At 37.8% G+C, this 288,358-nt stretch overlaps 2 protein-coding genes and 1 long non-coding RNA gene across 3 annotated transcripts; all 3 read right to left on the bottom strand.

Annotated features, from left to right (window-relative positions):
- Positions 1–36,845: 36,845 nt before the first annotated feature.
- Positions 36,846–37,991, bottom strand: LOC131039730 (ubiquitin-ribosomal protein eS31 fusion protein). Its single transcript, XM_057972569.2, has 2 exons — positions 37,761–37,991; positions 36,846–37,545 (listed from the first exon to the last, which is right to left on the bottom strand). Exons 1-2 carry the CDS (start codon positions 37,780–37,782, stop codon positions 37,100–37,102), a joined length of 468 nt encoding a protein of 155 aa, XP_057828552.1. The 5' UTR covers positions 37,783–37,991; the 3' UTR covers positions 36,846–37,099.
- Positions 37,992–139,263: 101,272 nt separating this feature from the next.
- LOC131039740 (uncharacterized) lies at positions 139,264–140,175 on the bottom strand. Its single transcript, XR_009104717.2, has 2 exons — positions 139,893–140,175; positions 139,264–139,747 (listed from the first exon to the last, which is right to left on the bottom strand). It is a non-coding gene; the product is annotated as an uncharacterized LOC131039740 (long non-coding RNA).
- A 3,344-nt stretch (positions 140,176–143,519) lies between these two features.
- LOC131039694 (uncharacterized) lies at positions 143,520–266,417 on the bottom strand. The gene is made up of 6 exons (XM_057972491.2): positions 266,221–266,417; positions 246,868–246,948; positions 198,922–200,314; positions 145,510–145,779; positions 144,317–144,472; positions 143,520–144,030 (listed from the first exon to the last, which is right to left on the bottom strand). Exons 2-6 carry the CDS (start codon positions 246,936–246,938, stop codon positions 143,911–143,913), a joined length of 2,010 nt encoding a protein of 669 aa, XP_057828474.2. The 5' UTR covers positions 246,939–246,948; positions 266,221–266,417; the 3' UTR covers positions 143,520–143,910.
- Between the last annotated feature and the right edge of the window lie 21,941 nt (positions 266,418–288,358).

The raw sequence follows: 288,358 nt of genomic DNA, 5'->3' as shown, positions 1-288,358 counted from the left end.
CTAGCAAGTTTCTTTCATAATTGTTGGGTTGAAGAGTCTAGGAAAAAGGGTGCAATCCTAAAATATCTTAATAATACTTCCATTGCTTTGATGTCAAAAAAAGGACATCATCACAACCTTTGACAATTATAGACCAATTTCTTTATGCAACATAATGTATAGGATTCTATCCAAAGCAATAACAAATGGATTAAAAACTCTCTTACCTAAAATGATTTTTGAAGAACTAAGTGGATTTCTTCTCGGTTGTTTAATTATTGATGGGATTATAATTATTCATGGAGCAATCCACTTGATTCAAACATCAAAGAATTGTAGTTTTATTCTTAAATTGGATATAAGAAATTATATGACAAAGTGGATTAGAGATTTCTTTGTAAACTCTTAGAAGTCTTTGGCTTCAACAAATCATGGATCAATTAGATTTTTAGCCAAAGGTACTATATTCATATTAATGATAGTCCATAAAAAAACAAAGCTTAAGGAGGCCTTCATCAAGGAGACCCCATATCACCTTTAATATTTATTATAAGGGTAGATGATTTAAGTAGATATATTCTAACTAAATATACAAGTAGGTCATGGGAAGTTATAACAATTACAAGTGGATTAAATTTGTTATCATCAACAATTCATTGATGATACTTTTATTATTTAGAATGGCATTAAAAAAAAACCAAGGTTATTAATAGAGCGTGTAAATTACATAAAAGCTTTAGAGCCCAATAAATAAATAAGATAAAGCAAAAAAATTCTTTAACATTGCTCAAAAGAAACATAAACATGTCATGGATATTCTAAATTTTAATTAAGGTCATCTTTTAGATAAATACTTTTGTATGTTGCTTTTCAAACATTTATGTTCAACTAAAGTATGGGATCCTAAATCAGAAAATTATAATAAAAAGATGGTTTTAGGGAAAGGAAGATGACTATCTTGGGTTGGGAGGATCATAAAGCTAAAATTCATCTCGTACCTATCCTATTATATCTAGTGTCGTGTCTAAAAATGTCATCCAAAACACACTTTACATGAGCAAAAAATGTGAAGTTTATTTTGGCAAAGCTCTTTAGAAGAAAAGAAAATCCCTTTGATATCTTGGGACAAAATGTACAAACCTAAATATGCTAGTGGGGTTGATCTAAGAAAATAGAAGATTAAAAAAATTGTTGGGTGCTAAACTTGTTTAAAGTTTGCATTGCAAACCAAATCTTAAATGGGTCAAATCACTACAAAATAAATATTTGGATTCACAAAAATCATCTACAATTATAACTACGTCAAATCCTCCCAAATGCTCAAGTATATGGAATTTATTGACAACGTGTTAGGAATTAGACCCCACATGGGTTTGTTAAGATTATTACATCATTTATAATAGGTTTGTTAGTATTAGAATCTTATGTGTATAGGATAATATGATATCATTAGTTGTACAAGTGATTGTAGGAATATAAGTTGTTAAAACAAATTATATAATTAGGGAGTGGTTTCTTAAATGTAGGAGATTAAACTCTTATATATATGTGTAATTTGTATTGAACGAATGTGGATATAAAAAATAATAGAACAATATTATTTGTGCACAACTCTCTAAAAACCAACAACATGTAGATCAATAATTACGAAATACTTAAGTTGGGCAATTGGGAATGGTAAAAAAGTTAAGTTTTGGAAAATTCTTGGAATGGGAATGCACCAAAAATATACCAAGTGATGGAATGGAAAAAAATATAATAAATGATAAGACTGAAATTTCTTAAAAGGGAAGAATAGATATAAATAATAAGTATGAATTGTCTATATATCTAAGGCCATGATAATCAGGATTTACTATGATATGAAGGGGTCCTAATATACCTTATTCATGGAGGCCTAACCCTTTGCCTTGATAATGCATGTTTTAACAAATCTTTTTACCAATGGGATAGTTGTTTCTTTTTAAATCGAATTAGATGAAAGTGAAGGATCTCATTTCATAAGTAAGGGGTTCATGAATAGCTTGGATAGGGGTGACGAGGTCTTAAGGTGGATTAGGATCATGAAGGGGGTTAGGAGGTATGATGGGATCTTGAGATGGATTTAGAAGATTATGATGTGGAGATGAAGGGATACTTTGTTCTTGATTTGGAAGAGGATCATTAGATGGCACAAAAAGGGTGATTTTCTCTTGATTTGAATGGGTTAAATGGATGAGATGAAAGGGATATCTTGATCTTTCTTAGGAAGTGAATTATGAATGGGACTTGGAAGGATACTTTTCTCTTGAGATAGAAGGGGATCATCTTGGACAGAATAAAAAAGGATGAGGGGGTCGTCATAAGGTTCTTGAGAGATGAGATCTTGGTCAAAAATTGGATGGGATTGGAGTGTTTTGGTACTTAGATCTTGATTGTAATAAATGCACCTACTTTCAAGAAATTCTATAAATACATCTCATCACTATCATACTACAATTTCTCTCTTTTTCTCTACTCTCATGCTTATGCTCCCGCGAACAAAGCTCTCCACATTCAAACCACACATATAACACATTCATCCATTGCTGCACTTTGACACTACTAAAATGACTACACCTACTCTCATTTCTTCATCGGAAAAAACTTGCCCTAAATACAAAAGGCTCCCTTACAAAGTAATGGAATTTTATCATGCATGGGCCTTCTCAAAAATTCCCACAAACTTGATCTATACATAAGACATTAGGAGGTTTATTCATGTTTTGATTGTAGAGGTTGATCACACTCAAAGATCTCAAGGATACCCTACAATATCCTAGTACAAATAAGTTTCTACCACAATATAATCGAATAGAAAAGAATTTGGACATGTGGAGGGAGCTCCCAAAATTTACCACACATGAGGAGTGAGTTTGCATAGTCTTAAGACAATTACGCTATGAGTATTTATACCTAGATAAACCCTACAAGATCAAAAAGGAAGACATTCATGTGATCATCGAAATCTGGGCACAAGGTGAGATATTGCCAAACAAGGCCATCGAGAATGCAAAAGTCACAAAGCTTACCAAAGCAACGCATGATGGTAGAATTCAATGTAAAATTATTTTTCCATACAAAGAGAAGAGAGTTGGTTTGTCAAAGAAGAATGGGACATATCAATTTTGATGATCTTGTGAAGATTAGCTCAAAGTGAATAGTAAGAGATATGCCAAATATTGCAAAGCCTCCATCTAGTAGTTGCAAACCATGTCATGAGGGAAAGTAGACAAAGATTAGATTTCTTACCAAGATTATTCTAATACAAAACCTTAGGATTTGATTCATACAAATCTATGTGAACCTATGAGGACAAAGACTTCACAAGGTGACAAATATTTCATGATGCTTGAGTTGGATTACTTTTCTAAAAGAGAAATTAGATGCTTCTGAGAAGTTTAAATCTTTTAAGGAAATGGTACAAAATGAAACTAGTATACAATCGAATGTTTAAAATCAGATAGAGGCAGAAAATTTACTTCTAAAAAATATAAAGAATTATGTGCAATGCATGGAATCTAAAGATAGTATTCAGCTCCTAGAACTCCTCGGCAAAATGGAGTGGTAGAAAGGAAGAATTGGATTGTTCTTGAGAGATAGGAAGAATGATGTTAAAACAAACACAGTTACCATATATGTGCTAGAGAGAAGTTGATCAAACAACAATATATATTTTGAACAGGGCTCAAATCAAACCAAGGACTACCAAGACTCCATATGAATTGTGGAAAGGGAGATCGCATTAGTTAGGTATCTCAAAAAATTTGGAAGAAAATGCTACATCAAAAGGGATGAAGAACATTTGGGTAAGGTTGATTCTAGATCTAGTGAAGGTATTTTTCTTCTTTATTCTATGACAAGCAATGTATACATGTGTTATAATAAAATATTGAGACGGGTAGTAGAAAGTGTCAATGTGAGTATTTGATGAAACAATGAATTCAACTAATGTTCTTGGTGAATATGACAATCATGAACCAATTATTCGAAGAGATGAAGACTTGGAAGTGAATCAAAAAGACACAATGGCTAAGACTTTGGCTAAGTATATGAAAAAGAATCACTTTGAAGATCAAATTATAGTAGATAAGGACAACAAAGTTCAAACTCATAAAAGAATAGAGAAGGCAAATGAAAAAGATACTTTTTCCTATTGTCAAAGATTGAACCAAACAATTATGCAGAGGCAAGTAAGGAGAAAGGTTGGTTAGAAGCAATGGAAGAAGATTTAACTCGAATTAAGAAGAATGGAACTTGGGAGTCGATTCTAAGACCTAAAGATAAGAATGTCATTTGCACTAATGGGTCTTTAAAAAAAGGTTGAATGAAGATGAAAAAGTGATTTGGAATAAGGCCATAAATGTATGTAAAGGATATTGAGGAAATTGATTTTGAGGATATTGCAATGGAACCAATGTTAGTAAGAAATCTGAGGGATGCAAAATGGAGTTTTGTACCCTAAGGACTTCTGGTGTTATAGTCTTCTTACCTTGTACTCAATCCTATTGATGCAAACAAAGAATTATATTCGGACCCAAGAATAGTTATAAATAAGAATAATAATTCCATACACAAAATAATGGGTCAAAACTCAAAAGTATTTTGTATTCATTATATTCAACTAATATATGTTGCATTCCTTATATCTGATTTTACTCTCATATATTCACCTTATTCTATTCACTGTACTTATAGCAAATGGATCTCACTATATACTTTTATTTACAATATGGAACATGGCCCTTAGATAGATTCCATAGAGTACATTCTACCTTCTGAATCTCGTATTCCTAGAATTTCTTGCAGTGAGATGCAATAGCTTCTTTAGATCTATCTTTGTGTCATGTTTCTTTGCCAACAAAGATGTTGTAAGTTTTTTGAAAGGATAGATTGGATCAAAAGTTGGAAACTTAACCCAAATCAAATGGTTGTGTGGATCGTAGAAAAGCTCCTACTATTATTGTCATTAATTTAGATTTGATTGCAAATATGTGACGTATTTGGTTGAGCACGCATTGATTTGTAAATTCATGAGTATTAGGGCTTCATCGCCTTTTCTACAAACCAGGGTTCATAGGAATTGGCAACCTAAGAGAGATATGAATATTATTCTCCCAGTGAATGACTATTTTATGTGGTACTTTCAAGAAAGGTTGATAGTAATACAATTTTTTGAGGATCATACTTTCACAACTAAGCAGATCTATTCATCAATCCCTAGCATGTGGGTTTTGATCTGATGGAGGAACTTCCATCTAAAAGTATATTTTGGGTTTGACTAACTCATCTCTCCATGAAATTTCAAAGAGCTAATCAATTATGATTGTTTTGGGAAAACCCTTAGGTTTGTCTCATGAAACTTTGAAAAGAACTTAGGTGACAATTTTTTCTTGTATTTCTATTGACATTGATTTGAATAACCCCTTTCATGACTTTAGATACTAACTGAGAATCATGCAATGGGTCCAATAATTAGATTATGAAGTTCTTCCTTTTTGATGTTAAACCTCCCATGCACATGGACATTTGTAGAAAAATTCCCTAAACAGGATTCCAGAAAAGTTAAGCCCTTATTAGAGATAAGGCAGAAGGAATCCCTAACGCATGTTTGATTAAAAAAAGCAGCAAAACAATGATGTTGGCCCTTTATACAATAGACCGTAGGCAAAAAAAAGAAAGACAACGAAACAAGGTAGCTGACCCAAACAAACCCCAAGTCGGGCAGGCTTGTAACAGCAAGTCAAAAGACCACTATTGAAGGCATGTCAAACCAGCAACAACCCAACTCAAGAGTGGGGAGAAACACCCAAAACTTCATAGAGAGGAGTTTGTTGAACACAATGTACCACTAAGAGGGGGTTGAATCAGTGGTTTCCAAAAATTCTTTCACCTTTTGATCCTAAGAATTAGTATCAGTTAGACAAGCAAACACAAGTAAACCTATCAGTGAGATAATGCAAGACTTCGCAATGCAATCACACAAAGACACATCACATGACACCAGTATATACGAGGAAAACCTAAGATGGGAAAACCTTGATGAGAAATGTTGTTGGATTCTACTGCTTCAATCCAGCCTCACAATGAAGATGTGATTACAATGTTTAGGGCACCAACCCAAGGAGCACCAACCCCTGATTTAGGGCACCAACTCAAGGAGCACCAACCCCTGATTTAGGGCACCAACCCAAGGAGCACCAACCCTTGATTTAGGGCACCAAACCAAGGAGCACCAACCCCTGCAATTTATGGGCACCAACCTAAAGGAGCTACAACCCCTATACCGAGCACCAACTCAATGACCACAATACATGATGTCATTACAAAAGTAATAGCCTGGTTATAAAGGAGTTCTATAACCACTAATGATTAAGTTCTCTGTCGGATTCCCTTCTCATAAACTTTACCGATATTGTGTTTTATCTTCCCCTCAGCCTCCTCTCTATCGAATCACACTCTGTCCCATTCACTGTTGCCTCCTTTTGTCTTTGCTTCTCTCTTGCCGACTCAGCCTCTATCGGTTGTTTATCTGACAGACTTTGCACTTGACTGTCGGTTACTCAGCTTATCAGTTTACCTCTGCTATGTTCTATGCCTGTTGAATCTTCTCTACCACACTCACACATAGCTACTTCACTCTAAGCTACCTTCTTGTTGGCTCTAACACTATCGGTTGTCTTCATTGCTGCACTTTTGCAGTTTATCAATTGCTCTGGCCTTACCGGTTAAACCTCTACTAAACCCTTCCACTGGTTGCCTCACTCTCGCCTGTTGAACTCTTCAACCTGATTCTCTCACACACTCAGTCTCTTCTCTGATCAACGTTGAGCACTTCACTAAAAAATGATTCTCTTCACTTCTTCACTCTCTCATCCAACACCTCCATTCATCGATTTTGACTTGCATATTTATAAACAAGTCTTCCCACCAAAAACCAATTCAAACTTCAAGCGGTTAGGGTTTCTTCATCGACCTCGAGGAAAACCAAATCCAATCAAATCTCCTTCCAGAGATTGACCACTTGCAACAAATCAATCAAACTCCACCAATCGTGCGGCTTCCAATACATCTTTGTTAAGTTTAGCAAACACGGATCCTTCTTCGGTCTGCACTTGTCAAACACCTATGAATCAATCATGAAGATAGCTTCACCTACCCTGATCAGCGCCTGGACACTCGGCCTCAATCATGATGTCATAAAATCATATAGTTATCCTCTGATCATTCTCAAGCCACACTCTTCTACTCTTCGACCCATGAAACACGCTATCGACATTAATGTCAACCAGTTACCACCTACCTCACCAACAACACTTTCACCATCTTGTGCATGCATGCCACTTCACCTCCACGTGGCCCCTTTGTTGGCATCCACCTTTGCTAGGTTGGTTATGTCAGTTTGGATAGGATCATCGACCAACCACACAACCAGGTTCATCTACTAGTTCACAGACTCTGTCAGTTATACCCTAACTAGTATGCTTTCAACCTTGCACTCAGCCTCTCTTACAGTGGAACACCTTTACCGGTCATCACTCTTGCCAAAACACCTCATACACATCTTCATCAGATGAGAGCCTAACACCTCTACACCTTGTCAGCTTTACCGGTGAACATACTTACCGGTAACCACCTTTATGACACCATGTCATCAACCTTCAATTATTTCCATCATAGGCATCTACATTCCAATTGCACTCTTTGTCTATACTTGCTCAACCTTGCCTTCTTCTTCATCAGTCTGAACATCATCTCAACTGGTTTGTCAAGGTGACAAACCCATCACTTCATTACTCTTCCTTTTTTGTCCTGGTAGCACAGCATGCCAACTCTTTCTGATCCAGTGCACATCTCTGATTGCATGCACCTGAGGCAACTTAGTGTTTCACCAGTTCATTCAGTGTGAGCCTTCAATCACCTACCTTCTACTCTTATCTCGGAGGACTATGATGCATTCCATGCATAATAGGAGATAAGCTCTACTTATCGGTTGGATTTGATCCTTGTCATCTACATCCTGCAATGCACCAATGTGGCTACCTTGTTTGAGCAGCATATCTTCAAACAGGCACATGTGAACCAGTTTGGGCACACTCACTTTTAGTCTTCTCTTCATCTGGTGGGAGTCCTACAGATTGACATCCAATAGCATACCAGTGACCTGCACATACTTATCCTCCAGTGTTGATGTGATTCTTGATAGCATTCCCCCTCTTCATCACAATCAATCAGCCCAACATCTCGCCCACTTACAGATGTCATCATTTACCGGTTGTTATATCATGTCAGTCTCTTGTCCATATCTTTAACACAAGTCAAACACTAACCTGTGTACCGGTGACTTCAATGGCTATTTTGCAAGGTGGCATTCTCTCCTTTATCGGTGACTTGCTAAGCTAGGTGACATCAAAGACATCACATCCTATACTGGTTGACATCAATGACAACACAATACCAACAATCTCCCCCTTTGGCATTGATGTCAACACATGTAGTATCTGGCATACTACAGAATCTTTCTCCCCCTTTAACAACAATGGCAAAGGGCACTGTCAGGGTTTTGCTCCTTCTTGTGTCTACCAAGCACTGATAGATATTTTTCTCCTCTTTTTCTCTACTGGATGTATCTTCTCCTTTAACCTTCATACTTTGCATCCTCTCAAACCACAACATTTGAGATAGAGGGCTCGACCAACAACTGACACCAATTGCTCAGCAACCAAGTGTATATGCAAACTAGAACCCTAATGCATATGCAAAACTGAAACCAATTGAAGGCCCATGTGTCAGTGAATACAGCATACCTGTCGGACAAACTGCATCATCTCCCCTTGATATGCAGAAGTCATTCTGACCCCAAAATATTGATATTAAGTGTTGAGACTAACACAGATACCAATTGTATCTCTTTTGATACCAAATGCACGTTCTCTTGTGTAGGTAACATTCCCTCATAGCAAGAAACACTCTCGATGATCCAGTTGTGATTTCAATTGAATAGGCATTGAAATATCTCACAATCCTAGATACCTCCAAAGACACAAGCATACCAGTACATCCATAGACACTTGCACACCCTCTATGTCCAGCAAGTCTGATACTAGTCAGAAAACATGGTTGTCAACTCCCTTTGAGTCATGCATCTCAGGTCCACATTTTTGGTCAAGTCTGAAACTGGAGCTCCAATTTTCACCATATACCAGTTGAACTATGCATATGTGATCAGTCTAATGATCTATCAGCTCCATTATATCTACCACAGCCTATGGCATGATCCTGCATGTACATAATGCCATACAATATCATCATCATGCCATAACTCAAACTGGTTAGCCCACAAAGGATGCATACATACATAATCAACAACCGAGCCAACATATGTCATTCAGGTCTTCATTAGCACCACCTGAGACATAAACTCTTCATTCCATGCTACTGGGGCTAATGCAATGATTCTGAATCTCATTGTCTTACATAACCTTCAAGTACCTGTTAGCATTCATACCGGTAACATCTTGCACATATCGGTTTCTTGTATCAGTCCATCATCACTACCAGAGTACCTTCTTGTAACTCCTAACTTCTTGCGTCAATTTGCATCTGATCCCAATTGCAAATTTCCCATCCATTTACACATGCAATAGTGATCCATCTTTCATATGTAGGTGTGTAAACAAAGTAGCCACTGCACACACTTATCTTCTCATTTCCTTCCTTCATACCGGCAACAGCTTGTTCCTCCATATGTCCTCTTCTACTAAGGGGGTGAATGATAAGGTCGGTGTAATACTCCCCCTAAGATCTTGCATATCCTTTAAGTCTTAGGAGACATCACCTGTGCATTTAATGCACAATGTCGGTCCATGGTTGCATATTCTTGCTTCTTCCTCCATACCTACATGGTCTCATTATTCTTCCCAATTTTAGTCTTAGGAGCAGATGTTACCTTCTTTTTCTGATTTTCCCTTGTACTACAAATATTGTTGTAATAGCACACAGCCTCCATGCCATAGGAGTAAATGGGGGATCTCCTATTAAACCGGTTTACACTTATTCTTCTGATTATGCCATTGTAGCTAGTTGTCGATCTCCATGGATTCCTTGCATGTACAGGAACACTTTTCATCATGTTCCATTCAGATCTTTGCTGCTCATTTCTTCTATAACTACCTCTATCCTGAGCATGATTCTTCCTCTAGTTACCATAGAACTGTGAGTTCTTCTTCTTGCATTCATAACTTCTATGGCCAGATCTATTGCAGTTATAATAAGCACTATTTGCATAACCGGGAAAGGAAATATGCATGTTTCTACTTCTTGATACATTTTTCTCATATGCATGATATCTATGAGATCCTAGATTGTTCCTTCTAGATCCCTTTCTACATTCTTATGCCCTATGGACATAACCATTACATGCAAAGCAATAACCGGAGAAGGAATATTTATAACTTACAAACTTATTCTGCCATGCATGGGGAGATCTTACTGGTTTGGCATCTCCATTTCTACTTCCCCGGGGATGGACCCTAGGTTTTCCATTCTTTGCATTTCTTCCATCTGATCTCTTCTTTTCCCACACTTGCTTTCTCTTGTGGGCGGTAGCATTTCCTTGTCCTCTACCGGTAGGAGGTCTTCTTTGTTGTCTTCTCATGTTCTTGCTTCCGGTGAAGCTACCTTCTCCCATCTTCCCTTTTCCTTTGGGATCTGAACTGTTTCTCCTTCTTGCAGCACCATTCTTCATCCTTGTCTGCATGTCTTCACTGGTTGTGGTTAGATCAACCTTTTTCTGGGGAGCATCTCTAATAGTGAAGGTCTGACCCATGTTATCTCCATTTGAGGAGACAAACAGAATGTCATTGTCGGGACATTCTTGTTGGTGGAGCATTCACCAGCACCACTTCCTAATCCACTAGTATCCTTGGCATGCTTTTTCTTTTTTAGCATTTTGTCCAAGGCATCACTGCTACCATCAAACTAGATTCTTACCTTGAGCTCATCCTGACATTTCTCAAGGTCATTTCATAGAATCTCCATTTCTCCTACTAGTTGTTGATATTCTTTATCCTTGACTTCTAGCTCAGATGATAAATCATTACATCGGCACACCTTGGTGTCTTCTTGTTGAGTCTTTAATGCTGACACATTTCTCAGATTCTTCAAAGCATCTGATCAACCGATTCTGCTCTACAATTGCAGCATTCTTGAATAACTTGTACTCATTCATCACTCTACTAAGTTCTTCAAGTGCACTTACAAATTCTCCTTCAAGATCAACTTTTGCTTCTTCTTCTTCTTCACCTTCACTATCACGGCCAAACACATCTCGCCAGTGGGAATGATCTGCATGATCATTCTCAGATGTGTCTCTCGTCTTCTGATTCTTGTGCCATGAAGAGATGAGTTTCTTCATCATCATTACTGTAACTATTGATTGATCTGCCTTCTACACCTACACATGTATCTGTTGTACTACTCTCCTTGCATTCAAAATCCGATCTAGCAATGGTAGGCTCATTACCATAGAGCTTCTTCAATCTATCCAACAAGCTCTTAGCAAACCTGCACTTATCCACCTTTGAAGAAACATCAACGGACAGTCCACTAAATATAGCCTTCATGGATTCTTCATTGCACCTAGATCTTCTTTCTGCTTCAAGACCGGTGGGAGGACTGACATGACTAGGGAGACCATTAACAAATGACATCCAAACATCATACCCTAGAGAGGATAAGTAGACTTCCATTCTACAACTCCAAATGGAATAGTTTGAACCACCAAATACTGGAGCTAGGATTGACACTAAACATACCAATGTGTCCTTAAGCCAGAATCTACCCAAGCTAGAGAAAGCTTATCAATCGGGAACCTAAGCTCTGATACCAATTGTTGAACACAATGTACCATTGAGAGGGGGGTGAATCAGTGGTTTCCAAAAACTCTTTCACCTTTTGATCCTAAGAATGAGTACCGGTTAGCCAAGCAAACAAAAGTAAACCTATCGGTGAGATAATGTAAGACTTCACAATGCAATCACACAAAGGCAAATCACATGACACCGCTATATACGAGGAAAACCTAAGATGGGAAAAACCTCGGTGAGAAATGTTGTTAGAGTCTACTGCTCCAATCCAACCTCAAAATGAAGATATGATTACAATGTTTAGGGCACCAACCCCTACAATTTATGGGCACCAACCCAAAGGAGCTACAACCCCTACACCGAGCACCAACTCAGTGACCACAATACATGATGTCATAAAAAAAGTAATAGCTTGGTTATGAAGGAGTTCTATAACCACTAATGATTAAGTTCTATGTCAGTTTCCCTTCTCATCAACTTTACCGGTAGTGTGTTCTATCTTCCACTCAGCCTCCTCTCTGTTGGATCACACTTTGTCCCATTCACTGCTACATCCTTCTGTCTCTATTTCTCTCTTTCCGACTCAGCCTCTACCGGTTGTTTATCTGACAGACTTTGCACTTGACTGTCAGTTACTCAGCTTACCAGTTTACCTCTGCTCTGTTCTATGCCTGTTGAGTCTTCTCTAGAACACTTGCACACAACTACTTCACTCTGAGCTACCTTCATGCTAGCTCTAACACTACTGGTTGTCTTCACTGTTGCACTTTTGTAGTTTACCGGTTTCTCTGGCCTTACCAGTTAAACCTTTGCTAAACCCTTCCATTGGTCGCCTCACTCTCCCCTATTGAACTCTTCAACCCAATTCTCTCACACACTAAGTCTCTTCTCTGATTGACGTTGAGCACTTGACTGAAAAATGATTCTCTTCACTTCTTCACTCTCTCATCCAGTAGCTCCATTCATCGATTTTGACTTGCATATTTATAAACAAGTCTTCCCGCCAAAAAGCAATTCAAACTTCAGGCAGTTAGGGTTTCTTCATTGACCTTGAGGCAAACCAAATCCAATTAGATCTCCTTCCAGAGATCGACCACTTTCAACAAATCAATCAAACTCCACCAATTGTGCGACTTTCAATACATGTTTGCTAAGTTTAGCAAATAAGGCTCCTTCTTCGGTCTGCACTTGTCAAACACCTATGAAGCGAACATGTAGATAGCTTCACCTACCCCAATCAGCACCTAGACACTCGACCTCGATCATGAAGTCATCAAATTGGATCTTTGTCCTCTGATCAGTCTCGAGTCACGCTCTTCTACTCTTCGACCCATGAAATAGGCTATCAACTTTAATGTCGACCAATTACCACCTACCTCATTGACAACACTTTCACCATCCTATGAATGCATGTCCCTTCACCTCCACATGGCCCCTTTGTCAACATCCACCTTTGCTAGGTTGGTTATGTCGGTTTGGATAGGATCACCGACCAACCACCCAACCGGGTTCATCTACTAGTTCACAGACCCTATTGGTTATACCATAACCGGTCTGCTTTCAACCTTGCACTCTGCCTCTCTTCCAATGGAATACCTTCACCGGTTATCACTCTTGCCAAAACACCTCATACACATCTTCATCAGATGAGAGCCTAACACCTATGCACCTTGTCAGCTTTACTGATGGACATACTTACCGGTAACCACCTTGATGACACCATGTCATCAACCTTCAATTGTTTCCATCAGAGGCATCTAGATCCCAATTGCACTCTTTGTCTATAGTCGCTCGACCTTTCCTTTTTTTCATCAGCCCAGACATCATCTCAACCGGTTTGTCAAGGTTACAAACCCATCACTTATTTACTCTTTCTTTTCTGTCCTAGTAGCACAGCATGCCAACTCTTTCTGATCTGGTGCACATCTCTGATTTCATGCATCTAAGGCAACTCAGTGTTTCACTAGTTCATCTGGTGTGAGCCTTCTACTCTTCTCTCTTATCTTGGAGGACTATGATGCATTCCATGCATAATAGGAAATAAGATCCACTTACTGGTGGGAGCGGATCCTTGTCATATACATCCTACAATGCACCAATGTGGCTTCCCTGTTTGAGCAGCATATCTTCAAATAGGCACAAATGAACCAGTTTGGGCACACTCACTGCCAGTCTTCTCTTCATCTGGTGGGAGTCGTACAGATTGATATCCAATTGCATAATGGTGACCTACACATACTTATCTTCTAGTGTTGATGTGATTCTTGATAACATTCTCGCTCTTCATCACAATCAATCATCCGAACATCTTGCCCACTTACAGATGTCATCATTTACCGATTGTTATATCAATGTCGGTCTCATGTCCATATCTTTAACACAATACAAACACTAACCTATGTACCAGTGACTTCAATGGCCATTTTGCTAGGTGACATTCTCTCCTTTACCGGTGACCTGCTAAGCTAGGTGACATCAAAGACATCACATCCTATACCGGTTGACATCAATGACAACACAATGGCAACAGAGTTCAAGGGGGCAGGGGAAGACTTACCTTTCCGCCGGTGACAAACAACAGTCCAAGCAATATTATTATTAAGAACATGATAGGAGAGATCAAGTGGGTAGTTCCCCATAGGGATTCTAACCACAACTGAAGCATATTGTTGTTGCAAAACAACATCGAGAGTAGAATGTTTCAACAGAACAAGAGCAACAAGGGTAGAAACCTCAAGGCCAGAGAGGCCACTCCAGTAGCAATCACAAGATCGATAGGGGCCTCAGTAGTAAGAGGCACAAACTCATCCCAAGAGGAGTCATCATTTGCCAATGAAGAGGCATCAGCATCAACAAAATCAAAAGCCTTGACCACCAAATGATTAGCAGTAGAGTCTTTCCACCAAGTAGCAGCACCTTTATGGTGAGACAGAGAACAATCCAAAGCTAAATGTCTCGTTGAGAAACATATATGACAGTGAAAGGGGAGGCCCTCATAATCCAATGATTGAGTCCATGGCCTATCCCCAACCATAAGCACCAAATCTCCATAGAGAGGCATAGAGATGTCAATGTCAACTAAAATGCGAGGAAAGGTAGAATGACCCATGGAGGAGGTGGCATCATCAACCTTCAAGAATCAGCCAATAGAGTTACCAATGACCTTGCAAAAAGAATGCTCCCAGAAATGAAGAGGGAGATTGGGAAGGTGAACCCATATCCGATGCACATTGAGTGCTTTGGTAAGAGGGTTAAAAGAGGTTGTCCACGGTTTGACTGAAAGAGAGTTAACTCCCAAGGCCCACAACTTGCCAAGCACCAAATCATGATCATCAGATGAAGCAAAGGAAGTAATGAAAAAACCTTTAGCACAAGGGTAGAGCTCAATGCTACCAACAACCAAAGGCTTCCAAGAATCACTCACCCAACAATGGAGGTTGGGGAGAGAAGGCCATAACCCAGAAAACTTGCACACCAACCCACAACATTCATAGAAACCAAGATTTTCTACCACATCTCGGTCACAAACCACCACAGGGGAGGTCTTGGCATAAGGAAGAGGAATAAACTTCCCCTTGGTAGGATGAGAAACAAATTTGGTTACGCAAGCAAAACTTCTTCCAGCAATAGAAGAAGGTCTAAGCGGGACTTTTACACCTGTATCAACAGGGCCACCATCCTCAGCAAGAGCACCACCACCACCACCGAGCAAAGTATCCACAATTCCAACATTAGGTGGAGGCCAACACGTGTTAGACAGTTCAAATAACCAGAAGACAACTGAGAGGGGGGGGTGAATCAGTTGTCACCAGATTACCGGAACCTTAAGCAATTAAAACTTTAATATTGGAAACCAAAAGATCAATACCAGAATGCATAAACCAAATACTGAAATAGCAGATATACCAATTAAGCACAAGCAATAATCAGAGAATAAATACCATCCACATGACACCAAGATTTGTATGTGGAAAACCTGGTAAAGGGAAAAACCATGGTGGGAAGCCTACCCACAGTCAGATAATACTTCTATAGTAAGTATGTGATTACAAATTGAAGGGTCTGCACTTGCAGGAAGGCCAACAGCCTAGAACACACTGCTCATTACAAAAGGAGTCTCACTAACTACATAAAAATACAGACTACAATCCAAAAGGAGGAATGAACTGCAATGATAGCATCTCCTATGCCTGAGTACAATTCCGGTTAAGCTCAATATCAAAGGACTAAATCCTCTTACATAAACCCAGCTCGATCACCAATGATCGACCAAATCCTCTGCATGAATGACTATTACATTATTTGCTCATATACATCCGTTTATCCCATACATCATGATCTACAATGAGATTTTACATCATATATATACAAACCCTCGACCATAAACAATCAGGTCGGCCACCAGATAATAAAACATATTACATAATCACAAAAAATGTCGGCCTGAGACCAAACAAATAAAACCCAAACCATAAGGCATCCCGGAAACACATCGAGAAGTCCAATCAACACATTACATTAAGTCGGTCCATAACCTAGATAAATTGGGACCCAATTTAGGTCCACACATGCTAAAGCAATGATCTCAATCAACCAAGTCTCGAACATGATCACCATCAGCATCCTGAATCTCTACTAGAAGTCGCACCAACACTACTTATGCATAACATCAAAGATCTTCAACAATGCTCTGCCAGTGAAACCCTCACCGGATCAACAAACCAAGCTTACTAGCATACAAGATAGCATCCAATCACCAAATCAAAACCAACTGACTGAACATGAATCTGAGTATCATTAATATGCCAATTCCATAAGCCAAGACATACCGGAGCATACCGGATCATCATGATCTAATCCAACCAGAAACCAAAAATCCTACCGGGACCAGAAGGATACCGGTAAAGCAACCAAAACAGCTAGTGTTGACATCAATGACAAAACATCAATGCAACACATAATCAATTCCTCCAAATAGCTAGCAATCTCCCTCTTTGGCATTGATGGCAACACTAGATGTGAAAAACATCCAAGTGCCAAGAAAATGCCAAACAAATCTCCCACAAAGATTATAGCAATGAAGTTCTGATCCATATTCTCCCTTTAAATGATATCACAGTAAAGTTCTGCAAATTTCTCCCCCTAATGTATATATCCCTTAAGTTTTTCACATGAATATCTCTCCCCGTTTGACATCAATGCCAGAAATCTGACATAAATATCAAAGCAAAATTCAAAAACCACTGAATCACAAGGCTAACTACTCCCCCTCAGTAGTAGCATCCCCACATCAATCCAGAATGAATAATATCTCTGATAATGCATATTGGACTGATGCAAAATAGCATCAATCATTTTTCTATCAGAGGGGAAGAAACCTCTAATCTGTCTCTGAGGTACTAAAATGATTCTTTAAGCAAAGGTTTAGTGAAAATATCTACAATCTTCTCTTTAGTGTTCACATAAACCAGTCTAACCTCATTTTCTTCCACCTTCTCCTTCAAAAAGTTATACTTGATAGATATGTGCTTTGTCTTAGAGTGAAATACCAGATTCTTTGATATGTCTATAGTAGCAGAGTTATCACAGTGAATAATTATCGGTCCATTGCAATGCACTTTAATGTCCTTCAACCTTTGCTTCATCCATAGAACTTGTGTATAGTTAGTAGCAGTAGCAACATACTTAGCTTCAGCAGTAGATAAAGAAGTGCATGATTGTTTCTTACTGATCCATGAAACAAGTTTCTTTCCAAGAAAGAAATCTCCACCGGAAGTACTTTTTCGGTCATCAACATCACCTGCCCAATCTACATCTGTATATGCACATAAAGTAAAGTCATCATCCTTAGGGTACCATAAACCATATTCAGATGTACCTTGTAACTATCTAAAAATTCTTTTCACCGCACTCTCATGATTTTCTCTATGATCACTCTGATATCTTGATGCAATGCAAATAGCATTCATTATATTAGGCCTAGTCTGAGTCAAATATAGCAGACCTCCAATCATAGACTTGTATCTTGTAGGATTTATCGATGCAGATTCATCTTTCCTTGTCAATTTCTCACTAGTAACCATAAGAGTACTTACCGGTTTAGAATCTTCCATACCAAATTTCTTCAACAATTCCCTAGCATACTTAGTTTGACAGATGAAAATACCTTTCTTAGTCTGAGTAATCTGCAAACCTAAGAAAATTTTCATTTCCCCAATCATAGACATTTCAAATTCATTCTCCATATCTTTTGAAAATTCCATGCACAACTTATCTTCACCTCCAAAAATGATGTCATCAACAAAAACCTCAATAATTAGTATATCATCATCAGTGACTTTATAGTATAGATTACTATCAGCATTACCTTTAGTGAAACCAAGCTCTACAATATATTTATCTAACCTTGCATACCATTCTCTAGGAGCCTGTTTCAATTCATATAAAGCTTTCTTTTACCTACAAACCATGTTTTTATCATCAGAAAGTGAAAAACTATCAGGCTGATCAATATAAACTTCCTCATCAAGATCCCCATTTAGAAAGGCACACTTGACATCCATCTGATAAACCTTGTAGTTTTTATGTGCAGCATAGGCAAGAAATAATCTTATAGATTCAATCCTAACTACAGGTGCAAAAGTTTCGCCATAATCAATTCTTTCCTTCTGAGAATATCCTTTACAAACCAATCTAGCTTTATTCCTTACAACATGTCCATCTTCATTTAGTTTATTCCAATAACATTCTTATTTTTTAGGTCGGGGAACTAAAGTCCATGTGTTATTCGTTTCTATCTAATCTAATTCTTCTTCCATAGCTTTCATCCAACATCCATTTTTACTTGCTTCAGTTACTGATACCGGTTCAACTTGAGAAATTAAACATACCTCATTAGTTGTCAATCTTCTTCTTGTCATCACTCCATTGTTCTTATCCCCAATGATCTGATCTTTTGAATGATTCAACCTTACATACCTAGGAGTCTTATGATTCTCTGTTCCTCTTCCTGGTTCTTCAGTTACTGTTGAATTTTCTGATACTGTCGGAGTAACTGGTTCAACATTATGTTCTGGTAAAGGTGTTACCAGTTCAATTATCATCATTTCCACTGTCGATTCTTGCTCATAAACTCTGATTTGACTTCTATTATGCTCATCCACCTTGACATTAGCGCTTTCCACAATTCTCTGCAATCTCTTGTTATAATAGCTATATGCTTTTCTTTCATTAAAATGACCAAGAAATATTCTTTCATCACATCTACGATCAAATTTGCCAATGAAATCATCTCTCGTGATATAACATTTACCACCAAAGATTCTGAAATACTTAACTGTAGGTGTATTGCCAAACCATAATTCATAAAGTGTCTTACCGGTTTCTCCTTTGATGTGAACTCTGTTAAATGTATAAATTGTTGTGTTCACTACTTCTCTCTAGTAGGTAGATTAGCTTCCATCATCATGGTTCTAGTAGCATCCAGGATAGTTTTGTTCTTCCTTTCCACAACTTCATTCTCCTGAGGTGTTCGGGGAGCAAAAAATTGTCTCCTTATGCCATGCTTCTCACAAAAGTTATTAAACTCACCGGATGTGAATTCTCCTCTATGATATGACCTTAAGCATTTAATCTTCAATCATGTCTCGGTTTCAACTTTAGCTTTAAAAATTTTAAACTTTTCAAAAGCTTCAGATTTCTTCCTTAGAAAAGTAACCCACATCATTCTAGAATAATCATCAATGATTAGCATGAAATATCTATCACCTTGAAAGCTTTTAATTATAGCAGGGCCACACAAATCAATGTGAATAAGATCAAGAACATCATTAGATTTGTCTTGTATACTCTTAAAAGAGATTCTGACTTGTTTTCCCATTTGACATTCTTTACATACCGGATTATAGGGCTTCACAATCTTAGGTATATCTCTAACTACCTTAGTTGAACTGGTCTTTACCATGCAAACAAAATTCACATGACATAGCCTTTTATGTCAAAGCCAATTCTCATCAATTTGTGCAATCAAACATTTATCCTCACCAGAATTCAAATAAAATATATTACCTTTTGTTTGAGTACCAGTTGCAATCTCCAATCCAGATCTGTTAATGATTTTGCATTTTTCATCCTTGAATTGTAACTGAAATCCCTTATCCACCAACTGTCCTACACTCAAAAGATTATGCCTTAAACCTTCAACATAGTAAACATTGTCAGTAATGTGCTTACCATCTAATGATATAGTTCATTTTTCCTTTGATCATGCATACTTTGTCATCTCCAAATCTAACCAGACCGCCATCAAATTCTTGCAAAGATAGAAACGTCATTTTATCTCAAATCATATGATGTGAAAATCCACTGTCAATTACCCATTCATCCTTATCTTCAATTTTAGCAGCAAGTGTCTTCTCTTTAGGTACATTCTCTTCCAGTGCCAGAACATCTTCCTTGATAGCCAGGAACACCCATTCCTTTCCATTGTCGGAACCACTAGCAAAGTCTTGTGATGGTTCATCATCAGAATCAGTCACACCTTCCTCATCCGCTATGTAGCATGATTTATCTATGTTTTTCCTGTACTTATACTTTTTCTGATATCCAGGGTTAGGCTTACAAGATCTTCTAGCTCTTTCTTCAAATCTTGAATTCCTTTCAGGACATCTAGATGCAAAATGACATATCTTATTGCATGCAAAACATTTAAAAGGTGCTTTTCCTTCATACTTCATATTGGTCCTTTAGGTACTCTTCTGGCAAATAGGGCTTCAAGTTGCTCAAATTCTTTATCTTCTCTTTTCATAACATCCAATTCATTTGCATACAAATCTCTCCAATCTTGCTTGTCGGTTGATGATGTAAATGCATGAAAAGCAGGTTCAGACTTCACAGCTCCGGAAGGTCCAAATTTTTCAAGCTCAAAAGTAGATAATTTCCCAACCAAGGTATCTCTATTGACAGAAGCATTAGCCATTGTTCTCAATTCATTAATTGCAGTAGTCTTCATCTTATAAGTTGGTGGTAAAGCTCTCAAAACTTTAGAAACTATTTTATCTTCACTCAGAGTTCCACCACAACATTGAATTCTCATAACAATCTCATTTACCCTTTCCATGAATGCAGTAATCATTTCATCTTCTTCCATCTTCAAATTTTCATATCTCACCTGGTAACCATCAAGTTTAGCAATCTTAACGGTAGGGTCACCTTCATTAAGAGTCTCCAACTTGTCCCATATAGCAATTGTTGATGATTTGTCAGTTAATCCCATTATTTGATGATCAGAAAGTGCACAAAAGAGGGCTTCTCTTTCTCTACAATCATTCTCAAGCTCCTTATCCAAGTTTGTCAGAGGAAGATTGACAGATGTCGGATTAAAAGGAGTAACCCCATTCTCTGTGATTTCCCAAATTTCTTTTCCAAGACATCTCAGATGAGTCTCCATCTGAATCTTTCAATCTCTGTAATTTGTTCCATCAAGCCTAGGAATATCTCTCCGAAAGACAGCAGCAGATGAACTAAATGAACTTGAACTATTAGTTGCCATATGATCTTCCTCAAGCAGTTAAGCTTCTGCAAAGAGGACCAAAGCTCTGATACCAATTGTTAAATAGTTCAACTAAATGGAAGACAACTGAGAGGGGAGGGGAATCAGTTGTCACCATATTACCGAAACCTTAAGAAATTAAAACTTTTATACCAGAACCCAAAAGATCGATATCGGAATGCATAAACCAAATACCAAAATAGCAGATATACCAATTAAGCACAAGCAATAATCAGAGAATAAATATCATCCACATGACACCAAGATTTGTACGTGGAAAACCCGATAAAGGGAAAAACCACAGTGGGAAACCTACCCATAGTCAGATAATACTTCTGCAGTAAGTATGTGATTACAAATTGAGGGGTTTGTACTTGCAGGAAGGCCAACAGGCTAGAGCACACTGCTCATTACAATAGGAGTCTCACTGACTACATACAAATCTAGACTACAATCCAGAAGGAGGAATGAACTACAATGATAGCATCTCTTATGTCTAAGTACAATTCCGGTTGAGCTCAATATCAGAGAACTAAATCCTCTTACATAAACCCAACTCGATCACCAATGATCGACCAAATCCTCTCCATGAATGATTATTACATTATTCACTCCTATACATCCTTTTATCTCATAAAAGGTGATCTACAATGAGATCTTACATCATATATATACAAATCCTCGACCATAAACAATCAGGTCGGCCACCAGACAATAAAACATATTACATAATTACAAAACATGTCAGCCTGAGACCAAATAAATAATATCCAACCCATAAGACATCCTGAAAATACATTGAGAAGTCCAATCAACACGTTAGATTAAGTCGGTCCATAACCTAGATAAATCGGGACTCAATTTAGATCCACACACACTAAAGCAATTATCCCAATCAACCAAGTCTCGAACATGATCATCATCAACATCCTTAATCTCTACTAGAAGTCGCACCAACACCACTTATGCATAACATCAAAGATCTTCAACAATGCTATGCCGGTGAAACCCTCACCGGATCAACAAACCAAGCTTACTAGCATACAGGATAGCATCTCATCACCAAATCAAAACCAACTGACTGAACATGAATCTGAGTAGCATGAATAAGCCAAGACATATTGAAGCATACCGGATCATCATGATCTAATCCAACCAGAAACCAAATATCCTACTGGGACCAGAAGGATACTGGTAAAGTAACCAAAATAGCTAGTGTTGACATCAATGACAAAACATCAATGCAACACATAATCAATTCCTCCAAATGGCCAACAACGTGTAGCATCGACCCCCATAGTAGACAGTAGCGCAAAGTGGACAAAGCCTACCAGTGTAGCAGAGGAGGGTACGATGAGCACAGATGCAACAAAGGAGGAGGGTGCAACGGGCAGAGAGTTTGAACTTCATTGGGTGGGAAGGAAAAATTGGAAGCTCGGTCATGGTTTTTTAAGCCCTAATGCATGTTGCTAAATCAAACCTAAATGGATTTATTTCAATGAAATTTTATAAGAAAGGAAAGAATATGAATCGCCAGGAAAAGGATATGTACTAGTAGGAAACATTAACAATAAGTTTGATGTTCTAGAGAATTTTAAGGATCCTGACTAGTTTTCCCAAGAAAAACTACATGCAGAGAAATAATTGATACCCCCTAATTCTAATGATTCCATTGCTATAGTGAAAGATAATGAGCTAGTTGACACTCAAAAAATTTCAAATATTGAATTATTTTCATGTTGGTTACCATGAGGGACAAGATCTAGAGGTTGTAGGCAGGGACTCTCCTATGGTGGATGTCTACCCTTCAATGCAAGAAGCTCGATTGGAAAAGATTGATGATAGTGTCATGATTGGGATTTCTCAAGGCATGGATGCAAAGAATGAGGATAAAAGTTGTTGGTGTAAATAATTATTCATCTTGGATATTATTACACCTTACTTAAGTTTACTTAGGTACATGCATTTCATAGTAGTTTGGGTATAAGACACTTGGGTGTTTGTGCCACATTGGGATAGTGTGTGTAGGAGAATTTCCACCTTTTATGGTGTGATCTTGTTGTTACACTCCACATTCAGTGGGTGATCCACCTCATGTGAAATATTATATTGTTTCTCCTACCTACCCACACCTATTTCCTACCTACCCTTATTTCTTATTGAGCCACATGTCATGTTTGTGTGCTCACATATTCATATAGCCTTGCCTATATAAGCAGGCTCATATTCATTGTATGTACGATTGATGATCCAGTTGATTAGTATTTTCATCTTGATAGGATACAGTTTATTCCCATCATCTATTTTGTCTCTTATTTGTGTTTTCCATTGCCTCTTGATCTTGGCAAAATCTCACATGGTATCAGAGCTGGTCCATGTCTCACATGGTATCAGAGCCATTAGAGTGGCATTGGTTTGCTAATTGAGAGAAATTTGATGCTATTTGGGGTTGTGTATTTTAGAGTTTTCTACTGCAGGTTTTTATTGAAGCTTGATGGGTCCATTGAATTAAGGAGGTCCAAGAAAGTCAGTTTTGCCTTTTGTTTCATCCAAATCGAACTTCGGAGGCCAAATCTAGAGGCATTTGAAGTTTGACACTGCGGCGGAAATTTTCCAGAAATTATAATTTTGCAGGCATTTTTCAAATAGCGATATCTCACTCATCCGGACTCGTTTTTTTGAGCAATTTTTTTTGTTTTGGGTAGAATTTCATGATCTGTACAGTGGTGCAGAATTTTTTTTATTTTCGGATATAGGTTTTTTGGAAATCGCAACTTTGGAGGCTTCGTTTGGGCTCATATGGACTCCTTTTCAAGTGCCATTTTTTTTGAAAGTGCATATTTTTTCATCTACTTTCATAATCTGCCATCTGTTTGCAGTGATTTTATGTAGAAATTGTACTTTCATTATTTGGCCATTTTTTGCATATTTGGTACTTGTATTTTGCTTAGATCTCAGTTTAGATCACTAGCAGTATTTGTTGAAGTCTCTTAGATCTAATTTTGAGAAGTTGTAAATTGAAATCATAAGTCCACTTTGCATTGTTTGCAAGTGGCCCATTGTATAGGCACTAAGTATAAAGTATCAAAATCACCATTTTGTGGGGATTTCTTGATTGAGTATTTTGGGGGGGTGTCTTGTGTGATTGTGCCTCTCTCTATCTTATGTTTTTTCATTTTGGTGCTATGGGTTCTCCTAAATTTCCACTTTTAACTCCTCATAATTATGCATCATGGAAAATTAAGGCATGGAGTAAACTAATGGAAAAAGGACTCATTCATTATGTAAATGAAACTATTACAGCACCACCTGATCCTAAGGCTAATCCTAATGCTCAAATTGAATGGCTTACTAAGAATGCTATGGCACTTAGAACTCTTAGAAAGTATGTATCAGATGACCTCATTTTTCACATTGATAAGTGTACAACAATTAAAGAGGCTTGGGATATTTTTAAGAAATTGTATGGTCAAGTTGATGAGATTAAGGGCTACAAGCTTGATAGTGAACTCACAACTTTGGATCCCAAGGATTTTGATACAATCCAAGATTATGTCACAAAAGCAACTGAGTTAAGAGCAAAGCTAAAGGATTGTGGAATTGACAGAAAGGATGCTCAATTGGTTTATAACTTGTTGGACAAGCTTCCTTCAGAGTATGCAGCCTTTGTATCTAGCTTTCACACCCATAGGTTAGCTCAAGGTTCCTCATACACTTCTCCCTCATTTGATTCATTCACGGAGATGTTGATACTTGAGCAATCTAAGTTGACCACCATGGGGATTCTCAAATCTTCAAAGTCACAAGCTTTGGTGGCTAACAAAGGGAATCAAAGTAATCAAGTAAAAGGCAAGAATCAAAAGAAACCTAAGTCTAAACCACAACAAGATGGAGCACAATCTTCCTCTCCACAACAAGGTGATTCACCATTCTCACTTAAGAGGAAATCATATAAGGACAACCTTTTTTGTGGATATTGCAAGAAGTCGAGACATGATGAACATCATTGTTATAAGAAGGATATTGATGAGTTGAAGAATCTTCTTGAGAAGAACAGAATCAACCTACCTTCTAGAATGTCTACATCGGCTTCTTCTTCCAAGGATAAAGGAAAGGATCACTCTTTTGGGATAGATAAAGGAAAGGGACAAGCTCTTTGTGCTACTACAAGTCATGATTCGGGGAGATGGCTTCTAGATTCAGGGGCTTCTCATCATATGGCATCTTCACAGTCTATGTTTTCTACATTTGAGCCTTGCCACATGCCGCAGATTTTGATGGGAAATCATACATACATGGATGTGATTGGGAAAGGATCTATTGTCATTGGGGATAACTCCTTCAATGATGTGTTGTGTGTACCCCACTTGACAAAAATCTTCTTTCCATCTATCAAATCACACATGGGGCAACTAGGAAAACTGTGGAGTTCACACGTGATTCAGTTATCATTAGAGACTTGGAGAGTGGAGCTATCATTGCGACTAGGGTGGTTGATCATGCATCTCAGTTGTACTCTTTTTCAGATTTTGGTCCTATTGATAAGGTTGGTTCTTCCTATGTTGATGATTCAGATTTTGAGGAGAACTTTGGGCATTTGAACTTGGGGATTCTCACATGTGACCCCATTCTTGAGCCTTGCATTTCATCTCCTTCTATTGATGTCACACCACCTATTACACCTGATGATGCAGCTAGTGCGACAATTTTGCCTTATTATGATTCAGTGCAGCAAGATATTTCATGTCTTCCAGCTTCAGTTGATTGGGATGCCTACTTGACAGACATTGCAGGTTTGTTTGTGGACTCCTACATTGCAGATTTGGGAAACATCATTGATGACATTCATCTTCTCTTTGATGAAGATGATCCTTCTTCGATTGTTGCGAGGGATAACTCTAACCCTCTTGTGCATTCTCTACATGATCAATCTTTAGAGGTTGACATGATTGTGGATACTTTTGTACAACACTTGGAGGAGGTCTCTTTATCTTTTGAGGAGACATATGAGTCTTTGGATATTGATCTACATTCATCTCCACTAGATCTTGGAGTGCCTTTTTCAGCATTGTGGCATAGTTTACCACCTTTGAAGGGGGTACCTTTCAGCATTGACATGGGGACACTTGAGTAGTTTTCAGAGATTCTTTTCATCATGAGTATTTTTGCTTCATCTTCCCTTCATGGTTGGGGAGACTTCATGGATACACATTTGGTTTTGTTTCTTCCTAAGGGGAGGAATGTTGTTCGATGTTCATGGAGCAGTTTCTTCATTCATCTTTGAGCTTCTATCATTGGTACAGATTCCAGATTGAGGGGGGGGCTTCCTAGTCTCTCTTCTTCTTCTCTCATATGGCGAGGGGGGGACTTTTTCCTCACATGGGGTTTTGTCCTTCACATACTTCTATGAGAGTTCTTTGTATCTAGTTTTCATCTCTCTTTTGGGGGAGGGTTTTTTCCCATTGGGTTTTTCTCTCTTTCCCCGCTTTGTGAGAGATTTTCTTGCATTGGTTTTCATGCATTTGCATTTGTACATAGGTACCTAACATGGCCTCGTAGCCAAGACCCATCTTGCATTGCTTAGTTGCATTGTGGACTTAAGTGCATTCCCCTAAGTTGCACTTAAGGGGGGGTGTTGGTGTAAATAATTATTCATCTTGGATATTATTACACCTTACTTAAGTTTACTTAGGTACATGCATTTCATAGTAGTTTGGGTATGAGACACTTGGGTGTTTGTGCCACATTGGGATAGTGTGTGTAGGAGAATTTCCACCCTTTATGGTGTGATCTTGTTGTTACACTCCACATTCAGTGGGTGATCCACCTAATGTGGAATATTATATAGTTTCTCCTACCTACCCACACCTATTTCCTACCCACCCTTGTTTCTTATTGAGTCACATGTCATGTTTGTGTGCTCACATATCCATATAGTCTTGCATATATAAGCAAGCTCATATTCATTGTATGTAACGATTGATGATCCAGTTGATTAGTATTTTCATCTTGATAGGATACAGTTTATTCCTATCATCTATTTTGTCTCTCTTATTTGTGCTTTCCATTGCCTCTTGATCTTGGCAAAATCTCACATGGTATCAGAGCTGGTCCAAGTCTCACAAAAGCAAAGCACTTGCTCATCTTGGGCTCCAACAAAAAAACCTCAAAAAAAGGAAACTCAAAGAAGCTTTTAGAGCAGGAGGAAAACAAGATCATGAAAAGATAAGGATGATGGAGTAATCTTGGAGGAATCTTAGGTTATTTAGACACAAGATACCCATTTTCATTACTAGCAAAAATAATTATGATATCATTAAATGTTAGTGGCCTAAATAGCACCCTTATCAAAAAGTGGTATGAGATCTTATTAGGGATAACAAGCTTGATATGATCTTTATTCAAGAATCTAGGCTTCCGATGGAAGAAATGATTTCTCTTTCTTCCAAGGTTTGGAGAGACAATCACTATCAGTGTATCGGAGATCAAGATGTGGTTGGAGGGTTACCCTATCTTTCAAATCCATGAAGACATTCTTCCTCTAGCCAATTCACAAATAGACACTTTATCTATTGTTGTTTCGTACTTCAAGTCAGGAAGATCCATCTTGCTTTCTATTATATATGCCCCAATACACTCATGATAAGGTCGTCTTGTGGTCAAATATTAGATTTTTTAGATTTAAAGCTTCTCTATTTCTTTGGATTCTAGCTAGAGATTTCAATGCTATTCTTTCATTAGGTGGCTCTAATCGTTGGAACAATGTTTTGCTTCATTGGGAGATAACTTTATTTTTTTAAACCTGTTGGATGTTCAACCAAGAAATGGAATTTTTACTTGGAACAATAGAAGATGTGGTCCAAATTCAATTTCAAATCAACTTGATGGATTCCAAATTTTAGATCACTAGATTGGAGATGTTTGGACTTCTTTCTTCAAATATATTGTCATGGAAGGGCTATAATCATTGGCCTATCAAGATTTCATCTTCTCTATTCTTTTTGCCCTAAAATCCTCCCTTCAAAAATCAGCTAATGTGGCTCAAAGGCCCCAATATTTGAGATCTTATAACCGCCTGGTGGCTCAAAGGCCCCAATGGAACAAAAGCATGCTTGAAATTTTTTTAATGAAAAGGATCAGGCTTAAGAAAAATTAGATGTTTTTACTTCTCAAATCAAGGAAAAAGGACTAAGGAGCTCTTCTAAAAGGAAATGAATGAATGGCAACTTCGGGAAAAGATGCTTCTGGGATATTTCTGCAATGGTTATCAGGCACTTCTCCACTTTGTTTATTCAGATTAGTTGTCGTGCCCTAGAAGAGGAAAGGATTGTCTTGAATTGGATCCCTTTCATAGTATTTGAGGATATCAATGATCATCTAACAAATCCAATCTCTATTAAGGAATTGGAGAAAGTGGTGTTCCAAATGAAGAAAGGAACAAGTCCAATCTCTATTAAGGAATTGGAAAAAGTGGTGTTCCAAAAGGTAAAACTCCTGGTTTTAATGGTTTTTCAATTGAATTTATTAAAAAATTCTAGGATATTTTAAAAGATGGCCTATAGGAGGTGGTTCAAGAATCATAGTCTAACAAGCAAATGCTAAAGGTTACCAACTCTACCCTTCTTGTGTCCATTCCTAAGAAGGAAGATGCTATCTCTTTTGACTCCATTCAGACCCATTACTTTGAGCAGTAATAGTTACAAGATCATCGCCAAGCTCATTTTTTAATGATAGAAGCAAGTTTTTGCCTCTCACATTTCTCAAGAGCAAGGTGGTTTTGTTAAGGGATGCCAAATTCTTAATGGTATTATTGTTGCTTTGGAGGTAATTCATTCCATGTCTAGTTATAAATAAATATCTATATTTATTAAGTTAGATATGTCTAAACCTTATGACAGAGTTAGATGGTCTTTTCTTAGGAGCATATTATCAGCTTTTGGATTTTATGGGGGTTGGATTGATTGGATCATGACTTGTGACTCCATCCTCCTCCTAAGTCCTTATTAATGGTATTCCCTCCTCAATTTTATTCAATTTCACATAGAGATAAGGTGATCTTCTATCACCCTATTTGTTTATCCTTGTGGCAAAAGGTCTTGGCAAATTGTTTAATTTTCAAAGGGCTAATGGTTGCACCCAAGGTTGTTCTTAGGCTAGGGACTTGGATTCTTGGTCCTACCTTCAATTTGTAGATGCTACAACTTTAATGGGGGTTGCTTCAATTAAGGAAGCAACAAGTTTTAGGAAAGTATTGGATATATATCTAGTTGCTTCTAGTCAACAAATTAATGAAGATAAGTCCAACATTATCTTCTTTAATTCTTCGAAGCTAATTCAATAAATAATGCAAATATCCTTCATTTTAGGATAGGGAAGCTCCCTTTTGATTATCATGACTTTCCCATATCTCCTGGTAAACTCAAAAGAGAGTAGTGAAAGAAGATTTTTAAAAGATTCCAAATGAAGGTTAGCCATTGGACCCTCAGATGGTTGTGCTTTGTATGGAGGTCGGTTCTTTAGTTTGTGTTAAAAAGTGTTCCTATTTATAGATTATATATTCTTTGCTCCTAAAAGCTTCCATAGGGAATTTGATATGCTATCTACTATGGGTAGGGAATTCTAAGACCCAAAAATGGAGTTTAGTTAATTGGGACAAAGTTTGCAAGCCAAAAAGTTTTGGTGGTCTTGGCCTTCAACGAGTGGAGCTTAACTAATAAGCCCTTGTTGTTAACTTTTCTTAAGGTGGTGTAAGAATCCTATGCAACCTTGGACAAGAATTCTTAATTTCAAGTATCTAGGAGGGGTTGTGGATGAGGATGTTCGTAGAATGGTTCTGCATTAAGGATGGTCTCTTTTGGATTGTTAAAATAGGAGAAAAGCCCTTTTTTAGAATGACTCTTGGGATTTGTGTTCTCCAATTCTTGCTTCTTCCCCTCCCCAAAGCTATTAAGTGATATTTTTTCTTGAAGCAGGGTAGTCAAAGATGGTTGATTTTAAAACTTCAATTGGACTTGGGAATTCCCAAAATTTTCAATGGAAGGAGCCTATTAATTGTTGTAGGACTCCAAAACCCTGCAATACTCTTGCTTCCATTTTGGTTAAGAGATTTTATTGTTCTTTGGATGGATAAGATACTCTAGCATGGGAACATGATTCAAAAGGGGCATATTCAGTTGCTCTTGGATATTAGGTTTTAGAGAAAAAGAAGGGTGAGAAAAGGGAAGACCCCTAGTGGAAGAAATTTTGGAACAAACATTGTTAGCCGAAATGCAATATGTTTATTTGGCTAGAGTGTCAAACAAGTGCCTAACATGGGATAATATCAAGAAGAGAGATTTTCAAGGACTATTAATGTGTGTTTTATGTGATAACAATGAAAAAACATCGCTCATCCCTTTTTCCAATGCCCCTTTTCACTATGCTGGAGTAAGTGGAATCAGCCTAAAATTCATGCTTACCTTTTTTTTGTGGTTTTGGGCTAGTCTGTGCAAGTTGCTTGCATTTGCTTATCTCTTAATTGTTGCTTATCCAGAGTCCCTTTTCGCTATTGGAGTAAGTGGAATCAGCCTAGAATTCATGCTACCTTTTTTTGTAATTTAGGGCTAGTCTGTGCAAGTTGCTTGCATTTGCTTTTGCTTATATCTTAATTGTTGCTTGGGAACTTGTTGTCTTGAAGAGCCACAGCCACTCTTTTTCCTTTTGATTTTTTGCAAGATAACAATTTGGAGCTCTCTTGCCCAACTATCTCCTTGATGATTGAATCATAGAGGTGAAGCTTCTAAGTAGGTGAATAGGACTTGTAAGCGGTTTTCTACTCCCCTCCTGATTTTTTTAAAATCAACATTGCTGATTAATCAAGAGGCAATCCAAGGCCTACAAGGGTTGGAGGAATTGGACGATATAATTGTTGGCATTTGACAGAACCGGTAAAGATTGTTGTTGTTATGCAACCAGTATATATTTAGTTAGTAAATGTGATGAAAAGATTGAGATTCATATTTGATGACTAAGTTTTGTGTTGTCATTGATGGCAACAATGTTTTTGTAGTCATCTAAGTCTTAGAAGCCAATCGGTAAGGGTTCACTGTTACAAAAGACAGTTTTACAGAGAACCGGTAAATAGGATCTCAACCGGTAAATTGAGACAGAGTAGCATTTCGATAACCGGTACAAGCGATTCATGAAGAGTTGGATGATGCGGTTTTACAGGTATTTGGAGCTATGTTCTCAACCGCATTGATTGATTCAACTGGATGAGCGAGATTTGATTTACAGAATAGACAAACTAGTAGAACACTTAACCGGTAGTGATTTAGTCACTTAAATCGGTAACACGGCACAAGTTTTAATTTGTTATGTCGATGGCCGACATATGTAAAGCATGCGATGTAAGTTTGTCTAGATTTATTGAACCTAGGAAATTGTTCCAAAGTTGTAGCCGACTTAATATAAAATGTTTATAAAAAGTATCATGAGGTATAAAGTCGATATGTATGTGAAGAGAGAATTCATGAGCGAATATTGTGAATGTGATCTTGTGGTGATTAGGGAAGATTTGTAATGAAGTGTTGTTGATGTTTTAAGGATCAGAAGTGGATCTTATCAGACACATAAGGTGTTACTTGAAAATCTTATCACTGTTGTTTTCCTAACAGTTTGCAACAGCAAAATCCCTTAACCGGGTAGGTCCTAACAGGCCTTAATCTGTAAATCCCCTAACAAAGTAGCTTTGAATCAAAGTCTCAAATCCTCTTACGAAGTTGATCCTAACAGGGCATTGCTCCTAATAGGGCTTATCATTCAACTCCCCTAAGCAAGGGACTCTTAACCGGTTTTGCTCTTAACAGGGCTTATCATTCAACTCCCCTAACCAGGTGACTCTTAACCGGGTCTGCTCCTAACAGGGCATAGTTGTAAGACCTTAACCGATGATTTCTATTCTGCAAACAGTGAATCTTGTGAGTACCACCTCCCACCATGGTTTTTCCCTTTTGAGTTTTCCACATATAATCTAATCTCATGTTATGTGGAACTTGTTTTATTGAACATTTGCTTATGTGGTGATATTTCTCATATACTTGATAAGTTTTAAGTTGTTAGAGTTGGTGATCAGATTGAAACTGTTTTTGCTTGCACTAATTCACACACCCCCCCCAACTCTCAATGCCTTATAAGTTCATCATTAACAAATGGTTCTATTGTTTTTTTGACCTCTTACATGGAAATATGCACTAACAATCAAATGAAAGAAAATGATGTGAGATGGATTGATTGCATGATCTTGATGTCTCTTCTAAACAAAGATTAAGAGATTCTTCTTTTTGAAGTATGACGTATCCAGTTGACAAGATTCTTCATCTCACCCCTAATTTCGACTCCATTTCCTTGACTCATATTCCTCGATAATGGAATGCTGTGACTAATTGCCTAGCTGAGTAGGCCTTTGATGGTGACAATAATTGGCATGCAACGGATTAGGATCTCTCTCCCATGGTAATTTGGAGCAGCTCCTCAAGCTTCTTCAGAATGATCAGACTAAACCTTATCCATTTGTGGGTTTGAGAGAATGAAAGCATTGTTAACATCTTGATTTCTTATATTCTCCCAGTTTGATATTAGGGGCAAACCCCGCTGGATTTTCTTGATTCTGAGCTTAATGGTGGCTTTGGCTATCTGGAAATCCTTTTGCTGTAAGCTGCTTCAAAGTTTCTTTAATATAATTTTATCCTTTTTGCCCCCTCCAAAAAAATAGAAATTTATAATTTATAAGACCAAATGATTTTAAATTATAAACTACGGGGCAAGTTGTAGTTCAGAGTATGCAAATAGACCTCAATTTAGAAACTCATAATGTGTGTCAAATTTAACTAGTTGGGGTTGAACTTATGGATTCCTATCAGCACGTACATTGCAGTTTCAGATACAATAGCTAGTTTCAAAGATACCAGTGCTAAGAATAAATAATGCCGCAGTTTTGCATAAGAGTGTTCTGTTCACAAAATCTTCCCTAAAAAAAGCTAAACCAAAATTTTATCCAGGCCGCATAGACTTAAAAATGTCAAACCAAAATAACTTTCCAAAATGGCACATACTGGCACATGCTCTCAAAGTAGTAATTATAACCGGTACAACCGAATTAAGCATGCCCCAGTCACCAAACATGTCACATACTGGCACAAGAAACAAACAGAAGCGAACGGTATGAAGCAAAGACTAGGCAAGCTACTATAATGGAAATTCTTGCCGAACGAATCTTTAACAGAATAAATCACAATGGCAACGCTTTAAACTTTTGACAGCAGCGAGTTTCAAAGATTCATGTGTCTGGAAATACTTCAGGAGTACTTGCATTGTTGACCGTACACAATAATAAAATGCTTCTCATAGTCTGGTAAAACATTTAACAAAAAACGAATGTAAGCGTGTACTCAGCAACTGATTGCTTTACTAGCAGCGAGTTTCAAAGATTCATGTGTCTGAAAGTACTTCAGGAGTACTTGCATTGTTGACCGTACACAAATAAAATGCTTCTCATAGTCTGGTAAAACATTTAACCAAGGTTGCATGGGTACAGGGGTACTTGGAGACTTTGGAGACTGGTGCTGGTACTGGTACGGAAATGTGGGTACTTGGAGATGCCAATTTCTTTTAAATATAATTTAATAATTTATAAAAATTCTGAAAATATAATGACATTGAACATTAAATATAATGACATTAAATATAATATAATAATTTAGTAATGGCTGTTGCAACGTTTTAAGAAATCCTTGTGACCTGCACTTGTTTTGAGCATTGTTTTTTTTCCATTTGTACCACACTTCGATTTTTTTGTTGCCTGTGCTTTGTTTTTTTTAACATTTTAAGGTTTCCTTTTTTTTTTGTTTGGCTTGAAGATTGTGGGAGACGGGCGGATACGTTAGCGAGAAGTCTCCTCTCTATGGAAACGTTTCCAACGAAGTTTCCAGTACGGGAGATGCGTCCGAGTCTCCGGTACGAGTACCCATGCAACCTTGCATTTAACAAAAAACGAATGTAAGTGTGTGTACTCAGCAACTGATTGCTATACTATAGGCATTCCTTGGCATGGACAGCATGGGCATTTGAAAATAAATAATCGCTACCTTTAATTGGCATCTACATGAAATAAAATAAACCATTGGTATATTTCTTAAGAGCAACAGAATCAATGCTTAGTACCCTCAGAGACATGACATTAGCATTTTTCTTAAGAAAAAATGGAATCAAGCTAACTTGGTACTGTCAGAGACATGGCCATTGTATATTTCTCCTTGATGGTCGCAGGGACATGTCACTCGTAGTGTACGCATGAACTTCATAGACACTACACTAGTTTAACCTAATAACAATGCATGCAAAGAAACCAGGGAAAAAAATGATCAACACCTTGTAATAACAATAATATGCAATAACTAGATCTATCACAAGGCAGCTCAATTCATTCAATCATCGTTTTAAATAAGGTCATTCAAATTTATGGAGGGGCAATTGACTCACTAATTAGCTTGCAGCAGTAAGAAGGCGCAAACATGATTATGCCTGTCTGTTAGGCACAAACGCCAAAAATGGGCATCTAACAGATTAAACTCATAAGCAGCTCAATTTCAATCACATCATTATAGCTGCCTTGTAAACCCAAGCACCAAAAATGGACAAAGATTAAACTTATAAGCAAGTAAAGTTTCGAGTTTTCAACCAGAAAAGAAAGTCCTAATCCCATGGAAATACATTATCACATAGCAGATCAATGTAATCACTTGTATCAGAAAACTAATCCAAAGCCCAAAATTGGTTGTGGCTGCCAACTAAATACAAACAGAAACAAAGGGAATTATGACTGTGGCTGCCTGTTAGACACAACGACCGAAATGACCATTAACAGGTATTAACTTATAGGCAGCTCAAATTCCCCAAGTGGAAAAGGAAAAGTTGGCTCCCATAAAAACATCAGCCAAGCACATTTATTATAATACACATCACGGCTTTTTTTTTACAATCCAAATAAACAATTACAAGAGCAGTTCAAATTTCAATCAGAAAAGCACAAAATTGGATGCTGTGACAATACAAACTAAACACATTTATAATCATAGTTACCAGGAGACCCGTCTCCTACCCTTGAGACACATCTCGGAGACGGAGACGCGTGGATATCTCCAAAATCTTCTTGATGCATAGGGTGCTTTTGGATACTGTCTCCTGCCGTCTCAAATGTCTCCCTACCAGATGTTGATGTCTCTTGCCAAAAAACTGAGTAAAAGGCCAAAAAGAAAAGCAAAAGCTTGCAGCAAACCAAAGTTGTAGGGAAATAAAAACTAACTTAAAGGAAACCATGTCGCATGAAGACAAAAATCCATCAAAAGTTATAATGCGGCCTGGATAAAATTTTTGAGTCTATGCGGCCTGGATAAAATTTTTGAGTCTAAATTCTTGGCAATTTGAGGACGGGGAAACGTCTCCTGGCCATCCCCAAGTCCCTGAATCGTCCCTGGGACTGGGACGGGGGTTTTCAGGCTGGGGACATGTCCCTGGGTTACATAGGTATAAACAGTTGTATGACTGATTTATTGTCATTGTAATGGTCTAAAGAGTAAATGTCTTTACTATTTAGCCAACAATATTGAGTGTGCTCAACACCTATATTTAATATTACCTTACTTTCACTAAACCATTTAGACTAACAATGGTACCAGCAGTATTAGCAATATCAATTTCAATTTGTGTTCAATTTTAAAGTTAATGTTAAACTTTACCACTGTTCTTGTTTTTCAAAGTTCTCTCATGATATTTTTTGGAAATTATAAAATTATATTAAACAAAATTGGCATCTCCAAGTACCACCATCTCCTATTTCCAGAATCTCCAAGTGCCCCCAATCTCCAAGTGACCTTGTTTATACTACAACACGTTTTAAAATAAATAGCTAAAATTTCAGATGTACAATTTAAGAATAACAAAAACAAAATCAGAATATATGCTACAAAATCCTTCACCTTCTCAAAACTTCACAAATACTTAATACCAATTAACTGATTTCAGCTCTAAACACAATTGATTCCTAAGCCCAACTTAAAACTAAAATACATTAATTGTTAAACCAAAGCAGAAAAGTTGAGGTAATTTCATGAAAACATCAGACACATTTATCATAAACATATTAATGTCATCATTTTAACAGAAAACAACTAGATTTTCACAAATCCAATTTTGATACGGTGAAAGCCAATCACATAACCAAGATATTAATTTAACCCTAAATCCATCTCATTTCTAAACCTAATTCACTGGCATTAATATAAGGACCAAGTCAGAAACTACGAATATAATTGCGTGTTAAATTGTTAATTAACAACAAATGAAGGGAAAAAAAAACTCTTTTAAGTCATATGACAATCCCAATCAGGCGCATATGCCATAAAACAGATCAATCTATTGATTTTAACAATAAACTAATAGATTTTCATAAATCTAGTTATAAAGATTGGTGAATGTCAATTGCATAAATAAAATCTGAATCCCTGCTACAAAATTCTTATCCAACTCAGACAATTTCAAACGCCAGCAAATTATGTTAAAAAGTGAAGCAACTCCTTCCCGCCCTAGATTGATCCAATTCTTAACTAAACCCCGTTTAACCCAAAACCCAATTTAGGGCCAAATCAACTTAAGCCTCGGCTTTCTGATAGACATAAGTCAAACCGCATTTGCCGCAGTAATGCCTGTCAAAGTGATTGGCCATGAAAGTCCCAGCTCCGCATTCCTGATTAGGGCATTCCTTTCTAAGCCTCTGCACCTTACCAGAGTCATCCACCTTGTAGAACTGCAAAACAGCCAACTTGACCTTCTTCTTCTTGTGCTTAATCTTCTTGGGTTTAGTATAGGTTTTCTTCTTTCTCTTCTTCGCACCTCCCCTGAGTCGAAGGACCAGATGAAGGGTGGACTCCTTCTGGATATTGTAATCCGCAAGGGTTCTGCCATCCTCCAGCTGCTTCCCAGCAAAGATTAGCCTCTGTTGATCAGGAGGAATACCCTCCTTATCCTGGATCTTCGCCTTCACATTGTCGATTGTATCAGAGGATTCTACCTCTAGGGTTATTGTTTTACCAGTCACTGATATACATACATATCAAACCCTACATTAAAACACTAAGGAAAAAAAAATCCAAACAGAAACCCAACATGAAGGAAGAATAATTAAACATGTGCACAATGAAAATACATTAATCCATCTGCAGAAGAAAGGAAATAAATGGGTACTGAAACCCTGACACAAAAAAGAATGTATAGAGATTGAATATATGTTAAGCAGAAGATGGACTATTTACATGTTTTCACGAATATCTGCATCTTGAACACGTCGCCCTGCTCCAGACACCTTCTGCGGCCGCTAAGAATTCCTTTTTACCCCCGAAAACTCTAAAAACCCTTGAAACCCTAACCACAAGGTCCCATGCGGCTGCTTAGAAGTGGTCTCATGGAGGGGGCTTTAGGAATTATTTTAATGGAGATCCTATGGATCTTGGGGGCAGGTAGAAGATAAATTTGTTAGATAGTGGTTTTATGGAGAGGAGATTGCTAAAACTTCTACCAAATTGTCCCAAAACAATTAGGAACTAAAAAATTTAATGAAGGGCTGTTATTATAGTTTATATTCTCATGGTGATATAGTTTTTTTTTGTTTTTTTTTAATGAATAGGCATTCACTTTATTAATATTAAAAATAAAAATAAATATTCACAAAAAAAGGATGGGTGGTAAGAAAGCACACTTCTGGAAGTCACATGGGCCTAGCCCAAAGAATCAAAAGTATTACAAAAACGTGGGCCTAGTCTGGAGATCAAAGTCACATGGGCCTAGCCCAGAAAATCAAAAAACACAACAAAAGGCCATCAGGCCGCAAGAGCAGTGCTCGCAGAAGGCGAGAGATCACGGTCATCAGGATGACCCCAACCAGAAGTTGGGGCTGGGGTGATGTCAGGAAGAGACCAGTTGTTGTCATCATGCTCCTTCTCTTTATCTTCTTCATCCTTGTGAGGAGAAAATGTCAAGGCAAGCCACGGGAAAACTTTGCCAGAGGGCCCTCCATAACCACCAGGAGGAGTGGAAGCTGACCACCCAAAAGCACTGCCAGCCCATCCAAAACCATTGCCAGGCCACCCAAAAGTGTTGCCAGGCGACCCAGAGGTTTTATAAGATTGTATTATAGGATAGAGTAGATTTTATTATAAGATAGAGTAGACTTTATTTTGGACAGACTATTCATATATAAAATGAAAAATAGATTAAAATAGATGTTTGAATAAGAAATTATAGCAATTAAATAATAATTATAGAAATTTAATATAATTGTTTTAAATGGTATTCAAGCTACCACAAACATAAAAGTCTATAGGTGGAGGAAACTTTCACCTTCCTATTTGTCAAAAATTTGTAGTTGTAAATATAGAGCACATGTTTAAGGAAAATATTCATTTTAATTTTGTAGTTGTATTTTTTAATTCCATGTGATTGGTGCAAAATAAAAATAGGAGACCAAGCCCCTTCTATATGGACTTCTTTCTTAGAATCTTATCAAGGAAAATGGAAGCTACAACCTTTTTAATTCTTAGATTTATCATCACTTCCTTTGATGTGGTGGTGGAACTTTACCCCACTAAGAAGATTCTTTGCCATACCATATCTATAATTTTAAATTCCCATAAAAAATTTAAGGATAAAGTTAAGCTCAAGTATTTTAGAATAAAACTTGTCCACCACTATAAAGTTTGTGGAACCGCTTACTTAAAAAATGTTCCTCACTATAAAGTTTGTGGAACCAGTTACTTAAAAAATGTTCCTAATTTTTTTCTTGCTAAATATTTTAGAAGACCTCATCCACAAGACAACTATCTTATCTAATTTTAACAGCGACTACTCAAATGTTTAAAGTTTTTTGGAATCAGTCATTCAATAGTTTTTTAGTTTTCTATTTATTTTAAGTAATTGTTATTTTTTTCTTAAACTACCATATCGTAATGGTGAAAAAATCATCCTTCATGCATTTCATCATTAAATTATGTGTCTAGTTTTAGGAAATGTTTTTGATAAACTTTAATGGCTACAAATGGCACATGTTTTGGGCATAATTGAACCCATATACCTAGCCCTATGTTTACATGCACACAATCCCAACTCAATTATCTCATTATGATCCTTAATCTTGTCCTTCTAGACACTAGCTATTTGACCAAGTCATGTCCATAGTTACAAGGTCATCTGTACAACTATAATATTTATCCTTATAAATGGAAAAGCAACATTTTAGGTAGCTAGCTTCCAAGCCATGCACAAATCTTCACAATTTGGTATAAAGTTCACATATGAAAAGACATCAATTACATTCATTTCAAAAGATCACACAAATGTATGAAATCTAAGAATCTCTCAATATGAAGGTCCATTCATGAACACTTGTTCTCATTTACATCTATTATATCTTATCACACTCACATCCCGGCACATGTGAATCACTTGACAATCATTCTAGAGTTTGTGTGCATATCTAACACATGCTATCCATTTAGGCATTTTTAAATATATTGCTAACTTGACAAAAAAACCTAAGAGTGTGAAAGACAATACCATTTTCTACCAAATTATTTTTTGAGAGTTCAACAGGGAGAATCCAAAGACCATAAGAGATGACAAAAACATCAAACCAACATAGAATATTGAATAATATTGTATTTCTCATCCATACACATGATTGTCTAAATAATTTCCAAAATTTGAGGCACATAGATCTCATGGCCTTTATAAATTAGCACATATTGTTCAATCACAATGACAATCTCTCTCTCTCTCTCTCTCTCTCTCTCTCTCTCTCTCTCTCTCTCTCTCTCTCTCTCTCTCTCTCTCTCTCTCTCTCTCTCTCCATTGCAAGAAGGCAACAAAACTTTTACCATTACATAGATCAAGCATTGTAATTTCATGTTTGATTGACATTGTATGAGAAATAGGTTACAATTTTTTTGATCAATTTGGAAAAAGACATAAAAAATTCCTTGAGGTAAATGCAAGAATCCTCTCAAGCTTCAAAGGAAGATTCTCATTAGGTGCATATTGCTATATGCAAACTTGGGGGTTTTTAAGTGTGTGGGGGAAGATACCATCATGGAGTCGTTCAAAGAGTAAGGGCATAAATCTTCTATTGGAATCCAAGAACACTGAGGGGGGGGGGGCATGAATTAGTGTTATGTCGGTAAGATCAATTTTAACCTTATTAACAAAGCACTTCAGTTTCTGGTAACCATAAAAGAATATAACAGTAAGTAGAAATAATGTCACCACAAGAGCATGCACCATAACACGTAGATTTATACGTGGAAAACCTCAAAGAGGAAAAACCATGGTGGGATTGATGACCCACAATATCTATCCACTGGCCAAATGAATAAATATTGCAATAGGGGCCTGGACATGCAGAAAGGCCAATAGCCTAGAGTGCACTTCTCATCACAAGAGGAGCCTCACTGACTACAAACACCAAATAGTGGTTTACAAACAAAATTATGAACTCAGAGAATGCATCTACTATGCTAGATGAGTTCCGGTTCAAGCACTGTCTATACCGGTTTCCACTGTGTACTCCTTTACCGGTAACTTACTCCGCATCCCAAACCTCTAAACCAATAACCAAGATCGATTACAAAATATTATATTCCCATTTGGTCGATCAACATTGCTCCACAATATCACATCACACCAAAATAAACTAACCGGACTGACTTAAATACCCTTCCCAAACACAAACATAAATGTCTTATGTCAGCTTACAATGATATTATAATTTATTTACATGTCGGCTTAGACAAAAAAAAATACATGAAACTTCGTGACCAATGTCGTTGATTGCTATCGTGTAGACCTGTCGGTTCAATCTCCTATGTCGGCCTCATATACCGGTTCCTAGTTTGTCAATTTCCCTGAATGTCGGTTGACTTAAATCATGAATACCAGTGAGTACCGGTTAAGTGTCCAACCCAAAATGATATGTGTTGCCATCAATGACAACACAACTAAACCGTATGAGTGTCAATTGCCAACAATCTCCCCCTTTGACATTGATGGCAACACTCATGTGAAAAATGGATCGCTGAAGTGTTGTCTCGGTTCCTCCCAAGACTGATGACCAAAATTGACCCTGCTCCCCCTAAGCTATACATTACTTCTTATGTTCCTTGACATTTTTCACGACAACCTCTCCCCCTTTGAAATCAATGACAAAGGCTTGGGAAAAAGAATGAAAGAATGAAATCAAAATGTGTTTACCGGATCTAGATGTATTTGAATAAATTCGGGTAAGCACCCTTCAAAAATCCTAAGTAAGTATCCCAACCAGTTTTCAATGTTCCCAAAATAGATACAAACCTATTAAGAATGTATGCATGTAGTTATTCTTCTATTAGATCTGTCGGTGGAGCCAGAACTGATGTCGGAGATGACCCTTCTGCTAGTCCAATGATCTGTTTGATTTCAGAGGACATCTGCTCCACAGCTTCCCCAACCTTCTTGATTTTTCCTTCTCTCTTCTTATGGTTGAAACCTATATGAACTTCTACTTTGATATCCCAAATATTTTCTTAGCTTCATCAACTAGGGCATCAATAAGAGTCTTGGCATATAATTCCAAGATCTCAGCATCAACCTCATAACCATCTCAGTGATCCAGATCTTTCGTGGTTGCACTGCCTCCATCATTATTTCATCCTTCTTAACCATAAAGCAGATTTCTATTGAGTACTTATCAACAATATGTTTAGGCACTCTCTCTCTCTCTTCTTCATTGTCTTCTGAAATGATTTCAAATAACCCCATAAAATGGAGTCTCTCTGCTTGTCCTATCCCAAACCTCTTATAGCATCTTTTATTTGCTTCCCTACTGGCATATCAAATGCCCATTGAGTTTTACTAGATCCTGGTAACTCATTCAAAAAGAAAAGCATCAAGCAAACAACAAGATTGCCATACCGAAAAACACCTTTCTTCTTACCCTTAATCTTCCCTAGGTTTAAAATAAGCTCTTCACACATCCATTGACATAGATCATACCTATCATTTTATTTGACCATCTGATGAGCACAGTAAATGCATGAAATGGAAACAGAGTTCAATCAATTTGATTGGGTTACCTTGTAACCGATGATCATGCTTGCAAATTGAACAACTTTGCCTCTGATAGTGCTTATTCTCATTGAGTGGTTGTCAAAAGTTGCACCAGTTAACTTCTCCACCTCATTGTTAGATATTTTCTTCCTTCTGGGAGTCTGACCAGTCTGGGGCAAACCGGTGATTGCACTAATAGCCTCTTTGGTTATTTTGTAAGGTCGGTCCAACCACATGAATTCCCCATGGACATAACTCAACACATACCAGATAATTTCATCTTCAAATTCTGGCATCTCCAAAATGTTTGTGAAACCCTGATCCTTCAGAATTTGGAATTTTGGTTTCATCGATCTCTTCCTATCCAACAGATCATGTACATTATTTTGATTTCAGCAGAACCTAAATCCTCTAGAGTGCAGTAGATATATGCATGAACATCTTCAACATACAGAACTCCGTCTAGAACTCTCACAACCTTCGCTGGTGAAAGTTCTTGAAAATCCGCACAAAATGCACTGGAATTCGCTTGAAAATGCTCTTGATTGCCTTGAATCTCCTTAAACTTGCTCTGCTTCACTCTGAATGTTGTGTGATAAAAAATGAACCAACATTTCCCTTTTATTTTGCGAAAACCCTAATTTCACATTGACATAAATGTGTGTCGGTCTATCATACCAGATTCAAAATCCATGACCTTAGTACCAGAAAACCTTTAGACTGACTTCTCCAAGATCTGAAACAAGCTCTCAGACTGCTACCAAGGGTAATGCAAGATCTATCATTAATTTGTCTCCCCCAAAGGCTAATACCTTAGTTACCGGATGAGTTTCCTGCCAGTGCAAGAACATTCTGCTCTATCAGTTGAGTAATAGGTTGATTGTCTTTGTCAGTTGATCTTCATATTTCCTAACCCATTTCCTCTCATTCTCCTTCTGGATATCATCAACCTTCTATTTTCCTTTCTCATCATTTCCTATCGGATTGTTCTTGCTTCTACAAAATTTAGCAATATGTCCTATTTTGTTGGATGCATAACAAGTGACATTATTTTTCTGAATTGCCTTCTTGTATCCTTGATCATTCCTTGACCTGCATTGATTAGCCATATGTCCAAACTTTTCACATGCATGACATTTCACATTCACTCTACAATATTTTGTCCCATGACCATACAATATTTTGTCCTATGACCATACTTCTTACAATTTGAACACTGACCAGGAACTGCATTCTTGTCTTGATTTGCTCTATTTCTGCAATGTCTTGCCATATGACCAAATTTATTGCAAAAAAAACATCTACCATTGAATTTATGTGCATTGGGTTGCCTTACCGATGTTTTTTGGTTGACAGGTGGATTCTCCTTCTGACCGGTTGCTTCAACTTCATTTGTAGTACCAGAGCTTTCTCCATGCTCAAATCCAAGACCTCTAGTGTCTCCCTTGTGCCTTTGATCCTTTAATAGCTCATCAAGCTTTGCAGAATTGTCCTTAAACTTGTCTTTGTATTCATTTGCAATATCCAGATATGCTCTTAGGATTGTTATCAATCTTTCCAACTCTTGCTCATTATTCTGGGATTGCACTAGTTTAGTTCTTAACATACAATTCTCATGTGCCAGCCTAATGCATTCCTCAGATCTATCTTTCAAAGATTTTCCAAGATTTTCTTCATTATTTTTCTGGTCTTCAATCTCCTTGGACATCCTCATAGTCAGGGCTTGCATTTCATTCTTCATGGTCAACATTATTCTCCTGACTCAACTTCTGACATTGTTCTTTAAGGGCATTCTTCTCTTCATCGTCCTGGTTTTGTACAAGTTCCTTCCTTCTAGCTTGAGCAGATGACAACCTCTCCTGTAGGATAAGAATGAATTCCTTTGCAAAGTTCAACTCGTCTTCCAATTTCAAGTTCTTCATCCTTTCAGCATCATAGTCTTCAAGAGCTAAGTTTCAAGTTGTTTCTTCATACTCATCTCCATGGATTTTAGATTCAGGATCTTCCTTAAGCTGTTAGAGTTACTCCAAGGCACCAGGCTCTGATACCAATTGTTGGAATCCAAGAACACTAGGGGGGGGGGGGGGGGTGGGGGGTGGGGGGTGAATCTGCTGGTAAGATCAATTTTAACCTTATTAACAAAGCACTTCAGTAATCGGTAACCATAAAAGAATATAACAGTAAGTAGAAATAATGTCACCACAAGAACATACACCATAACACAAAGATTTATACGTGGAAAACCTCAAAGAGGAAAAACCACGGTGGGATTGGTGACCCATAGTATCTTTCCACTGGGCAAATGAATAAATATTATAATAGGGGCCTACACATGCAAGAAGTCCAACAACCTAGAGCGCACTGCTCATCACAAGAGGAGTCTCACTGACTACAAACACCAAATACTGGTTTACAAACAAAATTCTAAACTCAGAGAATGCATCTGCTATGCTGGATGAGTTCTAGTTCAAGAACTGTCTGTACCGGTTTCCACTGTGTCCTCCTTTACTAATAACTTACTCTGCATCCCAAACCTATAAACCAATAACCAAGACTGACTACAGAATATTATATTCGCATTCAGTCAACCAACATTGCTCGCACAATATCACATCACTATATCTCGCATCACACCAAAATAACCTAACCGGACTAACTTAAATACCCTTCCCAAACATAAACATAAATGCCTTATGTCGGCTTACAATGATATTACAATTTATTTACATGTCGGCTTAGACAAAAATAAATACATTAAACTTCGTGACTAATGCCACTGATTGCTACCATGTAGACCTGTCGGATCAATCTCCTATGTCGGCCTCATATACTGGTTCCTAGTTTGACGGTTTCCCTAAATGTCAGTTGACTTGAATCATGAATACTGGTGAGTACCGATTAAGTGTCCAACCCAAAATGATATGTGTTTCCATTAATGACAACACAACTAAACCAGATGAGTGTCAATTGCCAACAACTTCAAATATAATTTTCTTTCATTTATTATATGCTCTTGCTTGCAACCCTTTTAGTCTGTCCATATCTTACCACTCTTGGGTGAAGCGATTCCCAAGAGATGGGTTTGGAGGTAGGAATGGGATGGTATCATATGGCAGTTGTTGTTGGTGAATGGATTGGAATATGTTTTTGGCAATATATATTCTTGTTGGTGTGATGGTAGTTGAGAAGTAAATTAAGACATGAGATGCTAGAAGGTAGTTGGAAGATATAATGTCATTGTGGGTGGATATGTTATTGCTGGAGGATAAGATGTGGTTGGAGGATAGGAGGGTGAGTGATACAATATGTAAGATGAAACCAAAATTTGTTGTGGTATGGACAAGGAAATAAATGATTGGATTAATTGATAGACAGATGCAAATATCATTGGGGGTGGATCCAATAAGGGGAATATATTGCTTCATTGGAGTGAATGATATTTGGATGCTAATTGGATTATAAGCATATTGTTTTGATAGGAAGTATTTTTTTGTGAATTGGATGGGCATCGGTCATGGGTCAATTGATATTTACGCCCCTTGATTTTGGATGTGTCCAAAGTGGGAGGATCAAATGATGATGTTTGAGGGAGGGTGGTGAATACATTATCTAGTGTAGCATGGTTGGTGGAAGGGTTGTGGGTTGGTTGTTAAGGGAGATTATCTCATGCAATTTTTAATGTGTAGGTACTTGTGGGTTCCTGGTGGACAAGGTAATGGAGTTTGGCTCTTGTGTTGACTAATTGTTCTAAGAAGTAATATTTATCAAGGTGTATGAGGTGATCCAAGTATGCTTATGCCATATTCTTCTTGAAGTTATGGATTGACCACACAATTCAAAGAATCATCTACAAGCACTCTACCTATCATAAAGAAAGATTAGGCAAAGATAATTTACTCTTGAAATAATTTGAGAATTCTATATTGATGCACAAAAGAATATTTACAAATGAATGAAAGAATCCTTATGAAAAGGATGAATGAAAACCTATATTAAAATTTAAAGAAAGATTAAATTAGCTAGTGCCAAGTGTCATAATAACAATGAATGAAACAACTTAAGCTATTCGCTTAATTTAATAAAAGGAAAAAACACTTAAGTTTAACTTAAGCGAATGAAGTAGTTTAAAAATCTAATAAATTAAATAATTAGCTAATGTCCCAATTGCTCCAACACCCCCCCTTAAGATTAACTTAGGGAGAAGCTTAAAAAGCTAATGATGAATGCAAAATGCAAGCATGAATGGGTCCCGACGACAAGGCCTGATTAGGTACCCATTTATAAACCAATGCAACTCTCACAAATAAAGAAAAGGAGAAAAACCCAATGGGAGAAGACTCATATCCAAAAGACAAAAAGAAATGAAAAATAATACATGTGACTAAACATGGAATACAAATGTCCCCCTAAGTATTGAATTGGTCACAAAATTACAATCAATATCACCCCATAGGAGAGAAAAGAAGAGATGATGTTTCGCCCCATAAGAGAGAACCTCCACTGTTAAAGATAAAGGGTTGAGGACGAATGTTGATGAAGATCCAAAATTGACAAACCACATTCCCCACATTGGGAAGAAACAAATCCAATGGCCAAGGTAGAAGCAACTCCATGAAAGATGGAAGGGATAATCTCATGATGTGTGCCATGGAAGACTACTCAATTGTACACATGTTTGAATCATGATATGCCAAATCAACTTAAGCAAATTCAAACAACTATGAAGATATCTAACGAACAACCTCAAAAGGCACTAAATATGGGATAACAAGAACACTCAATTTGTCATCAAAGAGGAAGTGAATGTCCTCAATCATGTCCCCAATGTCTGGAGTGTGTGATGTATTAAACAACCCTGCATTTGGCAAGTACTCATCCCACAAAGTAGAAACTGGAAGGGAACTATCAACCTAGTAAACTGAATTGATCTATGAAGAAGTAGGAGGTGGAGGAGGTACAAAATAAGTCTCAAGAACCACAATGCATGGTGGAAGTACACATAGGTTAAAATAAATAAACCTCTCCTCAATTTTTTGATCCATTCTAAATACATGAAAATAAGAACCAATCAACGAAATTGCATGCTCGATGGGAGAAAATGTGCTCGAACTCATATAACCATGATGCATGATCAACACTACCAATTGCAATAATCTCTCTACTAAGCATATCTCATATGAGCACTGAATTAGGGGTGAATACAATTTTCTTTCTCATTCCACTATGAGTAATCTGGTAGATGAAAAGGAGATTGGAAGATAATGAAGGGACATAAAGTAGATCATTGAATGTGACATCATCAACCTCAATAGAACCACTCTCAATAAAACTCATGTAATTGTTATTACCCATCAAAATGTGTCAAAATGTACGATGCTCAAAAGAAGAGAACACACCCTTGAATGATGCCATATGATTAGAGGCTCCTAAATCAAGAAGTCGCCTACTATACTAAAGGTGTGTTGATGCAAAGAGAGAATGGTCTTTCATACCGTCTTCACCACATGCCATAGAAGATGATTGAGAATGTGAAATTTTTGAAGTGGTAGAAGAGGATTAACTAGATGAAAGCAACTGAATATGACTCCTTTAAAGAAGATCTTTTAACTCATTTATCTACTTTGCTTAACAACAATGCTCATCATGTCCTATCTTGGTGCAATAAGCACACTTAGGTTTGTCCTTCCTAGATGAAGACCTCTTGGAAGAGGATGAAAAATCTAAATCATGTGCATGGGACATTGAAGCTAGCTTAGTAGGTTGTGAACCTATGCGTCTTTGTTTCTTTTAGTGTTTCCTTGTAAACGACTAAGCAACCAAAGCTTGTGATTTGGAACCAGAAAGCGAATCAAACTGTGTCAACCTAGCTTGTTCCCATGCCATACATTCACAAAATACCTCAAATAAAGGCATAGTGTGGGTAGGACCCAAAGCATCCATGGTGGAATAAAATGAGAAAGCAAATAAGTGAAAGGGTCCTTAAAGCTGCAATAGAATAACAAAGATGTACTCTTTGTTAGTCTTGTCCTTGCCATAACCTTATAAAAGTGATCTAATTGATTTGAATTTCTCTAGAAATTCCTCAATGGAGGAGAAGGAATCAGGTGCAAGATATCAAATTTGACTTGAGTTGAAGTGCACATAACTCATTAATACCCCCAAAAATCTTTTAAAATTTGAGCCACATAGCCCAAGGAGTGGTGCAAGAATCAAGATAGAACAAAATTTTGTATAAAACATGCATCCCAATCAAACACATAGCCTAATCTATCTTGTCTCTACATTTCAGGATCTCAAATTTATGAGTCAAGTTTGGTTGGATCTCATCTAAATAGGACCATACACCATGTGACTGAAGCAATCTGGTCGTTTTGGTCTTTTGGCTATAATATCTATGGGGTGTAAGTTTCTTAATACATGGTTCCACCATTTAGAACTGGTTTTTAGATTATGTAAGGACTTCGATTAGTATGTGAATATGAAAGATTGTGATTCTACCCCCCACAACAAGAAAAACCAACCCTTTACAACTTTTAATGCTGAGAAATGATAAAAGAAAGATGAACTAAATTGAGATCTTTGAGAACCTGATGAATATTTTGGAAAAATGGATGGTAGATCTAGGAAGAGCATAGAAATAGCTTTCCAACGCCTAGTCATTTGCCAAAAAAGGATTTCGAATGTGCAAGATATGGCCTCAGAAGCAAAAAATTGAAGATCTCACTTCATAGGCTTATAGTAGAAAATTAGACCAGAATTGAGAATTAAGACAACCACCACTAAATCGGGCCCAAAACCTACTTTATGACAATATCTTGTTTGCACGATTTTGAGTTTGTATAGCCAAGCTATGGCCAAAAACTGCAAGCAGGTAAAAAACAAGAAACTGAGCTTAAGGGGTTAATGTGGTAGGTCATATTGATGATGACATGTTGATATGGTAGGCTAATTGGATATATTTGTTGACGTGGCTACTGATGTAGATGATAATGTGGTTGTTGATGTAAATAATGACATGGTTGCCGATGTGAACAATGATGACTAGACGCTAATGTCAACAATGATTGTGCATTACGTACATCGTACAGATCCATACAAAAATTCATGCAACCAAAAATTAACCCCAAAATACAAGTTAAAATATTTCACAACCTCTAATTTTTGTGATTTGGCAAGCAATGCTAAAGTTTTTGGCCACTATGAGTATGATGGTGAGGTCTATTTTTCCCCAAACTATCCATTTTTTCACTATCCCCCAAATCTTACCTCAAAACGTGTGCCCTCAAAGAACTAACCCATAAACTGAACCACTCATATTTTGATTAAAAATTTAATCGATCCCCAATTTTTTGGATGTTGCAAATGCAATGGTGAGGTCTATTTTGCCTCAAAGTGTCGATTTTTTTGCTAACCTCATATTTTGCCTCAATTTTTATGTCCTCAACAAAAAACACCCAAACTTCAACTGCTCATTTTTTTTATAAAATGACAACTAATCTATAGGTTTTGAGACATTGAAAACACAATGGCAACCTCCATTTGAGCCCAGGTGCACAAGAAATTCTCTCAATGCTAGATTCCTCAAAATTATTGACAATAACTTAGAAAATCTGCTCTGATACCATGTTGGAGTTATGGATTAACCACACAATCCCAAGAATCATTTGTAGGCGCACCACCTATCACAAAGAAATATCAATAAAGGATAATTTGCTCAACAACTTGAGAATTATGTATTGATGCAAAAAAAATATATTTCAAATGAATGAATGAATCCTAATGAAAATGATGAATGAAACCTTAGGCTAAACCCTAAAGCAAGATTAAATTAGCTAGTGCTAAGTGTCACAATCATAATGAATGAAATAACTTGATTTATTATTAGCTAATTTAATAAAAGGAAAAAACACCTAAGTTTAGCTTAAGTGAATAAAGTAATTAAAGGACCTATTTAATTAAATAATTAGCTAAAGTCCTAATTACTCCAACAATTCTCATTGCGGAATTCTATGAATTGAGGAGAAAACTTAATTAGCTTCCAATGATTTTCTTGCTCATTTGTTGTATCATAGTGGGTTTGATAGGTTGAGATTTCACCTTGGGTATGATAACCATAACTAGTCGCAAAATGACTTTCATCATATCTATTCATGATTTTCCTTTCTTGTGACTTAGTGACTGGTGGCATAAGATGGTGATTTAATTTCCAAGGCAAATTATTCAACTTTGAATATGTTGTATAAAATTTTGATGGATTTATTTGGAAGGAATTATTGGATTTGTTTAGGATTGGTGATGTTTAGATTTGAGGATTTGGGGTGATATTTTCCTATATCAAAGATGCTTTGGGTGGTCAAGACATTGATTTGATTTGACATGCATATTAATCTTTCTTACTAGTGATATTTTGGATTCTTGGATTAGTTAACTTAGGATATATTGAGTTTGTTAGCTGATTTATCCAAGGTTGGATGCTTAATTAAATAGATCAAGGCTAGATGGGATGATTTGACTTATATGGTTGCTACTTGACATTGGCAAAGTTCTTGAGTGAGAAAAAAATAAGGATGATGGTCAAGTGTGATTGAGGTGTTAACTTCAAGATAGATTTGATTTAGGTTGAATGAGAAGCTACTTCACTTGGATTTCGATTTGGAATGCGAATAGAGTTGGTTAAGGTTATATTAATAAGATTTGTTTAATTGATAAGTGAGGTTGAAATGGATTTTGAAAGTTATTTTGGATGTGTTTTGGATGATAGGATTAAATGTGAAGTTTTAGTGTGATTTTTGTGTTGGGAAATAAACAAGTTCGATACCAAAGATTGTGAAGATCAATATCTATCCAATAAACTAATCAAATGATGAGATACAAGACTTGGATGGTTGCAACATGAAAATCTGAAACTTATATGCAAACCTGAAAATCAAGTTGTCTTAATTTGGAAAAGCAAGATTAGATCCTTCTTCTTAATGATGTTAAACGATAGCTTATTTATCATTCTTAATCAACCTATCTTATGTGGATTTATAACAATAATGCATAATTATTAACATCAACATAAGATGGAAGCAATACAACATATATCACCACATAACACAGGATTTACGTGAAGAAACACTTGCGAGAAAAACTCCACCAAGAAGAGAGGCCAAGCTTGCATTATCAACAATAAATGTGCTTACAATACAATCACTTCCACTCTCATGTTTTCCTCCACCATAGAAACACCTATGTACATGTGATCAACCTCCTTATGCCTCCCATCTGTTCTTTGTTTCTACAAAGAAATCTACATTCAAATATTTCACTTAATCCTACACCCAAAAGGTTGGATTTATAGAATGAAAAGAGCTACAAACCCACCAATAAATATTCCCCAATAATCCTCTTCATCCTCACAACCACAACCCTTGGAATGCCCCCATGGAACTCAAAAAGACATTGGTTTAGCTTCCAATACTTTCCCTCCATCTTAGGCGCCCATTCTTGCAAGATAAACATTATATTAATGCAATAAATGATAGAACACAAAGAGACACTTGTTGCATTTTCCATGCTCCAACTTGGAGAAGCAAAAAGGTGACTCATTTGTCCATTTCCTAAGTCATTAAATATCTTATTCTAGATGTTTGTAAGTGGGAAAAGCAATATTAAATAATTGTGTTCAAAACCCACTTTTATCATTGTTAGTGGAACCCATTACCCCTTATAAATGTATTACAAAGAATGGTGAGAACCAAATATTACAAATTATTTTCCCAATACATTCTAAGTGCCTTATGACACTTTCCAAAGTTGTTGTAACCATGCCATAGGATTTACAAGGTAGATGGCACCTTAATCCTAACATTCTCCCACTTGGCATCATACATTGTAAATACACCCATACATTAGTACATTCGGAGCTGATTTCCAACGATCGATTGTCAGATTTGTGACTAATTTTCGTCGTAGTGCCGACAAAAGTAGCCGTTGAAAACTTGTCGTCGGATTGGTCGATGATGCCCTGCCTGTCAAATATATGACAATCCCATGGACTCTATCGATGGTGGGCATGAACACTCTTCCGGTCAAAAAGTCATCGAAATCACTAGATTTCGTCACAAAGCCGACGACGATTTGGATCTTCACACCGATGGTGATGCTATTTGTCTGATGCTTGTGTCATCGGTCCATTCGGAGACATCGACGACCGTCTAACTACTAAGTGTCGTCGCACGTACAACATTCTCGTCGGATGTTTGTGTGGTTTGAGCCGGAAGTGCGACGACTCCAGAACATTTCACCGACGAGAACGTTGTATGTCTATCGATTACATCGTCAGTCGAAAGCTTGGTATTCGTCGTAATTCCGATGATGATAATTTTTATCAAAAAAAATTATTATTATCCAGTCATTGATATGTACAGCGAATGATATTCTATCCCCACCACCTACCAGTAGGGGCATAGGTTTGAGGCTAATATGAGGTCCATGGTTTCAAGCTAATATGATCAGGCGCACCGTGGTTGAGATGGTCCAACTCCCTAGTCTCACTCTATGACTAAGCTCATGCCATATCTAAATCAAAGATATCTCAAATACATCGCCAGTGGAAAGCTGCAAAATGCCATTTTCATACATAAGCAAGACATACACAATTGGGCACAATCACCAAGAGAACGGTAAAAAGTGTGTTTGAGATCATTGTCCTAATTGTGGTGTGGTCACAAAGAGATCACCATAAATTTGTCAACCTAATTAGGACAATGATCTCAAACACACTTTTTACTGTTCTCTTGGTGATTGTGCCCAATTGTGTATGTCTTGCTTATGTATGAAAATGACATTTTGCAGCTTTCCACCGACGATGTATTTGAGATGTCTTTGATTTAGATATGGCATGAGCTTAGTCGTAGAGTGAGACTAGGGAGTTGGACCATCTCAACCATGGTGCGCATGCATATGTATATAGTTTTGTGTATTCATTAAAGATTTTCATTTAATTTTGAGCATTTTGGTTAGCAAATCAGGGGTGCACTTTACATTCTTGTTGTTATCCAATTCACTTACTTTAGCTTTATTTCTTTCTTCAAATTTGGGGTCTAGAGCTCCTCCCTAAGCAAATATTGTTGGTTTTGTCTCCCCTGCTTTGGTTGGAGAGTTTCTTGCTATCTCTGGCAGTTTGCCCTCAGAGTTCAGCTTCGCTATTGGTTGGACTGCTATTTTCCCTATCTTCTTCTCCAAGTGCTCCTCCTCTTATTTCCAAGATTTTCCTTTGCCTTCTACTCAATGGCCCTTGGTTGTGCCTTCATGCCCTCTTAATGTCTTTACTGGGTTCTTGTTTCCACAAGGACATTTCCTCCCCCAAAACTATTCATTTTTTAAATGGGGACACCTTCAGAATACAGGAACTTAGATGGGACATCCTCCTACCGCCCTAGTGCAATCCAATGCCATCATCTTTGAGACATATCTAGGGAATCCTTGAGACGTTTGAGGGACTCCCAAGAGCCTCCTGACCATCCCAATAGCCCATAAGTGATTTAAAAAAAATCAAAACATTTTTCAAACTCCATGCCCAAGGTCAAACCGTCACAGCCTATGGGCCCCACCCAAACCCCACCAACTTATAAAACTGCCTCCTATTTTTGTTTCAACTCACAAAAACAAAGAGCAAGAAGATGACAACTATGAAAGTGAGAGTGAGAGTTGCAGGTGCCAGGTGAAAAAGTGAGAGTGCAGAGCAAGAGGGTTGAGGAGAAGTAAGAAGAGAAGTGATGCCAAGTTGCCAATTTGTAATGGTCTACCCCTGTTTTGAAACCAATTTCTTTTGCACCTTTTCAACTATGCTTCTTGACAAATAGTTTACTTGAATTCTCTACTGCTAATTTTCAGTTTGTCTTTCTTGATTTTGTGAATGCCAATGCTTGTTTGCTGATACTTTTGAGATGGCATTTTGGCAAACAACATGCATGCATTGAAAGGGTTTCAATTTGGAATTGATAGTGCATATATCACTTTATAATAATCAAGATTTGCATTCACTGAAATGATTTTAATCAACTAAAGAGCAATATTCATGACTTACAAGTAATAAAAAAAACTTGCAAGGATGAGGCATATTCATTACTTGCAAGTAATAAAAAAACTTACAAGGACGAGGCATATTCATAACTTTTGTAGTCCCACCTTGGATATCAACACTAGAAGCAACTCATATTGTTTGTGTATAGACAAGACAATATGGGAGTTCATTATACCCAACAACTTGTGGTGTTGTTGTTCGTGTTGGCTCTGTTGGACCTTGTAATTAAGATTCAATATATATTATTCAATAAGATTAACTGTGCAACATAATAAAATATTGAAAAGTGTGTTATCTTGTTGAGCTTCGCTTGGTTTCGAGAATAGTTTAATATTCTCTACTTAACAGGGCCAACCACGTGAAGGTGGAAGCTCATTTGGCCCCTCCCCCCCCCCCTAACATAACTCTAAATTCCCCGTTAACATCTTATAACATTCATTCATTCATTCATTCTACCATTAATAAAATATAACATTCATTCATTAATATCACATAACGTTCATTAACACATAACATTGATTAACATTAATTAACACACAACATTCATCAATATTAATTAACACATATCATCCATAACCATTAATTAGCACATAATTACATTCACTAACACATAAAAATCAATCATTATCAAATAAGTTAGATTACAATCATTTCTTTCTTTGTTTTTTCTTTGAAGCTATGAAAAGACTAAGTGGAACATCAGTTTCTTCATCATTCCCCCCCTTTGCAAATGTTCCACCAACTGCTCGTGATCTCGATGTATGCCTAGTCCTATACTGAGGACGAGGACACTGAAGTGAAGGGGTGTTCTCTACAATAACAAACAAATGGGTTAAATTCAAAAAAGAAAAAATTATTATTGTTACAAGTATTTCATTAATTTAGAAAACATAATTGTTGTTCTCTTTACCTGATGGGGCCACATCATTTTGTGTAGCCTCAACCTCAACATGTTGAACACCCTCTAGATCATCTGGAGTTCAAATACTAAAGGTTACATTAATGCTGAACACCAATTGCAATTATATTTGTTTAAAGCAATAACAGTGGTCCTCTTTACCTGAGTGGGGAACATCATGTTCTTGATGTTGTGTACCCAGATCATGCTCCACTTGCTCACCACCGACTACATGCTCTAAAATATTAACAAAAAAGGTTACATTAATTACTACTCTAATTACAAATTTAGATGTTTAATTGTATTAATAGCTAAATAAATAAATTTGAATAGCAAATGAATACCTCCACTACTAGGATGCACATCCAAACCTTCATGTGAAGGTGGTGTTTCACGATTAGCAAGCTGCATTCCAATTATATGCACATTGTTATCATTTCTTGCTTATTTAAAACAAATATAGTCACTTTATGTTGGAACTCAACATCAATTAGATTATTGGTAAAGTATTCAATTTGAAACAATTTCCATTTAGCATATTTACCTGTGTGACGGATGCACTCGAATGTTGTGTATGCCCACTTAATTCTCGTAGCCGATCAGCCATGGTTGAATAGCCTTGCTGGTAGGCAATTCTCTTGTCATCTTCTGTGGGTGCTCTATTGAATTCAGAGCCCTGCATTTTTGCTTGGTACCGTGAATTTTTCTTGCATTGTTTGATAAAAAAAAAACTTTTGCAATTTATTAATATTTTGATGCAATATTTCATTTACATGAGATACTTACAATTCATTCAACAAGTTTCAAGCAACCACCAGAGCTGAGTTTGTGTTGCCCGTGCTTTTCTTGCCTTGCCTTGCTTGCCTTTGACGTGTCACTCAGTGTATAAAAAGTTTGAAATATGTTAGATTATATAAATATAAAGAGTAATTAATTAGTACACAATTACATTCTTAATAGTATCCCGTACCTTCTTCTGGCATCTAGTGGTGTATTTCCTTTTTTCCTTTCAATTCTCTCCTTGGCATCCAAAATCAGGTCCTTCCACTCCCTCTCTGGAATCATGGGGGATGCTCGTACTTTAGGTTCCTCTCTAAATGGGTCTTGTATTGGTCCCTCACATACTTTAGATATGTGCCAGCTTTTTCAAGGAGCTTGGTTTTGTCAAAGGTGTCATTTCCAAACCACTCAACAATTTGGTTTGTCAATTCATCTTTTAACCTTTTTTCTTGGTCATTCCACCTTTTAAAGCAAAAAAAACCTATTAGATTTAGAAATGAACTGAAGCTACATTTATTACACTTCAAGAAATGGATCAAAGGAAAACTATTCTAGCAATGATATGAAATCAAAATAGTGGATTAAGGTTAGTTCACATATGATGTACCACCTTTTACGTATGGTGGGGCCAAATATCTGCAATGCAATGTCACTAAGATGTTTATAGAAAATATCATTGCCTGCAAAAAATTCATGGGATCATTAGTCCAAAACGATTGATCATAAAGTAAATTATAATTAGAGTATATATAATAATAATTTTAAAGTACTTGGAACCTTTTGTATCTTTAAGGGAATCATTTCTTCGTCGCTCACAACCAATGTGGCCTGCAACGTTCTCGTACTAGCAATATGAGAAGATCCAAGAAATGATGGTATGTTATCAACAGTAGTCGCCTCTAGCACATCCACATGTGCATCTCCTCTTGCAAAAAATGAATCCACTATAAAATGACATTAGAATTCAAGAAAGAACACTTGAAGGGAAATAAACACATGACAGAAGATAGAGCAAAAGAGGGATCTACCAATAGTGGGCGGGCCAATATGACGTGCACTAGAGGATGTCTGCATGCTATGTGTTTCCGACATTGCAGTCAGCAATACAGGTGAGGGTAACCTTTGATGAGGCGGCGGCGGCATTTGCATAGTAACATTGACAACACCTAAAGAATAATAAATTAAATATATCAAACATTAAATATATGAAAAGTGCAAGAATTGTAAACAAGGATGAACCTTTATTTTGAAAATTGATAGTATCAAGTATGATGTGTTTTGGGTACTTAGAGTGATAAGCCAAGCAAGTGATAATACAAGAAAATCGTCATCACCTGAAGATCCTGCAACACCCTAATCGTGGGAATGACTTTGATGAGGGCAGATAAATTGTTGTAAAAATAATACGTACATATTTTAGTTAATGACATAAAAGAGAATAAAATATAAACCATTATTGAACTTTTATTATAATTAAAGCTTTCATTACTACTTACTTGCAAGTTTTATGTTGTTCGAAGCAATAATTCCACCCTCTCTCATATCTCATCAGTAATAGGATGCATGGCTGCCAAAGCAACAATCTCTTTTCTATTTTTTCTAAGAGGCATTTTAAAGAATTTCATAAGGTGTGTGGGATCTTTAGGGTCATCATTGCTTAACCCTAATGATTCCACATCCCTAGAAAGGTGCTCAGGTACTACAACTCCCTTTCCATTTCCCCGAACATCTGTCTATGTCAAGAATATCATTAACAATTACAAAATTAGTATAAATCACTAAAAAAAGAACATAATAATGTAACAGTTTGCTTCTATCTAATTTGTACAATTACAATGAGGTTTACCTGCTCGGTAGAAGTGGCACAAGCTACATCCCTGTCTGCGATATGTGATGGATCCATGTCAGCCTGTGACAAAGAAAAAATATAAAAAATGTTAGCGAAATTAAACCAATAGACTTAGCAAAAAAACTTCATAATAAAATGGTATATTGGATTCATTAATTGGAGGTTGGTTAATTTAAATGGTATATAGTATGCACCACCCCCATGATATTAACTTTGTTTGTATCTATACGATTCAAACTATAATCGATTAGAAGCTCTTCGCCTGCACTTATTGATTTTATCGCACATACAAATACACGATTTCCCTCACGCGCCTCAAAAATGCAATTGGGTTGTTTATTAGTTGACCCAGGTTGCGAACTATTTATAAAACCTGCAATATTCCCTGTTGCTTTTGGCTGACCATCAATGTATATAGCCACTCATTTACTTTGATCATTATCTTTCTGTTGTATATAATTTGCTGACAGTGCATACCTACGCATACTTTTTTATATTTAACAATCTGCATCCAATTATTGTAATTGTAACAAGGTCCAACAAACTCCATCAATTCAACAACTCTATTGTAACAAACCTTTATGTCGTCCATGGAAAATAAGCCTAAACCATGTAACGACGAAGGTGCTATGCGATATATCCTATTGTTAACACAAAAATTGGTGTTTATTGGAGGAAGTTCCTTGGGCACCCATTGTTTTTGTAAATGTCTGTACCTCAGTGGCACCTTAATGTCACCTTTGGTCTCATCATCATAAGAACATGACCCCCCTTGAGCAAGGAAAAATTTCATACGTTTATTGAATTTTCTTCTAATCTTTTGACCTCTTGTTGATCTCCCTATTGTAGACCTACTACATGTGTCACTTTCATTTTCTATTCCTGCATTTTCCTCACTCGAGGAAGACAGATCTGACAAATGCCTATTTGGGGGTACTTGCACTCCATAAAATGAGAGAGTTAATTGGTAATGAGAGAAATTTTGCAAATGAGGGTAATGTTGATGAAGAAGTCAACCCTAAAGTTGATTTTGGGATTAAAATTGGAATAGGTCCAACCGGGGCCTCAGGTGTTGATAATTGTATTAGATTTGTTGCTAATGTTGAGGTTTAAAAAACTAAGGAAGTTTGTTTTCCAAGTAATTTTAAAAAAATAAACTGTTTCTATAGGGTGTATTGACTAGTTATACCTGTCCATCCATGAGACTGTGCAGGATCCTTGTCAAAGGGGTTCAGGGTCCTGTACAATGTAATTCAATTATCTTATGTTAGCTAAAAATTACATAGTACACAACATGAACAACATGAACTTTGTAGACAAAAAGAGTATTAAATAATAAAAATATGTTGTCATCAAAATCATTGTAATTTTTTTAATTCCTTACCTTTACTTTATGTAGACTATGCAGGATCCTCAACTAAATGGTTGATGATGTCTGTAGTCAACGACCTATTCCCACCAAGGGTGACAACATCACATAGGGACTATATCTAAAATCAACACCATCAATTGAGCATCATAAGCATTACTACATTTGTAAGTTGATAAACAATAAATACATATGTATCATAAGCATCACATGATGTGTCATCATATATGTAATTGAGCATCACAATTAGCATCACATATGTGTCATCATAAACATGTAATCCATCACATATGTATCATAAATCACCATCCATCACATAGGTAATAAACAATCCACATTCTATAAATAAACACAAAGTTCAAAAAATATCACATGCATCAACATAAACATGTGATCCATCACATATGTATTTTAAATCAACATCCATCGCATAGCTAATAAACAATCCAATTTCCATAAATAAACACAGTTTAAAAATGTCACATAAATAGTCACTCTCCCTATCTCCATCTCCATATTAAAATGTGCATCATGAATTAATTATGTAATGGCATTAGAATTCAAAACATAATGAATTAATTATGTAAAAAAAATTCTATCAAGAAGTCAATATTAAATAGATAATATACTAATCGCATACCTCATACATACATCCAAGTCATCATCGCCATCATCATCATCATCATCATCATCATCATCATCATCATCATCATCATCATCATCATCATCATCATCATCATCATCATCATCATCATCAACAACATCAACATCTTCGCCATCATCATCATCACCATCACCACCATCACCATCACCATCACCATCACCATCACCATCACCATCACCATCACCATCACCATCACCATCACCATCACCATCACCATCACCATCATCATCATCATCATCATCTTCTTCTTCTTCTTGTTCTTCTTCATCATCATTGAGAAACTGTCGATCGTGATCATCATCCACTTCATCTTCTACTTCTTCAGTATCTTCTTCTTCCATCACATTATACTTTATCAGCCTTCCTCTTGGATCATGTCTAACAACAAATGACCAACCCGGTTTATGTGGAACCTCTGAGTAAAATACTTGCTCACATTGGCTTGGAAGAACATAGGGCTCATCCCCAACTAGTTCAAATGACCTTGTATTTAGCATTATAAAACCATTATCATGTTCAATAACAGTTCTATCAAGATCATTTTTATTCAATCGTAGCCTGTACCATTTGATGACGAACAAAACTAATTTGAAGGAATTAAAGTCACACTCAAGTATATCATCCAAAATGCCATAGTATCGATTTTGGGACTGTTGAGGATGTATGAGTATCGATTTTGGGACTGTTGAGGATGTATGTCATTTCTCGATGAAATATTTGTCACCTCAAAGACCGTAGTGATGCCAGAATCGCAAGTTTTTTTGGTGTCATACAACTTTTTAATGCGAAATTTATGACCATTGCAACACATAGCGTTGTGGTGTTTGACCTGCGATATGTCAAACATGTAAAAATTTTCGCATTGTGAGTTGATAAACATATGGGTGATTAATAAATTTATACGTACCTGTTTATCTCTTAAACCATATGCTAAATCAATTTCCCTTTGCGTAACATTGGAATCTCCATTACAATGTGCTTCTTTAACCAATGAAGCCACACCTTCCCATGTTAATGTGCATCTAGAATGTTGACAACATTCAATCCATACCATCATCCAATCAAGATTGTTTGCAATATACAAATGTAGTGCATCCCACTCTCGACCAATTGTACAAAAAATAAATAGACATCTTACAATCGATTTATTTTCAAGATTAAGAATTAATTAACTACAATAACATCTTATAATTACTTCTCACTTTCCTCAATCTACCTTTCCCCATCAAGTACTCCCCTTTGAATTTGTTAATGGTGTTGGGATCCCAAATGCGATCCACATGGATCTTTGCTACAAACTTAGGAAGATATTCAGAAATGTACACCACAGTCTGGTATACCATATATCCCTCCACCATAGAACCCTCAGGATGTGCTCTTTGTCGAACCAAAGCCTTCAAAAATTTCAAGTGCCTCTCAACCATCCACATTGACCTAGTGTGTACAGGTCTACACAATTCAATCTCCTCAACTTGGTGTATGAGGTAGTGTTCTTGTGCATTGAAAAAAGCTGGAGGTAGACGCTTTTGCATTTCACACATTAAATGAGGAATTTTTCACATGACAACCACCTACAAGGTATTCAAGATGCAAAAAATATATTACATAACAAGTAAAACAAATTGCAAATATAATATCTATACAACGAACTGAACAAATATCACTACTTACCTCATGTATTTTCCAAGATCATATATGACTTGCTTGACATTATTGTCGAAGTCGTCTGGGAGAGATAGAGGTAGAACATACTGCAACAATTATAAAATTATCTTTTCATTTTTTTGTAACATAATACAATGAAAAGTACATGTACGTGCAATACTTAAATACATACTAAAAACACAAGAACATGAATTACCTTAATGAAGGTATGCCAATCATGTGTTTTCATCCCTGGCCCAAATTCACTTTTCTTTGATATGAGATTGTTTATGTTCTCAACAAATCCTGTGAGAAATCGAATTTTTCATATGAATTCTTTTATAGCATTGCTTTGCTAGTCCATTAATAACCAAGGAAGTTCACTTATATTAATACGGTCTCCATGGCTATTTGATTGAATGACATTTATCATTGCATGATTGGAATCCTGAATGTCACTATATATTTTGACAATTTTTTCTTTCTCACACCTTCCATCCAATATTTTCCATACTGTCTCTGTTATATTATTTCCAATATGCATACTATCAAACAAATGAACAATTTGTAACTGCTCATAGTAGGGCAACCTACTAAATTGTCGGGGATAACTTTTTAGTCCCTTAAGAAGGTGGTCATTTATGCCTTCACGACCTTCATGATCATCAATCACATCATCAATAAACAAAACAAAATAGAAAAAGATGTTTTATGACAAACCAATAGATGGAATGGCATTTCCTTGACGATTAATTCTATTATAGTCCAACTTCCACAAGTGAGGTGTCATTCTTTGTGGCTTTGATGTATTCTCTTCTTTCCCATTGAAAAGATGTTTTTTAGTATTTCGATACTTATGATTTTTGTGGAGAAAGTGCCTATACTCATCAAACACCTGCTTTCTTAAACTTTTTGAATGATGAGATTTCATCTTTGGACCACAAACAGGACATGCAAATTTTCCCTTTGTTTGAAGACCTACAAGATAATGTATAATTGGATTAAATATGATAATTTTTTGAAATATAATGTTCATGTATAACTTAAACACTATAACATACCACAAAAATGTGTTAGCCCCGGGGCATCGTGTATTGTCCATAGAAGCATCGCATGGAATTGAAATTGTCTTTGTCCTATTGGTCTAGAGGCATCATACATAGTGACACCATTCCATAACTCCAACAACTTGTCGATAAGAGGTTGGATATATACATTCATATCTTTAACTTGGTACTTACCTAATCGAATGAACAAAAACATTACATAATTATTATGACCGTCTTACTGCAATATTTATAATTAAATTTAGACGACTATATTTAAATGATAAAATACCCGGAACAAACATTGCCAACATTATGTGCTCCCTCTTTATTGACATCCATGGAGGAATGTTATTGTTGATAACAAAAATAGGTCACACTAAGTAAACAGATCTCATCTCTCCAAATGGATTGACACCGTTCGTTGCCAATGAAAGCCTGAGATTACGAGGTTCTTCTTTAAAGTGTAGCCACTTTTCCTCTATGTCCATAAATGTTGAACCATCCGTAGGCATTCAAATAATGTCATCTCGACTTCTATTGCGTGCATGGTAATACATAAATTATGCCAAGCTAGTGCACTTGAATAATTGTTGCATATGTGGAATAATGGGAATATAGTGAAGAACCTTGCGAGGAACCCTGTTTGTTATTTGATCTGTTCGATATCTACTGATATGACATTCAGGCATTCAGTTCAAAATTCATGTTGTTTGTGATATATAATATGATCATTGGGACAAGCATCTATTTCTTGATACTCCATTCCAATATCTTTCATAACAACAGATAATTCTCGGTATGACCGAGGTAGGATATTTGATGGTGGTAACAAAAACTCACCTATCAATCTACAACAAAAAAATATAATTTGTTAATATAAAGAATATTAATGGTACAACATGATTCACAGTTTATTATGACATATATGACATACCTTAACATACTTGACATTGTTATGTTGGATAAACCATTCATAACCTTCAAGTTCACCAACAACAATACAGCGGAGAGAAGAGTTGCCTGCAAGCCTTCGTAAAGGGCCTTAGATGCCTTCTCAAGTAGAGGGACATCATGAACAACATCAATGTCATCTTCATCATCATGATCAGCTACGTGAGTAATAAATGAGTCATGAATCAATATATTTGTATCGTCATCTTCCATGGGATCATTATCTTCAGCTTCGATATTCACACCTCCATATTCGTCCACTTCGAAAACCATATTCTCAGGGTTGTGTTGATCCATACCATGTGCTCTGGGGTGCTCGACCTATATAAAATTGATAAACATAAATAAACCGTGATCATGATCTCATCATCACGTGATTTATTATGTATATAAATTGTTAAAACGATATAATGAAAAACTTACCAATGGATGATAATCATGTCCACATTCAATGTGACCATGCAACCTACAATGTTTATTCATTGTTTTGATTAGAAGTCTTATAGTCTTTAACCCCTTACAAATTTTGCATGGACAATAACATTTCCCATCACCTTTTCTTTTCAAGTTAGACCACAATCTAGCAATTGTTTCCTTATTTTGTTGTTAGTTGATATTGTCTGACATGGTCTTTCTTCACAGGCAAGAAAATCGGGCTATAGAACTAGTTATATAGAAGTTGAAATGTTAGTTATGAAATCATGTTTCAGTATAATATACCAAATCAAATTACTGGAAAATAGAAATTATCATCATTGAACCAAAACCATCTAACTCTTCTTTTTCATCTCAAAACATATCTAATGGCTTTGTGGTATGCAATCCTTGTATAAGATATTAAGTTGACTGATGTCTAATTGGGATAATCCATGAGTGTGTAATGTGAATTCAGTATCCTAAACATTGGAGAGACCTTATCTGACTTGCCTAATCAATGTGGTTGCTATCCTAATATGAAATACTGAGTTCTACCCTTGCCTCTGCATCAAACTTCTCACATCATGTTTCTTCAACAAAACACACTAATATGAATTGAGCCAACACCATGAGGATAGGGTCAAGTATCAATATGGCAACTAATCATAATACGTGAAGACGGGGTTCACACATAAGTGTTTGCTCTCAACAATGCCACACTTCCAAAATTGTCAGTCTCAAGACTTGTCCTATTGGGTGAGCACTCATTGATGGCCACAAGGCCAAATCAATGTATGTAGGCTTCAAACTCCTAACTCTAGGCTAGGAGGACCCTACAGAAGGTCTATGAACGCTCACTTTGTATTACAATAGAAAGAGCCTTCCTCTAGAACTTTGTTTGCAACGCACACATCAATATTGGTAATAATTGTTATGATGGATGGTCTATTAGGATGGTAAATAAAATGCTTATTTTTTTTCCACCCTTTGAAACTACAACAAGGTATTTATGGTGTAGGTGCACCAAGGCAAACAAATTCAAATTTGAAGACCTTTGAGACCAAGGAGGAGTGTCCATCATCAAACAAATTCAATAAAATCAATCATGAGATCCTAAAGCCAATAATGACTTTTGAAACCAAAAAAATGCAAAAGTTGTCAAATTGTCCTGAAAGTTGTAAAATGGATGTGGGAGATTGGAGAAACCCTAGATTTTAGGGATTTTTGATGAAAATTTGGGGCTTTGGGGGTTAGAGGCCTCACAAACTGAAATTGATTGTGGATTTCTTCATCATTTGATATTTAAAAAGACTGCTTTAAGGTTAGAAGTACCCAGAAGTAATATTTCTTGTAGTTGCTTTGTTAATCCACCATTCTACATAGGTCGGCCTCAAATGTATTCATCAATCACATGAGGCATACTTCAATCACATGAGGCATCCTGAATTGTTTTATTTATAGTGATGAATGCATTTGAGGCCGACCTAGATAGAGTTTTTGGTCAATCTAGATAAACAATCTAGATTGTAGCAGTTGACAGGGGTCTTCAACATTATCAATGTCAAGATACTAGGGCTGTATGGAATAGGTAGTTCTCATCATCATAAGAAAATCAATAGATTTCTTGGCCCTCTTTTCACGGGATTGTTGAAATTAAAGGATGACAAGAGGTATGCATTCAGGCTTTTAATCTCGATTAACAAGACAATCTAACGATGTTGATAACTCATTCAAATATTTATCTATTCTATCAAATGTACCGATGACAAAGGTATGTTGTAGTTTAGATGGATAGACATAGTTGGGTACGGTTTGAATATCATCTCCTAGTTTTTGTAAATTATTTAATATTTGTTTAAAGTAAGTTTTGAGTTGTCCTAAAGACAACTTGGTGTACTTCAAACTATTATGTTTAGCTACAACAGTATTACCAATCTTCTATACATTGTTATGGATAACAACAACTGAATCTTTCAAAGATAGTTTTTTTGTACAAAAATCATCTATATCATGTTGTAGATGCTCACAAAACCTTGAAATACAATTTCTTTGTTTGAATTCATTAGATGTATCTTTCTCTCCAGCTATGTTAGGCTGGAAAGCGTATTGGAATAGGGAAACTATCTCATGTTTTAACTTAAAACTTCCTCTTATAGGAGGCCATCTTCCATTATTGAAATAGGATTCTTTTTGTTCTTTATACCATTCAAGAGTTTCTACTCTTGGTAAAGTATAAACCATGATACAAAATACATGATATTTAATAATCTTCTTTCCCTTATCTTTTTCATGGGGGCTTCAAGTTAACTAGGCAATTTATTATATCACGTGCATTCATATTGGGGGGTTTAATTTGAGCTATGAAAAAATACAATATTTGGTGAAAATAGGGACTTTTAATTTAGGCTATGTATTGGGAGGGGGTGACAAAAAAAGAGTCAAGGGCAATATTTTTTGAAAATAGGGGGATTCTATAGTATGTTATGAATGCACATGATATAACCCAGGTTCACTAAGTGAAACCTCCATGATCTTTTGTTGGGGTAGAATTTGTTATGTTCTAGAAAGAGTCTTGTCTTTTGCTGATGGGATATTCATCTACCTCAAGAAATAACTGTTCTTTTCTCCAACAACAAGTGGAACTAAATGAATATCTAGCACCATGAAATGAATCCTCAAAAGGATTACTATAGTTAGTTTTGGTAGATAATGATCTGGGTAAAATACTAATGTGGCTTTAGGAAACATTATGTACTAGCTTAGCATACTCTAACAACTTTGGTGTGACATGCTACATCCAATTAAGTCTCCATCGGTATCTCTATTGTGTTTATGTAACGTTTTTGGAGTTAAACTTCTCCATTAAGAGTTCTAACATAAGGCCAACCATCTAGGAATGTAAGGATTATTGGTATTCATCATGGAATATATGATTTGTATTTGGACTATGACATTTGAATTTTCCAAACATATTAAGCCCATAAAAAGAACTAACCCCCCCCCACCTAAACAATTTAAAGAACCATACTTAACGTTTGTACGAGCTTTGTCTCTTGCATGAGTAGTAAGATTTTGGGAATAGGTAAAACACATAGAGTTTTTGGTCAACCTAGATAGACTAGAAAATTGACAAGCATTATTATAGTCAACTTGATGATAGTCATAGAGTGCAAGATATGATACAAGTCTAAATTTTCAGGAATACATGACCCTTTTGTGACTTGAATAGCACCAAAATGCACAAAATTAACATCCTCGTGTCTCCTAATATATTCAATCTCTTCAGGAGGGAATGCGGATAACATTTTGGTCTGGAAAGTTTGTTCGGGGTCATATTATAAAGTTAACTCAATTGCTTTCATTCTAGGAACAACAATGTGCTTAATGTAGACCTGGTAATAAAATTCTTTGATGGATTGGGATTCAATGTACTCTTTTTATACACAGATTTTACTTTCAACTGAGGAGGTTTGTATGTACTTGTCTTTTGATTGTATCCCTATTTCAATAATTTCTTCTATCAACAAATCATTTGTTGTAAGTTGTACAAGTGGAAGCTTGAACATGCCTTCCATGCTAGCCTTGTTGATACGTTCAACACGTGCAACAAATCTTTAGAACTCCACTATTTCATTGAAGAGTGAGTAGTAGGGACAATCTAGGACACTTACAGGGGTTTTGCAAGAGAGATAAACAGACCTAAATATTATGGCTTAATAATGATTAATAAGTAAACAGATAAGAAACTCTCAATATCAAAATGCATTTCTCAATTCTCTTTACTAGAAATGGATAGATTTGCTAATAATGTCTTTATGACTGTATGTCAACTTTGATACCATATCCAAGAAGAGCTAGAACTAATATGCGATATCTAGATTTATGATCTCTATAATATAACAATCCCATAATTATGTTTTCATGCATCTATACCACAACACAAACATCATGCTAGTGTTCAGCCATAGCAATTGATATCCTAATTATAGAATGTGAAATATGCACATAACTATGAATAAAGATTAAGAAAAACAAAGAAAGATGCTTATTACAAACATAAATGACTAATGGACAAGAATTGAATTCATTGTAGATAGTTTTGAATATCAAACTCACTTATTTGTGTGCATTTAGTAACTCATGTACTTGTGGCCAACCATTTATCTCTTTCATAAATTAAACATTGATTAATAACATTAAATGGTTGAGTAATTATGTTTTAGTTCAAATTAAAAATAAAATATTTTATTTTAGGACAACTCACACTATTCCCTATCATATTTTAGACTCTCGGTTTTGTTAGTAGTGGTTTGATGTCTTTGGAGCTGATCATTGCATTTCTTTAGTTCCTTTTTCTTCATAGATTTTTTGAACTGCTATTATTTTTCTTCATTTGCAATTCAGCTTCGTTCTATGAAAGAAGATATAGCACAAAATTGTGTATGAACACCTTCAAAAATAAAATGAAGTTCAAAAGTTTGATTGTCTACTATCATATCTGCATCAAGGGACGCTCCAAGCTTACCACTGGCAATGTCATTATGGTAGGCATAGACTGAAAAACCCTACACCACTTATAGTCATAAAATGCCCTTGTCATTCACTACCCATCTAAATCTTACAACATTATGTTGAGGGAGGCGTTGCACATTCTACCGACTACACACAAATCGCCTGTAGGCAATTCTATATTTTTGTAGACCTCTATTGTCAAGAACGCACTTTCACAAGGGAAAAATGTCCACTCTTTCATCGCTCATAGGCAATTTGCCTTCGCTACACACTTAACTTTTCATAATAAGCTTATTTACTTGTATGGCAAGTGCAGAAGTTTGGTGGGTGCTAGAAAAATCTTTGACCGCATGAGAGAACGAGATAGTGTCTCATGGAATATGATTATTGCACCATACAGAAGACATGGGTGTCCTCAAGAGGCAATTACACTATTTCACCATATGCAACAAACCGGTTTCCAACCCAATTAGGTTATGTTTGCCAGTGTACTCCTAGCCTGTGCCAAAATGGGAGCTTTAGAATAGGGTATGGACATCCATCAAAGCATAAAGATAGAGGAATTTTGTCAGATGGGAGATTTGGAATAGGATATGGACATCCATCAAAGAATTAAAAACTAGGGCAATTCCAACCTGAGATTAGATAATCAATATGAATACGAGATTGACCAATTTGCATTAAAAACTAGGGCAATTAACCACCACATGTCTCATTTCCTAACATCTTTTGCATAAAAAAGGAATCTCTCATACTCCAAGAGTTGCTTCCACAATCGGTCAATATCCTACAAGAATGCAAGCATAGCTAGCATGTATAAAAGCAAGCAAATATTGTAGAATCTCTTGAATGGTATATTTTTTGCAACATGAAATTAAGGTGAAGAATCTACCTCCTGCGCAGGATTGCAAGCAATGCCACAAATGCCTTAGACGCAGGTTTGATGTTGTTGGGAGTTGAAGTTACCACGGATGCCTACGTGGGATTGCAATGCACAAATGAATTGCCCTCTTCTTTTTTTTAAGTAATGGCCATTGTCATCGGAATTACAACGAACTCTAGCACTTTTTTGAAAAAGAGAAAATTTTCATTGCTAATGCCTTCTTCGTCAAAACCAAATGGCAAATTACCGTCAGAATTATGACGAATTCGGGTATTTTTTCAAAAAAAAATCAAATTTGGCCACAATATACCTTCTCCATTGGAAACCTCAGTCGGAAATCTAGTGCAAATGTATTAGTGATAGGAATCACAAACAAGGGAAAAACATCCCTTAACCATCCATGTACCATCTCAATCTTCATTATGCTCTCATGCTCCAACAAGACACCTACAAAAGCAAACATGATAAACAACATCAAGCGAAAAAATCCTCACATCCTCCAACATGCCACATATGGAAGAAAGAGAACATGCCAAGGTGAACCATATCTTTGTATGGTGAAAAGTGAATAATGGAAACAATAATATTGAAAGACTAAATGAATTCAACCACAAAACCCTATCCTAACAACAACAAAGATCCACCATAACATATAAAGATTACCTAAGACAATGCAAATCAACAAAATCACAACGATTATACCATCACATGTCCACTAGGGTTTGAATTTCTATTCTTCCTATCTACATTGATCTTGCTTGATATATTTGCTCTCAGATTTCATGTGTGCATAAGAGCTCAACAAAGAATGGAAATGTGGTTGATAGCTTGATCGCAAAAAGGCTTGATTGCATAAGATTGACTAAAATGCTAGGAGCTTAGGAGGATTGATAATGAGAGAAGGATCCTCTTGTATAGAAGACACTACAAGAAATGGAGGGATAAGATTAAGAGGTGTAAAAGATAAATGGTTGGCTAGGATTAAAGGGTAGGTAGAGGAAATAAGAAAATGCTGAGAGGGTAGGTAGTGTAGGAATTAAGAGATGAACGACATGTGTCATTGGTAGAAAAGGCTAATGAATTAATTAAATAAATGAAGATTCTAGAGGAAAGAGGATCAATTAAATAAATAAAAGTATTTATTTAATTTAGAAAAAGAATAATTTAAATAAATAAATGTATTTATTTAAATGAGGAAAAAGGCTAGAAAAGTATAAATGAATTAATTAAATAAATAAAGATTTATTTAATTAATAGAAGAATTAGGCTTCAATAATTAAATAAATAAAAATAATTATTTAATTAGACAGGACAATTTTATGTGTCTACATTTTGCCCCTCTTTGAGACAATGTGGCTTATCGTGTTGTTTCAAAGTAGATAAGATAAACTGATACAAAGTTGCCCCAAGATGGGAATGATATGCCCCCTCGAGAGATTGGATGAAAATGTCTAAAAAGATCGCAGACAATCTCTCGATAAGAAAGAAGGACTGACCAGATAGGATAGAGTGATAGAGTCACGTGATAAAGAAGACTGACTCGGGAGATGAGGGCTAGGCTAGTCTATAAGATAGACTATGAGGGAAAAGATCCTCATTGTCATCCAAACACCTAAGAGATCAGAGTGCAAAGAGAGCAGAGAGCAGTCAATAGTCAGCAGCGATGGCATTGGTGCATAGATTCGATCGAGTTCGCTGATATCAGAGGCCAGTAGATGCAGGAGAGCTAGTGAGTACCGCAAAACCTCCTTGTACCTTGTTGCATTAATTGTTGTCATAAATGCAAGTTAGGTAGGTCAATAAATGCATATTAGGTATGTCTTAAAAACTTGTCAAGCAAGGCAAAAGACGAGAAGGCATTTTTGGGTAGCTTAGGCACGTCTATGGAGAATTGAAACATGTCTATGGTTTCAAAGGCGTCTATGTCAAATGTGTGCGCGTTTGTGAAATGCAGGCACGCTTGTGAAATGCAAGCACATTTGTGTAGGGCAGGCATGTCTATGCAGAACAGAGGCACGTCTGTGTGTTTCAGGCACGCTTGTGAAATGCAGAAATGTCTATGTAGTATTTAAGCACGTTTGTGTCATGAAAGCATGTTTATGTCTTCAAGGCTAAATCAACAATTTTGTGATAAACATACGCTGTCAATTGGATAAGCTGCTGAGAGGATACACTCAAACATGTCCTCTAGGGAAGACTAGGATAACAGATAGGGCTAGGATTGAGAATTTTGTGAAAGGACATACATTGCCAATCAGGAAACTACTCAAGAAGATACACTCAAGAAGAGGCCCTAGGATAGGATAGAGAGAGGCACTTTGTGATGAACAGGGAGTACCACAAAAATTGACAATTTTGTGATAGAACATACATTGCCAATTGGATTAGGCTGAAATTGACAATTCTGTGATAGAACATACGTTGTCAATTGGATAAGCTACTCAAGTAGGTGCCCTAAAAGAAAAAAAAAAGTAGCACTTTGTGATGAACAAGGAGTACTACTAGGATTGACACAATTGATTTGCTTGACTACAAGAGGATCTACCTATGTTAGAGTCACGGGAGATATTCCCTTTGACTCAGGGAATACGACTAGAGCTGACATTGGAGGATAGAGAAGCAATTGAGGCCATGGGATTGTGATACATTATGTATATGCCTAAGTTTTGGGCAAACATGGGGTTGTTGACTACATTAGCAGAGAGATGGCACTCGGAGACATGCACATTTCATTTGTCGATGGGTGAGATGACAGTCACCTTAGAGGATATGTATAAGATATTGTGGATACCGATCGATGGGGAGTTGGTTCCTTACGATTGAGAGGGAGATAGGGAGGCATTGAGATGAGTGTTCCAAGATCCCAGAATAGAGATGAGGGTAGGACATGTGGCTTGGGACACCATGAAAGCTATAGGATTGTCTCTACCAGCGGTAATGGCGGGAGTGATCAGTGGGCTCCTCTGTCCAGATAGGGTGACACAAGGGTTTGTTGTGGGATGGGGGAGGACTTTGGAGAAATTGGTTACTGAGCACACCAAGTTTGCATGGGGGTTGTGTCTGCTGACACACTTGTATTATGAGCTACATCAGTTTGTGTATCATGGATCAACAGGATTGGGGTGTGGAGTGACATTATTGTAGGTATGGGCATATGAGCATCTTCTGGTTACACGACCGATACACTTTAGAGGTAGGATGCATGGGTGCAGTTATGTACATTTGTATGATATAATTACTTCCCACCCATGGATTAAGAGGTTAGAGTATTGGCACCGAGTGATCAATGGGATAGACAGTGTGGTATGGAGGCCTTATCTAGATTGCGAGGAGTGGGAGGATGATGCAGTAGATCTGCCATATGTGTTCAGGAGTAGGTATCTGATTGGGAGGACATCATATGTTATTGAGTGGCAGTTGATTGATAGAGTATGCAGGCAGTTTGGCAGGATACAATAGATACCACGTGGCTCAGGGTTGTATGCGTGAATAGTGATAGATCAAGCTCATTTAGGCCCATTATTATCTTATGATCAAACAGTGACAAAGATGCTGGAGATGATTCCCATGCCTTGGGATATTTGGATAGATGTGGAGGACGTAGGGATGGATGTCGAGTACAACGCATATTGGGCAGAGCATCCGTTTTGATGACTGACAGATCCAGGAGAGCCGATAGAGGGTGATGGTGGAGATGATAGTGGGGATGGTGGAGGCAAAGGCAGATGATAGAAGCGCGGTGCAGTAGCAGAGAGGAGGGTAGCTCAGAGGAGAGGTGGAGGAGAGGAGAGACAAGCTCATGTAGTTAGGGGTAGAGGTGGACTGCCTTTACATGTGCCAGCAGCACAGGTTCCTAGACAGGGACAGGGACAAGGACAACCATAGGAGCAGCCACAGTGACACGGGGAGGAGGGAGGAGAGGAGGAGGATGAGCTACTATCCTTGAGATAGATCTGCTAGAGACAGGGAGATGAGATTACTGATCTAGAGAGGGATGGGGCTAGGCTCAGGAGATAGCTGAGGGACACTGAGCGGGAGAGAGATAAGGCTATTCAGCGTTACACAAAGGCTAAGACATCACCGAGGGCAAGCAACAGAGGACACTGGGGCCGGATACGCCTATGTTCAATGAGTAGGGGAGGAGATAGCCTATTGGAGAGACCTGTATTATGGAGTTGTTCAACTAGATCAGCAAGCTAGGGGCTTTCGAAGACCATCATGGACTACGACGACCACTGGAGGGAGAGACAAGAGACAGGTGTCTAGTGGTGGGCATGAGAGATGATCCTGGGGCAGGGACTTCTAGGGCTTAGACTTCATCGAGGTCAGTTGGCTCTGAGGGAGGGAGTTCATCATAACCTTAAAGGGTTCCTTATGTATCAGTTTTGTACCATTTTGTATGATGATGTAGACACCTTTGGGTGATTTTGTAGCCATATGTATTTTGACATCATTGTATCATTACACTTATGATTTTGATATATATATGAGATGATTCATCCTTACAGCAGCTATATGCATGTGTATCGATGTGATGTTGCTTCTATGTGATGCTTATGATATGGATGCAAATATGATGAAATGCAATATTTTTGTTCTTTTATGTTTTATATGTTATGCAAATGCAAATGTGAATGTATGAAATGCAAATTAATATGATAACGCAAATAACTATTTATATGATGAGAATGTATGATGTGCTAACATGTGTTGTGTGCAATATATGGTACAATTGTGATATCTATATGTATGTATGAAATGCAAACTACATGAAATGCAAATATTTTTGGCGTATCATTATACTCAGTCATGTGATAGCACGCTACATGGACTCGGGAAGGACGATGGAGGTCAATCAAGAAAGGGGGATGGAAGATAAAAGATATGGGAGTGAAAGAGCTTCTTGTGCTATTATCATCATTGAGCTTCACTATGGCAAATAGGTTATGACAATCCAGATATATCTTCGACCCAGAAAGTGATTGTACCCATTTGCATGGAGATCAAATAGTCGCAAACAAGGAATGCCCCAATTCATACTAGACTCACAACGTCCTCATATCCTTGGACAAGTCATAGCATTACTAAGAGACAATCCACAAACATCAAAACAAAAGGAGGTGAATCATATCCCTTCCTCGCCTTTCTAGTCAAAGACATCCCGAAAAAGCTAAAAGACATGTCACCAAAAGATAAAATCAAAAGAAAACCAAGACTCGACACCAACATCCACTATAGTCCTCAAGTTTAGTATCTCTTGTCACTTGTATAAGTCTATTTGATTATGGTCACAATGTTTTTCGTTCACAAAAGGATAGATAGCACTAAACCATAATATTGTCTGAGTCTGTTGAAAGACTTGATTTGTTGAAGCCCATTGTTGTTGTTTCTCATCTGAAACTGATTGAATCTAGGAAACTGATACTTCATTATGGATCCATGATGCAAGTGGTGCTTTATTGTGGATTGTGCGTGGATAGACTGAAAAAAACTGTACTCCTCGGAATATGTGATGCTCTTAGTTCCACACCCATCACTAGACTCGGGATTTGCCTTAGCCACAAATAGGAGCTAATTTATTATGGATGGATAGGGGTGAAAAGGAAGGATTATTATGAATGACTAACCATTCTTAGGTAGATCAATAACAAGCCATGACGAGAATGGGTAAGTTTATTATGGATGGATAGGTTGTGAGTGTGTGCAAAGTGAAGGAATGAGATTGAATCCTGAAAGAGGGAGGAGCAATGTCTCTACACATGGCATCGGTAATCCGGTTTTCACCATGGTACTTGCCCAAGGCGCCACTGAATTGGTTTTCACCGTTGGACAAATTTATTTCTCTTTACTTTTATTTTGATTTTTTTTTGTGTCATAAGGCACCTGTTTGCTAGGTTTTCACCAAGTAACAATATTTTTATTTTTACGATTTTTTTTTGTATTTTTATATTTTTGTATTTTTTTGTATTTTTGATATATATATTTTTTTGTATTTTTGAATTAGGATATTCTGAAGAGCTATGTGTAAAACCTGTGAAGGTACATATTGTTGATTGGATCCTCCAAAGGTTCTCCCTCTGGGGTCGAAAGTTGATATGCACATGATCCATAGACTGTTGTGATGACGTAGGGACCAAGCCAATTTGGTTCAAATTTTCCTTTCTTCTCTCGGTCCTGTTGATTTCTAGGATTCTCCTTGAGAACTAAGTCATCTACCTCAAATGTGTGAGGCTTTATCTTATGATTATAACTGCATTGTTCCTTGACTGAATGCTATGTAGCTTGAGTGACTGTCTTCTTTGATAAAGGAACTGAGATAGAATTACTAATGTGTGGACTACACAAACCTGTATGCGTGTCACCTAAAGACGTTTGGGAATCCTTGATAACAAAGTCCCTCAAGGAAGCTCCATTAAAGGTCCATGATGTATCAACAGAAGGGAATGGATGTGTGAAACAAGTGGATGAGTTATGGAGGCTTATGATTGTGAAAAGAAGTGAAAGTATCATGACATGATGGAGATTTAGGATCAACAAGTATGCTTTTTGACTTGAAATTTTAGAACTTTTGCCCCTAGTTATTTTGATATTAGGGGAGATCAACTCTTGTTCTTTTTTCTTCATAGGATTTTTATCCTTGACTTTGATTTTTGTAGAGTCCAATAGCTTTTGATTTTGATTTGGACTGAAGGACTTTTCTTTAGTTTTGACTTTTAGTTTTTTCTTTTCAAGGCTTGATTTTCATCCCCAATTAGTAAGGGCTTTTGTAATTCTTGTTGATCCAAGTCTGGGAGAGGAGTGAAAATAGAATGAGTGGATGAAATGGTAAGGCTATGTGAGTTCTCGAGAGGGCTGGCAATACACTCAATATATTCTTTGTTGGAATCACTCTTAGGACTATTGATATCAAGACTTCCTTACACCACTAGAGGAGATTTGCATTCAGACTTAGTAGACACAACACTAGGTGGTTCAAACCCAATTCCTTGCAAATTTTTTATAGATTGTTCCCATTGAATGGATACCTTAGGAGATAGTGGGAATTGATCAACATGAAAAATATACTCACCATATCCCATGTCTTTCATCTTGAAATTTTCTTTGATCTCTTCTTGTTTTGATGTAGAAGCTTTCAATGATTCAGGATCAACATACGTTGAAAATGGAACAACTTCTCGATTGGTTGGAATTGTTATTTATGATCTAGGTCGTATATTGTTGCAATATATGAATGGGTTTGGATTAGCTTTGACGGTCACTTCAACTCCATTATGTTGGAACTTGATACATTGATGATATGTAGATGGGACTGCACTCATCTCATGAATCCATGGACGTCCTAGCAATATGTTGTAGGTGAGCTCTAGATCAAGGACTTGACAAACCACATCCTTCATAACTGGCCCAACTTTGAGAGGTAAAGTGACTGTGCCTTTGGATGAGCGTTCTTCATCATCATATGCTTTAATGGTGATTGCATGTGTAGAATTTGCAACCTTTTCAAAATATCCCAATTGCTTAAGAGTGTTCAATGTACAAATGTTCAGACCTGCTCCTCCATCTATCAGGACTCATTTTATTCGATGTTTGTGTAGGAAAGCTTCAATGTGTAAAGGTACATTATCTGGTTGTCTTACGGAGGCGTCATCAGCTTCGGTGAATGTAAGGGAATGTGGAATAGAAAGGTATCCCACCATGACTTGAAACTGGTCCACATTCATATCAGTGGGTATAGAGGTTTCTCTTAGGACTTTGTCGAGTATGGCTTTATGCGAAGGAGAGATACGCAATAGTTCTAGGATTGAGATAAGCATGGGTGTCTTCCCTAATTGTTCTACTAGGTGTTACTCAGGTTTGGCCGATGAGCAAGCGGTGGTTTTAGCTAGAGCACCTTGCAAGGTGACCTTACCTCGACGAGTTGTGACATTACATTCAGAGGTAGATTCAGAAGAAGTTCCAATGCCTTACAGGACAAATTTGGCTCTTTGAGTAGAACTTTTAGGTGTTTTCTCCTTTATAATGATAGTAGAAACATAGTTGTCCATTGAAATGTGATTAACGGTTGAATCATAATCATAGGAAACTTTGGTATAGTTAGATCGCTCATCTGTGGCTTTGGCTTTTCCCTTGTCATGTTTAGGGAATAGTTCCTTAAACATCTCATGTTCTTGATTAGATGTATGTCCTTTGATCTTAATGTCACCTCTATCAATAAGATCCTATATAATGTTCTTCAAGCGATGGCAATTTCCTGTTTTATGTCCCTTGCTCTTGTGATATTCGCAATACTCATCATCATTCCAGCAATTTGGTTTGACTTTTGGCTCATATAGAGGATTGTCTAGAATTGTTTTTATCTTGTTTGCCACTAGCTTCCTAAAAGCTGACTCAAGTGGCTCTCCCAATGGGGTGTATTTCTTTCATGGTTTTGAAGTTGCTTGAGTATTTACTTGGTTGTTTGTAGAAGAACTTGATCTTGAAAGAATGATTTTCGATCTCACTGTGTTAGCATCAACAACGCCATCATTTACTGTGTTCTTGTTCTTGTTCCAAAATCGTGGCTTGTCTTTTCCTTTAAAATCCACTTTATTTTCTTTGAATATCTTGATGATTCCTTGCTCAATTAAGTCCTTCTCCATTTCTAAGCCTTTCTCAATGACGTCCTTGAAAGTGGACAAACAAGCTTTCCTCAAGTTATAACCAATTTTTCTATTGACATTCTGTGTAAACATCTCTACCATTTGTTTTTTATGGAATTTCACAAGAGCATCTGTTGGCTAAAGTCCTCCATCTTTGTAAGAATTATGAAAATGACTCCCCATCTTTCTGTTTGGTATTACACAAAGTGGTAACCGATATATTTATTTCTATGTTATATGAGAAATGTTGTATGAAAGCTTTTGCTAGAACACCCCATGACTTAATTCCAGGTGGAAGTTGGGAGAACCATTCCATAGCTTGTTCACCTAAGCTTTGTGGGAACAATCTCATCAAGTATGTTTCTTCTACTGCTACCTCAATGAAATTTGTGAAAAATTGTCTTATATCTGCCTTAGGGTCCCCTTTGCCTCTGTATTTATCAAACTTTGGTGTTACGAAATATGTAGGAAATAGAGGCATTGGAATGATTTTATCAAATGGATAGGGACATATATCTCTCATTGTGTAAGTTGTTTTTGATGTATTGATGTCCTCTATCTTCTTTTGTAAGTCCTTTTTCTGTTGTTCCAAATTGTTTTTGGGTGGAGACCGACTTCTTGGACCATATCCAATGCCTAAGCCACCAGGTGGAGGAGGAGTATACTGCATATATCGATGGTATTGATCCTAAACATGTTCATATGGAGGAGGTCTATAATGATAATGCGTGTAGGGACCACTTGATATAGGGTCATAAGACATATAATGAGTTTGCTCTTGTGTATTGCCCCCAAATTTGACACGGGGTTTTCTTGTGTCCAAATTTTGAGCATGCCTCTGAATATCCAATTGCTTTTGAGGTTGGTCCTTAGCATTGGTATGCGATTGACTGTATTTTGTAAGTTTTGATACTAAATGTAAAGTATTGATGCCAATAGCTAACAAGATGAGAGCGGGGGGGGGGGGGGTGAATCATACAAACTTAATCTTCCATAAACTCAACAGATTCAGCCTCGGTAACTTTTACTTCAGCAATATAACCAAAAACTACTAAACATGCTAACTCATTAACACATAGTCATCATAACACACATAACACCAGATTTAACGTGGAAACCCAAATAGGGAAAAAACACTATGGGATTTCGGACCCACTAAGAAATATACTCTTCTAGAGTATACTCCGTTAAAAGAAAATCATGTTAAAGATTACAAACACTTTGCTAGATGTGACCCGGTCAAGGGATTTCCCTCAAATCTATTAGGATCTTCACTTTGTTAGAAGTGACCTTGTCAAAGGATTTCAAACATTCATTTAGAATGTTACCTTGCTAAAGGGTTTACAAATAAGACTGTTAAGTCCACTCGGTTAAGAGATTTTCTATCACTTTACAAAATAACAGTAATAAAAATATATCTGCAACTTCACATCTAAAATGCTAAAGCAGATTCTTATTTGCTCAAAACAATCTAATCATAGGACTTATCTTGTCCCTCTGCTGGGCTCCCTACTCTGTTAATCAAACAGGTCTTCAAGCTTTTGTGCTTGGTAATCACTATGTAGCATCCCTATGCTTACACTTGCCCGCACACATTGTTTATCAACAATTCCTTATTTATAAACAATTTGCTAACCACTTAATCTCCTTGATCACATTTCCCATTATCAATCTTGGCCATCAGATCATCAATCTTGACTAGGTTCAATGTATCCTTCAATCTGAAAATGTTTTACCTCGCCTTGGAACTTGCATTCCTTCCTAAGAACTTGTGCTAAGTTATTGCGGTTTAATCTATGCTGTAGATCTTCCTCTTGATTTTCCATTGTCGTAGATCCTTAACAAACTTCATGCGCGGCATACCAATCATCTATTCATCTCTAGCACATCAACATCCTTCATTAAATAATGCTTTTATCCATCCAATGCGATCTGTCATAACTCGGTTGTTACTCGGTAAATACTAAACTTCACTCGGTAGGCATTCCGCCTTCATTAACCGATATCGATATCCTTAGGGTTTTACCGACTAGGTTCTTTGCTCGGTGACATAGTATAGTATTAACCTTACAATCAACAACATATGTAGCATATCAAAACAATCAAAACAACATGATCTCATCATTGTCTAACTCGGTAATAGTTGCCCATTGAATAACTTATTATTCCCCTTCATTATCACATTCTTTCTGTGTCACTTACTGACATCTTAATTCTCATCAATACATACTTCTCAAGATATGGCAACATCATACTGAATTAGAAAATCAATTTCTTGACATCAATGACAAAATAATATTATAAAGATAGTAATCATCCTTCTTCAGTTATATCAATAATCTCCAACAACCTTCTCAATATCCTTATTGAAATGCCAACAATCTCCTTTTTATTGTAATGCCAACAATCTCCCCTTTTGGCATTGATGGCAATACCAACTTGTAAATGGTAATACCAACAATATATTCAAATTGATTCGGATTTAGATTACCGTGGAAACTTCTCCTGTTATCCTTGAGCTGTTAAAATCTTCTCCCATTTTCAGTAATCTTCTTCATTTGAGGCTTTTCTATTTAGTCTACCATTTAGTCTTCTCCCCCTTTGACAACAATGCAAAAAAGTAAAAGAACTAAATCATGAACTCTTCTGCTGTGAAGTGTTTTGCCTTTCTATGTTACACATGCAAATGTAACATCTAAAACTCGATCAGAGCAATCTTTCCTTCAATACAATTTCTTGCACACCTTTAGAAAACCTCCTAAAGTGCATAAATCAACATCAATCCACACATAATATTCTGTAGATTCATTGAATTGATGCTTTCACCGAACTCTGTTAGTGAATAGAAGATAGGGGTAGGACCCCTAACTTGCTTCTGAGATACTCAAAAGTGTCCCTTGGCAATGGCTTTGTGAAGATGTCTACTAATTGCTCCTTTGAACTGATATATTCCAGCACAACTTTCTTCTCTTGAACTTCTTCTCTGAGATAGTCATACTTTATAGAGATATGTTTTGTCTTAGAGTGCATTACTAGATTCTTTGAAATGTTAATGGCACTAGTATTATCATAGAATATAGTTACTGGCTTGGTAACCTTCTCATTTATACCTTCCAACAGTTGTTTGATCCATGCAATATTGGTACAATTCAATGTTGCAGTGACATATTCAACTTCAGTTGTTGACTGTGAAATACATCCTTGTTTCTTGCTAAGCCAACTTACTAGTCTATCACCCAGAAAGAAAGCTCCACCACTTGTGCATTTCCTGTCATCAATCTTGCCTGCCCAATCAGCATCAGTATAAACTTTTAAATCAAAATCATTCCTCTTTTCATATACTAAGCCATAGTCTTCAGTGCCTCTCAGGTATCTGAAAATCCTCTTGATTGCTATCATATGGGTTTCCTTGGGATCTGCAGAGAATCTTGCAACAATACCTACTGCATGTGCTATATCCAGTCTACTATGCACAACATATTGCAGTTTTCCAATCATAGATCGGTAAAGTGTCTCATCAACAGATGCAGATTCATCATTCTTTGATAGTTTACAGTTAGTAGTCATAGGAGTACTTACAGGTTTTGAATCCTCCATTCCAAACTTCTTCAAGATTTCCTTTATGTACTTGGATTGAGTAATGAAAATCTCATCTTTCATTTGCAGTATTTGTAAACCTATAAAATACTTTATCTCACTGATTAATGACATCTCAAATTCTTTGCACATTTCATTTCCAAAGTTCTTGCATAAGAAGCCATTACCACAAAAAATAATATCATCAACAAATATGGCTGAGATCAGTATTCCATTGTCCACATCATTCTTCATGTACACATTGCTATTTTCACTTGTCCTTATAAATCCAATCTTCAACAAATAAGAGTGCAGTCTTTCATACCATGCTCTAGGTGCTTGTTTCATACCATATAAAGCTTTGTTCAATTTACATACCTGATCTTCATTCCTGTCTTCAACAAATCCTTCAGGTTGTTCAATATAAACTTCTTCTTCTAGTATACCATTCAAAAATGCAGATTTAACATCGATTTGATATACCTTGAAAATTTTAAAAGAAGAATATGTCAACAATGTTCTTACTCCCTCAAGTCTAGCCACAGGTGCAAAAGTCTCACCATAATCTATTCCCTCTTCTTGAGTATAACCTTTGCAAACTAGTCTTGCTTTGTTGCGAACGACCTCACCTTTTTCATTTAGTTTGTTTCTGAAAATCCACTTTGTATAGATTACATTTTCGTCCTTCGGTCTTGGAACTAGTGTCCATGTTTCATTCTTCTCGATTTCATCAATCTCTTCTATCATAGCATTTACCCAATCTTCACTGTTAAATGCCTCTTTCACTATTCTCGGTTCAAATTCAGATATCAAACATGTGTTCAATCTCAGTTTGTTCCTTGTCATCACTAGATCATCCTTATCTCTTATAACTTGACTTGATGCATGATGTCTTCTGACATATTTGGCTAATATAGGCTTGGTAGGCTCTGTATGATCTTCTTCATCACTCGATAACTGGACATTATCTTAATTTTCTTCAGTAACTCTCTCAGTAGGACTTCTCGGTTGAACATAAACAAATTCTTCATAATTATCTGGTTCTTTGGAATTTCCTTCATCATTTCTTTCTACAAATTCATTAATTTTCACATTTGCACTTTCTACTATTTTGTTAGATGATTTGATCAAACATTTAAATGCTTTACTTCTAGAAGAATAACCTAGAAATGTTCCTTCTTCACTTTTCTGATCAAATTTTCCATTTCTGTCATCTTTGTGTACATAGAATTTACTTCCAAAGATTTTAAAACAACTTACATTAGGTTTCTTGTCATACCAGATTTCATATGGTGTCTTCATAGTTCCTTTCTTCAGTTGTACTCGGTTCAGGGTGTAGACTGCAGTGCTGATTGCTTCTCTCCAAAATGTTTGAGGTACCCTCTTTTCTATCATGAGAGTTCTGACATAATCTACAATTGATCTATTTCTTCTCTCGGCTATCCCATTTTGCTAAGGTATTCTCGGTGCAGATACTTGCCTTTTTATACCATGATCATTGCAGAATAAGTTAAATTCATTAGAAGTGAATTCTCCTCCTCTATCAGATCTAAGACATTTCAACTGTCTTCTTGTTTCATTTTCAACTCTTGCCTTGTACCATTTGAACATTTGAAAAGCTTTTGATTTTTCTTTTAAAAACATAACTGACATCATCCTTGAGTAATCATCCACAAATAATATGAAATATTTATCACCATAATAACTTTGAACTTTCATAAGGACCACAAAGATCAGTGTGTACTAGATCTAAAATTCCTTTAGAAGTGTAGGACTTACTTGTAAAGCTTGATCTTGTCATCTTACCCATCTGGCATCCTCGCCACATAGCATTCTCAGGTTTTTTCAGACTCGGTAGACCTCTTACTTGGTGCTTCTTACTTACTTTGATCAGATTATCAAAATTTACATGACAAAACCTTTTATGCCATAACCAGGCATCTTCTATTTTTGCATATAGACATTTGTTCTAAGTTGAGTCAAGATGAAATGTATTACCTTTTGTTTGTGTCCCGGTAGCAGTCAGCTTTCCATGTTTGTCATGAACTTTGACACATCCCTTCTGGAATTCTATTCGGTATCCTGTATTGTTTAGCTGTGCTACACAACAAATTGTATTTCAAACCTTCAACCCAATATACATCATCACATTTAGCATTGTCAAGAAGTGTTATAGATCCTTTACCTTTCACTGGACATGGTGCATCATTACCAAATCTTACATAGCCTCCATCATAATCTTCTAATTTAACAAACTTGTGTTTATCACCAGTCATGTGATGTGAGCATCCACTATCTATGATCCAAGAATCATTATTATTTATGTGAGATATTAGGGCTTTTTCTTCATACCTTTCTTCATCTGATCCATCTTTAATAGCCACATAAACAACTTCCTCTATATCAGTTTCATCATATTTATCATCGTTGGATTCCTCATCAGCTACTAGGCATGTCTTTCTGTCTCTCCCTCTGAAGTCTCGGTGTCCTCTATATTGGTTGTCTTTCTGCTTGTTATCTCGGTATTCTCTCTTTTCACTAGATTTTTTGTCAGGGTAGTTAGAAGCCATATGTCCTATTTTATCACAGTTAAAATATTTTAAAGGTAGCTTTCCTTTATACTTACCTTTTCCTCTCGGTAACCTCATGGCTAATAATGCTTCAAAATCTTCTTGCTTTTTTATTTCCTCATACAGTTTGTGCACTTCTTCCATGTTCTTACGAAATCTTTCACTTGCTCCATTGTGATTCCCTTCAGAATACTTACTCATTCTATTATTGTAATCATCAGATTCACTAATATGAAAAGAACTGAATGCAGATTCTATTTTATTTACCGAAGACCCATTGTTATCAAAATTAATTAACTCAAATGCATGTAGCTTACCAATAGTAGCATCCAAAGAAACTAGCATATTTGGTACAGACCTTAGTTCATTGATTGGAGAGACTCGGATTGCATAAGCAGGTAGAATGGTTCTCAATAACTTACTTGTGACATCCTTTTCTTCAATAGTTCCTCCTACTCCTTTGATTTGATTGACAGTCTCCTTTAACCTTGTACTGTATTGGGTTATGTTCTCACCTTCATTCATTCTCATGGATTCAAGTTGTCCTCTTAGACTATCTATCTTTGCTCTCTAAACATGTTCATCACCACCATACACAGATATGAGCTTGGTCCACATTGCTTTTGCATCATTACAGCCTTCTAGATCATTAAACTCTGAGTCGGTCAATGCTGATGTTATTTCAATCATAGCTTGAATATGTTCTTGCTTTGCCTTTATCTCCTCCAAGGTCATCGGGTTGGTGCTAGGTGCTATGTAATCATTCTCCAAATAATATGTTGCATATTCTCCAATTCCTGATAAGTGCAGCTTCATTCTTTTCTGCCATGTGGAGAAACTTGACTTGTTCAGCTTTGGTGCATCCCTTTTGTACATCTTCAGATCTTTGCCTCAAGTACCTTTAAACTTTTCTTCCAGAGTCCAATGCTTTGATACCAATTGTAAGTTCTGATACTAAATGTAAAGTAACGATGCCAATAGCTAACAAGATGAGAGGGGGGGGGGGGGGGGGGGGCGGTGAATCATACAAACTTAGTCTTCCATAAACTCAACAGATTCAACCTTGGTAACTTTTACTTCAGCAATATAACCAAAAACTGCTAAAAATACTAACTCATAAACACATAGTCATCATAACACACATAACACCAGATTTAATGTGGAAACCCAAATAGGGAAAAACCACTGTGGGATTTCGGACCCACTAAGAAATATACTCTTCTAGAGTATGCTCGGTTAAAAGCAAATCCTGTTAAAGATTACAAACACATTGCTAGATGTGACCCGGTTAAGGGATTTCCCTCAAATCTATTAGGATCTTCACTTTGTTAGAAGTGACCTTGTCAAAGGATTTCAAACACTCATTTAGAAAGTCACCTTGCTAGAGGGTTTTACAAATAAGACTGTTAAGTCCACTCGGTTAAGAGGTTTTCTGTCACTTTACAAAATAACAGTAATAAAAATATATCTGCAACTTCACATCTAAAATGCTAAAGCAGATTCTTATTTGCTCAAAACAATCTAATCATAGGACTTATCTTGTCCCTCTGCTGGGCTCCCTACTCTGTTAATCAAATAGGTCTTCAAGCTTCTGTGCTCGGTAATAACTATGTAGCATCCCTTTGCTTACACTTGTCCGCATACATTGTTTATCAACAATTCCTTATTTATAAACAATTTGCTAATCGCTTAATCTCCTTGATCACATTTCCCATGATCAATCTTGGCCATCAGATCATCAATCTTGACTAAGTTCAATGTATCCTTCGATCTGAAAATCTTTTACCTCACCTTGGAACTTGCATTCCTTCCTAGGAACTTGTGCTAGGTTATTGCGGTTTAATCTGTGCTGTAGATCTTCCTCTTGATTTTCCATTGCCATAGATCCTTAACAAACTTCATTTGTGACATACCAATCATCTATTCATCTCCAGCACATCAGCATGCTTTATTAAATAATGCTTTTATCCATCCAATGCAATCTGTCATAACTCGGTTGTTACTTGGTAAATACTAAACTTCACTCAGTAGACATTCTGCCTTCATTAACCGATATCGATATCCTTAGGGTTTTACTGACTAGGTTCTTTAGGGTTTATCGACTAGGTTCTTTGCTCGGTGACATAGTATAGTATTAACCTTACAATCAACAACATATGTAGGATATCAAAACAATCAAAACAACATGATCTCATCATTGTCTAACTCGGTAATAGTTTCCCATTGAATACCTTATTATTCCCTTTCATTATCATATTCTTTCTGTGTCACTTACCGACATCTTAATTCTCATCAATACATACTTCTCAAGATATGGCAACATCATACTGAATCAGAAAATCAATTTCTTGACATCAATGACAAAATAATATTATAAAGACAGTAATCATCCTTCTTCAGTTATATCAATAATCTCCAACAACCTTCTCAATATCCTTATTGAAATGCCAACAATCTCCTTTCTATTGTAATGCCAACATATTTATCCATATAAGATTTCCATAAAGGTCTGCATAGACGGAGTTGTTCATGAGATGATCTTTTGCTAGTATCATAAGCTTGACAGTGTGTATTTGGGACCTCAGGTTTTTGAAACAAGGATGATGATGACTCAGGCATGAAACATGGTCCTCTATTACCTCCTCTATTAGGTCTCCTTTGATCAATGTTGAGTTGACTTTCTTAAGTAGGTCGATTTTCCACTATTTGGAACATGTCAAAATCGTGAGGTATCTTAGCTCCACTTTGTGCCATCACTTGCAGGAAATATTGTCTATCTCTTCTCATGATCTCTTCAACCAATCAATGTAAATGAGGATCCATGATAGAGTCTTCCACTTCTGTTCAATGTACCGAAATGTTGTCAACATTGTCATTTTGTGCATCATTGTTGTTTGTATCATCCATGTTCTCAACATTCTGAATGTTTCTATAGATGTCCATGTCAGGTAATGTGGTATGATCGGAATTGAAAAATATTTCTTTGTTGTACTCATAGCCACTCATGTTTCCAGACTCTTGAGCCTCTTTAGCTTCCCTCCTAGATTTTTGGAAACGAGTTTCAACCATGAACTAGGTCTTGACCAAGATGTGTGAGACTAGATGAAAATGGAAAGAGTATGGAAGACCGAGAGTTGGATGGAATGTAAATGAATCCGAGGTGTACTTGCAATGTCCAAAGTGTAAGACCAAGTATGTATGTAGTAGAGTAGGCGTGGCTTCCAAAGAGATGATAGATCTCTTGATGAGGTAAATTGACCTTGACTCTAAGTAAGACCAAATGAGACCCAAAGGTGATAGACCTTGATGAGGGACCACTTAGCAAAAGGTTGTTGTATGTATTGGGTTGACAAAGCAAGATGGGGACAAGCAAGTGACCTTTTGACTCAAGTTTAGACAAATGTGAAGGTAATGCAAGGTGTAAAGCAATGGTGAACTTTGTGAGACCCAAAGAATAGGCCGAATGCTAGATGAAAACCTAGAGAAATAACTTAGGAATCTCAAGAAATCTAAAATTGATTGTTCTTGTTTGCTGGACTGTAAATTTTTTCAATACTGAACACAAACGTGTCTGTATACTTCACAGATGTGGTTCCCCAACACAGACTTGACTAGATATTGCATAGACGCGTTTCTGAGAATCTTGTGAATGCAGTTTGCTATGATACCATAGACGCGTTTATGTCCTACATAGATGCGGTTACAGGACACAAACATGTTTCTATCAGACACATACACGTTTCTGAAATCTGAGTGCAATTTTTCTAATTTGTGAAGTTGTTGTTGTGACCAAATCTAAACGTTTGACCATTTTTCGTGACAAGAGGACATAATATTGATGAGGACTCTATATTTGCAGGTGTTTTGACTCAAAATGACTCAAAATAAAGTGTGTTGTTTGATGTAAAAAAAATTTGCATACACTTGAAGACACAAAAGACACAATGTTTTGATGTTTGATCTTGAATGTTTGAATGTTTAAAAGAAGACAAGCACAATTCTTATGGTTGGCTAGGACAATAGTTGTTGATCCCACATGGGGTTTCCCTTGAGGCTACGCTATTCAAAGTGGATACTTAGATGCTTGACCCCACTGGCTCCACCCTCGACACTCACTTCTTTGGGGCAACCAAGCACCAGTCCCCATGAAAACTCCCCGTGGTGAACTTTGTATCTCTACTAAGAGTCGTATGTGTGTGGGCCGCTCCAGAGGTCTAACCTCCTGCCCCAACAACTAGAAGGATTTTGGCTTTCTAAAATAAAAAAGGTGCTAGTAAGGGCATCCGCTCGTGTGGCTATACATGAAGTACTTTCAACTCTGTTAATATAGAAGGCTCCCAGTCAGTAGGGGTTACACCCTACTACTGATCAAATAAATTTGATCAAACGGGTTTATGGGGAGACGTAGTGTCGGTATGAACTAATCAACACGCGTTACCCATGGATTTCACCACGGATACAATTATTTATAGTGGTTCGAAAGAGGTGGGTTTTCCTCGCTACCACTTGGGTCATTCCCTCCTCACTAGTAGTCTTAATGACCACACATGGAGGCAGTCCCTCTAAGGATAACCACGAAAGAGCCTATTTCTCAAGACACAAAATACATTGGTTCAATTTTAGTGCACCAATTGAAGTGTTTACTAATCTATGAAAACAAGGCACACAATGAAAATCAAAAGAAAACCCTTGCCAGGATCTTGCAACAAAGATTTGTTAGTAGTTTGGGTTGTTTCAAATGATTACCCCTTCATGGAAGCAAATAAGTTAGGTTTATTTTAGCAAAATCCCAAAACACTTTGTGGAAAATAGGGGCCTTCGACACACGATTCACTTCAAAGACAAGGTGCACCACTTTGTTAGCTAGATCACAAGATATTAGCTCGAATAAACTAGATTTGAAACCCTAAATGCAAGACAAAAATGATGTAACGAAACCCTAAATGACAAAACAAAAATTGAAAAATGCAAAGCAAACACAGACGCGATTCTACCCTACACAGATGCATTTCAAGACCCCACAAACGCGTTTCTGCAAAAAAGCAAAACATAAAAATCCTGCAGAATATAGATGTAGTTAAAATGATCACAACCGTGGTTAGATTTCACAGACATGATTATATTTCACACAAACATGCTTATAACGAAAGCTTGCAATTTGGAAAATGAAAATACTGCCGAAAACAGAGACGCAATTTAGAGGTTCACAGATGTGACAGAAAATAAAAAACGCGGTTCCAGAATGTGCAGAAGCGAAAAGTTGAAATGTTGTCGGAAATGTCAGATCTGCAACTTCAAAAACACAAAATCTGCAACAAAAGATGTTAAATGTAAAAGGGACAAGAGTCCCACCGGGTGTGCCAAAATGTGTATGGTGAAAACTGAATAATGGAAACAATAATATTGAAAGACTAAATGAATTCAACCACAAAACCCTAGCCTAACAACAACAAAGATCCACCATAAAATATGAAAATTACCTAAGACAATGAAAATCAACAAAATCACAAAGATTATACCATCACATGTCCACTAGGGTTTGAATCTCCATTCTTCTTATCTCCATTGATCTTGCTTGATATATTTGCTCTCGGATTTTATGTGTGCACAAGAGCTCAACAAAGAACGGAAATGTGGTTGATAGCTTGATGGCAAAAAGGCTTGATTGCATAAGATTGATTAAAATGCTAGGAGCTTAGGAGGATTGATAATGAGAGAAGCATCCTCTTATATAGAAGACACTGTAAGAAATGGAGGGATAAGATTAAGAGGTGTAAAAGATAAATGATCGGCTAGGATTAAAGGGTAGGTAGAGGAAATAAGAAAATACTGAGAGGGTAGGTAGTGTAGGAATTAAGAGATGAATGACATGTGTCATGGGTAGAAAAGGCAAATGAATTAATTAAATAAATAAAGATTTATTTAATTAATAGAGGAAAGAGGATCAATTAAATAAATAAAAGTATTTTTTTAATTTAGAAAATGGATAATTTAAATAAATAAATGTATTTATTTAAATGAGGAAAAAGGCTAGAAAAGGATAAATGGATTAATTAAATAAATAAAGAATTATTTAATTAATAGAAGAATTAGGCTTAAATAATTAAATAAATAAAAATATTTATTTAATTAGACAGGACAATTTTATGTGTCTACAATATCAACCATTACTAAAAAAGACATTGATCTCTACATGAACATAAGCATCAAATTCAAATGATAATAAAGGATCTAAGTAACTGCCTTATTCATACCACCTAGAATAGCAACCACAAAAAATTGCAATTCATCCAAGCTAACCATACCTTAAACACAAAGTATACCAACATAGATAAAACTTCATGCCATCAACATATCAACTCTAAATCTGCAATCAAGTCTTTGTATATCCAACCTACTATCTCAAAGCAACATACAAATGCACAAATGACCACATACAAGATAAAACTAACAAAGTCTACACCACCGCTAAAACAAGCTTTTGGATATAGACAATCTACATCCGAGTTATCCCACTACAAGAATATGGGTAGCTAATCCATAACCTACATAACTTGTAGAGCCAAATCCAATGAAACATGAAAATTAATCATCACATCAATAATCAACAAACTAAGATATCACATAGGATAATCAGACATATATTCATCAGAAAATGGATCAAAGCATACAGAGTCTATTTATAGTACTTCACATAGAAGATGTGCCTAATTCCTCTATTAGATAGTGTCAAAGAAACATACACCGATTTACAAATCCTACAACCAAATATGTTGCAATAACTCTCACACCACTAGTCTTTATAGCTTTCCCAAGTTCTTTACACTCAACCATGTGAAAAAACATTGAGGAAGAAGAACAAGACCAAGGAGAAAACTTGTAAATCAAATCATTTCCCTATTCCTCACTACCATGTACCAAGCTATGTAATGTAAGATCTCCTTAACCACTCCCAAACTAAAAGGATATCAACATCTAACATTCAAAATAATTAAAACATGGATCAATTGATATAAACGTCTCATACTGAAGGTAGATCAAACAAACCATCCATTCCCACATCAAAGGGAATGTGCCCAAAGCCACAAATTGTTTCCTATACTTCTCCAAATAAGTCCTCAAAACTATATCCATAGCTTAAGACCAACAAGGAGAACAATAGAATTTCATAAAACCATGCATCTTCTTCTCAACATGTCCTCGAAGTTGCTATATTCAAGACTAGCTCACATGAGAAGATAAGATACAAAAGAAATGAATGCATTTGATAACCAGTTGGGTAAAACCTCTTAGATCATTCACTTGCCGAGTAGACCAAGAGAGGGAAATGAGATTGTTATGTGCTCACAAAACCAAACTATAAAAGTTTACAATAAATGACAATCTTCTCTTCAGGTCCATAATGGATTCACATCTATAACTAGGTGTAGTTGTAGACACCTAAAATTGTCATGTCTAATTAAATAAATATTTTATTTATTTAATTATCTAAACTTAATTCTTCTATTAATTAAATAAATTCTTATTTATTTAATTAATTTATTTATCCTCTTCTAGCCTTATTTCTCATTTAAATAAATACATTTATTTATTTAAATTATCCTTTTCCTAAATTAAATAAATATTCTTATTTATTTAATTATCCCACTTCTTCTATTAATTAAATAAATCTTTATTTATTTAATTAATTCATTAGCCTTTTCTACCTATGACACATGTCATTCATCTCTTAATTCATACACTACCTACCCCTTTCATTATTTTATTATTTCTTTTACCTACCCTCTAATCATAGCCGACCTCCTTTTACACCTCTCAATCTTATCCCTCCATTTCATATAGTGTCTTCTGTATAAGGAGATGCTTCCTTCATTATCAACCCTAATCAAACATTCTAAGGAGCTAACTACTTGATCAATTGACTACACTACGATCCTACTTGCAACCACATTCCGTTCTTTGTTGAGCTCTTGTGCATATAAAACTGAGAGCAAATATATCAAGCAAGATCAATGGAGATAGGAAGAATGGAGATCAAAAACCCTATTGGACATGTGATGGTATAATCTTTGTGATTTCATGTGATTTGCATTGTCTTAGGTAATCTTCATATGTTATGGTGGATCTTTGTTGATTGTTAGGCTAGGGTTTTGTGGTTGAATTCATTTAGCCTTTCAATGTCATTATTATTGTTATCCATTTTCACCATATACATTTTGGCACGCCCGATGGGACTCTTGTCCCTTTTGCATTTAACCTTTGGTTGCAGATTTTGTGTTTGAAGTTGCAGATCTAGCATTTCCGACAACATTTTTGACATTTTCGCGTCTGCATACTTTCGGATCGCGTTTTTGATTTTCTGGCATGTCTACGACATCTGGAATCGCGTCCGTGTTTTCGACAAAATTTTATTTTGCAGGTTTCCGAAAGGTGCGTCTGTATTACGAAAATGTATCTGTGTCGTTTTAATCCGCGTTTGCGTCTGGGAAGTGCGTCTGTGGTTTTTATCCGCGTCTGTGTCTCACATAACCACGTCTGTGTCACAGAGGCACGTCTGTGTAGAGGGTAACCGCGTCTGTGTTCACCAGTTTTGAAATTTTGCATTTTTCATTGATTCAGTTTTCGGATTTTGCATTTAGGGTTTCAGATCTGGTTTATTTTTGGACTAACATTTTCAGATCTAGCTAACAAAACTGATGCAGCTTGTCTTGGAAGCAAAATCATTTGGTTGAAGGCCCCTATTTTCACAAAGTCTTTTGGGTTTTAAAATTTACCTAACTTGTGTGCATGCAGGAAGGGGTGATTATTTTAAACAATCCAAACTACTAACAACTCTTTGTTGCAGATCCTTGGCGAAGGTTTTGGATTTTTATTGTGTGCCTTGCTTTCATAGACTAGCAAAACACTTCCATTGGTGCACTAAAATTGAATCATTGTCTTTTGTGTCTTGAGCAATAGGCTCTTTTTGTTTAATCTTTAGAGGGCCTGTCTTCCCGTGTGGTCATTAGGATTACTAGTGAGAAGAGAACGACCCAAGTGGTAGTGAGGAAAACCCACCTCATCCGAACCACTATAATCAAATGTATTCATGGTGAAAACTATGAATAACGTGTGCTGATTAGTTCATACCGACACTATGTCTCCCCATAAACCCGTTTGATCAAATTTATTTGATCATTTGTAGGGCGTAACCCCTACCGGTTGGGAGCCTTCTGTATTTACAGAGCTGAAAGTGCCGCATGTATGGCCACACGAGCGGATGCCCTTACTAGTACCTTTTTGTTTTAGAGGCCCAAATCCTTCTAGTTGTTGGGGCAGGAGGTCGGACCTCTGGTAGCGGCCCACACACATACGGTTCTTAGTAGAGATACAAAGTTCGCCATGGGGAGTTTTCATGGGGACTGATGCTTGGCTGACCCGAGAAGTGAGTGCCGAGGGTGGAGCCAGTGAGGTCAAGCATCTAAGTATCCGCTTTGAATAGCGTAGCCTCGGCGGTAAAACCCTATGTGGGATCAACAACTATTGTCTTGGCCAGCCATAAGAACTATGCTTGATTTATGTTAAACATTCAAAACATTCAAGACCAAATAGTAAAACATTGTGTCTTTTGTGTCTTCAAGTGCATGCAAAACATTTTTTTTTTTTTACATCAAACAACACACTTTTCTTGGAGTCATTTTGAGTCTAGACACTTGCAAACATTGGGCCTTCATCAACACTGTGTCCTCTTGTCATGAAAATCAGTCAAACAGTCAGATTGAGTCACAACAAAACAACTTCACAGATTGGAAAAATTGCACAAAATTTGCATAAACGCGTCTGTGTCTGGCATAAAAGTGTTTGTGTTGTCTAGCCGCGTCTGTGAAGGACAGAATCGCGTCTGTGTTCCAACAGTCAACATTGCATTTGGCAAACAAGAAAATCTCAGAAGCGCGTCTGTGTTAAGCAGAGCAGCGCCTATGTCAGGAAACCGCGTCTGTGTCCAAAATTGAAAAACTGTTACAGTCCAGCAAACACAAACAAGAAAATCTCAGAAGCGCGTCTGTGTTAAGCAGAGCAACGTCTGTGTCAGGAAACCGCGTCTGTGAAGTATACAGTCGCGTCTGTGTCTAGAATTGAAAAACTATTACAATCTAGCAAACACAGTCAGTTTCGGAATTCTTGAGCTTCCTAGGTCATCTCTCTAGGGTTTCATTTAGCGTTCAACTTGTCTTTGGGTCTCACACAGTCCATCATTGCTTTGCATCTTACATTACATTCACATTTGTCTAAACTTGAGTCAAAAGGTCACTTGCTTGTCCTCATCGTACTTTGTCAACACACTACATAAAACAACACTTTGCTGAGTGGTCCCTCATCAAGGTTTCTTACCTTTGGGTCTCATTTGGTCTTACTTAGAGTCAAGGTCAACTTACCTCATCAAGAGAAACTATCCTCTCTTTGGAAGTCACACCTACTCTACTACATACATACTTGGTCTTACACTTTGGACATTGCAAGTACACTTCAGATTCATTTACATTCCATCCAACTCTTGGTCTTCCATACTCTTTCCATTTTTCATCTAGTCTCACACATCTTGGTCAACACCTAGTTCATGGTTGAAACTCGTCTTCAAAAATCTAGGAGAGAAACTAAAGAGGCTCAAGAGTCCACAAACATGAGTTCTTATGAGTATGACAATGATATCTTTTTCAATTCTGATCATACTACATTACCTGACATGGATACCTATAGAATCATTCCAAATGTTGAGAACATGGACACTATAAACAACAATGCTACACAAAATGACAATGTGGACAACTTTTCAGTACATTCAACAGATGTGGAAGAATCCATTATGAATCCCCATTTCAATCGATTGGTTGAGGAAATAATGAGGAGGGATAGACAATACTTTTTACAAATGATGGCACAAAGTGGAGCCAAGATACCTCATGATTTTGACATGTCTCAAATAATGGAACATAGACCTTTGCAACAACCTCACTCCAATATGGATCAAAGGAGACCTAATAGTGGAGGAAATAGAGGACCACATATGGTACCTGAATCACCATCAGCTTTGCTTCAAAAACCAGAGGTCCCATACACACATGGTCAAGCATATGATACTCACCTTCGCAGACCATTATGGAAGTCTTATGCAGAGAAATATGCTCAATCACATACCAATGCTAAGGATCAACCACCAAAACAATTGGATGTTCAAAGGCATGCTCAAAATTTGGACACAAGGAAACCTCATGTCAAATTTGGGGGCAACACAATGGAACATGACATGCCTGTAGAATATGGTATACATGCGCAAAATAGATATGGTGTTCCTCAACATGAATCTATACCAAGTGGTCCATATACGCAACATCATTATAGACCTCCTCCATATGAACATGTGTATGATCAATATCATCCATATATGCAACATGCACCTCCTCCAATGGGTGCCTCAAATATAGGATATGGTCCAAGAAGTCGATCTCCACCTAAGAGCAATTTGGAGCAACAAATCAGGGACTTACAAAAGAAAATGGAGGACATAAATACACCGAAGCCAACATACACAATGAGAGACATATGTCCTTATCCATTTGACAAGAGCATTCCAATGCCTCCTTTTCCTACACACTTTGTGACGCCTAAATTTGATAAGTATAGAGGAAAAGGGGATCCTAAGGCACACATAAGACAATTTTTCACAGCTTGCATTGAGGTAGCAGCAGAAGAGACATATTTGATGAGATTATTCCCACAAAGCTTAGGTGATCAAGCTATGGAATGGTTCTCCCAACTTCCACCTGGAATTAAGTCATGGGGTGACTTAGCAGAGGCATTTATTCAACATTTCTCCTACAACATAGAGACAGACATATCAGTCACTACTTTGTGCAACACCAAGCAAAAAGAGGGAGAATCTTTTGCATCATTTTTACAAAGATGGAGAAATCTAGCCAGCAGATGCTCTTGTGAAATTCCACAAAAACAAATGGTAGAAATGTTCACCCAAAATGTTAACAAAGACATTGGCCATGATCTAAGGAAAGCTTGTTTGTCCACCTTCAAGGACGTTATTGAAAAGGGCTTAGCGACAGAAAAGGTCCTAATTGAACAAGGAGTTATTAAAATATTCAAGGAAAACAAAGATGACTTTAAAGGAAAAGACAAGCCAAGATTTTGGAATAAAAACAAGAACACAGTTAATGATGGTGTTGTTGATGCCAACACAGTGCGACCCAAAGTCATCTTTTCAGGATCAAGTTCTACAAACAATCAAGTGAATACTCAAACAACTTCTAGATCACGAAGGAAGTACACTCTATTGGGAGAACCACTTGAGTCAGTTTTTAAGAAGCTTGTGGCAAACAAGGTAATCACTATTCCAGATTTCCCACCATATGAACCAAAGGTCAAACCAAATTGGTGGAATGATGATGAGTATTGTGAATTTCATAAGAGCAAGGGTCATAAGACAGGAAATTGTCATCGACTGAAGAACATCATACAAGATCTCATTGATAGAGGTGATATTGAGATTGAGGGACATTCATCTAATCAAGAACATGAGATGTTTAAGGAACCATTCCCAAAACATGACAAGGGAAAAGCTAAAGCCACAGAGGATCAAACCAACTATACCAGAGCATCCTACAACTATGACTCAACTATCAATCACATCTCGATGGACAATTATATCTCTACCATTATCATCAAGGACAAAGCGTCTGAAGATTCTACTCGGAGACCCAAGATTGTCCTAAAAGGTGTTGGATCTTCTTTTGAACCTACCTCTAAATGTCATGTTACAACCCATCGAGGTAAAATCACTTTGCAAGGTGCTCCAGCTAAAAACACCGCCTCTTCATTAACCAAACCTGAGTACGACCTTGTAGAACAATTAGGGAAGACACCCGCGCTCATCTCCATTCTTGAGCTCTTACGCATATCTCCTGCACATAAAGCCATTCTTGATAAAATCTTGAGAGATACTATTGTTCCTACTGATCTGAACGTGGACCAGTTTCAAGTCATGGTGGGATACCTTTCCATTCCACATTCACTTACCTTCATGGAAGCTGATGACGCCTCTGTAAGTCAGCCGCATAATGCGCCATTACACATTGAAGCCTTCATACACAAACATCGAATAAAACGAGTCCTGATAGATGGAGGAGCAGGTCTAAACATTTGCACATTAAGCACTATCACACAATTGGGATATTCTGATAAAGCTGTGAATTCTACAAACAAGATCACCATTAAGGCATATGATGATGAAGAACGTTCATCCAAGGGTACAGTCATCTTACCTCTCAGAGTTGGGCCAGTTACAAAGGATGTGGTCTGTCAAGTCCTGGATTTAAATCTCACTTATAACATATTGTTAGGACATCCTTGGATCCATGAAATGAGGGCAGTCCCATCCACATATCACCAATGCATTAAGTTTCCTCATAATGGAGTGGAAGTAACAATTAACGGCGACCCTAATCCATTCATATATTGCAATAACCATAAATCAAAGACTGAGACCATCATTCCTAGTAATCAGGAAGCTGTTCCTTCGTCGGCATACATTGATCCTGAGTCATTAAAACCTTCGACATCCAAACAAGGTGAGCTTAAAGGCAAGTTTCAGGACAAAGGCATGGGGGAATATACTCTCAATCAGACCATGTACTTACGACAAGTCATGAGTTCCCCAAAAGAATATGGAAGACCACATCCTAACAAGCAAATCTCCATCATGAAGCTCAAATGGGATCCCACTACCTTTCAAAGACGGGGTGAACTAGAAGAGGAAGATTTATACCAAATGCTTTTCAGAGACAATGAAGAGGAAACACAAGACCACATCAATCTTCCATGTGAGAAATATGGCAAAGGCTTCAAAATTCTACAAAAATTCGGGTATGATGGAAAAAGCCCTCTGGGGTTACGAAAGGAAGGCATCATTGAACCTTTACAACCTGAATTGACTTTCAAGAAGGAATGCTCGAAAGGACTTGGTTTCTTAACTTCCAAGGTCCACACCCAAAGGACAGAAGAAGCCTTACAAATCAAAGCTGCCAAAATTCAACAAGAAAATCACTATTCTACAGATTCCAACGAATGGGAATGGGGTTTCGACAAGTCTTCCACTGACTACGAACTCACCGAGACATTCAGAGAGCTAGGTGAACCCACAGAAGAGGAGGAGTTTTATAACAAATTCAGAGTTGGTCAAGAAACAACCTATGAAGAGTCTGCACAATCCTTGTCTCAAGGTTCTAGGTTGAAATCACATAGGATGAGAACACCTGTCCCAGAATGCGCTACTAGTGATGATAATTGGGATTTGCTCGTGATCGAGACTGATGAGGAGAGTGCCATCGATGACCTCGATAATTACCTTGACATACCCGAATATAACCACATCTCCACTCTTAGCCCTGCTAACTTTGAAGACATTAACGGCCTTCCCCTTGTTCACCACCAACTCATTGACTGGGATCATGAAGGGCCTGCACAGTTGGATACATTTCAAAATGATGAAGCTTTTATTGACTATCTAGGCATACGAGATGATCTTCCCCTTGGAGACCATAAAGCGGGATACACTATAGAACTCAATAGCGTGGCATATTTTGGTGAGGGTGTCGGACCTTCCAGTCGCAAAAATGTGAAAATAAGAACAAATCAAGGGTCTTATGGCAAAAACCACATTGTGGCACTATCTGACCCCAAAAAAGTAAAAAGAAAGGACGTATCTGAAGGTGAAAACCTCTCTGAGGCGCCCGAAGATGGAAGGCTCGACATTCTCCCAGCATCATATGAAGAAAAGTTATCCATGTTGGTAGAGGAGACTATCAAAACAAACATCGGTACAGAAGAGGTTCCACACAACATATTCTTAGCTCAATCACTGACAGAGTCCGAAAGGTCAAAATTCATAAGTTTCTTCAAAGAATGACAAATCAACTTCGCTTGGTCATACGTTGATATGCTTTGATTGGATACGGATTTGGTAATGCATCACCTAACAGTCAAACCGGGGGCAAAACCAGTGAAACAGAAATTAAAAAAAATGCATCCACAAGTGGCATTACTAGTCAAAGCAGAACTTGAGAAATTACTCGATGTCGGATTCATATGCCCAATTGATTATCCTGAATGGATCTCCAACTTGGTACCTGTCAGTAAACCAGATCGTAGCATCAGAATTTGCACAGATTTCAGAGACATCAACAAAGCTTGTCCAAAGGATGACTTCCCATTACCAAACATTGACTTGATTGTTGATCTCACAGCAGGTCATGAAATGCTATCATTAATGGATGGATTATCTGGTTATAATCAAATAAGGATCACACTCAAGGATCAACACAAAACATCATTTACTTGTCCATGGGGAACTTTCTGCTGGAATGTGATGCCTTTCGAGCTAAAGAATGCAGGTGCTACATATCAAAGAGCCATGACTACTATCTTGCATGATCTCATGCATGTAACTGTGGAAGATTATGTTGACGACCTCTTGGTCAAATCAATAGACAGAAATACACATTTGGACATACTTTCAGTTGCCTTTGATCGGTTGGAAAAATACAAAGTAAGATTAAACCCTAAGAAATGTGTCTTTGGAGTAACCTCTGGGAAGCTCCTAGGATTCATTGTATCTAAAAGAGGAATTGAAGCGGATCCAGCAAAAGTCAAAGCTATCTTGGAAATGCAACCACCAAGAAATATTAGTCAACTTCGATCCTTACAATGCAGACTCCAGTCCATTCGAAGATTCATAGCACAACTGGCAGATAAGTGTAATCCTTTTCAGCACCTGCTACATAAAAACATCAAATTCAAATGGGATGATAACTGTCAACAGGCTTTCCAGACGCTCAAAGATTATCTTCTAAATCCGCCAGTTCTGATGCCACCAATTCCAGATCAACCACTGTTATTATACATTTCGGCTACTCCAACAGCATTGGGGGCACTCTTAGCGCAACAAATTGTTGAAGGCAAGGAAAAAGCAGTATATTATATCAGTCGCACATTAGTGGGATATGAGCTAAACTACACACCAATTGAGCACGCATGCCTCGCTGTGGTCTTTGCTTCACAGAAATTACGACATTACATGCTTACTCATAAGACAAAGTTAGTTGCAAGGATAGATCCATTGAAATACCTTCTCAATAAGGCAACATTTACTGGGCGACTGGCCAAATGGGTAATGATACTGAGTGAATTCGACATCGAATATGTGGACAGAAAAACAATAAAAGGACAAGCCATCGCAGATCAATTAGCAGATGCTCCCATGATAGATGATGTTCCTCTAAGTTCAGAATTTCCAGATGAATCCATTTTGACAATGTCACATGCAAAGCCATGGCAACTATACTTTGACGGCTCATATACACAACATGGGGCAGGAGCTGGCATCCTCTTTATAACTCCTCAAGGGGATTCTATACCAAAATCATACCGCTTATCATTTCCTTGCACTAACAATATAGCGGAATATGAGGCATTAACAACAGGATTACGAATTGCAGTTCAATGGAAGATCCAGGAACTTCGTGTTTTTGGGGATTCCCAACTTGTCATCCGTCAAGCAACTGGTGATTACCAAACAAAAGACGAGAAGCTAATGCCTTATAAACAAATGGTGGATGGTCTGAAACAAAATTTCACAAAGATAGACTTTGAGCAGATGCCAAGAGAGCAGAATCACGCTGCAGATGCCATGGCTACAATTGCTTCACTGATCGATCTACCTCCAAACAAGACCTGCTATGAGTTCTTGGTGGATAACCTTTTTGTCCCTTCATATGAAATCATGCCTACTGAGATGATATGCGTTGTTGGTCCCGAATCTCAGTTATATGGTTCCATTTTCACATACCTACGTGACAATACTTTACCTCCTGATCTATCAAATAACCAACGTCGCACTTTCATTCGCCAATCCTCTCGATATGTCATTTTAGCTGATATCCTATACCGACGAGGTCTAGATGGCACTCTTCTTAGATGTTTAGAAAGCGACGAAGCTCAGATTGCATTACGGGAAGTGCATGAAGGGATATGTGGTCCACATGCTAGTGGTCCTACCTTGGCCAAGAAACTCATCAGGATTGGATATTACTGGCCCAATATGGAAAAAGACTCATACCAGTTTGTCAAGAAATGTAAGCAATGTCAAATTCATGGAGATCTCATACATGCACCAGCACAAGAACTTCAACCACTTGCGTCTCCTTGGCCCTTTTGTCAATGGGGACTCGATCTCATAGGCAAGATTCACCCTCCTTCTTCCAATGGTCATAAATTCATTATCACTGCCACAGAGTATTTTACAAAATGGATTGAAGCCGTGCCTCTCACACAAGTTACTGGAAAACAGATTGCTACATTCATCCTCAACTATATCATTTGCCGATACGGTATTCCTGTTTCCATTATCACTGATAACGGGCGTCCCTTCAAAAATTAGGATGTTCGCGAACTCTGTGACCGCTTCCATATCTCCCATCGTTTCTCTACACCATATTACCCCCAAGGCAATGGCCAAGCTGAGGCATCTAATAAAACAATCCTTAAAATCTTAAAGAAGACAGTCGACGATGCTGGCCATAATTGGCATATTCAACTTCATCCTGCACTTTGGGCCTACCGCACAAGTGTCTGTACACCCACAGGAGCCACACCCTATTCACTAGTCTATGGTTCTGAAGCCATCTTGCCTATTGAGGTCAAGCTACCCTCTTTATGGGTCTCTTTGCAAAACATCATCAGTGATGAAGACTACAGGGTCTCTCGCTTACAAGAGTTGGAACTACTGGACGAACGAAGACAAATTGCTTTTAGTCATCTCAAAGCTTACCAACAACGAATGAGTCGCAGCTACAATCACAAGGTCAAGCCTCGCAAATTTGAGGTAGGTGACTTGGTTCTCAGAGAAAATCCTAAAAATCAACAAGACAGAGAGAAGAAGGGAAAGTTCGAACCAAACTGGCTTGGTCCTTACATTATTACAGCAACATAAGGATCTGGTGCATATCAGCTCTCAACTATAGAGGGTGAACCTTTGGAGGATCCTATCAACAACATGCACCTTCGCAGGTTCTACACATAGCTCTTCAGAGTATCCTAATTCAAAAATACAAAAAAAAAATTTATAAAACAAAAAAATCGTTACTTGGTGAAAACCTGGCAAATAGGCGTCTTGTGACACAAAAAAAAAACATTGAAAAATCAAAAAAAGTAAAGAGAAATAATTTCGTCCAACGGTGAAAACCACTTCGGTGGCGCCCTGGGCAAGTACCATGGTGAAAACTGGGTCACCAGCGCCATGCGTAGAGATATTGCTCCTCTCTCCTTCAGGATTCACTTTCATACTTTCACTTTGCACACACTCACAACCTATTCGTTCACAATAAACTTACCCATTCCCATCATGGGTTGTTATTGATCTACCCAAGATTGGTTAGCCATTCATAATAAACATCCCTTTTCACCTCCCTTTCCATCCATAATAAACCAGATCCTATCTGTGGCTAAGGCAAATCCTATGTCTAGTGATGGGTGTGGAACTGAGAACATCACATGTTTCGAGGAGTATAGTTTCTTCCAGCTTTCTTCAGTCTATCCACGCACAATCCACAATAAAGCAACATTTGCATCACAGATCCGCAATAAAGTTTCATCTTCTCCGCAATAAAGTATTAGTTTCATGGATTCAGTCAGTTTTAGATAAGACATAGCAACAACAATGGACTTCAACAAATCAAATCTTTCAACAGACTCAGACAACATATGGTTCAGTGCTATCTATCCATTTTGTGAAAGTAAACATTGTGACCACAATCAAATAAGACTTATACAAGTGACAAGAGACACTAAACTTGAGGACTACAGTGGGTGTTGGTGTCGAGTCTTGGTTTTCTTTTGATTTTATCTTTCTGGTGACATGTCTTTTAGGTTTTCTAGGTGTATATGGTGAAAATGGATAACAATGATAACAATATTGAAAGGCTAAATGAATTCAACCACAAAACCCTAGCCTAACAATCAACAAAGATCCACCATAACATATGAAGATTACCTAAGACAATGCAAATCAAATGAAATCACAAAGATTATACCATCACATGTCCAATAGGGTTTTGATCTCCATTCTTCCTATCTCCATTGATCTTGCTTGATATATTTGCTCTCAGATTTTTGTATGCACAAGAGCTCAACAAAGAACGGAATGTGGTTGCAAGTAGGATCGTAGTGTAGCAAGTTGCATGAAAGATCATTAGCATGAGTGATTAGGGTCATTAGGGTTTGACAATGAAGAAAGCATCTTCTTAAATAGAAGACATAATATGAAATGGAGGGTTAAGATTGAGAGGTGTAAAAAGGAGGTCGGCTAGGATTAGAGGGTAGGTAGAAGAAATAGCAAAATGATGAAAGAGGTAGGTAGTGTATGAATTAAGAGATGAATGACATGTGTCATGTGTAGAAAAAGTTAATGAATTAATTAAATAAATAAGGATTTATTTAATTAATAGTAGAAGTGGGATCAATTAAATAAATAAGATATTTATTTAATTTAGGAAAATGATCATTTAAATAAATAAATGTATTTATTTAAATGAGAAATAAGGCTAGAAGAGGATAAATGAATGAATTAAATAAATAAGGATTTATTTAATTAATAGAAGAATTAGGCTTAGATAATTAAATAAATAAAATATTTATTTAATTAGACTGGACAATTTTGGGTGTCTACATTTTGCCCCTCTTTAAGACAATGCGACTTGTCGCGTTGTTTCAAGGAAGATAAAATGAACTGATACAAAGTTGCCCCGGGATGGGAATGATATGCCCCCTCGAGAGATTGGAAGAAAATGTCTGAAAAGATTGCAGACAATCTCTCGATAAGAAAGAAAGGCTAGAATGGCTAGACCGGATAAAGTGACAGAGTCACGGGATGAAGAAGACTGACTCGGGAAAATGAATGCGAGGGCTAGGGTAGGCTATAAGATAGACCACGGGCAAAAGACATCCTCATTGTCATCTACACCCTCACGAGATCACAGTGCAGAGCGAGAAAAGAGTAGGAGCAGTCAGCAGCGATGGCTTTGGTTCATAGATTCGACCGTGTTCGCCGATTTCAGAGGCCAGCAGAGGCAGGAGAGCCGGTAAGTACCACCAAACCTCCTCGTACTTTGACACATTTCAATTTTTTCATTAATGCATGGTAGTTTAGCAATAAATGCGCTTAGGAATAGGGCACAAAAAAGTGCAAAAACATGCAACCGCGTCTGTGTCGGTGCTAGGCGCGTCTGTGTCGGTGCCAAGCGCGTCTGCGTCTGGAACCGCGTTTGTGCTTGATGCGGGCGCGTTTATGTCCTGTAGGGGCGTTTATGTTCCAAAGTCACGTTTGTGATTAATTTAGGCATGTTTATGTCAAACAGGCGCGTCTGCATTGTACAGGCGTGTCTATGCAGTCTTCAGGCGCGTTTGTGAGGCAGAAACGCGTATGTGAGTTAAAAGCGCATATATGTCAAAAAATGCACGGTTTTAGTCTTCTAGGTCAAATCGGCAGTTCTGTGATGAACATACGCTGTCGATTAGATAAGCTGCTGAGAGGATACACTCAAGCAGGTCCTCTAGGAAGACTAGGATAGATCAAGGCACTTTGTGATGAATAGGGAGCACCAAGATAGAGTACTTTGTGATGAACAGGGAGTACCCAAAGGATGAGCAGCACTTTGTGATGAACAGGGAGTGCTAAATGTGAGTAACACTTTATGATGAACAGGGAATGTCACACACGTAGTACTTTGTGATGAACAAGGAATGTCACACACATAGTACTTTGTGATGAACAGGGAATGTCACACACGTAGTACTTTGAGATGAACAGGGAGCACTACTATGATAGATAGCAACACTTTGTGATGAACAGTGAGTGTCACTAGAATAGATAACCATATGCATTTAGAAAGCGAGTAGCATTTTGTGATGAACAGGGAATGCCACGATAACTGACATGATTGATTGTTTGACTGCAGGAGTATCTGCCTATGCTAGAGTCACGGGAGAGATTCCTGTCCACACAGAGGTTGCGACCTGAGTTGTCATTTCAGGATAGAGCTGCCATTGAGGAGATGGGATTGAGACACGTATTATATGTGCCTGAGTTTCGGGCAAACATGGGTTTGCTGACTGCGCTGGCGGAGAGATGGCACTCTGAGACATGCACATTTCATTTGCCGATGGGTGAGATGACAGTCACCCTCGAGGATGTCTACAGGATATTGCATATACCGATTGATGGAGAGCTGATCCCATACGATCGCGACGGAGACAGAGAGGCTTTGAGACGGGTGTTCCAGGATCCCGGACTAGAGATGAGAGCAGGGCACGTGGCATGGGATACCATGACTGCGACAGGGTTAGCCTTGCCAGCTGTGATCGGAGGAGTCATCAGTGGGTTCCTGTGTCCGGACAGGGTGACACGGGGGTTGGCAGTGGGCTGGGGAGGAGCACTGGAGATATTGGTGACTGAGCACACCAGGTATGCATGGGGTCCATGTGTCTTGGCACATCTGTATTATGAGCTTCACCAGTTCGTCTACCATGGATCAGTGGGACTGGGTTGTGGAGTGACACTGTTACAGGTGTGGGCATACGAGCATCTGTCTATCACACGAACGATACACTTCAGGGGCAGAGGTCAGGGGCGGAGCTTTGTGCATCTTTATGATATGATTACTTTGCAGCCTCGGATTGGCAGGTTAGAGCACTAGAGGCGTGTGATAGATGACATTGATGTAGTCATCTGGAGGCCGTACCTGGGGTGCGAGGAGTGGGAGGATGATGTAGTGGAGCTGCCTTATACCTTCAGGAGCAGATATTTGATTGGGCGGATGCCCTATATATTGGAGAGACAGCTGGTGGATAGGGTTGGCAGACAGTTTGGCAGGATCCAGAGGATGCCACGAGGCTCGGGTATGTATGCCCGCACAGTGAGGGATCAGGCGCAGTTCTAGCCATTATTGTCGTATGATCAGGCAGTTACATAGCTGGCAGAGATGATACCCCTTCCCTGGGACATGTGGCCTGAGATTGAGGATGTAGGTATGGATGCAGAGTATATAGCTTACTAGGCAGAGCATCCATTCCCTCGACTGACAGATCCAGGGGAGCTACTGGATGGAGATGGAGGAGGAGATGACGATGATGATGGTGGGGGTGATGGGTGTAGAGGCCGACGGCGGCGGAGGGGAGTATTTGGGGAGAGGAGGGTGGCACCTCGGAGAGAGGGTGGACAAGAGGGATAGGCCCAGGTGGTGAGGGGTCGCGGTGGAGTGCCCCTGCAGGTACCAGCAGCACAGGGTCCTAGAGCACAGGGATAGAGACAGGGACAGGTGCAGGGACAGGTGCCAGTACAGGCACCGGGATAGAGACAGGTACAGGGACCTAGGCATGTACCGAGACAGGTACTCATTCAGGCACCAGTACAGGTACAGGGAGGGGTACAGGGGCAGGCACCCGCAGAGGGAGAGCCACGGGCAGAGGTAGAGGTAGAGGGGGTTGACCCAGTGGAGGCTGAGCTGCTGGATCTGAGGGAGATCTGCCAGGGCCAGGCAGACGAGATTCAGGATCTGGAGAGGGAGAGGGATCAGCTCAGGACCTGGCTCAGGGATACTGAGCGAGAGCGGGATCAGGCTATCCAGCGCTACACAGAGGCTGAGACAGTGCTGAGGGCAGGGAGGCAGGCGGCGGAGGACACAGGAGCAGGCTACGCATATGCCCTGTGAGCCGGAGAGGAGATTGCCTACTGGAGGGACCTGTATTATGGTGTCGTGCCAGCAGATCAGCGGGCGAGGAGCTTCCATAGACCATCGCGGACAGCGACAGCTATGGGAGGGAGCCGGAGGAGACAGGCATCGAGTGGTGGGGTCATGGGTCCTCCACCACCACTAGACAGGCAGGGTGATCCTGGAGCGGGTCCTTCTAGGGCTCAGATTCTGTCGATGCCAGGCAGCTCCGAGGGAGGGAGTTCATCATAGCCATAGAGGGCTCCCTTGTATCAGTATTTGTACCATTTTTTTGTATTGTAGACACCTGCGGGTGATTGCAGCCATATGATTTTTTGACATCATTGTATCATGACATTTTTGATTATATATATGAGAGATGATTTATTTTTGCGGCAGCTATATGCATGTGTACCTATGTGATGAGATGTTCTTATGTGATGCTTATGATATGGATGCAAATATGTACATGATGCAATGCAATATTTTTGTTCTTTTATGTTGTATATGTGATGCTAATGCAAATGTGAATGTATGTAATGCAGATGAATATGATAATGCAAATGTAAATTGTGCTAACAGGTGTTGTGTGCAGGATGTGATGCAATTGTGATATCTATATGTATGTATGAGATGCTTATATGTGGTAATGCAGGTGCAGCTTCATGAAATGCAAATGTTTTTGGTGTGTCATTATACTCAGTCATGTGATAGCAGGCTACGCGGACTCGAGAAGGATGATGACAGTCAATCAAGAAAGGGGGGATGAAAGACAGAAGATATGAAAGTGAAAGAGCTTCTTGTGCGTTATCATCATTGAGCTTTATTATGGAAAAATAGGTTATGACAATCGAGGCATATGTTCGACCCAGAAAGTCATTGTACCTGTTTGCATGGAGACAAGACAGTCACAAACAAGGAATGCCCCAGTTCATACTAGACTCACAGTGTCCTCATATCCTTGGACAAGTCATAGCATTACTAAGGGACAATCCACAGATAGCAAATACAAATAGGTGACGATACCCCATCCTCGCCTTTCTAGTCAAAGACATCCTGGAGATAGAATCTCTAGTCAAAGACATCCCAGAAAAGCTAAAAGACATGTCACCAAAAAAGATGAAATCAAAAGAAAACCAAGACTCGACACCAACATCCACTGTAGTCCTCAAGTTTAGTGTCTCTTGTCACTTGTATAAGTTTTATTCGATTGTGGTCACAATGTTTACTTTCACAGAAAGGATAGATAGCACTGAACCATAATGTTGTCTAAGTCTGTTGAAAGATTTGATTTGTTGAAGCCCATTATTGCTGCTGTGTCTCATCTGAAACTGACTGAATCCACAAAACTGATACTTTATTCCGAAGAAGATGAAGCTTTATTGCGGATCTGTGATGCAAATGTTGCTTTATTGCGGATCTGTGCGTGAATAGACTGAAGAAAGCTGGAAGAGACTGTACTCCTCGAAACATGTGATGTTCTTAGTTCCACACCCATCACTAGATGTAGGATTTTGCCTTAGCCACAGATAGGATCTGATTTATTATGGATGGAAATGGAGGTTTATTATGAATGGCTAACCAATCTTGGGTAGATCAATAACAAGCCATGATGGGAATGGGTAAGTTTATTATGGATGAATAGGTTGTGAGTGTGTGCAAAGTGAAGGATGAAAGAGAATCCTGAAGGAGAGAGGAGCAAAGTCTCTACGCATGGCGCTGGTGACCCAGTTTTCACCATGGTACTTGCCTAGGGCACCACCAAAGTGGTTTTCACCGTTGGACGAAATTATTTCTCTTTACTTTTTTTTTGATTTTTCAATTTTTTTGTGTCACAAGGCGCCTGTTTGCCAGGTTTTCACCAAGTAACGATTTTTTTGTTTTATAATTTTTTTTGTATTTTTGAATTAGGATATTCCAATGAGCTATGTGTAGAACCTGCGAAGGTGCATGCTGTTGATAGGATCCTCCAAAGGTTCACCTTCTGTAGTAGAGAGTTGATATGCCCCAGATCCATATACGGCTGTGACGATGTAAGGACCAAGCCAGTTTGGTTCAAACTTGCCCTTCTTCTCTCTGTCTTGCTGATTCTTGGGGTTTTCTCTGAGAACCAAGTCACCTACCTCAAATGTGCGAGGCTTGACCTTGTGATTGTAGTTGCGACTCATTCGTTGTTGGTAAGCCTTAAGATGATTAAAAGTAGTTTGTCTCCGTTCATCCAGCAGTTCTAGTTCTTGTAAGCGAGAGACCCTGTAATCTTCATGGTTGATGATGTTTCGCAAAGAGACCCGTAAAGAAGGTAACTCGACCTCAATAGGCAAGATGGCTTCAGCGTCGTAGACAAGTGAGTAGGGTGTAGCTCCTGTAGGTGTGCGGACACTTGTGCGGTAGGCCCAAAGTGCAGGATTGAGTTGGATATGCCAGTTACGGCCAGCGTCGTCGACTGTCTTTTTGAGGATTTTAAGAATTGTTTTATTAGACGCCTCAGCTTGGCCATTACCTTGGGGGTAATATGGTGTGGAGAAACGATGGGAGATATGGAAGCGCTCACAGAGTTCACGAACATCCTGATTTTTGAAGGGACGCCCGTTATCAGTAATAATGGACTTAGGAATACCATATAGGCAAATGATATAGTTAAGGATGAAAGTAGCAATTTGTTTTCCAATGACTTGTGTGAGAGGCATGACTTCAATCCATTTTGTGAAATACTCTGTGGCAGTGATAATGAATTTATGACCATTAGAGGAAGGAGGGTGAATCTTGCCTATGAGATCGAGTCCCCACTGACAAAAGGGCCAAGGAGACGCAAGTGGTTGTAGTTCTTGTGCTGGTGCATGTATGAGGTCTCCATGAATTTGACATTGCTTACATTTCTTGACAAACTGATATGAGTCTTTTTCCATATTGGGCTAGTAATATCCAATCCTGATGAGTTTCTTGGCCAAGGTAGGACCACTAGCATGTGGACCACATATCCCTTCATGCACTTCACGTAACGCAATCTGAGCTTCGTTGCTTTCTAGACATCTAAGAAGAGTGCCATCTAGACCTCGTCGGTATAGGATATCAGCTAGAATGACATATCGAGAGGATTGGCGAATGAGAATGCAACGTTGGTTGTTTGATATATCAGGAGGTAAGATATTGTCGCGAAGGTATGTGAAGATGGAACCATATAACTGGGATTCAGGACCAACAACACATATCATTTCAGTAGGAGTGATCTCATATGACGGAACCACCAGGTTGTCTACCAAGAACTCATAGCAGGTCTCATTTTGAGGTAGATCAATTAGTGAAGCAATTGTAGCCATGGCATCTGCAGCACGATTCTGCTCTCTTGGTATCTGCTCAAAATCTATCTTTGTAAAGTGTTGTTTCAGATCATCCACCATTTGCTTATAAGGCAGTAATTTTTCATCTTTTGTTTGGTAATCATCAGTTGCTTGACGGATAACAAGTTGGGAGTCTCCAAAAACACGAAGTTCCTGGATCTTCCATTGAACTGCAATTCGTAATCCTGTTGTTAATGCCTCATATTCCGCTATATTGTTGGTGCAAGGAAATGATAAGCGGTATGATTTTGGTATAGAATCGCCTTGAGGAGTTATAAAGAGAATACCAGCTCCTGCCCCATGCTGTGTGTATGAACCATCAAAGTATAATTGCCATGGCTTTGCATGTGATATTGTTAAAATGGATTCATCTGGAAATTCTGAATTTAGAGGAGCATCATCTATCATGGGAGCATCTGCTAATTGATCTGCGATGGCTTGTCCGTTTATTGCTTTTTTGTCCACATACTCGATGTCGAATTCACTCAATATCATTACCCATTTGGCTAGTCGCCCAGTAAGTGTAGCTTTGTTGAGAAGGTATTTTAATGGATCAATTCTTGCAATCAACTTAGTCTTGTGAGTGAGCATATAATGTCGTAATTTCTGTGAAGCAAAGACCACAGTGAGACATGCATGCTCGATTGGTGTGTAGTTTAGCTCATATCCCACCAATGTGCGACTGATATAGTATACTGCTTTTTTCATGCCGTCAGCAATTTGTTGCGCTAAGAGTGCCCCCAGTGCTGTTGGAGTAGCTGAAATGTATAATAACAGTGGTTGATCTGGAACTGGTGGCATCAGAACTGGCGGATTTAGAAGATAATCTTTGAGCGTCTGGAAAGCCTGTTGACAGTTGTCATCCCATTTGAATTTGATGTTTTTATGTAGCAGGTGCTAAAAAGGATTGCACTTATCCGCCAGTTGTGCTATGAATCTTCGGATGGACTGGAGTCTGCCTTGTAAGGATCGAAGTTGACTGATATTTCTTGGTGGTTGCATTTCCAAGATAGCCTTGACTTTTGCTGGATCCGCTTCAATTCCTCTTTTGGATACAATGAATCCTAGGAGCTTCCCGAAGGTTACTCCAAAGACACATTTCTTGGAGTTTAATCTTACCTTGTACTTTTCCAATCGATCAAAGGCAACTGAAAGTATGTCCAAATGTGTATTTCTGTCTATTGATTTGACCAAGAGATCGTCAACATAATCTTCCATAGTTACATGCATGAGATCATGAAAAATAGTAGTCATTGCTCTTTGATATGTAGCTCCTGCATTTTTCAGCCCAAAGGGCATGACATTCCAACAGAAAGTTCCCCACGGACAAGTGAATGATGTTTTATGTTGATCCTCGGGTGCAATCCTGATTTGATTATAACCAGAAAACCCATCCATTAAAGATAACATTTCATGACCTGCTGTGAGATCAACGATCAAGTCGATATTTGGTAATGGGAAGTCATCTTTTGGACAAGCTTTGTTGATGTCTCTGAAATCTGTACAAATTCTAATGCTGCGATCTGGTTTACTGACAGGTACTAAATTGGAGATCCATTCGGGATAATCAATTGGGCGTATGAATCCGACATCCAATAATTTCTCCAGCTCTGCTTTGACTAGTAATGCTACTTGTGGATGCATTTTCCTTAATTTCTGTTTCACTGGCTTTGCCCCCGGTTTGACTGTCAAATGATGCATTACCAAATCCGGATCCAGTCCAGGCATATCAGCATATGACCATGCAAAGTTGATTTATCGTTCTTTGAAGAAGCTTATGAATTTTGATCTTTCGGACTCTGTTAATGATTGAGCCAGGAATATGTTGTGTGGAACCTCTTCTGTACCAATGTTTGTTTTGATAGTCTCCTCTACCAACATGGATGACTTTTCCTCATATGATGATGGGAGAATATCGAGCCTTCCATCTTCGGGTGCCTCAGAAAGGTTTTCGCCCTCAGATACGTCCTTTCTTTTTACTTTTTTGGGGTCAGATAGCGCCACAGTGTGGTTTTCGCCATAAGACCCTTGATTTGTTCTTATTTTCATATTTTTGCGACTGGAAGGTCCGACATCCTCACCAAAATATGCCATGTTGTTGAGTTCTATGGTGTATCCTGCTTTGTGGTCCCCAAGGGGAAGATCATCTCGTATGCCAAGATAGTCAATAATAGCTTCGTCATTCTGAAATGTGTCAAATTGTGTTGGTCCTTCATAATCCCAGTCAATGAGTTGGGGATGAACAAGGGGAAGGCCTTTAATGTTTTCAGAGTTTGCAGGGCTAAGAGCGAAGATATGGTTATATTCGGGTATATCGAGGCAATCGTCGAGGTCATCGATGGCACTCTCCTCGTCAGTCTCGATCGCAAGCGAATCCAAATTGTCGTTACTAGTAGCGCATTCCAGAACAGGTGTTCTCATCCTATGTGATTTCAACCTAGAACCTCGAGACAATGACTGTGTAGACTCCTCATGGGTCATTTCTTGACCAACTCTGAATTTGTTATAAAACTCCTCCTCTTTTGTGGGTTCATCTGGCTCTCTGAATGTCTCGGTGAGCTCATAGTCACTGGAGGATTTGTCTGAACCCCATTCCCATTCATTGGAATCTGTGGAATAGAAATCTTCTTGTTGAACTTTGGCAACTTTGATTTGTGATGCCTCTTCTGTCCTTTTTGTGTGGATCTTGGAAGTCAGAAAACCAAGTCCCTTTGAGCGTTCCCTTCTTATAGTCAATTTAGGTTGTAGGGGTTCCATGGCGCCTTCTTTGCGTAGCCCAAGAGGGCTTTTTCCATCATACCCAATTTTTTGTAGAATCTTGAAGCCTTTGCCATATTTCTCACAAGGTATATTGATCTGATCATGTGTGTCATCTTCAATGTCTTTATAGAGCATTTTGTATAAATCTTCCTCTTCCAGTTCGCCCCATCTTTGAAAGGTAGTAGGATCCCATTTGAGCGTCATGATGAATGTTTGCTTGTTAGGATGTGGCCTTCCAAATTCTTTTGGAGAGCTCATGACTTGTCGTAAATACATGGTCTGATTTAAAGTGTATTCTCCCATGCCTTTGTCCTGAAATCTGCCTTTAAGTTCACCTTGTTTTGATGTCGAAGGTTTTAATGAATCAGGGTCAATGTATGCCAAAGAAGGAACAGCTTCACGATTACTGGGAATGATGGTCTCAGTATGTGATCTCAAGTTATTGCAATATATGAACGGATTAGGATCACCGTTAACTGTTACCTCGACTCCATTATGAGGAAACTTAATGCATTGGTGATATGTCGATGGGACTGCCCTCATTTCATGAATCCAAGGACGTCCTAGCAATATATTATAAGTGAGATCTAAATCCAGGACCTGACAAACCACATCCTTTGTAACTGGCCCAATTCTTAGAGGTAAGGTGACCGTGCCCTTGGATGAGCGTTCTTCATCATCATATGCCTTGATGGTAATTTGATTCTTTGAATTCACATCTTTATTGGAATATCCCAATTGTTTAATGGTGCTCAATGTACAAATGTTTAGACCAGCTCCTCCATCTATTAGGACTCGCTTTATTTGATGTTTGTGTATGAAGGCTTCAATATGTAATGGTGCATTATGTGGCTGACTTATGGAGGCGTCATCAGCTTCTGTGAATGTAAGGGAATGTGGAATGGATAGGTGTCCCACCATGGCTTGAAACTGGTCCACGTTCAGATCAGTAGGAACGGCGGTGTCTCTCAAGATTTTATCAAGAATGGCTTTATGTGCGGGAGATATGCGTAATAGTTCAAGGATTGAAATGAGCGCGGGTGTCTTCCCTAACTGTTCTACAAGGTCATACTCAGGTTTAGTAGATGAAGAAGAGGTGTTTTTAGTGGAGGCACCTGGCAAAGTAATTTTACCTCGACGAGTTGTAACATGACATTCAGAGGTAGGCTCGGAAAAAGATCCAACACCTTTTAGGACAATCTTGGGTCTCTGAGGAGGATTCTCAGGACTTTTGTTCTTGATGGTAATAGTAGAGATATGATTGTCCATTGAGATGTGATTGATAGTTGAGTCATAGTTGTAAGGTGCTCTAGTATAGTTGGCCTGATCATCTGTGACTTGGGCTTTTCCTTTGTCATGCTTTGGGAATGGTTCCTTAAACATCTCATGTTCTTGATTAGATGAATATCCCTCAATCTCAATGTCACCTCTATCAATGAGATCTTGCACAATGTTCTTCAGTCAATGGCAATTTCCCATCTTATGACCCTTGCTCTTATGAAACTCACAATACTCATCATCATTCCACCAATTTGGTTTGACCTTTGGTTCATATGGAGGAAAATCTGGAACTGTGATCACTTTGTTTGCCACTAGCTTTTTGAAGACTGATTCAAGTGGTTCTCCCAATGGAGTGTACTTCCTTCGTGATCTGGAAGTTGTTTGAGTATTCACTTGATTGTTTGTAGAACTTGATCCTGAAAAGATGAACTTGGGTCTCACTGTATTGGCATCAACAACACCATCGTTGACTGTGTTCTTGTTTTTATTCCAAAATCTTGGCTTGTCTTTTCCTTTAAAGTCATCTTTGTTTTCCTTGAATAGCTTAATGACTCCTTGTTCAATTAAGACCTTTTCTGTTGCTAGGCCCTTTTCAATAACATCCTTGAATGTGGACAAACAAGCTTTCCTTAGATCATAGCCAATATCCTTGTTAACGTTTTGAGTGAACATTTCTACCATTTGTTTTTGGGGAATTTCACAAGAGCATCTGCTGGCTAGATTTCTCCATCTTTGTAAAAATGACGCAAAAGATTCTCCCTCCTTTTGCTTAGTATTGCACAAAGTAGTGACTGAGATATCTGTTTCTATGTTGTAGGAGAAATGCTGAATGAATGCCTCTGCTAAGTCGCCCCATGACTTAATACCGGGAGGTAATTGAGAAAACCATTCCATAGCTTGATCGCCTAAGCTCTGCGGGAACAACCTCATCAAATATGTTTCTTCTTCCGCTACCTCAATGCAGGCTGTGAAAAATTGTCGTATGTGTGCCTTGGGGTCTCCCTTTCCTCTATACTTGTCAAATTTTGGCGTCACAAAGTGTGCAAGAAATGGAGGCATTGGGATGCTCTTATCAAATGGATAAGGACATATGTCTCTCATAGTGTATGTTGGTTTTGGTGCACTCATGTCCTCCATTTTCTTTTGTAAATCTCTTATTTGTTGCTCCAAATTGCTCTTGGGAGGAGATCTATTTCTTGTAGCATACCCCATATTTGGGACGCCAATTTGAGGAGCAGCTTGTTGCATGTATGGATGATACTGATCGTAGACATGTCCATATGGAGGTCTATATTGATGCGGCATATAGGGAGCACTTGGCATAGCTTCATGTTGAGGAACCCCATATCTATTTTGTGCATATATACCATATTCAATAGGCATTTCATTTTCCATTGTGTTGCCCCCAAATTTGACATGAGGTTTCCTTATGTCCAAATTTTGAGGATGCCTTTGAGTATCCACTTGTTTTGATTGATCCATAGCTGGAGCATGTGATTGAGCATATCTATCTGCATAAGGCTTCCATAATGGTCTTCGAAGGTAAGTATCATATGTTTGAGCATGTGTATGTGAGACCTCTGGTTTTTGAAGCAAAGCTGATGGTGATTCAGGTACCATATGCGGTCCTCTATTTCCCCCACTATTGGGTCTCCTTTGATCCATGTTGGATTGAGTTTGTTGCGAGGGTCGATTTTCCATAAGTTGAGACATGTCAAAGTCATGAGGTATTTTAGCTCCACTTTGTGCCATCATGTGTAAGAAGTATTGTCTATCCCTCTTCATTATCTCTTCAACCAATCTATTGAAATGAGGATTCATTATGGATTCTTCTATATCTGCTGATTGTATTGAAAAGTTGTCCACATTGTCATTGTGTGTAGCATTGTTGTTTGTAGTGTCTGTGTTCTCAACATTTGGATTGTTTCTATAAACCTCCATGTCAGGTAATGTAGTGTGCTCAGGATTGAAGAATAAATCATTGTCATACTCATAAGAACTCATGTTGGCGGACTCTTGAGCTTCTTTAGCTTTTCTCCTAGATTTTTGAAGACGGGTTTCAACCATGAACTAGGTGTTTGACCAAGATGTGTAAGACTAGATGAAAATGGAAAGAGTATGGAAGACCAAGAGTTGTATGGAGTGCAAATGAATCTGAAGTTTACTTGCAATGTCCAAAGTGTAAGACCAAGTATGTAAGTAGTAGAGTAGGTGTGACTTCCAAAGAGAGGATAGTTTCTCTTGATGAGGTAAGCTGACCTTGACCCTAAGTAAGACCAAATGAGACCCAAAGGTAAGAAACCTTGATGAGGGACCACTTAGCAAAGTGTAGTTGTATGTAGTATGTTGACAAAGTATGATGAGGACAAGCAAGTGACCTTTTGACTCAAGTTTAGACAAGTATGAATGTAAAATGAGATGTGAAGCAATGATGGACTGTATGAGACCCAGAGACAGGTTGAATGCTAGATGAAACCTGAAGAAACAACCTAGGAAGCTCAAGTACTCCGAAACTGATTTCTCTTGTTTGTTGGACTCTAAAATTTTCTTGCAATTTTGAACACAGACGCGACTGTATACTGCACAGACGCGGTTTCCGGACACAGATGCTACTATGTTTAACCAAGACGCGCTTCTGCGATTTTCCTGTTTATGTTTGTTGGACTATAACAGTTTTTTGCAATTCTGTACATAGACGCGACTGTATACTTCACAGACGCGATTCCCAGACACAGACGTGTTTCTGTTCCACACAGACACTGCTAGACACACAGACGCTCGCTTAGACAACTCAGACACGGTTAAAACAGACACAGACGCGTTTCTGTAAACTTTGTGCAATTTTTCCAATCTGTGAAATTGTTTTGTTGTGACCAAATCTGACTGTTTGACTGTTTTTCGTGACAAGAGGACACAATGTTAACGAGGACTCAATGTTTGCTAGTGTTTAGACTCCAAAATGACTCCAAGAAAAGTGTGTTGTTTGATGTAAAATTGTTTTGCATACACTTGAAGACACAAAAGACACAATGTTTTGTTGTTTGGTCTTGATTGTTTTGAATGTTTAACATAAGTCAAGCACAATTCTTATGGCTGGCCAAGACAATAGTTGTTGATCCCACATAGGGTTTTACCCCCGAGGCTACGCTATTCAGAGTGGATACTTAGATGCTTGACCTCACTGGCTCCACCCTCGGCACTCACTTCTCGGGTCAGCCAAGCATCAGTCCCCATGAAAACTCCCCATGGCGAACTTTGTATCTCTACTAAGAACCGTATGTGTGTGGGCCGCTACCAGAGGTCCGACCTCCTGCCCCAACAACTAGAAGGATTTGGGCCCCTAAAACAAAATGGTGCTAGTAAGGGCATCCGCTCGTGTGGCCATACATGCGGCACTTTCAGCTCTGTAAATACAGAAGGCTCCCAACCGGTAGGGGTTACGCCCTACAAATGATCAAATAAATTTGATCAAACGGGTTTATGGGGAGACATAGTGTCGGTATGAACTAATCAGCACACGTTATTCATAGTTTTCACCATGAATACATTTCATTATAGTGGTTTGGATGAGGTGGGGTTTCCTCGCTACCACTTGGGTCGTTCTCTTCTCACTAGTAGTCCTAATGACCACACGGGAAGACAGGCCCTCTAAAGATTAAACAAAAAGAGCCTATTGCTCAAGACACAAAAGACAATGATTTAATTTTAGTGCACCAATGGAAATGTTTGCTAGTCTATGAAAACAAGGCACACAACAAAATTAAAAAAACCCTAGCCAAGGCCCTGCAACAAAATTTGTTAGTAGTTTGGGTTGTTTCAAATGATCACCCCTTCCTGCAAGCACACAAGCTAGGTAAATTTTAGAAAAACCCAAAAAGACTTTGTGAAAAAAGGGCCTTCAACAAAAAACGTTTTTGCTTCCAAAATAAGCTGCACAAACTTGGTTAGCTAGATCTGCAAGGGTTAGTCCAAAAATAAACCAGATCTGAAACCCTAAGTACGAAATCCGAAAAACTGAATCAAAGAAAGTTTGAAATTCCGAAACAGTAAAAACACAGACGCAGTTATACCAGACACAGACGCGTCTTTATGACACAGACGCGGTTCTGTGATTCACAGACGCGGCCAAAACACACAGACGCGATCATAAGTAACGCAAACGCGATTATGTAACAAAGACGCCCCTGTCTGAGACCTACAAAACAAAATTTGTTGAAAATGCAGACGCGATTCCCGCCTCCGCAGACGCTCCTGAAACTCAGAGACGCGATCCGAACACTCGCAGACGCGGAAATACTTAAAATGTTGTCGAAAAAAATGTCCGATCTACAACTTCAAAAATGCAAAATCTGCAACAAAAAGGTTAAATGCAAAGGGACAAGGGTCCCACCGGGCATGACCACAATCGAATAAGACTTATAAAAGTGACAAGAGACACTAAACTTGAGGACTACAGTGGATGTTGGTGTCGAGTCTTGGTTTTCTTTTGATTTCATCTTTTTTGGTGACATGTCTTTTAGCTTTTCCGGGATGTCTTTGACTAGAGATTCTATCTCCAGGATGTCTTTGACTAGAAAGGCGAGGATGGGGTATCGTCACCTATTTGTATTTGCTGTCTGTGGATTGTCCCTTAGTAATGCTATGACTTGTCCAAGGATATGAGGACACTGTGAGTCTAGTATGAACTGGGGCATTCCTTATTTGTGACTGTCTTGTCTCCATGCAAACAAGTACAATGACTTTCTGGGTCGAACATATGCCTCGATTGTCATAACCTATTTTGCCATAATAAAGCTCAATGATGATAACGCACAAGAAGCTCTTTCACTTTCATATCTTCTGTCTTTCATCCCCCCTTTCTTGATTGACTGCCATCATCCTTCTCGAGTCCGCGTAGCCTGCTATCACATGACTGAGTATAATGACACACCAAAAACATTTGCATTTCATGAAGCTGCACCTGCATTACCACATATAAGCATCTCATACATACATATAGATATCACAATTGCATCACATCCTGCACACAACACCTGTTAGCACAATTTACATTTGCATTATCATATTCATCTGCATTACATACATTCACATTTGCATTAGCATCACATATACAACATAAAAGAACAAAAATATTGCATTGCATCATGTACATATTTGCATCCATATCATAAGCATCACATAAGAACATCTCATCACATAGGTACACATGCATATAGCTGCCGCAAAAATAAATCATCTCTCATATATATAATCAAAAATGTCATGATACAATGATGTCAAAAAATCATATGGCTGCAATCACCCGCAGGTGTCTACAATACAAAAAAATGGTACAAATACTGATACAAGGGAGCCCTCTATGGCTATGATGAACTCCCTCCCTCGGAGCCGCCTGGCCTCGACGGAATCTGAGCCCTAGAAGGACCCACTCCAGGATCACCCTGCCTGTCTGGTGGTGGTGGAGGACCCATGACCCCACCACTCGATGCCTGTCTCCTCCGGCTCCCTCCCATAGCTGTCGCTGTCCGCGATGGTCTATGGAAGCTCCTCGCCCGCTGATCTGCTGGCACGACACCATAATACAGGTCCCTCCAGTAGGCAATCTCCTCTCCGGCTCGCAGGACATATGCGTAGCCTGCTCCTGTGTCCTCCGCCGCCTGCCTCCATGCCCTCAGCGCTGTCTCAGCCTCTGTGTAGCGTTGGATAGCCTGATCCCGCTCTCGCTCAGTATCCCTGAGCCGGGTCCTGAGCCGATCCCTCTCCCTCTCCAGATCCTGAATCTTGTCTGTCTGGCCCTGGCAGATCTCCCTCAGATCCAGCAGCTCAGCCTCCACTGGTTCAACCCCCTCTGCCTCTGCCTCTGCCCGTGGCTCTCCCTCTGCGGGTGCCTGCCCCTGTACCCCTCCCTGTACCTGTACTGGTGCCTGAACGAGTACCTATCTCGGTACATGCCTAGGTCCCTGTACCTATCTCTGTCCCGGTGCCTGTACTGGCACCTGTCCCTGTCTCTGTCCCTGTGCTCTAAGACCCTGTGCTGCTGGTACCTGCAGGGGCACTCCCCTGCGACCCCTCACCACCTGGGCCTGTCCCTCCTGTCCACCCTCTCTCCGAGGTGCCACCCTCCTCTCCCCAACTACTCCCCTCCGCCGCCATCGGCCTCTACACCCATCACCCCCACCATCATCATCGTCATCTCCTCCTCCATCTCCATCCAGTAGCTCCCCTAGATCTGTCAGTCGAGGGAATGGATGCTCTGCCCATTAAGCTATATACTCTGCATCCATACCTGCATCCTCAATCTCAGGCCACATGTCCCAGGGAAGGGGTATCATCTCTGCCAGCTATGTAACTGCCTGATCATACGACAATAATGGCTAGAACTGCACCTGATCCCTCACTGTGCGGGCATACATACCCGAGCCTCGTGGCATCCTCTGGATCCTGCCAAACTGTCTGCCAACCCTATCCACCAGTTGTCTCTCCAATATATAGGGCGTCCGCCCAATCAAATATCTGCTGCTGAAGGTATAAGGCAGCTCCACTGCATCATCCTCCCACTCCTCGCACCCCAGGTACGGCCTCCAGATGACTACATCAATGTCATCTATCACACGCCTCCAGTGCTCTAACCTGCCAATCCGAGGCTGCGAAGTAATCATATCATAAAGATGCACAAAGCTCCACCCCTGACCTCTGCCCCTGAAGTGTATCAGTCGTGTGATAGGCAGATGCTCGTATGCCCACACCTGTAGCAGTGTCACTCCACAACCCAGTCCCACTGATCCATGGTAGACGAACTGGTGAAGCTCATAATACAGATGTGCCAAGACACATGGACCCCATGCATACCTGGTGTGCTCAGTCACCAATATCTCCAGTGCTCCTCCCCAGCCCACTGCCAACCCCCGTGTCGCCCTGTCCGGACACAGGAACCCACTGATGACTCCTCTGATCATAGCTGGCAAGGCTAACCCTGTCGCAGTCATGGTATCCCATGCCACGTGCCCTGCTCTCATCTCTAGTCCGGGATCCTGGAACACCCGTCTCAAAGCCTCTCTGTCTCTATCGCGATCGTATGGGATCAGCTCTCCATCGATCGGTATATGCAATATCCTATAAACATCCTCAAGGGTGACTGTCATCTCACCCATCGGCAAATGAAATGTGCATGTCTCAGAGTGCCATCTCTCCACCAGCGCAGTCAGCAAACCCATGTTTGCCCGAAACTCAGGCACATATAATACGTGTCTCAATCCCATCTCCTCAATGGCAGCTCTATCCTGAAACGACAACTCAGGTCGCAACCTCTGTGTGGACGGGAATCTCTCCCATGACTCTAGCATAGGCAGATACTCCTGCAGTCAAACAATCAATCATGTCAGTTATCGTGGCATTCCCTGTTCATCACAAAATGTTACTCGCTATCTAAATGCATATGGTTATCTATTCTAGTGACACTCACTGTTCATCACAAAGTGTTGCTATCTATCCTAGTAGTGCTCCCTGTTCATCACAAAGTACTACGTGTGTGACATTCCCTGTTCATCACAAAGTGTTACTCACATTTAGCACTCCCTGTTCATCACAAAGTGCTGCTCATCCTTTGGGTACTCCCTGTTCATCACAAAGTACTCTATCTTGGTGCTCCCTGTTCATCACAAAGTGCCTTGATCTATCCTAGTGTTCCTAGAGGACCTGCTTGAGTGTATCCTCTCAGCAGCTTATCCAATCGACAGCGTGTGTTCATCACAGAACTGCCGATTTGACCTAGAAGACTAAAACCATGCATTTTTTGACATATACGCGCTTTTAACTCACAGACGCGTTTCTGCCTTACAAACGCGCCTGAAGACTGCATAGACGCGCCTGTACAACGCAGACGCGCCTGTTTGACATAAACGTGCCTAAATTAATCACAGACGTGACTTTGGAACATAAACGCCCCTACAGGACATAAACGCGCCTGCATCAAGCACAAACGCGGTTCCAGACGCAGATGCGCCTGGCACCGACACAGACGCAGTTGCACGTTTTTGCACTTTTTTGTGCCCTATTCCTAAGCGCATTTATTGCTAAACTACCATGCATTAATGACAAAATTGAAATGCGTCAAAGTACGAGGAGGTTTGGTGGTACTTACCGGCTCTCCTGCTCATACGACAAAATTGATCCTACTTGCAACCACATTCCGTTCTTTGTTGAGCTCTTGTGCATACAAAAATCTGAGAGCAAATATATCAAGCAAGATCAATGGAGATAGGAAGAATGGATATCAAAACCCTATTGGACATGTGATGGTATAATCTTTGTGATTTCATTTGATTTGCATTGTCTTAGGTAATCTTCATATGTTATGGTGGATCTTTGTTGATTGTTAGGCTAGGGTTTTGTGGTTGAATTCATTTAGCCTTTCAATATTGTTATTATTGTTATCCATTTTCACCATATACATTTTGGCACGCCCGGTGGACCACATGCCAAAATGTATATGGTGAAAATGGATAACAATGATAACAATATTGAAAGGCTAAATGAATTCAACCACAAAACCCTAGCCTAACAATCAACAAAGATCCACCATAACATATGAAGATTACTTAAGACAATGCAAATCAAATGAAATCACAAAGATTATACCATCACATGTCCAATAGGGTTTTGATCTCCATTCTTCCTATCTCCATTGATCTTGCTTGATATATTTGCTCTCAGATTTTTGTATGCACAAGAGCTCAACAAAGAACAAAATGTGGTTGCAAGTAGGATCGTAGCGTAGCAAGTTGCATGAAAGATCATTAGCATGAGTGATTAGGGTCATTAGGGTTTGACAATGAAGAAAGCATCTTCTTAAATAGAAGACACAATATGAAATGGAGGGTTAAGATTGAGAGGTGTAAAAAGGAGGTCGGCTAGGATTAGAGGGTAGGTAGAAGAAATAGCAAAATAATGAAAGAGGTAGGTAGTGTATGAATTAAGAGATGAATGACATGTGTCATGTGTAGAAAAAGCTAATGAATTAATTAAATAAATAAGGATTTATTTAATTAATAGTAGAAGTGGGATCAATTAAATAAATAAGATATTTATTTAATTTAGGAAAATGATCATTTAAATAAATAAATGTATTTATTTAAATGAGAAATAAGGCTAGAAGAGGATAAATGAATTAATTAAATAAATAAGGATTTATTTAATTAATAGAAGAATTAGGCTTAGATAATTAAATAAATAAAATATTTATTTAATTAGACTGGACAATTTTGGGTGTCTACACTAGGATATCTTTGACTAGAGATTCTATCTCCAGGATGTCTTTTGACTAGAAAGGCGAGGATGGGGTATCGTCACCTATTTGTATTTTCTGTCTATGGATTGTCTCTTAGTAATGCTATGAATTGTCCAAGGATATGAGGACACTATGAGTCTAGTATGAATTGGGGCATTCCTTGTTTGTGACTGTCTTATCTCCATGCAAACAGGTACAATGACTTTCTGGGTCGAACATATGCCTCGATTGTCATAACCTATTTTGCCATAATAAAGCTCAATGATGATAACGCACAAGAAGCTCTTTCACTTTCATATCTTCTGTCCTCCATCCCCCTTTCTTGATTGACTTCCATCGTCCTTCTCGAGTCCACGTAGCCTGCTATCACATGACTGAGTATAATGACACACCAAAAACATTTGCATTTCATGTAGTTTCACCTGCATTACCACATATAAGCATTTCCATACATACATATAGATATCACAATTGCATCGCATCCTGCACACAACACCTGTTAGCATAACATATAAAACATAAAAGAACAAATATATATATATATATATATATATATATATATATATATATATATATATATATATATATATATATATATATATATATATTGCATTGCCTCATATACATATTTACATCCATATTATAAGCATCACATAAAAACATACATCATGAAACATATATCAGATAGGTACACATGCATATAGCTGCCGCAAAGATGAATCATCTCATATATATAATCAAAAGTGTCATGATACAATGATGTCAAAATCATATGGCTACAAAAGCACCCGCAGGTGTCTACAATACAAAAATGGTACAAAACTGATACAAAGGGAGCCCTCTAAGGCTATGATGAACTCCCTCCCTCGGAGCCACCTGGCCTTGGTGGAATCTGAGCCCCTGAAGTACCCGCCCCAGGATCATCCCTCCTGTCTCCTCTATCTGGTGGTGGTGGAGGACCCATGACCCCACCACTCGATGCCTGTCTCCTCCGGCTCCCCCCCGTAGCTGTCACTGTATGCGACGGTCTATAGAAGCTCCTCGTCCGCTGATCTGCTGGCACTGCACCATAGTAGAGGTCCCTCCAGTAGGCTATCTCCTCTCCTGCCCGCAGGACATAGGCATATCCTGCCCCTGTATCCTCAGCTGCCTGTCTCCCTGCCCTCAGTGTTGTCTCAGCCTCTGTGTAGCGCTGAATAGCCTGATCCCGCTCTCGCTTAGTATCTCTGAGCCTAGTCCTGAGCTGATCCCTCTCCCTCTCCAGATCTTGAATCTCATCTGCCTGGCCCTGGCAGATCTCCCTCAGATCTAGCAGCTCAGCCTCCACTGGGTCAACTCCCTCTGCCTCTGCCCCTGCCTGTAGCTCATCCTCTGCGGGTGCCTGCCCCTGTGCCTGTATTGGTACCTGTCTCTGTCTCTATCCATGTGCCTGTACTGGTACCTGTACTGGTACCTGTCTCTGTCTCTGTTCCTGTGCCTGTACCTATCCAGGACCCTGTGCTGTTGGTACCTATAGCGGCAATCCACCGCAACCCCTCACCACCCGAGCCTGCCTCTCCTCTCCACCCTCCCTCTGAGGTGCAACTCGCCTCTCCCCAACTACTCCTCTCCTCCTTCGTCGACCTCTGCCCCCATCACCTCCACCATCATCATCATCTCCCCCACCATCTCCCTCCAGTGCCTCTACAGGATCTGTCAACCGTGGGAATGGATGCTCTGCCCAATATGCTGTATACTCAGCATCCATCCCAGTGTCCTCGATCTCGGGCCACATGTCCCAAGGTAGAGGTATCATCTCCACCAGCTGAGTCACTGCCTGATCATATGACAGTAACGGCCCAAACCGTGCCTGATCTCTGACCGTGCGGGCATACATGCCTGATCCCCGGGGCATCCTCTGAATCCGGCCAAACTGTCGGCCAATCCTGTCTACCAGTTGCCTCTCTAGCACATAGGGCGTCTGCCCAATCAAATACCTGCTCCGAAAGGTGTAGGGTAGCTCAACTGCGTCATCCTCCCACTGCTCGCAGCCCAGATAAGGTCACCATATGACCTCATCAATGTCATCAATCACCCACCGCTAATGCTCTAGCCTACCAATCCATGGCTGCGATGTGATCATATCGTATAAATGTACAAAGCTGCGTCCATAACCTCTACCCCTGAAGTGTATCAGTCGGGTAACCGACAGATGCTCATAAGCCCATACCTGCAGCAATGTAACTCCGCAACCCAATCCCACTGATCCATGATAAACAAACTGATGCAGCTCGTAATACAAGTGTGCCAGCACACATGGTCCCCAGGCATATCTGGTATGCTGTGTCATCAGCGTCTCCAGTGCTCCCCCCAGCCCACAGCCAAACTCCATGTCGCCCTGTCCGGACACAGGAACCCACTGATAGCTCCTCCGATCACTGCCGGCAATGCTAACCCTGTGGCTGTCATGGTGTCCCATGCCACGTGTCCTGCCCTCATCTCCAATCCAGGGTCCTAAAATACCCATCTCAATGCCTCCCTGTCTCCATCTCGATCGTATGGGATCAGCTCCCCATCGATCGACACCCGCAGAATCCTGTATACATCCTCCAAGGTGACTGTCATCTCACCCATAGGCAAATGGAATGTGCACGTCTCAGAGTGCCATCTCTCAGCCAGCGCAGTCAGCAAACCCATGTTTGCCCGAAACTCAGTCACATACAGTACATGTCTCAGACCCATCTCATCAATAGCAGCTCTGTCCTCGGCTATCAACTCAGGTCGCAACCTCTGAGTCGATGGGAATCTCTCTCGTGACTCCAACATAGGCAAATACTCCTGCAGTCAAACAACTCAATCATGTCAGTTATAGTGGCATTCACTGTTTATCACAAAATGCTACTCGCTATCTAAATGCATATGGCTATCTACCCTAGTGACACTCACTGTTCATCACAAAGTGTTGCTATTTATCCTAGTGGTACTCACTGTTCATCACAAAGTACTACGTGTGTGACACTCCCTGTTCATCACAAAGTGTTACTCACATTTGCACTCCCTGTTCATCACAAAGTGCTGCTCGTATTTCAGTACTCCATGTTCATCACAAAGTACTCTATCTTGGTACTCACTGTTCATCACAAAGTGCCTTGATCTATCCTAGTCTTCCTAGAGGACCTACTTGAGTGTATCCTCTCAGCAGCTTATCCAATCGACAACATATGTTCATCACAGAACTGCCGATTTGACCTAGAAAATGCAAATTCATACTTTTTCAATGCAAACGCGCTTACATGACATAAACGCGCTCAAAGACTGCACAGACGCGCCTGTCTGACACAGACACGCCTGCCTGACACAAACGTGCCTATGATCTGCATAGACGCACCTAGTTGACATAGACGTGCCTTCTTGGCACAAACGCGCCTGAACAGCACAGACGCGACCGCATTTGACACAGACGCGGGTTCAGACATAGATGCGCCTGGCACAAACACAAACGTGCCTATTGAACACAGACGCGCCTGGCACCAACGTAGACGCGCCTAAACATTTTTTGACACTTTTTGGACCCTAGTCTAAGCACATTTATTACCCTATTCGACATGCATTAATGACAAAATTAAATGCGTCAAAGCACGAGGAAGTTTGGTGGTACTTACCGGCTCTCCTGCCTCTGCTGGCCTCTGGAATCGGTGAACGTGGTCGAATCTGTGAGTGAAAGCCATCGCTGTTGACTGCTCCTGCTCTATTCTCGCTCTACAATATGCTCTTGTGAATGTGTACATGACAATGAGGATGTATTTTCCCCCGTGGTCTATCTTATAGCCTACCCTAGCCCTCGCATTCGTTTCCCGAGTCAGTCTTCATTATCCCGTGACTTTGTCACTTTATCCGGTCAATCCATTCTAGCCTTTTCTTCTTATCGAGAGATTGTCTGCAATCTTTTCAGACATTTTCATCCAATCTCTCGAGGGGGCATATCATTCCCATTCTGAGGCAACTCTGTATCAGTTCATCTTATCTTCTTTGAAACAACGCGACAAGCCGCATTGTCTCAAAGAGGGGCAAAATGTAGACACCTAAAATTGTCATGTCTAATTAAATAAATATTTTATTTATTTAATTATCTAAGCTTAATTCTTCTATTAATTAAATAAATCCTTATTTATTTAATTAATTCATTTATCCTCTTCTAGCCTTATTTCTCATTTAAATAATTACATTTATTTATTTAAATTATCCTTTTCCTAAATTAAATAAATATTCTTATTTATTTAATTATCCCACTTCTTCTATTAATTAAATAAATCTTTATTTATTTAATTAATTCATTAACCTTTTCTACCTATGACACATGTCATTCATCTCTTAATTCATACACTACCTACCCCTTTCATTATTTTATTATTTCTTTTACCTACCCTCTAATCATAGCCGACCTCCTTTTACACCTCTCAATCTTATCCCTCCATTTCATATAGTGTCTTTTATATAAGGAGATGCTTCCTTCATTATCAACCCTAATCAAACATTCTAAGGAGCTAACTACTTGATCAATTGACTACACTACGATCCTACTTGCAACCACATTCCGTTCTTTGTTGAGCTCTTGTGCATATAAAATCTGAGAGCAAATATATCAAGCAAGATCAATGGAGATAGGAAGAATGGAGATCAAAAACCCTATTGGACATGTGATGGTATAATCTTTGTGATTTCATGTGATTTGCATTGTCTTAGGTAATCTTCATATGTTATGGTGGATCTTTGTTGATTGTTAGGCTAGGGTTTTGTGGTTGAATTCATTTAGCCTTTCAATGTCGTTATTATTGTTATCCATTTTCACCATATACAGTAGTATCCTTGGTCTTTTTGATAAAATCCTCATCAAAGAGTAACCATCTCAACACACGATCCTAAAAAAGATGAGTTATCATAGCCGCAACCAAGTCTCTCTAGTCTTCATGAGCATATACCAATCAATCCATGTTGACTTCAAATGCAACTTTGCAAAATCATAAAGCTTCAAGCAAATCAAATGATTAATACTCAAAACCAAAGAGAACCAGCAACACCTTACCAAAGACTCAAGAGTCCTCCATGGCACTATAAAGTGGAAAATTTTGGGCTTAGCGAATTCACCATGTGGAAGGGAGAAATCACTAAGTCAATTTTCACTTGGAGGACTTTACATTCAAAAGAGGGGGAAAATCCACTAGATTCAATCATTAATCAAATTAGGACTGAATACTAAGTAGATTGACTGAAATGGAATGTATTTGACCCTCTTATGTAACTTGACTAGTTGAATTAGGATTAAATGCAAGGAATGAAGCAAAATATGAGAAAATGATGAGTTGTAAGGTCAGGATTTCATCATGCACCTAGATCTGAGAAGCATGAGATGATTCAGAGCTGCTTTGTGAAAACTGCCAAAAGTAGCAGGGACCAGGGTGCCCCCTCTTAGTCCTTCGATATTGGAGTGCCGAAAAAGGTTTTTCTGTCTCTGTGTCTGAACATAATCAGGTCTCTGATTAGGCCAAGGGGTGCAAACACTAAGGCGAAGACCCAAATGTGATTAGGATGCTACATTTAGCCCCCACTTTAGCGGGAGTGTGAGCTTACGCAAATACACGCGATAAAGTACACGAATTTTAGATTGAAAGACTTTCACCATGTCAAAGAGGCAAGACACACTAAGCCCCCAATGGACTTTAAGATCTTACGACTTCAATGATAAGGTAAAAGGGAAGATCAAGAGAGAGAAAGAGAGAACCATGACTACAACTAGTAAGGTTTTCCTACTATGATTAATGAATAGATAAATACCAAAAATTATAAAGAAAAGACAAAGTTCACTACGTAACTTTAAGTATCAAAAGAGAGAATCATGAGCAGATTGTATGCCCCCACGTTAAAGTGATTGCACACGCCTTGCCGGGAGCAATTTCTTTAAGGTAGGATACACCCAAAAACATAAGCACGTTATCACAATAATTTAGCCCCCAAGAGAGGACAAATCAAAGGATAATGAACACAAAGCAAAAATCACAGGGTGGCTTCGCTTAACCTTGGAGTTAATATGATTTTTATGATAACTCATGTATATCATGTATATATATATGCATAAAATTGTCCTCATCCCCGAAGAAAGGAAACCACCATGGAAGAAGGGAACACATGTGTCTTTTGAGTAAACATGGGAAAGACCAAAATAGATCTCAACACTTTGCATCATCCTCAAGTAGACAACACTAAGGACAACAAATACAAGAATAGGGAAACAAATACAAGAAGGATCACAAATAAGCAAGACAGGAGAGAGAAAGAGAATCCACGGTGCTAATGAAGCTAATCAAGCACGTCATCCTTCCCCCGACCTTGTTGATCATCATTTCGGGAAGGTGGACAACATGCAAGAGGAGCCACATTGAGCACAATAGATGAAGCTATCACAAGTTCCAAACAAGGACCATGCTCTAATGATGAGTCACTTTGTTCATTACTAGGAGCTACAATTAATGCTTTTGAAAATTTTGCAGATAAATCATTGTCAACATCAACATTCATATTCATCATCAAAAATATTAGGATCAATATTTTCATCATTAACAATATTTTCACCTATTTCTTCATCAAGATTAATAAAAATAGGAGCTCTAATTGGAATAGAATTCGAACCATCATTTGTCTTAAGTATTTAGTGTCTTGGAGAATTAGGTTGAACATCTTGTTTACGAGAAAATGGAATCATGTCAAGAGCTGGTGTTTTAGGAGAAGAAATGGTTTGGGAAGCAACTTCACAAGCTCTAGTGCGACATCTCCATTAGCGTTCTCTCGCACAACTATTTCGTTTAGTTTTGGCCGAAAGTTGAAGAGGTTTGGGTTCATCAAGTATAGGCTTCTTCTCCTCTTTTAGGGAAGGATGAATGGGTTGATGTCTTTTAGGTTGGACAATAGGAGAAGTCGGTCGCTTCTCTTTGTAAGATGAAGGAGGAGGAACCACACCATATAAAGGAGGAATAAGGTGTAGGAATAAGACTGGGTCCATCATGAGGAGGAGGAATAGGTCTACCCTTAGGAGGAATAACTTGGCACTTGGGAGGAAGAATGTTTTTATCCTTAGGAGAAAGAATGGACTCATCTTTAGAAGAAATAATAGATTTTTCCTTGGGAAGAAGAATATCTATTTCCTTAGGAGAAAGGATACTCTTCTCTTTAGGAGAAGGAATAGGTGCCTCTTTGGGAAGAAGATTATTTCTTTCCTTAGGAGAGAGAATAATCTTATCCTCAAGACGGGGTATATGATCATCAAGAGGAATGCTAAGTGTTGGATTTATAGGTTTACTCAATGACAAAATCATCTCATTTTTCCAATTTTGATATGATCTAAAGAGAGCATCACTTCTAGGTTGAAGAGGTTGGAATTGTTCGGACCAAAAATTATCAAGACAAACATCTCCATGCCTCATTGTAGGTTGATACATGCTATGATTAAGAGAAATGATTTTATCATTATGAGGAAATTTCAAACACATATGAATAGTAGAAGTGATCACTTTCATGGAAGAGAGCCGAGGATTTCCCAAATTCACACAAAATTGATTGGATGTAGGAATGATAGAAAACTTAATATCTAAGCATTTAGTGACAACATCAATAGGAAGTGTTATAGAGCCAATAGTAGGACAAGAGAAGCCATCAAAAACTTTAGCCACCACATCAGTATCATCATATATCGCTTGATGCAATTTTAAAGTATAAAGAAATTCTTCAGTTATCACATTAACCATGCAAGCAGGATCAACAAGTACTCCTCTAGAAGGTCTACCTTTGATTTTCACACTTATGTATAATGGGCCATCAGGGGCTTTAATGGTCTCACTAGGATCAAATGTGATGCACAAGTCATTAGGAGGTTCTTGTTGATCTACAAGTTTCACCACATTATTAGATTCAAGGCCAACATAATTGGGAGAGAAAGCAAGATGATCAGTCTCAATCACATTAGTGGAATGGGATGGTAAAGGATTAGTGAAAATGTGCAGATTTTGATTAGGAGGATCTACATATTTGTTTCCTTTATCATTCACACCCGTGACAGATATGGTATTGTTATCAAACAAATATTGAATCTTATTTATCAATGAAAAATACTTTTCAGTGTCATGACTAGGTTGATGATTATATTGACAAAAGGATTTAGTATCAAAGTAAGGTGAAGTTGTCTTAGATGGATCAATTGGTTTGATTGGTGGAAGTTCTAACACATTCCTTTGTAATAACCGAGACATAATACTATGCAAAGATTCATTCAAAGGAGTAATTTTTTTAAAAAGTATTTAGACAAAGGAGGCACACCTATAGTGGTTGCTACGTGAGTGTTGTTGTTGTTGTCATTGAATTTTATGAATCCTTTGTTTGGTTTGAACTTCACAACCGGTTGTTGAGGACAACTATCACCCTTATCACTCGGAGCCATGGAATGAGATTGCTCCAATTGACTCATAATCAGTTGATAATTGTGAAGTATTGTGCACAACCACGTAAAGGAAGTAAACTCAGTTAAGAGAGGTGAACCCTAATTCCTTTTTGCAAATTAGTACTAAAAATCCTTTGAATATATTGATTAGGCATAGGAAAAGAAATTTAAGAATACAAATGCTTATATCTACCAATAAAATCAATCACTTTTTCTTTAACACCTTGTTTACAATGCATCAAATCAATCAAAGTAATTTTAGGACCAATGTTATTGTGAAATTGTTGAATAAAAGCATTAGCCAAGTGTTGAAAAGAGGTAATAGAATAAGGAGGCAAAGAAAAATACCATTGCAAATCTTTATCCCTTAATGTTCTAGTAAACAATTTCGCTAACAATCTTTGATCATGAGCAAAGTCACTACACAAAGTTTGGAATGTTTTAACACGAGTTAAGGGATCACCTTTCCATTATAAAGTTCCAATTGAGGGACTTCTACATGTTTCGGAGGGACAACTCTAACAATGTCATTGGATAATGGGCTCGCTACATCAAATATGGGTACGTTATACTTAGATTGATTCATAGAATCTATTTGTTGTTGTAAGGAAAACACTGTTTGAGCTATATTATTGATGGTAGCTTCGGTAGAAGGATTGAAATTAGACATGTTAGATTGAGAGGGAGGAGTAACATTGTTGAATGAGGGAAGAGATTGAGAATAAGGAGGTGGGGCACTATGGTAGGTAGGTATTGGAGAAGACTGGGTAACAAATGGAAGACTCATAGGACGAATGAAGGAATTGTGATTGAAGGATTTGCCCCCTTGACTAACATTTATAGGTGGTGTAGGTGATTGGGTAACAAGGGGAACACTCATGGTAGCAGGAATGAAAGAAGAGGGATTGCCCCCATGACTAACACTTGTAGGTATGACATTTTGTATAGAGGTAGCCATGATGTTCGATGTAAAAGTGGGAACACTAGTCATAGGAGTTGTCAAAGGAATGGAATGATTAACTTGACTAGGAGGTTGTTTAAAATGTAGGGCTCCAACACAACTCTTCATGGGAATAATATTAGAATCAACAATATGAGCAATAACATGCAAGATATCAACACCATGTTTTCCACTTTGAATCATTCTTTTTAACCCTTCAATCAATGGGAGAGCTTCACTTTCCGAGTATTCTTGACTCATCCATTGTTGAAGATTGTCAAATTGATTGTCCATCTTTGTCAATTGGTCAACGGATACCCTAGTTAGTGATTCCTCCTCATCATGAGAATTATCAAGAGGATAAATGGGGATAACTATAGGATAAGAAAAACCACCAATATCCTCATTGAAAAAGCTAGCCAAATTAGGCTCCATCTCCTCGGTAATTGAACCTTGGGTAGCCTTAATTCTACAACTTCTTCTCACAGGGATACTATAGGAAGGACTAATATTAGTAAAACTCATGCACTAAGTGAGGTAAATTGAATTTTGAATTTTGGAATCTAATGTGAATAATGCAAAATTCTAGAAAGAAATGATACAATCTCCTAGGAAATTGAAAATGAAAATTATCCACAAGAGACTGAATTTTAAAATTAGGGCCTAGTGAATATAACCTCTTAATTTTAAAATTGAAAGGAGGGAATATTTAAATTTAAAATTAGGGTTGTCCAAAATTAACCTCTTAATTTTAAAATTTTGAAAATTTGAAATATTGAGGAAATTAATTTTACAATTAAGGTGTATGTAATTAACCACTTAATTTTAAAATTTAAATTGAAAATTGAAATGTTGAAATTTAGATTTGCTTTCAACCTTAGTGTGACCTGAAATCAATAAAATTTCACAAATCTCTGGAATTGAATAGTAAAATACAGTCAAAACAGGCTCCCGAAATTTCGGAAAAAAAGTTTGGGACTGTGTGTAGGGACCAGGTAGCCCTCTCTTGGTCCAACCAACTTTTCACCAAATTTTCAGGGAAGCAAGATATTGTGACTTTAATGTGAATTCTAGAAGAATATAGAAATTGGAGATGTCTAGATATGCAAAATCAAGCCTTGAAGGTCGAAATAGGACACACTTAAGATATATAATGAAATGATTAATTAAAGGAAGGAGACAAAAAAAGGTACACTTAAGGTTAAGTGCCAACTTTTATGAGCTTTAGAATTAATTAAATGCTTAAAGGAAAATTGAAAATTACACAAGATTAATTTAAATTTAAAAATTAGGGTTTGTTGCATAAACCACTTAATTTTGAAAATTTGAATGTTGTAAGGTGGGAATGTGAATTTTGAAATTGAAGCAAGAACTCAAATCTGAAAATTAATTCAAGATCTACACGATCCACAAGTTCAATTTGAAAATTGAAAACTAGGTTTTTTTTATTTAACCACTTAATTTTTGAAATTTTGTTGACAATTGAACATGTAAATGAAAACTTGAATTGTAAAAAATAGAGAGTTCTAAGATCTGAAACAATTAATCCAATTTAGACAAATCACAAGCTCAATTTTGAATCTAAAAATTAGGGTTTTTGTGAATTTAACCTCTAATTTTTTAAAAATTGCAAAGAAATTAAACTTGTAGTTGAAAATTTGAATTGTAAATTGCATAACACTCAGATCTAAAAATGAAAATCAGAAGTAGGATAATTCACGTCGGGTTCACCAAAATGTAAAGTGGAAAATTTTGAGCTTAGAGAATTCACCACGTGGAAGGGAGAAATCACTAAGTCAATTTTCACTTGGAGGGCTTTACATTCAAAAGATGGGGAAAATCCACTAGATTCAATCACTAATCAGATTAGGACTGAATACTAAATAGATTGATTGAAATGGAATGTATTTGACCCTCTTTTGTAAGTTGAGTAGTTGAATTAAGATTAAATGCAAGGAATGAAGCCGAATCTGAGAAAATAGTGAGTTGTAAAGTCGAGATTTCATTGTGCACCTGGATCTGAGAAGTATGAGATGATTCAGAGCTGATGTGTGAAAACTGCCAAAAGTAGCAGGGACCGTGTGCAGGGACCAGGGCGCCCCCTCTTGGTCCTCCGAGATTTCCAAGCATCGAAAAGGGTTTTTCCATCTCTATGTTTGAAGCCTATCCCAAGAGTTACAACTATGTACATGTTTTTCTGCACACAAAAGAAAAGGGAAATGTGTTGGGAATAGGGGCTTGCCTTTAGTCAAACCCCGGTTTTGGAATTAATCAAGTGGTTGAAATAATGTAATTGAAATGACTGAAAGTATAAATCCTCCTCTTTGAGGGGATGTTGAATTGACTAAAAATGAAATGCTTATACCTCCTTGTGAATTTTTGCTTGCCTCCACATGGAATTAGGACTTCATGAATTAGAATGATGATCTCCTCTTCAATGCTTGAAATCTTGACTCAATTGCTGCTCTAAAGCTTGAAGGAAGACTGAAAATGCTCAATTTCTCTTGAATGCTTGAATGCTTGATCTCTTTTATGCTTGAAGACCTCTTGTGTGTGCATGATCATCCTCAAATGAGAGTTGGAAATCCCTGTTATATACCTGCCTATCAGATTAATTGACTAATTTCCTTACATGAGCCGACATGGAGGGGTTTTTCCTGCTCAAATTTGAGATGGGTTAGGAGGTCCAAAATAGGTCCCCATTAAGGAGGACCGGGGCGCCACACCCTAGTCCTGCCCTATTTTGGGGCAGGATAAAGGTGGCATGTGAAGTGCACTTTGAGCTAGATGATGTTTTTGACTTGTATGAGCTTAATCGAGACTCCAATCGAGCCAAGGGGTGCAAACACTAAGGCGAAGACCCAAATGTGATAAAAAATTGCAAGGGGTGCAATTTTAAGACGCTACAAGCACCAAGATGTCACCATCTCCAAATCACATGAAGATAATCATCCATCATCAAAGATTGAAATCACATCATTGTCAAAGCTCCCACTATACCGTTTAACGAAGCTCTTCAAGCATCATGACAACCATCTCCTAATTGAAGATCTGCAATAGCCCCAACATGATCGAAGAACTCAACCAAGGGCTCCCAAAAGGAAGAGTCAAACCATGATTTCCAAACCAAGAAGATACAACACCACACATCCTTTATTAATAGAACCAAAGATGTCGATTCTCACTGCAATATCAAGGTAGAATCAATAACAACAATAAATAATGAATAACATTAGCATAAGATAGTAGCAATAAGACATAAATAAACAATATAATATCAACACATAACATAGAATTTACGTGGGGAAACCCTTGCGGAAGAAACTCCACCAAGAAGAGAGGCCAAGCTTGCATTATCAACAATAAATGTGCTTACGATACAATCAATTTCATTCTCCCCTTTGCCTCCACCATATCAGCATCTATGTACATTTGAACAACCTCCTTATGCCTCCCATTTGTCCTTTGTTCCTATAGAGAAATCTACATTCAACTATTTCACTTAATTCTATACCCAAAAGGTTGAATTTATAGATAGCAAGAGCTCCAAAACCACAAATAAAGATTCCCAACGAAACCTCTTCAGTCTTCACAACCTCAACCTTTAGAATGCCTCCATGAACCTTAAAAAGATATTGGTTTAGCTTCCAATACTTTCCCTCCAACTTCAACACCTATTCTTGCAAGATAAACATTACATTAAATGCAATAAATGACAAAACACCAAGAGACGTTTGTTACCTCTTCCATGCTCCCACTTGGAGAAGCACAGAGGTCACTCATTTGTCCATTTCCTAAGTCATTAAATATCTTATTGTAGATGCTATAAGTAGGGAAAACAATATTAAATTATTTTGTTCACAACCCACTTTTACTGCTGCTAGGGGAACCCATCACCCCTTATGCATGTATTACAAATAAAGGTGATGAGTAAATATTACAAATTGTTTTTCCAATGCATCATAAGTGCCTTAGAACACTTTCCAATGATGATGGAAAAATATCATAGAATTTACAAGGTAGATGGCACCTTAAACTTAACATTTAGTGGATGGTCAAATATTGAAACCTCGAGATAGTTGGATTCAATTAACTATCTATACTTAGGATAAGTTGGGTTCCTAAGCAAGAATGATTTCAATTATTATATTAAAAATAGTTAACTTTCCTAAGCAAGTGTTGATTTTGGATGATTTAAAGTTTTGACTCTTGATTTGGGTTGAATAGGATGGATTTAGGTTTATTTGATAAATTGAGATTTTAGTTTGAATTGGGATTTTGGTTTGAGTCTTGGGTTTAATGGGTTTATGGATTAGGATGAAGGTAGGATTAATTTTTTTGGATTTGGTTTATGGTTTGGATAGGACTTAAGTTTCAAGATTTTTGTTTATGATGTGAAGGTTTCAATCTTTGATTTGGGATTTGTGGATTTGGATTCAAAGGTTGAGGTTTGACTATGGATAAGGTTTGATGTCTAAGGGGTGGATTAAAAATTTGTGATGGATGTTGAATTTTACCTTGTGGAAGTTGGTGTATATTTGAGTCTTAGCAAGAGGTGTTTAAACAAACAAAATCAAAGTCCTTATCTTTGGATATTGGAGGATTTTTTAATGTCTGTTTTGAATTTTGAAAGCAATTATGAGTTTAAAAAAAGAAAACACACTGGCCGTGTGAACAACTTAGCATTATTCAAGTGGGAGTGTACACGATTGCAAGCCCAACATTATTTCTTGTTTAAGCATTATTAAAGAGCCTATGTTGGCATTTACCATTTTTTATCACTCGAGATTGCTCTTATGACATAAAGGAAGAGCATGTATTGCATACATACTCATTTTTATGGGTGTGGGGTGAGTTACTTCTCGAGGCTAACTACTTATTGATGCATCAAAACCAAGTATGATTGAATGTTCTAAAAGTAAGCTAGCACGAGATAACTAGGGGTATCATTTATACACTTGAATAGATGTGAAGCCTAATTCCATGAAACAAAATTCATCTACAAGTTTCTATTCATGTAAAGGTCCAATTCAACTTCACCTTGGCTTCTTACAATAAAAAAGGTGTCAAGGCTAAACCAAACATGATGATCCGCCTTTGAAGTACAAATTTTGCTCTACTTTCTATACTCTACCAAAATGCATAATTTAGATCATCCCTTAAGGTGTTGAAATCCTTCGACAAACTCTTAGAGGAAGAAAAGACAAGTATTTTTTGTCTTCAAAATTACAATATCTCAAAAAGAGAGCATACATGCTTGCCCCATCTGGATTTCAATCTAAACAAAATGATAATAATGAAGTTTTTTATCACTTTTCAATGCAAAGTTAGAGCATACACTTCATAAGATTCACACAATCAAAACAAAAACAAAATTATTTTTTTTTATAAAATTAAATGTGCAACTAACTTGTAAGAAAGCAAGTCTTCAACAAACAAAACATGTAATAAACTAGTTGATAGTTGGCTAAAAAGTCTTTGATGGGCAAATTCCTACAATTTTCAATGAATATTAGAAAAGTTGTATAGATAATTAGCACACAACCTGAAGGAAAAAGATAAATAGAAATTGCATGGTAGAGATGTAGACTTCCAATTGGATGTATCAAATGACATAACATCACAAACATTGAGATAGAAATTTTACCTTAACTTATGTATTATTTGTGAATGCATTGACCTATAGTCACAAACATCACGATAGAATGTGGATAACAAACCAATAGATGTAGGGTAGAGGGGCCAATAGTTGTGCATGGTCCAATTGTTGTACACCCACTTATGCTTATAATATCTAGTCTTGCCACATATTTATACTATATATTGTAAATAAATAATTCACATGTAAATCAAAAAATAACCAAATGTTGATCAAAATGGACCCATACTTGAACACATCAGAATTTATAAATATTATCTGAAAAAACATAAATAGATTTATTAACAAGTGAAATAAATATTTTTTTTATTCAAATAAAATATCATGGTTATCCACTATATGTGTATTATTTATAAAATAAGATGTTCATTTAATAAAGTAAGATGCTCATTTAAATAAATATGTTACCATAGCTCTAAATCAAACCCTAATCATTGGAGATATGGATTTATTATTCAAGATCACAAAGGATGGAATGTTTGGCTAAGGGCAATCAAAATCCCAAATGGATCAAACAATGATGCAAAATTTAGGGCACTACATGAAGGTGCAGACAAAACAATATTAAATCCATTGACATTGAAGGAGGCTCAAAAACCACTATCCAGCCCGTTACATGAAGCTTTACCCCAAGCTGGAAGTTCTGTGTATGGATTGATCACATCAAAGAGCAATTCGCAAGAATACCTAATTAGATGTTGAGGCACGTACTTAGGAAAGCAAACAGGGCGATAGACCATCTCCCCAAGGCCGTCGTTGAACTGGCAGGAAGTATCATTAGTAATGAAACCAAACATTGAAATAGACTTCAAAGCATCATTGAGGATGATCGAAAGACTGAGAATAGACAATAAGAATGGATAAGATACGAAATACAAGAAGCAAACGAGATAAAAGGATGAGTACCTATGCGTATTTGATTCGCGCCAATAAGGACGCTTTGAACCTTGCACAGATCAAACGACTTCAATAGGTCATTGAAGCCGAGCGGATTCTGCAACATACCCTTTGTAAATAGCAATGCAATCTTTTGAGCTTAATGGAAAAGGGAGCTATTTTCAAGGTAGCAATTTGAGATAAAAAAAAAGAAGTATTGTTATCCTAGTGAAAAAAAGATTATCTCTATGTATACAACTATTAGGGAAACAATGTATATACATAAGAGTATTTCATACTAATAATTTGTCTTATCATATTTTTCCACGAAATGTGAACGATTGTCAAAAGGTTTTGTGTTCAACTATTGGTCCATTTGTGTTGCATAAAAAATGTATTTTACATAATAATGTGTTGTTTTTATAACAACAAATAGCTTTTTTGTGTTCAACTATTTGTCCATTTGTGTCTGATATAAAAGTTGGAGGTAACAAAGATTTCTGATACTAATAGGTGTTTAAATGACATTTATTATTCAGCTACTAGGGATTTTAAGATTAAGTTTTGGTTGAATCTTTAAAAAGTCATTTTTGGGACACTTTGCACTAGATGTGCTATTTTGACAAGTTGCATGATGAGTCATACCTCCACATCTTAGTTGTAGATATATGAATGTCCATTTTACAATTCTAGAAAAATGGAGTCTTATGATATTCCATGTAACAACTACATATTGACAAAGTTAGCCCACACAACTTCTATTGATCCCTCCCCCTAGACGATGAATAAAAAACTTGCAAAACAATCAAGAGGAAATTAGTGGAATATAAAAATTGAAAAAAAACAACTTGGAAGCCCAAGAATGGTTTGCGTCAAACCAACTTATAATGTAATGGACTAATAAAAAACTATAAATCAAGAAATAGAAACACATAATTGATGAAAATGGCCAATTTAGGGTGAAGAACAAAGGCATCATGTTGTTAAATGGATGTAATGCAAGGAGGCGAAAATGATGATTTCACAATCAGAGACATTGAGATAAACACAGGCTAAAATTCACATCCTTGACTTGCAAATAGGGTTTAGTAAAAACCCAAACCAACGAAACAAGCACTCAATCAAACAATGACAAGACCACTACAACTTTTGCACAAAACCAAAAGAAAACACTAAAACATAATGAAAATATGGAGGCTAACACCAAAAAAACAAAAGCATCAATCTGTAGGGCAAAGACAACACCAATGCGCAGAGATGAAGTGTGAGGTCAATGACCAAAAGAACGAAGAAAACTTGCAACAAATACAATTTACCTAGTCTACAATAAAAATGTTGGGAAAGCAAGATGGACAAATTAAAATGTTAAAAACCTTGTAAACCAATAAAAAGAGATTAGAAAATAAAATAAAATGCAAAAACAAAATGGAAAATTGATAAGTAGGAGATATTTTCTACAGCAAGTCAATTTACGGTATTGCTATCAGGATTCAGCTGTATAAAATATCATAATTTGACTTGATGTGGAAAATATCTCCTACTTATCAATTGATGAACTTAAGGGGCTCCATAATGAATGGTTTATAAGACACAACACTTGTTGAAGGCTTTGCAAATGTGGTAGCGAGCTAAGTGGACTTAACCTTGGAGAAAACTTCATGGTTAAGTGTGCAGTTGGAGTAGTATTGAGATGGGTGACCTCCTGGAAAAGCCCAATGCTTCACCTATCACCTAAATGCAATGAGTGTTAAGTGTACCATTCATTCTCATGAGAGATGGGTTTTGTGAACCACTACTCATGAAACATAGGTCAATAAGTTTGACTTGAAAACTGCACAATTGACTTTTGATAGCAATATCATAAAATGGGAAATGTCAGTTCAAACTGCTACTTGGTTCTATATTTGAATCGCCCTCACCAAGTTTATTTGAACTTCAAAAAGTTCAAAGTGATAACTTAGGCAATCTTCCAAAGATCTCACTTCTCATTGTATGCCTAAATAGTGCTAAAAAAATGTGATATGTGGTTACTTTCAATATCAACAACATAAATTAACATTCAATGAATTCATATGCAAAAGATGATTTTGAGTGTCGCACAAAAATTCCCTAACTAAAGCCACTAGTAGAATAGAATATAATAATTTGATTGGTACTTAAAAAGATATCCAGCTATGTTAACTTTATATGAGGGGTAAAGTTAAATAAGCATGAGTGTAAAAAGAAGTGACAATTTATTTGATCTTCATAGTTAGAACCTTAAAAAGCTTGTTTTAAATGGCCGTTACTTCTTAAAACCTTGTTGTAAGGACTTATATGGATCCTAAGAGTTATATGTCCATTTCTTGTAATTTGTTTAATGTTAATGAGTTTATAACCATATTTTCTTGGAATGCCCTTGTGCTAAGAAAGTTTGGAGTTACTTGGCCAGTGATTATAAATGTTGGGGTAGTGTAAAGTCTATTTTCTAGGAAAATGTTGTGTTTAGTTATAAAGGTTTGAATAAAAAGATGCGTAAATATTGGCTTCTATCATCCATAGAGATACTTGGTTTATTGAAGGGTTAAGAATAATGAGCTGTTTCAAGGTAGAATGAGGTTGCTTACTAAAATGACTCCGCAAATTTCCAAAAAAGAGTTCCTCAAGCTGATGATCAAAGTCTCAATCAAACTGGAAAAAACAAGATATTGCAGGCGAAATAGTGGCCATAATTTAACTCAGATGAAGAAAAGCAGGCAACTAAAGGTGATCAGGCTTTGCCTGGCTGCTCCAAAATCAATAACAACGAAGTTGTTCCTGATGAGCGGTTTTGTAACATTAAGTTACTGAAAAAGTTGAAGAGTGGTTCCAGCGAAGCTTTATTGATCATAATGCTGGACTTTAGCTGGCAGAGCATCTCGCTCTTGATATGTTGGAAAATGCTGCTCCTGAGGATTCTGATTCTAAAACACTCATTGATGCTAAAGTTGCTCTCGTTACAATGATAAAAAGACGATCTTTTCTTATGACTGGCTATTAGTTAATTACTGTTATGAACCCCCTGTTTTTTGTGTATTTTATAGAGACTGTATTGTAGTAGCTTGCAGTGGTTTCTTGGATCTCTGCTGATAATTTGTCGTAGACTGAATATCAGACTGTACCTGCTTTTTGTCAACTATTATACAATATTAGAAATTAAAATTAAAATATTATGTGCCATACGCTTGTTTTGTTGACAATTTTGCCTGTTGCAATCATGCATATCATAGTCAGATGCAAACCAAAAAAAAAAAACGTGAAGAAAAATATTAGAGATTAATCATGAAGATGAGCAAACAAAAAATGAAGTTGCATCAGTGCACACGCCTAGGTCCTGGTAGAGATTATGTTTGCCTATTCTTCAATATCAGAATTAAGTGCATCAGCTAATAATTTTCATGGTCACGTACAACATTATATCACAACACATCTTTATTTGTTCATCATGAAAATGAGCAAATAAAAAATGAAGTTGCATCGGTGCACATGTCTAGGTCCAGGTAGAGATTATACAGAATTCCTGTTTGCCTATTCTTCAATATCAGAATTAAGTGCATCAGCTAATAACTTTCATGGTCACGTACAACATTAGATCACAACACATCTTTATTAGAAAAAGCAACCTTCCAAGATAGCCTCTGAAAAAGAAGTGCTCAAAGTTTTTAAAGAATATGAATCAAAATATACGGATGACATGATGCCTAAACGTTGTTTGCTAAAGAATCTTGACTCCAAGAGGATATGATACAAACAAAATTTGAATGCAGTTTCCTAGTACGTGATTGTTTTTCTCATAGACCAATGGCTGAATAAATTTTAGGACAAGAAACAATGGTTTTATTTTTTATGATGACAAATCCTATTTGCACGTAACAAAATTTATGCTTTCACTGCCTCTATAATTTATGTGGTAGCCTTAACAGGTTACCACATCAATATACCAAGACTACTCAACTGAATTACAAAATGCATCATCAATGCATCTGCTGTAAAATATTTTGGCAAACCACAATCCCCCTGTTACAAAATGTTATGGGGCCACAATACCTCCAATTGTATCCAACAGAGATTCAGTCCAATCAGCTTTCAAAATTAGAGCCTGTAATGTCTCTATGGCATCGTAACTTGGATCTAACTTCCTTTGCCAACCCTGAAAAGATCAAAAAATTGTTGATAGTATGTTACATAAATGCAAACACAAAAATCTAAAAAATAGATATTGCAAGAAGAAGTAATTGCACTACTAATTCGATAGGACCACCAATAGTTTTAACTTTTTACTCTCCATTAAAATTTGATATGACCTCCCTCTGTTTGATTGAGGCACTGTGCCTGGAAGACTCTATTTACAAATTAGAGTACGCTATTTATCCCCATTCCTGGTTCTATTTTACTTTTGCTATTGGCAATACTTTTCCCTCGTCAAAACCACATACCTCAAGGACCAATGTCGTCACCATCACAGTGCATACATTTCCATCAATATTCACTCTATGACGTCTCACTTGTTCAAGCAACTTGTGCATGCAATCTGACTGATGTAAAACTTTACATTCAGGTGTACGCCACAATTTGAATGTAGAATCAACATCCTGCATAAATATGGAAACACTCGAATGTATGAACTCGTGCAAATTACTAGTATACAAAATCTTGAAAATATGCCATGAATAGTGCATAGACAACATATTTGCTTTTTAACATTAAACGAGACTACATTTAAAGAACCAAGGTGTAAGTTAAATCTAAAGTTGATGCATTCACTAACAAAATATGACACAACAAGAACAGGCCAATTATGCCCAAAGTGAAATTTTATACTCTTTTAAAAAAAAACCCCAAGATATCTTCCACGTTAGTAGCAAACTTTTAAAGGTTCTAGAATTTTTTCCATGCTAACTTTATCATTAGATCAGCCCTGATGAACACACAACATTACATGTTTGTTGGGTAATGTTTGAAAAGATGACAATAAATCCTTATGCAAAACATAGAATGTCACTACATAAGTAAACATTTGATGTGAAGTTTTACATAGAAGGAAGTGGAATTGGCATAAAGGTTCAAAGGACACAGATAACAATAGCCAACAGATCGCACATGTTGCTTATATGGATCATTACTTTAGCTAGCATGTACCTTAGCCAATTTATGCTCCTACAACATGTTCAAACCTCAAGAAGGCATCAAATGTCCATAACAGGAATGACCTAAACAGAGCAAACTGCAATGGTTTATGGGTCCAGGGTACATACTAACCTTTTGATGCCATATAGAGCACACTTTCATCCAAAGGAATGGTTTTCTTAAACAAACCCAAAATGACCTTTAGGAGCAAATCTATATACTTCATCATACATAACAATAATAAATATAAATGTATGATAAAGTAAATTCCTGATATAATATATTTGGTATACTATAACAACCAAAAAGAATTATGAAAGCTGACATACAAATAGCAATACCAAGAAACTTAGAGAAATATTTAAATGGAATGGGAACTCGTAATGGAAATCACATGTTGAGACCTTTGATTAAATCGGCACATTGCCATTTAAGAGAATACAGAAATTTAGCACTCTGTTTTCCCATCTACCATTACAAAGTACATAGACAAGCCCCTTACCTTAATGAAAGCATCTGGATCAGGACACGTCTGATGTCTTGAAAACTTCAAAGTGTACTCTGCAACTGCCTGACCATCCCTTAATGCAATAGCTTTGAAGAACTCCAACATATTCAGCCTGTCATTCTCAGAGAGCTCTGCAGTCATACCTACATCCAGCAAGACCACATGGGGCTTACATGGGAAAAGGTGCTTACTAGAAGGTAAATCTGATCTCATGCGAACCAGAATATTTCCAGGATGCATATCTGCATGGATGAAATTATCAACCTGCAATAACATCAAGTTTAAATTAGAAAGAAAGTTTAAATTCTTTCAGTTACCTTTTTCATTGACTCTCCAAGAAATTATTATTGATAATAAAGCCTTCAAATATGAACAAAAATTTCCCATCAAGAAATATTCAGTCATAATTGACAATTACTCTGTTGTGGCTTGGAATCTTTGCTTGTAAGTTTAATAGTGATCCACTTCCGTCAGCTTCCAAAATGCATTTCCATTGGATAATGACATATTGTCAGCCTTTAATCATGCAATATGTATGCTAACTGGATAGGATACAAATTAAGCCAATTCACATTTAACTCAGTTTGTGTGGTCGAAAGCTGGCTGGCCTTCACTTCCTGTTTGGCACTAGGTTCCAAATGTTGAATGCATAGATAACTTTCAAGTGACAACTTTGAAAACTGAAAGATGATTCATGCTTGAATGACCTAAACTTAGAAAATTTGTCACATCAATCTGAGGTATAATCCTCTTCTGTGCAAATGAAGCACAACTGTCTAGAAAACTCAACCTAAAGATATTGTAATTCAATCTTAACAGTCAACGCAGAGATACCATGCAGAAAGAGTTATTAGTCAATTTTTATTATAATCTTAATCAAAAATGTAAGACTATTTGAAGCTGAATGGCCTTTATATCCCATTTTAGCACTAAGTTTGAACGCAAACCCTTCAATGACTACAAAATTGACAAATTGAAGCATGATCCATGTTTAAGAGGAACAACATTACAAAGATCATCTCATCAATCCATGTGATAATTTGTATCCCATATGAAATGATTTACATACTGATCAAAATGTTTGATCTCGTGAAAGGATATGACTAAATGAAAGTTTTAAATTTACCATCTGTTGGATGTGTAAACCAATCAAAAAGATAACCACACAAGCTGGTTATCAAAAAATTCTATTGAATAAAAGAAATCCAGCCAAGTGGTATGTAAACTCTTTCACTTGCTTTGAAATTTTAAATGCTATAGTTCATAAAGATTTTGACAGGAGGCTTAAGTCGCAAAACATTTTGGTTTCTGTAATGGGTAAAACCAAAAGTTTAAAGTTTAAAACTTGTTAAACAATGCAGGATAAAATGATGGTATTTCATGTGAAAGTATATGTCAAGATTTTCCAAAAATATATAATAAGGTATAGGTGATCTTTTAGGTCCCAGCCTAGCCAACATGCCAAATTGGTGTCTGAAAACCCATCATGGAAACAAGAAGACTTTTGAGACAAAGCTCAACATTAGCCTCATCAATCTGCATATAATATGTATATACACAATGAAAGTCCTACGGGCAAATTTTCCATGTAAACCTCTCTTGAGATGTATTTGATATGGAAGTTCATGTGAAGAGATTTAAAACATAAACAAAAAGGTGGATTTAAAATTTTAGGCCTTAGCTCGATGTAAGAAACCCACTTGCTGAAACAAGAAGCTTTTGAGGCAAAGCACAAAGCTTGCTATAAGCCAAGCCTTACCTCAATCTGTGTATGACACATCTATTCTCGACAAAAGTCCAATGGACACATCTTCTGACACAATTCAAGCAATCTCCTCCCTCCTTGCCCAAGGAGGGAGGCAGACAAGTTCCTTTGAGATTTATGACAGCCTGCTATTACAGAAATAAACAAGTAATGCCAGTATGACATCAGCAAGTCTTGAGTGTGATTTATAGCCCTTTAACTGCTGGTATCTGACTAATAATCTCTTTTATCTGTTTGGAAAAGGATACAATTGAAGAGGACTATTCTTTAAGTTCATAACAGTCTACTGTTACTGACACAAGCATGTGACACCAGAGTGATGTTTAGCTATTATGTAAATATTGTCATGTCTTAAAACTACTGTATAAATTCCTGACAACAACAAGTCAATTGATGACATCATTCAATCATGCTTTAGCTAGCATTGATTGAATTCGATTATTTTACACCTTGAAAAATCAGCCTGTATTGCTGATGTCATTAGGTTCAGTTTGTTTGAATAGGCATTCCAGCAGGTTGACTGATAGGTGTGATTTGCAGCGTATTGAATTAATTAAATAAGATATCTTAAATTCTAGCTATAATTCAGCAATATACCAGCACCTAGCCATTATCCTTTATATTTGCATGGATAACATTATCAGCCTGCAACAGAATATGATCCGCACACCATATATATTCATGAAGAAAGCAATATTGCACAATGATGCTCTTCTATTCAATATGAACAGGGATAATATATATTGCAAAAAGAACCAGAAGCGTATGAATAAGAATTCTTGTGATTAGAGATGGGGGGAAATGCATCCTTGTGGATTTGTCTAACTGGAAAAATATGAATGCAATGCTGCAGGCCCTCCGTCCCTTTTAAGGGCTGGTTACAATGTATAAGTGCAGTACATGAAAGACAGTTAAATAAAAATTGGTTATAAATTGGGTTCAATAATTGTTGATGGTTCATCTCCTAGAGAGATGTTGCACACCAGGTATGTTGATGTGCTCTGTGCCTTCGAAGTGCAGTTTGGCATGGCACAAAGGTCCTATGTGGCATGAGTCACAACGATATTGTTGGTGTAGTGCACAACCTTAGAATATTGAAATATATTGAGTGCTGGGTGCAATGTGCCGCATGGCACTAATCTTTTCATGTGCTAATGCTGCAGTTAGGCATCAAAATGTAATGACCTAATCTGGCTGACAAGGCACTACTCTTCAATCCTGCAAGAGGAACCACTCAAGTCATATGTGGATTTCTGCCCCTTTGAGATTGGAGCTTGCAATAATATCAACACTTGATGGTAGTCTGCGTAGTGAATGGACCTGACTGATTTGGCCTATAGGTGTCTAGGACCCTAACACAACTAATGATGAGAATAGTGTGGTATGGTGCAAATGTTTGGAAATCAATTTAGCTTGTCTAGTTGCCTTCAATGAAAATGCCCACTAGGGTGGTGCCAAATTGGTGAGGTGCCACAAAAGCTTGTCATTGAACCTCACTTGAGGTAGCTGTGTGTTGAACAATTAAGGAGAAGGCATTGTGTTCTGAGGTAAAGATTGTTAATGCATGATAGCTTTGGTAAGATAAATGATTGAATGAGAGACTTATGAAGTCTCTCATTCAATCATTTATCATATTGATAATTATGATGAAAACCTTCAAGCAATTAATCCTTCATTTAATAACCATTCTTCATTTGCATATAATTAATCTAAGTTACCGGTTCCGGTTCGGATTCAGGTTCAAATTCAGGTACAGATTCGTGGATTCGGCAAATTTTTATTTTTTGGGGGTACAGGTATGGCTTCGTCCGTACACACACACACACACATATATATATGTTCAAACTTCAAACATCAAAATTATATATGTTCACAGTTCAAACATACAATGTAACTTTCCCATACAATGATACATAAATGATAACAGATAAATCATAAATCATAAATCCATAATTGCCAATGCCAATAAATATTCTGATATTGATATATCGTAAATCATAAATGTAATATCATATTCATAATTTGCAAAAAAGATAATATTCAAGTTTCAAGTTTCAACTGATTCAAGTTTCAAAATGTTAAAATAAGATTAAAAAATTTGTTTTTTAATTGTTTTTCTTTGTTTTCTAACCCGTGGGCCCCGTTTTTGGGAACCCATAGGCTTGGATTCACCTGGGTCCTCCCTGGTTCGACCTGGGTCCCACCCGGGTCCTGCCCAGGCGGCTGGGTTCCCTGTGGGTCCTGGCAGGGAACCCAGCGGCCTGGGCAGGACCCGGCCATTTTTGGCAAGAACCGGTAACTGAGTAATTAATCTATTCAGTTCGATCAAATGCTTAATATCAATAATCATCCTATATCATTATTTATGTTCACCGAATTACTAAATCATGCTAATGCATTCCGATTTATATCGGTTAACATAATTAATAGTAAACAAATGATTAATCAAATTAACCAAACACCGATTAGTATCGGGTGTTAATATAAACTAACACCGATTGATATCGGGTTATATGTGCGCCGATTAATATCGGGTGGCATGATAAAGAAGCACCAATTACCATCGGGCTGTTAAGGTTAAGCATACACTGATAGTTATCGGTTGTTAAGGTATAACATATACCGGTTGGCATCGATTGTTAATATGCACCGTTTGTTATTTATATAATTAGCAAAGGGGCACAATCAAGTAATGTCATGATATGACCGGTACCCAATTTGCTATATATATATATCAAATAGTATTTGTGAGAAAGGACATCGAAATTTATAAATGCTCCTCTCACCTACTATACAAAAGAAGATAGTCAGATTTATATCTTAAATCAGTAATACATAAAACAAGAGAAGTAATATAATATAACTTGCATATTGAATATAAATTGAACATCATTTACATGGTATCAGAGCTATAGTTAAATTGAACTTGAGGCTGTTCAATTTTACGTAAAATTCAAATCAAGCATATATTCAACATCACAATCCTATCAATGGCTAGCGCTATTAGATTTGAAGACAGACTCGGAGGAGGTGATGACTACTCCGAATGGAAATTCAGAATTCAAATGATTCTAAAAGAAAATAAAGTAGAATCATTTGTAAAGACTGAAAATAAAGAACCTAAGACTGAACCTGACAAAGCAATTTGGAGAGAAGAAAATGATAAGGCTATCAAAATCATGGTTGATGGGGTAAGGAACAACATTATGCCCATTATCAAGAAACATGAAACAGCCTTCAACATGTTCAAAGCACTTGAAGACGCTTTTGAGATATCTAATGCTAGTAGAACCTTGGCTCTGAAAAGAGAAATAAATCACATAGCCATGATAAAAGGAGAATCAGTCAATGCCTACTTCATGCAAATATCTGCCCTAAGGGATGAACGGGCAACCCTTGGATATGAGATCCAAAGCAAAGAATTAACCCTCATTGCTCTAGATGGGTTGCCTAGCATCTGGGAAACATTCGTCCAAGGCATCAGTGCAAGGGATAACTTCCCAAAATTCGATAGGCTAAAGGTTGACTATCTCCAAGAGGAATCAAGGCAAAATAAGAAAGGGATCAAACAGAAGAATATAGATGAAGATCTTCAAGTTCTAAATACGAACTCAAACAAGAAAGGCAAGCAGAAGCAATTCAGGAAGAGAAAAGGTCGTCACGGCAAGAACTCCTTCAAGAAGGACCTCTCTCAAATTCAGTGTTACAGATGTGACAAATTTGGGCACTATGTTGCCAAATGTCCAGAAAGAGCTAAACAAGCCACATTTGCCAAAACAGGAAAATCCAAAAGGGAAGAGGACTCTGAGAAGTATGTACTCTATTCAGCTCTCACAAATCAAGCATCAAACAAAGTGAACTCCTGGGTGATCGACAGTGGCTCATCTAGACACATCACAGGATTCAGAGAAGTACTAGACACCATGAAAGAGGAGAATGATGAGGAAGTAACTATCAGAGATGATTCTACACACCCTGTCAAAGGAGTTGGAACATGCACCATCAAACTAAAATCGGGTGTATCATTACAACTTAAAGGAGTGTTATATGTTCCAGACATCGAGAGAAATCTAGTCTCAATATCAGCACTAGAGGACAATGGATACAGAGTAACCTTCATGGACAACAAAGTATTGGCTTGGCCAAAGAACTCATCCATCAAGAAAGCTAAAACAATTGGTCAAAGACAAGGCTATTTGTATGAGCTATGTACAAAGCCCAACTTAGCCCTAATTCATGAGACTATAGATGCCAATGAAATCTGGCATAGAAGACTAGGCCACCTAAATTTTAGAGCTTTATCATCAATGGGAGACCTTGTCACAGGTCTACTTAAGTTAAAGCAATACCATTCAGGGGCATGCACAAGATGTGCCCTAGGTAAAAATACTAAGGGTGCTTTTCAGAATAGTACTAGGAAAACAAGTAAAATTTTTAAGTTAGTTCATTCTTATGTATGTGGACCTATGTTCGTACCTTCATCGGGGGGATTTCTGTATTATGTAATATTTGTTGATGACTACTCTAGGAAAACTTGGATCTACTTTCTGAAAAGTAAAGAATCGGAAGAGATCCTTAATAGGTTTAAAGAATTCAAATCACTAACAGAGAACTACTCAAGAAATAAAATTAAAACCCTAAGAACTGACAATGGGGGGGAATACACATCAGAATTATTTAAAGAGTTTTGTAAAAATTCAGGGATTAAGAGGGAGTTAACAATACCTTATAACCCTCAACAAAATGGGATAGCTGAAAGGAAAAATAGGACAATCGTTGAAGCTACCAAAGCTATGATTCTTGATCAGAATCTAAATATCAATCTTTGGGTAGAAGCAACTAGCACTGTTGTATATATTCAAAACAGATGTCCCCACTCTCATCTTGAAGATAAAACCCCTGAGGAACTCTTTACTAAATCAAAACCTGATATCAGCCACCTTAGGATATTTGGATGGCCTGTCTATATTCATGTACTTAAGGAGAAAAGATTAAAACTAGAACCTTCTGGAAAAAGGGGAATCTTTGTAGGATATAGTGAAACCTCCAAGGCTTACAGGATCTATATACCTGGTCAAAAGAATATTGAACTAAGCAAGGTTGTGATCTTTGAAGAAGACTTAGCTTTCAAAAGAGTCCAAAGCTCTCTAGACCCTGAAGTCTATATCCCCACCCCTAGCATAGATAGAGATCCTACTCTTGAGCTTCAGAGGGAGAATCCTGAGGAAACTATAAGTGAAACTCAAAGTCCACCTAGAGAAAACCTCAAGAAAAGACCACTATGGGCCACCAAAACTGTAGCAGAAGCTCAGAAGTTTGTTGCTCCTCCAGGAACCTTCAGGGAAAGCAAAAGGCCTAACAAATTCACTAGCAATGTTGCCCTTATGAATGATCTCTCTAAAGCCGAACCACACAATGTATCGAAGGCTCTTGAACATCAAGTATAGAAGGATGCCATGTCTGAAGAGTATCAATCCATTATGAAAAATGATGTTTGGGAGATTTTTCCTAGGCCAACTAAGAAATCTGTGGTTTCATCTAAATGGCTTTTTAAGATCAAACATGCTGCAGACGGGAGTATTGAAAGACACAAGGCTAGATTTGTAGCTAGAGGGTTCTCTCAAAGAGAAGGAATAGATTATGAAAAAACTTTTGCACCTATTGCCAGATATACATCAGTAAGAGCTATATTAGCCATTGCAGCAGCTAAGGGGTGGAAGGTACACTAGATGGATGTTAAGACAACATTTCTAAATGGTGAGATCTCAAAAGAAGTCTACCTAGAGCAACCTGAAGGGTTTGAATTTATGATGCAGAGTCTCATGTGTGCAAACTCAAGAAAGCTCTCTATGGGCTTAAACAGGCTCCCAGGGCCTGGTATGAAAGAATTGACACCTATCTGTTGACGTGTTTTTTGTACACCACCATACACAGAATAAAATACCAATAGGCATCTTATCCTCTTTTGAGAAAATAGTCTCTAACTGCTGAAGATTCGCGTAAAGGATCAGTTAGGTAGACTCCAAGGTTCTTTTAGTAGGGTCTCTATGTGTGGACAAGCTTCCAGCGGTATGATGTGATTTGCTGTTTCCTCCAAGGGGCCTTACGTATTCCGAAAGTTCAAAAATTTCACTAAACTAAGGAAACTATTCAAAAAATAACAAAAGAGTAGGGTTTGAAAGAGGTCTAATCTAGTCTAACCCTATGAATGACTTAGTATGGACAAGACTTGGCAACATTCAACCAACTTCAATTTTGCCATAAGATAACAACTCAATTGAAATTAGTGCGATCTTCAAAGGTAATAAAATGATATTCAATGCATCAAAGATCATGGACACTACCACGAAGGTACATATCCAAGACACAATAATGATTGAAGATTAGGGGATTCAAAGTATTCTCCAGTCGACCACGCAAGGCGTTCCTACAATCAGCAAGAAGCTAGTGGTTTGGATTACGAATCCTACCAAAGATCAAGTCCCACACAATGTCCTTCAAACTAACAAGCTACTTTGATTGAGCACAATTCAAGTAAATCAAACAACCATGAAGATAACTCAAGAAATTTGCAACAAAACACCATAACTTCAATATTTCATTGATTTCCAAATCATCATGTACAACAATTGCTTGAATTCCTCTCTTCAAACTCAATCTTGCTACAAAATAAAATTGCTTCTAACTCTAATCTCTCTTCTCTATTACATCAACTATTGACTATTACACTATTAACTATTATCAAATGAAATGAAAAATGGGGGTATAAATAGCATCCCCAGTTACAATGAAAGGTCCAGATCGAAAGTAGATCAACGGTCAAGATCATGACACCTAAACCCTAATTAGGGTTTGTTACAAATGGCCTCCTTTTACTGAACAATATTAAATGCATAGCCAAATATTAAATTTGGCACAAAAACCTAGGAGACATAAACCAATGAGAAATAAGATGTCATGTCATCTGTAACAACCTTTCATCTAGAATCTTATTCCCTTTCCAATTCTCTTTCTTAGCATATGCAATGAATCTTGAAACGATTCCTTCGATTTCTACAATTGGAATCTCGGGAAGATTCTTCATACTCTCTTCTAAGTGGATGACCTGATCGAATGCATCTAGAAGAGCTGCGTCCCAAGTAGATTCAAGTTCCTTCGTTCTTTCAATCAAGAGCATGATGGCAAACATCTGATCATACTGCTCATCTGTAACATTTGCGTCCTTGCAAAAGATGATCTTGATTCTATCCTCTAGTTCCTGCATATCCACATCTGTCTCGACCTCGATCCTTCTGCCAAGAATGGTACGAAGTACCTCAAATACTCTGTCCTGGATCGGATTGATCACCTCCTCAACTTGGCCACATCTAGTACTGATGTCTTCGACGAAAACATTCTTCATATGGAGTAAGGTTGACCAATGAAACAAACTGTGAGGTTCTCCATCCAAGATCTTCTCTTGTGCTAAGACCCTCCTTGATGTGTGTCTAATAACTTTCAAGACAGGAATGATAACGTCCTTGGTATGGGCGAATGCAGCTACTGTTATCATCAAATTGTGGATCATCTCAAGAACCTGGATAGCTTGATGAATAATCTTCATCATCCTTGTTACAAACTCTATAGCCACTGTATGAGATCTATCCATCCAATTACTTGTACGTTGGACCATGTTCCTGAATCTTTCTGCTTCATTGATTGATTGAAGCGGCAATGCTTGCACTGGTGATCTAACTGGATCCTGACGTCCCAAAGGTTCATTGATGTGACTGAAATATGTCCTCCATGCACCGACCTCTCTCTCAAGCTTTCTATTCTTCTCCATTTCTTCTCTAAGCTTGTCTTTCAATGCTTCAAATGAATCGGTAGCATCATCTAAAGTCTGCTCTGCTGTGGATGGTCCTAACTCAAAAGTTTGTATATCATATTCCTCTGCTAGGATCTCACCTTCATATTTGTCTGCTGCCGGTGTAGCTATCTGCAGTTTTCTGGATCCAGTCTCATCTCGAATCATCTTGGACATCTTGGTAGCCTTCTTCTTTTCTGTTACTTCATGTGAGCGTCCAACAAGGCTCTCTAAATCAATTGCATTGTCCTCGTCCTCTACTACGATCACCTTGGTTAATCTTTCCTTCAACCAATCTGGGATAATCGATCTAGTTTCTTGAACTTGAATCTCTTTATGCACTACTTCTTCTTGTCTGGGAGGAGATGTTATTTCATTGTCTTCTTTGTCTTCATCTAACTCATAGTCTTGGAGAGATCCATCTGGTGACCCATGCTGTGCCTGTCCTTCCTCCTGCCTATTGTTCTGTACCATAGACTCCATGGATTCTTCCACTTGAATTGTTCTTTTCTCAGGTCTAGAAGAAGTACCGGATGATCGATCTCTGTTAGCCTCTTGTTTCCTCTTGGAAGATTCTCTTTTTCCAGGTCTCTCTTTCCTCTTCGAACCTCTTGAATGGAGATTGCCCTCACTGGCACATCGAAGGTTTCCTTCACCTGAATTTCTAGGATTAGGATTACCTTCACTCACACTAGCTCCACCTTCGGCTGGTTTTTCTTCCAAAGTGAAAGACATAGCTATGCCTTGTCCTCTCAACTTCTGATGCTGAACGTCTACCCATCTGCGAGTACAAGACAAGACTGGTGCCATCAAAGCATCTAAATCCACGACCTCGGGCTCATTCCAATCCAACCTTATTGATTTGCTTTCTCGATCATAGGAAGACTGGATATGTCTGCCACTGTCCTGAGCTTGGTCGGCCACTCTGTAAATCCTGCATTTCCTGATGAAATCCAAAGGCAATCTAGAATGCATTTTCCGTTTCACTTCAAGATCATCTAAGAGATTCATCATAAAATCTTCAATCTGGTACTCATGCCTAAACTTCCTGCCGACTGTCTCCTCTAAATGTCCATGTGGATCAAAGCTTTCTCTCAAAGCAAAAGATGAAAAAGAATACAAGGCTAACTCCTTCTCTGCGTCATCCATAGCTAAAGCATTAGGACATACCTCAACTGAACTACCCAAAATGATAGGTACTGGAACTCCATTCTGATGTCTGTGTCTGAATGCCTTCACATATGCTGCCAACTGTCTTGTTACTTCAAGTAACACAATTCTGTCTGTCAGATATCTCGGCAACATGTATGGAGGTAAAGGACATCCATGCACTCTAATATAAGTGAACTTGGGAAACTGAATGAACCAAGCACCGTACCTCTTTATGAATTCCTGGGCATCCTGAGATAATCTGTTGTGAATTCCACCTTGCAATGTCCTGGTGATGTTCATCGTGAAAGTATCATTAACCAACTTATAGTTGCTCCCTGGCGGATGATGCAAGTAGGCATAGGAATCACAAGCTCTGACCTCGCCGGGTCCTCTTCCAATCACTCCTCTGTGAGGCAGTCCTGCGTACTCAACACTCCTGATCAAGGCATAGATGACATATGAACTCATGTGGAAGGACTTAGTAGCCTTGAGTCTCCTCAACTGTACGTCTAAGCAATGGCTAATCATCCTAGCCCAATGTATCGTACCTTTCCCTTGAACAATCACCTGGATGAAGTAAAACATCCACTTCTCAAAATAGAAGGCATGAGGGGCTCCTGTAACTCGGTTGAGCATGGTAATTAAATCTCTGTACTCCTCCTGGAAATCAATCCTGTGCGGTGTGTTCGGGACCTTGCTCAGACGGGGACGGCTTTTGAGTAGCCAGTTCTTATTGATAATGCTTAGACAAGCATCTGGATCATCTTCGTACATTGATCTGGCTCCCTCTATGCTCTTGTATATCATGTCCCTGTGCTCTGGAAGATGGAAAGCTTCACTTATAGCTTCCTCTGAAAGGTATGCCAAAGTGTTTCCCTCATTGGACACGATCGTCCTGGACTGTGGATCATAGTGACGAGCACACTCGATCATCAACTCGTGGCACTGAACAGCTGGAGGAAAGCCGGCCGCCTTAATGATACCACTCTCGATTATTCTCCGGGCGACAGGTGATGGCTTGCCAATGTAAGGGACCTCTCGAAACTTCTTCGTGCTGAAGTTCCCCAAGTTGGTATCTCCAATGTTGTTCCACTTCAACACGATCTTAGTCTCCACTTCTTCGGTCTTCTGATCTTCTTTCATGAGAGCTGAGCGACTGGTGGATGCTCCCGCCTTCGGGGTCGCCATACCTACACAACATTTCATAATGAGAAGCTAGATTTTGCAATAAATAACATAGATTAGAGAATATATTTTAGGAAACGTCATGAGAAGTCTTTGAGTTATCATTTCCTAAAATAAAACGATTGAGCTAGGAATTCAAAATTCAAAATAACTCAAAATTTAAAATATGACGATGAATAAATAAAACAATAAAATCAAATCGCCATACCTCAATAGAGAGCTAACTCTAGAATGCAAAAAGAACAAAATTCGCCTAGGCAAAATTGAGGTATAAATGATCTTCAACGTGATCTCCTCAAGAAATCAATTTCGCCACCTTTGTCCTCGACGTGATCTTCAAATATCGCCCTTAACGTGACCTTCAAATCTTGGCAAATTCGCTCAATATAGATCTTCAAATATCGCACCACCTTGGAAGTATTAGTGCCACCTTTGGATGATATTCGCACTTCTTCAAACACAATTTCGCACCACCTTTGATTGGGATGAAAGCTCGCACTTGAATGATAAAATAATGATGTAAAAATGATAGTTTTCACTCTCCTTTTATAGCGCTCACCTCTTCCATTCATTAAGGCCGACTTGGTGATATAAATCAATTTTCAAACGATTTTAATTAGATAATAAAGGCCGACCTCCATGTCAAAACGCTCCATTCGATTTTTATTTTTTTTGATTAATTAATTAATTATTAAATGCCTTTGATTTTTAATTAATAAATTTCGATTTTTAAACAAGGCAAAATAATTAATAAATGCCAAACGCAATTTTTTAAATGCTAATTTAATAGGATTTTCAAAACTCATCGATCTTAGCATTTAAGGTAAATTTAAAATGTTCATTTGAGCGCCAAATTTTGAAAATGGAGTAGACGTACCTCATCGCCCTGGTCCCTTGGAGAGGGACAGGAGCGATTCACCATTTTTGTCATGATTTCTTGTAACTTCCACGTTCAACTTCTTCATTTCCACGTTCAAATCACCCATTTCATCGGGTCCTTCAAGTTAGATCGCCTTGCATGTGCGCATAAGTGGCTTTGGATGTATCATCGCCCTTGTCCCTTGGAGAGGGACAGGAGCGATCCTAAGGTTTTTGCTCGAAATTCTCCATCTTGATATGAACTTTTCCTTGTATCATCTTCCAAATGCCATTTAAAACCTTGTGCGTCTTTATCTTAACGTGATTTTCAAAGGATATCATGTGTTTTGGCTAACATCACCCTAGTCCCTTGGAGAGGGACAGGAGCGATCTCCATGTCCTGGCTCAAATTCGTAAACATCTAACCTTTGTTCATCGTTTATTGCCTTCCAAATAGCGTCTTTTACCTTGTCCATCCTCACCTTGCCTTGACTTTGAAGGAGTATGAGTGTTTTTGATGAAATCGCTTTGGTCCTTGTCCAAAGGACAGGAGCGATATGAGCTTTTTAGCTTGTTTGACAAAATTTGGACGTTCCAAACTTTGATATATCACCTTCAAAAGACACCTTGAACCCCTTACGACCTTGTGAAATCTTGTCTTAACGTCATTTTTGCATAAATTGATCAATATACCCAATATCGCTCTGGTCCCTTCCTGAGGGACAGGAGCGAAGTTCAACATTGTGAGCTTGTTCTTGTTTTCTTCAACTTGCAATTATCTTCAATGCGTGAAATGACGTCCTTTCGATTCTCTTGGTAGCTTGACACTTGCTTGTCTTTTGAAATTCATGCCTTTATGGAAATATCGCTCTGGTCCCTTCCTGAGGGACAGGAGCGAACTGGGTCTTAGAGTACAAATTCCTTCAATGTGATGACCTTGGTAACTTGTGCTCGATTGAAATGCCTTGAAACGTCCTTACCTCCTTGTTCCTCATCTTGGAAGGTCTTGATCTTGGAGGAACGGTTTTAAACTTGAATAAGAAGCAATATCACCATCATATCGCCCTGGTCCCTTGGAGAGGGACAGGAGCGATTCTAGCTCTTGTGGTCTTCATTTCACTTTATCACCTTCAAAGTTATATTCAACGGGTTCGTAATGCGCCCTTCCATTCATCCATGCCTTGGGATCGATTGAAACTGGATAAGAAAATCATGCATAACAAAAATCGCTCTGGTCCCTTCCTGAGGGACAGGAGCGAACTAGGCATTTTGGGTCCTTGCTGACGTTTCAAAATCTTCAATTTGTCTTCAATGAGTTCATTTCATCGTCTTCCTTGCCATCAAACACAAACTTGCCTTGATCTTTGCCTGAATTTTGTCCTATGAAGAATATCGCTCTGGTCCCTTGGAGAGGGACGGGAGCTATAATGCATTTCGCCCTGGTCCCTTCCTAAGGGACAGGAGCGATTTTGGCATTCTGGACCAATTTTTCTTCATGTTTGCTCTTCAAGTTATATTCATTTGATAAAACATCTTCCCTTGGACCTCTTCGAATTGTCAAGTCGTCAAAATCTTGCAAGGACAAAGCAAAATTTGATTTGTAGCTCCGGTCCTTCACTGAGGGACAGGGGCGAACTTGACCCCTGGAGGCATTTCCGTGCTCATGAAAATCTTCAATTTATATTCAACGGAAAGATCACGCCTTCCTTGATCATTTCCAACTCGAAATTCATCTTGACCCTGCAGGAATAGTAAGATATTTGAAAACGAGCTCCTGTCCTTCACTGAGGGACAGGAGCGATTTTGCTCCTACAGGCCAAAATAACATGATTTTATACATTTTATCACTTCACAAGGCGAAAACAAATCATTTTCAATGCCCGGGATCAAAAATCAAAAAAGTCAAAATTTGGTCAAAATTAGTCAATTGGACAAAAATTCACATTTCATAATCAACACTTAGACAAATCTAAGCTCTGCATTCAAAATTCCAATTGAAAATAGACCAATTTGGCGAAATCATTGCATTCAAAGTTTGCATCCTAGAAAAGGAAGCTCAAAAAGCTCTCAAAACTGACTGGATTCTGGCTTGAAAAGACGTTAATTAAAACCCTAAGGCTTGACCCTAAATCCAGACAACTGACTGACTAACAAAATCCTAAAAGCGAAGCGAAAAGCGAGCGAAAAAAGGGGGTCCCCATTTGCAATGGGGCGATGTGTGAAATGGTCACAACACTATCTCTCAGGACTAGGCTTCTCTAAAAATGATGCAGATCCTAATCTCTACTACAAAGGAAATAAAGGTGATATGCTAATGTTGATTTTATATGTTGATGAATTATTAATCACAGGAAATGATCATCTTATAAATCAATGCAAGAAAGATCTATCCAAAGAATTTGATATGAAGGACTTAGGACTCCTTCATTACTTCCTAGGATTGGATGTATGGCAAAATTCTGACAACATTATACTAAACCAAGGAAAGTATACCTTGGATATATTGAAGAGATTCGGAATGCTAAACTGCAGGCCCATGACCTCGCCTATGGAAAGCAATCTACAGAAACTTAAAGAAGCAGCAACAAAGTCACAACCCACTGACTCTACTCAATGCAGACAAATGATTGGGTCCTTGATGTACCTGGTGAATACAAGGCCAGATATTTGTTATGCAGTTAATGCCTTAAGTCAGTTCATGTGTGAACCTAAGGAGATACACCTAGTTGCAGTAAAGCACATCATGAGATACCTACAAGGTACTCTAAACCTTGGTCTCAAATATGAGAAAGTTGACATACACCTACATGGATTTACAGATTCAGATTGGGCTGGAAGTGTAACTGACAGAAAAAGCACCTCAGGGTGTTGCTTCAGTTTGGGTTCAGCCATGATATCTTGGATCAGCAGGAAGTAGTCCTCTGTAGCTCAAAGCTCCACCGAGGCAGAATACTTTGTAGCTTCTATGGCTGCTCGAGAGGTAATATGGCTTAGAAAGTTGCTTGTAGGGTTGTTTGGAGAACCTATGAAACCCACCATTATACACTGTGACAATCAGAGCTGCATAAAACTTTCAGTTAACCCAGTGTTCCATGACAGATCCAAGCATATTGAGATCCCATATCACTATCTCAGTGATATGGTAGACAGAAATGTAATTCAATTAGAATATGTTTGTACATGAGATCAAATGACAGATATTCTAACCAAAGCTCTTTCCAGAGTGAAGGTTGATCACTTCAGAAAAGGTTTAGGTATGATAGAAAGGTAATTTGCTTTGTAATCTGTATTTACATATCAATAAGATGTTTAATGTGTAAACTTCTTTGTCATGATAAACAATTTTGGATTTTTATCCCCTGAGTTCTTATCTAAGAGGTGACGATCCCTCAAGATAATGAACACTTGTATGGAGACATTATAAGGTGACGATCTTATAATGTCCAAACCAATTATCATGTTGGATCTCTGGTGTGTCATGGATGTGCCATGATTGTGTTGTGACAAAACATTTGTATAAAGTGTTAGTGCACATATCACAACTTGGATAAGATGAGAAGTTAATCCTTCTCATATGATTATCCTTAAGTATTGTGTGTTTAGGCAATACTGATATCACATGCTTAAGTGATATCCTGTCATCACAAGATTGACGTGATGGACATTTGTATCACGTGTTTAGGTGATACTTCATATCATGTGATTAGGTGATATGATCTTCTAGAGTGTTAGATTGAGTAAAGAATGCTAACTATCATTTGAATTGTGATGCTTGAATATATTGTTTGCATTTATCTTACCTAGCTAAGAGGGAGTGTTAATGCTGTAAAAGTATTGTAATTTCCAATTTAATGAACAGGTTATATGCAGGATGGTGTATTTTAATTTTGATATTATGACTATGACACTAATATTGCCATCTTTATTTTACTGCAGGTTAGGAGGATGAACACGTATCGATTTCAATGTCATCTCCTTTGGTTTGAATGATGTATAAGTAGTAGGATGGCCAGGATCAAGTGGCACCTTGATCGGACATGTCTTTTAGACATGTCCGACCAAGATGTCACTTGGTCGTGACCCTTACCAACATTAACCGATCCATAACTAATCGGTGCTACAAACATTAATGTATCGGTATAATGATAACAGTGCTTCTACCCGATAATGAATCGTTTAATGCTTATGAACATACCCGATGGTGAATCGGTATCACTGTTAATGATAACAATGCTTATAAACACATCCGATCATGAATCGGTATTTGTTAATTGTTTCAGATAAAACATACCCGATAATGAATCGGTATCAAAGCATATAATAATGGATCAATATAAAGTAAACAATAACAATTACGGTTAGCATTATATGCTATCGGGTTAATACCCCGATAGCACTTTAGATTGACGCTTAACATAGTTAAGTAGATCGTCAATCTAATCCATCATTATCCAATATCAATATCATAATTATGATCAATGTTATAGTCTAATAAACATAAAGCATGAATGAGTAAACTAATAACAGAGTAGAGAGTTAGGAGAGTCTTATCTTGCAGAAGCTACTAATGCATTAACAAATGCATGATAGCTTCGGTAAGATAAATGATTGAATGAGAGATAAATGAAGTCTCTCATTCAATCATTTATCATATCGATAATTATGATGAAAACTTTCAAGCAATTAATCCTTCATTTGATAACCATTCTTCATTTGCATATAATTAATCTATTCAGTTCAATCAAATGCTTAATATCGATAATCATCCTATATCATTATTTATGTTCACCGATTACTAAATCATGCTAATGCATTCCGATTTATATCGGTTAACATAATTAATAGTAAACAAATGATTAATCGAATTAACCAAACACCGATTAGTATTGGGTGTTAATATAAACTAACACCGATTGATATCGGGTTATATGTGCGCCGATTAATATTGGGTGGCATGATAAAGAAGCACCGATTACCGTCGGGTTGTTAAGGTTAAGCATACACTGATAGTTATCGGTTGTTAAGGTATAACATATACCAGTTGGCATCGATTGTTAATATGCACCGTTTGTTATTAATATAATTAGCAAAGGGGCACGATCAAGTAATGTCTTGATCGGTCATGACCGATCAAGGCATTGCTTGATCGTACCCAATTTGCTATATATATATATCAAATGGTATTTGTGATAAAGGACATCAAAATTTATAAATGCTCCACTCACCTGCCATACAAAAGAAGATAGTCAGATTTATATCTTAAATTAGTAATACATAAAACAAGAGAAGTAATAGAATATAACTTGCATATTGAATGTAAATTGAACATCATTTACAAAGATCCCTGGTTCTAAGATGTCTGGATCAGCATTATGCAAATTTTGTGCAACAAACCACACATTTCCAAGTGATGACAAAGATACCACTATGAAGGTGTAGTATTGTCGGCAATTGCATTCCCTTGCAATTTCACCTACACTTTTCTATCGACTTTAACGTTCATTCCCCTATGTTTGTGTAGGTTCCTTTCAGCCCTTGGATCAGCCTTTTCCCCTCTAAGGATGCTTGGGGTCCCTTTCCAACGACTATCTTTTTGCATCAGTTTTTTGTTGAACTTGTGTTTCTCTCGTCTCCCACCAATTTTTAGCGTGATTTGTTAAGACACTAGCACATAACACAAACATTCACGCTAGTGTCCCGAGACATTTTATTATTCAAAGGGCATTTTTGAGTGTTTTGCCACTTGTCACCTACCCAAGTCAGTGGAAATGGCTCAAGATGATTCAGTAACGATTCGATGGCATTTTCTTTCCCTGCTATTCTCACTTTTAAATCTATTCACTACACAAACTCTTTGGAAGTCTCTCTCTCTCTCTCTCTCTCTCACTCTCTCATGACAATCTTCACAGCCTTCTTGGCTTCCTCAAGCCTTTCTAGTAACATCTTTGTTGTGTCTTTGAGCATCTTGGGATTTATTACATCCCTAATCTATCAAATCATTTATCATTGTATCTATTTATCTTTTATCTATCTGTCTATCTTACTATTGTGGAGGTGGAAATACCAAAACAGGGACTTGACTGAGGTAAGTCCCCAAACATCTTCCATGTTCTTTGTGTGTGTAGGTTTATTGGAGATACTAAAAGGCATAGAGGTTTGCTTGTAGTTATTTAGTTCATTTCTAATAGAATAATTAATTCTCTTAGTCAATTACCTTCTTTTGTGGTTCTATTAATGGTCATTTAGTTAGTCATTAGTCAACAATTGCTTCTTTTATAAGAACGCATAATTTGCTTTTTAGTTTTAAGCTTTTTAGCTTTATTTAGCATTTTAAGCTTTTTCAAGCTTTAGATTAACGGTTTGTTCTTTTTAGAACACCGTCTTGTAATTCCTTTATATACACTTGTATATTCATAATTAATTCATCCAGTTGTTTTGAGCAATCAATTTTTCATGGTATAAGGGCAGGTCGATGGGGTTTTATAGAGTTTGGCGAATTTTAAAAAATAAAATTCGTAAGCCCTTACCTAGAATTTATTTCCAAAAAAATTTTAATCAATTTTTTTAAGGCGGATTTGTTCTCTTGATTTTCCATTACAATACTAGGATCACAAGAAGATGGCCATGCATAGTAATCATAGGGAGTGCTCAATTAACCACGGGCAATGATTCAAATCATTGTTGCCCTCCCAACCATAGACGATATGTGCTATTGTCACCCCCGAGCACGAAATAATTTCTCTCTATATATATATCAAATATGAACAACACGATGCTTTTACAATAATCAAGTACAAGGGCCAATGTGAATTGCTTCACTCCTTGAAGCTCTATGCATACAACAATTCACCACACAAAGTGATTTATAATAATCGCACTGTAGAGATGAATTTAATATATGAAATCTGAACTGTATAAATCACATTCGATTCTACTGAAGGGAGATCAACCATATATTCCTTCTTGCACCAATAATAAATTCGACTGCTATGAAGAAAATTGATCTGCTTATATGTATGTTGGATCCAAACTTCTTGATGTGTGTATCTTCAATCTGCTTGTGTATATGTATTCAGTTCGAACTTGCTGTGTGTGTATGCCTCTGAATTCACTGTATGTGTATACTTCCAAATTCACTGATAATTTCGATCTGTTGTGTATATGATTCGATCTGCCCATACATATATTCATCGTCTGCTTAGAGAGAGGGAGACGTTCTTTTGTATCCATCCGTGGATCATCCAAACAACACGACTCCTTGACCAAGTCGGTTGTGCTTCTTCAATCGTGCCTTTCCCAAAGGTGGTGGGTTAAGTGATAACCGATTCTCATTAACCGATAACACTATGTCATTATTGTTAAACCATCACAATTATTAGATAGGATCAAATCGTATTTATTAAATACGAATTTGTAATATTCAAGATAACAATTAAATCGTAGTAGACAAATGTGTAAGGCCAAAGGCCATACACACATTTGTAATTGCTATGTCGGCCTGAAGGATCCGACAATAGCTATTATATTAACACTCCCTCTTAGCTAGGGAGGAATCCTTCTAGATGTCTACAAGACACATCACCTCATCATGATGTTGACCACAATGGCTACACCCATATGTGGAAGGGAAAGATATCACCTCACTGTGATATCAAGCATTATGGCTTATCCACGGATATCACCTCACGTGATATCCACCATAGATATCTCCTCATGTAATATCCACCATTATGGCTTATCCATAGATATCACCTCACATCATATCCACCATTATGGCATATCCATAGATATCACCTCACGAGATATCAACCATTATGGCATATCCATAGATATCACCTCACGTGATATCCACCATAATGGTTTATCCATAGATATCACCTCACATGATATCAACCATTATTGTGAGATCGTCACCTCACAATAATGGTGAGATGTACTAGTGTTCATCATTGTGAAATCATCACCTCACAATGATATTCACCATGGCTCATCCAATGGGTAAACACAAGTACTAGAAAATCATCACGGACTCTCTCACGTGATGTTGTCATGGTGTCACACACATGACATCCACCATGAACCATATTAGAGGGTGGAGAAGGGCTTACACCTCAAGTCTCTCTCAAGGAGAAATGCAATAACAAGAGTTTACACTTTAAACATCTTTTGAGGAGAAGAATACATTAGTATATATATAATCAAATCAATGAAGCAAAGACTCAATCTCCACTAGGGCTTCATTCTCCACCATACCAAGCTTACCTCGAAAGTACACAACCTTTATTCTGAAGAGAGGCTTGGTGAGAATTCCTGACGTCTGCTCATTAGTACTAATGTACCTTAAGTGAATAGCATACCTTTCCACCATATCTCTAACATAGTGATACTTGATCTCCACATGCTTTGACCTTTCATGAAATACAAGGTTGGAATCTGCATCACTCTTAGTGTATTCCAAGCTCACCAAGTATTCATCTATCCAAGAATATTATGACCTAGAAGTCAACATAAAGGCCATCGGACTCCATCCCATGAATCATAGTCCTTTGATTGATCACTAGAGAAACCATCTTGACATGGTCCACTCCCTCTGGACCAATATGACCAAGATTCTCGGATATCAATCAAAGCACATCCTCTTAGCTGCTCCCTCTATCACGGAAGCATCCTCTGCTCACATGGTCCCAATCATGGAAGATATCTTGCTTCAAGAGACTCTCATCATCTGGTATGATCCACACATGGCTGAATGTGCTGGATTCAAGACCACCTTGGACCTACTGTCATAGCTCGACAAGGAACTCTTGACACTCCTATCAAGTGCACAACTTTTGTAATTGCACTCGTGCTCTTAGGAAGATCTGTAGCCATCTTTCTCAAGACTGGCAAGGCGGGCAAGTTTCTGATGTCATAGCTGTCATAAGCAGATATCAACGCTTGGGTTGGGCATCCCGACAAGCTGTATAGGCCTCCCTCTCGAATCATCAATCTCATAAGATTGAGCCCTGCACAAATGCCTCGACAAGATTCCTAATGTATCGTACTTCTTTTCCTGCAAAACCCATCCCGAGGGCCAAGGAAAAGAACAAGAGCATAACGAGGCAAATAACTCTTATAGTACATATAGGAATACAAATAAGAGGCTAACTACAACAAGCAAATAATAGTGATACACGAGATAATAACCAAGAAAAAAAATGCTTATCTCATTATCCAAGCTCCATCTGGCTTTGGATAAATTTGCAACCCTTACAAGTAACATAACAGCAGGCAAGCCTTAACTACTAAGGTCTTCAAGTGTCCCTTGCAATCACACATGCACTTGCACATACACTTGTAATAATCTGTTATTAAACATAGCTCATAACAAAAAATTGATAATGATAAATTAGATGTCTTAAATTGTATGTAATCATAGCTAAGGGCTACAGGACTAAACCTTACACATGGGCAGTTCTAGTCTCATGAACAAGAAGGCAATCATTTAGTCCAATGCATACAATATGAATAGACAATTAACAGGAGCATAAGCAATGCACCATATACTATTAGATAAATGTAGTAGTAGGGAGAAGACTTATCTTATCAGTTTGGTCCTATCATCCAATGAAGGTCCTAATCTCGTATTTCAATTGCCATTGACAGATGCAAATCTGCAAATTTTCCAAGGCTGAAGATAGAAATGTCACTTCTATAAAGAGAATCATCAAAGTCTAGCTGGAAAGAAGTGGCCCCAACTTCCTTCTCATTATTCTTGGCATCGTCCTCAATTATAACCTATATCCAAAAATCTCTCTCTACTCAATCTAAAGATGAACTCTATCCCCTGTCATATCTTTCCATTCTTAAGCTCAAGCTCCTCCTCAAAACTGGGGGAATGCACTAACTGTGGCAATGGCTCTTCAAGTACCTGCTCTGATACCATGTTGATTTTCCATTACAATACTAGGATCACAAGAAGATGACCATGCACGGTAATCATAGGGAGTGCTCGATTAACCACGAGCAATGATTCAGATCATTGTTGCCCTCCCAACCATAGACGATATGTGCTATCGTCACCCCCGAGCACAAAATAATTTCTCTCTCTCTATATATATATCAAATATGAAAAGCAAGATGCTTTTACAATAATCAAGTACAAGGGCCAATGTGAATTACTTCACTCCTTGAAGCTCTATGCATACAACAATTCACCACACAAGGTAATATATAATAATAGAACTGTAGAGATGAATTTAATAGATGAAATCTGAACTGTATAAATCACATTCGATTCTGCTGAAGGGAGATCAACCATATATTCCTTCTTGCACCAATAATGAATTCGACTGCTATGAAGAAAATCGATCTGCTTATATGTATGCTAGATCCAAACTTCTTGCTGTGTGTATCTTCAATCTGCCTGTGTATATGTGTTCAGTTCGAACTTGCTGTGTGTGTATGCCTCCAAATTCACTGTATGTGTATACTTCCAAATTCATTGATAATTTCAATCTGTTGTGTATATGATTCGATCTGCCCATACATATATTCATCGTTTGCTTAGAGAGAGGGAGAAGTTCTTTTGTATCCATCCGTGGATCATCCAAACAACACGACTCCTTGACCAAGTCGGTTGTGCTTCTTCAATCATGCCTTTCCCAAAGGTGGCGGGTTAAGTGATAACCGATTCTCATTAACCGATAACACTATGTCATTATTGTTAATCCATCAAATTTATTAGATAGGATCAAATCGTATTTATTAAATACGAATTTGTAATATTCAAGATAACAATTAAATCGTAGTAAACAAATGTGTAAGGCCGAAGGCCATACACACATTTGTAATTGCTATGTCGGCCTGAAGGATCCGACCATAGCTATTATATCAACATGTTCAAGGGTTTGCTAGGCGAATTTTTGCAAGAGGGTTCTCAGATTCTCTTTTGCAAGTTTTCTCAGGTTTTTAAATAGCAGGTCTTCTTGTTCTGAGGGTTTGGTTGACGTCTTTTTTCTCGGGACGAGCTAGGGTTTCTGATTTGTTTTTGTTTTTTGAAAAATCGCGAATTTTTGTGTTCCGGGACTCTAACCTTATCGCGTTTTTCAAGGCCAGAGTGACTATGGCGGCGCATATTTTCTTTATGGCGGTAGCGGCAATTTTTTACCTGTAAATCACGATTTTGTTTTTCACGTTTTTACTGCGACCTACAAACTTCTCCATTGCGATTTTCTTTTTGCGTTTTTTGTGGGTTTCAATACCCACATTTTTGGTGCGCGGAAGACAATTTATTTTTTCGTGGGCCCGCGCCTATTTCTTTCGGCCATGAATTTTTGTGTTCAGCGCATAGCACCTAGGGCACGACTCTTTTGCGAGGTTTTTTGGCAAGATTTCAGAGAAAATATTTTTTTTCCACAACCAAAAGTTTTGTTCTTTGCGTTTTTCATGAATTTCGCGATTTTCTAGGTAGAGATTTTTTGTCAACGGGTCGTCTACCAACGTCTAGAATATTCTTTCTTCAGATTATTTTTTCTTTCCAGAAAATTTATGTTTTGTTTCTGCAGAAATATATTTCGGGATTCATGTCAATCCAGTTTTTTTAACTAATTTTTTTTTAAAAAAAATTAACATTTTTTTTTTCAAATTATTATTTTCTGATTTTTTTAGAAAATTTTTAGGGTTCAAATTTGCAAAAAAAATTAATTTCTTGGTTTTCAACAAACATCGAAATTCGTGTATTGGGGTTCGTGCTTTGAATTCCACTCCAGGGTTTCAAATTCTTTGTGCAGTTGCTTCTATTCTGATTTTTAATCAACTTCTTTTGTCTCTTACCTTCACTAGGTTGAACGTGTTTCCGTGATGGCATCTTTGACCAACATCATATTGGAACACAGTCAGAAGTTCAACAGCTACACCTTCAACACCTGAAAACAACGCATGTTGACGATATTCGAATATCGTTGCCTTAATCAAATTGATTTGGGCAAGGCCTCTCATCCTACAGGTCCCATGGTCTGTCGGTTTTCTGATTTTTTCCACAAAAAATCATTGGAGGGTTTTGCTTAATTTTTTCCTCAAAAATAAAGCTTTTGCCGCATGATGTCTGGTGTTTTGTCGCGCGAAATTTTAGGGTTTTCACGATTTTTTCCTCAAAAATTGTTTGCTTTCACAATTTTTTCCTCAAAAATTATTTGCAGGGTTTATAATTTTTCCTTCAAAATTATCATCTGTAATCTGCAAAGTTTGCATGGGATTTTGGTTATCTAGGTTTTACCATTTTTTCCACAAAAAAGAGGATTTGTAACCCTCAGATTTCTTGGTTTTTCGATTTTCTCTTAAAAAATTGTGAATTCTCTTTAAGAGGGTTCCTGTTTTAGGGTTTGACGGCCATTTTTTCCACAAAAAAGAGGATTTGTAACCTCAGATTTCTTGGTTTTTCGATTTTCTCTTAAAAAATTGTGAATTCTCTTTTAGAGGGTTCCTGTTTTAGGGTTTGACGGTTTTTTCCACAAAAAATCGTTCTTTTTGTTGCAGTCAAGTTTCGGTCGCACCTAGAGTTGCTGAGGTGAACATCTGCAATCGTGGTATCTTGCAGTCTGTTTTGGAGTCGCTAGAGCAAATAGTGCTCAGTACTCTTCTGCAAAAGGGTTTGTCGATTTTTCCTCAAAATCATGGTTTCAGGCTTCAGTAATTCGCGTGTGAGGATAACATCAGCATGGATAGCTTCTGGTACTCTTGGTCATTTATATTCTGCAGATCCTGGGAGAGTCTTCATAGCAGCAGAGTGTTCTTTGCATTGCATTTGTGATCAAAAGACCTGCAGTGTCTTCTGTCAGGTACTTAGTTGATACAATGACCATTAAGGGAGGGTATTAGAATAATTAATTCTTTTAGTCAGTTACCTTCTTTTGTGGTTTCTATTAATGGTCATTTAGTTAGTCATTAGTCAACTATTGCTTCTTTTATAAGAACGCATAGTTTGCTTTTTAGTTTTATTTAGCATTTTAAGCTTTAGATAAACGGTTTGTTCTTTTTAGAACACCGTCTTGTAATTCCTTTATATATGCTTGTATATTCGTAATTAATTCATCCAATTGTTTTGAGCAATTTCTATCATTTACTCATTTAAAGCTTATTATTTGTTTCATTCCTTTACCTCTGTTGTTGCATTCTTCACTTCTAGCTTTTGCAGGTTAGCTAGAGCACTAAGTTGGGTTTTCACGTTCTTAATGCATCTTTTTGTTCATGGTCCGTACAAGACTATAGTGCTACACGCAAATGTCTGAGTGTCGCTGTAATGTCCCTTTTTAGGATGACTAGGAATTATGGGACAATTACTTCAATTCGTAACTTACAATATCTGATTTTGTCTTAAATTTATAAATATATGATACACAACGTCACTTGCTATCTCTGATATATGTAATTACATGTATGCCAAAGCGAACTGGAATGTCTTTAAACTTTCCCTTTCACCAATACTGATGAGGGATATCTATTGGATAGGAAGCTATCTCTGATCTGTCCTCTGAAGTATATGCTGTTTGTGATCTTCCAATCTGCAACTGGTTTTAATTGCTTTTCCAAATACGATGGTGAAGTATGCAATGACTTGTTGCTCCTGCTGTTATGTCTGATGTAGTCAATAATATTTGCAGGTCTATAAAGTGCTGCTTCTGATATGAAGATAATCGCTCGCACACAATGATGGACTGCTGTTCTAGATACAACAATAAATGTACGCAAAGTCTGGTTGCCTTTCCTGATTTCTGCCTTTATCTTTAATGCAACTTCAATGTGCCTTAATGGCAATCTATCCCTTAGAGAAAATAGCAATCCACCAGGAATACAAGAAGAAAGTATAATTTCCATGATGCTGGCTGGAAATGATTTGATTGACTTCTTCTACCTTGTGGATTGAATGGTCACCCCCCTTTGGATTTTAAAGGATACCTTTCTTCAACCCGCATCCTTTCATTATTATTATTTGTTAAGTCTAATCAATGCATTAGTTCTATGAAAGATTGACAACTCTCAATTGTATTTGATAATCACATCCCTTCCTAATAACTATTAATTGCTGATTTAATCCAAGGGCCGATACTTGGTAATTTGTTACACTTATTGACTCCTTCATGTCAAGGAGATCACTTCTCCCTCCATTTAATTGATCATTGAACTGTGTATAGTTTCATCTCTACTTTGGTCAACAATCCTTTGATTCAATCCCCTTATAAGTGGCTACACATTAGTCTTGAAAGATATTTGATTTATCGCTTTATCATTAATTGATATTAATATTGATTTGCATGGAGGTTATCATGAGGCACTCTTGATGAAGACACTGATGATAAGCAACTGGCACCATCCTTGTAATTACTCTGATAATATGTGTTCCCTCCATATTGTCTCAGTGATGACATTGGGATAATAACTTGGGATTATTGTTAACAATGGATAGTGGTAGTGTGGATACACTCCTTCAGATTGAATGCAGACTATTGCCGAGTTCTTTGTGTTATCCCTTTGATCATCTTTTGTATTTTAATTTTATTATTATTATATATTATTAAATCGTATTTCAAAGTGGGGACATTACAGTCACGCTGCTGTCCTTGATCAATATGCTCAGATTTGGACTGAAGACTCTTTGTCCTTTGTATCTTCCAATTTTGTAGTTTACTCCTATATTGAGGAACATAGTTTTCCTTTTGCAGAGTCACCTTTCCTCCATTACAGAAGGTTTGCCCTTGAGTCACACCCCTTGCACTTGAGTCACTTAGGCCTTTACTTGCATCTATTGTCCTATAAACCTATGGACCAGTCTTTGGATAAAGCAATTGCATCAAAGATTTTGGACCTCCTTATTGTTTAATTCTTAATTAAGGACAGTTGAGATAAAAAGTTTAGAATCCTTAAAGCGGTAAAATCCCAATAAGATTAGTGAAGATCATCAAGTGGTGCTCATTATCTAGATACCAAGTGACCCAGGGGGCAATACTTGTAATGTTGATTTAGATGTTGTGTGCATGTAGAAGCAATGTCGAGACAATGATTTGAACAAAGAAGAATGCTAAAACTAGAATAAAAATTATATTAATTTGTGCATTATGAATATGGCATACTCTCAAGGGAAATGTATGATGGTGTATTTTCTCATATCTATCTATGTTTCTCTATCTCCATATCTGCTTGTGTTAAGATGTATATTTATAGATTACATGAAAATGTCCCCTTTTTCAATAGGATTTAATAATAAATTAATATACATATTAAAAAGTACATATAATATAATGTAATTAAAATTTAAATAATTTTACTGAATGATCAAGAGGCATGAAATGAAGAGTTTTGACTCCCTCAAACATGACATATAAAAGGGAGATCACTTCATTTGAGAAAGACATCCATAGATCATCAAGCAAGGGATAAATAAATCATGGATTGGGAATGAAGGAATAAATTTGAAAATAATTTATTATTCTCAAAAGGCAGCAATGAAGGGCGGTCACTCAATTCTTGTGACAGCTGGTGACTCTTTCACCAATGAAATATAAAGGAGAGATCATTCCAAGGATTCAATCATCCCTTATCACTCTATCAATTCAGCATTCATTCAATCGTCATTCACCAACATATCAAACCAGCATTCATTCAATCATCAAGCGATCAAATCAGCAATCATTAAATCAATACTCACGTATCCATCAAAGGAAATCATTCAATCATCCATCAATCACCAATTGGGAATGAAGAAATCAAGCAAACAATCAATCAATCATACAAACACCTACCATTCAAACATTAACTTGTCAATCCATCAACAAATATCAATCAGCACTAATTAAGAAAATTCATCAAACAATCAGTTTGAATTGAGGAAGTGTCTTGTAGGAGTTGGAAGGACATAATTCTTCCATGCTTTGGCACTAGGAGTTGGAAGGATGAAAACCCTCTCATCCTATGGAGCTAGTTGTTGGAAGGTATGTGGACCCTTTCATGCTCCAGGCAAGTTAATTCCCAAAGAAGTCACGATTTCATTGATTTTGAGGATTAATATCTTAAATTTCTGATGTTTGATAAAGTTATTTTCATTTTGAAGTAAGAATTATTGTTAAAGGTAAAGAAATCAGGATCCCAAAAAGGGACATAATGTTACATTTTTGTAAAGACAAAGTGGTGTTATTAAAGTTGAGATGGTTAAGCTTCCATGCATGAGACTTCATCTCCAAATAGTTAAAATTCCAGTTCTTCCTATGCTGACAGCTGATGTGTCATGAAATAGATCTAAAAGGTGTGTTGAGTTGTTGCATAGTGTCCTAAGATATTGCACTACATTCTACACTAAGTTTGAGATTGCACATCCAATGTATGCTAATGCATGTAGTTGTTGATGTGGCACAGAATTAAAACAGAGTTGCCTATGAAGCTATGTGGTGTGATCCTTGGCATTGAATGAGGAATGCATGATACAAAGGCTATACAAGAGTTGTCTGATGTCTTTGTGTTGTGCAATGTCTTTGTGTTGTACAACATCGATCGAAGTCCATGAATCATGCATGAAGCAAGGACCTATGTGTGAAGGGGCAACATGGTTCATGGCACTAAATAGGTGGTGCATGAAGCAAGGAATCATATGCATTGGCATGACCCAATTCCTAGCATTGTGCACATGGTCAAGGAGCTATGCATTGGATTGCACACTGTTGTGCAAAATACTAAGACTGCCATGCATGCTTGTGTGTTAAGATACAGACCATAGACCTCTTATTTAAGTACAATATTCCCAATTGTGCTGAAAGATACTTGTGCAATCTAGTGTGGAGGTTGCAAGGCATGTAAAAGTTATACAATTATTCCAGGAATCCAATATCTCTTACCACTAACTGATATTATTATGCTCTGAGGATTGGCTATATATACAACTTGGAAACAATGCAAGTTGGGATGCCTAAGGATTAGATCACAAGAATCAATTGGTGAGATATACTAGCTCCTTCCAAAAGAGGATAAATAACATATGCAAAGCAACATTGACAAGTGACATGTATACCTTTGGTACTATAGGATTTGATCCATACCAAACTATAAGGCTGCAGATGAGGTATGGTTCGAAAAATTCAAGCACACAACAACAGCTTTGAAGATGGCATTCTTCACACTACCACCATCAATCAAAATTTCCAATTGTTGAAATTGAACCCACATCGACAAATGGAATAGGTATTCTACTTTAGAATCTAGCATGAATGTTGGGGTTGTTGCACTAAGACAAGCAGCTTCAGGGTTCGTATTTTCTACATCAAGCTCATGTAAATCCTCTACTTCTAAGTGCATGTACAAGTTCTTCTATGCATGAAATTTTGCGATAGTGTGGCTACTGGTTTTGCATTTGTTGCACCATTTACTAGTCTTGGACAGATTATTTTTGTCCAAAGACGTCATTTTCTTTGGTATGGGCAAGATGTCCTATTTGCCCTTCAATCTTGATTTCTCAATGATTGTTGTGTAGCAATAGACTTCTCACATCATCTTGGCTATTTGAGGACTCTAGTGTTTTGACTCGAATGTGCCTGACTTCACATAAAGGTGGTGGAAAGCATTGATGAAGGCATGGATTGACTGGTCATGTGCTTGCTACAACTGTTGCCACTGAATATAGCAATCCTCGTAGGCATCTTCAATATAGTACGCACTATGCAACCTTGAAGGCTTCCAAGAAGTTCTCCCAAGGTTCAGATCTTCTTTCTGTTTAGATCTCCCATAAATCATGGGCTCACCGCCATTTCTTGTTGAGTGAGAGACTTTTCAAAGTGCAATCTTAATATTTTCTTCATCAAAAAATTCATTCATAGATAGATATGACTTTAATTGATCTAACCATTTCCCTACTACATTTACAACTATTTTACCCTAAAAAAAAAGAATGTCTAAATTCACTTGGAATCCAGGGGGTAGCCAATGGAACCATATGTTTAAGGACTTTAGCAAACTGGTTGAACAGAAATGTCTATTATTCTCAAAGAGCCTTCATAATTTCATCTTTGATCATCCCATGGACTGCATTTTGCACTTATTCAATCTAAATGCATTTGAAATGGCTTGAAGATAATCTTATGGATCTTGTTGTTTGATGTCAAGGCTTAGAAACTCTGATCTAATTTGATAGGACATGAAAGATGAACCACTCTAATACTAATGATTCAGATCCCAAGTGATCTGAGGGACAACACTCTAAATGTGGACTTAGATGTGTTGTGTGTGTACAAAAGCATTATAGAGACAAGGATTCAAACAAAGAAGAATACTAGATTTAAAACTGAAATTGTATTAATTTGTACATTTTATACATTGCATACTCTCAAGCGAGATGTATAGCTGTGTATTTTCTCCTATATACCTATGACTGTCTACCTCTATATCTGCTTAAATAACATATGTACATTTATAGATTACATGTAAGAACCTTTCACAGGCTGTGTTTATTGTCTCTGTCCGTTTAGTTGAACCTGGTGCGTTTGTGTTGCAATAGCAATTGTTTTTGACAGATAAAACAAGTTTTGACAAGATATGAAGGAAAGAAACAACAGTGCTATAATCTGGAAATTTATTAATTTCAGCCTGAGGTCTCTTATAACATTCAAACAACACTAATATTCCATGGAATGCTAAGACAATAATAATAGAATAATTTCATAGGTAAATTACTGATTTTTTGATTGGAAATTCATCAAACCCTTGCTGTTCATGCAAGAAAATTTATGACAGCAGATCACTGTTTATTCAATACTAACCAAAATCGCCCATGCAATAGCTCAAAGTGTCAAGGAAGACTAGGCGCCACCTTTAGAAATTATTCCATGATTTTTAGAAGCTCCCTTGCCAAAATCAGAGTCTTCCAGCTATCTAGGGTATGGCTTCCAAAGCAGGTCAAATCAGCAACCAATCACTTCAGAATTTTTTTATTTCTCCTCTAGCTGTAGTTATCAAACCCTCTTCAAAGAACAATGCCTCTTTATCCGATCTGCTCAAACTTGGTCTCTGAATGAAACCAACAGTAACAAAATCATCTGGTATTTCACAAACTCTAATGTTGTTGCACAAGAATCCAACATTTCCTTGCACCAATACCTCCGATCACCTGCAGAATAATCTTCTGCTGAAAACCCTTGGCCAAGTCTCTTCTTAGAGAAAAAATCAGAATATCTTCAATCACCTAATCCTTTTCAAAACCCAAGGCAACCTTATAAACTCTCCAAAAAACGAATTAGGGTTGCAGCCCTAATTGGCGCAGCTTCCCAAGTTGCATGGTTTTATCATTTAAAAAATGTTTAAACTTTTAATATTTATTTTTGACTATTGAGGCGTCAAAAATAAATCATCTCCAATCTAATATAAAAAGTGGCCCCATCCGATGAGAAATAGACCCTCACTTCAGTTATAACTTAAAGTGACTTAATAATATTAAAACATTAAAGTTTGCCACTTAATATTTAATTAAAGTAATTAAATATTGATATCTTTCTAAGTATCCATCAGAATTGCCTACCGTCAGAACTGGAGACAGCCAAACCATACTCTGCCACTGCCCAACCCAATTGGCTAAAAATAGCAGGGCTGCTAAAAATAGAAAGTATCTCAAATGGAGTCCTGGAGACCTCAAATGAAAGCCAGTCTTGTAATGCTCACTCTGAAGATGAAGAATCAATCTCCAGAAGACCCTCTAACCAACCTCATCAGCCTACGAGGGTCAGTGATAGGCTAATCTACCCGGCTGACAGATGTCAACTAGAAGGGAACATCACATTACATCTTTGTGAAGACAAAAATTCAATATAGACGTTGAAATAGGTGAGCTTCCATGTGTTACAATTCGTCACGAAGTAGATGGAATTCTACTTGTATGTTGACAATTGGCATGTTATGAAATGAGTTCAAAAGGTGCACCAAGTTATTGTGTAGTGTTTTGAGATGTCATGTGACATTTTGCATTGAGTTCCACATCTTGTGAGCAGTAACACGTGTAGTTGTAAATGTGGCATGAAACTCATATTGAGTTGTCTGTGAAGTTGTATGGTGTGATCCTTGGTGTTGCGCGAGTGGTAAATGCTACAAAGAGTTGCATAAAAGTTGCATGATGTCTTCTATATTATGTGGCATTGTTCCAAGCATTGCAAAAGTGGTACATGGAGCAAGGACTTGCATGCAAGGGAGCAAATTGGTTCCCAGTTCTACATGGGTGATGCATAAAGCAACGAATTACATGCATTAGCCTAACATGATTACAGGCATTGTGCACATGGTGCATGGTGCAAGAAATTGCATATGGGATTGTGTAGTGTTGTGTGAACTGTGAAGTATTGAGGCTGGCATGTATGCTGTGTAGTAATGCATTAGATCAACTAGTTTAAAAACATGATTTAGTGATGACCATCCACCATACTAAGATTCCACATTACTTTACTTCCAAGCATTGCTAATCATCCTTGTTCTACTATCTCTTTTGTTGTTGTGTACAAGTCTCCATTGTTTGTGCTTAGCAGGTACAACATGTAACATTGCAAGTCCAACTTTGCACCATGTAGATAAATATGGACTATAAGTGAGTTAACTTTTGTCAAAGGGTTCAGTATGTATACCTAGAAAAGCTTTGAATTAAACCAAAGTTTCAAAACTCGGACTTGCCACGGACTCGACAAACCAAAAAATTGGACTCATGAAAGACTCGTGAAAGACTCGGCAAGGACTCGGCAGAAAAAAAAAACCGCAGTTTTACAAAAAAACATAAAGAAATTAATGCATTTAGAGAACATAAGAGCCATAATTGAAATATTACACATGTCATATGATCTCCAAACACTCAATATTTGAAATTTCATCATTCATACTCATAGTTTCAAACTTTAAAATGTATAATAGCAGCATAAGTTTATATATGTTTACAAAATTACATATAATGATAGGTCTAGATCTTGGGAGAGAGAGGAGAGACTAAGATAGAGAGTGGCAGAGAGAGGGGATAGAGGAAGAGTGATAGGGAGATAGATAGGTCTAAAATTCGTGGCAGATAAAGTGAGCGAGATAGAGAGGGCGAGAGAATGCTAATAGGAGCCTACTGATTACTGAAATTTGACTAAGTCTGAAAATTTAAAAGATCTTCTAAAATATAGAATTTGAATTATAATTCCTAGAAATCTGAAACCACTCTCAAACATCCTACCAATATATACATGAAATATAACTTAAAGTCTAAAAAAGGAAAAAGACATATTCAAATGCCACTTATACTTAAATGTTATATTTCATGAATATATTCTGATGAAGAGAATGAGATTGACTTGAAAAAAAAACGATTTAGATAATTTTTGACGTGTTTTATGGGTTGCACGAGTCTAGTCAAAAGACTCGCGAGTCCAAGCGAAAGACTCACGCAAGTCGATTAGAAAGACTCGCCAAGACTCACCTCGCGAGGCTGTGGCGAGTCAACTCGTGGCGCCACTGGACTCGCGAGTCCGTAGCGAGTCCACGAGTATTTAAACTATGGATTAAACAACTAAGACCCTTAAGTTTTAACCATTTTAGTTACACATCAATGGGCAGGAACTCATTCTACCTCATAACTATTGGATATTTGTGTCATCGATGTTAGAATAATTTCAAAGTTTGCTTGAGCTGCTTGCTTGCTTGTGTGCTTGAGCTGCTTGGGTGTCTGCATCAGTTGGTTGTGTGCCTACTTGTCATTGTGTCAGCGCTTAGTCAGCCTAATTGCCATGTCATTGTTTGACAATTTAAAGGGCGATTACTTCTGGAGTTTCTTTTGGAATCGAGCTTTGACTTCTTAGCTACGTGGCTTTTTTTTTTCAGATGGAAATTAATGAATTGTTTTCAATGGACTTTGTCGGCTATTTCCAAGGCCACGCTTTTCTATATGGTAATCGTGGGGACAAAGTCTTTCTAGCTGCTGCTAATTTTCTTCCACTTAGAGTCGTGGTTCTTTATTATTTTGGATGCTTTCTACATCATTTTTTTAAAAAACCGATATTAGTTAAAGTTCGTGTGAATTCCTATTAAATTTTTGTTAGAGAATTTTGCAGTGTGTCATCATGTTTTTGAAGTGGCGTGAAATGTTTTAATTTTTCTATGCAAGCCGTTTTTTGTGTAGCAACCTTTCTACAGGTGAAAAGAAATCGTGGATATTAACTGAGAGGCTCGTGGCTTATTGGTTGGGGTGTGAGTGGTCAAAATTTAATATATGGCAGCCTTTTTTTGGAAGATGTTTTTAAAAAAAGTATATGTGAGGATGCGTTAAAAAGTTTTGATGGGGATAAATTTCAAAAAGATATCGGAGGAGTACAGTGCGTGGGATCTAATGAGCCGTTTTCTATGTGTTATGTGGACCTGCATTGTTCAGCTGAAGATTTGTTTTCAGGCTGTGGTGAAATTGAAGAGGTGTTCAGTTACCGGGTTTAATTAAGATTATTTTTGTGGTGGAGCGATAAAAACTGAACTCAGTTCTTTTAAAAATAAAGTTGTGGATTTAATGGTTGAGTATGATAGCAGCCATTTTTTTTGTGTGAATGCTTCTGACGGCAGTTATTGGTGTGGTTGCATCGAACTTTGAAGATGCTGAGCTGAATATCGTTGAATAGAGAGAGAGGTTTAAAAAATATACATCTATTGTTTAGGTTTTGTTCTTTTTCGAGCTGGTGAAAATTACCTGGAAGAATATACATATGCCAAGTCTGAGACAGAGATATTTTTAAGATATACTTATACTGCATATTCTCCCTGTGTGTGTAATTTTTGAGAAAGAAGTACTTCAGTATTGAAAAGATTGCAAATAGACTAAGGCAAGATTTGTGGCTTAATTGGAGAAGAGTTTCAAGTTACAAAGAGGGGTTGGTTCAAAAGGTTTCATTCAATAATTCTATGCTACTGTGTGTTGAGATTTCATAGCAATATCATACAACAGAGAGTGAGAAGGTTTCAGACAAAGAGCTGAAGCAAATTCCATTTTCTTCAATATTCATTTTGTAAGAAAGTTGGTGCTCTCAAAAGTTTTGTTTGGTAATCATTCTCAGTTGGTGCTGAGCAGAGGGTTGGTGCCCTCCTGATGTTCTTGTAATCTGGGTTGGTGCCCATTTCTGTTGAATGGTAGTGCTCGATTAACCACACGCAAACCATCAGATCTGTTGCCTTCCCAACCATAGACGATAAACTCCTATTGTCACCCCCGAGCACACTACATATGTTTCTACTAACTGATTGATTGTACAAGGAATGAGATTGCTCCCCATATAGATATGAGGGAGAGGCACCCTTTCACAAAGGGTCGGACCTCAAAGCTATCTAATATGATTATATTTCATTTTAAACAAATACAATCGCCCTTCTTTAATAGTTGGCCAACCCCCAAATGTACAAAGCCGAAGGCTAATTGCACATTTGGTGAAGTCAACCCCTCAAGGATTCTCCCGCAGCTATACATACACCAACACTCCCTCTTAGCTAGGGAGGAATCCTTCTTGATATCTGAGTCACATAGTGACAACCACCATGGCTACTCCCAGAGGGTCTGGGACCATCCATTTATGGAAATACAAATGAACACAACCACCATGGCTACTCCCAGAGGGTGGGTCCATCATGGCTACTCCCATGAGTGGAAATGCAAATGAACGCAAGTGTCCATCACGAAATCCTCAATGTGATGTCATCATCTAATGATGACGTTCACCATGGCTACTCCCAAAGGGTGAATAAACACTAGTGTTACGTCGTGGAGTCTCTCACATGACATCCACCATGGCTACTCCCAGAGGGTGGAACAAGGGCTTTCACCTCAAACTTCTCTCACAAAGAAGAATACACTAACAAGGGCTTTCACCTCAAACTTCTCTCGCAAAGAAGAATGCACTAACAAGGGCTTTCACTTCAAACTTCTCTCACAGAGAAGAATGGATTAACAAGGGCTTTCACCTCAAACTTCTCTCGCAGAGAAGAATGCATTAAGCAGATCTTCATGATGATGTGGCTCCCTCTGAAACATATATCAACCTTCTAACCTCCTCGTCCAAGGTTGCTTCTGATGAAGTGCCAGACTCCCTCTGAATCTGATATCAACCTTCTAACCTCCTCATCCACGGTTGCCTTTGATGGATTGTCAGACTTCCTCCGAATGTTGATTCCTCCTCTTCGAAGAAACGTCTTCAGCCACCAACTCAATCTCATGGCAGTAAGCATCAAGTTCTTCCTTCCTTGAATGCAATCTCGTATGCTTCTTGGTTCGTCCTGAAAGCATTTCAAAGAGATTAATAATAGTTTATCTAATGAAGCATACATGATTCATTATCAAAGTTATAGCATGAAATACTTATCTCATTTAAATCAAAATCTCTTCAAGTGTTGCATTTAAGTGCTTTTCAGGTCTGCACCGGACCCAACAAACCCTCACCAGAGATGAATTGAAATGCTCAATACAGTATGAGCCAAGCCCCCGACTATGGTGAATGAGAGTTGACTTTTGTAATCGCGTAATTACTATCACTTCCCTTTGTCCATGGTTCCTCTTAAGATCTCCCTTGTCATTAATGGATTCCAAATCCTCTCCATGTCACCCCGTATACTCCAGCATCCAATATGCAAGGAGAAATAATACAAGGAATTTTATTAAGCTTTTCAAGGCACTGGGTATAGATACAACATGCAGCAATTATTACTGAATACGCTGAAAGTCAGAAGATAAAGCTCCCACGACTGAAATACTTCCTTCTAAACACGTCTTAAAGCCAGATTCCATTTTATACACATAATAAATAATCTTATCACGTCCTCTACAATTTCTACGTTGGGAATGAAGTCTCACAGCATGTACAAGAAAGCCCATTACGCATTGATAATAATCATCATATTAAAATAAAAGAATCGCCAAAATCTCCAATCTCACGCCCGAGCTTACAATTACTCACTTTCAACTCCAAATAGATAATCAAGCAATGCACCCAAGTTCATAGGATTTAGCAATGACCATAAACTCTGAAAGAGACTTTCACACTTTGCCTTTCTACCATGATGAAAGCTCAAAGCCCACGGTCTAGAGGAATGTTTTCAAGATCAAAACTGCACAGATGAGTGATAGCGGATGCAAAGTGCCATGCTTTCCCGTCCAACCTCGACGAACCCCTCTGTAGTTTGAGTGGAGTCGACTCAATGACTGGTGTCGACCCCATGTTCAACAAGACTGGCATCCATCCTGAGTTCCATCGATTACCTGGCACACTGCTCAGGCAAAATGCATTCAACACCCTCTTCCACGGGATCCTCTAACCAGGTCGCTTATCTCCCGCTACAGAACTCCACCCATCTATGCAACTTGCCTTGGCGTGGTGCTCGGATCAAAGGCGTGCTTCCCTGGTTAAATGGAGCGCTTCCCTGGTTCACGCGCATCCTGCTCGGTTTAAGACCTTTAGTGACCTTTGCTCAAATGCTAGTCACAAGCTCAGCAGCATCGACCCGATGGCAGGCTGTTCAAGCCATCCAATTTGAACCCCCACAACGTTGTCTTGAACGCTCTGTAGTCTGCAGAGCTAGTTCTTATTTGGAACGATGTCGGGTAGATAAAAAAAACATCAAGCACAAAGCCTTGTGCTTGGCCGCCCAGCCATGAACAACCTGCACTTTGCGAATACTTGCTCATGTGGGTTCTTCTACAGCCAATGCACTAAAATGCACAGGTTCGAGGCAAATGCATATGGAAGATCGCATGCTCATGATCCTAGACTCTCTCGTGAGGGATTTAAGTCCAAACTTGCTCTGATACCATGTTGAATGGTAGTGCTCGCTTAACCACAGGCAAACCATCAGATTTGTTGCCATCCCAACCATAGACGATAAACTCCTATCATCACCCCCAAGCACACTACATATGTTTCTACTAACAAATTGATTGTACAAGGAATGAGATTGCTCCTAATATATATATGAGGGAGAGGCACCCTTTCACAAAGGGTCGACCCTCAAAGCTATCTAATATGATTATATTTTATTTTAATTAAATACAATCGCCCTTCTTTAATAGTCGCCCAACCCCCAAATGTGCAAAGTCGAAGGCTAATTGCACATTTGGTGAAGTCGGATCCTCAAGGATTCTCCCGCGATTATACATACACCAACAATTTCAAGCTATTGAAGAGATTATTGTGGTGGTTTTTTACTTGAATGGGTTTTCCACGAGAAACTTTTTGTGTATGTTTATGTGCTTAGCTTGCATTCTTATATTTACTTTGAAAATGGGTTTAAGTTATTTAAATTCTCCAATACCGATTCACCCTCCCGTCTTAGTATCGGTTGCGTCTTATTCAATTCGTATCAGAGCCGACACCTTGTAGTTAGGCTTAAAAGCTTGGAGGTAGATTCTGTTGGAACCTCAAAATGAGTGCTCTTGAAGGATTAGCAACTAACAAAGCTCGTATGTTTGATGGATCAAATTATGCCTGTTGGTGTGTTAGAATGAGAGCTTACCTAATGTCTCTTGGGTTTGATGTCTGGAATTCAGTGTCAACCGGCTACACGCCTCCCTCAAAATCCACCGTCTACTCCTGATGAAAAGAGAGCATTTGAAAGTACTGCTAAAACCATGAATGCCATACTTTGTGGTTTATCTGAATCTAAGTTTGTGAAAGTCATGCACTGTGATAGTGCTCAGGCTATGTGGGATAAGCTTAAAAATGCCTACGAAGGAGATGAAAAGGTGAAAAAGGCCAAGCTTTAGACTCGTAGAATGCAGTTCGAAAGTCTGAAAATGAAAGGAGATGAGAATGTTGCATCTTATTTCCTAAGGGTTGATGAAGTGGTCAATTCTCTCAAAGGTTTAGGAGAAACAGTTGATGATAAAATTGTCATGCAGAAAATCTTAAGGTCTCTACCATTAAGATTTGACGCAAAAATTTCTGCAGTTGAGGAGATGGTTGACCTTGATCAAATGACTATTGACAAACTTCGTGGAATTTTAACAGCATATGAGATGAGGACAAACACTAAATCATCAAAAAGAGAGATTGCCTTCAAAGCATCAAAGAAGAGCAAACAAAAGGAGCAAATGTCAAGTGATAGTTTGGAGGATGATGCTGATTCAGAAGAAGCAATGTTCACTAGAAGATCTAAGAAGGACTTTAGCAAAAACAAGAAGAAGACCTCTCTCAGGTGTTTTAACAGTGGCAAATCTGGACACTTTGCAACAAAGTGCCCTTACGAAGACAATGAAGACAGCAGCAGTGAAAGGAAGCCAAAGTTCAATAAGAAGAAGTATAGAGGAAAAGACAAGAAGACATGGAAATCTAAGAAGAGCTTATATTCAAAAAAGGAAAGTGAATCGTTTGATGAAAGTCATGAAGAATCTCTTAGTGAGGAAATATTGTTCATGGCCATGGAGGAGAATTATACAGAAAAGAAGGATGATGAAAGTGATCTTGGAGAAGAAGATGGAGAAGTTGATTTAGAGCAAGAATTAATGAGTGCTCTTCATGAGATCAAAATTCTTAAGAAGAAAAATTTGGCTTTAAAAGTGCAACTCAAAGAAGAATGTGAAGAAAAATCTGCTAAATCACAAGCTCTTGAAGATGCAGAAAAACAAATTAAAGATCTGAAATTTCAGATTGATGAGACTAAGAAACTTGAAGAGGAATTGAGAAATCAGATTAAAGTAAAGGCTAAAAGTTGTGAAAAACTTGAAGCTGAGATAGCTTTGCTAAGGAAGATAGAAAGATCAACCACACTGCTGAATCATGAAGAGATAAATCAAAAAGGCTCACTATCTTTGGACAACTTATTAGCTTCTCAAAAACAGTCCTCAGACAAGAGCGGTATTGGTCTTGAAGAAGGAGAAAGTTATAAGGTGGGACAGCAAACTTCTAATGGAGAAAACTCAAAGTTTTCATCAACAAAAATCAGAACTAATGCTTTCAGACAGCCTTTCAGTGCTAAGCAAGCACACTTAACCAGGTTTAATTATTCATTATTTCATGGTTATTGTTTTGCATGTAACTATTATGGACACAAGGCTGCAAGCTGTAGGATGTCTTTTAGAAATAATTTCAGTTTTGCAAACAAGAATTATTTTGCTCCTTTGAGAGATTATACTTATGTTTGCTATAAATGCAATAACATTGGGCATAGTGCAAGATTTTGTAAAAATGACAGGGCTGATTTTCCAAATAAGGATATTAAGAACAGTGTGAAAGAAACCAAAGTTTGGAGGAAAAAGGAGATGGAGGTTGAAACTAAGTCCCTGATTGTGCAAACAACCCTACTTGCACAAAATGAGAGAGATATTTAGTATGTGGATAGTGGCTACTCTAGACACATGACCGGAGATAAGAGTAAATTTTTAACTCTCAAGAAGTACACTGGTGGTAAGGTTAGGTTTGGTGGAAATTCTTTTGCTAGAGTTGCTGGAAAAGGTACACTCATGTTGAGTGCTGGTAAGACTAAAGTTGAGAATGTGTTGTTTGTTGAAGGCTTGAAACATAATCTACTTAGTGTCAGTCAGTTGTGTGAACAAGATCACAATCTTGTTTTCAATTCCGACTATTGTAAAATCAGTAAAGATGGTGTTCATATCGCTAATGCTAATAGGGCTCTGAATAACTTATACATTCTTGATGATGCTAACAGTGAATCCTGTTGTTTAAGTATACTTGATGAATCTTGGTTGTGGCACAGGAGACTTGGTCATATAAACTTTGATAGTCTTGTTCAAATCAGCAAGAAGGAAGTGGTGAGAGACTTGCCAAAGCTCACTAAACCATTTGATGTAGTGTGTAAAGACTGTCAGTTGGGCAAACAAACTTGTAGGAGTTTTAAAGCTAAAGAATATTCAAGCACAATGCCTTTCATACTGACCTATGTGGACCAACAAGAACTGCAAGCATGCAAGGCGAGAGATACTTTATGTTATTAATTAATGATTACTCACGTATGACTTGGGTGGCATTTTTTAAGGAAAAACCAAAAGCCTTGGAGAAGTTCAAAGCTTTCAAAGCTTTGGTTGAAAATGAGAAGGGACAAAAAATCAAATGTCTTCGATCAGACAATGGAGGTGAATTCGCTTCCAATGAGTTCGTAAGTTTTTGTGAAAATCATGGCATTAAGAGACAATTTTATGCTCCTAGGACACCTCAATAAAATGGGGTGGTTGAGAGAAAGAACAGATCAGTCCAAGAGATGGCTAGAAGCATGATGAATGAGTCTAAGGTAAGTGACTGTTTTTGAAAAGAAGTTGTTCACACTATTGTCTATATTCAGAATAGGAGTTTTGTAAGAGCAAAGAATAACAAATCACCTTATGAATTATGGAATGGTAGGGTAGCAACTGTTAAGTATTTTAAAAAAATTGGCAGCCCATGTTACATTAGAAGAGATGAAGACAATTTAGGCAAGTTTGATCCTAGAGCAGATGAAGGTATTTTTCTAGGATACTCTTCAAAAAGTAAGGCCTATAAGTGTTTCAATAAAAGATTGCATAAAATAGTTGAAACCACAAATGTAAAAATTCATGAGATTGCTAATTTTGCTAAAAGCTTGCAAAGTTGTGATGATAGTTTGTAGGGTGTTGAGGCTGAAAATGTTGGCCAGCCAATGTTGTCGGGAATAATCATTATGTTATGTTGTCATATTATGTTTATGTTGTCGTCGGTAATAATGAGTTACAGCGGTCAGTTAGTTAGTCGTCCCGAAGGGCAGTTCGAAACGACGGTTGGTCGCAACCCTTCGGGTATTATATATTGCATACCATTCCTTCTTAGTATCAGCAGAATAGTCGGGTCAGATGTAGTGTTATAAGCACTTGATGTACATGGACTGTTGAATTAATACAGAGACTGGTTATTTAATATATTTCCATTATGTTCTGTGTATTTACTTTCTGCATTTAATCGTTTACCCGTATGGGGCAAACATTTGGCGCCGTTGCCTAGACATACTCGGGAAAGGAAGGAACGGATGGCATATGGACATGATGGGCTACCCGTCGGTGAGATGAACCCAGAGGCAGACGACGTGCACACGGAACAATCGGCGAAGGGGAAATTGAACCCTGTAATAATCTCGGCACAATGTTGAGATAAATTGTGGCCGAAAGGAAAAATAATAAAAGTTTCTTTTTGTGTACATGGCGTGTGCTTGCTATGTACGGAAGTGATTTATGCCCAATATACTAAATAAAGACAAAAATAAAAAGATACGAAGTAACGAATGGGAAGTGGCACAAAGAGCATTGGATCTTAGACAGCAAATAGAACGAAGGCGTAGGCTAAGGCAAATTGCCGAGGGACGACCGGCCGAGGGGTTGCTCGAAGGGAACCCAGGAGGTGTCACGGAGGTTGCAGAGGCAGAGATAGACGGAGAGAAGTACACTCGCTACACTGTCGTAGGGTTGCCCGAAGGGAACCTAGGAGTTACGGAGGGTGCCGAAGGCGAACTCTACAATTCGCCTGAATACCACCACCGTAGGGTAAGAAGTCGTGAAGAGTTGGTGGAACAAACAAGGCAAAATCTAAACTTGATCGATGCTGCCAGAGACCTACTAAAGAATTTGTCCATTTCGGAGGACAACCGGAGGGAGAGGACCGAAGGTGACAGTATGGCCGACGGTGCCGAGGGAGCACAAGGGTACCGTACGGGAGGCAATTTGTTTGGTTCAGGGTCAACAACCTTCTCCGGAGGACCCACGAGTGGAGGGTCAGGTGCAGGAGGCAGAGGCGGAGGATCACCAGGTACAAGCACACAAGGCACCAGAGGAGCGAGACCGAGCGGTGGGATGGCCAGTAAACAGAAGTTGCCGAAGTTCAATGGCGAGAGGAAGGAAGATCCCGTCCGCCATTGCCGCACTTGTGAAACCATATGGTCAGCGAACGGTGTTACCGACCAAGATGAATGGGTAACACAAATTCCAGCAACCTTAAGGGGAGTGGCCATCGACTAGTACTCAGATATGGATAAGGCCAAAGTCGACACATGGCCCGACCTGAAGAAGGAGTTCGGGATAGAGTTCCGCCTCCTCAGAGACGACAATGAAATAGTTGCCGAAATCTATGGCACAAAGCAGAACAAGAATGAGACGGTTCGAGCCTATAGTCGGCGGCTCAAGGAACTGTTGGGGAAAATGGAGAGTCAACCAGCGGATGGGTTGAAAAAGAGATGGTTCGTGGAGGGGCTGAAACACTCCATCCGGAAAAAGATGAAAATTGTTCCACCAACCTCGTACGAAAGATGTGTATAATAGAGCGATGGATCTCAAGAGAGAGACCAAGACATCCAAGAAGAAAAAGAAGAAGGATAGCTCGTCCGAGGATGATGACTCTTCTGAGGGAAGCAACAACGATGGCGAGTCCAGCAAAAAGGTGCAAGCCCTGCAGAAGGACATGCTGAGAATGATGAAAGAGCTGAAGGTTATGAAGTGAGGTCCGAACAAGACCGACGAACGGGAGCTTTGGTGCAGGGAATGTAAGATGGACGGTCACACAAAAGACTCCTGCCCAAAGAAGGCCTATTGTGATATATGCCAGTTGATGGGGCATCCCACCAGGGAATGCCCCTACAACATGAAAACACGAAGCAAACAAGTATTGCTTATGCAAGAACAACCAACTACATCGAGCGGTACCGACAACTCCTAGGCGAACAACAATGCAACCTCGGGTGGCTACCGAGATAACCGGTGGGGAGGACGAAACAACAATAACAACAATAACAATACAAGGAGCCGGATCCAATACGACTCCAAAGGTCGACCAATGGTACAATGCAAAGCGTGTAGCCAATGGGGGCACTTCACCTGAGACTACCCGAAGGGAGAGGCCACACAATATTTGTGCAAATGGTGCGACCGAGAGACCACAAAGACGCCACCTGCCCGTAGTCCAGCGTCAACTTGCTCAATGTCGAGGAAACCAAAGAAGAGGAAGTGTTGGCCGTAACTCGTGTCCAAACCAGACACGCAATGTGCCCAGACCCGGAGATGAAGAAGCGAAGGGTACGGGAAGCATGGGAAGAAATTGAGAAAGAGGTACGAGAAAGGGCGAAGGCGAAGGGTACGGCGAGTACTTCCAGCCGACCGGAGGCAGAGGATGCTATACTAAATCAAATTTTAAAATTAAAACTGGAGGTGCCTGTGAAGGTACACGACCTCCTCCAGACGATGCCTCAATTACGAACGGCGTTGCTAAATAATCTCTCCCAACCACGCACCAATACCAACCACTGCACAAATGTTCCTGGGGGGTCTGCAATAGACCCCATGCTTCTGGTAGTTAACACTGGAAGGAACCCGGCCATTATGGAGATGGGTATCCTTGGCACCATTCTAACCGATACCATCATCGATGGTGGATCAAGAGTGAATATTCTTCCAGAAAAAACCTGGCAAAAGTTGGGGAAGCCGACGCTGTGGCCATCTACATTCAATCTGTTGGGAGCAGATCGACATGGAATCAAACCAATCGAGACCCTGATGAGCCAGCAAGTTACCATCGGGACGCAACCCTTCATACTGGACTTCATGGTAATCCCACTAAAGAAAAAAGGGTATGATGCGATCTTAGGGAGAGGGTGGTTGGTGGCAGCCAAGGCCACCCACAACTGGAAGAAGAACACTCTGTCTATGGAGAATGGAGGAAGGAAGTTTATCATAGACCTCGAGACACAATTAGTTAGTGAGGAACTGGCATCATCTTCGGAATCAGAGGGTGAAGGAGAAGGCGACCTGAGGAACGAAGGACGGGGCTGCAGGGAGCCCAACAACGAAGGGATTCTCAAACTAGGAGAGTGCTCTGAGGATGAGACGGGGTCATTGAACGAGCTCTTCCACTGGCAGATGGAGGATTACGAAATGTTCCAAAGCTACAAGCTCGAAGTAGAGGAACCAAAGCAAGCAACAGAGGAGGTGTACCTGCCGGAATACAGAGAATATTGGAAGGGAGACGCCCCAAACCTGGGTGACGTAGAGAATCCAAAGATCATTCGTGTCGGCAACGATTGGAACCCTGTGTGGAAGGCCGCAGCCTTCAAAATCTTTATTATTCTTCTTCTTCTTATGTACGGGAAGGAGACCGTGGTCCCTGTAGAATTTGTGGTTCCAGGTCTCCAGATGGCCATTGAAAATAGACTCGCCACCAACGGATCCAAATTGAAACCCTACCACGCGAAGCGCGCAGGGGACCCAAGAGGCCGGAAGGACACCCGAGAGGATGGAAGGGGACTCGAGAGGCCGGGTAGGCGACTTGAGAGGCACGGGACCAACGCAGGAGACTCTTGGGCGAGGAAAACCGAGAAGGATGAAGGGCGATCCCAGAGACAGGGGACCCGAGCCGAAGACTCTCTAGACAACTAAATTAGGAAATTGAAAAAATAAAAATAAAAATTACGGCCGTATGGCTGAAAAAAAAAAAAGAAAAGAAGAAAGCCATGGTGGAACCATCATGCGGTGGCAACACCAACGGTGGGACCACTGGCGATGGAACCACCGTACGGTAGCACCACCATGCGGTGGCAACACCGACGGTGGAACCACTGTGCGGTGGCAACACCGGCGGTAGGACCATCGTACGATAGCACCATCGTGCGGTGGCAACACCGACGGTGGGAACACCTGCGGTGGAACCACCATACGGTGGACCACTGTGCGGTGGAAACCACCGTTGCCGCAAGGAATAAAGGTGCGGAGTGCAGAGACATAAAACGCAAACATAAACGCAGCACCGCACAAACAAAGACAGCTGTACAATGGAGGGGTGTTGACCGCACGGGAAGCTGGCCGTACGATTGGAGGTGTCAGTGCTGTTGTTGACCATACGGGGAGGTTGTATGGCCAGGGTGCCATCAGAGACATTACAGGAAAAAAGAAAAAAAAAGAAAAAACGACAACCAGATTTAAATCATTCGATGGAGTCCGGAGCCAGGACACTGCAAATTTAGAGTGGAGAAGAAGGGATTTTGCATCTTAAAATATCACAGAAATGATGTGCGCCATGGACTTTCGTGTGGTTCTGAGGGTTGTAAATTGGTGTTGGCGGCGGGGGCGCTGCCCCTCGACCTCACCCTGTACTACGACAGGAAGCGCACCTGGGGCACTGCCCCCAGACCCTGCAAGGGGCGCTGCCCCAGACCTCGCTGGGGCACTGCCCCTCGACCCCACTGGGGGCATTGCCCCCAGACCCCCAGTTTATTTTTGAGCTAAAATACACTTGTTGGAGTTGGGCGAAGGGCATTAGAGATGTCACGGTAAGTGTTGTGGTTGTCCGTACTGTGAGAAGGAAGCCTAAAGCTAAGCATTGGTGAGGGAAGGCATTTGCAGGTCCGCGTAGTTGTGTGACACCAGGGAGTTATTCAGTTCAGTTTTTAGCCTTTGGGGAGTGTGATGGAGGATTTGAGGTGTCTCCTAGCCTTTGTGCCAAAGGGTTGTGGCCACCTCCAGGTAGGAATGGTACGCTTGAGGAACTTGGAGTATGTCTCGACTGGACGTGAGATTGCCTTAGTGGATGCACAAAGGGCTCGAGAGGAGCTAACCACCAGGTTGGAGGTAGTAGTAGCGTGAGACTTAGCTCAGCGTACCCAGGAATTGGATGCCGTGAGGGCAGCGCCGGTGGCTATCGTGGACAAATGGGCTAGGGAGAGTATCATTTGAGTAGCAGTTGGTGGAGGCTGAGACTGAAAAGCGTGTTTTGCAGACAAGTTTGGTTTAGGCACAGGAGGACTGTGATGTCAAAGGAAGCACTAATGGTGAAATCCGCACTTGAGCATCGAATGGTAGCAGAAAAGGGTTTTCAGGCGAGGACACAGTAGGTGTATGAGTTCCACGCTCGACTAGCATTCGCAGTTCCTGCAGTTCTCTACCTTGGTTTTGTTTAATGTCATCTCTATTTTGTATTAAGTCGTCCGGAGTCGACTTCTTTTCTTGGGGGGGATGATGTTGCCGGGAATAATTGATGTTGCCGGGAATAATCATTATGTTATGTTGTCATATTATGTTTATGTTGTCGTCAATAATAATGAGTTACAGCGGTCAGTTAGTTAGTCGTCCCGAAAGGCAGTTGGACACGACGATTGGTCGCACCCCTTCGGGTATTATATATTGCATACCATTCCTTCTTAGTATCAGCAGAATAGTCAGGTCAGATGTAATGTTATAAGCAATTGATGTACATGGACTGTTGAATTAATACAGAGACTAGTTATTTAATATATTTCCATTATGTTCTGTGTATTTACTTTCTGCATTTAATCATTTACCCATATGGGGCAAACAGCCAATTTCTACTAATCCACAAGTTGGGACAGCAAGCAACAATGCTGCAAATACTCCTACTAATGATCAAAATGAAGGTGTTGATTCACTTTTTGAGGATGGAACAACAGAAAATCAGTCAAGTACAGCAAATGCATTAGCTAGTCCTACAACCTCACATGATAAAAATGCAACTACAATCAGAACTTCTCTCAAGTCTACTTCAAGATTTGTTGAGAAAAATCATCCTATCAATCAGATTATGCAAGAGGACAGACCTAGAGCATCAAGAAGACAAATTAACTACTATGAGGATAATGATATCTCACTATTGTCCATGATTGAACCAAAGAATTTTGAAGAAGTAGCAGAAGAAAGTCTTGGGTTTCAGCTATGAAAGAGGAGTTAGACCAAATAAACAAGAGTGGAACTTGGTAGCTTGTTCGAAGACCTAGAGACAAAAACGTGATTGGTACAAAGTGGGTTTTTAGAAACAAATTGAATGAGGATGGCCAAGTGGTAAGGAACAATGCAAGATTGGTGTGCAAGGGATATGCTCAGGTTGAAGGTATAGATTTCGATGAAACTTTTGCACCACTTGCTAGATTAGAGGCTATTAGAATGTTTTTAGCATTTGCCTCTTTTAAAGGTTTTAAAGTCTTTCAAATGGATGTTAAATCTGCATTCTTAAATGGTGACTTGAATGAAGAGGTATACGTAGAACAGCCTGATGGTTTTATTTCAAAGAATCAAGATTATGTGTGCAAGCTGAAAACGGCACTTTATGGGCTCAAACAAGCACCTCGTGCTTGGTATGACAGATTGAACAGCTATTTGCTTCAGCAAGGATTTAGAAGAGGTGTTGCGGACAACAACCTAAACATCAAAGAGGAAGATAAAAACATGCTAATTGTGGTGATTTAATCTTTGGAAGTGATTGTGTGCAGATGTGTGAAGTCTTTGCAAATAACATGAAAAAGGAGTTCGAGATGTCAATGTTGGGAGAGCTGTCATTTTTCCTTGGGCTACAAATTCATCAATCTAAGGAAAGTATATTTATCTCTCAAACTAAATACATTAGAGAGATGTCAAAGAGATTTAAAATGTAAGATTGTACTCCTGTTTGCATTCCTATGGTGACTAGTTGTAAACTCAGTAGGGATGATGAATCGCCAGATGCTAATCAAACTCTCTACAGGTCTGTGATTGGTAGCTTGTTATATGTTACAGCCACTAGACCTAACATAATGCAGGCTGTAGGTTATGTTGCAAGGTTTCAGGTAGCCCCTAAGGAGACACATGTTCACACAGTCAAGAGAATATTCAAGTACCTCAGAGGTACAATGGAGTATGGCCTTTGGTATCCAAGTGGAAATGATTTCTTACTTTGAGCATACATAGATACAGACTGGGGTGGTTCAGTTGATGACCGGAAGAGCACAAGTGGAAGTGCCTTCTTCCTTGGTAGGTGTATGGTCTCATGGCACAGTAAAAAGCAAGCTTTTGTTTCACTTTCAACTTCTGAAGCAGAATATATAGCAGCAGTCTCCTACTGTACACAAGTCCTTTGGATGAAGCAAACCTTAAAAGATTTTAAGGTAGATTTTTGTCATCCCATTTCTATTTTGTGTGATAACACAAGCACGATCAACATATCTAAGAATCCCAGTCAGCATTCTAGAACTAAGCACATTCCAATTAAGTGTCATTTCTTACATGAACACGTGAGCGATCAGCAAGTGAAGCTTGAATATGTGTCAACTCAGAATCAGCTTGCAGATATTTTTACAAAGCCCTTGCCTAGAGATACTTTTGAGAGATTAAGACAGCAGTTGGGAGTGGTTTCACTCCATCTTTGAAGGGTTGTATTTCTCAGGGGGAGACTATATTGCATTATCTTTAGCCCCTGTTTAATGTTTGTAGATTTGATCACAGTTTTTGTATCAGCCTCTGGTTATTTGCAGGATTGGATCAATCATTGATGTCAAAAGGGGAGCACGATCTCAGGGGGAGAAGATCTGTTTTCTTGGTTTCAAGAAGTTGTAGTTGGTAATGGAGTTGTCATCAATGACAAAATGGGGGAGATTGTTGGATATTTGTGTCATTGATGTCAGGATAATTTCAAAGTTTATTTGAGCTGCTTGCTTGCTTATGTGCTTGACCAGCTTGACCAGCTAAGATCTGTTTTCTTGGTTTCAGGAAGTTGCAGTTGGTAATGGAGTTGCCATCAATGACAAAATGGGTCAGATTGTTGGATATTTGTGTCATTGATGTCAGGATAATTTCAAAGTTTATTGGAGTTGCTCGCTTGCTTGTGTGCTTGACCAGCTTGACCAACTTGAGCTGCCTGGGTGTCTGCATCAATTGGCTGTGTGCCTAATTATCATTGTGTCAGTGCTTAGTCAGCCTGATTACCATGTCATTGTTTGACAATTCAAAGGGGACTACTTCTGGAGTTTCTTTTGGAATCGAGATTTGACTTCTTACCTACGTGGCTTTTTTTTTCAGATGGGAAATTAATGAATTGTTTTCTCTGGACTTTGTCGTCTATTTCCAAGGCCATGCTTTTCTATATGATAATCGTGGGAACACAAAGTCTTTCCAGCTGCCGTTAATTTTCTACCACTTAAGAGTCGTGGTTCTTTATTATTTTGGATGCTTTCTACATCATTTTTTAAAAAAACTGATATTAGTTAAAGTTCGTGGGAATTCCTATTAAATTTCTGTGAATTTTGCAGTGTGTCATCATGTTTTTGAAGTGGCGTGAAACATTTTAATTTTTCTGTGCAAGCCATTTTTTGTGTAGCGCCCTTTCTACAGGTGAAAAGAAATCGTGGACTGAGAAGCTTGTGGCTTATTGATTGGGGCGTAAGTGGTCAGAATATAATATATGGCAGCCTTTTTTTTTGGAAGACATTTTTTTAAAAAAGTATATGTGAGGATATGTTAAAAAGTTTTGATGGGGATAAATTTCAAAAAGATATCGGAGGAGTCCAGTGTGTGGGATTTTATGAGCCGTTTTCTATGTGTTATGTGGACCTACGTTGTTCAGCTGATGATTTATTTTCAGGCTGTGGTGAAATTGAAGAGGTGTTCAATTATCGAGTTTAATTAATATTATTTTTGTGGTGGAGCGATAAAAACTGAACTCAGTTCTTTTAAAAATAAAGTTGTGAATTTAATGGTTGAGTATGATAGCAGCCGTTTTTTTTGTGTGAATGCTTCTGACGGCTGATATTGGTGTGGTTGCATCGAACTTTGAAGATGCTGAGCTGAATATCATTGAATAGAGAGAGAGGTTTAAAAAATATACATCTGTTGTTGAAGTTTTGTTCTTTTTTGAGCTGGTGAAAATTACTTGGAAGAATATACGTATGCCAAGTCTGAGACAGAGATATTTTTAAGATATACTTATACTGCATATTATCCTTGTGTGTGTAATTTTTGAGAAAGAAGTACTTCGGTATTGAAAAGATTGCAAATACGCTAAGGCAGATATGTGGCTTAATTGGAGAAGAGTTTCAAATTACAAAGAGGGGTTGGTTCGAAAGGTTTCATTCAATAATTCTATGCTCTTGTGTGCTGAGATTTCATAGCAATATCATACAGTAGAGAGTGAGAAGGTTTCAGACAAAGAGCTGAAGAAAATTCCATTTTGTTCAATATTCATTTTGTAAGAGAGTTGGTGCTCTCAAAAGTTTTGTTTGGTAATCATTCTCAGTTGGTGCTGAGCAGAGGATTGGTGCCCTCCTGATGTTCTTGTAATCTGGGTTGGTGCCCATTTCAAGCTATTGAAGAGATTATTGTGCCATGGTTTTTTACCCGAAAGGGTTTTCCACGAGAAAATTTATGTGTCTTTTTATGTGCTTAGCTTGCATTCTTATATTTACTTTGAAAGTGGGTTTAAGTTATTAAAATTCTCCAATACTGATTCACCCCCCCCCCTCTCAGTATTGGCTGCATGTTTTTCAATAACATGAGCACTTAAGGACTGAAGATCAGCCAGATACCAGACCACTACAAATGTAGGGGCTCAGATATCAACATGCCTGAAAGTCAACCTAGTAAATGGTCAAACCAATCATAGAATATGAAAGAAGACTAACTTTTATTGAATCCCTTAAGATGAATAGAAGGATATAACAGGTGCATTTTGTGTTTGAATAAATAGCCGTAACTATTTTGGATAATAACCTTAGTATAGGCATTTAATGATCAAACCAATCATAGAATATGAAAGAAGACTAACTTTTATTGAATCCCTTAAGATGCATACAAGGATATCACAGATGCATTTTGGGTTTGAATAAATAGCTGTAACTATTTTGGATAATAACATTAGTATAGGCATTTCTTATTTTATTTTTACATGGAGTTCTATTTCTCTTTATACACGTTGCAGCTACTCTTTTTTGTTATGTCAAAGCCACTCCTGCCAGTTCTTGTAGTTCAACTTTAAAAATGAAATCTTCACCTTTTTTAGGAGATAATGCTAGGTGAAGGCTATTCATTTCCTCTTTTGTGGCGTAGTTTCAAAATGGCCTCATGTGATGATATTTGCAGCTTTTGTTTTCGTATGATTGTTGTTGACATAAACACATATGGTTGTAAATATTATCATATGAGCCTAATGTGGATATAAAGGTACTTACATGGTTATTGGAAATACAGATAGATGTGGAAGAAGAAACCAATGTCTAATTTAGCAAGGGCACCATTATAGCTAGCTAGGGAGGGATTTTAGTCTCACTGTTTGGAATGGTGGGCTTGGAAGCACCAAGGAAAATCATTACATATACATATAGCTATGACAAAAGTATGAAGCCATGCATAATCCACAGCAAATATCAAGTAGTAAGAAGGCATGTGAGGGGTGCTGATATAAGGAGTGAGGCTCTTCTTATAAGTTTCAGGACACTTGGAACTCTATCCCTCTAAATATTGATTTCCAACTTTAGGTATTATTCCATAATACTACATACATATTTTCAGCTCAATTCACATGTTTATTCTCTTCCAACAATTTTTACCATAGAGCCTTCCCTCCTATATACCACTTACAACTCTCCCTTAAATAAAACTTATTTTGTGAAATTTGATGACTTTCATTTAACTTCATACATAACATCTTTTATCACATCACATGAAACTTCATATATATAATTTGAATAAAACTCTATTCTGCAAATCAAAAACAGGTATTGCTTCTCAGCAATGACATGTTTTTTTAAACCTTTAATAGAAAAATATACAGCATTGTGTACTGACTCTGGATTTATGAATTTTTATTCATGAAAAAGGCACTGCAAGGTGGGAACATGAAAATAATAAGCAGCATACCAGAACCATTTTAAGAAGAGTGTTTGTGCCAATATTAGCAAGAGCACTGTTAACAACATAGTTTCCTTCTGGTTGATCGACATAATGTGCAACACTTTCACCTTGTTCGAAGGTTTCTACCAAAACTGCTGGATGTACAAGAGGATATAATGGCTTTGGAAAAGAAACATCCTTCCATTTACGAAAGTTGTAAAGAAATCGACTCAAGTGTGCAGCTTCTCTTGCAAGATCAACTTGGGACAACATAAAGACAGCAAATTGTTGAACACTTTCATCAAGTCTTAACCATTGTAATGTAGGCAGAAAACTGGAAACCTTTGCAACCCAATTTATTATCATAAAATCTCTACTGATTGCTTCCCTTACTCCTGGATGTCTTACTTTCACAGCCACTATCATAGGCTTTACTTCCTGACCTGGACCCTGAAATCTTAGCACAGCCCTGTGTACCTGGGCAATACTACCAGAAGCTACAGGCTCAATTTCAAAATCCTCAAATATATCCTGAAGCCTGTGACCAAAAGCACTTTCAATAGTCTTTTTTGTATGGGAAAATCCATGTGCTGGAGCCTTTGAATGCAGTTTTGCCAGCTGATCACAAATATCATTTGGAAACAAGTCTGGCCGTGTAGCCGCCCATTGACCCCACTTGATGAAAGCCGGACCTGCTTTTTCCAATGAGCAATGTAAAATGTGTATCCATAATTTCCTATAATTTCCTCCAAAAGTGTCTACAAAGGGAGCCATTGCAACAGCTGGAGCAAATAAAGTCATCAAGTACAGTATCCGTAGAAGTAACATGAATCTTTCCATGATGGCCCAGATAAATGAGGTCAAAATGTTATAGTTGTTATTTGCTGGGCTGCAAGGATTAAATGTCTGCATTGTTTTTGATTCAGCTAACACACTCTGTGCAAAGGAGGCCTGTCCAATAATAACAGCTAAGACACGAGAAGCAATATTTGATCTACAACATGTAAAGCTCACAGCACGAGCAATCCTGCTTATGGGTTGAAACATAGGCCAACTAATGCCATATGTCAATGAAAATCTTGTCCATGTAGATTGAACCTGGCAAGTCATGCCAGCATTTTGTGCTAATACAGAAAACCCTTTCCAACTCTGTGCCCCATAAAAACCTACTTTAAGTCTGGAAACAATTAGAAGTGTTGAAAGAGAACACTGTTTATAAGAGTGCTTCCACACAATCCCATACTTCTGTTCTACCCCACACCAGTATGACTTTTGTTGCGAACACTGAAACTTGAATTTTTTTCCCAGCACATCAGGCAACCCAAATGAAGATGGCTTTCTACAAGTCCCATGTATGTTTTGCAAAGTTTGTCTTGCAAAAGAGTATCCTTCTTTTGTGATTGATCCATGTGGTAGAAACCTGCAAACAGCTAACTTTAATAATTTTTGAAGCAAAACCTACAGCATAATTTCCATACAAAAAGATGAAAGCATTTGTAAAATTATTTGAAAGAAATAAATCAACTTTTTGATTAGGGAACAAAAAAGAAAATGAGCAATAGATATGAGAAAACAATGTATTTTGCAGAGAATTATGTTACTCCCATTGTTTTCTAATCATCAAACAGAACTATGGGAGAGTTGATATCTAGTTATACATGTTACTCACCAATGGCATCACAGAACATAAAGGTGCAAGAGAGTGTTCTATTGGCATGAAACTTCAAAAAAAGTCAAACATACTTGTGAAAAAACTTAAAATTGGAAATCATACTATTTAGTGAAAGTCAAAAGAAAAACTGGTTTACAAGAGCCTAAAAAGAGCAATGATAATCAAATTGCTGCAAACAGAATAGAAAGTGGTTGATGGCGAAGCCATTAAGCCATTATATTTTAATTTATATGTGCTCTAAAGAGAAAGCACTGAGGAGATGGATGCAAGTATTCAAATTTCAAATCACACTAAGGTATCTTATCCTCTCTTGAACAAAAGCTTCCCTAATGCTAAACTATGTGATCAATTGGAAGACTCCAAGGTTTGTAATGTCGAGTCTCGACGTGTGGATAAGCTCTATGGTTTGATGTGATTTGCTGGTATCACAAGGGGACTTACATTGAACACTTGGACGTTGCTAGAACTTGGGACTAACTCAAAATAACAAAGAAAGAACAAAAGGAAAGGGTTTAGAGAGTCTAATCTAATCCTAGGAATGTAGGATGTAGTGAATGATTTGGTGAAATCCTACTAGACTTTGCTTTGACATCAATGAACAACTCCACAAAGCTAGTGCAATCTTCTAAGGTAAATGTATGATGTTCAAATTACCAACAACAACATGGACACCATCAAGGCAATGCATATAAATGTGTGGATAGAAATTGAAGTTAAGCTTGAATAAGGATTCTAGTTGACCACGCAAGGCAAGTTTACAATCAACAAACTGCTAGCAGTATGGATATGCGAATTTCGCCATTAATCATCCACAAGATCTTTCATTCATTTAATCAACATAATAGGAAATGAGAATTGGAAACCGTGCAACTTGTTGAAACAAAACATTTCACCATATCTTCAATGAAAAGAGTATGTTCATTTACAAGTCTTACAATTTTTTCTTCTCCTACCCTACTCTACTCTGACTTCTAATTCCTAATTGCCTTAGCAACTACTCTCCTACTCTTCTACTGCTAACTATTAACCTTTACAAATGAGAGAGCTGAGCCTTATATAGAAGTCTCATTGCAATGAATGGCTCAGATTGATTCACAATCAATGGCCAAGATCGAAAGATAGAAACCCTTATTAGGGTTTGTTACAACCACCATTACATTGGCCAATGAGAGATGAGGGTAAGTAAGATAAATAATATTTAATGTAGCACCATGTGTCACTTGTTCCTTCCTTGAATGAAGGCGGACTTGGAACCCTTTGATTGGACAAATGTTGCCGAGAATGCCACCTCAACTTGCCTTGTAGATTTAATTAACTAGCCCTTTTACCTCAAACAATTTCATCCTCATGTTTGGAAAATTTTCCCGATCTTGAAATATTCCCTTCTTTGGCACTCTTTGATATTAAAATTCCTTGATGTAGTTCCTGATTTCTTGATGTGAAACCCTTTGTGCTCATGTCTTGAACTTGCTTCCCTTCATTTGTTCGCCATCAAGGTGAAGTCTTCTTCATGTTTGATCTAGTCCACATCTTTGCCTTTGGAAATCCTTGTCCTAAAATCCTCTTCCAATCTCCAAAATGTTGATCTTCCTCATTCGCATTTGTGATGTTGTCCTTGCAATATGCATGTAGAGTCATCTTGGAACCGACCCTCCATCATTTGTTGCTTTGAAGTATTGAGCCCTTGGTACCCTAGCAAGCCACATCCTCCTTTACCTCAAGCCCAGATCATCATGCTTCCCTTCCTTGTAGCAGACCTACAAAACAAACAAACATTGAATCAAACACCTATGGGATAAACTTTGTTTCAACCTTGGTGAGAAATCGATCATCATAGGCACAGATCAGTTCCCAAAACATCTGCATTGTCTTTGTCCATTCCTTCACTTGGTGGAAATTTGATGCCAATAGGGACTACTTTGTTATTGATCTTCATTTGAATTATTTGTCCCTTCCTTTGTAATTCTGCCCTTGAGTGGAAATATGACCCTCATTGGGACTCATTGTCTTTGAAAATTTTATTTGATTTGATCACCATTTGATGGAGTGGAAATTCGAACCCCATCAGGGCACTTCAATGTTCCTCACTTTGTCCTCGCAAATAATTTTCCAGAATTACTTAAGGTTCTAATTGTAAGCTCATGAAAATCAGAAATTCAACATTAGGTAACACAAATTCTGGAAAATACGAGATATTTGATCAAAATATGGAAAATTTGTCCTCAGAAAACCTGATTTTCAGACTTAGGATAAGTTTGATTTTGATGCTTAAGTCTGAAAATGCATCCTTAAACTCGGAAAATGAATGATAATTTGCTGCCTTATGTCTGACTGCTGAGTTTAAAGGTCTAAAACATCTCTGAAAATCGTGTTCTATCAGCTGGAAATCATCTCCCTCATGGCACAATTCATGTAGCTGATGTGACTTGCATTCACTTGGCTAGAAATGATGTGTTTTCAGTCTGAGACCATGGCTGGTAATGGTGTTCTCAGGTCTGATTTTTCTGAGTTTGATGTCTGAATACATCTCTGCAACTGCAACTTTAATGGCTGGGATCACTTAACAATCATGGTGCCTCATATACTTGGTATGATTTTGACCCAATCAGCTGGAAATGAACATGCCTGGGCATAAACAATGGCTGGAAGCAATCACTCGATCAGCAAACAAGGGCTGGGAACAATACAATACAAATCAATGGTGGCTGGGAATGTTGTCTCAGCTAGGAAAAAATGTCTTCAATCAGCAATGGCACCACCTCTAGATGCTCCAACTATCTCCCAACAATGGCGCCACAAAGGGCTTTGGACAAAATTGCCCTTCTTCCACCTGTAGTGAACCTCCCTTTGTCTTCTTCCAGCTCTCTAGCTGTCAAATCAGTCACAATATAATATAATATAGGCGTTGGACTGGGTCCTTTATTCATGTTTTACCTTGTAAAGTCACCACACAGCCAATGTGGGATAAAAGTTTTGCTAAATCGGCTTGCATTGGGATTCGACACAGCATTAATTTCACCTTGTTTGATCATTAAATATATATGCTAAGGGAAAGTCGATGCTAATTGGGACACATTAACTTTAAAAATCTCACTTGAATTCAATCTTCAGCCACTTGGGGAAATTTGAACCTTGTTGGGAGAAAAAAAAATTCATTTAAATTCACCCAATTCGCACATTATAACCTTGAGGTGAAAATCGACCCTCATCTGAACAAATTAATTCCATCACTTAATTCACTTGCATCCCCAAATTCACTCTAGGGGAAAATCGATGGCCATCAGGACAAATAAATTTGATCATTTCATGTAAAAATACCCCATGGTGGAAATTTTGTTGGTGTTGGAAATAAGCCACACCCGGACTAACGATGGACTAGTCCAAGAGGGCCTAGTAGCTCAGTGGTAGAGCACTCCAGCAGCATATGGAAGGTCCTAGGTTCGAGTCCTAGCTGGTCCATGTCTCAACATGGTATCAGAACCAGGTCCAGGCTAGGAGCCCCAAGCACACGAGAGGTGTGGCTTAAGGGGGGTGTTGGTGTTGGAAATAAGCCACACCTGGACCGACGATGGACTGGTCCAAGAGGGGCCAGTAGCTCAGTGGTAGAGCACTCCAGCAGCGTATGGAAGGTCCTAGGTTCGAGTCCTAGCTGGTCCATGTCTCAACAAATTTGCCCTTCATCGAGACTCAAAATCCCATTAAAACTAGTCAAATTCCATCAAAATATCCTCTAGGGAAAAATCGAACCCCATCTGGACATGAAAATCTTGTCATTTTCCATCATTTTATCCCCAGTGCATAATTGACCTCCATCGAGACACATAAACTTGTTCAAGTCCTTGCATGTTTATTCATTCTTACCTCATTTTGTTCCAGTCCACAATGAATGTGGGATAAATATTATAAAATACCAACCTAGTGGAAAAACATGGGTCATCAAGATACTTCATGCGCCTTGAGTGGAAAAACGAACTCCATATGGACAACCTCAATGGAGAATCCAGATGCATCGAGATTTTCCCCAAAAATACTGCCCATGAGGGGAAAATTGCACCTCATCGGGACAAAGACCATTTTCATCATTAAAATCAACTCTTTTGCTCAAAAATGGAGTGGAAAATCATGCTCCATCGATACAAAGTCCAATTCACCTTTTAAACTCAATGTAAAAACACCTCCCATGGGGACAACTCACTTTTTTGCCTTAATTTCATGGGGAAAAACGTCTTTTATCGGGATAGTGATGTTTTCACACTGTAAAAGCCCAAACTTATCAAATTTTCACATTTAGCTCAATTGAAATCCTATTTCCATTGGGACTTTTAACATTTTAATTGGATTTGAGGGGTGGAAAACAGGAGTCCATCAAGACTTTGTGCATTCTTGACTTATTCTACCTCCTAGGAGTGGACAAATGACTCCTATATGGACTTTTGACACTCTAGCACAAGATTCACACCAATTTGCAACATTTTTATCATTTTCGCTCACATTCAAGACAAAATTGAAACTCAACGCCTAGAAAGATAAATTGACGCGCTAAGGCAACTTGACACTTAGGGTCATTTTCTTGCAATTCTAACACCCTTTCGCATTTTGACATGACATCCTCTCATAAGCGAAGGCAAACACTAGGAAATTACTGCTAAACCAAGGCAACCTAGGCAAAACATCTACCCTAAAAAGTGAAAAGTGGGGGGTCCCCATTTGCAATGGGGCGATGTGTGAAAACGTCACAACAAAGTTTCGAGGAGGAAACAGAGTGGCATTGCTGACAATATCTACAAGATTAAGAAACAACTTTGTGATTCAAGATAAGATCTCACTAATATAAGAATATGTCATGTCCCCTTCTCTAGCATAAGTTTGATAATGACTGTTAGCCTATTTTTCATTAAAAAAATTGTAGGTTGAGTTGTGGAAAAGGGGAAATCAATTAATTAAGTATATTTTGTTGTTGAAAAGTAATTCAAATATAAATTAAAAGACGACTCATATTTAATTATATATAAAGTCTATTATAAGTGAATGAATAAAGTGTCACTAGACCCAAGGTACAAAAGGTGAGTGAAAAAGGACACTTCATTATATTTTTATAACCTTCAGGAAATAATTAACAAAAAGAATATTATTTTCTCAAAAAAGGGAGGAATGTTTTCAAAGCAGGTATTCTTGCTCATTTGAACAGTTTCATTTCCCAAGAATGAATGTGCATTCTACTTTCTTTCCCAAGGATAGAAACCCTCTGGTATTGCTACTTTCAAGCCAAAAACACTCCTAGACTTCTAGTGCAATTCTACTCAAGGGTTGCCAATGTACTCCATTAGATAAGGTTTATAGCTTGTCAGTTTTCAAGATTTCTAGTATTCCATGTTGCTTCCAATTAGCATTTCAGTTTTGGGTTTATGAAGATAAAATTAATATTTTGTTGCCTTTGGTGAGACTTGTCAGTCTATATGCCATACTATTTATAACTGCAGGAAGTTGCACTATTCTTCACTGTATGTTGGCTGAAAAACTTCGTTTTTGTTTGCAGCCCTTCTTATGGTGATTTGGTGGTCATACCATCTCTGATAAGGGCTGTACAGCTGGTGAACATTTGTTGTTGTTGTTGGGCTGTACAATGTGCTGGCCATACTTGTTATTTGAGGAGATGTATTTTTTCAGTTGGGTCACGAAAACTAGTACGTTGGTGCAGATTTTGTAAGATTTTCCTAAGCCTTTAACCCTGCCATACTAGCCTCCAGCAGAGTCATACAATTTCAAACCTAAATCACAGTTTTTTTGAAGCTGTACTTGGTCAAAATTGGTCTCTACTATCTGTAAAGAACCATCAAAAAGAATCAATAAAATATCAATGGGTTAAAATACAGTTTGTCCCTATTTTCAGCAAGTCATAACCTCTCCAACTAAGTGTACAATTTGTATAATTATCAATTTATTTCTAGTTTGATGTTGGATTCCAGTGTCAGTTTTTTTATGGTGTATTTCTTCTTCAATATTTTGGTTTTCAATGTATCATACAAAGGTACTGATTTATTTCCACTCCTCAACATAACATTTTCAATAAGCTGAATTTGCCAAATAATCATTGTAAAAGATCCTAGTTAGTTTATCCACTAGATCCATTTTATTTTCGGTATATTATTTGCCAGCGTGATGTGTATCGGAATTGAGTGATACAATCTATCATTTTGGCAGACACATCTGCTTGTATTCAGCCAATTTGGCTTGACCAAAATTTGCATATAAGTATCTGTCATTTTGGCATTGATTGATTCTATGAATTAGCTTTTAATATGATTTAGTCAGCTAGCCACCAATATCCTGTTATTTAATTCCATTGTCAGCTACATTATTTGTTGCCAAATCATTTGGTGGCATCATCTGCTGCAAACCATTTGTACTCACCCTTGGATTCTACTTGGACAGCTAAAATAAATTGATCATTCCCATTTGCAATTATCAAACTACATGCCACCATTACTTCTTGATTGGAAAAATAGTTATAAGGTTGTCATCGTGGATGAAAGGTGGATGCTGAGGAATTAAGTGTTTTCCCAAGAAGTTATTACATTGAAAAACTGACCATACAAATCCTCACTGCCATAGTTGGACTACTCGCAACTCGGCTCGATTCGCCAAGCCCCTAAGAAAAAAACTCGGCGAAAAACTCGGCAACGAAAAAACACACTTAATTTTAATAAAAAATGCATTTTTTTTGCAAAATTTAATGAGAAGATGCATCCAATGAGTCAATAAATGATAAAACAAAAGAAACAAGCTGATTCTAGATATATTTAAATGCAAAGTGTCTACAAATCGCATCCTCGTGAGGAATGCTGATGGCTGGAAGCAAAATAGTTTGTAGTTTTTGTAAAACCAAAAGTAAATACATCATTACAAATTACAATTGCAACCTCCTCTTCCCAGCTCTAGCTAAAACTAGGGGAGAGGTAAAACTAGAGGGTCTAGTCCTAGAAATCTGCAATGGGCGTGACTGTGCCTCCTTGCTCGGTATGGCTGGCTCATCCTCCATCCTAGATGAAGCTATGTCTCCACCTACTTGTGGCACTGGCAATGACTCCTCATCCTCATCCTCTTCCTCCTCAATGTCATCCAGCGTGAAACCAAATCCACCCCCCTCCTCCTCCATAGCTTGCCTCTCCAAATCAGTGTTGTCATCCTCAGAAAACAATGGAGGTTGCTCCTGTGATGTCCAATCATTGTAAGGATCTATATCATCCAAGTCAAGTGGACCACCTACTACTTCCTCTACCTTCCTTACGCGCAATCGAAGATTATATTGCACAAAGGCAAGGTCATGGAGGTGTTTTTGAGCTAGCTTGCTTCTCTTCTTCGTGTCGATCGCTTCAAACAAGCTCTAATTGTGCTCACAACTGGATGAACTACAAGGTTGACATAAGATTCTGAGGGCAAATTTTGTGAGATTTGGGGTATTTCCACCCCAACTTTGCCACCAAGCATCTGCAAATTAAAATTAGGTTGAAAGTAGCACCCCTCGCCGGGGTCTGTGGGTGAGAAAAAGAGGGGTAGAGAGATAGGTCTAGATCTTGGTGGAGATCTACAAACGTGCAATATTTGAAATTTCATCATTCATACTCATAGTTTCAAACTTTCAACTCTAAAATGTATAATACCAAGATTTCTTCAATGCTAATTATGTTGTTATATGGAGCCTAATCAGACTCGGAGGTTAACTTTTCCCTACTTCCATCAACACAGTTTCCCCCGATATTTTTCGACGAGGGTTTGGGGGCAGCGCCCCCAAGTTGAGGTCAAGGGGCAGCGCCCCGCGAGGCCAAAAATACTCAGTGTTCCACGGGGACGCGTCCCCCCCCCTTTTTTGGCCACATCTCCCCATAAGAAACGTCTTGGGGACGAGGACGCGCCGTCCACCACCGCCACCGCCACCCAAGCGCTGCCGAGACGTCTTCGCATCTCCCAGGGAGACGTGGAGATGTGGAGACGTCTCCTTGGGAGACGTCTGGACGTCTTCCTGTCCTTCGAGAGACGTCTCCTGTCACCCCGACGTATATGCAATGTTTAAAATTAATTTTTTTTTTAAAAGTGGCTTTTTAAGTTTTTTGGGGGTTAAGGGGTAACTCTAATTGGACGTGGGCCAATAGAAAAATAACACCCGACGCCTTTAGAAAATAATAAAAGTATTTTTGGCCTCGCGGGGCGCTGCCCCCAAACCCCCGTTGAAAAATATAGGGGGAAACCACGTCGATAGAAGTAGGGAAAATCTAACCGCCGAGTCTGATTAGGCTCCATATAACAACACATCTTAGAAATCTTGGTAATTGGTATTTGGATTTAGTATTTCAAATTTCCTATAGTCTCATTTGAAAATGTCATTCTTATACTATAATACTGTCATACATCTTTTCAAAACTAGTTTTTCAAGTATTATATGTATATGTATAACTATATCATCACCACCACCCTGCCACCCCCCCCGCTGCCGTCCCCCCGCCGTCCCCAAACTTAGGCCCTTGGTCCCCCCATCTCGGAAACGCGTCCCCCCATCCCCAACGCCCGTGGAACACTGAAATTATTATTTTATAAAGGCATCGGGTGTTATAAAGTATAAGAAAGGAAAAAGGCATATTGAAATGCCACTTATACTTAAATGTTATATTTCATGTGTATATTCTGATGAAGAGAATGAAACTGACCTGAAAAAACAAAAATTGATAATTTTTTGACATGTTTGGGCCTCTTTTTTTAGTCTAGCCGAGTTTTTGCTGCGAGTTAAAGTCGTAAAAACTCGCAGAGCTCAAAAACTCGGCGAGTTTTTGAAACTTGCCGAGTACTCTGCGAGTGTTCCATCTATGCTCACTGCTACTGAGAATTCACTAATAACAATTGTACTTGACCATTTTTGTAACAGCTAGATATAATCAAACTTTTTATAGTTTGTTTATATTGTATGGTTTGGCTAAGACTATAACTAAATGAGTGGTTGCTTACTCACGATTTAGGACATCCAAACAGACTTAGTTTTGTATTGGATTAGTTGTGTGTAATGTTCCCAATTTTTAAGGTGACATTTAATTAAATTGATTTTTATTAAGTTATTATAATATAAATAAAATATTCATATGATTGGCTTAATATTAATTAATTTAATTAAATAACAAAGTATTATTATACTATCACTTTATTAAATATATTTCTCCAGCAAGTCGGCCTATCTTCTAAATTCTCCCTAGAGGTCTTTATGAGGGGTTCCTAATGATGTATTGGGCATGCTTGAGATTTGATAAATGAATTAAGATTTCTAGAGATGAAAACCTTCAAGAGTTGATAGAAGGGCTAGATGAAACCTGGTTGCAGATGATTGTTCTTTCTACCGCCAACAATTCTCATTCAATATTTGGCCACTCACTCTAAAGTTTTGATATTCATATTTTATCATGTCGATTCAATTAGAAGGCCATAAGTTGTTGTTGTGGAGTCTTTGTCTGATCATTCTTTCACAAAGAAGTTGTAGTGTTCACAGGAATCGGCTGGCATGATTGGGTTTTAACAGAGAAAGCCTGGCAGCACTCGCTCTGACCAAGGAGACCTCATTCAAAGGGCAAGCCAGAAGCTCTCTTCACTCGTGTTTATCAGCTAGGGGTGACGATAAGAGGGTCTCGACACCATTGCATTGGCACCCAATAGTTTGTTGACTAACAAAGAAGGCAGCCTTCATTTGGCACAAAGACAGTTGTGATAAGTGGCAGACTTTTGCATACAAGAGGCTGAATTTGACTACACACGCAGAAGACAGATTGATGGTCTGGAAGCAACAAGAAGTCACTTGGAGTCAATCATAGTATGGATTTCTAGTGTACCCTGTGAATTGAACATTAATATTATTTCCATTCATGTTTTGAGAAGTATTTTGGGTTGATAAATAGAATAATATTCTGTTCAAAATATTTGTATGTGTAATTGACTGATGATATTATTAGGTACTGTTGTGACCTTTTTTCACACATCACCCCATTGCAAATGGGGACCCTCTCCTTTCCTTCTTTCTAGGGTTTTTGTTAGTGCCCGTGGCCTTCCGCTTCAAGTTCTGTTCGGTTCTATCAAGTTTTGAACGGTTTGAGTCCTAAGGATTGAAAGTCAGTTTGTGCAAACTAAGTGATAACAAAGTCTGGATACTGTCAAAGTGCCTAGAAAGGCCAAAGGACAAAGAACGCAATTGATTTGAACGAATTTGAACAACTTTTAGAAAGTTTTCTTTTTTGCTTTTTCCTATTTTTTAGGAAGTTTCGTTTTTGGCATTTTTAGCCCGATCTCCGATATGGCTATTTTTAGAAAGTTTTCCCTATTTTTTAGGGATGCTTGCTTTTTGCTTTTTCGAAGTGGGGACCTAGAGTTTGCACTGGTACCACTGACCTGCTTCGATCGCGATAGAGAATTTCCAAGTTTTGACCTAAAAAGCTAAGTTCCTACATTTTAGGGGTCATGATGCTTCAGATGGTTTGCCTCGGTATGGATTTCAATTTTCAAGCTAATCTTGTTAAAATTGAAGAAATTGTGGAATTTTGAAGTTTTTTTTCCAAATATTTTCTAAGTCTGGCTAATGATTGATGGTGAGTGTTATGGCAGGTGACTTCAAAGTCCGCCCTCTTGGTGAAGCCTTCAAAGTCCGCCTCTTGGTGAAGTCTTCAAAGTCCGCCCTCTTGGTGAAGCCTCAAAAGTCCGCCCTCTTGGTGAATCCTCAAAAGTCCGCCTTGGTGGTCACTCAAAAGTCTGCCCTGCTTGATGCAGCTCAAAGTCCGCTCATGGAGATGTCTTCAAAAGTCCGACCTCGTCTTGGAGGTAGTCACTCAAAACTTCGCCCTACCCATGCATGATGATGAAGATGCCAAAAGTCCGCCCTAGTCTTGGAGGTAGTCACTCAAAACTTCGCCCTACCCATGCATGATGATGAAGATGCCAAAAGTCCACCCTACTTGCAAGTAGTCTAAAAGTTCACCCAAGTTGTAGAGATGCCTCAAAAAGGTCCGCCCTATGGATGAAGTGAAAGGTAGTCTAAGGCAAGAAAGTTCGCCTTGGAGGTAGACTAAAAGTCCGCCCTCTTGGTAGTCTTCCAAAAGTCCGCCCTAGTCTTGGAGGTAGTCTAAAAGTCAGCCCAAGTTGTAGAGATGCATCAAAAGGTCCGCCCTATGGATGAAGTGAAAGGTGTTCAAGGCAAGAAACTCCGCCCTATGCAGAGAATCTAAAAGTCCGCCCCCCCCCAAGCAAAGTAGTGGAGCCTAAGACTTAAACCCTGCCCTATGAAGTGTAAGAAGAACTCCGCCCTACTTGGACATGCAAGATGATTTATAAGTAAAGAAAGTCCGCCCAAGATGCCTATCTCTCCAAACTCCGCCTAGAAGATGGTTTCAAAGCAACACTTAAACTCCACCCTTGGTGGTACTTCAAAAGTCTGCCTTGAAAAGTATGATGATAGAAGTTCGCCCAACATTGCAATAAGTTAGATCCATGAGCTAGAAAGTCCGCCCTACACTTGGAGGTCAAGCAAGGTCAACAGCAAGTTCGAATATTCCTTGGTGATGGCATCCAAATCTTCATGAAATTTGAACTAAGGTCCAAATTAGAAAGTTTCTAGGAGGATATTTGAAAGATCAAGTTCGAATGGGAGCTGGAAATGTAAAATAGAAACTTGGGTTGAAAAAAAAAGATATTTGCAGATTGAGGCGATTTTGGACTGAGTTCCAAATTAGAAAGTCTTTTAAAGAAGATATCTCAAGATCAAGTTCGGATGTATAGACTAAAATCAGTTTAGAAACTTGCACTTTGTGAACCAAGAAGAAGATTTTCGAACTTGAAGAGATGACGAGCCAACTAAAGTATAGAATCGAAACTTTCTTTGTGGATACGATGGACTGAGGATGAATTAGAAACATGAATTGGAAAAGATCTGCGTACAGATTCGAACTTCATTACAAATACCTTCTTCACTTCTTCATTCTCACACAAAAGTTCGAACTTTCTGAGCAAGTTAGGAGAAATATTGAGAGTTGTTTTGCAGATTGAGGGTTATTTCGAAATAGATTTTGCAGATTGGAAGGTGATCTCTTGCAGATTGAGCGAACTCTTGAAGGAGTTTTAGTTTTTCAACCTCATTCTTATCAAGTATCTGCAGATTTTGGGAGTTAAACCAGCTGATAGAAGGCAGATTCATCGAATTTTCTGATTTTTCTTGAAATTCCTTCTACCTTCTTGTCTTATTCTCATTCATTCGAAGGTGAAGTTGGTTAAGTTCTCTGAGTTTTCAAAATTCGTTGGAGATGATTTTTGTGGATTAATCCAAATTTTCATGGGATGAGGATTTTCAAATTTATAAGACCTGGTTTTTTTGGATTGCAATCATAAATATCCCTAGAGTGTGGAGTTTACATGTGAAAAATCCATTTTCATGACTAAGTATGAAAAATGAAGTAAAAGCTCCAAACACTTAGTCATTCGCAACCTCGAATTTTTAATCTAAGTTCTGATTTCTAACTTAAGCTTCATGTTTATTCGCAGATTTCAGGCACGATGATGTTCCAAGTAGACAAGGATGCTCCTCTTGAATCGAGAATGAACTCAAAATGAAAAAATATCAGCAATACCAACCTTGGGCATATCAATCTGAGGGAGTTCAAGAAGCGGATGTTCGGCTTAGATAACCTTGTGCCTACTATGACTGCGCGAAAAAAGATGAAGAGTAGTATTGTGCATGCTATCGGCTTTCTCCCTACCATGCAGTGCACGAAGTTGGTAGCTGAGTGCACTAGGCACTACAACCCTGTCAGTAGAGATATTGTGGCACCAGATGGAAGAGTGTTGACCAATATCAGTGATGAGGCCATAAGGGAAGCTTTTAGAATTCCAGAATATCATAAAGCTATATATGTGACCAAGGATGAGGTTGATCGAATGTATCAAGACCATTTGGAGGAGTACGACGCTATCATTAATCATTCCTGGCTGGACAAGCCAAGAAAGGGTGCCTCCAAACTACAAAGGAAGATCTTGCTAAAGGCCTATTTCAAAGAGGATATTGGAGATATGATTGTCCTGTTGAACAGAATAATGGGTAATGCCCAAGGCGCTCCATTTGAGCCTTGGATGTATTATTTCATAAACGAGATAATGAATGCAGTCAAGATGGTTGACTGGGCTCGGATGATAAGTAATAACTTAGACAGCCAGCTGAGAAATCTGGAGGTGGATAGGACCTTTTACATGAGCTTATACTTGTTCTATTCCCTAGCTAGAACTTATAGATACAGAGGCCTCACCTGTAGAGGGGAAGTGGGAAATAAAGAGAATCAATTTCCTGTCTATGATTGTTATCCCCAACTACACATGGAAGAAAAGTTTCATTTCAAGAGGATAAATGATACATTTTTTATGCACATCACACGAACACTGTAAGGTGGATTACATCAGAGACTCTCAAGAGTCTATGGACTTCATAAGCAGATTCGAGTATTGGTATATTCAATACCCGAAGTTCACCTATATCAGGATTCAGGGGTTTTTCAGATCTCCCTATAAGCTCCCAGTCTACCCTACCAACGGAGTTGTGCTACTAGAAGTTGTGAGGCAACTAGAGGGCTATGTGACAGTACAAAGAGATAAGCAGAAGAAGGCAAGAACATCCTCTCTCATGATTGGAAATGGACTAGAGACATGCCCGTCATCACAAGCCGCTGCCACTGCAGAGAAAGAGTTGGCTTGGTACCCTTTCTACCAATACAAAGCAAGAAAGAACTTTGATCCATTCCATAAGATGAAAAAGGTAGAAGGGATGACATTTGAGCACAGAGCTGATTTGGAAGATTATTGGGCTAATACAGCCGATAGTTTTGAAATCAGGAGAAAATTTTCATCAAGGATTCCCTTGAGTATGGCGAGAGCAATGGAAGTATTCAGAGTTGTTGATCAAATAGAAGACAGTCCTGAGCTTCAACAGTCGGACTTTGAGAAGATGAGGAATGAGCCACTGGCCTTGGTTGATTGGTCAGAAGGAGAGAAGTCAGATTTGGCAGACCTTATGAGATCAGTGGTCGAATACTCCAAGTGGTGGACATCTGAGAAGACGAAACAACTGAAGTACAAAGGTGTTGCCCTGACTTATGATTTAATGGGAAAGGATGACTCTATGTCTTCCAACCCTTGTATCTCTGCAGGCAATGCTCAGAATCCAAAGAGTGTTGGGTCCCGGAAAAGGAAGGAATTAGTTGCAAGCTCTAAAAAGGCCAAGGGGAAGAAAGTTGTTGGGGAGAGACTGAAGTCCAATGAAGGTCATTCCATTCTGAGTGCCGAATCTGTTGTGCCTGACCAGAATGCAGTTGAAGAACAAGAAATGGACACAGATATGGGGAATAATGAAGTGAGAGTGCCTTCTCCTTTGATTGAAGAAATAATGAGAGAAGTTGTCCAAAGCCCGGACAAGGAACAAGTTTTTAATGCAGCCACAGAAGTTGAAGAGCCTAAGCCCCCAGTAGTTTTCCTTGATGGTATAGTTACCGGCCCAGGAGGGAGAGATGATGGATTTGATCAAAATATTGTGGAGCAGTCAACCATTCCTGATTGGTTGAGAGAAACGATAAGGGCTAAGGTTCCTAATGAAACCCATTCTGAAGAGAATACAACAGCATTTTTGGCAAAGGTGAACGAACCAGTAGTAGTTAGGCCACCTAACCAGCTAGAAAATTCTCTCTGATACAGAGGGATGGTGCAGGGTTCAGAACAGTTCAGGTAGCTGTACCAAAAGAAGGTAAAACTCAGGACAATATTGCCCCGGAGGATTATAAGATTACTACCGTAGAGTTGGGTAAGCCTACTCAGGACAAAGAAGTCCAGTACTTTGACGACTCTTGCAACGCCTTCAAGGCAAGGCTAGCCAAGGAGAAGGAGAAAAGAAAGAAGGTTGAGGAAGAGAGTCAGTAGTGATGGAAATACGTTCTCCATCTAACCAGGCCACTCAACCATGAGATACCAATCACCCCTCTGCAGCCTCTTCAGCAAGAGTCGATGAAAGATTACGAGGACATGAAGGGCACATTCACGCAAGCTAAGGAATGGATCTCAGATGCATCGGCACGTGCTAACATACTTGTAGAAAATTTGGTATCGTCACATGAGTCGGCTTCTTCATTGGTCAACCGAATTCAGGACTTAGCTGCAAACTGGGAAGATGTTGAAGAAATCCAAGATGAAATACTTCCACAATTGAGGGTTATCCGAGGTCTATCTAAACGAAGCTTGATAGATGCAGGTGTCATACAGGCTGGGGATAGGTATGACTTTAAAACTTGGTATTATGCTTTGGTCACCAGGATTGAAGTCCTGAAGAAATATGAAACTAAGTGTTTTGAGACGAAGGAAAGTATCAGGGAGATTTTGAGTAAGGTGTTTCGTGTAGCATCAGAGATCTAGAAGAAAGAGGGTATACGAGAAAAACACCTGCATGCAGAGAACCTGAGAGACAGAACTCATTCAATCTTTTTCAAAGACTCGGGGATGATTGATAAGGGCGATCTCTCAAGGATTGCAAGTTTTCTCCTCATTGACGAGAACTTTCTTGTCCAGGCAGTTGACTGGGAAGGCATCCTCGCCACGTATACTGATGATGTGGACATCGTCGACTTCCAGATTAGTAACCTGCAAAGTGTCACTATGGAAGAGGTTAAGCTCATCGTGTCCAGATACATTGAATCTGCAAAAGGGGAAACTGGACACTCACCTCAATAACAATAGCAGTTGTGCCACTTGTCATATTCTCATTCTTTCAAACTGGTAGAGTTCTGGGAAACCCTAATTAGGGTTTATAACTTTCAATCTAGGCCCTTGATCATTGTTTGATCTCAGTCGTTCATTATTTTATGAAAAACTATATAAGGCTACCTCCTCTCATTTGGAGAGGGTGAGGTTTTTGATATATTGTTGCGTGAAGGTCATATTTTCAAATAATATATTGCATGTGCGCTTTCTCTTAAGGCTTTGTAATCTTTGTTGTTTGAGTGATTAGCATGGTTTCAATTTCCTCAACACATTAGTTAAAGTTAATTTAGATTTGCTTTCATGTTGTTAGAATTGAATGAAGGATTTGATAAGTGTTAATTGACAGTGTATCTCTGCTCATACTTTTGGTGAATGGATGATTTCCATTTCACTGTGCAAAGTTAGTCTGAGCCTATCCTCTATGCATGCCAACATTTCAATCATAAGCACAACCCGTTGAAGATTGTACCCGCTTTGTGTAGTTGTCCTCAGTGTGGCGAAGCAAAGTGTGGTTTCCCGAGAGCACCCAGTTAATACCGTCTCTAGAATTCGTAGGTTTAGATCAGCTTTCTTGAACCCTATCCCTTTTTCCCTTTTTGAAAGTCTAAATCTCGAAAATCCAAAAAAAAAAGAAAAGAGCCTAAAATTGATAAATCTATCTAAGTCCAGAAGCTTGAAAGACACTTGTTAACATAAGTCCCCCTTGAGATTTTCAGCATACACTACCCAAGTAGCTATTTCATTAAAGTCGCTAGTTCGCACATATAGACCTTGGAATCAGTAGTGATTTTTCAGGAGAGGATAGAATACCTTTGGGTATCTTATTCTAATGTTTGGTAGATGATAAAACAAACACCAACAGGTACATATCTGGAGTTATGATATTACTGTTACCAGATCATTATTAGATTGCAAATTTGAGATTGGGTATCTTTTAGTGGTATCAGAGCCAAAATTTTGCCAACCTGTGGGATGCTAAGGATGATTACAAAAATGGAAAAGGAAGAGAGGGAAAATGAAATTGCAGCCTCTAAAATTGCAAGTTGGTATAACAGATATCAAAAGTTTAAGAACCTACTAACATTTCAAGAATAACTAAATCTAACATGAAGTCCTATACCTGTGAATGAGGAGATTATCAAAAATATTGATTAATACTATAGTGAACTTGAGATTGTCAAAGCCGCCGAATCTTTTGACAGGTATTTGTTGTGAAGTATTCACACATCGCCCCATTGCAAATGGGGACCCCTACTTTTTGCTTTCTAGGGTTTGTTTTCTAGGTCTTTTAGGGTTTTGTCTGTTAGCCTTTAGCTTTCGAGTGTCACCAGGGGGATCACCTGGATAGCAGGTTCTGCTTGAGTTAGGTCAAGTTGGTGAGTGATGAAGTCTGGAATGTCCTGATCCTGAAATTTGGCTAAGTCTGGAATGTCCTGATCCTAAAATTTGGCTAAGTCTGGAATGTCCTGATCCTCCAAAAACTAGATTTTGCAATATAACTCCTGGAGGTCTGAAACCACTCTCAAACATCCTGAAAGTATATATGGAATATAACTTAAAGTATAAGAAACTTATACTTAAATGTTATATTCCATAAAATTATCTTGACGGAGAGTCTAAAAATGTCAAATTTCGCTCCTAACCCTTCCAGAGGGTCCAAAGCGAATTTCGCTCCTGACCCTTCCAAAGGGTCCAGAGCGAAAATCTCCATAAGACATTCTAGTTTGACCCAAACTTAGAACCAACTTGTTCCCAGGCATCTTTGAGGGCAAAACACTTGTTTGGATGGAAAAATGTGAAAATGAAGTCAGGATTTTGGCCAAGATTAGGAATTTCGCTCTTGACCCTTCCAAAGGGTCCAGAGCGAAAATCCTTATACACCTCAATTTATCACTTATCAAGACCAAGTTCCTAGTTTCCAAGGCACGTGTGGAGGTGTTTTTGAATGTTCTTGCCTTGAGAGGGAGTTGGATGATTTCAAAGATCAAGATTTTGCTTAAGAAGTGATTTTCGCTCCTGACCCTTCCAGAGGGTCCAAAGCGAAAATCAACCTAGGATTCATTTCTTGCCTTATTTGACCAAATTTTGATTTGCAAGGCATTTTGAAGGGAAACGTGGACATGTTTGGACTTTGGAAATGTTTGAAAAGCTTGAAAAATGATGGATTCTAGCCTGGAAGAGGAATTTCGCTCCTAACCCTTCCAAAGGGTCCAGAGCGAAATTCATCATAAACTTCATTTGCCACCTTGTTTGAGCTTGAAACCTTGTTCCTAACTTGGAAAATGATCTAATTTTGCCTTGTGAAGTGGTTTGAAACTTGAACACTGAGCAATTTGGCCTAGAATGAAGATTTCGCTCCTGACCCTTCCAAAGGGTCCAGAGCGAAAATCTTATTTGAGCTTATTTTTCACTAATTTTGGCTAAATTGTGATGTGCAGGGTCTCTTGGAGTGAAGATTGGACATCATTTAAAGATTTGGAAGCATGCGAAATGAAGATTTTTGGACAAAATGGTGAATTTCGCTCCTGACCCTTCCAAGGGGTCCAGAGCGAAATTCCCAATAGCTCTCATGTTGCAATGAAAAAGGTCAAAGCATAGGCATGAATGGAAGAAGAATAGCTTGTTTTTGCCTCCTGAAGAAGTTTCAACTTTGAAGAATGAAGGATTTTGCTTAAAACCTAATTTTTGCTCCTGACCCTTCCAGAGGGTCCAGAACGAAAATCTCTATGAGGGGTACTTCTTGCCTTGTTTGGTCAAATTGAGAAGTCTAAGACATCATGAAAGGAAGAATGAGCATATTCAAACCCTTAGGCATGTTTAGAAATCATTGAAAAGTGTAGGAATTGAGCCAAATGGTGAAATTCGCTCCTGACCCTTCCAGAGGGTCCAGGGCGAAATTTCCAAATCCCCTATTTTGCCTTGCAAAAAAAGACCAAGTTTGGATGGAGTAAATGAGGAAAACCATTGCCTAACTTTGAGTGAGGGATTCAAGACAAAATGATGAAGGAGTAAGCTTAAAATGAAAAAATCGCTCCTGACCCTTCCAGAAAGTCCAAGGCGAAATCATCAAAAAAATTATCATTCAACCTTGATTGATTAAGTCCAAGGCAAATTGCAAAATTGTGAAGACAAAGTCGTGGAAATTTGCAAAAATGTAGGTTGAGAAAATTTCAATTTGATCAAGTGAACAAGCCTGGATGGGTTCAAACAAGTCTTGAAGTGAACCTAGACCTTCATCACTATTGAATATTTCAAAGCCTAAGGAGAAAGGAAGCTCCATTAAGCCTCAATCAAACCTCCATATTCCCAAATTTTCACCAAACTTGCTAAAATTAAGACATTTGGGGAGGTTAAATTAAGTTCGCATAATTTGAGGCCTTTGTAATTGAATTGATTAATTTTCAAGCCTTAAAATAAATGTAAAAATCCACCCTTAAAGCTTTGAAATTAATTCAAAAAAATGAAAAAATTAAGTTGAGCGCTCAATATTTGTTATTTGCCTTTATTTGCCAAGTCGGCCATCCTTCAAAAAGGGGGTTTTATTTCATTTTATTTCCTTTTTGTCAAGTCGGCCTCAACAAGAATTAGGGTGAGCGCCCTATATAAGGAAGGAGTATTGTTTCAAAATTCAAATCATTCATTCATTCCTTCTTATGCGAATTTGAGGAGCACATTAGAGGAGCGAAATCTAGCAGATTGGAGGCAAATTTCTTACTAAGTTGGAGGCTAAATCCCAGAATTTGCTAAATGTTGGAGGCTAAAGAAGGTGAAGCTTTTGAAGGTTAATTGAGGCGTAATTCATCCAAAGGAAGACCACAATTCAACCCTTGTCCAGCAAAATCCGGTCTTCTTTCTTCATTTGTCCAAGGTTTTATAGTTAGGCTTTCAAAGGAGAAGGTATGAAGAATCATTTTGAAGTTCTTATTCAAGATTTATTTTGATTTCATTGCCATTAATTTGAAAAATTAGAATTCTGGATTTATCATGTCATTTCCAAATTAATATCTTAAATCATTTTCTTGAAAGGTCCTAAATTCTATGCTTTAAGGTTTGATGCTCAAAGACTAACTTTAATCTTTTGTGTAGGCATCAAATGGCGGCCCCGGAGTCGGAGGATCAATTACTTGGTGGACCCTCATCAAAGAAGATCAAGCCAGGACAAGGACGACCTCCTCCAGTCCAGCATCAACAAGGACGACCTCCTCCAATACAGCATCAACAAGGACGACCTTCTCCATCTATCTTCCAGTCCAGGATTTGAAGGAAAGCATCACCAAATTGAGCATCAACCAAGTGTTAGACAAGGTGGCATCCTAGTCATCACTCCTCCAGTCGGGTTGGTCCACCTCAGCATGTCCAGATTCAATGTACCTGACTCATGGGAGATGGCACAAGCTTCGATGTACCTACCCCGGCTATCCATTGGTCAAATATTCCAGAGAAGACATGTGTCCAAATAATGCAATTATTTCATTGGTCAGAATTAAGTTTGTTGTAACAAACCCTAATTAGGGTTTCATTGTAAAATCTTGGCCATTGATCTCAAATTGATCCAAGCCATTGAATGGTATTGAGGGCACTATATAAGCCCCAGCTCTTCATTTGTAAAGGATAATAGAAAGCTAATAGTTAGTGAATAGGGAGTCAATAGTTAGTCAATAATAGCTAATAGTAAATAGTCAGTTGATAGAATAGCAATTAGAGCAGAATAGCAAGAGAAGGCAAAGATTGTTGCCAAGATGTTGTAAAAGACTTGTAAAACTTCATTGAAGAAATGGTGAAATCTATGGGTCAATTCAACAATTTGCATGGTCTCTATACTTCTCAGATTTGATTTCATGTTATTAGATGAGTGGAAGAAATGTGTTTGATTGATGGTGAAATTCGTATATCCATACTACTAGCAATTTGTTGATTGCAGACTTGCCTTGTGTAGTCAACTGGAATCATTCAGCTTAAGCTCAACTTCAATTGTCGCTTCTTCATTGATATGCATCAGCCTGATGGTGTCTATGCCTATAGCGATGATTTGAACATCATAAAGCTTTCCTCCGAAGATCGCACTAACCTTGTGGAGATGGTCCTGGGATGTCAAAACAAGACTTAGTTAGAATTTCATCAAAAATCAATCATTGCTCCTACATTTCTTAGTATCAAAATTAGATCCTTTCCTCACCCTCATCCTTTTTTCCTTTTTTCAAAAGTCTAGGCTAGTGAAATCCTCTGTTCCAGCAATATTTAAAGCGAATCAGACGTTTAGGTCGTCAAGTGTAAGTCCCCTTGTGATTCCAGCAAAATCACATCATACTACAGAGAGCTTATCCACACGTAGAGATCCTACAAAAAGAACCTTGAAGTCATCCCGATTGATCCTTTTCGTGACATCTTCAGCATTCGGAGGCTTTATTCAAGAGAGGATAAGGTACTCTTTAGGCATTTTATTCTGTGTTCACGTGTGCATAAAAAACACATCAACAGTATTACATAAGAAAAAGAAAAGAAGAAATGGATGCTGAATGAAAATCTCAACCAAAAATGCAAGAAGGTCAAAATGTGTCTAGTCAAGAGGGGGTTGATGCTTGTGTTGCTGTGCAGATAGAGAGGTTAAAAGGTTTGAAGAGTTTGCTAAAGACACAAGTTCTAAGTATAGTGAATCAAAGTCTTGTCCTAAAGACAAGTTGGATGGAGAGACTGAAATGAATGAGAAGAGCGAAAAGCTAGAAGAAATCTTTAAGGAAGAAGAAAACCCAAAAGGTACTATTGGAGAAAGGATAGAAAAGAAGAATCACTTGCTTGTGATCTGCAGCTTACAAATGATCATGGGAGAAACAAAGATCAGTCGTATGAGGATATGGTCAAGTAAGAATCAATTATTGCACCCACAAGTGGAGAACACTTAAATCTTCATGGCAACCACATGGCTTTCACGGAGTTAGCCAAACCAACATTGATTGATTAGTTATGCGGAGGTATGAATCCTACTAATGTTCCATTGCATAAGCTAACTCTACATTATATTGGTAAGGAACCAATTTGTGTTTTGGATAGTTTGGATAGTGATGATATTCATACATATGAAAGCAATACAAAAATTTGGTCATGTAGTGAGATTGATTCCCTTGTTTCTTTCACATGACTGCATTGGAGGAAAACTTGTATTGTCTTAAAGAGCTGATTGTCATGGATCACCTAACAAGAAGATCCTACAATTTGATAATGTGTGGTTTGTCATGGATACCTCACTACGGAGTTGGATGGAGGCAAAATACATAACAGCTAAGGAAGTGCAGGTACGGATGAGTTTGATGACAGCTAAGGCAGCTATAAGAGCATGTGACTTTCACCTGGTCACACCTCATAGATCAGCACTTATGAGGAAGAAACTTACTGTGGAAGTAGATGCAATAAAGAACAACGAAGACACTTTGAAGAGCCAAGAACATGATTCTGATTTTCAAAGTTTGACCAGCAGTCCTTGCATAAAGGACACTCAAGAATGAATTGATAAGTATGAGGTAAAAGGTAGAAACTTAGATTGCTCACAGTTTGATTCCATATCAGCAGTTCGAGAAGAGCACGTGGTAAATGATTCTACTCACAATTATGTTGATGATCATTTGTTTGAGCATGATGATAGCCTTACTTCGAAACAAGAGTTTCGTGGAAGAGATGTTATGAAGAAAGCTATTTCTGAATGGCATAACTATGAAGACAAATCAAAACATTTGCTTGAAGAGCTTAGACTTCAAGAGACACCACTTGGAAGGTCAATTGAGGGTAAATGAAGGCATGATTATTGCAGCCCTAACTCACTTTGATGATATTCATTAGATGCTGGCAGATTATTATTGGAAGACTCAAGGGGGACACAAAGGCCTTGAAGGAGAGCTTTCTCTTGCAAACTTACAGGTAATCAAAGAAGCTTTGGTTGTGATGAAATCAAACTTCCCACACCTACTTTCGGATAGAGATCATCTCCTCCAGCTTAAGGAGATATATTTTGATGCATTAAGAAGAAAAGAAGGAGGAGTAGTTAAGCTTACCTATGAGCTTAAGGCTACTATGGATTGCTTAGAGAGTACTCAAATGGCCCTTCAAGAATCAGGAAAAATCAGGTTGATGAGCTTTGTTAAGCATTAAGATTGACACATCTTCATCATCCGAATCAGAAAATCAGTCCTCTATAACAGCCACCTCCAAAGAGCAACAACTCAATATGAAGGTGGTGAAGAGTAGACACAAGGAAGAAGAATTTTGGGGGCATCAATATGAAGTTATTAGGAGAGAAGATGATGATATAACTTGCAACTTTGGGACAGAAATTATGACAGGTGGTGCACTTGATTTTCAGTTGGAGAAATCCCTTGAACCAGCACTTGTGGATAAGCATCCACTCATAAAAGGAGAAGTGATCAAGGCCTATGATGGCCTCACACGAAGGCATGGGGAAAAGACTGATTTGCTGATTTGGAACAGTACTTCCTTACCTCTGAAAAATCGTGAGTTGGCAGCCCATATACATGAAGATGTCAGTAAGTATTCCGATGTTGGCACTCAAGATTTGAGAATCAAACAAGCTAAGACAAAGCAGGCTAGGTTAATAAAGTAGATCCTAAGACAAAGGAGACTAGGTTAATGAATCTGAAACAAAAATATGAATGTCTAAAGATGGCTGATGATGAAGGTGGTCAAGGTTACATACACAGAGTAAATGAAATTGTGAATGCTATTAGAGGTGCTGGTGGAAAGATAGAAGGTGATGTTGTGAGAAAGATTTTGCTGACTCTACCTAAACCCTACAAGCCTAAGAAGTGTGCTATTGAAGAATGTAATGATTCAGAAAGTATACAATTGATCTACTCCTTGGATCACTATCTGCCTATGAAATATTTGAAATGGAAAATATCAAAAGGGAAATAACAGAGGTTGCATTCAATGTGTCAAAGATGGCTGAAGATGAATCGGAAGCAAGTGAAAATATGGATGAGATCGAAGCAAACTTTGTAAGAAGACTGAAGAGAGGAACTAGGAAATACAAAGGTAAGTTACCTCTGAAATGCTTTAATTATGGAAGAATTGGTCATTATGCTTCTCAATGCATGTATAAGGAAGACTACGAGAGATCTAATGATGATGAGAAGGGTAGACACATAACATATGACTCAAAGAAAAGGACAGATGATAGTGATAAAGGAAAAAGGAGTCTGTTCTATGGAGACACAGTCATCTAAGGATGAAGATGGTGATGACTCAAATAAAGAATCTTTGTTTCTGGCTATAGAAGAAAAGAATAAGGAAATGTCTAGAAGACCGGAAGGAGTGAAGAACAGTAGAAATTCAATAAGTGAAAAGACTACATTACATGCCAAAGTGGAACCAAAAGCTTGGATCATTGACTCTAAATGCTCAAATCATATGACCGATGATAAAGAGAAGTTCATCAAGCTTGAGAAGTATGATGGAGGATTAGTGAAATTTGCAGGAGAGGAAGCTGCACCTTTTTGTGGGATAGGAAACATTACAATTGATGATGAGCATAAAATCGATGATGTTTATTATGTTGAAGGTCTAAGACATAATTTATTGAGTGTTAGTCAAATGTGCAATAAAGATTATGAAGTCACATTCAGTAAGTCAAAATGTATGATTGGAAAAGATAAATCTAGGAGATTGGTTGTAGAAGGTGTTAGAACAAGTGGAAATGTCTACTATATAAAGGATAAGAGTGAGAGTAGGTGTTTGCTAGCATCTATATAAAGGATAAGAGTGAGAGTAGGTTTTTGCTAGCATAGAACAATAAATGTTGGTTGTGGCATAAAAGAATGGGACATATCAATTTTGATAACATTGTGAAGATTGGTACTACTAAAGCTGTGAGAGATTTACCAAAAATTATCAAACCTGCTAATACTATGTAAAAGGAATGTCAACTAGGAAAACAAACCAAAAGGAGATTCAATAGCGAGGAATCTTCTACTTCTAAACCTTTGAAGTTGGTTCAGACAGATCTTTGCGGACCTACTAGGACAAAAGGACTCAACGGAGAAAAGTACTTTATGTTGCTTATCGATGATTACTCTAGGATGACATGGGTTACATTTTTGAAGGAAAAATCCGAAGCCTTTGAAAAATTTCAATTATTCAAGTCAATGGATGAAAATCAAGTAGATACTAAAATATTTGAAATTTGATAGAGGGGGAGAGTTTACTTCAAATGAATTTGATAGTTTCTATGAAAAACATGGAATTAGAAGGCATTTTTCTGCCCAAGAACCCCTTAGCAGAATGGAGTTGTAGAAAGAAAGAATAGGACTATTATTGAGATGGCTAGAACTATGTTGAAAGATGCTAACTTGGCTAATGTGTATTGGAAAGAAGTTGTGCATACCATAGAAGCAATAGTCTACGAAAAATCGTGATTATACCTGATTAATCCTGAATCTTAGAGCCAAACGATTTATTCCCCGAAAAAATCCCGATTAATGAAAAAATCGTTGACCTAATTTTCAATGATTTTTTGCATTTAAATCACGTTAAAATCATGTTAAAAAAAAAACCCAAAAATGGCCAAAAAAAAGTGAAAAAATCATTGTAAAAACTTGCAAAGCCCTAGCAAAACTCATTAAATTACTAAATTGCTTAGAAATAGGGTTGATCCAAGACAGAATCAAAGTCAATGTGGAATCAATGTTGAAACCCACACTTCACTTATTCAAACCCACAAGTTCAATGATCCAACAAAGGCAGAAAGCCCGCAAACCCAATGGCCCAGCAGAGGTGTGAACCTTGGTGGTTGCCTCACCAATGGAGTGTTTCTTCCACAACACTAAACATCCGAAGACATATATAATATATAGATATGTGATTTTTAATTTATAATTGATATAGTTAAGTTTTGCTCAAACAAAGACATACAATTCATTATGTGAGCAATATATCCAAAGTGCTCACGAAATAAATCTAAATAACAACAAACAAGCTTACATAATTGTAATAAAAGAGCCTACAGCACACAATCATTAAAATTTGTTTCTACCTCAGATAGTAGTTGCAAGCTATGTATTGTCAAAACCAGTGGCTTGCTAATCTTTTACTTCAGCTAAATAAATGCCTTCTGTTGAATTCTACCCCATATAAAAGGCTTACCAATTTCCATTAGGTAATATAAAGCATTGCGACTGTGTAATATGATTTGATAAGCCTTCTCAAATATTGAAATACCCCTAGAAAACTCCTTGCCTCAATCACAATGAAAGTGTTGGATCACTTCAAAATGGCTTCCACTTTTACTAAATTCCTAACAATAGTTGGATCTCTGTCTGATAAATTTTGATCTCAGCTACTTCATAGACTTAGCTAATCTTTGATCTCAGACTTAGACAACTATTTGGTGTATTTGGTGACTGCCCTTTTAAAATGTTAAATGAATTTTTGCCTATGTAATCAGCAATATGAATATAAACAACAAAAATCTATTTTCTACAATCCATGGGTTAAACTCAATTTTATTTACTCTCTATAACTCTATGCTATGGAAATGCCCTTAAGTTTTAAAAAGTAGTTTGTGTCTATTTTTCTACATTTTTTTACGATTTTTTAAAATCCAATTTTTTACCCATTGTTTCAAATAATCTTACACTTTTGGTTTGCCAATTTTTTCCCCAAACAATTTTGTTGCTATGATATAAAGCATTGCAATTGTGGAATATGATTTGATAAGCTTTCTAAAAAATTTAATTAACCCTACAAAACTCCTTGCCTCAATCACAATGAAATTCTTGGATCACTTCAAAATGGCTTCCACTTTTACTATTTCTCTGTTTACTTTTGATCTCAGTTACTTCATAGACTTAGCAGCTAATATTTGATCTCAGACTTAGACAACTATTTGGTGTATTTGGTGAGTGCCCTCTTAAAATGTTAACTGAATATTTGGCTATGTAATCAGCAATATGAATATAAACAACAAAAATTAATTTTCTACAATTCATGGGTTAAACTGTATTTTAGTTGCTCTTTATATCTCTATGCTATGGAAATGCCCTTGAGTTTTTTTTTTAAATAGTTTTTGTCTCTTTTTCTACAATTTTTTATTTTTTTTAAACCTGATTTTTTTGACGATTTTTGCTACTATGGACTGCATACTACTGTCTATATTCTTAACAAGGTACAAGTACGAGTAAATCATACTAAGACGCCTTATAAGCTTTGGAATGGAAGACCTCCTCCTATGAAGTATTTCAAGATCTTTGAAAGTAAGTGTTATATTAGGAGAGATGAAGATGATCTAGGAAAGTTTGATACCAGAGCAGATTTCTGGGATATGCTACAAACCGCAAGGCAAACCGGTGTTACAACAAGAGACTAAACAAGATAGTAGAAAGTACAAATGTAAAAGCTTGTGAAGAATGGGGTCAGACTGCCTCTGAACATGGAGACTAAATTTGAGATTATTCTGGTTGCTGCAGCAAAGAAGGTTGATCTAGAAGACAATAGTAGAAAAGAGACAAATGAAAGAGCAAAAGAAAAACCTACGCAAGTATCCAAGACTTCAACTAGATATGTGCGAAAGAACCATTCAGAAGATCAAATTATTGGAGATAAAAACAAAGGTGTTCAGACAAGAAGAGATGCGAAAGCAAATGAGCAAGCAAATTATTGTTTTCTTTCATAGGTGGAACCAAAGTCTTATGAGGAAGCAAGCAAAGAAGAAAGCTGGGTAAAGGCCATGGAAGAAGAGCTGAATCAGATACAGAAAATTCAGACATGGGAACTGGCACCCAAACTAGTGGGCAAAAATGTGATAGGAACTAAATGGGTGTTCTAGAATAAGCTAAATGAACAAGGACAAGTCACAAATAACAAGGCAAGGTTGGTATTTAAAGCATAGAAACGGGACTGGGACTCGGCTTGGACTCGACAAGGCCGACCCGGACTCGAACTCGAGGCTCGGAGTTAGCCTCGGCTTCAAACTCGGCTGGACTCGGGAAAGTGAAAAACTCAAGATATTTAGAGATTTTTAAAGATTTAAAACTTGTTTCATGCACCCTTTATTGAATACACCTTAAAGACACAATAACATCATCAAACTCAACTCATTTGATTACATACACAAGTATACATCAATCACATAAGCATAAACGCAAATTGTAGCTAAAGGAAATGACAAACATAGATATATAAATATTGTCAAATGCATACGATATTACAAAACTCATGGAATAAAAAATCCATGTCATCATATGATCATCGTCAAATATTCCATACAAATACCAAAGGTAAATACAACTACAAGCCTATGGCTCAGAGGAGCCTACACCCTCCGGCCCTGGCCCCCTACGAAGGCGTCTAAGGTAGGTCCTGGATGATTCGACAACAATAGCCGCTCCCCGTGACACCATGCCATGCTCACCAACATCAAGAACATCTGTGTCACTATCTGCCTCTGAATCTCCTATCTTTGCTCGTGTTCTCCGCTCCTCCTCTGCCATGGCTACAGTCTCAGCCTCTATATCTACCTGGTCGATCCAATCAGTGTCAGACTTGATGTTTAAATTTTCCCTACTTATATCGATGCAGTTTTCCCCCATATTTTTTGACGGGGGTTTGGGGGCAACGCCCCCAAGGTGGGGTCAAGGGGCATCAAGTGTTATTTTTCTATTGGCTGACATGTTGTAACCCTATTTTTTCTCATTCTCAAGCGGAGGTTGTAGTGAACAAAGACGAGATCATTCATTTAAAATAAACTTTTTAAAATGTTTTCTTTTTGTCATTTTATTTAACCTAGTCGGCAGTCGAGTTTCAAGCACTGGACTCACAGAGTTTGGAGATTTTAGGCCAAACTCGCCAACTCGACAAGTCTAGCGATTTTGCCTCCTCGACTCGGCCGAGTCCGAGTCCGAGCTCTGCAGACTCGGGAGGCATGACTCTGACCCGGACTCGCTGGGCGAGTTCGGGCGATTCTCGTTTCTCTACTTTACTATTTTTGACATACAAATTAGAATTAGATGGACTCCTTTGAAAGCCATTATCTGTGAGGTACTTGTCAATCTTGATGTACCAAGCCCGAGGAGTCTGTTTCAGGCCATAAAGTGCTTTCACCGGTCTGCACACCTGATGTTCTTTTCCAACAACCTTAAAACCTGGAGGCTACGTCATGTAGACCTCTTCCTGCAACTCACCATTGAGGAATGCACTCTTAACATCCATCTGATGGACTTTCCAACCAAACTGAGCTGCTAAGGCGAGGACAAGCTGTATGGTACTCATTTTGGCTGTAGAAGCAAAAGTCTCCTCATAGTCAATACCTTCCTTCTGTGAGAACCCCCTAGCAACGAGATGAGCTTTGTACCTGTCAAGGGTTCCATCAGCTTTGTATTTAACTTTATACACCCATTTGCAGCTAATGGGCTTCTTCCCTGGAGGAAGATCAGAAAGGACCCAAGTGTTATTCTTCAAAATACTATGGTGTTCAGCTTCCATAGCCTTTTCCCACTCAGGAATCCCTTTAGCTTTAGAATATGTCTGGGGCTCAAAAATACTATGAATGTTGGCCATGAGAGCAAAGTTGATTGTATTTTGTTGCTTACTCTTATTACTGGAAGATCTACCCTCGATGAGATCATCAAGACAAAAATCACTTATGGTCTTAGCCCACCATTTAGGCTAGAGAGTAGAAGAGCCAACATCAGGTGCAGGAGGAATAACTAGAACATGATCTGGAACAGGTTGAACAGATGGAAGATTAGCGTCATTTGGAGGAAATTTAGGTAGTGCATCATCAAATTCAAATTCTACATCATCCCTCCCATCAAGTGAACCAAATGGAAGACGCACACCCAAATCAGTAGCCTTCAAAGGTTGATCCTCAAAATTTTGCTTAAACGAGGAAAGCTGAAAAGGTCCTCGTTCTTCATCAAAGACAACATCATGACTGACAATGAGACGATCAATATCTACATCAATCGGTCGGTAAGCCTTGTGGTTGTCACTATACCCTGTAAACATAAGTTTTTGACTCTTGGAATCCAACTTGGAGCGCTTGGCATCTGGAATCCAAACATATGCTAAAGAGCCAAAGACTTTCTAATGACTGATCCTGGGTTTGCGACCAGTCCAAGCTTCCTCAAGAATCTTCCCCTTAACAACCTGTGTGGGAGACCGATTAAGGAGATAGACTGTTGTGTATACCGCTTCTACCCAATATTTCATAGGAACATTCTTGTGTTCCAACATTGACCTAGCCATTTTAGTTATAGTGCGATTGCGACGTTCTACAATGTCGTTCTATTGAGGAGTGTATGGTGTGGTTAACGAGCATTTAATGTCGTGTGTATCACAAAAGTTGGAAAAAGCAGTAGAACAAAACTCCCCCCCCCATTATCTGACCTAAGAGTGACTATGGGACAACCTGACTCTTTTTCTACTAAGGCCTTAAACTTCTGAAATACAGTAACCACATCTGATTTATGTCTAAGAAACTACACCCACATTTTATGACTGTAATCATCAACAAAAAGCAAGAAATACCTAGAACCAGTAACAGAAGGTGTAGTCATTGGACCACATACATCAGCGTGAACCAACTGCAATACCTTTGAGGCTCACCATGAGTTACCATCCTTGAATGGTATCCTATGCTAATTCTCAGCCTGACAAGCTCCACAAACTCGGTAATTCTAAGTCTGAATCTCAAGTAAGCCAAGAACTAGATCCTCCCGAACAAGCTGAGCAAAGTAATGAATGTTAAGGTGACCATACTACTAGTGCTAGAGACTACTAATAGAAGATGATTTAGCTGCAAAGGCATGCTCAAGAGAATCACCCATATCCACAAGTCTATATAGACCATGATCCTCGATGCCAACAGCCATAGTAGTGCAAGTCGCACGATCAACAATCGAACACTTGTGGGAACTGAATACCACATCAAGCTAAGGAGAATGCCGCATAATCTGGCTCACTAAGAGAAGGTTCAATTCCATGCCAAGAACATAGTATACATTGAGGAATATGAGATTCCTCCCACCAGACTGTATCTAGATGTTTCCCTTGCCGACAACAGTATACTCTTCACCTCCTCCAAAAATGACTGAATCGGTGAAAGGTGAGAAGTCTATGAACCAATCACCCCGGTGAGTGAAGTGTCGAGAAGCACCGAAGTCTATATACCAAGCAGAAGATTTCACATGATCTACTAGACACTTCACCATGAAAGCATAAAATGCAGTTTCTTTATGCTCTGAGTGCTCTGCAACGTTGGCCTTAGGCAGGGACCCTCCCTACTTCCGTTGTTCGAAAGCTATCCGATTCCGACAATCCTTTATCATGTGGCCATATTTGTGACAATAGTTACACTACACTTTCTTCTTCTTCGAGCTATCTTGAGACTGACCGGGGCCTTTCTGTTGAGATGACTAAGATTTGCCATTATCCTTGTTAAAGGATTGGTAACGAAGGCTTGCTCAGTGGAGGACAAAGTGGCACTGCTACCAAACTGTTGTTTCCAATGGTCCTACTAAAAAAGTTTGGTGCACAACTCTGGAAATTTCAGGTCAACATTCATTGAAGTAATGTTGAGCATTTCTATAAAGTACTCATAGGATTTAGGTAGACTCTTCAAGGTTATAACTACCATATCCTCTTCCTCCATTTTTCACCCGATTGCTTCCAGCTAATCTCGAATGTCCTAAATCTTTGTCAAATGCTCTTGTAAGGATATAAAATCATCCATCACGATAGAAAATAATTGGTTCTTCAGGAAGAATGCACAGCTCTTATCTGATGTCTCATGAAGATCCTTCAAAATGGTCCAGATCTTTGCAGTTGTCTTGTCGGATGGCACTTGCAGTAGCTTATCATCAGTAACTGAAAGCTTGATAAGAATGACCGCTTCCCAGTTGCGCTTGTCAAACTTATCCTGATCTTGTCCAACTGTGGTAGGACGAGTCTCTTTACCCAAAACGAGATCAAGGCAACGATATTCAAAGATGGTCATCATCTGTTGCTTCCATGTGTTATAATCTTTGTCGTTGAATCATTGACTGCCCTCCAACATGATATTGGTCAATAATGCCATCTTGCATGCTTTCAAAGGCACAGAAAACGAGAAATCCTGAAGAGGCGAAAAGTTGATTACGAAATCCAAGGCACAGATCCCAATGCAAAAATAGAGGTAGAATCAGGTACAGACTTTGAAAAACACGAAGTACATCTGGCACAAATCCCGATGTAAAAAATTTATAGACCCAAAAAATATGGGAAAACCCCACAAGGAATTCGCTATTGAAAATTAATTTCGGCAAAAATCTGAGGGTTTTCTACAAAACCCTAGTCGGCAAAACAAGCAAAACCCTAAGTCGAATGAAATTCGTCGCAGGTCAAAAGAAGCAAAAAACCAAGTGCCACAAAATGCATAGAAGCCAAAATCCGTAGGCAAAACAGAAGTCTACGACCAAGAAAAAAACAATCCCACCAAAAAATAATGTTGCAAACATCTGAAAACCCTCGTCGCGCAGGTCGTAGAGGAGGCAAAACGCAAAATCGCGAGGGGAGGCGGAAAAAAAACCCGAAGAAAAGAAAACGTCATGCGTATATACAGGCACGGAAAAATCACGTCACGCAAAGAAAAGGGTTGCGAAATGAACACGAACTGGGCGAAAAACGCAAAAAATCTGTTGGGAAAAAGATAAATCACGAGAAGAAAATCCACATCACGAAAACCCAAGCCGGAAATCTACAAAAGAATGCAAAAGAAAAATTGGCCTCAACCTTGCCCACGAATTGGAAACAAATTGCCCAAAAACAGAAAAATCATTTTCCAAATTTCTTTAAAAATTCCTTTCAAAATTTTTTGAAAAACAAGATTATTTTCTTTCCTGCTCTGATACCATATTACGCAAGTAATTGGTAAAATAATGAATGAATTAAAGAAATGATCAAAAGATCATTTAAATAATTTACAAAACGATGTTTCTAAAAAGAAACAATCATAAAATAGAAACTAACTAATATTTACAATAAATTACATAATTGACAATTAATAATAAATATTAAAGATATTATTCTAATAAATACTCTAGTTGATTTGCCCATTATTCAATTGATTAGTGGCATTCTTCTCTAAGGCACTGCATTACGAATATTTTATGGAAGCTAGTGAAAATGGGAGATGGAAGCTAGTGAAAATGGGAGTAGGTCTGAGGTGTTATGCTAGTACCATAAAACCCATAAAACCCATCAAGCACATTCTGAATTTTAAGGAGGATGTTCTGCATTTCCTATTTGGTTGTATTATAATTCTTAAATAGGTTGTATTATAATTCTTAGGAGTAGCTGAATTTTGAAGAAACGCTTGATTTAATTAAAAGTCAAAGTCAAAACACCCTTAATTTGAATTCTTCTAAGTTTATAGAAATGAGCAAGATGCATTCTGTCAAAGCAAGCCATGAAGCCTACCCACTTGCCTCCCTATTTATTTATGGTAGGCTTTGATCATCTCTAGTTATTATCCTATTCCTGCAAATCCTATGTTTCCTCTAGCCACAGCATCAAGAGTAACCTTGAGACAGCCTATGAGAGGAGTACATGGGATCTATGATTGGATGGTTAACCATTTCATGTGATTGAACTGTGAGGCCAGGAAATGGACTGTGAATAAATTTGAAAATGGAAAAGTGAAACACATAAAATGATGTTCATTTCATCTTCAAGATGACTATTCAGCTTCTATTTTATCTAGGTAATAATAATATGAAATAAAATAAAATTAAAGGTATGGATATTGCCTTTGATAGTTTGATAATAGTTCAAAACCTCAACATACCCAAATTTCACTTGGACTTGGCAACTCAACCAAAACTTTAAAAATACTTAAATCCTTTAAAAAAACATAAATATTATGCAAAATAAATTTACAAAATATATCAAATGGGTATGTAAAAAATTAGAGAAGCGTTGTCTATTAAATTTGAATACAAAAAATTGGTAAAATTTCATATCATCAAAAAGACATAAATTTGTAAAATAATCTGAAATCATAATGACATACAAAAACTAAATTTATAGAGGTCTAAACTAATGTTTCCTTCATTCATTGATCAAAAACGAGTTCAATTCACATCATACATGTCATATGATTATAAATTATATATCCATATTAATATTTTACAAATTTTATTAGTGGAAAACATGGGCCCAAAACATTTTTTAAATACAAAGAAAGCGTAGAGGGGCAGCAGCTGCCAATGGTGTCAAGGGGCAGCACCACTCACAGAGATTTGGGGGTGGAACACCCAACAGGATCGTGGGCAGCATACCTCATAAACATCTAGGTGAAGAGCCCCTAGTGTATTTTGATTTATAAATGAAAGAAAACTACTTATGACTTCAGTAAAATCGGTTTTATATGTTTTAAAAGATTATTTCACAAAATTGTGTATTTTAATGCTCAGAAATTTTGCCAAGTCACAAAAGGTCTGAGTCAAATTTGGGTCTGCCAAGTTTTTGCCAAGTCTGAGTTTTTGAACTATGGCTGATTTTTATACATGCCATTCTAATTTCTAACAATGACCGTTCCATTATAGGTGTGTGTCCAAATCATTATATTTGATTTTAGAGTAAGAATTATTTTAGAGAGCTTCCTTTTAAAATTCCGACAATTTATAGCTGTGGGGCCAAATCATTAAAATTGCTTTTAAAGTAAGAACTATTTTACAGGAGAGCTCCTTTTTTATATTCTGATAATGAATTTGATAAGTGTCTCCTAAGTCTTCCAAAAGATTGTGTTCCACTTACAGATTCCTTGCTGATTTGTGATGCATATATCTAAAAGTTGATGAGTTATACCTCTATTTTCAAAATTCTGTTTAAGCAGTGAGTTCATGGTTGAGGAAAGCTTAGCATAATCATTCCATTTGTGTCTCCAGAAGCTGACCATATCCCCTCTACCATGTTGCCAAGATAGGTGATCTTGAAGGGAGTTAAATCTGTGTTGATATACTGGAATACACTTGTTAGTAGAGGGTAAAATGAACCTGTTTTGAATCAGGGGATTGTATTTTTCCTTAACAGTAATTGTCCAAGAAAGACTTGAACTTGTACAAAACCTGCCACCAGTTTTCAGAGATAATGCCGAATTTAACAGAGGAGACTCTTTTATGTTCGTCCATTTCATCAATGGAATAGGTTCCTATAAGTTAACTGTCCATTGTGTCAAAAACATTTAGACCTAACATTCTATATGTTGTCCTCATTTTTGGATTTTCAAAAATGTGACAACCCCTACAAATTTTTGCTCAAAATGTGTCATTTTTGTCTCCAAGGCACGTTTTACGAGGTGAAAAAACTCACATTTGTTAGTGTCAAATTATCAGGGGTTGTCTTTTCCATCGTTGTCCAAGTTTTGGCCTTCATTTTCCTAGTTTTCTATGCAATTTCGGGTTTCAAAGCAGTCACTGTATGTTGGAGATTTTACTCTTAAGGCACACTTTTGGAGACAAAATTTTTGCTCCTTTCTAAACTGGACAAATCTTCGGTTCATCATTGATCCAAGTTTCAAATTTCATCGCGTTCCGAGTTCATTTGCTATGCCTTTCCTTCAAAATCGGGTTTTATTTTCTGGTCTGCAAGTGGAAAATTTTCTTTTCTTTGCAAGTTTAGAGTTTCCATTATGTTTTAGTGCTGTAGGGGTTTTTTCTAGCAATTACAAGTGCACTTTATTTAAACTTGTAACTTGCTTTTTATTTTCCCTTTTCCCTTTTTGTCTTTTAAGTTGTTTGCAGGAACTTTTGGGTCAAATTACAAGTAAATTTAAAAAGACAAGTTTTCAAACTTGTAAGTGCTTTAAAAAGTTCCTATTTTCTTTAAGTGAACTTGTAATAGGGATTTAAAAATCCGATTGCAAGTGTTTTAGTTCTTTTTATATTTTATTTGTCATTTCTTCTCCAAAACCGGATTTTGCTTGGGATGAAGGAAAGTAAGTTTTAAATTAAAACTTGTACAAGGGTTTTAGAAACCCAATTACATCTCCTTTGTTCTATGTTTTGTGCCCATTGCATGCTATTGAATGTGCAAAACCCGACCACGTTTTTACAGGGGCATCAAAATCATGGCTTTCATGGTGAAATCCGACCTAAGGTGTAGCATTCTTAGTTGAATTCGTCCACCTCCTTGCCACTTTTTTTGAATTCAACGGTTTTTGCAAGACGTTTTACACATTAATAAAGTGTTTTGCCTCCGATTTCTGCTTTGTGAGTTCCATGTTTTGGGAGCACGTACTCTGCCATTGTTGCCACATTTGCAACACATTTTGTATCTTGGATTCAAAGAAAAGTGTTTGGCGTCAAATGTGACTCTCCTTCCTGTTGTGACCGTTTCACACATCGCCCCATTGCAAATGGGGACCCCTACTTTTTGCTTTCTAGGGTTTGTTTTCTGGGTCTTTTAGGGTTTTGTCTGTTAGCCTTTGCATTTTGAGTGTCGCCAGAGGGATCACCTGGATAACAGGTCCTACTTGAGTGATGTCCTGATCCTGAAATTTGGCTAGGTCTGGAATGTCCTGATCCTGAAATTTGGCTAAGTCTAGAATGTCCTGATCCTGAAATTTGACTAAGTCTGGAAAACTGAAAATCCTCCAAAAACTAGATTTTGCAATATAGCTCCTGGAGGTCTGAAACCACTCTCAAACATCCTGAAAGTATATATGGAATAATGTTATATTCCATAAAATTATCCTGACAGAGAGTTCAAAAAGTCAAATTTCGCTCCTGACCCTTCCAGAGGGTCCAAAGTGAATTTCGCTCCTGAACCTTCCAGAGGATCCAAAGCAAATTTAGCTCCTGACCCTTGCTAAGGATCCAGGGCGAAAATCAACCTAGGACTCATTTCTTGCCTTATTTGACCAAATTTTGACTTGCAAGGCATTTTGAAGGGGAAGTTGGAAATGTTTGAAAACCTTGAAAAAATGATGGATTTTGGCCAAGATTAGGAATTTCGCTCCTGACCCTTGCTGAAGGTCCAGAGCGAAATTCATTATAAACTTCATTTGCCACCTTGTTTGAGCTTGAAACCTTGTTCCTGGCCTTGAAAATGATCTTACCTCGCCCTGTGAAGTGGTTTGAAACTAAGAAATTGAATAGTTTAGCCTGGAATGAAGATTTCGCTCCTGACCCTTGTTGAGGGTCCAGGGCGAAAATTTTGTATGAGCCTATTTTTCACTAATTTTGGCTAACTTGTTTTGTGCAGGGTCTCCCAGAAGGAAGATTGGACGTCGCTTGATGCAATTGAGGGTTTGAAGGCATGAAAATTGATGAATTTTGAGCAACAAAGGTAAATTCGCTCCTGACCCTTGCTGAGGGTCCAGGGCGAAAATCTTGTGGGAGATGTTTTTTGCTTAGTCTTGGTTGAATTGGAATGTCAAAGAGGTTTCAAGGTGAAAAATGAAACATTTTGAGTCTAGATTGCAAAATTCGCTCCTGACCCTTGCTAAGGGTCCAACGCGAAAATCTTAGTAGAAGACATTTCTTGCCTTGTTTGGTCAAATTGAGGTAATTTTGAGTTTGAAAAAGGAAGAACCAAGCCTAGAAAAGGAAATTCGCTCCTGACCCTTCCAAAGGGTCCAGGGCGAAAATCCTAAATCCTATCTTTTCTTCCAAAGTTTGAGCAAGGCCAAGCTTAGACATGGGTGTAAAATGACATTTGAATTGCCTTGAAGTTGGGTTGGATTGCTAAGGATGCAAGTTTTGATGCCAAGAGGAAAATTCGCTCCTGACCCTTGCTGAGGGTCCAAGGTAAAAATCTCAAAATCTCCCATTTTGCCTTGCAAAACGAAATCAAACTTGGATTGGGAGCAAGAAGAAAGATATTTCCTGGCATTGTGAGGTGGATTGAAGTTGGAATGATCAAGAATTTTCTCAAAAAACTCAAAATCGCTCCTGACCCTTGCTGAGGGTCCAAGGCAAAAAACTTGGAAGGAGGCTTTTCTGGCTTGGTTTGATTGAAATGAAGTATCAAAGGCATATTGAAAAGAGAAATGAACATGGTCTTGCGTAGTGAAGGAGTTTCAAGTTTGAAAAATGAAGATTTTAGTCAAAATTGCAAAAATCACTCCTGACCCTTGCTGAGGGCCCAGGGCGAAAATTGCAAAATCAACCTATTTCCTTTGAGTTTTGGCTAAGGCAAGGATGCACTAGGGTAAAAATGGCCTTCAAAAACATGATGAATAAGGATTTGCTTCCAAAACTTGATGATTCTAAGCCAGGGAAGAAAAATCGCTCCTGACCCTTGCTAAGGGTCCAGGGCGAAAATTTGAAAATCCCCTATTTTGCCTTGCAAGAACAAACCAAGCTTGGATGGAGTGGAAGAAGAAGACCTTTGCCTAGCCTTGAAGGGTGGATTCAAGAAAAGTTGATGAAGGAGTAAGCACAAATTTGAAAAATCGCTCCTGACCCTTGCTGAGGGTCCAGGGCGAAAAAATCCTAAATGCACTTTTCTTCCAAAATTCAAGTGAAATCAAACCCAAATTCCAGTAAAAGATGCCATTTGGAGTGCCTTGGTGATATTTTGGATTTGCAAAAATAGGATATTTAAGGCCTAATTTGGAAAATCGCTCCTGACCCTTGCTAAGGGTTCAAGGCGAAATTTTTGTCAATCTTCATTGAGGCCTTGATCAGTCATTGATGTTCCTCAAATCCCCCAAAATTGCTAACTTCGAAGCCTTTGGAAAGGATAAATTAAATTCACATTTATTAAGGCATTGACAATTTAATAAATTAATTTTTAGGCCTTGAAATAAATAAAAAATTCCCCTTGGAGGCATTGAAATTAATTTTGAAAATGAAAAAATTAAGTTGGGCGCTCAATATTTGTTATTTGCCCTTATTTGTCAAGTCGGCCTTCTTCTTAGTGGTTTTTATTTTATTTTAAGGCTTATTTGCTAGGTCGGCCTCATGGTTGATTAGGGTGAGCGCTCTATATAATGGGGGAGTATTGCTTTAAGTTTCAAATCATTCATTCATCCTTCTAAGTGCGAAATTGAGGAGCAAATTGGAGAGGCAAATTTCTTGCTAGATTGAAGGATAATTTCCAGATTTTGGAAGGTATTTGAAGGCGAATTTCCTGCTTTTGAAGAAGCTAGTGGAAGGTAGAGCTCTTTTGAAGACTAATGGAGGCGTAATTCATCCAAGGGAAGACTACAATCTAAACCTTGTCTAGCAAAATCCAGTCTTCTTTCATCATTTTCAAAGGTCTTAGAGTTAAGTACTCAAGAGAAGGTATGGAAATCATTTTGATATTCTTCGTCAAGGCTTGTTTTAATTTCATAGCAATTTTTGAAAAGAAGTCTAAGACTTGAGTGTTTGATTTTGTTGATTAATTAATTAGGAAATGAAGAATTCTAGATTTATCATGAAATTTCCTAATCAATATCGTGAATTTTCCCTTTGGAGAGTCTTAATTTCTACATTTTAAGATATAATGCTTAAAGACTAATTTTGGAATTTTTTTTGTGTAGGCATCAAATGGCGGCCCGGAGTCGGAAGATCTATTACTTGGCAGACTCTCATCAAAGAAAATCAAGCCAGATCAAGGACGGTCTCCTCCAAGAAGATCGAGCAAGGATAAGGGCGACCTCTTCCAATCCAGCATTCCAAGGCGAGGTACATCATCATCCTGCACATCAAAGACAAAATAAGTCAGAGTAAGGGTTCGTTGAAGAAGCAGATAGTTTCAGAAGAGTTAATTAAAGCTAGCTTCTCAGCAACATCAAATTGAATATCTACCAAGTTACAAGTGTCAGACAAGGTGGCATCCTAGTCATCGCTCCTCCAGTCGGATTGGTCCACCTCAGCGTGTCCAGACTCAATGTACCTAACTCATTAAAGGTGGCACAAACTTCGATGTACCTACCCCAGCTATCCATTGGTCGAATATTCCAGAGAAGACATGTGTCCAATTAATACAATTATTTCATTGGTCGGAATTAAGTTTGTTGTAATAAACCCTAATTAGGGTTTTCATTGTAGAATCTTGGCCATTGATCTCAAATTGATCTTAACCATTGAATTGTATTAAGGGCACTATATAAGCCTCGACTCTTCATTTTGTAAAAGATGATAAGAGAGAGAGTAGTTAGAAGGTGAATAGTTAGCTAGTAGTGGATAGTCGGTTGATAGAATAGCAATTAGAGTAGAATAGAAAGAGAAGGCAAAGATTGTTGCCAAGACGTTGTTGTAAAAGACTTGTAGAACTTCATTGAAGAAATGGTGAAATTTATAGGTCGATTCAACAATTTGCATGGTCTCTATACTTCTCATATTTGATTTCATGTTATTCGATGAGTGGAAGAAATGTGTTTGATTGATGGTGAAATTCGTATATCCATACTACTAGCAGTTTGTTGATTGCAGACTTGCCTTGTGTAGTCAACTGGAATCATTCAGCTTAAGCTTAACTTCAATTGTCACTTCTTCATTGATATGCATCAGCCTGATGGTGTCTATGCCTGTAGTGATGATCTGAACATCATAAAGCTTTCCTTCGAAGATCACACTAACCTTGTGGAGATGGTCCTGGGATGTCAAAACAAGACTTAGTTAGAATTTCATCAAAGATCATTCATTGCTCCTACATTCTTAGTGTTAGGATTAGATCCTTTCCTCACCCTTGTCTTTTTTCCCTTTTTTCAAATCAAAGCTAGTAAAATCCTGTGTTCCAGCAATATTCAAAGCAAATCAGACGTTTAGTCATTGAGTGTAAGTCCCCTTGTGATTCCAACAAAATCACATCATACCACAGAGAGCTTATCAACACGTAGAGATCCTACAGCAAAGAACCTTGAAGTCATCCCGATTGATTCTTTTCGCGACATCTTCAGCATTCGGAGACTTTATTCAAGAGAGGATAAGGTACCTTTAGGTATTTTATTCTGTGGTTGGTTGTATACAAAAAACACATCAACACTTCCAAACCGTTTTTTGTGAAATAAGTTAAATGCAAACCCGATTTGTTTGCTGCTTGGGATACCAACGTGGTGGCTTCTTCACCTATTTATAATAGCATTACGATTTCTCCCAAGCTCATTCGTTTTGGTCTAGGGCATTTGCTCTTGCTTAGATTTCGGGTTTCTAGAAGATCTTCCCAAATGGATAAGTCATTTGAATGCAATTTGTAAATTTGCATGATTTTCCCCTCTTTCAGATTTTTCCTATTTACTTGTATTCGGGATTTTAAAACCCGATTACAAGTAACATTGGTTGTGTTGACCTTTCCTTTAGTAAAAAGAGTTAACCTTCTTTTTACAAAAATTACAATGTTGAGAGTTGTCATGAAGCTCATTCACTTAATTTCGGGTTTCATAAATCTGATCGCAAGTTGAGTGTTTCCCATTTTCCAAGTTGCCAAGCTAAAAATGTTCCTTTCCATACCTATACATGATCATTCAAGTAATTCCTTCCATCATTCTCTCATGTCAAAATTCCTATTCTCGCCATTGCATTCGTTCGTCGCACCTTCATTCATTTTTCCCATTATGAGTCTACTTGCAATCGGAATTTTAAAATTTAAAACCCGATTGCGGGTGTGTCGTCACTTGCAGTCAGCCTTCCAAAACCCGAAACTGAGCTTTGACCCCACTTTTGCAGTCCCTTTGTTTCACCCATGTCAGTCATGTTGGCACGCACGATCTATCAAACCAACAAATCAAGGCATGGGCATTGTTTTATAACAATATCATCTTGAATAAGGTGTTATGGGTTCTTCATCAGTGAACAAAAGAAGAAGAGATACAAAATTATAGAATGCTTTCAAGACAGAGATGGTCATAACATGAAAAGAGGAAGGCAGCCCTTTCTCTCTTGAAGAAATGGTACTACCCCAAGCATGTGAAAGGTTGGAGTTCACCGGTTAAAGACACAAAGACTATCAAGGGTGCAAGTTCTTGTTCCAGTTCAAGATGTCATTTACCTCGATCACAGAGTATCTTGTAGCAACATGAAGATTTTCAAAACAGAGGATGATGCAATCAGAGTCGTGTCTTTGGACACATAGAATAGTTTCAGAATTGTAGTTTTCCTTTCGACAAGTTTACTTGTAAAAAAACAATTTTGTAATTGCGAGTTTATCACTTACACTTTTTTTATTACAAGTAAGTTGATTACAAGTCAATTTAGAATAAGACTTGTAATTTTGAATAAGTCTTAGTTAGTAGTTAAAATAAGTCATGGTAGTTGAGAAAATTTCTCAAGTTAATTAGGATCCTCCCACCTTTTTCTCAAGGCTCCTCTCCTATAAATACTTGAGGGGGCCTATTGTAATAGATATAGTTTTGGCAATGCAACAAAATTCTGCCAGTGTGTATGTGCACTCTAAGACTTTGAGCTTAGATTTAAATCAGATTGCTTTCAATAAAAGAGGCAAGTTGTGTTGAGACTTTGTGCCAATTCAATTGTTATGTGACGACATTTTCTAGAGTTGATTGTGATTTTTGTTCTATTGTTCAAGAGGGATTTAAATTCAATCTTGCAGACTTTGAGCTGCTAATTGTATTTAGAGTTATATGTTTGGTTTTCAGATTTGGTCTTGCGGACTTTGAGTTGCTTATCGTATTTGAAGCTACTGTGGAAAGCTCGAGTGGGAAGATAGCTTGTAGACTTTGTGTTGCTTCTATTTTTAAGACTTGTGCATGTAAGGTGAAATGCATCATGTAGTTAGACTTTGAGATGCTACATATTGTGCTTGGTTAGCAGAAAATCATTTAAAAAGGTTGATAGAGAATAGATAGTTGAAGACTTTGAGCTTTCTTTCTGTTTTCCCGTCCCGGGGAAGTGACGGAGGTCTTTGTGCTTTCATGGAAACTTTGCTTCCCTTTATGTTCCAAACATCCTACAAAAAAGTCTCATTTCTGTATTTGTTGTTATTTATTTCCAATTGCTATTACTTTTCTGTGAAGAGAAAAGAGTATAGTTTTGCTTGAAAGAAGAAGAAAGACTATTGTCTCACCCATATTAGATTAGTTTAGTTTGTAGCTAGGGGGAGTCTTCCCTAAATTAGGAGAGTATCATACTCACACACTGTGGCTGAAATGACAATTTTGCACATCCCCCAGGTGTACCAAATTTTCAACTAACACTGTGTGTGTGTGTGTGTGTGTGGAAGAGTGTGTCAAACTATGTGTGTATGCACATATGTCGGTGTGTGTGTGATTTTATGTGCGCGTGTGTGTGCAAATGCATCCTATTCTATTCCATTTTATCTTTTTAAATGTAATTTAAACTTAGCTCTCTACTTTATATTTAGCAAAAACAATATTATGTCTCACATAAAAAGGTTTTTAATCTCTATTGGTTCTCTAAAAAAATTTATGAGTCAATTATCTAGCTCAAGTGTATTTCAATTGTCAAGGATACAGAAACAAGTAGCAGGTGAAGTTTACTAAACTAAGAATGACTGTACCATAATTTGGTAGGAGAGCTATGCACAAATACTCTACACACAAAGACAAGTCTGTGTGGCAATTGAAAGGAATAAGAAACTTAAAAGGAGACTATTCTACACAAACGGATTCAAGGAGAGGTAACTCATCATGTGGCATAAACCTAGGTGTGGAATAGAGAACATTCAAGAATATATACTGGAACTTCACATACACGCACTTACGTTATAATTGGCATTATCACTAGGGCATTTGGTGAAGTATATTGCCAATTTTCATGATAGATTTGAATGGAAGTAACATTGTTATATTCCAAGTTCTCAATAGATGTCTACAAGAAAGCACCATACACTTAAGCCAAGAGTATGAAGTCCAAAGATCATCTAATACATATGGGTAAAAAGATTTGTAGGCAAAGAATTATGTGCCCAAAGGCTATGGAAAAAGGATCGTAAATAAGGCAATGAAGAAATCCTACACCAAAGAAGAGAAGAAGATGCATAAATATTGCCACAAGAACAATGATTCCAAAGACAACATTGGCTACTACAGCTAGAGTTAACTTTCACTAACAAGGCTGGCAAGAACTCTCGGTAGCAATCAAATCAAGGAATTTAAGTGTAAACACATCTAAATAACATTTAATGAAACACCTCATAGAATTCTACATCTGTCTTAAAATAGTGTCATAGCAGCATTAGTAGATAGCTAACCATTATACGAAGGAATTTTTCCTAGAACCATAGCAATGAGATACATAAGAGATATTGAGAAGTAACCGATGCCCTTTTAGTTTATTGAAGAGTTATTATAAAAGATGGGACCAAACCATAATTTATGAAGATGCATAAAGCCTAAGAAATGCCAGAATCTAAAGGAAAGATTGCAATTGGAAGGTAGGAGGACATGCAAGTGTTGAATGGGCAACTAAGGTAATTCTCTTATCAACCTTTGATGGTGAAATTAGTTCCATGATGCAAGGCAGTTTCTAGAGTTGTGATCATTGTCCAATGTCAACAAATACAGAATCCCTTGCATAAGGACTTCATGCCTCTTCATTTTGTAGTCCATTTGTGGTTATGACAACTTGATCTCTTCATAGTTTATTCCATTTGTGGTATACAATATACTATTTAATGTGGTCTACAATATACTACTTAGCCAAATAACTCAGTACTTAATCCTTGGTTACTTTAATCAAATTAACTTTACAACATTTCACTTCTCTAACATCTTCCCCGTCAACAATGCAAACAACTCATTTTTCCTTTCCCCTCCTCAACCTCTTCCTTTTAGCTACTCTTATAACATTTCCTTTCAAAAATCCCATAATTCAATCTCTAGATACTAAAATTATACAAAAAATCCCCTAAGTACTCTCTCATAGCTTTGTAACCATAAAACTTTAACAATAAAAGTATCTTCCTACATTAATGGAGGGTACTACTACCAGAAAATTCCCCCACATTCAGCTATATGCCTCTCCATTAAAACAGACAAATTCTTTAATAATCATTAAAGTCAAAGGCAGTGCTTCGATTTTCTTAAAATTGAGTTGGTTTGATGACTTTATAATCAACTTTGTGTAGCATTCAATCCTCAATTTTACCTCTTCCTGCTATTGATGCAAATATTATGCTTCTAATCATTTCATATGTCTTGTCTTAATTTATGGTGCTTATTCCTGAGCCTCACAATTAACAAAGCTCACTATTCTGTAAATCCTTAAGCTCCTTTCCACAACTAGCTAAGCCCAATATTATAACAGATTGCCCCTCATTCAAATTTGAATATCCTACTTCCAGAAGCTCGCTTTCTCTGATCTTTGCCACTTATCAGAAGTCACATGTTTTTCTATTTTATCTTTTCTTGCCACTTTTTACTACCATAAGAATTAACTGGTAGTCTCAATATATGAAATTTTAGTAGTAAAAACAGTTTCAATTTTGCAAAATTGAACTCATTTCTTGTTGCGTGCATGAGGGCACTTCTTCCAACCTATTCATCAATAAGCATATTTCATTGAATATCTTTTCAATAACCAAAATCATTCTGTCAAGTATTTTAAGTTTTAGATGTAGTGTCCCCTTGTTGAAATAGGATTTATTAATAAATAATAATAATAAATTAAAATATAGAAGAATAAAAATAAAAATTAATATAATTAAAATTTAGTTAAGTTTAATGAATGGTCAAAAGGCATGAAATGAAAAGTTGTGACTCCCTCAAACATGAGATATAAAAGGGAGAGAAGAAAACTTAAAAAAAGGGAAAGGGGGGGGGGGGGCGGCGGGTGGTGCGGGAAAGGAACAAAGAAGGGAGTAAAGGAATTAAGGAAGCATTAATGGGAAGAAGATAAGGAAGTGACTCTTTCAAAGGGGCATCAATGATGAAAGGTTGTGACTCTTTCGAAGGGTGGTAATTGTGAAAGGCTGTGACCATTAAGAAGGTGTGACCCTCCCTTACATTGGAGGGTATAAAGTGGAGAAGTTTTCATTTGAGAAAGTAGGATCTGTGGAGTAGAACAAAATATCTGAAGCGTTAAAAGCAGATTTAGGAGCAGACCTAAAACAGAATTATAAGAAAATCTGGAAGAATGATATGAACATTTATCAAAGAGATCAGAACATAAATACAAATCTGCAAACAATAATAAAGCAGGCATTGAACGAAAAGAAGAAGAAACATTAAATCATTAATCAGAGAATCAGACCTGATGGAATAGAAAGGAATCTCATACACACACATATATATATATATATATATCTGAGTATAGGTAGCAGATCATATTGATATAAACAGTAGACCTGTGCATTTAAAGAGGGAAACAACATCGAATTGAATCTGTCCAAATTATTACAGCAGACTGAATATACATAACTTGCAATAACTCTACAAGTATATTAGGCAAGATTTAGTGTCCCCCAAAAGGGGACATTACATTTGAGACATTATGAAAAGATTAACAAGGCTTTAAAGAGTATGATCAAACCAAATTAGCTTTACAATTTCAAGGTAAATCATAACACTCTTTCAAATATGGCTAATGAAATGTAGTTTGTATTACCTTGGTGTTGAGAGGTAATTAATATTTGTGCTATGGCCCAGCTCCTTTTTGACAAAATGCCTCCAATTCATCACGTTAATCCTTGATTACAGCAATGCAAATTATAATAAGGATGCAAGGCAAACACGAATATATAAAATATGCTACAAGAACATGTCCTACAAGATAATGTTTATTCATCACAGGCATAATTGCAGATGTTTAAATGGTTTTATAAGATTCCTCCATTTTAAAAACAATTTGGTATCTATGTCAAGCTACTTTGGTTTAAGAAAGTTTTAGCAAGCTCCTAATACAGTTCTGGCTCAGTTTTCTATACTTATAGATGATCAAACATTATTTAAATCTTGAGTCACTCTCAAGAGGAGTATACCTCCCGGCAGCAGCTGGACAATCATGAGTAAAGCCACTGACCTTACCCATAAATTTTCTTTCTGCTAAGCAATGAATAGTAACACCAACTTCAGTTTGTGCATCCCCAGCACTTTCATCACAAAATTCACTTTTCATACCAGAGGCCCCTTATTGGTGAATTGTAATGTCTCCACTTTGAAATAGATTTTAATAATAAATAATAATTACAATAAAATTAAAATATTAAAAATTAAATTAAAATATAAAAGAATATAATTAAATTTAATTTAGTTAATGAATGGTCAAAAGACATGGAAGGAAAAGTTGCGACTCCCTCAACAATGAGATATAAAAGGGAGAAGAGAACCTCATCTGAGAGGGGGATGATTTAGAAATCAGAAATGCAGATCTGATTTAAATAAGAAGTGCAGATCTGATTGTAAAAGGTTGTGTCCCTTTCAAAGGGCAGCAATAATGAAGAGTTGCACTCTTTCAAAGGGTGCTAATGGTGAAAGGGCGTGTCTCTTGCCAAAGGGCATACATGATGAAGAGGTGTGACCTCTCTCTCACATTGAGAGATATAAAGGAAAGGAATCAAAAGCATCCAGCATCCAGTGACATCACCATGGATCAGATCAGATCAGATCAGAACTGTTATTAAGTTACAGGCAGTAACAACCTTGTTCTTGGTGGGTATGCATAGGAATGTGTTTAATATGTATGCTTAATTTATGAAGCCTGATACTGTTCTTATGCAGAATTTAATAATAATATTAATATAGTCATACATTATATATATATATATATATATATATATATATATATATATATTGTTTGATCAGACAAATAACAGTATTAGAATGTAAATCAGAAAGAACTCTTAAGTTAATAACAGTAAGAAAAATATGTTTATATATAATGCTTGTTACTACTGTCCGTATTTAAGAAAGTTGGGGATGGAGTTGTTTCGAAAGAGGGGCATATACCTCCCGGCAGCAGCTGGACAATCATGAGTAAAGCCACTGACCCTACCCATAAATTTTCTTTCTGCTAAGCAATGATTATTAACACCAAGTTTAGTTTGTGCATCTCCAGCACTTTTACCTCACAAAATTCACTTTTCATACCAGAGGCCCCTTATTGGTGAATGGTTAAGCATACACATATAACCCTCTAAGCTTTTTCTATTCTGAGACCGCATGTGTCTATCATTGGTGATATGTTTTGGATTGGGAAAACGATGCCATTTCCAATGTATATATAATATATCAGCAGGGCAGTAAGTATACTTTTGTGTTTTTCTTAGTGAATTGTCTGTTGGCTGCCAACACATCTTGCTGTACCAAAAGGTGCTGAAATTTTCTTGTTATCTGCCCGATTTTGTCCTTCTCAGGCACACACTTTGTACCTTACCTCTTTATCGATACAATCTTTACTTAATAAAAATATTAAAAAATACATTATATAAATAATTGTGATTTCATATGCCCAAAGAGTTTTGTAATAAAACTCCACATCTTATGAGGGGAAAGACCCTTAAAGGCTTCAGGAAATACACTTGGATTGAAGCTAGTACGATCATTCTTGAAGATTCAGCAGAAATTAAATTTGATGCAACCTGACATGCTTACATACAGAAGCAGGTCATTAAGCCTTCAAAACATTCACAAGATGAATAATAATGGAGTTTAGATAAATTTGAAAAACGTTTGTCCAAGAAACATAAAAGTAGATTATACTATAAAACACCATCAACAACACTCTTCTAACATTTAGACTCAACAACTTCCATCCAAAGTTAAATTTCTAGGTTATTACAGCCAAATTTCAGAGCAACTTAATTGGCAATCGATTCAACGGTGAAAAAGCTTGGAGTTGCAAAGTGAGAGTTCCCAAAGCAAAGAGGTTCTTCCTTCATGCCTTCTAGAATTTGCTCCTTCAGAAACCTTTGTGAAGGAAAAACATCCCAAATTTAATAAATTATTTGCTTATGGCCTTAGAACCCTGGAGTCATTGACACAATGAATCTGCAATATTTTGAATTCAATACTTTCTATATTGATAATAACTTGATATCTTTACCAATTGTACATTCAAGTCATAATGTTTCTTATTGAAGTGTAAGTATCTCCATATTTCCTTTATGATAAGAGACCAGATATTTTATACATGGCATTGTAGCTAAATATTGTCAATATTCACCCATCACAAGAGCATTAAGGAACACTCAAGTTTTAATGGAATTTAAGTGATACCCAAAGGAAATAGATACTAAAATAACTAGTAACAAAAAGTTAAGCCTTCCTTGGCATATGAGTATACATTTAATTGTCAATAAGTGATTAGTCAGTTTTGGATAGTTAGGTTAGTATAGATTTGAGTTGATGAAAAAATATAGCTGATAATTAAATCTCTAGTTGTACTCCTCACAAGGACCTGGTTAAGGATAATATGACTCAATTGGTATTATAAATTAGCTTGCAAAAAATAAATAACAAATTAAATGTCATTGAAAGAAAACTTTAAAAGCAACCATTTTAGCTCCTTCATATGTTTGACACCATTTACAACACAACTATTACCTTTTGAAAAGAAAATCTTTTTTCTTTTTGGGAATAAATTCTAGCCCAGATAAGCAAGCATATCCCATCCAAATCCTAGAGGTTGTTCTTAACTAATATTGATTTCCACAGATTGGAAGGACATAAAGAAAATTGCTTTAGGTGCAGTCAGATCAGTAATGCTGAAAATCTGACAGGCTGGGCCATTGCTTCTTGAAATGAACATTTAATCCAGTCCATTCATTTCACTAGGTAATGGTTCCAAACTCCATGGCATTCAAAATTACATTCAGTTTTGACACTCAAGCTCTCAAGGCCTCTTTGGTTGTTTCCTCCTGGGAGAATATGCTTTCTGCTAATAGAAGGGACTGTCTGTAATGTCCCCATTTTGGAAGAAGAATTAATTAATTAAGTTGTCCAAATTATTGATATTTTTTATGGATAGCTTGATTAATTATTTTAATTAATAATATTAAGTTAATTATTTATAAAGTTGTCAAATAAATTAAAAATTAAAAAATGACTTTATATTTAATTAATTTAATAAAGTGACTTAGTTTAAAATAATATCATAAAGTCACTTAAGCGAAATAATATTAAATAATATTATTTCTAGAAGCTTCTAGATGATGGTTTAGAAAAGTATAAAAGGAGGTTTAGCTCAACTTCTTGGCATCCAGGATTTGATATTTGCTTTGTGAAGTTTGTGGAGCCTAGGGTTTTGTTTATGTGTTTTTTATGCACATGCAAACATAGAATAAAATACCGAAGTATCTTATCCTCTCTTGAACAAAGTTCCCGACTGCTGAAGATCTCGCTGAAGGATCGGTCGGATTAACTCCAAGGTTCTGTTATGTAGGATCGCTACGTGTGGATAAGCTCTCTGTGGTATGATGTGATTTTGCTGGAATCACAAGGGGGCTTACACTTGACGACCTAAACGTCTGATTTGCTGGAATCACAGGTCCTATTAACTAACTGGAAGACAAACAAATGACAAAAGATGCAGGGTTCAGGACGTCTACTCTACTACCTAGAATGCGAGAAGATGGATGAACGACTAGGTGGAGTCCTACTGGGCTGGATCTCACCATCAAGTTGAACAATTCAACACCAACTCAGTGCGATCTTCTGGGGGATGCTTCAAATATATTCAAATCGAACACCATCAGATACTGATCATCATTCAAGTTAATGCATGAACAATAGACGTGTGACGACTTGAGATTAAGCTCATTTTATGCCAGTTGACCACGCAAGGCGCACTTACAATCAGTAAGAGGCTAGTGGTATGGATTAGACGGATTCCACATAGGTGCATTCAACAACTTCTTTCATTCAATTTAATTATCTATCATCTAAAATGAAGATTCAACAAGAGACCATGCATATTGCAACGAAACGACATATTTCACCATATCTTCAATGAAAAAGAAGCCTTTACAATTAAGGCAACAATGTCTTGTCTTCTCTTCCTAGTCTGCTCTAATTGCTATTCTATCTGCTATTCTACGACCTATCCACCGACTATCAACTATTTTCTCCCTATTGTCTATTAGCTAACCATTCCTTTACAAATGAGGAGCCAGGGCTTATATAGTGCCCTCAATACAATTCAATGGCTCAGATCAACTTGAGATCAATGGCCGAGATTTTACAATGAAAACCCTAATTAGGGTTTGTTACAACAACTCAATTTTGGCCAATGAAATAATTGCATTATTTGGACACATGTCTTCTCTGGAATATTCGACCAATGGATAACTAGGGTAGGTACATCGAAGTTTGTGCCATCTTTGATGAGTCAGGTACATTAAATCTGGACACGCTGAGGTGGACCAATCCGATTGGAGGAGTGATGACTGGGATGCCACCTTGTCTGACACTTGAAACTTGGTAGATATTCAATTCGATGATGCTGAGAAGCTAACTTTAATTAACTCTTCTGAAACTGTCTGCCTCTTCAACGAACCCTTGCTTTAACCTCCTTTGTCTTCAATGTGCAGGATGGATGGTGTACCTTTCCTTGGAACGCTGGACTGGAAGATGTCATCCTTGATGATGCTAGACTGGAGAAGGTCGTCCCTGATGATGCTGGGCTGGAGAAGGTCGTCCTTGTTGATGCTGGACTGGAGAAGGTCGTCCTTGTCTTGGCCTGGTCTTCTTTCAAATGCAAGACAAACCAAAAGATGATTAAGGACATGTTGTGACCTTTTTCACACATCGCCCCATTGCAAATGGGGACCCTCTCTTTTCCTGCTTTCTAGAGTTTCTGCTAGCGCCCATGATCTTTCGCTTCAAATTCACCAAGCCTTACTCAATTTCGAACAATTCAAGCCCGGACTCTGGAAAATTAATTGTTGCAAATCGTATGATTCCAGAGTACAAACTCCCTCAAAGTGCTTAGGGATGCCAAAGAACGAAGATCGCAATCGATTTGGATCAATTTGGACAACTTTCTATTTTTAGAAAGTTTGCTTTTTTGCTTTTTCCTATTTTTTAGGAAGTTTCGTTTTTGGCATTTCTAGCCCAATCCCCGGTATGTCTATTTTTAGAAAGTTTTCCCTATTTTTTAGGGATGTCTACTTTTTGCTTTTTCGAAATGCAAACCTAGGGTTTGCACTTGCACCATCGACTAGCTCCGACCAGATCTCGAAAATTCCAAGTTTTGATCTAAAAAAGCTAAATCCCTAGATTTTAGGCTTTTTGTTTTTTCCGGGATGCAAACCTAAGGTTTGCACTTGCACCATCGACCAGCTCCGACCAGATCTCGAAAATTACAAGTTTTGATCTAAAAAAGCTAAATCCCTAGATTTTAGGCTTTTTGCTTTTTCCGGGATGCAAACCTAGGGTTTACACTTGTACTACTGGCCAGCTTTGATCGAAACTCGAAAATTCCAAGTTTTGATCTAAAAAAGCTAAATCCCTAGATTTTAGGCTTTTTGCTTTTTCGGGATGCAAACCTAAGGTTTACACTTGTACCACTGACTTACTTCGACCGCGATCCAAAATTTTCAAGTTTTGACCCAAAAAGCTAAGTTCCTATATTTTAGGGGGTCATGACACCTTCAAAGGATAATCAGCTCGAAAAATCATCCTGATCCTCAAATGTCCTGAAATTTGGCTAAGTCTGGAATGGCATCCTGATCCTGAAATTTGACTGAGTCTCGAAAATTGGAGAATCCTCCAAAAACTAGATTTTGCATTATTAGTCCTAGAGGCCCGAAACCACTCTCAAACATCCTGACAATATATATGAAATATAACTTAAAGTATAAGAAAGAGAACTTATACTTAAATGTTATATTTCATATATAGTCCACCATGAGTTTGGAGGTCACGTAGGAGGCTACTCTAAAGTCCGTCCAGCCATGAAGACGTCACGTAGGAGGCTACTCTAAAGTCCACCCAGCCATGAAGAGGCCATGAAGGAGGCAAGGTCAAAGTCCGCCCAGCCATAAAGGAGACCAAGGAGGAGCATAGCTTGAAGTCCGCCCAAGCCTTAGGAGACCAAGGAGGAGCATGGGTTAAAGTCCGCCCAAGGCTTAGGAGCCATAAAGGAGGCAAGTCAAAGTCCGCCCAACCAAGGAGGAGCATGGGTTAAAGTCCGCCCAAGCCTTAGGAGGCCATGAAGGAGGTGAGCTTGAAGTCCGCCCAAGTTTGATGGAGACCATGAAGGCGCTAGGCCTAAAGTCCACCCACCTTAGGAGACCATGGAGGTGCAAGACTTAAAGTCCGCCCAAGGCATACAAGAGGCCATGAAGGAGGTAACTCCAAATTCCGCCCAGCCATGAAGGAAGCCACGAAGGAGTTCTAGACAAAGTCCGCCATACCTCAGAGAGGTTGGCTAAATTCACCAAAATTTGAAAAAGATAGAAATAAAATTCGGAAAATCAACCTACACATGGAAGGTCAAACAAAGTCAACATGATGTCACAAAATACACAGAGATTTCAAAATGAAGAAATATCTAAATAAAAAAAAAATCCTCAAAATAAATCCAAAATGGAATGGTTTTTTGAGAATATTGAGGGAATATTAAATTTTTATTAAGATATTAATTCAAAATGGAAAGTTTTTTTTCGAAAGGGAATATTGGAGGATTAATGAATATCTTTGAACTTAAATCAAAATGGAAAGTATGAGTTGGATGATTTTAGGGGTTTTTCTTAAAACTTGTCTACAAATACTTCATTATCAAATTCATTATTACACCAAGAAGTTCAAAATTACTAAGGAGAGCTTAGTAAAGTATGTCAGTTTGAAGATCATCTGGAGGAAATTCTAGATATTGCTGGAAGTCGGATAATATTTTGGCAGAAGGCTTACAGATTTCTGGAGAAAGGCATCTTTTCTAAATTTTCTCAATATTTTGGAGAAAAGCCTAGCCAAGTCGGAGGTAAAATTAAAATTGTGAATTTTCTGGATATTTTTCTAGAATTTAATAAATGATTTTGGAGAAAGAAAATTCAATTTTTTGGCTGAGTATAAAAAATTTTCGAAAGTTTTAACACTTGATGGGGACTTCAACCAGCTTCAAGGCTGAGGGTCTGGAGGTGAAAATTCAAATTTTTTTGGCTAAGTATGAAAATTTTCGAAAGTTTTAACACTTGATGGGGACTTCAACCAGCTTCAAGGCTGAGGGTCTGGAGGTGAAAATTCAATTTTTTGGCTAAGTATAAAAAATTTTCGAAAGTTTTAACACTTGATGGGGACTTCAACCAGCTTCAAGGCTGAGGGTCTGGAGGTGAAAATTCAACTTTTTTTGGCTAAGTATAAAAAATTTTCGAAAGTTTTAACACTTGATGGGGACTTCAACCAGCTTCAAGCCTAAGGGTCTGGAGGTGAAAATTCAACTTTTTTGGCTAGGTATAAAAAATTTTCAAAAGTTTTAACACTTGATGGGGACTTCAACCAGCTTCAAGGCTGAGGGTCTGGAGGTGAAAATTCAACTTTTTTGGCTAAGTATAAAAAAATTTCGAAAGTTTTAACACTTGATGTTGACTTCAACCAGCTTCAAGGCTGAGGGTTTGGAGGTGAAAATTCAACTTTTTTGGCTAAGTATAAAATTTTTCGAAAGTTTCAAACACTTGATAGTGACTTCAACCAACTTCAAGGCTGAGGGTCTGGAGGTGAAAATTCAACTTTGGTGACTAAGTAATGAGAGTAAAAAAAATAGAAAATTTTCCAACACTTAGTCATTTCGCGGCCCCAATATTTTTTTCGAAATTTTGCAGAAATTTTCTAACTTATTTTTTCCTTTGGTTTTACAGGTCGCAGGAGGAAGTAGAGGCAGGATCATCATCATAGAGATCGCAGCCGGATAAATTTCAACATGGGCCTGCCCATCATTCCTCCTCAACCAGGCAGGGAACCTCAGCCAGTGCTTCAGCTTGACTTGGATTTCAGCGATGAACAAGAACACATTATCACTGAGCTGTATAGCTTGGCCTGGTCTATGAGAAGAAACACCCCTGATTGGTATCGCATGAGTTTTATCCTTGACGAGGAGTTAGACATCGCCGCACTTATTGATGCACAAAATCAAAGGGAACAACAAGAAGTTAATCCACCTCCCATACACGCTCCTGCACCGCCTCAGCAAGATTAGAAGTGGCTTATGTTGAGATGGCGTCTCGTCATCTTTTCCAGCCAATCAGATCGCTCCAAGTTAGCATGTCCAGATTCAATGAACCTGACTCATCCAGAAGCTTCTAGAAGGGCACACATCACAATGTAACAACCTTCTATTTTCATAAAAGATTTATTTTTAGCAAGAAGGACAAGTGTCCCAAATGTAATTGGTCGAAAGTAGTATTTTGGGGAAACCCTAATTAGGGTTTGTGATTATCGATCTTGGCCCTTGATCACTGTTCGATCTTGGCCATTCACTGATTTTCAAGAAACTATATAAGGTTGCCTCCTTTCATTTGAAAAGGGTGAGGTTTTTGATGTATTGTTGCTTAAGGTCATTTCCAGATAATATATTGCATGTGCGCTGCTTTGTAATCTCTATTATTTGAATGATTTGCATGGTTTCAATTGCCTCAACACTTAGTTAGAAATAATTTAGATTTGCTTTCATTGTTGTTAATTTGAATGAAGGATTTGATAAGTGTCAATCAATGGTGTATCTCCGCTCATACTTTTGGTAAATGGATGATTTCCATTCTACCGTGTAAAGTTAGTCTGAGCCCATCCCCTATGCATCCCAACATCTCAATCATAAGCACAACCCATTAAAGATTGCACCGGTCTTGTGTAGTTGTCCCTAGTGTGGCGAAGCAAGGTTTGGTTTCTCGAGAGCACCCAATTGACACCGTCTCCAGAATTCATAGGATTAGATTAGCCTTCCTAAACCCTATCTCTTTTTCCCTTTCTTTTGAAAGTCTAAATCGCAGAAAATCCCCAAAAAAAAGAAGAAGAGCCTAAAAATTGCTAAATCCAAGTCCAGCAGTTCAAGAATACTTGTCAAACGTAAGTCCCCCTTGAAAATTTCAGCATACACTACCCAAGAAGCTATTCCACTAAAGTCGCTTGTTCGCACATATAGACCTTGGAATCAGTAGTGATTTTTCAGGAGAGGATAGAATACCTTCGGGTATCCTATCCTAATGTTTGGTAGATGATAAAACAGACACCAACAGGACACATAATAAATTCATTTCAACAAAGTATTTTACACCTTAAATCATCAACAAGAAGACATCAAAATGAAGTTTGTTCAAGATTCATTCTAGGGACAGGCTCTATAAGAATTTCGCCCTAGACCCTCTGGAAGGGTCAGGAGCGAAATTAGCATTCCTGGCTCAAATTGTTCTCACTTTGCAACCGTACTTGCTTCGATACATGCCCAAGGACGCCCTCATTCTCAACCAAAACCAATCTTGATGCAAATTTGGGGCAAAAGAGAGGTTTTTAAGAATTTCGCTCTCGACCCTTTGGAAGGGTCAGGAGCGAAATTCACTTTTTAGGACAAAATCTATCATGTTTCCTCTCCAAAATACCTTCCAAGGCGAGCACACACTAGTTTTCCTTCCTCCAGAGCCCAGGGATCCACGCCTTGACCTCTACCATGAGCAATTTGAGTGAAATTGGGAATTTCGCTCTAGACCCTCTAGAAGGGTCGGGAGCAAAATTCACCTTTTAGGTCACAACTCTTCATTTTCTTCACTTCAATTCATCTTGCAGGGCAAAGTAACATCATTTCAACCTCAACTACGCCTTAGGACTCCTAGTCTTGACTTGACACAAGGAGGAAATAGGTAGATGAAGAATTTCGCTCTGGACCCTTTGGAAGGGTCAGGAGCGAAATTCACCTTTTAGCTCAAAATTCACACTTTTGAAGGTCAAACATCTTTCCAAGGCATTCCAAATAGCTTTTCTCACCCTAGTCTAGGCCTGACTTAGCACAAAATTTGGAGGATAAGATGGTTTTTAGGATTTTCGCTCTGGACCCTTTAGAAGGGTCAGGGGCGAAAATCTTATTTTAGGCTTATTTCCTCATCTTTTCAACTCCAATCCACCTCCAAGATCAAGGACACATCGCCTCACTCCTATCTAGGCCATAAAAACCAAAAACTTGACTTGATTTGCAAGGAAAAAAGGGTGATCCTAGGAATTTCGCTTTGGACCCTTTGGAAGGGTCACGAGCAAAATTCTCATTTTGGCTTCAAAATTTGCATTCTTGGTGACTAAAATCCACTCTAAGGCAATCCAAATGACTTCTCTCACCCTTGTCTAGGTTTGACTTTGCTCAAATTTTGGAAGAAAAGATGGTTTTTAAGATTTTCGCTCTAGACCCTTTGGAAGGGTCAGGAGCGAATTTCTTCCTCTAGCCCAAAATCATCATTTTTGGAGACCAAAATCCATTAAAGGGCAATCTCAAGGGCTTCTATCATCTTTGTCCAGGCCTGGCTTGGTCTAAATGCGAAAGGAATAGGTGGATTTTAGAATTTCGCTCTGGACCCTTTGGAAGGGTCAGAAGCGAAATTCTTGATTTGGCTCAATTCCTTCAATTTCAATGTTTCCTAGCAACTTGAAGTTACTCCTAAAGACTTCTTCCATCCCAATTCACTTTAGTTTGCAATTGTCTTGGCACAAAATTGGGAAAAAAGGTGGTTTTGAGAAAATTCGGGAGCGAAATTCTCATTTTGAGCTCATTTCTTCATATTTGATGACTCTTGACAATTCAAGGACAGGCCTAAGGACACCTCTAATCTTGACCCACACTAGACTTGGCATAAATTTGAGGGAAAAGATAGGTTTTGCACAATTTCGCCCTGGACCTTTTGGAAGGTTCAGGAGCGAATTTCATGATTTGCTTGTTTATCCTCGCTCAATTCCATTCTTTTCACTTTGTTTACTTGGACTCTTATCCTTGGATCCCTCTCCCATGCTTACCACATTTCGCTTGACCTCAAAGTGACTAGAAAAGAGAATTTCACTAGAAATCATGGCCAGGGACAGGACCTATAATGAATTTCGCCCTGGACCCTTTGGAAGGGTCAGGAGCGAAATTCTTCCTCTAGCCCAAAATCATCATTTTTTGAGACAAAAATCCATTCAAGGGCAATCTTAAGGGCTTCTATCATCCTTGTCTAGGCCTGACTTGGCACAAATGTAAAAGGAATAGGTGGATTTAGGATTTTTGCTCTGGACCCTTTGGAAGGGTCAGGAGTGAAAATCACATTCTTGACTTGATCCTTCATCTTTTCACCTCCAATCTTCTCTAGAAGGTAACTAAACAAAGTCTTAAGCCCAAGCAAGGTCAAAAAGGTAGGCTTGTAAGGAATTTCGCTTTGGACCCTTTGGAAGGGTCAGGAGCGAAATTCACCTTCTTGGCTAGAATCCTTCATTTTTTCAAAGCTCTCACACATTTCCAAAGTCCAAACATGTCCACTCTTCCCCTCAAGATGCCTTGCAACTCAAAATTTGGTCAAACTAGGGAGGAAATGAGCCTTAGGAGGATTTTTGCTCTAGACCCTTTGGAAGGGTCAGGAGCGAAAATCATGTTTTGAGCTTGATTTTTTCATTTCTCCAACTCCAAACCACTTCAAGAAGGTAGCTAACATCATTCTTCACCCAAGGGATAAGGTTTGTGGTCTAAGCAAGGTCAAAAAATAGGTGTGTAAGGAATTTCGCTCTGGACCCTTTGGAAGGGTCAGGAGCGAAATTCACCCTCCTGGACAAAATCCTCTCTCTTCAACACTTCAAACATTCTCAAAGGCAAAAAACATGTCCAATCTCCCTTTCATCATGTCTTGAATGTCAAAATTTGGTCAAACAAGGAAGGGAATGAGGTATAGGAAGATTTTCTCTCTAGACCCTTTAGAAGGGTCAGGAGCAAAAATCTTAGTTTATACTTGATCACTCACTTTTCCAACTCCAAACTACCTCAAGAAGCAAACTTAGATCATTTTCCACCTAAGGAACAAGGATTGGATCCCAAACAAGGTAGCAAAAGAGGTTTATAGTGAATTTCGCTCTGGACCCTTTGGAAGGGTCAGGAGCGAAAATCATCCTTGGGCTCAAATCCTGACTTCATTTTCACATTTCCTCATTCAAACAAGCATTTTTACCTTCATTCAAGCCTAGGAATGCGTTAGTTCTAGGTATTGGTCAAAGTAGAATGTCTTATGGAGAATTTCGCTCTAGACCCTTTGGAAGGGTCAGGAGCGAAATTTGACATTTTGGTCTCTCCATCAGGATCATTTTATGGAATATAACATTTAAGTATAAGAAAGAAGAAAGATATTCTTATACTTTAAGTTATATTCCATATATACTGTCAGGATGTTTGAGAGTGGTTTCGGACCTCCAGGAGTTATATTGCAAAATCTAGTTTTTGGAGGATTCTTCAGTTTTCCAAACTTAGTCAAATTTTAGGATCGAGACATTCCAGACTTAGCCAAATTTTAGGGCATTTGGAGATCAGGATGACATTCCAAACTTCATCACTCACCAACTTGACCTAGCTCGGACCTTCAAGAATGATATTCAATCACCAAGCCTCACAATTAGCAACAAGAGCAAAACCAGGCCCTAGGGAAGACTCTCAAAGAAACCCTAATTCTAGGGCCCCAAAGACTCAACCTAGCTCAAGCAGAGCCCGCCATCCTAGGGATCCCTCTGGCAACACTTAGCATGCAAAGGCTAACAGACAAAACCCCAGAAACCCAGAAAAACAAACCCTAGAAAGCAAAAAGGTAGGGGTCCCCATTTGCAATGGGGCGATGTGTCAATACGTCACAACAGGTTTCTACAAATTGTTGGTCATTGAGAACGATACCTCCCTTTGATTCACATACATGAGGGGCTGAGAGATCCTCTGAGGGGTTGCTTTGGGAGTGAAGGACATCTCAGTCTTTCACATTGGAGCTCATCAAGTTGCAGTATTATCCATGGTGAATAATCTGAAGACACATTCAAATTCGTAGAGTTTTGAAGACTATTTGATTTCAGTGTTGTGGAGGAAGACAAACGATTTTTTGTAGGAGCGTTTGGAGAGATTTGTGGTGTTTGCAAGTAAATTTCAGATCTGAGACAAATCGTGTTCCTACCTCCAATTCCACAATTTTGTTCATTCCTCTTAAGGCATCGAATCACACATTAGAGGTCAGTGCCAGCTTTGAAGGAGAAGGGCGATGATTTTTGGAGGTGCTTGAACAAGAATTTGAGGACACTTCAGAGATAAGACTAATCTGAAATAAAATTGTTCAAAGACCATAGTTAAAATATTGGCGATAAATCGGCCAGATCGCGATTTATCGCGAGAGGCAAATGGCCTGCCGATTTAATCGGCTTTAAAATCGTGCAAAGACCATAGTTAAAATATTGGCGATAAATCGGCCAGATCGCGATTTATCGCGAGAGGCAAATGGCATGCCGATTTAATCGGCTTTAAAATCGTGCACGATTTTTCCCAAAAAATCGCGGACTATCGGCCAAAAAAATCGTGATTAAAAATTAAAATGTCGCATCTGGCGGAAACCCTATAAAAAAAAAAGTGATTTGCCGTGTATTGGATATATCTCTGATTTTTGGCCCTAAATATCGCTTAATCGTGCAATTCAAACTAGAAAAAATCATCTTGAATGCAAATAAATGAACAAGGGTTTTTATTGTTTTTTTCAGCCTTTTTCAATGCGACGTCGGGAAAGACAGGCACAGGTGAGCACGAAATAGGATGCAGATTATCTATTTCGCATTTTGGCAATCTTTCTCACAATATACCGACATGGACTCGATTGCCATTTTTCTGAGTTATAAATCATTATGATTATACTATTTAGGTGTGCAATGTTTTATTTTGGGTAAGAAAATTATATATGTTTTGTCCAAAACAAAGTCTCATGTATATTTATAAATTTTATATATATTTTAATATATTATATTTTCTTAGATTTATATATATTTTAACATTATTAAAATATTAAATAGATTTATATATATTTTAACATTATTAAAATATAAATATACTTATTTTTGATAACTGTATAACGTGTATACTAAATTTTAAGATAATAAATATATTAAATGTATTACGAGGATAGATGCACAAACATGTCACATTAGATGTATGCTTAAGTCAATGATAAATGTATGACATGTATGTTAAATATATATTAGAATATTTTAAGAAATTATACATTTTCAAATGTTCGATAAATTTGCCGATGTATTGCCAATTTTTTCACGATTTTTTGCCAATTCCTGATTTTTTGCCAATTCCCGATTTTTTTTAAATTTTCCGCCAAAAGATTTATTGCCGATTAAGAGTTTTTCATCCTTGGTTCAGATTGCCCTTACCCCACGAAATTGCTCATAGTTTATCATTTTGGCATCAATTTACACCAAAGAAGACAGCATTTCAGATAGGGAGATAAAGCGATTATTTTTGGGGAAGGAAATTGGAGCTTGCCGCTGTCATTATTTATTATCAGATCATGTATGTTGCAGCAGGGGCGATTTTTGGATAAGGAAGATTTGGCAGTTAGAAGGCTTCGATCTATATGATACTGCTAGCTTCATCAACCCTCCAACAAGGCGATTTACATCAGGTTCAATTTGACATCATTGCTTTGGTAATTTTCAGTTGTATGCAGACTACAATGACTGCCAATAATCAAATCCATCTGCCATCCTTTTAGCTCAAAACAAGGTCGTTTTCATCATTTTAGGCAAGATAGGGGGTCAAATTAAGGATTTCACTCTGGACCTAGGCCAAGGACAAGACCTATAGGGAATTTTGCTCTGGACCCTTTGGAAGGGTCAGGAGCGAAATTCCCCTTTTGGGTTGATTTCTACCACTTCATCGCCTCAAACCTCTTCTCAAAGGCAAATATGCATCAAAACCTCCTCAACCATGCCTCAAAAATCCAAAACTTGGCCATATCAAAGAGCAAAATAGAGGAAAAGTGAATTTCACTCTGGACCCTTTGGAAGGGTCAGGAGCGAAATTTGCATTTTAGGCTCATTTTCACCTTTTTCCTCCCTTCTTTGGCTTGGATATAACTTATTAGGCCTGACCTGATCATCCTCCAGTCCAAGTTAGCATTCACTTAAAGGTTTTGTGAAGAAAAAAGGGTGTCATATGAATTTCGCTTTGGACCTTTTGGAAGGGTCAGGAGCGAAATTCCTCCTTATGCTCAAATCCTGACTTCATTTTCATATTTCTTCACTCCAAATAAGTGTTTTGCCCTCAATAATGCCTAGGAATGAGTTAGTTCTAAGTTTGGATCAAAGCAGAATGTCCTATAGAGGAATTTGCTCTGGACCCTTTGGAAGGGTCAGGAGCGAAATTGAAATTCGCTCTGGACCCTTTGGAAGGGTCAAGAGCGAAATTTGACATTTTGGTCTCTCCGTCAGGATTCATATATGGAATATGACATTTAAGTATAAGTTATATTCCATATATACTGTCAGGATGTTTGAGAGTGGTTTCGGACCTCCGAGAGTTATAATGCAAAATCTAGTTTTTGGAGGATTCTTCAATTTTCCAAACAGTCAAATTTCAGGATCAGGATGACATTCCAGACTTAACCAAATTTCAGGACATTTGAAGATCAAGATGACATTCCAGACTTCATCACTCACCAATTTGACCTAACTCAGATCTTCAAAGATGATATTCACTCACCAAGCTTCATTGACCTCCTAAAACTCAAACAAGACACTATTAGCAACAAGAGCAAAACTAGGCCTAAGGGAGACTTTCAAAGAAACCCTAACCTGGAGCACCTGTTGACTCCCCCTAGCTCAAGCAGAGCCTGCCATCCTAGTGATCCCCCTGGCGACACTCAAAATGCAAAGGCTAATAGACAAAACCCTAAAAACCTAGAAAGCAAAAAAAGTAGGGGTCCCCATTTGCAATGGGGCGACGTGTGAATACGTCACAACAGTACCCTACAACTTAGTTATTCACGGATTCCCTCTATCAATTCTCTCATTTTCTTTATCATCTAAAATATTGTAGGCATGGACTTGCCATTACAGTTTGTCTCTACAAGATACCATATTATTAGGCCCCTAATAAGGTTCTGATTTCCGAGTGAGATCTATTGTCTAAGAGCAATCCATGGTATCTATATCAACTTAAGGAATGTAAGATTCAATCATGTTTTTGGTTTGTGTATAGATGGAGTGATGTTATGACTTCACCAAAACCACAAAATAGCAAGACAAGTTCTCAAGGCAATGGCATTCAACATTAACAAATACTTCTAAAATAAATCCATGGTAGGCACATTCACAAAATACTTCAACTGCTAACTTGAAATTGGAAAGGTTCCCAATAAGATTAATTAGCACCTTGCCCTCTAATATTTGAGTAAAATTTGTTTTTTGTGCTAAAGTTTATGAAACCAAAAGCTAATCTTGCATCCATGTGAGTATGTGAATAAAAGGAAAATAGGCTGCAATCAAAAAAAGTACTGCAAGAGTTTTGGCTAGCTATATAGCATGTCCTTAAAGGCACATTCTCCTGATTTTCAATGTTGGAAATTTAATGATTTAGCATTGTCTAGTGCTTGAGTAGGCATGAATCCATCCTCTGGAGGCACTATACCCTGTTTGTTAGCATAAAATGAACATCTAATAATTCACATTTGTCCAGTGCTTGATTAGGTTCACAACTATTACAGCGCAAGAACCATCCTCTTTGTTCACCATATTGTTCTAGGTAAGGGTGAATTGATTCTTAACACAAGGTTTAAATTTTGTAAGTATAATGAGAATAAGCATATATTCAAAAGCAGATGAAGTAGATGGCTTCTGTTCTCCCGAGAATAGATTTCAGCATCTCAATTCCTAGGAACAAGAGAAAAGCATAGGTGCTGATGGAGTTACCTTGATATTAATTTCTTTTACAGGACACAATAATATTCTCTCATGTTAATTGTAAATGACATTGATTGTCTTGCTTAAACTCCTGGATCAACTTCAAGAAATTTCATCCAGGTTGATCTAATGTTCTCTAAATAACTACTTTATTTTAGTACAATTTATTGTATCAGGCAGTGGAAAACAAACAAACATTAGGCACATAATTTAGTAAATTAGATATGAAAACAATTAAGAGACATTTTGTGTATGATTCTATTGAAGAATGTGTCAGTGATAAACAGGATTAACTTGGAATTAAACTAAAAGCTTCTAAATCTTGTCAGTATGTTTTAAGAAGCATAACACTGAAATATCAAATAAATCTTGGTTTTCCAGGTTCATTAGATAGAATATTTCATCCTAGCATCCCATTACAGCTGCACGTGTCAAGCACCCAGTGGTCATAGAAACTCGGCAGGACATGTGGTGATAGATACATGGGACAGTATCCTTTGCAAGAGGCCATTCTTTTATGTTAAACCCTTTACTCTTGATCTTGACATAGAGTCCGCTACCTAGAATACACCTAAAAATCGTCGATCGTGAATGTTAGGAGGCATACTGTGCAGAGTTTATTGCTTCTGTTGCTTCTTCCTAGTATTGTTCAGGCAGGCACAGTTGGCCTAGGACTTTCTACTCAGGGCATTACTAGATTCCATATTGACATTTGTATGGTGATTTACCTGGCCCCTCTTTTGCTACCAATTTTGATGCAGACTAGAGCATAGTTTTTAAGATGAGGTTTTTTCATACGAATGTTCTGTTGTTTGCACACAATAATTCATCTAGTATTTAACTGTTTTTTGCCTCCATTAGAATCCTTTTAGCACTCCTGATTAGCTGTTCCAACTTACTTTACTTTTGATGCCCAATTAACGACTTTCATCTTTTGCCGGGAATTATATAATAAGGTCCTTTCTTTCTTTGTAATTTATTGAAATTTATCAACCAATGAGAAACCGTGCTAAGGTAGACTAGTTCAAGTTAGTGGGTTGAGATGGGCCTCACTACACAAAAGACTCATGCTTAAGCCCCAATGCACTCAGAGCCCTTGTGTGAGAACGTATTGAATTCAGAAATTTGACCCAAAGAATCTTTCAGTAAAAGGAAATTGGGCTTGTGCTCTCCAACGCTGGAATTACTAATAAATTATTTGCAGCATTCAAGATAGATAACATAAACTACGAAAGGTAGCATATATAAATATTATGCTAGACCTCGTGCAAGTGGATTTATAAGGCTTGGTTTACTCGCAAGCTTGATCAAGAGATTGAGGATGAACTCCACAGAAAATAAATTATCAATATATAAGGTAAAGTGAAAAAGTGCCCTTCTTCTCATTTAATGGGATCTCATAAGCCAGATTGGCAGCTAGGCTCTGACCTTCAAAAATCATCTTTTACCAATACAGTCCTTGGCATTGCATCAATGTTCCTTTGAAGAAATGGACAAGCTTGAAAAAGCTTGAAATATTGCAACATTCTTCTGGGATCAACCGCATAGTGTAACTAGGTTCGGATGTTCTCGGTTTCTCTAGGGACCCATCATCAGTAAAAGGATTAAAGCCAATGCCCATAAAATTCTTTCCAGCCACATACTGTAAATTCATGTAAAGGTTCTTTCATATAGAACTGCCGACTGAAGATCAGCTGACTTTGAATCCATGCTTCTATCAGAAAAAGGTGTCAATACGTATAGCCGATGGCATTTTTACTACTTTGTTCTTAGGATCTGGTAATGGTTGGAAACCTTGATTCAACCAGCCACAGTTTTTGAAATTACATTGAATTAAAAATTAGTGTTTAGAAACGATGAGACTAAGGGGTACACATAAATCAAAACGTAATCCAGTTCTGATTAAAATGGTGTGTATGTGTATAATTGAGGTCGACCTGCAAAGGAAGCTAGTGCAAATAACATGGGTTTAATATTGTCGGGTTGAAGATCTAAACCTTAGAAAAAAACGTAGTCAAGAGCCCATTTTCAACACAATTGTTCAAATAACTGGTAATTTTGATAGGCCACAAAAAACGAAAAATGGTACTAATTTTACCTGGTAAAGATTTTAAACTAAAATCAGCTTCCATTCGATGAGAAAACTCCTGGAGTCGAAGAAGGCGTAAAATGCAGATGGTAACTTCTACGCTCTAAATCGTTCATTTAGTATATGAAAAATAGATTGATTAAGGATTCAACGCCCGTATCAAACTTAAGATCGACAGGTGCAAATATTTAGTTGGATTTGCGATCGAATTAATTCATTTTTGGGCCTCTATATTACCTAGCGTTTTTTATTATTATTATTATTATTAATATTTTGTTTTCACTTCGATGAAATATTTTAGAGATGTTTTAGACATGTAATTGTTTATTGTAAAAAGAAAAAAATTCTTAAGTTAAATTGGCCCTACAAAGTGGATTTATTGTGTTTGTATGTTTTTCCGAAAAGTTTTCTTTTCGAAAAGGTGTGGAGATTATTTGTTGTGAAATTGAGCCATATGAGTGGCTAGAATCTCTTTAAGCTTATTGGAAAAGTTGTGGAGAATGTGGGTTACATGTATATAAGTATTTTAATATTTTAATTATATAATTATTAATTAAATAATAATAAATAAATTTTGAAATAGATGAGGAGATTTATAATCAAAAGATAATATAATTTGTACGAGTAGTGGAGTTGGTTTGGTCTATGGATTTGCTCCCATTAGTCTCGGGTTTGATTTTGAGGTTTGGGTTTGCCAGATGCACGTGGCTTGCGGACAGTTGCATATATCCCTAGAGGACTAGTCTCGCCTCAACAAACAATTAAATATAAACATTCAATATTTGTGGATTTATGTAATTTTTTTCATTTGGGAATAATAAGGTAATGGAGAAAGATTAGTTTATAGACAATAATTTCATGTATGCATGCAACTACTCGGAGTATTCCTATGTTAATTTTTACTTGGAAAGGGATAATTTGGAATCTTTCCTTATTTTAGTGGAGGAACTACTCCTTAAGAATTAAAAATAAGCTTTGAATAAAAAAGGTACTTGTAAGAATAACTTTCTAAAAACATGAAAAGCAAAAGAGATTGCACTCATGTTTTAGGAAAGAGAAACTAACTAAAATTGCATATGAAAATTTTTTACATTTAAACTTCAAGAAAGACAAATTAATTATATTTTGCAACAACTTAAAGATAACATGAAAGTAAATGCATCTATTTATAGTTTACATTTTCACAATTCAACTAACAAACATATCATATGAAATACAAGATAGGATTAAGAGGAATTTGATGGTCTATATGGTCATTTTTTCACTTTTGGACCATATATTGCAGCTTAAAAATTTATTGGACCATATGGATTGGCATGCTACATTTTATTAAAAATATATATATTACATTCTAATTTACTATTCATGACTTTTTCAGCCTTTCCAACCAAAGCCCTTTTCTTGGCATATGGCCCTTTTAGGAGATTCCCCTTGTATCCCTTTCAAATTTGCCCAGATTTGGCATGCTTTCAGGGTGGAAATTCGCTTCCCAATATGGAAAGATATGAATGTTGTTTTTTTTTTCTGAAAGCTCTATTTACATTCATGTTTCGCTTTTTACTAAAACCTATATATGTAATAATGTCATGCTTCAGATTCAAGTGCAAGCTAACAAACTTGAGTTGGAGATGGCCCACCTTCAAACCCTTCTAGTTCATTAGGGAAATGCCCCCTGTACGATTGCCAGAGTGCCTCCAAATCCTTTTGTCGATGCCTCTGTTGGAGCCTCAGCCTCTCAAGATCGATTTTCATCCCATGGACATAGCTCCTTCACTCATCGCTCTTAGACCTATGGTCCTAGGCTCCTCATAGCCAATTTGGTGGTCGTGATGCTTTCAACAAGCGACACTCTGCCTCTCTACCTTGCAAGGGTGCTTTTGCCTACAAGTGGGGCTCGAGGGGGGTGGATCCTACCAATGGTGGAGCCAATGGGTAGCCAACTTCAACTGGTGGCAATGGTTGGTCGCCTCCTGTTGGTGACAGTGGATGGCAATCTCGCCCTCTTAGACGACTTAGGACAAGGAGAAAGAGGAGGCTACTACTGAAGAAGGGTGCTCTCTTCCGGACAATACCCCTAACCCTGCTAATGTATGGGGTCCTACGAATGACAGAGATCTATCTCCTCTGGCCGCTACTCTAGCCACTTAAGCAACTATTTTATGTTTTTTGATCTCCGGACTTGGCCTGTGTTGTTGTGTTCTTTGTTTATATGGGTGTTGCCCATCTGACTCCTGAGGGGTGATCTTGTATCCCCCTACTTTTTTTTGTGAATAGTGTACTTTATCTCTTTTAATAGAAATGGCTATTATTCATCAAAAAAAAAATACTAATAATCCATAAAAAATTATTATAGGTAATCATGTATTCTAATTTATAATATTAATATATATTATTTTAGAATATTTGTTATAAAAATATAAATTTATTTAGAATATTTTGAAATGATAGGATGTAGTTGTTTCTAAATTTTAAAATATTTTAATATGAATTTTTAGAATAGTTTTTTTTTTTTAATATGAATTTAGTAATTTGGTCGATTTAAATTTTTAATATTTTTAATAAAATTGTCTTAAATATGAAATTTAGAAACTTATCATAATAATATGAAATTTAGAAACTTATCATAATATATCAAAATTATGATTTTGGCATTTATTATTAACAATTATTAATTTATTATCATTTAACATTAATATGTAATATAAATATATATTTCCCCATTTATGGAGCTAGGCAAGATGATTTTCCTACTAATTTGACAAAAGATGTGAAGTGGTAGCCATGAGATGCTAGTTGACACAAGATTAATTTTGATGATGCTTCTCGTGACAATCCTGACCACGTGGACGTTGGGTGTGTAATGAAGAATTGCAAAGGACAAATTGTGAGGATTGTGGGCACTCACTTGGGTTGTGCTTCAAGTAACAAAGTTGAATTTTATGTCTACCTTCTTGGCCTTCGTGAAGCTAGAATACTAAATTGTGAGCATATGCACTTGGAGGGCGATTTGTAGTTGGTCGTGAATGTGATTCATACCAAACCAATCCCAAACTCGAAGCCAGTGAGGACAAACTCTCAAATTTTGGCAGAAATGGGCCATTTCTTAGATGTTAGACTGATGCATATATACCACAAGGGCAATCATATCATAAATGAGATTGCCAAATCAACGATTGATATGATGGAGGAAATACAAGCTAAATGTTTGATGTATCAGTGGCATGGGAACGCATGCCCCCTCGCCATCTCATTAATACCTCCACACACTCTCCATTATGACAGTGTTTGATAGCATTTATGGCCAGGGGTTGCAAAATGGATGGACATTTTACGCGTGTGAATGGTTATTCAAGCTAATTGCAAGTGGTTATTATTGCAATATAACAAGCAATGCAGAAGATGGACACCTCCATTTGCCTGCGAACTTAAAAAAAAGACAAATGGCATCTTTTAGAGACATCTCAAAAATGAGAATAATGGAGATATCTAAATTGTAGGCTGGTGTGGTGCTTCATGCCATTCGCCTAGTGTTGGGAGATGCATATTTAAGAGGCAATGAACGTTGTAGAGTGAATATAGATATGGCCTCAATATTTATCGTCGTGCTCTTTAATGCGGGGGAGTTTGAGAATATGGTAGATACTCTAGCAAGAAAGCTCATTTGGAGCAGATGGTGGGGAGGAATGTGTTGAATTACTCATCTTTCTAGTACTATGTGGGTGTTATGGATCATTAGACTATGTTTATAGCACAATACCAGATTAAGTGTTTGGGTAAAACAGGTCAATATGAACTATTCTATGTATTTTAGTCTAAGCAGTTGCATGTAAAGTCTTTTGGTGATATTTGGAAGGTGTCCTGAATCTGTGTGAATCTACACGTCTTTTTTTGCCTTTTGCATGTAATTTTTTGAGTGGATGATGCATATACATGCTACATCTTTAAGCCAACCTAATAGTGGTTATTGATGATTCAGTTGGTATATAATGAACAAATCCATTAGGTTTTTGTGAGTGATGGATTGGTGATATGGGACAGAATTAAGTAAAACGTGATGCGAGTTTAAGGTGATATAGTGGTTTGGATGTGTTATAGTGCAATTATGGAAGATGGATCAGATGAGTATTAAGCTATGAACTATTATTTGTATTTTGATATATGTTATTATCTTTTAGTTCAAATCTCTTATTATTAGTATTGTTGTATATGGACTTTTGTATCTTGCCTTGAAGAAGTGTTATTTAGTTGTGCAAGTCTCTCTTTTGTATCTTTCCCTAAGGTTGTCTGTCTTATCCTACAAGTTTGGAGCAGTGAGCTCCCCGGTCTATGACCTAAATCATTGTAAAAACTTATTACATATATTATGAGTTTGATTCTCGATGTGGTTTTCCCCTATTTGGGTTTTCCACATAAAAATCTTGGTGTTCTTGTGTAGATGCATTTGTTTTCATTTTCATGCACACATGGTGAATGGATGTTATAATTTTAACCTACTCAAGTTTTAGTATATGTTGATTCACCACCCCCCCCCCCAACCATCTGGTAGTGTTCAACAATTGGTATTATAGATTTGGTTCTTGCAGAGATATTTCAACCATTGAGGCAAATTTGGGATTTTGAAAACTATGTTTGAAGAAGAATTGAATGATATGGATGTGATGGAGTAGAGTGACTAGGATGATGTCAATGGTGTTGTTGATATGGAAGAAGAGTTAAGATTTGCATTGGCAGACTTGGCTGAAAGTGGAGAAAAACACAAGAAGGCAGTTGAAAAGATTACTTACTTGAGAAACTTGCTTGATAAAGGAAAAAATTCATTGATGATTTGGAAACAAAGCTTGATGAGAAGACTAAATAATGTTCTAAAATTGAAGAAGTGGTCAAACTTAAGAAGGAACTAAAAGATAAGGATCAGATTGATGATGGAAAAAACTTAGAGGTGGCAATGAAGTGTTTGATATTATGCTCAGTTCTAAAAAACAAACAAAAAATAAAGGTGGACTTGGTTTAGAAAATAGTGAACATTCTAAGTCATCCAACATGATGGATAAAGAAAAGAAAAAGGTCAAGAATAAAGTAAATAACTCTAAAGATAATAATGATTTCATTTCAGACTGGAACTCTCAAAGACCCCAAAACTTGAAGAACTTTAGGAGACCTCCTCCTACTCTTTCCAGGTATTCTTCATATTTTAATGGTAATTGTTTTTCATGCAATAAGTTTGGACACAAAGCTAGTGGATGTAGAGGTCATATCAGAAATCAATCTTTTAATGGAAATTGTCACTATTGTAATATGTTTGGACACAAGTGAATGCAGAAGTAGGTTGAAATGGAATAGATATGGAAATTTAGATTTTAGTAGATATATTCAATCTTTCAATAGATATCGTTATGCTTGCAATGTATATGGGCACAAAGCTATTGAGTGTAAATCAAATAGGAGTTTTGGAAAAAGTGGAAATGGCAGAATGAATGGAAGTAAATCACAAAAAAGTCATGTATGTTATAGTTGTAATAAAGTAGGACATATTGCGAGACATTGCAAAAGAAGTAATGAGAAGATAGTTGATCCAAAAAAAGAAAATTGATATCAATAAGGAGAAAGAGAAATGAAGATGACATGGATAAAAAATCAAATGATAAAGTGGAAGAAAATATTGAAGATAGATCTGCATCTACTGTAAGTGTTGACCCTTCTTTCAAAAACTAATTCAGATGACATTGTCTAACGAGGAGAACCTGATGCAGATCTCTTGTGCCCCCTTATGATTCAAATGTTCAATTGTTTTCAACATAGCAGAAGTTAAGAAGGTGATTCTGGTGGGTTTTGAGTGAATTTGTTGGTTCAAAAAAAAATCTGCAACCTTTCGTGTACAATGGATAAGATTTTTGAGCAACTTTTTGAAAACCCTAAGTGGCAAGTATATATTGTTTTCTCGAATTCATTTTGTCAAATTGTGATTAAGGGGCTGGTGAATATGAAGAGAAGCAAAGGTGTCACTACATTTGATTGAAGGTGCTCTCAAAATTGTGATATTTATATGGCTAATTCTAAAATTCTTAGTGTTCTTGATGAATCTCGACTTGGTTTCAGAATTCGTCTATTTATTCCTATCATAGGAGACCCTATCTATGCTTTTTCTAGTGTTACATATCTACTCCAGAACAATCTTACTCCCAATGATATTTTAGATTATCTTCTATAACTATTGGTGGAAATGTTGATTGAGTGTATGGCTTCAATTGACGATGATAGTGGTGATTCAAATGAACCGTGTACTAAGATAAACCTAGCAAAGAAGATGACATAAAAAATGCATAAGGGCGCATCAGAACCTTAAACTTAATTAGGTTGATTTTAGAAAAGTGATTGATAATGTTGCTTGCTTATATCATTATTGCTTGAGGTAGCCAACTGAAATTTAAGGATGAGATAGACTCTATTGAGTCTCAGCTTAATGATTTTGCTCATTCATTTGATATCTATAATGATGGTAATGGTGCTATGAGATCTACTGTTAGGGATCTTCACTCTCAATTATCCATGTGGTAGAGACATTTAGATGCATCCATGAGAATGTTTTATGATTTCAAAGATGCAATGGATTTGAGGATGTCTTTATTTATTAGGTTGTTGGAAGATGTTGAAAAGGTGGAATGAAGTGTGTTGAATTTTATTTTTTTTTATTTTGCATTTAATTTGAATTTGGAGTGTGAATGTCAGGGTATAATTGTTTCTAATATTATTCAATCGTGAATTTATTCTCTTGTAGGGCTTAAGAAACAATTTGAGGATATTTGGCCCAGTATGATGTGATAGTTCTCATGGACAACTGATGGATAGTCAATTATATGTAGGTATTTGTGCTTAGTATATTCCTTTTTGAAGACCTATGATGTTAGTGATTATTTTTGTTAGGGGGAGTTTCAAATTTGTATAGTTTTCTGGTGAGTATAAGCTCCCTTTGTCTTTGATGTTGAAGGAGGAGAAGTATTTTGTTAATGGGGGAGAAGTTTTTTTGTAAAATGCCATCAAATAATAATGAGACAACTTGCAAAAGATAAGGTATTACTCCAACACTCAAAAATTACAAGACCTGGGGTACCAAGAACCTTTCCAGACTAAATTGACATTGAGTATAAGTTACCACTGGAGTCAATTGACATAACTAACGAGGAAGAGGAAAACCCTATTGCACATATGAGCCTTGGTTGTCATTGATGTCAATCTTATTAGTGGTCTGACTATTGTTTTGGTTGTTGGGGCTATTGGTTCAGTTGTTGATGTCTAGTCTAATTGATGGTCCAACTATTGGTCTGGAAGTGACTTGATGCAAAAGTATATGGTCTAACAATATTTTTACTAAATCTTTGATATTGATTATATTTGGATGTTGATACGAATGTCTGTTAGTAAGTGATATTATGCAAAGTTATATGCAGTTTTTTTGTGCAAAGTGAGGTGTTGCTTTATGGAATATGTGGATATTCTATGGAAACTAACTGTAAGTATTTGGGATGGTAATTATTGATGATATACTATGTTTCTGAAAGACGGGTTTCTCTTTACCTAGTCCAAAAACTACTCTAGTGAATAATATATTTCTCTAGTAATGTATGGTTGTACCGGATATGTATTAGATGAACTTGTAGATTGGCATCAAATGGTTATGATGGGCCAATCTTCTTATATTTTAATTTTTCAATTGAATAGTTGGTTTTGTACGAGTGTTATATATATTTATGATAAAAGTTTGTTCAGTTTCAAGATGATGCAAAGCAATGCACTGTTTTCCTCATCTGTATAGTTCTCTATGGATGTTATGGATCATTGGCTTATGCTTCTACCACAGTATGGTACTTTTTTGTCGTGGTCTATATATCTTGTTTTTGGTCCAGATTAAGAGTTTGGGTAAAACAAATCAATATGAATTATCTTATGTATTTTGCTCCAATCAATTATGTGTAAAGTATTTTGGTTGTATTTTGAAGTCGTGTTGACTTGGTGTGAAGCTTCATATGTCTCTTTTTCCTTTCGCATGTAATGTTTTGAGTCAATGATGCATATACACGCTACATATTTAAGCTAACCTAATAAAGTTTATTGAAGATCTAGTTGGTATATAATTAATATATCAGTTAGTTTTTTGTAAGTGATGGATTAGTGATATGGGATGGATGAAGTAAAATGTGATGTGATTTTGAGGTAATACAGTGATTTGGATGTGCTACAATGTAGAGATGGGAGATGGATCAAATGAGTATTAAGTTGTGACTTGTTATTTGAATTTTGATAGATGTTATTGTCTCTTGTAATTTAAATCTCTTATTATCATTATTGTTGTATCTAGACTAGTATTTTGTATCTTGTCGTGAAGAAGTGTTATTCAATTGTGCAAGAATATATTTTGTATATTTTCCTAAGGTTGTGTGCCTCAGCCTACAAGTAATATGCAATGAGATCCTCGGTCTATGACCTAAATCATTGTAAACACTTATTACATATATTGTGACTTTGATTCTCGTCGTGGTTTTTCCTTGTTTGGGTTTTCCACATAAAAATCTTAGTGTTCTTGTGCCGATGCATTTGTTGTTTTACTTATTTGTTTTCATGCACATATGGTGAATGGATGTTATGGTTTTAATCTACTCGATTTTTTGTATATATTGATTCACCCACCCTTGCAGCCATCTAGTAGTGTTCAACAAACCCTACCTAGGTTGACCAAGGTTGACTCAACTTCTAGTGTGCATTATTGGCTCCAATGGCAACTCAAACCATTTTTATGTCTGCAATCCTCTCCCCAATTATGCTCTACCTCTCCTTATGGAGGGTGGTGAAGTCTCCTACATCCATTTGGATTCACACATGCATCTAGACCAATCATTATCCATCTCAATCATATCATATATCAAAACATCACTTACACTTTTAATTATTTTAGTCATATATACATTCATTACAATCCAAACTCTATAAAACATCAGCTGATAAATTGCACGACTACTCAACTCAATAGTATGGTGCAAGAAAGAAAATTGCAATTGTTTTACGAGAGAAATGTGTAATAGAGCTAAAAATAAGTAGCAACTACTTGTTAAGAAAAATGAGACATGGCTTCACAAATTTCTTTCCCTCCTCTTCCTTTATCTCCAAATTTTACTTGTAAAAATAATTATTAATACTTACATAATTAAAAGAAACAAATTGAATCATTGTTCTTTAAAATAAACAACAAAATGAAATATTCATGGGGTCACTAGTTCCACAAATTGTTCCTCAAAAAGTTGAACAATGGTTGCTAGCCAAAACAAGCTAAGTAGCCACATAGGGAATTCCCTAAGAATTCTTGTGAGAGGACAATTTTTTTTCAATACATTGATTCCCTGCATTGCATCTCACAAATATATTGAATCTTGAATAACATTTCTCTAGTTTTATATGAAAAAATTATATCGTGTTCAATGTATCACTACCACCTATTGATTTATCAAATCCTTCACGTGATTTTTAAATATCCTATATAGAATGAAATGACTAGTGCTACATATTGGATTTATAGGGGCAAAAACAAACTCAGGTGTGATTGATCAATAAAGGAATATGATTGATCGATAGAGGAATTTATGGTTTATTATTTTATACAAATGTCAAAACATTTTGTATTGTATTCAAATTTTGGGATATTGTGATCAAAATATTATCATTATTTTATTTTACTCCCATGTTCATTTGTATAGCTCATAAATTATATTTCTTGGGTGTCATTTAGTAGTTGAACTCATGAATTCAATGGGCACAATGATAATCAAAGTAAAATTTTGTTAGATTTACATATGCTTGGTATCTTTTTGTGTTTAACAATTGTAGTCAATGAAGGCAACAACATTGTCGAGAAAACATAAGTTCATCATCATTAGCATTACTTGATTTTGGCAATGTAAGATAAATATGTCATACATGGTAGGTATTGTACTTTCTCAAGTTGAAGGTATGTAGTGCAAGGTTTTCCCATTGACATACAAAGAAACAAAAGAAAAAAAAATTAGCAGTAATTTTAAGAACAAGTGGCGAGACTCTTATGCACTAATATCATGATCAACAATAATCTTATTCACATAGTTGTTAAATATAAGAGAAGGATTTTCAAGGTTAATATTTCAATATATGCATTTTAAAAGTTTGTTATAACTTTTAAGTAGATGCTCTAATTTTGTTGCAAACTTAGCAATGTATTTGAGCCAAATATGTAGTGGAACATTAATTTGTTTATAAATATTTATAGACTAAATCAATAAAATTATTGATTGTGTTTGTCAACCCTAACATCTTTTTGAGTAGCAAGGACTGATGTGTGGTTGCTCTTGTTTGCAATGGAAGTAGACGATGCCTACGAATTGAAAGGAGATTTGTAACAAAATACCATGTTTGTAGGCTTCCTCAATATGTTGTTACTAACTCTATGTAATATGCAAAGGGGTTGATGTAAGGATTTCTAGTGTGTCCAATAAGCAAGGGTCATTAAGGATGGAGGAATGCATTATTTCTTCCCTTTTGTAACAACCCACTAAACCTTTCCTAATGTTTCACCATTTTTTGTAAATTATTTATTCTCAAGATTATTAAATATTTGTTCATAAGTATACTCAAGTACTGGTATCCATATGGGATAGGTATTGGTTCAATTCAAGATAACATCTAAGTATACAAGCTAAGCATCTATCCATTCACGACAAACATCTACCTAATTTGGGTAGGCATATATCACCATTTAGACATATCATAGATATGTGCTCTGGCCAAAGTCTTAGACTCGTCAGGACCATTTGTGTCCTAAGTTATATCACTAAATACTACACCTCCAATTGGAAGTGCACTGAGGTCATCCTCCTTAGAGGTATGAATCTTATAAATCTTGAAACATGTATTAAAATTTGGCCAATGACCTCGATGAGTCAAGAACTCTATCTAGAATCCTTTTGACTATAACTTGAATTTGTTTTATCTAAACATTGTAATAGATATTTTTATCTCAATCCCTTCACTCAACCTTTTATCTCATTTTATTAATTTTTAAATTATTATATAACCTTCCTAGAACCGCAAACCTAATTGCATGTGTGCTAGGGACATGCTTTATCCCCAAACTACCTACATACATTGCTTCCAAATGGGATCAAGGTGTTATATACCATTTTGTCATAGAAGTTTTCACCCTTTCCTGAGCTATTATCTTAGACAACCTCGTGAAACATGGAAACAACCTCCAAGTTTGGGACCTTGCACATGTGAGGTTGAATCTCCAGAGAAGGTTGACTTCCTTTCCAATCAAGGTGGAGTGTTGAACCAACCCAACACTTGTAAAGCCTATTCGTAAACCTATTTTACTGATTTACAAAGAAAAGGGGAAGAATGAGTGCAAAAAGTAAATAGAGGTGATGCACCAAGATTAAAATTGGTCTTCCCTTGCCTATGATTGCACAAAACATCCAAAGAAAGATACACAAATCTCTAACTTGACCAATGTCTCGAAGATTTGTATGGAGGTTACGATTCATAAGGTATTAAAAGGAAAGCATTCATAATATAACACCCATGAGCTAAATTAACACAATCACACAATATGAAAACAATGAAAAGTATTCAGGTACAGAGGTAGATCAATCTTACACTAGATATTTGAAAGAGACGAGGTAAAATAGGTAGCTTTATTAATGTAAGGGAAGGCAAAATTACAGATACAAAAAAAAGAATGAATTCCTATATGAGAATATATGGGAAGAACCCAAAAAATATGTTACAAAATTGCCTTTCTAGTGTAGGTATAACTTTGATTAGTTGTTGAATTTAGAAACCCTGACCAATTAGGGTTAGGTTATAGTAGGAATATAGTACATGGATCATATCAAAGGTCTAATTGTTTTCATGCTAGAAAAAAACTACTCCATTAGAGAAGGACAAAATGAGGCATTGTTGCAATCGATACATGCAGGAGACAACAAATCATGAGCAACTTTGTCACAATGATGGCGTCTCATTGTGCCCTTTGTTAGGAGAGGAAATTCTTTGTGTAATAAATGAGAATGACCAGCCTTGAGAAGCATCTGTAGAGCCTGAACGAAGTAATCAAAGTTGTCCAACATTGGCTAGAAGTTATTGAAATAGGATCATATCAGATTTAGGTTGCTGACGAGGTTAAAAAATAAATGTTGACCTACTAGTTAGCAACCACCTCTAGGCAACTTTTGAATTCAAACATCCATCTTATCTTTCAATGTGATTTGTTCGATCTAGCCCTCGTGTGCAAATGAACGACTGAGATGCATCATGGAAGTCTTCATAATGAGCAATTAAAACATCATCATTGATCTGCATCTACATTCGAAATGGACTGGGAAGATCGAGCGAGGGGCCCACCATTTATCTTGTGCACCTCTTTGTAGCTCTGCATGTCACTTTACCAACTACAAATCTTACTTGCAGAGTTGCAAAATATGACATTACCTCTTTCCGCTTATTCCCTCTACAACTTTGTAGGTGCATTTTTTTTCATTCAAATCTACTTGTGAACCTACATAATGCATATTTCACTTTGCATGCTTCTTGGTCACCCACATTAGCATTTGAAAGTTATTGGGGCAATGAAATGGCCCCACATTATTTTCTTGTTAGCTTTGGCTATCACTAGTCCCACATGGCTACTTTTGTATCCTCTGCAATTTCACAGATGCATTTTGCTTTACATTTGATCACTTACATAACTCTAGAGTACCATACTTTACTCCCCTTCTTTTCGCAACTCTGAAGGTCACATCTTCTTCATTTGTTTCTACTTGCGGAGTAACACTATCTCACATGCCTATATTCGTAACTCTTTATTATTATTTTTTAACCTTATTTTCTACCTACAGATATGTGGAGTAGCAAGTAGCTTGGGGCCAGAAAATGAAATCTTTGGGGATCCTCTAGCCAGTGACACTTAAGTGATCTGACCAACCATAACAAGTCAATGAAAGATTAGAATGAGGCCAAAGTCTTAGGCATGAAGGCTTAGGGATTTTAGTGTTTGGAGCTTTGGGTCAAATGCAAAAAATTTTGAGCCATTTTATGACTAAATGCCTGAAAAATCCATTGGGCACAGTCATGACTACAACAAACTGAAGGAGCTTTCCACTGTAACCTACAAAGATAAAAATCCTACCATTCCAAGGAGGAACAACTTGTGCTCAAGCACTACTTCAGAAGAAAATAACATCTAATCTTCTATTTACAATATCCTAAACCTTCTTTACAAGCAAGGTTTTAGATAAATCCCATTCACAGGAATGGGTAATAGTTCACCATTTGACCTGGATAATTGGAATGAGTTGACCTCTTTGCAGCTAGTGATGACATATGGGTCACTCCAGATAGCATCAAAATTAGAACTTCAGCTTGGCTTAGCTCTATCTGCGTCCCATTGGAGGACTAGGTTGCCCTGTTTGTAGGATCTTTTAGTAGCTCTCTTGTCAAAATCCTTATTGACCTATTTTTGGTATGACTCAAGTGTTAACATGGCTTGATTTCTGACTTCTTCCAGGTCCATTAGTTTAGCTAACATGAATTTCATTGCATCATTCTCTGGAAACTCTAACTGGTGTGTTAATTCAAGAGAGGGCAACTCAAGAGATAGGGGAAGTGTTGCCTTTCTTCCATATACCAACATGAAAGGTGAGTTTCCAATAGCTCTCTTGGGTGTAATCCTACCAACCCATAATATTGTCTTTAACCTAATATACTAAGATTTTTTATTATCTTTAATGGTGTTTTTTATTATCTTTGATAAGATTTTTGTTAGAAGACTCAACCAAGCCATTATCTTAGGGATAGTAGTAGGTAAAAGTACGAATTTGTGTCACACCTAGAGCTAATCTGTGCAATCCGGTCGGAAGGGTTTCAGTTGGACCAATGTGGCAACCACATGGCACGGGCGTGGCAAAGGGGTTCTGACCATAACCCTTGCGATCGAAACCCCTTTGCTATATAAGCTGCAAAAAAAGGCTTTTCATCTCTTTTTGCACTAACTGGCTTAGAATTTAGTGACCGAGGAGAAGAAGGGGGCAAACAAATTAGTGTTAATATATTAATGTTTTAGTTTTTTTCATAATTTTGTATAGAATATTAGTTTTTAAATGCTTAATAATATATTAATTTTAATGCTTAATAATATATTAGTTTTAAAATTATTTAGTGGTTAATATTTTTTTATGGTTAAATTTTTTTAATGCTTAATTATTTATAAATGTTGTACATATATACAATTAGATGCTAAAATGTATCCTGCAACCCCTTAGCGCATACAAGGAGATCTTAAGACACCTAGGAGAACTTAGTACATCCATGACCTTTTAAGACATCAAACAACCCCTTAGTACATCTTAGGAGCAATTAAGACATGAACGGCTCCTTAATACATCCTAGGACATATTTTCACCCCTTTTAGCATCCTACCATGTATAACATAAAAGATCCCATATGACACCAGAAGCCCCTTAAGACCCCTTAAGTCTGTAATGAAGCCTTATGACTTTTAATGTCTCCTTAAGGCCCCTAATGACCCCTACTGACCCCATAGGATCATCTAGTGTCATATGGTGTCGTTAGGGTTCATATGGGGTCCTAAGGGGCTATGCATGTGTGGCCCCTTAGGACCCTATACGACCCCTAACGACACCATATGACCCCTTAGGACACCATATGACCCCATAGGATTATATAGTGTCCTAAGGGTTCATATGGGGTCCTCAGGGGCCACACATCTGACCCCTTAGGACTCCATATGACCCTTTTTAACATCCTAGTAGGTGCCATATAACTCTTGGGACACCATATGACCCCATAGGGTCATATAGTGTCCTAAGGGGTCCTATGGGGCCACACATGTGTTCCAACACATGTATGACCCCTTAGGACCCCATACGACCCCTTAGGCCATGGATGTGTTTTGACATGTGTGACCCCTTAGGACCACATATGACCCCCTTTAACATCCTAGTAGGTGCAACATACCTCTTAGGACACAATATGACCCCATGGGGTCATATAGTGTCCTAAGGGGTCATATGGGGTACTAAGTGGTCACAAATGTGTTTTAACACATGTGTGATCCCTTAGGACCCTATATGACCTCTATTAAAGTCCTAGTAGGTACAACATACCTCTTAGCTAGTAGGTACAACAAACCTCTTAGGACACCATATGACCCCATAGGTTCATACAGTGTCGTATGGGGTCAATGTGGTCCTAAGGGGTCACATATGTGTTAGAACACATGTGTCACCACTTAGGACCCCATATGACCCCTTTTAAAGTCCTAGTAGGTACAACATGCCCCTTAGGACACCATATGACCCCACACGACACTGTCCTAAGGGGTCGTATAGTGTCGTAAGGGGTCATATGGGGTCTTAAGGGGCCACATGTGTGACCCCTTAAGACCCCATATGACCACTTTTAAAGTCCTAGTAGGTACAACACACCTCTTAGGAGATCATATGAACCCATAGGGCCATATAGTGTCCTAAGGGGTCGTATGGGGTTTTAAGGGGCCACACATGTGTTCTAACACATGTGACCCCTTATGACCCCATATGACACCTTTAAAGTACAAGTAGGTACAACATACCTCTTAGGATATCATATGACCCCATAGGGTCATATAGTGTCGTACAAGGTCATATGGGGTCACACATGTTAGAGCACATGTGTGACCCCTTAGGACCCCATGTGACCCCTTTTGAAGTCCAAGTAGGTACAAAACACCCCTTAGGACACCATATGACCCCATAGTGTCCTAAGCGGTCATATGGGGTCCTAAGGGGCCACACATGTGTTCTGACATATGTGTGACCCCATATGACCCCTTAGGACCCCATATGACCCCTTAGGACACCATAGGGTCATATGGTGTTCTAAGGGGTCATATGGGGTCCTAAGGGACCACACATGTGTTCTAACACATATGTGACCCCTTAGGACCCCTTTTAAAGTCCTAGTAGGTACAACGTACCCCTTAGGACCCTATATGACCCCTTAGGACACCATGGGGTCATATAGTGTCCTAAGGGGTCATATGGGGTACTAAGGGGTCACACATGTGTGACGTGGCCCCTTAGGACCCCATGTGATCCCTTAGGAAACTATAGGGCCATATGGTGTTCTAAGGGGTCATGTATGGGGTCCTCAGGGGCCACATATGTGTTCTAACACATGTGTGACCCCTTGGGACCCCATATGTGTTCTAACACATGTGTGACCCCTTGGGACCCCATATGTGTTCTAACACATGTGTGACCCCATATGACCCCTTTTAAAGTCATAGTCGGTACAACATATTGCCTAGTACATCCTAGGAGCTATTAAGACATGGATGACCCCTTAATACATCCTAGGACATCTTTTGACCCCTTTTAGCATCTTATCATGTATAACATAAGGCCCCATACAACACCATAAGACCCCTTAAGACCCCTTAGGAGTGTAATGACCCCTTAAGATCCCTTATGACTCCTAATGACCCCTACTAACCCCATTTGACCCCATAAGATCATATAGTGTCCTAAGGGGTCATATAAGGTCCTAAGGGGCCACACATGTGTGACCCCTTAGTACCCCATATGACCCCTTTTAAAGTCCTAGTAGGTACAACATACCCCCTAGAACACCATATGACCCCATAGGATCATATAGCGTTTTAAGGGATCATATGGGGTCCTAAGGGGCCGCACATGTGTGACCCCTTAAGACCACATATGACCCCTTTTAAAGTCCTAGTAGATACAACATACCCCCTAGTACATTCTAGGAGTTATAAAGACCTAAACGACCCCTTAATTTCAATTATTAAAAAAGTATAAAAACTACAAATAATTACAAAAATCTTAAAAATAAGGTTTAATAAAATCTAAATAATATGTAGTTTAATATAACATACTTAAAATTTTTTGAAGCCTTCTAATATTAGATATTTATTTAATTGAAAAAAAAAATTAATATAACATACTGGAAAAAATTTAAAGCCTTCTACCAAAATCTTAAAAAAATTGAAAATCTTCGTAACTTTATATTAAAAATGTTGCTTTTATTTGCAAAAAAGATTTAATTCAAAAATGAATTATATTATTTCTCACACATTTATTTTCATATTTTAAAACATTTAAAAAAAAAAAAATCAACATTTGTATGGGTTTGAAGAGGCATGGTTGCTCAAACGACCGGTCATGCCAACCTCTAACGATCCAGTCGGAGCCCTTCCGGTCAGAACGTCCTAAGCAGCATCCTAAGTGGCAACCACATCACCAAATTTGACAAATTTCTGAAACTTTTGACTTTTGCAATAAAATTCAATAGGTAAATTCAATTTATTTAAAAAACAAAAAATATCCTTTTGTAGAGATCAAAGTAAAGAATCCAGTCATATAATTTTTATAATGTTTGGATTATATTTAATATGTATTATTTCAAAAATACTACAAGTATGTATTTTAATGTTTGGTAAGAGACTGGTTTGAAAAAAAATATATATATTGGATCACCTCAAAAAAATTTGAAAAAAATATGGTTCACTAGAGGAGAGAGTCTTCTCCAAAAGGGTATTTTTGGTTTTTTTATTATCATAATTTAATAGATAAAATGTGGTGGGAATTTTTTTTTGTCAAATTCAAGTATATTCAACTTTAAAATGTTATATTGAAGAAAATATACATTGAATTTTATTTTATTTTTATGCACTGTATATGTATGTCATAAATTAGGCATATCAAAATCAGAAAAAAAAAATATTTTGATTTATATTTTGTTTTTTGGTGGGAACTAAACCCCTTGATTTTCAGCAAAAAAAATTTGACTTTAAAAGTAAACAAAACATATCAATTCTTGGCGAATTCTTTTATAAAAAATATCAGACTTAAACCTCATCAAATTTTGCACATTTCATCAATTTACATCATCTTCAAATTCAAAATACAAATGCCACTTTTATGGCATTGAAATTGAATAGTTATTGTTGTGTTAACCTTTTCCTTTATAAAAGTGTGGCACAGGTTTGTACTTTTACCCTAGTTTGATGAGATCTTTAGGAAATACCTTGCTTAGCAAGCCATGAAGTGATTTGGGATCTAATAAACACCTTGACATTGTCTGAAATAATGGTGGAGGGGGTACCAAACATTGCACAATACCATCAAGAAAGTTAAGAACAAAAGTTTTAGTGGCATTTCTCAATTCTACTACCTTCATCCACCTTGTGAAGTAATCGGTGGCTGTCAAAATCCATTTATAACCAACACCTGATGGAGGATTAATGGGCCGAATGAAGTCTAATCCCCATTGTGGAAATGGTTGGTCTACTTGAATAGGATGGAAAGGAAGGGAAACTACTCTTTGTTTGCCTGAGAAGAAGCCACACTTATCACACTTCCCCGCCCATTGATATGAATCTCTAAATAGGGTTAGCCAATAATAGTCACCCCTCATTATCTTTATGGTCGTAATCCTTGTAGAGAAGTGGCCACCCGAGGAGCTATCATGAAATTCTTCTAGTAGTCTACTGACCTGATCTTCTTTTATGCATCTTAGCAAAACACCATTAAGGTCTTTGATTAAAAAAATGTCATCCACCAAAACATAGGGAATGAACTGCAATCTAAAATGTCTTCTTTTTGTTTTGTCAAGACCTTGAGGATATTTACCTTCCTTCAAGAAGGTAATCACATCTTCATCCAACTAATTTGATTATCATCATTGTTGGTTTGTTGTTCTTATTCTTGTTGTACAAGAGCGACCACTAGTTGAGTTTCAAATGATATAACAAATTACTCACATAGGCCCTTGCCTCTTACAAGCTTAGTGATCTTAATGTCCATGTCATATTCCATGAACTTTGTGATCTATCCAGCTCGCTTCTCACTGATGTCCTTATTCAAAAGGAAGTCCTCAACACCTTCATGAGGAACTAATAGATGGATCATGTTGTTGGACAACATACGTCTAAAAATTTTTAATGCCCTTATAACAGTGAGGGCTTGCTTCTCAACATAACTATACCCGAGTTCACATTGTTTGAGTCCTTCGCTAAAAAAGGGAATGTGATACTCTAAATCTTCATCAATTACTTGGGTTAGGATAATCAGTATACTTAAATCTCATCCTAGGGTATAAAGGATGAAATCCTTTTCATAATTAGGATTGACAAGTGTAGGAGCCTGTGCAATTGCTTGTTTGATCTACTCAAAACTACTCCCTTCCTTGGTCCAACTGAACACCAAATTATTTTTTAATATAGCTATGAGAGGTTTTTCCATGGCTGCAAGGTTAGGTACGAACCTTCGTACAAAGTTGATTCTACCAAGGAAGCACTGTAATCCTTTCTTGTGACTAGGGAGTGAAAGAGAAAGAATAACCTACACTCTTTTTGGATCTATGGCTAAACAACCCTTTGATATAATGTCCCAATAATTTGCCTTGATCAGTGGCAAACACACACTTGCTTGGGTTCAAAGAGACACTATATTCTCTGCACTTTTCAAACACTTGTGTCTGATGGTCAAAATGATTGGATGCATGCTTTGGATAAATAGTCATAGCATCAAATACACTAGCACAAATGTTCCTAATACACCTTTAAAAGCCACATGCATAACCCGTTAAAATGTAGCCCCTACATTAGTTAGACCAAATGGCATTTTACAATAGGAATAAGTGCCCCATTTAGTAGTGAAAGCAGTCTTATATTGGTATGATTCTTGGACCAAAATTTAATTATAACCTAAATACCCATCCAAGAATGAAAATATTTCAAAGCCACTAACCTTGGATAGGATTTGTTCCATGGATGGTAGGGTATTATGGTCTTTAAGGGAGGATCTATTAAGATTCATAAAGTTTACACAATTAGATTTCCCCATTCTTACTTCTTACAGGAACAAGATTAAAGCTACCCACAAGGAATTCTTGATAGGAAAAATAATATTAGCCAATGAGTTTAGTTAGATCTTTCCTCATTAAGGGCTCTAGCTTGAGATTGATAGGCCTCTGCTTTTGCCTTACTAGTTTTGTATTGTGCTCTAATTCTATAGCATGTTGGGATAAACTAGGATCAAATCCCTTTAGATCTTCACAAGTCCAAGCAACTACATCATCATAATATTGACAAATATTGAGAAAGTTCTCTTGTTTAATTTTGGAGCATACCTTTCTCTAGTCGAGTGTCTTCCCATCAGCAATGTTGATTGGCTTGTAATCACCCTTTTTGGCAGCTAAGTTCATGCTTTTGTTCTTTACTTGATCATCAAAATTGAAGGTTCCCTCCAAGGTGGCTAAACCTTTAGGCAACTTATTGGATTTGAGTTACATGATCTGATCTTTGTACTGGTCTTGCAACATAGACTGATTTTTAGCAGAGAACTCTGCTTCATCTTGTAAAAAATTGACAAACTGTTCATCTAAATCAAATACTTGCCAATTTATTTGGTTGTCTAGGACAATAGGCCTCACAACAAGCTTGATACATTTCTCCTTTGTACTTGCAATATGTGTTGGTATATCATACTGTGCCAACCGTTGCAAATCAATGAACATGTTTGTTCTTACTTCTAGGAACACTTTGAATGTTGAAGGCCTCAAATCCTTTAATCAATTCCCAAACTTGATGTTTATATGAATTGAGTAGGTTTTTATTTGTTATGTTTTGAGCTCTGATATGATTAAAAACTAGCTCACCATCTCCAAAGACCATTAGAGCTTTGATCTCCGTTCTTTGTGCCATTTGGAGAGCCTAAATCAAGGCTTGATATTCAACAACATTGTTAGTGCAACTGAAATAAAGTCTGAATAAAGAGTAATGTTTTTTCCCGTTAGGAGAAATGAGCATTACACCAACACCAACACCATTTTTGTTTCTTGAACCAACAAAAAACATGCTCCATAATCCCTCAGGTTATTCTTATGCTTTGATGAGATTAGGGACAAAAGTATTCTTGTCATGAATGCAATAAGTGCCAAGGCCAATTTATTCAGCTTCACTGATTGGATCAAATTTAAAGGCATTAGTCCACTCATCCAATACAAAATCAGGGATATCTTCCAAGAGAGAAGAAGGCTCACAGATTATATCGTCCTCCTCTTCACCATATAAAGTGAAATTCATGTTCATAGGATTAGAAGTATAGGGAGCTCTATATGATCATTAGCAATTGATGTTGGCATTTGGCATAACTGATGCAAGTGAGGTGATGCAGTTGAAGATGGATGACTGCACTGGTAAAGGATAGAAGTCTATTTGTGATGTGATGAAGAGATTGAGATTCTATGAATAGATGACATGATCAGTTATTTGTGTTCTCATTGTTGGCAACTGATGTTTATGATGTCTTGTTTTGTCATCTAAGTGATTTGGTTTACCGAAAGACAGGGTTTACTAGCAGTGAGCTAAAGTCTGTGAAATAGGACTTTAATCGATAAAAGCATAGTTGTTTTGATTGGATCGGTCAATCGGCGATGATTGGTGATTTGTGGTTTGGATGATGAACTTGTATCATGGAAAGGTGTATATAACCCGAACAAGAATTTGTGGAGATTACCGGAAGGCGTGTTTCAAATTTTTGATGAAGTTTTGCTAACGTTTCTAGTAGGGTTTAAGACCAGTGAAGAAATCATCAAACCGGTAATGGTTTTTGTTATGATGGTGATTGATGACGAGTCTACATGGATTTGGTAATAGGACATAACCCACGTAAAAGATTTAATTGTTTTTTTGGCGCTATTCAAGGAAGATTTTCTTGGGAATCAACAAAACGCTTAGTAGAGTGATTTGAGGGCTTGAATTTGGTACAGATCGGATTTTCGTGATGGGTTATGATCAACCAATGATTGATATTGCATTGTAATTTGTTGTAATGATCGGTGATGATCTCTTATGATTTGAATTGTAAATTCATGATGTAATTGGGTTTTGTGGCCGACCTAGTTGAGATGGCTATTTAAGATGACACAGTTGATGTTTATGGTGTCAGTGGTCTTAGAGATTGTGTTAAGCCATCCAAGAGAAGTGTGAGATCTACCTAAGAGTTGCAAAGTGTTGCATATAACTAGATTTGATCAAGCAAGC

The sequence above is a fragment of the Cryptomeria japonica genome, chromosome 6 (genome assembly GCF_030272615.1).
Source record: "Cryptomeria japonica chromosome 6, Sugi_1.0, whole genome shotgun sequence".
Lineage (NCBI taxonomy): Eukaryota > Viridiplantae > Streptophyta > Pinopsida > Cupressales > Cupressaceae > Cryptomeria > Cryptomeria japonica.
This window is presented reverse-complemented; position numbering and strand designations above follow the sequence as displayed.

Coding starts and splice junctions, on each gene's coding strand:
- LOC131039730 (XM_057972569.2), bottom strand. CDS start 37,782: ATGCAGATATTCGTGAAAACAT. Junction 37,546..37,760: donor GCAGATATTCGTGAAAACAT/GTAAATAGTCCA, acceptor TATGTATATCAG/TGACTGGTAAAACAATAACC.
- LOC131039694 (XM_057972491.2), bottom strand. CDS start 246,938: ATGAATTGGAGGCATTTTGTCAAAAAGGAGCTGGGCCATAGCACAAAT. Junction 144,473..145,509: donor ATCCAGATGCTTTCATTAAG/GTAAGGGGCTTG, acceptor ATATTTATGCAG/GATGTTGATTCTACATTCAA. Junction 144,031..144,316: donor TGACGACATTGGTCCTTGAG/GTATGTGGTTTT, acceptor TGATCTTTTCAG/GGTTGGCAAAGGAAGTTAGA.